The sequence below is a fragment of the Peromyscus eremicus genome, chromosome 11, assembly GCF_949786415.1.
Source record: "Peromyscus eremicus chromosome 11, PerEre_H2_v1, whole genome shotgun sequence".
In the NCBI taxonomy this organism is placed as follows: Eukaryota; Metazoa; Chordata; class Mammalia; order Rodentia; family Cricetidae; genus Peromyscus; species Peromyscus eremicus.
The window spans coordinates 26,877,011-27,092,292 of record NC_081427.1 but is presented as its reverse complement, the minus strand read 5'-3'; the positions used below and the strand labels follow the sequence as shown (position 1 = coordinate 27,092,292).

Here is a 215,282-nt window from a genome sequence, read left to right as displayed (position 1 = left end):
CCCAGTTATGTCAAGAAGTTTCCATCCAAGGATTGTCTCCATCAGATTGGCCCATGGAGCGCTTTCTCAAATTGCTAATTGATGGGAGGGCCTAACCGAGTATGGGTGGTACCATGCCTGGGCAGATGGGCCTGGGCCACATAAGAAATGTAGCTGGACACGAGCCTGGGAGCAAGCCAATAAGCAACATCCCTCCACGGTTTCTGCTTCAGTTTCCTGCCCTGGTTGAGCTCCTGCCATGACTTTTTCCCAGTGACGGACTGTGTGCTGTCAGATGAAACAAACCCTTTCCTCCCCAAGTTGCTTTTAGTTATGGTGCTTAGTACAGCAACAAAAAGCAAACCGTTAGTCCTGATGTCTTCTGTCTCGGTCAGTGCTCTATTGCTGTGAAGAGACACCATGACCTCGGCAACTCTTATAATGGGAAGCATTGCATTGAGGCTTGCTTACACTTTCAGAGGTTTAGTCCATTGTTACCATGTCGGGGAGCATGGTAGCATGCGCACAGACATGGTGCTGGAGAAGTAGCTGAGGGTTCTACATCTGGATCCTCAGGAGCAGGAAAAGAGAGACCGGGCCTGGCTTGGGCTCTTGAAACCTTAAAACCCAGTAATAGTGACACACTTCCTCCAGTAAGGTATACCTCTTAATCTTTTCAAATAGTACCACTCCCTGCTAGCCAAGCATTCAAATCTATGAGCCCATGGGGGCCATTCTTATTCAAACCACCACTCCTTAGTTCACTCTGAGCCTCCACATTTATCCTGCCCCACAATCTCATCACAGCACTAACCTTACCTTATTAGCACCCTGTGTTTGCTTGTAAGTTTCCTAGACTATGGATCCATCCAGCTGCTTCAACATACATATCTACTGAATGTGCACGTATGTACTAGATGCCTGTTATTTGAAGCACTGACAGAATGTGTCAGTCCGTGTGGTGGTATTGTGTTCCCCAAAATATTGTGCACCCTAATAAACTTATCTGGGGTCAGAGAACAGAACAGCCACAATATTAAACATAGAGATTAGGCAGTGGTAGCACACACCTTTAATCCTAGCATTCCAAAGGCAGAGATCCCTCTGGATCTCTGTGAGTTCAAAGCCACACTGGAAACAGCCAGGCATGGTGACTCACGCCTTTAATCCCAGGAAGTGATGGCAGGAAGCAGAAAGGTATTTAAGGCATGAGGACCAGGAACTAGAGCTGGTTAAGCTTTTAGGCTTTTGAGCACCAGTTCAGCTGAGATTCATTCTGGATGAGGACACAGAAGCTTCCAGTCTGAGGAAACAGGATCAGCTGAGGAATTGGCGGGGTGAGGTGGCTGTGGCTTGTTCTGGTTCTCTGATCTTCCAGCATTCACCCCAGTACCTGGCTCCAGGTTTAGTTTTTATTAATAAGACCTTTTAAGACTCATGTTACAAGTCTGTATTCTGTTTTTGTGACAAAATAACTGAGAAAATAAGCGTGAAAGATTTGGTTCAGTTCATGTTTCCTTGGCCTAGTTGTTTTGGGGTCTATGGCAAAGCAGAACCTCATGGCATGGAACATTTGGCAGGTGAAGTGTTTCCCTATGGCAAATAAGTAGAGAGAGAGGAGAAGAGGAGGAGAGGAAAAGAAGGAGAGAAAATGAGATCAAATATGAATCCTAGTATATCTTGAAGAGCATGCTCCAAAGGACCTACCTACTTCCTTCAACTACACCCTATTGCCTGAGGCTGCTACCACTTCCGAGCATTGCCATCAGCTAGATATCAAGCCTTTAATAAATGAGGCCTTGGGGAGAAACTTAAGATTGAGACCATAACTGGAAGCAAAGCTGAATATCAAATATTTGTTTTCCTGGAACTCAGAAAACGAAAAAAAAAAAAAGTATGGTTGCTATGAATAATAGTGTTTCTGAAAACTACAAAAGAAGCCACATAATTTAGGTAGTACAAAGCAACATTATATGAGTTACTGGTGAAAAGGCCTCTTGAAAAAAAGGCTAAGACCCCTTCTAGAGGGCAGGCAGTATTGGAAGACTCACTCAAGTATTCGCTCAGCTGACTGAATCATTTCACAGGCAAGTGACAGAAAGGACCGAAGGCAGGTGAGGAACCTAATGTGGAAAGGGTGATTCTATCTTGTATAGTGTAGTAGAGTAGGGCTTCTCTGACAAGATCATATCTAAACAGACCTCCAAGAAATGAGCAAATTAATGTGAATAGAATATTCTCGTATGTTGTTTTAGTTACTTTTTTTAGTTGTGACAAAAAAGTAACTAATGGAAGCGTTGGCTTTGGCTTACAGTTCCCGAGGATTAGAGTCCACAGTGACGGGCACGGAAATGGCAACAGGTGGCAGAAGCAGGAAGCTAACTGATTGCATTTTTGCCAGCACCAGGAAAACAGAAAACTGAAGTGAGCGGAGGCTGTAAACACTCAGAGTGACGGACTTGCTCCAGCAAGGCTTCGTGTCCTTACAGGCTTCACAACTTCCCCAAACAGGGCCAGCTGGGGAGCAAGTGTGCAAATACCTGAGCCTAGGAAGGAACACTTCTCATTCAAACCACTACACACACGAACAGCCAACAGCATTAGTGTAAGGGTTCTGAAGCAGAGCTCGCTTCACGAGACCAAGCAACAGCAAACAGCAATCAAAAGGAACTGGAGACGGAGACCTGATGAGGACAGTAAGAGGGCAACAAGGCCTTCTGGGCAGTGCTTCCACCTCCCTGGTGACTCCTCAATACCTACAAAGTGACAGGGCCAGTTAATGAACCTTGTGAGCAGGACGTTATCAAGAATATTTAATATATGCAGTCATGTATAAGGACTGTTATATGTTTCCTATAGTTTCTGTAACAAGCTAATTGGCTTAAAATTTGAAGAGACAAAAATTGTTACTGGGCAAGAATGCACAGAAGACAGCCTGCTTAGCTATTTCTTTTTTCCTCCTGCTTTCAAAGCCATTGAGGAAGTGTGCTTAAAGTTCCCCTTAATTCCTGGTCTTTCCTCCACTCTTAAAGGACACCTGTTGAGCTGGCATGATGTAGCTCACAGGGTAAAGGTGTTTGCTGCCAGGCCTGACAACATGAGTTCAGTTCTAAGGACCAACACGACCAAAGGAGAGAAGAGAATCCAGAGAACACAAATCGTGCACTGACTTCCACATGTTACCCTGTGGCACATATGCTCACACATGTATGTACACATACTCAAACACAAATAAATAATGCAATCAAAATACTTCTAGAAGTTCTGGTGTTAGAGTAGGCCCATCCTAATGATCATCCAGGACAATCTTAAGGTCAACTGATGAGCAATTTGAATTATCCCTTTCCCTGTATATAACAACTTATTCATATAGGTTCTGTCTTTAGTTAGGATTTCTATTGCTGTGAAGAGACACTATGACCACAGCAACTCTTATAAAGGAAAACATTTAATTGGGGGCTGACTTACAGTTTCCAAAGTTTCGTCCATTGTCATCATGGCAAGTAGCAAGGCAGCATGCAGGCAGGCATGGTGCTGAAGAGGTAGCTGACAGTTCTACATCTTGATCCACAGGCAACAGGAAGTGAACTGTTTCACTTGGCATAGCTTGAGCATAGGAGTCCGCAAAGCCCACCCCCACAGTAACACACTCCTCCAACAAGGCCACACCTCTCTAATAAAGCCACACCACCTAATAGTGCCACTCCCTATGGGGGCCATTTTCTTTCAAACCAGCACACATTCCAAAGTTTGCTTGTTGAAATAGACCTCTTAGGAAGAGAAAAAACTTACTCTGCCTAACAGAGTGTTTGACTTAAATGCACAGCTTCCAAAACTTCTGGAGGTAACACGTAGGGAGCCCTTACTACCCACCTTTTCTAGCTGTTAATTTCTTGCTGTGGCCTGCTCTTTACTCTTCTCTGCACATCTGGTACAATCTGGTACACAGTAAATTCTTCACTGCACTTTCTGCCTCTTTAAGGGCCTGGCTTATAGTAAAAGTGAAGGAGTCTCTCTTTATTCCTACTCACACCCATCTTTTGGGACATAAGTCCTTGTGAAAGTCTTTCCATAGGCTGGAACCCATATTCCTTAGCTATTTTCAAAGACCATTTGTGGTGACCATTGTAAGAGCTCATCTTGTTCTTTTTTTTTTTTCTCTCTCCAGTCTTCCATGTCCTCCCATAATGCTCAATAGTTCTCAGCCCTGAGCTGCTGGGCAGCAATCTCCTGCTTCTCCAGTCTACTGCCCTTTCCAGCTCTTTGTCTTGTACGTAGTCTGCTTTGTAACTTTGCTCAGAAAGTACCACCTCCATCATTGTTGGACAGTGTTTCTGCTGCTGTCAGCACCCAGCATTCCAGAGCTGTCACAATGCAAAAAGCTGTGCTTCAACATGTTTTGGGAGCATTCTCCCCCACAGTGTATCGTGTGTTTATCTTAGGATGAGTGCGTTTAGGTATTGAGGGCTCTGGAGCCTGTCTTAACAAAGTTTAAATAACAACAAATATTCTATGATTCATCCACTATGAAGGACAAGACTATTCTTTCTCACTAATATGATGATGTTGACAATACTTTATTCTCCATCTTGCCTGAATCGTGAGAAGGTAGTGTAAACATGGTCAATTTAAAAATTACCTGAAAAGTCCTCACTTGTGAATGCATTTATACATAGCTTAGCTGTTACACCATTTTTATAGCCATAAAATATGTACAGATGAAAGACTCACCACCAAGGAACAAGTTAACTAAATCACAGTACTATGAAATACTGTCCTGCAGTTACACACTACAGTCTTCACATTACAATGCATTCCTACATAAGACTGTCTCAGGTGACCCATTTAATAGCTGTGGTTTCTGGAGAGGTTAGCTAAGGGCTGGGGGCAAGAAGGGAAAGGTCTGTTTTCAGTTTACTTAATTCATCCTAGTTCTGGCCTGACATCTAACCATGGAGGGACGTATGTCGTCCAGTAATCTGTCCCCGTGAAGTCATCCTCTGGGTTGGCAAATTGGCTCCAGGGATGTCAATTGTTTCCTTGGGGAACATGCACTTGATTTAAAATAGAAATAACCCCTTTCCCTTTACATTTTATTTTTTTCTTTCTTGGGGTGGTGATGGTGATGGAGGAGGGGAACTGCGGGGATATTTTAATTGTGCTGAAATGTGATTTTATTTGTATGTTAATAAATAAAGTTTGCCTGAAGATCAGAGGTCATTAGCTGAGAGCCAGGAATAGAAGTCAGGTGGTGGTAGCCCATGCCCATAATCCCACATGGCAGGCAGAGTCTCTGTGTGGTCAAGGACACAGCCAAGCATGGTGACCCTTGAGTCTTTAATCCCAGTATCAACCATAGAGACCAGGAGATCTGTATAGACAGGCAGTGACAAGTCATGTGGCTGGGCTTAGAGCCAATGAGAAGGCAGAATAGGAAAGCAATAAAACGCAAGACACACAGGAGGAAGGTCTCTCTCTGAGGGAAGGATGGCAGCGAGTGTTAAGATAAGGTAGTCTTGGCTCTTCTCTAGTGCTCAGATCTCTTGGGCTTTTAACTCTGTATTTGGTTCTGTGTTTCTTATTGAATAAGACTGTTTAGAATTTCTACAGGGAACATTAAAGGTTCAAGTAAGTAAACTGAGTATCACACACAGGCTTCTCTTGAAATCAGGTTTCAATGTATAATATAAGGCACTAATAACAGATACGGAGAGATGGAACACTCCGGCTATGAGTGGGCGAAATGGTGGTGTTGAATTATGGTAAATAATGCCACTACTTAAGCAAGTGCATGCAATTATTTCCCATTGGATATTTTATGATTTAACGTAAGTCTTGGTCCTACAAGAGGGTTTTTTGTTTTCTTTTAGAGACAGAATCTCTCATTATGTAACTCAGGATAGCATTCATTTGTACCCCTGATCTTCCTGCCTCCACCCCCTGAGCCCCAGGACAGCTCCCCACCCCCCAGGATTGAATTATCCTTATTAAGAGAATAGGAAGATGGATTTACTTTTTTTAAAAAACTTTTTTTTTTTTTTAAATTAAAGAAGACAGAAGCAGAGGAAAATCCAGTATAGGTTTCTAAGCAGAAAGCTTGCAGTTCAAATGACAGGTACTTTTGAATTAAAGAAATGTGACACAAAATGCCCAACATGGCCTCAAGGGAAGAGCTCGGGCTGAACCTAAGGGCCTGTGGGCAGGATGATGTATTCTTACGTGATATGGTGGGGACAGCTCCCCTTGGCCAAGGACGGAGCAGGATGTGAAACCCGTCACACTGAAGTGCTACTAACCAACTGAAGCCACAGATCCGCTCACAAACACACCACACATCAGCAAAAGGGGTGCAAAATGAACCGAGTTTATTTTCTCCAATAGTTTCTGTAAATTACAAAGATAAAAATGCTAAACTACAGCATATATCTTTTCAATATTTAACCAGAATACTTGTAATAAATATGCATCCTGAAACAAAAAAAAGGCTACACTTTGTCAGGCATCCTACAAAATGTCTCAAGTTTTACATTCTGCAGCATTTCTGTGTGGAGGTGTGAGGGCAGGTGGTTCTGTAATTTCTTAAGTTCTGAGACAGATTCTTTCTCATTTCTTTGGAGCATTTTGAGACATGCTTAACTGTAATCGGACAACTTAAGAAAAGGAACGCCACCAACCTAAAGCCACTTTTGTTTTGCTGGCATTGGTCTTTACTTAATACAGATGAACACAGGTAGTTCAGCGAAGCGCCCGCAGAGCCCAGGCAGCCCTGCAGTCCACCGAACCTGTCAGAGTTGGGCCTCGACGTTCAGTCATGTACTAAAAGTTCTGTATTCCATTCACCTCCCTCATGATCAGGGCCATAAGAGAAGCGGCAAGCAACTCAAACATTTTTTTAACCTGAAAGTCAACAGACATATCCCCCCCCCCCCCAAGACTTTTGCTATGCACCATGTTACCACGTCGGACATTTCTTTTCAACATGGAGAAACTGATTGCCACTAACAGTCCTTCCAGGAATCATTTATGGGTGATAAGAGTTTTGGGTGTATCCAGTTATTCAACTGGCAAAAGAAGGACTTACTGTGTTCAGAAGTAGACTACAGAAAATTCTGGGGGTGCTGGTGGTAGCTCAAATTGAGTTTGGAATATATAACTACCCTCTGCTACAGCTGAAAACTTTTGAGGAAAAAGTTACATTTTAAGAAGTCTTAAGCATGGTTATCTAAAATATTGTTAATCTAATCTAATCTCACTTACTTAGGGGTTTAGCTATGAAAACATCTTTGAAAGCCAATAAAAATATACAGAAAAAAAAACACTTTTAAAAAATTGAGGTTAAGAACCATGAGGCATTTCTTTTGGCTGTAAACACATAGTTTACTGTCCTTTGTTGAAATACAAATATTTGGATTTCCTGAGCTTTGCGGATAAGAGCAGGAGGCAAGTTTGCATAGAAAATTTGCTGTGTGTTGATTTACTTCAAAACCTTTAAGGAAGTTCACCCTTAGATTAAAACTTTATATTGCAGTTAACAGTACTCAGCAAACTGTGAGACCTGTAAGGAGGGCAAGGAAACATAAGGCAGCTGGAGGGAAAGGATGGAATTTGAGGTTTTAAATCCACTGGATAAAGGATCTTAAACACTCACTTCTAACGCTATTCTAATTTGGTTAGAAATTAAATCATGTTTGGGGAATGGAGGGCAAAAATGCTGCCCCACGCTGAATGGCACAGCCCAAAGGCAGAGAGCCAGGACTATTCACTGCACGGAGGCCTCCGCAGATCACTCAGAGAAGCCACTCCGATGGTCAGGGACCAAGGAAGGTAGACTAGACTTTGGGGCACAGCTGAAGAGATGGCAGGGACCTTCACCTCCGCTGGTCTGAGGAACCTACGCAGTTCTGAGGAGGGTATCTTCTTCTGGGACTAGTCCCCAGAAACCTCTGGAAAAGAAGCTATGCTGGGTCACAGTGCACACCACGGATAAGAACAATGGCAGTGGTCGGCGACAACTCCAGGTCTAACACAAAAACAGGCCACCAGGGGCAGTGTCCCGCCAAGGACTCCGCTTTACTTCTTCTGGGACTGGTTTTTACACATGGTGAGTATCTGCTTCAGGACTCTCTGGACATCCTCATCCATTTGGCCCTAGAGAATCCACACAGAAGATATGCATGAGAACTTCATCTACATCACGGCACCTTCTCCCCTGGGGAGTGAGATGGCTGAGACTCGGCCTTCTGCTTACTCCCCTCAGTGTTCAGAAGAATGTCAGCCCTATCAACTCTCACATTTCCATGATGAGTGGAGTCAGAGAGAGTTCCCTGGTTTTCCTTTGGGGGATGACTACGTCTACCAAAATCCTCTGCAAAGGGTAACTGGGGTCTTAGTTGTGTGAGCCCAGCTAGCCAAAAAGCACAAGGGCAAGGCAGTGCTGAGGGCCATCTGAAGATATTGGCATCCCTATTAAATAAAGCCTGGGACTTCTTTTTTTTTTTTTTTTTTTTTTTTTTTTTTTTTTTTTTTGGTTTTTCGAGACAGGGTTTCTCTGTGTAGCTTTGCGCCTTTCCTGGAACTCACTTGGTAGTCCAGGCTGGCCTCGAACTCACAGAGATCCGCCTGGCTCTGCCTCCCGAGTGCTGGGATTAAAGGCGTGCGCCACCACCGCCCGGCAAGCCTGGGACTTCTTGATAGGGAAAAGCAGATACATCTTTCATAGTGATATTCCCTGTCAATAATGAATGAATCTACCACTAGTAGGTAAGGCACAGGCTGGACACAAAATCTTAAGCAAAAGGCGTTTGAGGTTTCTCAAAAAGGAGACTCCTCTAATTTTAGTTCATTCTGCTAGTCCAATGGTGGCAATCTGGGCAACACCTGCTGTCCCATTTATTATTAGTTTTATTTGAGACAGGGTTGCTTAGAACCCAGGCTTGTCTCAAACTCACTATATAGCAGAGGATGTCAGTGAACTCTTGGTCCTCCTACGTCTACCTCTAAATCTCTGGATGACAGGTGTGTGGCACTGCTTGGCCAGGCTGACAATTTCTTTGGGCTGTCACTGGTGTTATCATACCTGAACAGCATATAGAAGATGCATTCTGTAAACTGATATGACCTCCTGGTGTTGTTTCTTACATTCCTAGGAAGAGACAACATGACATTATTAATGAGCTTGGGGGCATCTTTAAAGAAGAGAATATTACGTATGAAAAGCTGTCACTCAGGTGGTGCACATCTGCTTCTGTATGTTAGCACAGGAAGCTTCTAGATTTGTTTAATTCACTGGCTCGTGTGTTTCTAAATACTTGTCACTAGTTATCTTGATATGTCAAAGCTAGAAGAATAGTTGTGGGCAAAGTACTTACTACAATCCCAATTTAAAAACCACACATACATACATACATACATACATACATACATACAGAGAGATATAGTCACTGTAAGTGAATGTTGTAAAAAAATAGATGAAAGGCAAAATGAAATTATTTCAGAGTTGAGTTATGGGTAAACTTCATATTAAGAGTTTTAAAAGAGTTTTAAGAGATTTTAAGTTATTTTTGTTTAATTTGCAACTTTATAATTATGAAATGTTTGTTCACTTAGTTGAAAATAAAATCTATTCATTTTTAAAGACGTTACTGTATACAGATAATGCTGTGTGGCCCCCAAGGAGTTCAGCTATTTAGTAATCTGTACCAAGAACACAAACAAGGAACAGTCTCTGTCTCAATGTTCTTCACCACCGCTGCTCGTACATTTACTGCTCCTTGTTGAGTTAGAACTACAGTTCCTCCCAACTCACCTTGTTCTAAGAGAATGAGTCCTTTCTCTTTTTTTTTTTTTTTTTTTTGGTTTTTCGAGACAGGGTTTCTCTGTGTAGCTTTGCGCCTTTCCTGGAACTCACTTGGTAGCCCAGGCTGGCCTCGAACTCACAGAGATCCGCCTGGCTCTGCCTCCCGAGTGCTGGGATTAAAGGCGTGTGCCACCACCGCCCGGCTGAGTCCTTTCTCTTTATTATGAAAATGAAAACCATAAAATATGGATCACCTAAAAACCTACAAATGTTTATTAATACCCTTTTCCCCCTCACCACCAGGGCCAGAATCTGAGCTAGCTTTCCTTGGGCCAACTCTGAGGAGCTGATGTTCATGCCACAAGGCTGGTTTGAGACAGTCTTCCCGTGTAGCTCAGGCTAGCCTGGGACTCACTATGCATCCCAGGCTGGCTTCAACTTCACTGTGATTCTCTTGCCTGAGCCTCCTGAGTGCCAGGATTACAAGTGTGTGCCACCACATCTGGCTCCACGTCCTTCTTCACAAGCTTCCCTTCCATCCCTATTTCTGTCAGCACTTGGTTGTCTTTAATACCCGAGTGAAGGATCCAGCTAACACCCCAGCCTCTTACATCCTCATCAGCTTCATAACGTGTCTACTCATTTGCATGCTCCTAGTCCTGTCTCTGTGATTCCCACCTCTGAATCTTAGCAGAAAGCACCCCCCTTTCACCACACTCCTCTAGATGTTGACGTTTCAGCCCCACTGGACACCTATCTGCACCAGCAGTCCGCTTTAATCCAGATCCCATTGCACCATTCCTGTGGAAAGGTTGTTGCCAGGGCTCAAAGGGCCACCTAAATGACACGTCTTTAAACGGCCAAAAGGATCTTGCAGATGCCATTAAGGACTCAAGAGATGGAGAGGGAGGATTATTACGGATAATCTGAGTAGCCTTCAAATGGAATCACACGTCTCCTAAAAGAGTAGCAAGGAAGTCAGAGGTGGAAAAGAGGAGGTAACAGGATAAAAGCAGAAGATGAGGTGATGCACCCTGAAGGTGGGCCAGGTATTATGAGCCCTAGAAGGCAGGGGGCATCTAGAAGCTGGCAGCCAAGGAGATGGAGGCTCCGTTTGTCTCATGAAGGAGCAGCCCTGCCATGCTTTGATGGTAGTCCAGTGCAACTGATTTTCAGCGTTCTGATCTCTAGAACTACTGTGTCAAAAAAACAAGTTTGGAGTTTGTTGGAATAGCCAAGGGAAACAAAAATCGAGTGGGCCTTCCTGGGTAGTAAAACAAGCAGAAAAAGCAAGAAGCAACTTGAACTATGTAGACACACAACTACCTGATCCCGACCCCCTAAGAACAAGATGCTCTCAGCCCTGCCACAGCTGAGGAGTGACCATCCCAGGAAGAGGAGAGTGACAGAGTAGCGGACGAGGGACTGTGAGCATCCTCTCGCTGTCGTGATTTTCCCCGCGCAGTGATAGACCCATCTACCCATCGCATTGTAACGACGGCGGCTAGAGCGTCTCCCAGCGTTTTCCTCACTCGCTCTCACCAACGAGTCCTGAATCCATTACTCACTGGAGCACCTTCCTGTCATGGCCAGCTACGTTGGCAGGCAACTTGCTCCCCCTCCAGCCCACCGCAGGCCGAGAACAGAAGGCCACTCACAGTCAGCTGGTTCTGCAGCTGTTTGACCTGCTGCTGGAGCACTTCCAGCTGCTGGGTCTGCCTCTTGGATGAGCTTGTGGAGTAGGAGAGCTGTGAGAGGCTGTTGAGGGCCTCCTTCAGCTTCACGACTTCCTTCGACATCTCACTTATCTGGTGAGAAAGACAAATTCAGTCAGTAGGCTAGTAATCCGTCTACAGAAGCAACATTCTGGATATTTCTAGGCCTCCCACATTAGTCATTTCTTTGAATCTCTGGTCCAATTCCTTTTTTTTTTTTATTTCTTAAAGGAAATCCGTAAAATAAAGCATAACACATTCAGACAAACCAGTGAAGACCTTGGCTTTTGTACCATTCAGATAAGGCCTATTGTGTTTTAAGTGCATGTGGCTTTTAAGAAAAGCTACGATGTCAATGTTCTTTTCTTACTTTAGAAGGGGTGCAGTAAAAATTAAACACATTATTTGATCAAACACAGATCTGTCACATTTGTCTTGTGACACAGAGAATGTCAGCTCAAAGTCAAGTACTCAGAGGCTTAACTGCTAGACTGCTTCTTAAAGGTCTTTGTGTGTCTCACCCACTGTCAGCGTGGCCATCATCTTCCACCGAGATGGACAGTCAGTCCAAGTACCACCTCTGGACATCCTGCTTTACAGTGAAAACAACTTCTCTTGTCCCCGCACCAGTCCCCAGGTGAAAAACGAACAGGGTTCCAACACCATTCAGAGCATAAGGGAGTGGGGGTGCAGAGAGAATTCAGGTACAGAACGATCCTGAACTCCCTTCTTTTCGATCCCTTCCATCCTCCGTGCCACACCCAGAATCATCTCTAAATTGCTGGCTCCCCTCACTTGTCACTCTATACGTGGAGACAGGTCACACTTGTCCTGGATCCCTAATACTAGCTGTGCTGGCTAGGTCTAGGTCAACTTGACACAAGCTAGAGTCATCAAAGAGGAGGGAGCCTCAGTTAAGAAAACACCTCCATAAGACCAGGCAAGCCGGTAGGGCATTTCAAGAAAAATCACAGCAACAGCAACCCTAAGACACTAGTAACGTGTGTTAATTATTTATTTCTAATTTGTGTGTGCGGTGTGTGTGAGTGCACCTGCACTGTTGGGGTTTTAGATTAGTCTTTTTAAAAATACCCCAAATACTTTTTGTTTACTATACAGCTCAGGGTAGCCTTCAACTTATAATCCTACAAGTGCTGGGACTTTTGGTGACTGCGACAGACAGGCACAGAGCCTCTGAGTATTCACACAAGTTGTCAGCAACCAATTCCATAAAGGTTTAGCTGAGGAAAATCTGAAGGGCCTTATTAGGACTTAGTGCCAGAAACCCAAGAGCAAGGGACATTCACGAACCTTTTCGTCTTTATCCTCCTCCAGCTTTGAAGAGGTCTCGGAGCATCTTTTCATCCCTTCAAGATCTTCCTGAGCTCGCTGCAGTTTCTGCAGAAGCTCAGTTATTTCCTGCTCTTTGGATTTCAAGAGAGTCTGGATGTTTTCCTTTTCCCTTTTCACCTGAGAGACCTCACTTCGGACCTGGGCGACCTCTGAATGGGCTTTCTCTTTCTCTTTCACTGAATCCTTTAATTTCGTCGCTAACGCGTTTACTTCATTCTCTAAGGATGCCTGGAGCTTTTCATAGGAAGACTTGGGGACCATGGCATCAGTCATAGCAGCTTTCTCTTCCAGGAGTTGCTTCTCCAGCTTTGTGACTTCTGCTTCCTTGCTCGCAAGGTGCTCCTTGAGGTGGCTTACTTTCTCTTCCATCTCCTTGGCCGTGGTCCGCAGCGTGGTTATCACCTGCAGATGTTCGGTGATGGACACCGAGTTCTCCTTGTGAGCGTCTACGAGTTGCTTGAGCTGAGTCAGCTCGTTCAGTACTCTGGAATACTGGGACTTCATTTCGGACAGTGCTTCTTCAGCTTTCGCCCTGGACACGTTTGTCACGTGCATCAGCCTCTCGTGTTCGGCTTTGTGAATATATTCAGCTGCATCCTCTAGAGATTTCCTCTTCCTATAATCCTCCAGCTCTGCCTGGGCTTCTTTGTACAGCTGTGACAGTTCGCTCACCTGTTTATTGAGTTCATCTATCATCCTGTTCATGGCCTCTTTCATATCCCCAGCGTCATCAGGGGCTTCCGGCGGCATCTGACTTTTCAGTGTGTCTTTTAGTTTCATGATTTCTTCTTGGGCCTGCTGGTATTTCTCAAACAAAAAGGCCTTCTCCTTATTCATATTCTCAATGACAGAGCAGTATGAGCTTTTCATCTCCTCACATTCTTCTGCTGCAGGTGGCTTAGTAGCCCCAGCCTTCTCCTTCTCCACAAGCTTTGTTTCTAACTCCCTCACTCTCTCTTTATTCCTTTCACTCTCTTCCAATGCATTCTGCAGGTCCTGCTTCAGTGTGTCCACGTCAACACTGGCGACCCTCGCCTCTCGGAGATGCGAACAGCCATCTGCACTCTCGTGGGAGAGGAGACCCAGTTTCATCTGCTTCTGAGCACTGAGGACTTCTTTCATGGCCTCCTCATACTTGCTCTGGGTCTCTTTGAGTTTCTGACTGAGGTCAGAGCCATTCTCTGAAATCTCTGTGCTGTTCAAGCACATCAGGTCTGTCCTCTGGGACTGGAGTTCGGCCTGTAGCTGTTTCTTCTCTGCTTCAGAACTCTCCAGTTTCTTCTGCAAGTCTAGCAAAGTGTCTTGTAGCTGCTGGATTCTGACATCGCTGTCCACAGTGGATGTCCCCACAGGACGTTCTACAGATGGAGATGATTTGGCGTCCGAGGAAGGGGCTTCACTCGACTTGTCCAGGGATGGGGCCAGGTCAGTCTGAGTGGAATGGAAAGAGTCAAGGCTTAGGTCTGCTTCGGCCTTCTCAGGTGATCTGGCCTGGGAAAGAAACAAGGAATGCAACACTAAGGAGTGGCCAGGTGTGCACACACCTGGGATATGAGGGGAAACCTGAAGTTTAGGGCTGGAAGAGCAGTGCCATCATTTTCCATGTGTTCTCCAGGATCACGAAGACCCATGGTATGGGGCACCAGAGTCAGACTTACAGGGCATCTTATTCTGTGTTCCATTAGATCATTTCTGTATTTTTAAAACACTGGAACTGTTTCATCTGTAAAACCTCCAATTCAAATTTTTCCTTTGTTTCTCATATCATTTCAATTGCCCAAGGCACTGCATAGTTATTTTTCATCAGGTTCTTAAGAAGATTAGAGATCAATTTTACTAAACCAATGGCTACTATTATATACATTAAAAATTTTAAGCATAAAATTTCAGTGCGTAAAAGTCTAAAACAAGGAGGTAGGGAGGAGCAGGAGAAAGGAGGGATGCGTAACCAAAACTCAGGAGACATGAAAAAGTCACGTGGAAACCTTTTATTTATTTTATAAGCTTATTAAAAATTATAATCTGAAAAATAAAGGAGTTTGAATACAGGTACCCTCCAGGAATGGCTAGCGATCCTGTTAGAAGCAATGAGTTATTAGAGAACAATCCCAGAGCCAGCTGTGTGGGGTATCTATCTCCCTATGAGTTCTGTGTGGGGTATCTATCTCCCTATGAGTTCTGTGTGGGGTATCTCCCTATGAGCTCTGTGTGGGGTATCTCCCTATGAGTTCTGTGTGGGGTATCTCCCTATGAGTTCTGTGTGGGGTATCTATCTCCCTATGAGTTCTGTGTGGGGTATCTCCCTATGAGCTCTGTGTGGGGTATCTCCCTATGAGCTCTGTGTGGGCTATCTCCCTATGAGCTCTGTGTGGGGTATCTCCCTATGAGCTCTGTGTGGGGTATCTCCCTATGAGCTCTGTGTGGGGTATCTCCCTATGAGTTCTGTGTGGGGTATCTCCCTATGAGTTCTGTGTGGGGTATCTCCCTATGAGTTCTTGGTGAGCGAAGCCCTAAGGCCCCCAAAGCAAAACAGGTTATTGACACGGCCCCTGCCCTTGATAGTAAGACTCAGTTGCCAAAAATACTTTGGTTACAGGATATGGAGAAACCAAGGAGGTGGAAGTTTCCTCCCTACTGGCTACCTTCACAGCCAGAAGGTGCTATGTACGCGGATGGGGGAAGAAAAGTCATCAACAATCTTACCCATTGGTGAACTCTGTGAGTACAATAATGACTTGTCAGGAAAGATGTGTTGCCAAGAGCAACATGGGTATGACGTTTCTAATTGGATTTGAGGCCCACTTTTCAGTAGGAGTACGTGATGGTGGATGAACTGCTCATCCCAAAGTGGACATCTGTAGCACCTCCTTCTAAAGCTCGGGGGACATCATGGAAGGAGCAGAGAATGAACTTGAGCCAGATGGGGAAAAATGTAGCAAAAAGATGTCTTCTGGACAGGAAATAGCCACCGCAAGTAGGAATTCAATGCAGCTCTGATTATCTGCACACGACCCGCACGAGGTTGGGCCCTTCACCATCATCATGGGTGGAGAGGGCCCATGAGGCCCCGCCCCTTCCCAAGGGACTACTGGCTGTTAAGGATTGCTGGGCCTCGGAGGGGGTACCATTTTTCCCTTCGGTGGTATAACCACTGGTAAGTTGCTCTTGGTCCAGTAAATAACCTTCTACCCAAGCTTCAGCAGAAACTATAGTTAAGATCCGTGGGTCACACACAGAAGACACCAAAGCAGGAGGGAGGTTCGGTTGGAAGGAGGGTTTCAGCAGGAGAGGGAGGGGGTGGGAGAGGAACAGCAGGGTGAAAGTGACCAACTATATTAACATGTGAAACAGTCAAACAACAAGAAAGCAAGATTTAATATATATCAAAATGGAAATATAAAATTTATAAATTAAAAACTACCATATAACATTCTGTGTATATCATATACATATAACTAGTCTATATTTAAATTTTATATTTATCCCTACACTTATTAAACTATACACAATTATACATAACTTAGCAATTTCCAGAAATAGTGAATTAGTGAACACTGTTAAATAATCTGAAACCATTAAGGGTTTTAAAGCTAAGTATATAGGAAAAGAAGAAACTTATGTGGCTATTTAAAACAAAATATACTTGACTAGCCCTGAACACACCAATACTTGACAGAATAGCCTGTATCGGTGATATATTTACCAACCTGTAATTTATCTTGTAACTCCTTATTGTGTAAGGTAAGGGAAGCGACTTTTGCTTGCAATAGGGCAAGAAGATCTTGTTGGTCAGCTTCAGAGCTTACATCCAATAAGCTGTCAGCACCTGGGGAAAAAAGAAAGGGAATGCAAAGCAATATGTTAAACATGAAAGTGTTTTTCCTCTAACCCCTGCCCAGCTGGGCAGAGGGATGGCAGCTTTGAGGTGCTAGCGTTTCTGTGCTGTGGAATCGCAAGCGCACCACTACGGACCACTAGGAACTAACTGGCAGCTTTGGACACTTTGCACTTGCTCCAAGGACCGTATCTCCAGGGTTTTTCACCCCTCTCTGTGCCTCCCATGTCCCAGCTGTGAATCCTTTCAGGTCTCTCGGTATCTGGTTTACTTCTTACACCGATAATTCAGGCTTTATCGCCTTGCTTGGAAACTCTGCAGGTGACTCCCCAACAAGTCTCTGCCCCTGCCCCCCAATAAAATGGGGCCTGTGTGGGGACACCAGAACAGCCCTCCAAGCATACAGAGGATGGGTCATTTCTTTGGATCAAGTGTTTAAATTATTCTCACTCCGAAAGCTATCCATAGGTGGGTCAGAACCTCTCTGTCTGTCCCAAATCTGCTTTTTCAGGTTTACGACTTACAAACCTTTCCTAGACTGCCACTGTTCCTCAGACTCGAGGTTTCTCCCGTGTTCTGTAGATACTCTCAACACACATTTGATCTCTCACGTTCATCGACAAAGGTCCACGCATGCATCCTTCGGGACACATGTCAAGCTTCTCCTAGGAAGGATTCACTGACCAATCTAGCATGAAATGATCTCTTCTGAATCCCACCAAATTTACCATTGTTGGTAAATCTCAATTTTTAAATGTACTGGTTTTTACACCAAAAAATTTAAAGGATTACAGAGCAGAGTGCTCACTGAGACAAGGAAGACTACTGAGTGCTCACTCAGACAAGGGAAACTACTGAGTGCTCACTGAGACAAGGAAGACTACTGAGTGCTCACTCAGACAAGGAAGACTACTGAGTGCTCACTGAGACAAGGAAGGCACTGAGTGCTCACTCAGACAAGGAAGACTACTGAGTGCTCACTCAGACAAGGGAGACTACTGAGTGCTCACTGAGACAAGGGAGACACTGAGTGCTCACTCGGACAAGGAAGACTACTGAGTGCTCACTCACACAAGGGAGACTACTGGGTGCTCACTCAAGGAAGACTACTGAGTGCTCACTGAGACAAGGGAGACACTGATGTTTCTTCACAGAAAAGCTTGTGTTTGCTAAGGCACTGTTCTGATGTCTGAGGAGTATGTGACAGTTTGAATCCCCTTGACAGGAAGTCTGGTGAGTGTCCATTTTCTTGGGAGATGAATTAACAGAATGAGAGCATAAGAACAATTCTAAGCAACCGAAATTTAAATTACTTCTATGACACATAGATCAGCAGTTTTCAACCTTCCCAATGCTGCCAATTTTTAATATACAGTTCCTTATGGTGTGGTGACCCCAACCAAAAAATCATTTTCATTACTACCTCACAGCCGTAATTTTTGTACTGTTATGAATGTAAATATCTGATATTTCTGTTGGTCATTCAACTCCCAAAGGGGCTGTGACCCACAAGTTGAGAACCACTGAAATAGATGCTTTTAAAAGTGTCCAATGTAACATTTATTCAGTTATATTAATTGATTTCTACCAGGAATTGGAAAATTTCATTTCTAAAGTCTATAAATCTACCCATACATGAAATGTACAATATTCTAAGAAACTGAATGTTGGAGCAAAGGGGACCTTTGAAATCATATACAATCATTTAAATATAATTCTAAAGATATATTCTTTGAGACACAGTAAGTCTAGATATCTGCATCTCCTTTAGAAAAAATCTTTTTCTTTTTTCTTATTGAGAGAGGGTTTTACTACACAGCACAGAACAGTCTCAGAATTGTAGTCCCAGGAGAGATTTTTTAAAGACACAACTGATTGACCCCTGTCTTGGTGAAGGCACAGAAACGGTATTGGATTGACTGGCACTCTCTTTGTCTGGGTTCACTTAGAGCAGCCCATGGTGTTAAAGTCAGCTGGTGGTAGTAGCACAGTCCCTTCTGTCCTGGTGATGTAACTTGCTGCTTGGATGCCACCAGAGTGTGGTGCTGTGAGCCGAGAGCTTAAAACTCATGGACTGCATCTCAAAACAGTGTAAATGTGTAAGATACATACACGGACCACAGTAATCTGAAGATAATTTATAACACACTAAATATTAAGATCGAAGCAGGTCTAATAGCTGCCGTACTTTTTATGGGAGGTGCTACCAATGGTCCTGGAACGTGTCTACCACAGCAAGGTGACAGGAAATTGTGAGTCCTCTTGGCACTGTCCCTACTCTGCTAACACTATTCATAATTGGAGAAAATACTAATAAAATAAAATTGATAGTGACAAATTCATTTTTTTTACATCCAAACTTAATTCTTTAACATGTAAATTAAGGCCCTTTTCAGTATAGAGAGCATAGCCTATGCATTGCTGGTGGTCCTGGGCTGGGCACGGGCCGGTTCTCACAACCTTACACAGAGTGTGTGACTGGCCTCTGCTCTCTTTGTGGAAACACGTGAGAAACTAAAGGTGGTCAAAGGAAGGAAAACCAGTTTGCCTGTCCTTACCTGTGGTGCTGTCGCTCAGTCTGTCCTTGTTTTCTTGTATAGAACTGATCTCAGCCTGTGTGTAGAAACACAAAATGACGTTTAAGGAGTTCCCCTCAATGTGCTCATTACACGTAAGAATCAAGCCACCTTTCCTCCTTGAGTTGAAGCGAGAAGAGCTTGTGCTACTCTACTAATAAAATGGGTAGAAAATCTCACAGAAAAACAGTTAAAATATACGCGAATAACATACACAATTACTTATAAAAGAATAAATTTGAAAATATCAGTAACTGCAGAGTATAATTTTGAAAATATCAGCAACTTTCAGAATGTTTTTCAGAAACTTTATCTAGTTACATTTTAAATTACAACTTATGTAGCAGTTTGTGGGGTCCCAGAGACGCTCCCTAGTAAGACCTTACTCAAGGACAGAGAATCTATCGGAGCTTGGTTTACCCAGCTGGGCTGCATAATGAGATGATTTGGCCATGGACGTGGTTACCAGGTGTTCTGAAGGGTCTACACTTGGCTGTATGTTGTGCTTTGATTTTGAAAGAGGGAGGTCTTTTGCCGCTCCCCTGGGTAGTGTATAAAAAGCACATTAGACTAAATCTTGAGGAGACTGGGTATTGACCCAGGGCCCTCCAGAAGTTATCCTGTGTCTCTTTCTTGTTGTCGCCTTCTATCTGTCTATCATTTCCTCATTCCTCTCTCCTCCACTCAAGAACCCTTCGACAGGTCAGAGCTGGACTCCGGCAGACTCCCACAGCAGTTCATTTCTGGACCATGTCCTAAGACCTGAGATAGCAAAGTTTACTTTCATAATAAAAGTTAAACAGAAGTAGTATTTATCTGGGTCATACAATGACTACAGTATATTAAATAGAATGAGTTTTTTTATTTGTAATTTGTTAAATTTTCTGCTATTAATCTTTTATTTTTTAAAGATGTGATAATAAATAAGAGCTGTCAGGAAAGACAAAGGTAACTTTGTAAGGGAATAAACATTTTCATGGTCTTGGGTTGAGAGTTAATTCCCTTAAGGTTTTGTTTGTCCCTGAAAATCTATCAATACCCTACAAAACTTCTTAGAACTTTAAACAGACTCTCATTTCAAACATTCAGTAACTTGCCAGAAATCACCCTGTTTCATCCAGATGAGCTACAGATGCGGATAGGAGAGGTCCTTTCCCAGCAAGGGACTTTGCTCCATGTTAACGGAGTGGCTTATCTTTAGAAAAGATAGGTTGTCCTGTCCTTCAGACAAAAACTATACTTATGTTCTTCAGCTTTCTAAGGTACACACTGTAAACCGCTTCCAATGGTAGCTGACAACTTCACGAGACTGTAACACATCCACAGATAGAGGTACTCTGACAATCACACATTTCTGTCAGTCATCCCCAATGTTTCCCTGTCCCATCCAGTCTCAGCCTGCTCCATTCCCAGGCAGCCAGGACTCTCCTTTTTTCATTTTCTAAAGTTGCTATAATGGGATGCCATTCAGTAAGGATATCTTTGTGGCTGGCTTTTTCTATTCATCATGATGATTTTCTATTATTGGTGCTGTTTACACGGCATGCAGCTCATTCCTTCCAGTTATCATCGAGTGATGTTCTCTCATACAGATTATCACCTTTATCCATGCAATTACTGACGACATTTACAATGTTTTCAGCTTAGGGACAGGATGAATAAAGCGGTGACATTGAAGTATATGACTTGGTGTAGACATATATTGTCTTTGCTTGGGTAAACACAGGGCTGGATCATATAGTAGGCACACAATTAACTTGTAACAAAATTGTCAAGCATACAAAGGATCTAACGTTTTACAATCCCACCTGTAGAAAATGACAGGTCTAGTTCTGCTGTAACACATGCTCAACCACCCTCAGTCTTCTGAGGCTTCAGCCATCCTAAGCAGTTGCCTTTTTTTTTTTTTTTTGGTTTTTCGAGACAGGGTTTCTCTGTGTAGCTTTGCGCCTTTCCTGGAACTCACTCGGTAGCCCAGGCTGGCCTCGAACTCACAGAGATCCGCCTGGCTCTGCCTCCCGAGTGCTGGGATTAAAGGCGTGCGCCACCACCGCCCAGCAGCAGTTGCCATTTTTAAAAGTCTTGCTTTGTCTTGCATTTTTTAGAAATTAGATTCTGTTTCACTCTTCAAAGTTACAATGGCATCACTGGCGGGAATGCACTGTTCCTGACTTTACAAAGCTCAGGCTAGGCGTGAACGTTCTATTTACTGGGTTGGCATTGAACTTTTGATCTTTGTGCCTCTGCCTCCTTAACTTGGGACTTCAGGTGTATACACCACCACATTTGGTGTTTTTTTTTTTTTGTTTTTTGTTTTTTGTTTTTTTTTTTCTATCTTAGTATAGAATACAGGATACTGTATTTCATGTACAGAATTTTGAAAAAACATTATTGTCATTTTATAAATACCCAGTATTTTGGAATAAATGAGATGAGTGCTACCAACTAGAAGTAGGTAATTTATATCACCTTCAGTTTTTAAGAGTTTTACTTTTGGCTGGAGTGATAATTCAGTGGTTAAGGGCAGCTGCTGTTCTACCAGAGGACCTGGGTTCAATTTCCAGCACCCACAGGTTGTATCACAACTGTCTGGAACTCCAGTTCCAGGGGATCCAATGTCCTCTTCAGGCCTCCGAGGGCACTGCATGTACATGGCGCAAGGATTAAATTAAAATTTTTAAACTTTAAAAACATTTTTAAATTTATATGCATTGCATGTATTTATTAGGTACACAGTGATGTCTTGATTTATATGGTGAAGAATGGCTAAGCCATGCCAGTTAACATCGCCTCCTGTATTAAGTTTTGGGGGTAAAAATACCGAAAACTTTCTCTCAATAATTATTGTTTTTGTGTCCACATACATGTGTTAATACTCTGTGTGTGTGTGTGTGTGTGTGTGTGTGTGTGTGTGTGTGTGTGTGTGTGAGAGAGAGAGAGAGAGAGAGAGAGAGAGAGAGAGAGAGAGAGAGAGAATGTGAAGCACGTGTACCATGGGGTGAGTATGGCCATCAGAGGACAGACTTGGGTGTTCATCTTGTCTCTCTCTTTGCTTGCAACAGGGTCTCTTGTTATTTTTCCTTTGCTCCAGGGGGATTCTCCTGTCTCCATCCCCCATCTCACCCCGAGAATGCTAGGATAACCGACCCATGCCACTGCACCCGGCTTAATGTGCGTTCTGGGAATCTGACCTCAGCTCTTCACTCAGCAAGTATTTCATCCACCGAGACATCTCCTTAGCCCTCAGCGATTTTAAAGAATAAAACACATTGTGAAGTCTAGTCACTGTACTATTTAACAGAGCTCTTAAATTCCCCCCCCTCCTCAACATCTTCCCAAATTCCTCAGTCTTTTCAACCCTAAGACCCATCATTCCAATCTCTGCTTCTCTGAGCTAAAGATTTTACATGAACTTTATCTTTCTCTTATTTGAAAATTATTAGTAAATGTGACTTATTTTTTTTTATCCTATTATGTTGTCCATGCCAGAAAAAAAATAATCAAGGGGCTCTACGTGGTGAAATGTCATGAAACATTGATTCAAAAACGTAATCTGTTTTGCCCAGTATTATATAAATTACAGCAAGGCCATCAGGTATCATACATACATACATACATACAGTAAGAAAATTGACCACAAAAAGGGAATACCTTGAAGGGTGCTTCGGCAAAAAATACTGATTCCTTTCCCGAAAGTGGTGTAGAAGTTATTGATCTTGGGGAAGACACATCACTCAACTAAAAAAGAAAGAGAAAACCACTAATAAGGGATGGATCTTCAAAGCCGTGTCTTCCATGGTGCTGAACATCCATGGTTCAATCCCTATGGTTAAATCTAACAGTAGGTATGCATAGTTTCATTTAATTCAGGAGCAAACTCCTCAAAGCAGTCCAGTGGCTTCAGGTATTTCTGAAAGCTGTCAGGGTACAACTAAGTAATGCTACTATATTAGCTTCATTAGCTCTTAAAATCTATGTAACTCTACTGTGGACTGAGAACACTACTAATGAATATGCTAACACATTTACAAGTGTTTACCAGATTCCACAGTCCTCCCCACTATTTTATCTTTTTTTTATATCCTTATGCTTGTCTTAGCAATAAAACCTATCCTGTTTCTATTGGATATTTCATATTTTTTGGTCTTGCTACTATGTACTCAGAAACAAAAAATTTTTAATATTAGCCATGTATAAATGTAGTAAAAAAGGCAAATAACATCTTAAGAAACTAACTAAAATCCATTACCATCTATGTCCTCACTAGCTGGCCATCCCCTCTACACTCTACTCAAGCTGTTAATATGAACTAACGACACTCCGAGGTTATCTTAAGCAAACACTGTCCTAAATTTTGAGAAATTTCCTTGAGACACAGACAAAACCTACAATATTGCAGCTAATAACTGAGTGTGTGTGTGTGTGTGTGTGTGTGTGTGTGTGTGTGTGTGTGTATGCACTTGTGCACGTGCATGTGTGTTCTTTTGGAGTTCCAACCAAGGGATTCACACATGGGTGCTCTATCATTACGCTACATACCCAGCCCCATAGTTGGACAGGACAACTACTAAGGAAGATTTAGAATGTGTGCGTAGGGGCCAGTATTACAACATCCCTTTAGACCTAGACATAGAACGATGGCTTTTGGCTTTGTTTATGGTTCGTTCGCTTTCGCTTTTTACCTGGGTAGGACTGATAGGAGGTGGTGGAGCTTTGCGTTTTTTTGGAGTTCCACTTCTTTCTGAGCTTATTTTAGAGACTTGATCATGCTGAAAGTTATCACAGTCCAAAGAATGGAGGTGGGTTAGTTATGTTAGTAAAGTCTGAGCAAGTAGCTGCAGCGGGCACACGAGAACAACCTGACAGTTACGCATTCCTAACTTCATCAAGTTCTGAAACACACTGCCCATAGGACCACCAGTAACATGCATGCGCTAAGTTTTCTTCCTGCAACCCATGCTGTCATGGCAAGAAGATTACAAAAAAAAAAAAAAAAGACAAAACTGAATTAAGGTAGTGTGTGGAAACGGGAAAGGATGAAGACATGCCTATCAATCATCATTCAGAACCCAGAATGCATTCACAATCAGCTTTCCCTCTTAATGCAGGGTGCTCCGCACCTCTATGGGCTGCTGCTTCCCTTCCCCCCACCGCCCCGTTTTGAAGGAATGAGGAGAAAGGAGAGCCTCATATGCAGAGTTTCTTGATAAGCAACAGTTAGCACATAATAAACCCAGTATTAAATATCGGCTTTCTAATGACTTCAAAACCTCAGTGTATAAATACACAGAACAGCCAGATATACACAGAGAGCCCACATGCTTTTAGGAAAAACTCCCAATAAGAAAATGTCTCTATCACTGCTCTGTATAACACCAATGACAGTTTAAAAAAAAAACAAACTGCAATTAAAATTAAAAGGCTAAATCTTATTTTTCACAAATGCCTTAACAATTTCATGAATATGTGTGTGTGTGTGTATATGTATGGGTGTGTGTATACATATGTATACACACACACATAGGATATATTTAAAATATTTTCACTTAGTTTCAAGATTTAACCACATCGAACATTTTCACACATTCATTATTGCACTTCATTAAAAAAATGCAGTAAGTATAAAGTACATATTTTTGAAGCAATATAATGAAATTGTTAAAATATCTGCCACCATATAACAATGAATCATTCACTCAAAATTATCAGTCTTTCCTTAAGAATTTTCAACCCGATTTTTACTCACTGCTCTAAGGAACTACAGCATTTATTCTCAACATTTTTATATTGCCACAAGCAAAAATTAAAAAAATATATATAGCACTTTGTCCCCAAGATAAATACCTGCTTCGGTTTGGTTGGGGTCTTTAAATCTAAAGAGAAAAAGTGAAAGAAAAAAAAAAGACTATAAGTTATAAACCATAATGACTCATATCCTTTACCAAGTTTGGGTGGATGGACACACGGACACACACACACACACATACAACATTTAACACTTTGTTTTCCTTCAAGCATGTATTTAAAAGAATAATAAAACATATCATATTGCCCAAATTCCTTTATCCTTTTGGGGAAAAGGACTGGATAAATCTAAAACAACATTGGCTGTTTTCTTTTACATACCAGCATCCTGAGAGATTTTTGATAAGAGAAGGCTTTGAATTCCTGCATTTTCTGAGAGTTTGGAATAATGTAAGGCGTTGTGTCCAAGGGAATCGATAAGGCTCAGGTCTGCACCCTTCTTAATTAAGGCCTCCACAATATGAGGGCTACCAGTCTCACAAGCCAGCATGAGAGCAGTCCTAGAGAAGAAAGACCTGAGTTTAATCATAGCCAAGGGTGAGAAGGCTTTCCCGAGATGCGCTGGTCTTGAAAACAAGGGGAAGGGAACTAAATGCAGTTAAACCTTCAACCCTCTGGGGAACTAAGTGGAAAACTGTCAAAGATGACATAAAGTAGTATTTTCAAAACTTTGGACTAAATCAAAACGTTAAACCCTAGCTATCCAAACAGCATAGACAGTCTTCCACATTTGGTATATAGTGACAGAATTTCCTGTGATTGGCATGAATACCAAGCTTATTTTAGAGGCTGGATTTTTTCACCTCTAATATTTTAAAGAACATACATTATTAAAATTATTACTTTACTGTGGATGTTGTTGTTTTAAGACAGGGTTTCTCTGTATAGCCTTGGTTGTTCTGAAATTTGCTCTGTAGACCAGGATGGCCTTGAACTCAGTGATTCTCCTGCCTCTGCCACCCGAGTGCTAAGATTAAAGGAATGTGCCATCACACCCGGCTTTAAAATTATTGTTATTACTTTTTTTTTTTTGGAGACAGGGGTTCCCTATGTAGCCCTGGCTGTCCTGGAATTCACTATGTAGTCCAGGCTGGCTGCAAACTCAGACATTGGCCTGCCTCTGCCTCCCGAGTTGCTGGGATTAAAGGCATGCGCCACCATCGCCCAGGTTAAAATTATTTTTAAATACATTCAATATATTTACTTTTGTTTTGTTCAGAATGAAAAAAAAATCACAGGAAATGGCTTATTCAGCTCAATATTTAATTAGTTTCATTGCAGATTCAACCAGCAATTCTGCCCATGGAGGGCTGAAGAATTTTTTTTTTTTTTCTTATTAGTCAAAACAGATTCTCAGTTATCAGGAAGGTAGAAAGTTAAAAAAGAAAACCACTTTATAACATTAAAAAATAATGGGTATCAATGAAGTTATGTCTTCAGCCCTAACATTCGGTACCTTCCATTTTTGTCCCTGGAATTGACATCTGCTCCATGATCCAAGAGAAACTGGCAGACCTCACTGTGGCCATTTTGGACTGCAAGAAGCAGCGGTATGCTCCCATCCTAGGAGAAATACTCAGACTGTAACTCCAGTTCCGAACACCAGGTTCGCAACACCTCGCCCTTTCCACATCTTTCTCATGACATGTCCTGCTGGGCTACACTTCCATCTGCTGGGATATTCTATGCCCCTGAGGGCCACCCTTACACTTAATCATACGTCTTGTGCAATTTCACCAACTCCAGCTTTTCTCTAGCAGTCCAGCTATTCGGGTTGCTTGCTCCATTACCTATCACCAGCTCTGCCTGGTAATGGAAGAGAGTGTACACACTACGTGTGTTCAGATCAAAGTATACAGGGGCTGGAGAAACAGCTCAGCAGTTAAGGGCGAGGGCTGCTCTTGCTGAAGCCCTGAGTACGATCCCCCACACCCACGTGTAGGAAAGAGAGACTGATTTGCTCAATATGCCCTCTAACTTCATGCATGCTGCACCCCCAATAATAATAAATATAAAAAAATTTAAATGTAATTGTTAAAAAATAAAATTATTGGGGCTGGAGAGATGGTTGAGGTTAAGAGCACAATCCAGTTTCTGGGACTTGATGCCCTCTGACCTCTGCAGGCACTCGGCACACATATGTGTGGTGCACATACATATATTCAGGCAAAACATCTTCATACATAAAGCAAATCTAAAAAAACCAAACCAAACCAAACCAAACCAAACCAAACCAATGGCAGTATTCCCCATTTTAAAATATGGGGATTTGGGACCAGTTGCATAATAAAGTACCCGGGGACTAGGACCCAAGGCTACATTTGAAGTTCATTTGTGTATTTTTTTTTTTTAATAAAAGACCTTGTAGTTTATACATTTTGGCCATGTATATGAAATACAAGTTTTAGGCTGTGGAATATGTGGAACTGGGGACTTTGGGAATAGAGATGTTTAGCCTATGTTGAGGTTCAGAAAGTGTAAATGTATTTGCTTGCTCAGGGGCAAGTACATGCAGGTCAATTTTCAGGCTATAGCATGCCATTAAACCCTGGAACCACATGTGACAGGCATATAAATGTATTCTTGTAAGAGGCCAGTGAAATTTAAAAAGACTAACAGTTCTCTTCAGAGTTGGGAAACTCGACTAGGAATCATCCAAGGTGATACCGTTAAGAAAACAGAATTTCTAACTGGATGCCTCTGACAGTTTACACTGATCGTCAACTTGAGAAGATGTAGACTCGCTTTGGTGACAAACCTATGGACATCTGTGGCAGGGACTTTCTAAATTAGGTAAGTGGTGGTAGGAAGACCCACCACCACAGCCAGAATGGCATAGAAAGAAGAAAGCAAGTTAAGAAACAACATTAGTCTCCTTTTGCTTCACAACTCTGGATGCAGTGGACTGGCTCCCTCAAGTCCCCCTGTCTCGACCTCCCTGACACAATGGTCTGCACCTTCACCATGAGAGCCAAAACGAAACCCTCCTTTCTCAGCTGCTGTGGCCTCGTACTTTGTCACAGCAGCAAGATGAGTAACATACAAAACTTCCTATTTTTATACACCGAGACACAAAGTTTTATTCATGCTTGGGTTAATGGTGGAACACAAATATATACTTAGGATTAACATATAAGACCGTTTTGCAAAAAAAAAAAAAAAAAAAAAAAAAAAAAAAAAAAAAAATTCTGGTTGTAAAGAAATAGAATTGTGTCAAATACTAAGGTAAGTCTCGCTAGAAACCTGCATCTGCACCCCATTTCCCTCAGTGTCCATCCACCTGGTACATACCGAGTCCTTAAGGTTTATGGGGCTCTTCTGTTCGCAGAGGACCTGCACAGCTTGAAGGCATCCCTGTGCCGCTGAGGTAGAAAAACACAACCAGTCACCAACAACCCAGATTACCACTTCCAGGAAGGAAGAGTTCACTTCCTGCCCAGCAGGTGACCACCACAAGAGAAAGGCTATGTAACGGGTGTGTGAGAACGCTGCTTGATTTTGGCGTTAGCCGAAGCTACAGCCACGGACTCCCAGCTCCCAGCAGGCAAGCATTTGCTTTAGCTTCTCACAGGACTTGGCTTTTCTACAACTAGAAATAAAATTAATTCTATATTTAATCACCCCCATGAATTCAGTATCAGCATCTGTCACTTGAAGCTGTGACAGACAGCGAAACCAAAGGTGGACAAATACAATTGACGTTCGTCGTGATCTCCAAATTTAAAAAAAAAAAAATCAGTCTCTTCTAGTCCTAAAATCCACAACTGCTCATCACTCTCTACTTTAAAAAGAAACTTTAAGTTGATTTAAAGAGTCTACATACATGTGTAGACGTATATATGCGTGAGTACTTAGTACTAGAGCTTCAAACCAGAGCCTTGCACATGCTAAGCACACCCTTTGTCACTGAGCTTACTCTCAGCCTGAGCTGAACATATTAACCACGGACACCGGTTGCACGGCAGGGACCTAACTGTAGGTACAATCCTTAGGAAATCTGTGTGTGACTTACAGAGTAAAATGGGACGCCCATCTGGGAACTCCGGAAATCAGCCCCAGGAGTCGTACAGTGAGGTGAGTAAACGAAACAGTTTCTTAAGAGTAAAACGGACCAATGAGAGACTGAACATTACCTGCATAATGTAAAGCTGTTTTCCCAGAGCTGTCGGTACTTTCCGCTGGGCTTTTGTACTGCAAGACAAAAACACGTGTCTTAAAGTAACTGCACAACTACCATCGAGCCCATCCTTCTGCTTCACACACCACTTCTTCAGAAGGGCACACGCGTGCGTGCGTAACTCCTACCCTCTGAGCTCCGTGGGCCTACAGTCCTTTATGAGGAAAAAGATACATACCCAAATAATCATGACACCAGCTACGGTCACCCCTTTGCTGATCTGGTCATTCCGTCTTCCCTTACAGCATCTCTCCAGGCCCACCAGCTAACACACATGTGCTAAGATCTCCCGTGGGGATCCTATATTTTCCCATGTTGTCTCTCATGCTCTGTCTAAGATCTCCCGTGGGGATCCTATATTTTCCCGTGTTGTCTCTCATGCTCTGTCTAAGATCTCCCGTGGGGATCCTATATTTTCCCGTGTTGTCTCTCATGCTCTGTCTCCCTTCCTAGAACCAGCTTTCCCCGAGTCACCTACACAGTCTCCATTTCCTTGCCTCTCATTCACTCAGGTATCTGCCCTCAGGATTCCATAACGATGGCCCAAGCCAAGGTCACCTGGAGTCTTTTAGTTTCTACACATTTGCCCTCCGACCGTCCTTTGAACAGCAGCCTACACTCCTACCTCATCTTCCTCCTTGAGGCTCTGTCTGGCTCGGGCTCTTGCAGCTTCCCCCCACTACCCTGGCCAGCCCTCCTCCTCCTCCTCCTCCAACAAAACACATAACCTCACATTCGTCATTGCTTTCTCCGAAGCTCTCTTCTTGGTAGTCCCATCTACACCTACATCCAGATGTTAGTGACTCCAAACAGATGTAGATCCCGACAACAGCAGCAAGCAAGCATTACATACGTAATGCGTGCCAGGCTCTGAATCAAGACTTGCTTTCAGTCTGCTAACAACCCAAGTTGGATGACTATCCCTGCAGTCATTTTCAGTGGAAACTGAGGCATAACTAAGTTAATAAATGGCTTGAACTATGGCAGTGGTGAAGCCAGGATCTGAGCCTGTTGGAGCCTGGATACTTATCATATACAAGTGTCACCTGGGAGTACCCAGGCTTGGGAACCCAGTGCACTTGCTTGACATCCCTGGTTTGATATCTCCTAAGCACCCGGAAGGCAAGTTTCCCACTCCTCCATCCCTATCTTGTTCCTCCCCGAGTTTTTACCATCTCTGTGAACACCAACCGCCATGGTCTGTTTATCCAATGAGATAGACACTGAATTAGCTTTGATTTCTCCTCCTCCTCGTCCTTCGCCAGTATCTCACCCTCCACATCCTGTAGCTCCCGTCTCCAAATCCTATGAGAGATATCTTCTTCTCTTTCTCATGACCGTCATCCTAGCCCCGGGCAGCATCTTATCACATGCACGGCTAGCCTAGCCTCCACTGGGTCTCCTTAACTGTTTTGTCCCCTCGTAACCCCTTCTCTATACAAAAGATCATCCTATAAAACTGTGTATGTCACTGTCTGCCCTTCACAATCCCACAGCAAACCCAGGACTCCTTAGCTTGCACATCTCAACATAGAAAGCCCTGCATTCTGTGCCCCATTCTCTCAAGTCTTTGCCTCTGACTCACTCACTGGCTTTCTTCGACCCTGACCAGCACCTGGCTGTTCTGTTTGGAATGTGTTCCACTGTTTTTTTGCCCACTGGAGATCTCAACTTAAACATCCCCTTCTCTTGAGGGCCTCGCTAGAAACCACCACATTCCTTCTTAGGACTCCGCAATTTGTAGCACATGTTCCTTTCCTTATTAACCAGACTGTGAACTCCATGAAGACAGCAGCTTCCCTGCTTGCTGGTAGATATTTACTGCTTAGCACCGAGCCTAGTACCCCAAGGATACTTGATATTAGGGAGGGCAGGAGGACTTGCACAGGGAAGGAAGAGAAGTCATTTGAATTTGTAGGACCCCACAAAATTCTATTTGTACTAACTGCCTTAAGGAGCTAAGAGTTGAAAATGGTAACGACCGGAGAGCAGAAATATCTTCAGCAAACAGACATGGCTTAGAGAGACCAACGCACAGGGTATAGAGCAAGGTCTCAGAAAACACTAAATGCAGAGGTACTGGGATGAGGAGAGCAGGAGACAAATGGGTCTCATTTGTACACGGCCTGATTCATTCACAAAGGGGCGAACAACTGGCCGGAGAAGTCTGTCATGAAAGTCCGGGAGGCCATGGAAGGCTGGATTCTTAACAGTAATCTAGAAAGAACAAGGTTCGGATGAAGTGCAGGCCAGGGGAGGTAAGAACAGGCTACCTTCAAGTGAAATGCTTCCTCTGCTGTGGTCAGAAGAATGGAGATCAAGTTACTACTTACCAGGGCTTTGGCCTAATTTTAGAACAGCACAAGGAACTGTTTAAATGCTTCAAAGATTTCAGAGAAAAACCAAAGCATTTGCATAACCAGATATAAAATTACATTAGAGGCTAGAATATCTGGTCCTAGCCCACAAGGACTCCGAGCCTGTCAGGTTAAATCTTCCTTAAAATCAGAGCCAGATGCACGGGCTAGAGTGGAATGGGAATTTAAAACATATTTTCAAAAAGTGAAGTAGGACCCAGGGTGGAGATGCAGGGCACTCTGGCCAAGTGAGTCATTTCTTCCCCCTTTATCCTAAGGACCTGGTCTTGCAGAAGGCAAGTAAGAAAAACTCCATGTTAACTAGTCAAAGCAACTCTCCCAAGTCAACATCAGAAACACAGATCTATTTTTCCTGATTTTTTGCTTCTTCAAAGACCTGTTTAGGTGAAACATTCCCGGAATGGGCAGTAGCGGGCACCATGCAGGGCAAGACAAAGAGCTGTGTGATCAGTGTAGCAAGTTGATGGATGTGACCAACAGTTTGGCCTGAGAAATTCAAAGCCCAATGAAAGCAAGACGCTGGGTCTCCAAGAGTGCTTGTGAAGGCCGGGACAACAGCTTGACAGCACAGACAGTACTGTAAACACTTATTTTATTGCTCCATGCTGTTCCTGAGAATAGCCAGCTTGCATTTTGACTGGCAACAGCTGGACATGACCGTAGTGATGCCATTGGGGGGGGGGGGAGGGGGCGGTTCATGAAATACGTATCTTTACAAATTTACGGAGGTCATCACCTTAGGGGGTCATTAAAAACTTCCTGGCTAAGTCAGCAAACCAGGGAGTTGGCTAAAAAATTATAACAAGAACAAAATCGAGCACTTAAGCAAGAACCAAGAATTAACTAAAAGCTCATCAAGTTACGGACCAAGGGATAATGGCCGAAACTGTTAATCCAGAGGAACTGTACCTCCACGAGCAATTTATAGAGCAAACACCAGGACACCACAGAGCCAGTGAGCCAAGAGTTACTACAGTTTGGAAAGTTTAATGAAACACTGACTTTCAGAAAAGAGGAACTGACTAAGGGGGCAATAATGCCGATCCCAGGGAGACAATCCAAATTTTGGTGAGGATCCACTTCTCTTCTAGTAGAGTTGCCATGGAAACATGGAAATAGTCTTATTATTGGCTGTTCTTTACAAATGGGCTGTAGGATAGTATTAACAGGGGTATGTACTGAGAAGAGGTATTTCTCCCTTTGTGAATAAGGTTACCTTTAAATTAATAATGAATAAATATAAACAAAGTGATACCTCGGGGAGTCTCCTGCTTACCTGAAGGAGTCTCCTGATGTACTCCGGGTGGCCATTCTTGGCTGCTATATGTAAAGCACTCTGTCCTAAATGCATTAAAAGGTAAAAACCGGGGAAAGTGGCCACATTAAAATAAAATTAAAAAATAAAACTTTTTTTCTTATATGTTATCATACAAATTAACTGGTTTCCTTATAGCATTTTCATGCATATTAATTTTGGCTGATTCCCCCAGGCCTGCTCTTCTCCCCATCTCTCTGTTCTTATGCCCTCACCCCTACTATTCCCCTTTCTACTTTCATGTCATGTGTTCTAGTATGATCCTTCCAGCCCCCTTCCTTAAAGCTGATTTTTCTCCCCTTTCTCAAGATCCTCTCTCTAGTTCCATGACCATAATTACCCTTAGAAGCTGGAACATGCATAGGAGAAAACATGTGGTGTTTGTCTTTTTGAACCTGAGTTACCTCAATACAGCATTTTCCAATTCTATTCATTCTCCTGCAAACTTCATAGTTTCATTTTTTATAGATGGATAAAATTCCATTGTGTACATGCAGAACAGTTTTATTATCCATCCCTCTGTTGATGGATGCTTTAGGCTGATTCAACTGCCTTGCTATTGTGCTTAGAGAAACCATAGGCAGGTATGTGCAAGTTTCTCTGTGGAAAGTCTTTGGGTATATGCTCAGGGATGGTACAGTAGGTGACGCTGTAGTTTTTTTTCCTGTTTGGAAGTCTCCACACTGATTTCTATAGTAGTTGCACAAGTTTACGCTTGGAGGACTAGCAGTCAATGAGTTCCTCTCCCCCCAGCTTTTCTTGTCCTTTATAATTCAAAGTGGATCAAAGACCTTAATTTAAAACATGAACAGCTGTCGCTGCTTGAGTGGCGCACAGGGATAAACACAAAGCTAAAAGTATAGACAAGAACTTTCTGAATAGCACACACTTCCTACATAGTTTCTAATTGCTGTGCCAAAGACAGCTAGGAGGAACAGTCTCCAACAAAGCAGGGACTGTTCCTTTAGAGATTAAGGCCCCACATTCTTTAGTGTGACCACGGAGCATCCCACCCACAGGTAACACTCAGAGGCCCCAACCACAATGTTCCCTGCAGGTTCTGTTCAGCTCTGGACAGGACTGTGTAAGTGCTGTATTTAGCTGACATGTATGCAAAATGCCCATGTCCACAACTGTCACATCAGAGTAGAATACTTCAGGCCTAGAAAGCCAGAAAAGACAGCCCACAAGCCAGCAGACAGTATTCCAGAAACCCAACTACTTACATCTTACGTTTGACCCCTCATTTCTCTCTCCTCAAAATATGCTCAACTCTGAATGAATGTTACCCTGGGTTTCCAGATTTCTACAAGACCTTGCTTAGTTTCCATGTGAAAGGAGCATTGAAGTCCCCTGCAGGAATGCAGGAGGCAGGCAACTTCAAGACATCCTAAGGTGCTACCCAACTGCCCAGTACCAAGTGAACCTTCACACCAGGGCCTCTACAGCTGCTGCATGTTTCGCCTGGATTCTCCTCCCCTCAAACAGCCACACAGTTTGTTCTCTCCCCTTCAGATTCAACTTAAAGGCTGCCCTTTAGATGGGGTCTTTCCTGGGCTAGGGATGTAGCCCAGTTAGTAGAGTGCTTGTCTAAGCGTGCATAATGCCCCAGGTTCAACGCCCAGTGCAGCACAAATGTGGCACTGTGATGGGCTGTGATCACAGCACCCAGATCAGGCGTTCAAGGACATACTTGGCTATATGGCTGGTGGCTGCCTTGGGACACATGAGACCCTGTCACAAACCAGAGGTCTTTTTCTGTCCTACCCATTACATGTTCCATTTCTTCCTTAACTCCTTTTACTCTGGGTTTCTGCTTCATTTCTCCATTCTTTATAATACCTCACATCTTGCAGTACTCTGTTCTCAGCTTTAGAGTCAGGACATATACTGCTGACCACACACACACACACACACACACACACACACACACACACACCCCTGTTGGTTAACTGGTCCCCTGCCTGTACACAGTTGTCTCACTCCCTATTGAGTTCCTAGCTCCCACAATACTGCTGGTGAACAGCTGGTTCTCAATATAGTCCAGTCATTTTGAATTAAAGAGTATGCTCATTTCAATGTCTGTAATGAGTGGCTGGCTACAACTGCCAACCAACTCAATGTACCCAAGAAAGCCTTAAATCTTGTCTTTCCCAATTTGTTTGACCAATATATCCCCAAGGTAACACGCATAAGCAACCTTTATTTTGGGACTTGCTTCAAACCCAGTTTCAACCTCAACACTATGATGTTTTATGCTGGATAATCGCTGTAGATGATCATTCTGCTAACTCTATTAATCTGTTACTCTGCCTCCCTGGCCTCCATCCATGAGAAGTCTAGTTGTGACAATCAAAACCATCACCAGGCATTGCAAAATGTCCCCTAACTGCAAAAAGGGCTTAGGGTTGAGACCTAAGACTTTAGAAGAACAATTTCTTTTATATGATGGCCCAGTTCCAAAATACCATTTTTTTTTCTTTTTTATTAGTCTTCACTCAGCGCTGACTAGAATTTACTAGAGAAATCACATGGCTAGGAAATACCTTAAAGATCAAGAGGGTCAGGAGATCATGGGAGCCACATAAAAGCATCCCAATCCTCAAAAGAATAGCTCTTTTCTATTCTGCAAAAGATAGCCTGAGATGTTAAGGGCTAATGCGTGAAAGACATTTGTTTAGTCAGTGTGGGATACTGAGGCAGAAATCCCTCAACCCTCTCTTGAAAGGATGAGGGAAAAGAGACCCTTGGAAGTAAGAAAATAAGAATTTTTCTATTATTTTTCATGTATAGGATGCCCCTCTCCTTTTCAGAATTAAATAAAGCCTAAGAATGAGAGTTTCATTATACTGTGCATTTAACAGGCTTTGGTGGTTAGTTTGGCCTCTCCAGACATCATTTATACCACTGTTGCTAAGGACAAGCACATTTTTAAATTTTAAACAAATGCCTTACAAATGAACTTCTGGAACACATCCTGATTGTAAACTATGGACTGTTTATACTGTGCATGCAATGCATTAACTGTTGTCTACCCTGGGAAAAGAAGCTATTCTACACAAACACCATTCATCTGACGGAGGCGTAGTTGTCCAAAGACAACATGGTAGGAACACTCAAACAACATACCATAACTAAATATCTGGCTTTTGTTTCATTTCCAGGGTTCTGGTCATACCCAGAAGTGAGCGATTGATGTCTAGAGAAGCAAAATTCATCTATTCCCCTGTGATGTGTGCCCTAAATAGCAGCGTAAGAGTACTTTTTCACTTGGTCTCAATATCCAAATCACAAATCATTCCCAGACACTACCGTACTGAAAGCAAGATGTCTCTCACTGCTAGCATTAAAACAAATTTCTCTCTCCAAATACAAATTCTCCTAGACAGAGTACATTATTTATGGCGGAAGACCACTGGAAGGAGAGAGACGATGCATATTCCTGGCTCCCAGACAACTATGGATCTGTCTGGCTGTCAGAGAACGACTCCCCTACAGACAAGTATCAAGGGCCACCATCACTCACCTTCATTCTGACAGATCTTTGCCCATAAATAAAAAAGATTAGTGCTAATTAAAAACCAAGAGCCCCAGATGACAGTTCGCTAAATGATCCTATATTGAAAGTGACTCTACGTACCTGCCTCTGAACTACCTACACGATCATGTCTTTGTAGCACAAGATTACTAGAGGAAATAGGAAGAACTATCTAACAGGGTCCTGTGATGTTTGATCACACTGCTCAAATGCCTGTGCCATTTTTCCAACACCTGGAAACACTTACGTAAATAATGAAGAAATAAGACAACCTACATGATATTCAACTAGATATGCCTTAAAGTCATTCCTTAAAGGTCAGTTTCAAAATGCAGAATATATTTCTACAATAAAATAATAAGTTTAATTGGTTATTATTTATAATTTTACATATATGTAAATGACTTTTTTTTTTTTTTAAAGAAATCCTTGTCTTCGGGTGAATTTTTACCACTAAGCAAAAGTGTAGCCACCTCGATCCACTCCCAGAGAGAAAGCAGACTGGAAAACACTTGTTTACAGTAGCGTTACTATTTGAGTTCTGAGACTGACCCTGTGCCCCCATCTTTAAAGCACAATACAGAATCCAAGGCCACTTCTGAGTGTTACCATCTGGAGTATTTTCACGGCCAGGTATGCTGATCCTTGACCTCTCATGACCTCCCCATGTACATGCACTGTAGCAAGTCAAATATCTTAGGTCATAATTTTCTTGTTTTCCTTTATCTGAGGTTAAAATATGAACAACACTTATTAAATGTGATGTGCACGTATTAGGATGGATCATCCTCTAAAACGTAAATATTATCTTTTCCATTTTCTTTTCTCCTTTCTGTGGGGGGTGGGGCGGTGGTCTCACTATGTAGACCAGGGTGGCCTTGAACTCACAGAGATGTGCCTGCCTCTGCTTCCCAAATGTTGATATTGAAAGTCTGCGCCAATACACCTGGCATTATCTTTCCCATTTTTAGAAGGTATCAATTTTGAGTGGGATTAGTGTGTCTAATATAATGAAATCCCACCCATAAACTTAAAAACAAAAGCAAGCAAACAAACAAAAATAAAACAAGTATCCTAGCAACCGTGGATGCTAGAGAAGGGGAAGGACTCATAAATTTCAGCCCTCAAAGGACACCCTGTGTTTTATGTTTTCATAGTTCCGATTCCCACTCACCTAAATATCCTTTCTGACTAAAGAAATTTGATACAGAAAACTGCACCAAGAGATTGGAGAAAGTTTAGGGTTGTGAGTGTGACAAGACACACAAATCACCCTTTAGTCTCTGCTTCTGCCTCTTGCAAAACCTCCGTGTTTCAACTAAGCACATTACTGTCTAGAATTTGCATGATAAAGGCAGATGTAGCCACAGTCCAAGTGGTACCCAGTGAGGTTCAAGGGGATCTGGTGCATGGTGTATGAGTTGCACCTCCCATTCCCATGCTGTTACCGGGATGCAGTCCCCCAGGGATGCAGTAATGCCCAATCTGGGTTCCTGGAGCCACAACTAGATTCAGTGAGTTATCACAAAAAGGAAGACATGAAATTGGAAGGGGGCATGCTGGGAATTATATAGGGGAAGTTGCGGGAGGGACATGGGGGCATATAGTCATATTTCATTGTATACATATATAAAATTCTCAATAAAAGAAAGAAGAAAAGCTCTTGATGGTGCTGGAATCAGGAATGGAGAGCTTGGGTCCTTGTGATGTAGAGGAAATCTGCCACATTGGTCTAGCTAGCACTATCAACTAAGAAAAATGAAATTCTGAGGCATTGGTCACTTTTGTTTTAAATTGTGACACATTGCCCCAGTGTATATGCATGTTAATAAGAGAGTCTGAAGGCTTATACTCCAGATATCCAGAATAAGCAGTAGGTTCTTTGGGTTTTTCTTTCTAGTCTTCTAGTAATATTTTCATTTCAATCTGTCTCCTAGTTTGGTGTACAGGTAATAACAACAACAGTCACAAAAAGCCAGCGAAAAAATAAAAAACCCTAAGTATCGTTTTTTGTTGTATTCCCAGAGTGTTTTGTACACAAAAAGAATTCCCAATTCTTGTATAAAGGAAGAACAAGACCTCACAAGAAACAAAGGATCCAGGATGGATACCGTGGGCGCAGTCAGAGAAGGCTGACCTCCTTACCTATACACTATGTGCTGCTTGGCAAACAGCAATTAAGGATGGGGCGGGAGACCCCAGACAACATAAGCAACGGTCTTCCCTGTGTCTGAGGGGTTTGGGTTGTTTGTTCTAATGTTTAAGTACAACCACTTGGTGTGGACACTGTTAAAGCTTTTTAGTTCTTTATCCTTGTTGTTTGAGTCAGGATCTCACTAGTAGCCCAGGCTGGCCTCACACTGGCCATCCTTCGACCTTAGCAGAATGGGCCACCACACCTGCCTCACACCTTTTCCTTCTGTTGTTTCTGTCTTTAAGATTTGAAGCCTTTCAACAGCCTAATGAGTAGAGAATAAAAAGTGATCTGACCGAAGTCCCATGAGTCACAATAAAACAGGAGCCGACTGCAATGAGCTTCCTATGATCTTAGACAAGGAACATGTGCCTGCCACTCGGACCCGTTCACCTAAGCCAGCTAAGCTATCTAAAGTATGCAGTCACCTGCTGACAGCGTTCTTCTAAGATTCACTGTGAGACATCCGTCAAAATTCTCTCAATTCTGAGCATTTCATATGGAGGGATAAGTTAAGATAGAAACGATTACTTGTCTCTAAAGGCTGTTGTAGGAAAAAAATTACAATTTGACCATCTTAAGATTCTGTGAATAAAAAGAAGCAAGAGCACCAGTGGAATGTATTCTGAGAGGAGGACCCTCCCACTGCTGAAACAGCCCTCCGGGGCCAGGCATCGGGCTCACACATGGAATCAAGAGGCAGAGGCAGGAGGGTTACTGAAAGTTTATGTGTGACAGCCTACATAGTGAATTCCAGGCCAGGCAGGATGATGATGATGATGATGATGATGATGATGATGGTGACATAATCCTGACATAGAAGTGTGGGATTTTTAGTAACAGATTTTTTTTTTTTTTTTTTTTGATTTTTCGAGACAGGGTTTTTCTGTGTAGCTTTGTGCCTTTTCCTGGAACTCACTTGGTAGTCCAGGCTGGCCTCGAACTCACAGAGATCCGCCTGGCTCTGCCTCCCGAGTGCTGGGATTAAAGGCATGCGCCACCACCGCCCGGCTAGTAACAGATTTTTATGTCACGTCTCAGCAGGTTTTCATATTTGAAGGCTATTGCATCTCAGTAACACTGGGCAACATTGAAGGTAGCAACTGAAAACATCTTGTCAAAGCTGAGTTATCACCCTCTAACTATAACAGCCGTTTGGTACTAAAGATGACCACCAAGGAAGGCACAGTGACTATTTTCTTTCCCTTATTTTCAGATATACTTTCTTGAGAGGGACAGTGAGAGTGGACACCAGGTCACAGGAGAGACACAGGCAGTTTTTTTTTTTTAATTGCTTTACTTTTTAAGAAAATATTATTTTTAAATAATTTAAATATTTACTTTAAATAATAAGAATTAAATAATATCAGCGGTTACTCTCTGGTTTCCACATGCATACACTCACACAAGTGTACCTACATGCATATAAACATGAATACACACACACACACACACACACACACACACACACACATACATATACATACTCCAAAAGGTAGAACATAGAATTTATAGTGTGATCTAAGTAGAAACGTTTTAGGGAAATTTTTTTTTTTTTTAAGGAGCATACTATTTTTTTTTTCTTTCTGGTAGGAGTAGAAGCAATGACTATTTTCTTTATATATTATTTATGCAATATTAAAAAAAAACACTATTAAAAAAATCCCATGCCCTTTTCTCCACACAGACATTCCCTTTGTTTGTTGCTGTGGCTGTCCTCAATGTTCACATCGTGGAATCACTGCAGAAGTAGGTGCCTCACCAAGACCCAAACAAAACTGCAAAGCCTCAGGAGCAGGGTGCTGGCCTCAGGTCGGGTGCTGTCAGATGACAGAAGTGACTGGAGGGAGGCTCAGAGACTTTTGGAACATCTGGACAACATCCTGGCCCAGAGTATTTAGAGTTAAAATTTCAATCAGTTCTTACTGGCCAGCTCTATGGAACCTCAACCATGGGTCCAAGTACCCCCTCCAGTGTTCCTTTATGCTGTTGAGTCTGCAGGAAGATGGCGTGGAGCTGGGATGTTCAGGGTTCTTTGTTGACCCAGTTCTCAGAAATCCAGTTAGAGGTATGTATCATAAATAGAAAACATACCCAGGTCGCTGTATGCAGCCACAAAAAAAGCTGGTCCTCTTAAGAGCTTGGTTGGGTGTTGAGTCAGTTTTTGAAGTGTTTGCCTTGCAAACATTAGGACCTGACTTCCATGCCCCAGAACCCACATTTAAAAAGCTGGGGGGGGGCCCCCGCTGGAGAGATAGCTCAGCAGTTAAGAGCACTGACTACTCTCCCAGAGAACCCCAGTTCAATTCCCAGCATCTACATGGCAGCTAACAACTGTCTGTAACTCCAAGATCTGACACCCTCACACATACATGCAGGCAAACCACCAATGCAAATAAAAATAAACATTAAAAAAAAAAAAAGCTGGGGCTGGAGAGATGGCTCAGAGGTTAAGAACACTGGCTGCTCTTGCAGAGGTCCTGAGTTCAATTCCCAGCAACCACATGGTGGCTCACAACCATCTATAATGAAATATGGTGCCCTCTTCTGGCGTGCAGATATACATGCAGGCAGAACAGTGTATACATAAATAAATAAATAAATAAATAAATAAATAAATAAATAAATAAATAAATATTTAAAAAAAAAAAAAAAGCTGAGCATGGTGATGTGTGCTTAAGATCCCAGCACTGGAGAGGCAGAGATGGGCTGATTTAGGTTGAATCGCTGGGGTTTCCTTGCCAGTCAGAATAGCCCACTCAATAGACTTCGGGCCAAGGAGAAACCCTGCCTCAAAAAACACAATAGATGACACCTGAGGAATGATATCAGAGGTTGGCCTGTGGTTTACACACAGACAGACAGACACACAGACACACACACACAGACATACACACAGACACAGACACACACACAGACACACACACACACACACCCCGCAAAAGGCAGGACACAGAATTCCATAATGTGATATAATGTGAAGTAGAAGTGTGTTTGGGAGAACAAGGTTGTTTTGTCTGTTTTTAAGGAGCATAAAATATTTCTTTCTAGTAGGAGTAAAAGCAATGGTTATTTTCTTTGCTTTTTTTTTTTTTTTGGACTTTCATATCATGAACATTTATCGAAGGAGCTTATTTCTCTCTTTAATGTAAGGAGAGATGAAGGGTGATGTTTGGCTGTGATGGAATAACTAGATTCCCACCTAATCTGTTTCCCAACAACAGAAGCAGTGGAACTGAACCACAGGACGGCGGGTCCATTCACTCTAGCCTCGTTCTTTGGCACTACCGTTTTCTTAGAGGTCAACCTCCCCTCGCTGACATTATTGGCGGTATGTCAGCCACTCATATTTGCACTATATAATGTGGAATAACTCTAAAAACACTGACAGTGTACTTTAACATAAACAAAATAGCTGGGTCCTGAGATTAAAGTGTCATTTGTTTAAAATGAATTAATATTCCCCACAAAACAGTCATTTAAAGGAAGTTTGTTCTACTAACACTGACCTTCCTCATATTTTTTTTTTTGAATTCTCTGTGAAACTGCTCAGAAAAATCACTGGTACTTCAATTTTTTTTTCCCAAAAAATAGTTATATTAGCGTGATACATTTGCTTGACTTATGCCCATTTGGTTCTTGGCTTTTCTAGAAAACAAACACACCCAACTATTCTCAAAGTGTAAAGATTCCCAACTACTAAATTACTTAAAAAAATAAGAAAAAGAAAGACCAAACATGCCAGGGATTTTGAAAACCATTCTGAAACATTAGGTTTCCAACCATTCTGTGGGTAATAATGGGCTTATGACACCTGGCTGATCCCCGAGATGGCTGCTCTGAAGAGGCCACTCAGGGGAGGGAGAGGAAGGAATTCAGTGTAGTTAATGAAAACTCTAGATGAAGACTGCAATTATATCAATTTTATATCCCAGTAAAAACTAATGTACACCTTTTAGAGGCCAGAGATTTTCAAGTGCATAGACCAATGAAGTCATCAGCTTGAACCTTTCCACATGGCCAACAGAGAACAAATCCCAGGACAAAGACCCCAGGGGCCCCTTGCTGGAGGATGGCCCTACAGACACAGGCTATCCTGCTTTTCCTTTCATTTGCCTTGCTAAAAATTTCCCAACACTGCTTCACATTAGAGTCACCCAGGAAGCCTTTAGGAAACATCCCCGTGTTAATGTGATAAAAAATAACCAGACAAAAGCAGCTTCAGGGAGAAAGGTTCATTCGGCTCATAGTTCCAGGTTACAGTCCCTCACAGAAAGGAAGTCACAGTGGCAAGAGCCTGAAGTAGCTGTCTGCGTTATCTCCACATAGCAAGGAGTGCATGTATGCTTCACCTCACTCTCTCCACTCTTACTCGGTCCAAGATCCCGTCTAGGGAATGGTACACTGGTTGGTTCTTCCTCCTTCACCAAGATTAGCCATCATGCCCAGGGCCAATCTTCCAGGCAATCAATTCTAAATTCTGCCAAGCTGACAACACTAACCATCACCATACTCTTCTCTCTCTCCGTCTCCCCCTCCCCGCTCTCTGCCTTCCTCCTTCTGCCCCCCCCCAATGTACTGTTTATTCTTCTTTCTTTCCCCTGCCTCCTTCATCTCTTCCAGGTCCCAGATGACTTTGAAGGCCCTGCAGTATGGCCAGGGTCAAGATTAAAGTCATCCCTCTGTCCAGAGCTCTAAGCTAGCTATGAAATCTGCTACCAGTAATTCACCATATTTATCAGTTTACACAAAATCATGAATTAGGAGATATTGGTTGATCTATATATACAGTCTTAGAAATTAATATAAAATGCAGTGCTGGAGAAAAAGAAGCATATAGTCTCCAACTGACTAGTCACACCAAAGATGAAAACACACAGAGACCAACAATGAAGAAATGGTAGACTCCTGGCTTGTCTGCACACTCCACAGTGAATATGTGCCACCTTTATGACACCTATCTTCATGCTGGCTTGTTGATTTAAGAGATTAGTAACCACATACCAGAGGTGTCTTGGGCAGTCACATCCACACCATGTGTAACCATGACCTTGAGACATTCCACGTGTCCTTTCGCAGCAGCGAGGTGGAAACTGCAAGGAGACAAGGAAACACACCTCCTTAGGAATCATCATCTCAGAGCTCATCTCCAACAAAGCTTTGCCATGTACACGATCTCACCCTGAGCTCCACGGCAACCCTCCAAGACCCAAGTGGGCATCGTTATCAACCTCACGGTGAAGACAAGAGACTCAGCAGGGTCTGGTCATTTGCTCATTTACATGTTTTCTCAGTGCTGGGACTTGAGTCCAGAATGTCATATTACCACTTAGCTACACACCTCCCATCAATCACTGTCATCTTTTATTAAATGATGGAGCAGGAACTCGATCTTAGGCCTTTCAACCCCAAACCAAGGCTCTTTGAAAAGTGAAATTCATCACTTCTTGTCTCTTTCCCCACCCCTCAGTAGAAAGTCATTGACTTTTTTCCTGTTGTCCATTGCTTGCAACAAAAGCATCTTTCTTAAATAATACACTCTACACTAAGACGCACGGTGGTCAAGTTCTTGAGCAAGCCAAGTCTGTTGCTGTTTTGTATGTGAATAATAAGAGTCACAGGAAACATTTGCTGAGTGTTTAGTATGTGTCCAACATCTTATCCACTTTCATATCTTTCTATCTACATATCTTTATATCCACTTTTAGCATCTCTGTTCATTCCCATAACAGCCTTTTAAGGTGAGGCTTACATTTGTAAATGGTGGCAGAATTAACAGGTGCCAACAGTAACAAAGTCCCCAACTGGGCTCTAGAACTCAGTGACACTTGAGGCTACACACTATGCTCACCACTTTTAGAATGCCATTAAAAGGACTAACGTTCAAACACCATACTACCCATTCCTGCAGGTCCCTGAAAGAGGCACTTCTGTAGGCTGAAAGAGACAATGGACAACTTCACTGTGTAGTCAGGACCAGAAGTAGAGATAGTCTCCCACGTGGAGTGATGGCATGTCTCTCTCAGGCCTGCTCTTATGGAGAGGGGCAGGCAAGCCCCCACTTCTCCTCTACCTCGGCTCTGTTTAAGAGGTGTGTCCTTGGGCTATTTCCTATGCAGAACTACCTCTGAATTAACGCTCACCTAGTGTTTGCTTGTATAGTTTGCAGAGTCATCAGAGCCTCAAGTCACAGTCCAGTGGCAAACCCAAGATCTGCTATTTGAACCCAAGTTGTGTGACTGCAACATCTCCTTAAAGCTAAGTGCTGTGAATGGACAGATCCATCAAAGGAGGATATGTCGGGTCCGACAGTAAATCATCAGCTAGAGAACAAGAGCTAATTAACTGTGTCTGGGCATAGTCCATTCAGCTTCTCTTGAGCCTAAACTCCTACCACTGCAAGGTAAAACTGATCAAGCCTACTTAGTCCCAATCACATTGTTTCAATATTGTCAATAACATGACCTCTGTATAATCTCTTTACTTTTTAAGTTATTTACATCTTAGTAAAAATGGACTAATTTGGAAATGTGGTAAGCATATAAGCAGAATCTTGGTGAAATAAAGCTTACCTCCTAAAAGGCAGCGGTGCTTCATTCTATCATCAATTTACCTTTATATGGAAGCCTTTTATTTTAACCAGCCTTGGTAGAGCTTTCTGAATGTGTCCCAGACACAGAATGGGTAGATGTAACACAATTAACTAGCCTTGAGGATATGGAGTTACCATATCTGCCTTAGTTAGAACTCTCCTTTCAGAGTCACTGATAACTATGTCCCTAGATTGCTAAGACCTGATTAATAAGCTGATTAATAATTGCCTTCTTTTCTATGGCTATGGCTTTGCTGATTGAATGTTCACTTTGCTATCCTATGACCAGAGGACAACAAAATTACAAGTGTCTAGCCAAGAGGGTGGAAGTCACTCTAAATATAACCATACTAGGAACAGTGCTTGTTACATACACAGACACACACACGTTGACGTTTTTATTTGTTGGCTTGTTTGTTTGTTTGTTTGTTTGAGGCAGAGGCCTGCTACATAGCCTATGCTGGCCTCAAACTCATGACCTTGTTGACTCAGAGTTTCAAGTGCTGGTGTTACATTTGTGTCACACGACACCTAACTTATACACGAACTTTTTGTTGTTATTTTTGTTTTTTCAAGACGGAGTTTCTCTGTGTAGCCTTGCTGTCCTGGAACTCACTCACTCTGTAGATCAGACTGGCCTCGAACTCACAGAGATCCACCTGCCTCTGTCTCCCGAGTGCTGGGACTGAATGTGTGCACCACCACCCGGCTGTACACGAACTTTTGATTAAAGTATAACACATGTAAAGACAATGACATGTTGGCTGAATTTTTGTGAATGGGAGATACCTACTTTACTTTATACAACTCAAGAAACATAGCAGGGTCAGCCACTTCCATAGCTCCTCTGAAGCTGTCCGTTGGGCCCTCCACATGTGACAAGATTGCATACTGTATTTATGGGTAGTTCAAACAACAGACACATCTGAAATCAGCGCTATTGCACTGATGCATGCAGCCAAATAAACTTGACATCAAAGTCACTGGATGACTTGAACCACAGAGATTCAAACCATTACTTGGAAGGTCATGATCATTATAAGTGTCTTAGTCAGGGTTTCCCATTGCTGTGAAGAGACACCATGACCAACTCTTATAAAGAAAACATTTAACTGGGGTGACTCGCTTACAGTTTCAGAGGTTCAGCCCATTACAATCATGGTGGGGAGCATGGCAGCGTGCAGGCAGACGTGGTGCTGGAGCCGAGAGTGCTACATCTTGCAGGCAACAGGAAGCCGATTGGCTGTCACACTGAGTGAAGTTTGAGAAAAGACCTCCAAAGCCCGCCCCCACAGCAAGGAAGTTGTTGCACCTCCTAATAGTGCCACTCCCTGTGGGGTCATTTTCTGCAATTTATAACTAACGATTTTTAAGTCTTGTTTTATTAGTGCTATTGATTTTTGGCCTGGATTAAACATAAATCCCTGCCTCATCATCAATCACTTTCTTCTGCAGCAACCTGAAAGCACAGAATTAGCCCCTGCTTTGCTTCCTCCACAACACCCCACGGGTAGAGACGACCTCTGACCCTGCCTTTGGCTTCCATCAACTGGTTAAAGCCAACCACAGTGAATGGGATGCTGGCCTTGAGGAGTCCAGTCTTATCCTTAAAATCTTCATCTTCAACTGACTCTGCATTCGGTAAGTGATGGATTTTGATGTTACTCTCTTCAATTTCTTCCAAAATCCTGTTCTTTAGCCTCTCATGCTCCTTTGGAGTGTGTGTGTCAGCTTTTGCAAGGACAGGCACAATATCCACATACTGTGTGTTATCTTCATAAATGTAACAGCCAAAGGCTTCAATCCATGTCCAAAAGGTGAGAAGAAGAGGAAGCAACAATGTGCCCTATTTACAATGATGTGCCGCCTGTTCAGTCCGCTCTCATTATGGAGGTAGCGTTCAAACCGCTCATCAATGTAGGAATAAGGAAGAAATAAAGTGTTGAGAAGATGGGCTCCGTTTCTAATTCCACAACAGAAACTCCTCAGACACTGGCTTTAAAGGAAAACTCCGGATACTAACCTAAACTGACGTCTTTGATGGCTGTGACACATTCTATTGGTAGAGCCAATAAGTAAAGAATTCACTGACTGTATTTTAATAAAGTATGGTGGATGAGTGTGATTTTGTGCTCTACCATAACCATCGGACTTTGGATTATAATTTAGAGTTAAGGTGATTGTTTTCCCTGTAGTTTCGGTACTTTCTAATTATTGTCTTTCAAAATGCTTGCACTCTGCTGCTAATAGAGCATTACAGACCAGCCCCCCCATTCATCATTTTCCTCTGTATTTTACAAAAAGGTTCAGTATTTATTGCTCTTAACAGAATACCAAAAATACAATTAATTAGAAACAGCTTCCTACAATGACAGAGACTCATATTTGCAATTTTACACTGCACCCATATAATCATACTTTTATTTAGTAAAGGCATTCTGAGTCTGTGTGGTTAAAAAAAAAATCAAGCAAGTCATCATTTCAAGAAGACTTCTGGGTGTTTCTGTATCTTACAGCTATAGAATAGCTGCTGCTTTAATCTCTAAGTAAGACCAGGCACACAGAGACATGCCTATCTGTCAGGAAAGGGATGAGTCAGTCGTCTTTGCCAGAAGTTTTTAAATTCACTTAACCAGAGAGGGAAGGAGCTCCCATTCAGCACCTTTATTCCCACTCACAGAGCATGCAACTTGGGGAACCCGTAGCAAAGCTGAACAAACCAGAATGTGATCCTTCTCCTGGGGTACAGTACGCAATGCTGAGCCCCTCTGTCCCTCCAGATCTGCCCTTGGGCTCTTACCCTGGGGTCTGTGGCACAGTGGAGAACTACAATGGACTGCATCCATTTTATCCACCTGTGAAATATTCTATCAGAAATCAGAGAATGGCTATGTAAAAGCACTGATGTAAATGCGTACTAAGTACTCCACCACCAACGCCAGCCAGCAGTTATTATAGCCTCATCGACACGAGACAGAGCAGAGTATGTGACGTGTCACTTAATGAAAGAAACTCAGTGCTCAGAATCTATATCTGGCACCACTGCTTTAACAGAGAAGGCAGAGGGGGGGCAGGGGATAAAAGCTGCTGCGTGCATTTCCAGGGACTGGAAGCGTGAGAACAAAGTAGTAGACATTCACAGGCCCCAAGATCTCCCCAGCGTCAGCCTTGTCTAAGGCTCACACTCGAGCTACTTATGTTCTGGCACCTCTCAGGAAAGTGACAATCCCCAGAGCAGCACTTGGCAGCAGCAGCGAGACATGAACATTTAGCCTCTGAACGGGAACCAGAAGCAGAGCCGACGTGAACAAGACACTCAAGTGGGGGATACTGGATATCACTGGGTGGAAAAGCAGGACTCGTAGGTGACAGAGCTTTGATTCGGAGCTGACAGGGAGCATGTTTCCTCACCTATGCAGAGAGGAAAGTGTGGGCACTTTTGGAGGTGACTGGTGGACAGGGACCAGCTCCCGTCTAGACGGCAGGCAGACACCTGCTCAGTTACTGCAGGAATAGGAATGGAGGGTGCCCCAGGTCACCACCTAATAGTTGATGTCCTTAGATTAGCCTATGTATAGAACACTGGCTAAAAGCATCTGTCTACCTGTAAATAAAGTTTGGCGGATTGGAATGAGTGGGAGCCAAAGCGGTAAATTACCTAAAACCTACACTAAACCTACTTAAACTCCCTTTTAAACATGCTTTCCTGACAATGCTGATGGGCTGAGAGAATGTGCTCCCTAAGTATGAGATACTTTTGATACTACAATACTTGTGTGCTTTTAAGTACTATCGCTACTAAGGCTAAATCCATCCACTCACATATTTACTACAATATGTAACTTCCATGTGTCAAATACTGTTCTGAGCCCTGAGAAATAGTGAATAAAATGAGTTCCTTCTTAGGAAACTCAGCTTTTAGTATGAACTCTGAAGGTTAAGCAGACTGAGGGGACATCCTGTACACACACACACACACACACACACACACACACACACACACACACACACACGGTGGGGGGAGGGTGGGAATTTAACAACATTCAGAGACAGTCTTGGTTACTAATAGGCAAGGGAGAGAAGAGGGGCCCTAGCTAATATGCAGGAGACAGAGATAACTGCTAAGAATCCCAAACATCGTAGGACAGCTCCTGTCTCAAAATATAAGTCATTCCTAGGTTCAAAAGCCCTGTGCTAAGCCTTTGAATCAACATATAATGCTGAAGCATGATTCTACTAAAGACTGAAGAAATAAAATAAGCACATTTTCACATTTTATTAACATATGATCCACATGCTATTAATTCACTGTGGTAAGATGTACAGTTTGGTTGTTTTTAGCATTATCACAAAGGTGTGGGACCAACCTCACTGTGTCAGACTTACGGTCACTACGACAAAAATTCCTGACCTGGGAACGATGTTTCAGTTCGTCATGGTGCGGATGGCACAGTGGGACAGTCAGGAAATGGAGGGAAGAGAAGGGACAGGGAGGGGCCAGAACCTTCCAAAGCACACTGCCAGTGACTTCCTTCCTCCAGCCCGGCCCCACCGTCTCCCCACAGCATGGCTAGCTCGGGATCAAAGACTAGCATGTAAGGTCTATGTTCAAGCCACAAGGAAGGAAGGGAGGTAGAGAGGGAGGGAGAGAGAGAGAGGGAGCGGGGAAGGGAGGGGAGGGGAGGGGAAGGGAAACTCTCAAGCCCTACAAGACCCCAGACTCTCCTTAGTTCAGAGCTTCCTGTACTAGATTCCCAGGGGAGTTCCCACACACCTAAAGTAAAAATCCTTCACCTAAATGGAGAACAAACAGAAAACCCCACACTATTGTGTTCTGCCATGGTGCCCACGGTGTCAACATTCTTTAAAAACATACTCTCTGAACCCTAAAACCCATTTTATAGCTACGTCCCACAAAAAAAGGAATCCCTATGGTGTCATGTTTTATTGTAACAGGGCATGTTTAGCTCGGCTCATAAGGCTCAGGCCAGCCCTCAACAGAGGGGTAACCAAAAGACACAAACAAGCAGCCGCACGATTTACATAAAGCTGCTTTCATCCTGTGATGCTTTTTGATTCTTGGAATGCTTCTGCTTTTGACACTTGGACTGATCCCAAGCTTTTAGTCCCCACCAGTCCTCCTTCTCTCTGACATTCTCCCTTTCTCACTCCCCAACCCCAACCCCTGTCCCCTGAAGAGAAAGTCAATGCATGGGTGATGTCCCGAGCAACTGGCGGCAGCCTGAGTATAGGATAGTGGTGCGGCAGAGGAGGAGAGGGCAGCCTGGTGAGAGGCTAGGGGTCTGGGCAGCACACTGTCAGACATTTTATTGCTACATGGCGGTGACTGAACTTTAAAGAAATTGTATAACACCACCAACGACAGCAGAGAATCTACTGAAACACTATACTGCAGTAATTCTATAAGAAACCACTGTTTTTCACAATTTACAGAAGAGGAAACTGAGGCACAGAGAAACTTAGTAACTTGTCCAAAGTCTGAGAATAAGCAGTAGAGCCCAGATCTAAACCTGGCATTGCGTCTCGAGGGCTGGTCTCCCACCACCATGCTGAAACATGGCCCTTCGCTCAATCACTCTGTAAAACAAGGGACATGCTATGGATTCTATCTCACTGGTTGGGCTGCTCTTTAAAAAAAAAAAAAACTTTAAGCCAAAAACTGGAAGCAAACAAAGGCATCCCCGGGGCAGCTCAGGGATGCAGGGACTCTCGGACGGATGGGGATGCAGTCCTAGCACAGAGGCAAAAAGCCAGCAACGGAGGTTTCCTTTCCTACAAAAACCACTCAACGAGTCATGCAAACTTCCCTGAAACAAATACCTCAAGACCAGGGTGGGCTATTTCCCAAGGCTCTTTATCAGAAGGAGACTTGAGCTGTTATTCAAACCCCCCGAGTTTTAGTTTGGCAAGTTCCAGTTTCCAAAGAAAGAGAAGTAAACATAATTCTTCTGGTTCCCGGTTACCAGAGGAAACGTCTATCAGAAGGAAAGACATTCTCAAGGCTACTTGCAGAAGGATGACTTTTCAGGCATGCTCATTCACAGAAAACCTTACTCAAATGGAACTTGTCTTTTACCACACGGGCTCCATGAGATTTCCACATCTTCCCTGCCTCTGGAGCCAATAGATTAAATATCCAACACTCAACAGAGATAACTGTTCCCCAACCCTACCAGCACTAGTTACATACAAGCCAGAATCCAAGTATTACCAGTTGCAGAAAGGAAAACTCTAACATCTTCATGCATGAAAAAGAACCGAGGTTCAAAGAAGCTAGGGCACACACAGAAGAGGAGGATGTGAATTCACCTCCCCGATGCTTTTTTGTTGGAGACAGGGTCTAGGCATACAACATAGGCAGGCTTGAATTCACAGCACTCCTCTTGCCTGACCCTGAGTGCTGGGGTTTCAGGTGTGAGCCATGACACCTGGCTCTTGGCCCTGATACTGAGGTTAGGTGTTCTCCCGCTCTTCCTACGGTCAGTAAGAGGCTTAGGACTAGATTGTGATGCAGACCAGCTCCTCCATAGTTGCTGAGACCCAGGCATTTCAGTTCTGCAACAGGAATCTCACAATCCCAACCACTTAAACTTGCTTCCATTTCATCTACACCGTTTAGAAGATGTCATTGTGGAGAGGGAAAAAAAAATTAAATAATCTTAGGGAAACCCAGGAAAGTGAAGAACTTTTATTATGACTGAATCCAAAGTCCTGGCCATGGAGTAGAAATCTGTGTGTGAGGCATCCTGGCTCCCTCTCCTCAGCCTCAGCTTCTGTCACTCTCACGACTCACCGGGCTCTAGCCCACTGGCTCCTCGCTTGTCTCTTGAGGCCACTGAGCACCATCCCACCTCAGAGTCTTGCCTTGCTATTCCAGGAGAGCCATTACTCCAGAAAGGTTCAGCAATCTGCTCTGTGCTGCCTCTCCCAGGCTCGATCAGAGTGATGCCTGCCCTCTGCACTTTCTTCGATGGACCAGACAATATTTTGAAACTGGCCTTTACTTTGCTGTCCATCAGTCCTAACAGACTGTCTTCACAGTATGGAAGGTCTGTCTTGCTTATTCTTCAACTTCCCTAGCACACAGAAGTGTTGTCTATTTTTTTTTTTTTAAGGTAATGTAAAACTTCAGCTTTGGTTTTGTTTTTTTACTTTTCTCAAGTCTAGGTACAACAACGAACACACTGGAAATTATTATCTGGTTGTAACACATGTTCTTGATAGAATCTGTGTCCTTGGGCGAAGAGGAATTTTGCTTCCTAGCACAGGTTCAAAGTGGTTCCCCAGGAAAGTCCTGGGGCCAGCATCAGCTAAGATCAGCCAAGAACCAGACAGAAATGCAAATGCTCACAATCTTGCTCAGCAGGCCCAGAGGTAATTCCGATGGACATTGGATTTTTGGGGTCCCTGGCATAGAAGAAAGAGCATGGACCATACATGGTTTTGGTCTCAATTCTACCTTTTCTCGGGCATTTCACATTAAAAGCTTTCGCCTGAGCCACTACAAGGAAGCAAATGGAAGAGCTAATGAAGGTTGAAAAACTAAAATGAGACCCACAGGTTTCCAGTTACACCTAAGTCACTCAAATCCATTAGTCTGAGTTTACTCATCTGGTCACACAACTCTTTTCCAGTTCTAAAACACGAACTCAAATGCAACCGAAATGTTTTATGGCACTTAACTTATTTCAACAACTAAATTTTAGGTCAGTGAGCTCAAAGGAGGGTGGGCCTACATCAGCTTGCAACTGGACAGTCCTACCACAAGAGATAAAAGGTCTGGATTCCCCTTTTAGAGTATAGACTTGCTTAATAGCATCAGTGATAAAAGCAATAAAAAACTAAATTCCACTCTGCCAGGGGGTGTTAACTCTACTGGCCCCAAGGAAAATCCCTATAGCATGAAGTGCCACTACCAACTGGCGTTCCTTAGTTTTCAAAGCAATTTCATCATGATGCGCGCGCGCGCGTGTGTGTGTGTGTGTGTGTGTGTGTGTGTGTGTGTGTGTGTGTGTGTGTGTATAAGTCAAAGAGCAACCTCAGGTGCTGGTCCTTGATGTCTGCCTTGTTAAAGGGCTGGATTGCCAGTTTGAAGGTCATGGAGCCTTTTAGGAAAGGTAAGACCTGGCTGGTAGAAGTAAGTCATTATGTGGGTTTTACACTTCCCTTGTTCCTGCTTGTGTGCTCTGATTCCCAGTCTGTGGTAAGGGGGTGTCTGCTGTTCCCACTGGCTCTCATGGAGCCAGAGTCCATCCCTCAGCACGATTCCCACCATGACAAACTGTGAGGCGACAAAATCTTCCACCCTGTCCCTATCGGGTATTCTGTCACAGAAACAAGGAGAGTAACGAATATAAATATGATTGTTGACTCTTTTTTTCTCTTCAAGACAGTGTTTGTCTGTGTAGCCCTGGCCATCCTGGAACTCACTCTGTAGACCAAGCTGGCCTCAAACTCACAGACATCTACCTGTCTCTGCCTCCGGAGTGCTGGGATTAAAGGCAATACCACTGCCTGGTGATAAGCAGCTGTAAGTACCCAAGATTGCTACCAAATACAGTCAGCACTAATACTTCTGGTTTGGGTTCTCCTGGGGAAGGGGTCAGGGGTGTGGTGACAGAAATGGAGGATTGTTTCTAAAGCTAAGAAACCCTATAGGGCTCAAGGGCGCAGCATTTGCTCAGCATGTTGAGAGGCCCTGAGGGCTGGGAAGGGGGAGGAGAGGAACCCAAGCTTTGAACATAACACATCCTCAGACTCTAGTGCCTAGAAAGTAGAACAGGTGATGTGTATTAATTCCAGAGTTTTTGGGTTTCTGAGTTAATTCTTTGATGTCTGTCCCAGGATAAGTGAGACCAGCCGAAGAGAGGTGAGGAAGACTGGAAAGAGTGTGACAAATGAACTGTGACAAATGTGTGACAAAGAGGAAAGTCGCCTGTCCAGTATCTCAACCAACAGTCCCTTCGTGGACTCTAACCCTGGCAATCCGATAATGAAACAAGATAAATGCAGCCGCGTTGGAACTCAGCGGAGGTTACAAGCAAGAGGTGACAGAACAGTCTTGAGACACTCCGTGGGACTGGTGTGTAGGGATGCTGGGTACTTTGTAAGGCAGTAACCAGGGCTAGAGAGGAGGATGTGGATGTGTGAAGGACGGGCACTCGTTACTGATCGAAATGGCCTCGACCCTTGAACTGTCTGGCTGCTGTTTAGCGTGAGAACCTCCTGCTCCAGATGCCCTCTTTCTTGTGAGTGACTGAGGGCAGGTCATTGACTGTGTGCTCAAGAGCTCCACCCCCAGCCTCCCTGCTTTGCTCTCTACCAGTGACCCGAGTTTCCCAGGATCTCTCTGACCCCTGTACTGGGGGTTGCTTCAGCCCTAGAAGGCATTGCTAGCCAACCAGGAGGAGGAGGCCAGCCAGGCAGGCAGGCAGGCAGGCAACATTACACACTGCCATCTTCAAAATTCTTCAGTTGACATACTTAGTTCACTTGCTTATGTTTTGAGACGGGGTCTTGTTACATGCACTAAACTGGCCACAAACTTGTAGTAATCCCCCTGTTGCTGTCACCCAGGTGTTGGATTACAGGTAGGACAACTACTTACTTAATCCAACTTTGCAAACAACTTAAAAACAGTATTTGTTAATGGTTTCTAGTTTCCAAATCTATTCTAGTCATATTTCATCCCTACTAATTACGTCTTTCATTTACAGCATAATTTTCAACAAGAGTGTAACTTTAACATGATTTACCAGAAGACAAAATTAACTTGTACACAGGCACTATCTACTAAAAAGTGTGTGTGTATCTGTGTCTGTGTATACATGAACTAAAAAAATTCCCCTCTCTTCCACAGGCTTCTTCACCCCACCTGTAACTTGTCGGGATACAACACCCATTGGGAAGCCTCGTTGAGATGTTACTCTCACTGTGGCGTGTCCTGATTGGTGTTTCGCTAACTGGACTGACCATCGGAATCATCTAGGGTGATTACAAACCCTTTCTATCCTGTGTGTGTTTGTATTATGTGGTGGTCTAATGAGGTGCCCTCTGTGTTCTGCATTTGACTACTTGTGTTTGTATTATGTTGTGGTTTAATGAGGTGCCCTCTGTGTTCTGCATTTGACTACTTGGTCCCCTGCTAGTGATGCTACTGGGAAGACTTAGGCGCTTGGCTTTGCTAAAGGAAGCAGATCACTGGGGCAAGCTCTGAGATTTCCCAGTGTGCTCTCTGCTTCCCATTTGTGGCTCAAGGTATGAACTCTCAGTTGCTGCTATGGCGCTATGACTGCCAGCCTGCTACCATTTCCTCACCATGGTGTGATGGTATCTTACCCTTCTGGAACCATAAGCTCCAAACAAACTCTTTTGTAAGTTGCCTTGGAAATAGTGTTTTATCAGAGCAATAGAAAAACACCTGTGAAGAAAGAGTCCATGAATCTTTACTCTTGTATCCTTCATGACTCTAACATTGGCATTTTTTGGATGGCACTGCCAACGTAGATAACTACCAACATGGATGACTACCAACATGGGGAACCCTGCCTCCCTTGACTCACATTTGGAGCAGCTTTTGTTGATGCTGCGCTTTTCTAGGGGCAGAAGTTCCTTAGAAAGTTCCTTTTCCTTCTACACATTGGAAGCTTAACTGAGTCTGGCCCTGAGAGCAGCAGCAACCTTCCCACTAGGCCAATGCAGATTTGGCCTCTCCTTAATGGTGCTAATTTTAACAGTTACAGCCTCTCTCACAGAGTAAGAGTTGAGTGTGACATCCAGCGTGGTAGGTTCCTTTTCCTTTCCAAATTGTGTATTTTTCACCTTTTTTGCCCCATTAGTTCTTCTTCATTGTAGACCTGCATATACAAGTGCTACTAATAACCACTTAACACAACCAATATGAAGCTGTCTTGAAACATCCTCTTCCAAAGAAATAAGTCCATTACTTTTTAATTCATCCTCAGGCAAGTTCTTAGGATGAGAGCAGAAAGCAGCCAGATTCCTTGCTGAAGCACCCCAATAACAGTCTGTAGCCCAGTGGCTAACACTGATCCTCACGGGAACCCCTTGATCTGAACCTCCACTGTCATGTAAGCCTCAGCACTACTGACTTCCAAGCTCCTACTAGAATGGCTTATTGAGCTCTGTTTAGTGTTCAACTGCTTTTCTAGTCTAAAATCCCAAATTTTTCCCTATTCCTCCTAAAAATACCAAACCAAAACAAAACAAAAAACCCAACAAAAACAAAAACTAACAACAGCATGGTCAGTCAGGTCTGTCACAAAGTCTACTTCCTGGTACTAATTTCTACCCTAGCTCTTCTATTGTTGGAATAAAACATCATGACTACTGTGGATATCTCTCTGTATAAATAAAACACTGATTGGCCAGTAGCCAGACAGGAAGTATAGGCGGGACTAACAGAGAGGAGAATTGAGGGAACAGGAAGGCAGAGGGAGAGACTGCCTGGAGCTGCTGGCAGGACAAGGAAGAGGTAAGGTACCAGTAAGCCATGAGCCATGTGGCAAAGTATAGATTAATAGAAATGGGTTAATTTAAGATGTAAGATCTAGACAATGATAGGCCTGAGCTAATGGCCAAGCAGTTTAAATAATATAAGCGTCTGTGTGTTTATTTTATAAGTGGGCTAAGGGACTGCCGGGATTTGGCGGAACCCGGAGAGAAAACTCCAGCCACACATGACCAAGACGACTTTAGAACAGAGAGCTAATTTGGGCCTACAGCTCCAGGGGGTCAGACTCGTACAGGTAGTTGTCAGCAGGCAGACATGGCAGCTGGAGCAGCAGCTGAAAGCTCCCATCTTGAACCACACACAGTAAAACATGTAAAATAACGTGCATCTTCTGAAATCTCAAAGCCCACCCACAGTGACACACGTTCTACTCCTCCCCAAACAGCCACCAAATGGGAACCAAGCACGTGGACTCCTGAGACTTATGGGGGACACCTCACTCACATTGTCACATACTGGTTACCCTTTGCTTCTGTCATCAAAATACCTCACAGAAAAGTTGAGAGGAAATAGCCTTAAATTTAAAAACTTTCATGTGCAGGAGTGCTTGCCTGTATGTATATATGTGTACCACATGCATACGTGGTATCTGCGGAGTCCAGAAGAGAGTGTCAGATCCCCTAGAACTGAAGACACAGACAGTTGTGAGCTGCCTTGTGAGTCAAACAAACAACCTGGTTCCTGTGCAAGAACAAGTGCCCTTAACCAGTGAGCTAGGTCTCCAGCCACAAGAGAAGAAATTATTTATCTTCACGTTTCAGGGGCTCAGTCTATGGTTGTTTAGTCCCATACACTTAGGCAGAACATTATGGTGGTGGGAAGGAGTGATAGAGGCTGTTCTTTGGGATCAGTTCTCTGGTCAGTGTAAAGAGGAATATAAGAAAAAGACCAGGGATTATGTGAAAGTACATGCCTTAGTAGCCTACTCCTGCCAACGAGGCCCCACTGCCGGCCTTTCACCATCTAATGAAAATCAAGTGGAAAACAAATGGCCCAGTGTCAAGTGAGGCCCCAAGTGGATTCATTCACCTTTAAAAATTGATGCAGGGGCTGAAGCTATGGCTCAGAGGTTAAGAGCACTCGCTGCTCTTGCAGAGTACCCAGGTTCCATTCCCAGCACCCACAGGGTGGCTGACACCATCTGCAATTCCAGTTTCAAGGGTCTGATGCCTGCTTCTGACTGCCATGGGCACAAAGCATGCATACAGTGCATATTCACACATGTAGGTAAAACAGTCATGCTGTGGAGCAATCCTTCTGTATACTGTGAAGATGTGTTGCTCTCATTGTTAATAAAAAGTTGGTTGGTCAGTAGCTAGGCAGAATTTTCAAGACAGAGAGAACACTGGGAAGAAGAAGGGCAGAGTCACAAGGAGTAGCCAGCCAGATGTGGAAGAAGCAACATGGGAAGTCCATAGATGAGGTAAACCAGCCTTAGGGCAGCACACAGATTAATAGAAATGGGTTAATTTAAGTTGTCAAAACTAGCTAAAAACAAGCCTAAGCTATTGGCAGAGCATTTATAATTAATATTAAGTCTCTGTGCGGTTATTTGGGAGCAGGCTGTAAGGAAAAAAAAAACTCCACCTACACACTCATACACATAAAAAGAAAGTATTGTGTGACTCAAAATAGAGTGTGTCTCGCTTAAGATCCATCAAGTATCAACAGGAAGCAGACAGCTGTGAGTCAGGGGATAAAGAACATCACAGCCTGGGCCCCAATTTTCAGAGGCGGTTCAAGAGAGAAACATTTAGTCCATACAATCTACAGCCCAAATGCCTATAACTATCCAAGACCAGCCTTCAGAGGGAAGTTATACGATGACAGTATAGGGAGGGGTAGGGGCTGCAATCACTCACATTATGTAAAGACTTCCATTAAATAATTTAGAAGTCCTTTGTGAGAACTAGAGAAGGCTGATAACATGGTATGACTTGATTTCTAAGATAGAATTGCTGGTACCAACCACCTAATGCATCCCTATTCTGAGCAAACAGAAAGGCAGAGGGTAGAAAAGGTCATAGGCCAGAGAAGCATCTTACCGTACTGGCTTGCAGAGATCAAAACCCACTTCTCTACTTTACACTTCAGTTCCACAGACATCTAAAAATACTTTCACGAGTTTCTGCTTTCAAGGCCAAAAAGATCAGGTTTCTGAAATGTGGACTCTCTCCTCTCTCTCCTCTCTCTCTCTCTCTCTCTCTCTCTCTCTGTGTGTGTGTGTGTGTGTGTGTGTGTGTGTGTGTGTGTGTGTGTGTACACGCTCTTTTTAAGGTCTATGCACCTATGCCCTGGCGAGTATTTGTTCAAAATACTATGGTCCCAGCCACGATTTTATTTAGTCTGGTTGTTCCTAAGACAAACACACATAACTTTAATTAAAGGCAAATTCAACACAGGGGAAAGCATCTTGAAGCAATTAGACTCTTCTACAGTGAGGTTTCAGGGTACTGACATCCTCCCACTTCCTCACCTCCCCCATGGAAAGAGAGCAGATGGGGCAGAGGAACCCAAGCCTAGCTCCATAAACGCAGCCTGCAGCTCTAACTTTCTGCCCTACTCTGTTCTGTTCTATGGCCAAGCCACCACCCTGATCTCACTCTTCCCTGACTGAGTTCAGTCATTCAACTGCTTTTACTTTTTTTTTTTTTTTTTTTGGTTTTTCGAGACAGAGTTTCTCTGTGTAGCTTTGCGCCTTTCCTGAAACTCACTTGGTAGCCCAGGCTGGCCTCGAACACACAAAGATCCGCCTGCCTCTGCCTCCCAAGTGCTGGGATTAAAGGCGTGCGCCACCACCGCCCGGCTTGCTTTTACTTTTTAAAACCCCCTCTGCAATCAGTGTCTGAGGAAGAAATTTTCTGACAGTTTCTCCTCTTGCCATGACGGGATATTCAAGAAGAAACTACAAAGTCTCAGGAATTTCCAAGCTACTCATCGGATCTTGGTCTATGGAAGTTTCTGGAGAACGACTAGACAATGGCTACTTTGACCAACACATTCTTCAGACTTCTGGGCTTGCTGGTCCTCTGGAGTACACACTGAGTGCTTTTTTACTCTAACTGCTCTGGAAGCAGGGGTGGGTGTGGGTGGTAATGCTTCCCCAGAATTGCTATTTCCCCTGGATCCCAAGTTAATTTACCCCTAGGTAATTTATCTCTGAAGCATTATCAGCAAAAAAGTGGGTTTTCTCCACAGCATTCAGAGCAAATGGTTCTTTTGTGCCTAGAACACAGGGAAAGGCTAGCCTCCTGAAGTTTAACACTGCATGAGAGTCAGGTCCTTTGGAAAGTAAGGCCTTTCTTAGTGGAAGTTAAAATTACTGCTGCTCCTGTCAGTACCGTGGAATGTAACTGGACATAGAACCTGGGCAGATCCATGGACAGTTTTACTTATGAGAAGGTAAGGACATAGAAGAGAAGAGGACACATAAGGAGAGAACATTTAGATAAGGGCATGGCTGAGAGATGACCTTGAATAAACAAGTCAAGACTTTGCACTCACAGGTACAATCCGTTACCCTAAAAGCCCTCTAGAGAAGGATCCTGCAGCCCAATTTTGCTATGGAACTGTATACAAGGAAAGGAAAGAAAAGGCAGAAAATGAGACCAAGCAAGGTCAGGGACGTCATTTTCAAGTTCATGATGTGGCCTGATCCTGTAGAGAGAAAAGTGAAGCATCTCATACATGTCCACAAATGAGCACCAATCATCTCTACAAGCTCCACTGGCATGATTGAGCCAAGAGGTGCAGTTGAAGGGCCAAGACTCCTATCTGTCTGTCACAGACTCTGAACAATTCTTAGGACGCTATGGTTCCTGTGTTATCCAACCAAATGTACCTAGAAAAAAACAGAGACAACCAAACTTTTCTAGGAACAAAGAGATCATGGGAACCTCCGCACAGCGGGGCCAACACCTATGGGTGCGAAGCCTAAGGCAACGGAGTGATGCCACATGGAGCTCCTTTGGTAGCAGAAACCTTGATTTGACATTGTTACAGGGTGACAAAGGAGTAAGGAAGATGATTTCTGGCCTCTCAGCCCTACCTCAATGTGAATATTCCAACCACTGGGTTAGACTAGAAATATAAAGCCAGGTAAGATTTAATGCCTGGTGCCTTTAAAACTGAAATTCTCGGTTACTGGTTAATCACTTCAGTCCTCAAATAAGTATCCCAAGCAGGAAAATGACGTGTTGATTGAAGTGTTGACAGCTGATGACTTATGGAAGACACCCCCCCCACACACACACACACACAGGAAAAGAGGTCAATTAGTCTTTCTAACTTTTTATGGAAGGATCGTTAAGGCAAACAAACAAACAAACAAACAAACAAACAAAAGAGCTGCCTTCCAACAGAAACATGGGGAGAACCATGGTGCAGAGGCCTCGCTTTTCTCATCTGTAAGATGGAGGCAGGAATTTCTGTGCAACGTCTGTGTACAGTACCACCATTCTAAGAGAACAGAATGAACACTGGCACATACCAGAACACGGATGGGCCCCGAGCACACACTAAGTGAAGAGGCATGAGGCAGAGGCCACACACATGACGCCATTTACACAGAACTCAAAGAGGCCAATGCACAGAGATGGAGAGCTCATTAATGATGGGCAAGGGGAAGATGGAGCGAGGCTGGGGGTGACTGCCTAAGGGGTACAGAATTTCCTTCGGGAGAATGAACCACACTGTGAAAGTGCTCCATAAAACCAAACTGTAGATGTTAAAATCATTAAAACGCTTAGTTTTATGTGATGGGCCTAGAACATGGTCACCTTAGTCATTTAATCTACAGGTAATACACAGGAAATAAGGGTCAAATTTCATACGGTCTTCACGCTTGCGTCTAAGTTGCTAATCTAAATTTTCTGTCATTTTTTCAGTAAGTGCTGTCTTGGTCAAAACTGTCATAAGCACTTATATTGCCTTCCCCGGGGGTAACTATAAAAGGCTGTCTTATGCAGACACCTGGACACAAGGAATAAGTGCAGGAAGGCTGTGGCAGACTAATACAAAAGGCACTGTCTGTCACCAGAAACCTCACGACAAAAGAACAGACTCCCGGGCCTCCCAAGGTACAAAGACTCAGAACATCTTTTTAAAGTACCTTAGGCAATGGCAGTGTAGAAGCTCCCTGGGCTAAGAATCACTAGTCTGGAATGAGAAAGAAGAGACAGTTTCTCGAGTGCCTCCTGTGAGTGAGAACTGTGCTCGCTCTGTACACACAGTACCTACCACCATGGATCATCCATACTCTCTTGGACCTCTACTCACCAACCATGAACACATCACGGTCCCTAGGAAGAGACTCCACCTCTAAGGAGCAGGAGATCAAAGACAAATATCCCATTTGCTTTACCTAAACTCCAAGGAAAATGAATGTTTTATACCAAGAGCCAGGCAATGAGTACTGGGGGCTCTGTGAGCCATATGGTCTCTGCTGTAATTATTCAGTTCTGCCTTTGTAGCTCAGGGGCAGCAATGGTGCAGGACTTAATGAACAACAGACAGAGAACCACGTCTGCCAACTCTGCTGTAAGTCTAATATTTCTAGAAGTCCTCAGAAAAGCACCCCAGTCACCAAGGGGAGAAACCTGCCAGTAACAACCCCACACCTACACTTCTTTCTTTCCTATGCTGTTGGGATCTCTGATGACAGAAGCAATGGGCACACAAGCCCTGTCTCACAGCTGCTTCTGAGGACACCCAAAGTGAGGCTCGGCTGGAGATGGTGACACACACCTTCAACCCCAGCCCTTGTGAGTCGGAGGCAGGCATGTATTTATGAGTTCAAGGCCAGCCTGGTCAACATAATGAGTTTCAGGACATCCAGGGATACAGTTAGACCTTGTCTCAACAACAAAAACAGAGTGAAACTGGAGTGTTAGAAGACAGTAAGTATAATAGAGTCCACATGAGCTCGTGTGGCTTGAAGGCCACTGATTTCAATATCATTACCAGAGTAAAGGGGGCTCTAAGTGCCTATTCTTCCTCCTCTCCCCTCCTCTTCTCACCTCCCCTCTCCTCTCCTTCCCTACCCTCCTCTCTCTCTCTCTCTCTCTCTCTCTCTCTCTCTCTCTCTCTCTCTCTCTCTGTCAACACAACGTTTTAATTATAGCAAGGAGGAATTTGATGCATACAAACATAAAGCAAAATCTTACTACAGTGCTCATACAATCACTCTCCATGGTAAAGAGTGGTTTAACAAATTACAAAGTAAGGCTTGAAAGCTATGCTGTTTCTTATCCAGGGGAGAATTGATTTCTCATCTACCAACCACTTGCAATCCTGGCGCTCTTAGCTCTCTGGTGAAATTGTCGGTTGGCTGTTTCCAGGAACCAGCACAGCCACTGGAGAAAAGTCCAATGTGTAATTTGGACTTGGATGGGAAAGGAAACAACCCCATACCTGTGTTAGCATAGGGGTAGGAAGTGGTCAGCAGTAATTTTTCCAAGGCCCCTAAAACATTGATAACAATCCCCTCAATAAGCTTAGGGATTCTGGAGCCCATGCTGACAATCCTAAATGAGCCAATGCTTTGGGGTTGGTTGGCTTGTTTGTTTCTTACAGTGTTGAGATGGAGCCCAGGGCTTTGGACATGCTTAGCAGACACACTACCCCTGAAACGCTCCCCAACCCGTAACAAACACAGGTCTCTTACGCGGTCTTGCCCTCGCTGTCATGCTTGGTGGCACTGGTCCCTTTCTTGCCCAGCAGCGAGGCCACCTTCTCAGCGTCTCCATTCTCCACAGCCTGCAGCAGCCGGTCATCATTCTTATTCCACTCATTGGTCTGTGGAGCAAGAGGCAGAGGCAGAGGGGTGAGCGACATCGGCTACATCACTGTCTCCCTAGGTCAACTCAAGCCCTGCTCCCAACAAGCAGCTTTACACATGCCTTCAGCTTCACCCTGGAACACCCAAGAAGCCTGGTTTTCCCAAAGAAAACACCAACAGTTTAATGAAATACCAGCCATCAGCAAACTCGGAGAGAGGGTCATTCCCTTCCTCGACCCTCCAGGAGATGAAGCAACGTAGACTACGGGCCAGTTTACTCATTAGCTAATCGCTAGCTAGCCTTGACAGCTGGTGCTTGAGAACACAGGCCTTTGACCTAGTGCCCAGTTCACTCAAGTGCACTGGGCTACCAAATCAAACCAGCCAGCAGTTCAAGTTTACCAAGGGTTTAAACACAAGCTATTCCTTCTGGCCTGTTTACCAGATTCTCTGAGCTGTCTGCAGGTTTGAAGTTAGCTGTCCAGGCTGCCAACTCAGTAAAGTATCACTAACGACAGACGTCCCCTCGGATCAAGTTATGATACATCAGACAGCCAGTGCCACTGAGGGACTGAGTTCTTAAAACTTGGAGAAGCTGCTAGTGAGTACCACATGGAACAGCACAGCTCTGTATGACTACTTCCCATTGCATTTTTTTAGCAAAGTTTGTCTGGGTCACTGTCATCCACATTCCTACTCCAACTGTGGACTCAACAAACGAAAAATCAGGCATTACCTTGACTACAAACCAAGCTTCCCATTGACGGGAAGCTGAAGTGCATGGTCAGGGCACCAGCTTTTATTACTAGTCTACAGAGTGTCACTTAACTGTAGCACACACAAAGAAACAGACTGCAGTTGACTTCCCCCAGAGTGCAATTTACAAACGAAAGAAAACAAACAAAATAAAGCTGCACTGAAGTACATGTAGGGCCAATGATCTCTAGCTACATTATCCCGAAAGGGAAAAGTAGGCTCCTCTGTAAAAATCCTTCCCTAACCTAAACTGACTAAATTGAATTCTGGATCGGGCCAGTCATAAGAATGTGAAATCTTAATGGATGAAAATGAAAAGCACTTAAGTCAGGCAAGGCCACATGAATGGATTTTCTGTCTACTGCTGCTAAGGCACTCCATTTTTCTTCAGAGAAAAATCTGAGGGTGAGGGCTCCCTAAATCAGTTCCAGGTGGGTCTCTGGGGAGGCTGTGGCAAGGAAGGTCTCCCTCCTGTACATTCTGGAGAGCAATGGCACTTGCCCGAGGTCTGGAGTGACTCTGATCTAGGCTGTATGACCCTCTTTAAGCAGATGAGGCCGGGAGAAGATGGCTTCTCCTATGTGGATGCTTAATGATCTGCAATCCCATTCCATCTGCAAGTGTTGCACACTGATTCATGATGGGCAGCAGAACAAGAATGGGTGCTCATACACAGCAAGGACCTTTAGAGTCTGAACAGAAGACGACTTCAGAGCAAATTGAGAAAGGCAGAGCTGGAAAAGTGACCCTCACTTTCTTCTAAACTTCATCTTCCTCAGGAACCTCTCCATACCCTGTCACTTGCCGTATTATCTCCTTAGCCAGGCACAACATGGGGGCATGTTTGAGAAGCATTCTGATGTTACCTCTCTTAGGAATCTAGAAGCAAATTCCCCTTCCCTGCCCTTATCTCTATGTCCCATATGCCTTCACCAAGAGGCACATCATTGAAATCAAGCACCAGAAGAAACCTTAAAAGGTATCGGTCAACCTACAGTCAAAAGACAGGATCAGCTGGATAAGGAGATGAAGTTTAACGTTATCTCCTGACATTCCAAAGTAATCCATTTGTACTCCAGAATCAAGAAAGGTTTCCAGAGACCAACATGGATTGACAATGTCTCTTTCTAGGGTCTCTGCAAAAATCCTCTCCTCTAACAAGCCTTAAGACAGGCCCCACACTGGTCAGTTTAAGAGTTTCCTACCCAGTTTGGGGTTAAGCTAAATATTAAAAGCAAAACAGAAAAGATAGCACCAGGTGCTCAGGTTTAATAAGATTGAATGCCTTATGAAACATCTGGCTTGTGTAAACACGTGCACACTGGTCTGTGACAGCAAGTATTGCTCATTAGAGAATCATAATAAAAACAATGGAAGCCACTGCTTAGAGCGGCCCATCATCCATCCACCACCTACACACAGGACAACTTCCAAAGCTGACCAGGCCCTGTAGGCTCCCAGGGCCCTCCTGGTGACCTCTCTCTACTACTCTGCTCTGCTGTATCCCCAGGGGCCACCTAACTCAGCTCCACTGAAGCCTACCGTCTAGACGAGATGAAAAATGGCGTCCTGGCTTGTGTTGGAGGGTTCTGGTTTGTTCGTTTTTATCCTGAATCTTCAGTTCCCTGAAGACAGTGAGCTGCAGCTTTTCTTTCTTACATCCCTGGTGCCTGGAGACTGCTCAGTATGTGCTCCCTCTTGACTAATCTAAATCTCTCTTGACTTAGCAAATATTTGCACTGTCAGAAGAAAATTCATTCTCTCTTAAACAATTAAATCATGTTTCAGTCTTTTAAAAATACATTTACAGGCTGAATGAATCCAACTTCCTTAGCTTTTCCACAAAAAAAGGCCAGTTTTCCAAGATTTTTAATCATGTATACTTTCCCCAAATTTCTTCATGACTAAGATGCCAAACCTCATAAATTCAACCGGGGTGAGCCAGTGTCTCCCTCACGAGAACCACCCAGATGGCGGTTGAGCCTGCAGACTCTCAGTCCCGTTCTAAAGATTCTGACCCAGTGATTTAAGATGATTCCCAGGAGTCTATGAGGTCCAGCAACTATTCTCCCTGATTCCATTCAGGGACATCTAGAATCTATGCCAAGACTGGCTAGAGAATTTATGTGAAGCACTTCTGTCCTTCACAAGGCCTTAATAAGAAGAGGATGGGAAAAGGAGAAAAAAAAAATTCTCTGTTCCAGCACTACTTGTCTCCCACAAAAGCTCAGCCAACATTGGGCTTTCGCTCAGGGATGCATGTTCAATGTGTCCATAAGCTCTGTTGCAGAATTTAACAGCACCCTTCATCAGAGACAAAATTTACAAATGACACAAGTAGATTATAAAGCCAAACAAGGGGAGTCAGCAAGGGAACCAAAGTGAACACATTGAGGTACAACAGCACGGACAGTCACTAGAAACAAATGTTCCGAGAAGAAAGGCCAACATGCAAAGCCCCACTGAGGATGGCTGTATGCATAGAAAGAAAAATTCAGAAGAAATGGAACCCCACCATGTAGAAATGGATATAAAGAAAACAAGGACATGGGTGCGGTAAAAGCCAGGATGTTGGTTAGGAGTTGGGGTGCAGTGTCTGGTGAGAAAGGATGCATGGGACTACACAGAGGCCCTGGTCTGTTTTGCAACCTGATTAGTGGTTTCATAGACACTCCCTGCAAAACTATTCATTAAACCATACATCCATGTATGTTTTCTGTAGGTAATTAATAAATCACATGTTTCTCCTCCTCCTTCCCTCCCCCGTATACATAACAAAAACATGGTGTGGGTCAGTTTCTGGCTAAATTGACATTGGGTCAAGGGTATATGGATGGTCACATTCCTACCTGTTTATTTCTACTATGAAGTCAAGCCTGCTGCCAAAGCCTGGCTCTTACTCTAGAAGATTCATAAATCCACATGTTGATGAAGCTATAGGCGGCTGGCAGATTCATGTACACACATATAAAACATGTATATAGTTTCAAAGGGTCTCAATGAGCTGCCCAGGCTGGCCTTGAACTTGTTCTGCAGCCACAGCAGCCTTAACCTTGTGTTGCTCCTCCCCCAGTGTGTGGACTGGCTGGGACAATATGTCTATACCATCAAACTGAGCTTACTATTCTTGAACTAGACGATCTGCCCCATTCTCGTCTAGCTAATACTCCATGAATCTTTTAACACCTACAATAAACATCTACTTCTACAGCTACGATCTGACAGTCAGTTATGGATATCGAGGCCGGCAACACTTTAATGCAAACTTTCTACTATGTTCCTTAGAAATCACATTTTAAAGAACCCTAGAGAAGGCTTCCTGGACATGAAATTATTTTATTGAATGCGGCTTCACTTTTCCAGGAGACTGTTTAAACAGACATTATTTCAACAGAGCAGGAGGCCACATTTGCAAGTTCAGGAAGCCATTTGTTACACTCCAGAGACATGTGTAATGTGTCAGCTATGAAGGGCTGCATGTGGGAAAGGCAGACCTTACCCTCAGTGCAGGCTCCCGACATTCCTGCTAATATATCACAAGTGAGATTTTCAGTGGCTAGCCGGTAAGTCTCCTAGCTATCACATCATTTCCAAATGACACCTACTTGCTCACAAACTCTTCCCTTGAAGCTTGGCCTCTCAAAGCCCTGACTGTCTCCATCCAGGGGAGCAAATGGCATGTCATGGTGATGAATGCTGGGGCTTTGGCAACTAGCAACATCTGCCCTTGGCCAGACATGGCATCATCTTCTGTTATTTTGGTTTAATCATGGAAAACTGAAGAACCAGTGGAAATCCAGTGGTCACAGACATCTGGCCAATGGGCAAGCTTGCGTTTTGAAATAGATCAGTCCAAGCAAAGTAGTCCAGTGGCACAGAAGTGAGCCAGGAAGAAAAAAAGATAGCTTCTTGGAGTCATTAAGGAAGACGCTAAAGCCCAAACCACGGCAAACTGAAATAGCTCTTGTATGGGGTCTTCTGGAGCAGCCATCAGGGGAAATCTATTCAAGAGATGATGTTTTTGGAAATGTTTTATTTTTCCCTCTAGTGTACGGAGAAGAGCAGATTGTTTTGCCAATACAATCAGCAAGGCAAATGTAGAAGGCAAAAATGTATTTGTACTGGGAATGTTTCAGATTCATGCTGTCCAGAAAAAAAAAAAAGAAAGAAAAAGAAAAAGAAAAAGAAAAGCATGTACAACAAAACTTTAAAAGAGGAAAATAAACAGGCAAGCTTCATGGCCCTAACTAGTTTTCTCCATTACTGTAACAGCCAGTGTTTAGTAATGTCTACCTACTAGACGTAAAGTAATAAAGAGGCTATAGATGTTTGTTACACAGGAAAAGAGACAAGTACTATCATTTGTTCATTCATTCAACAAGTATTTATTTAGCCCCTTTTACATGAGCAGCATAGCCTTTACTGGGTTTTCTATAAAATTTCAACGATAAATTATGACATGACCAGGAGTATGCCAACAATAAGAGCTAGTGTCACCTAAAGTGAGTGGAACAGAGGGCCACCCCACAGGAAGGAGGGAGAACTCTCAGCTGGGCAAGCACGTTTCTGTACCCGATCATGAACCAGACTGTGCAGCGAGTGGTATTTAGGTAAATGGAGAGGAGTCATAGGTGAAGGATGCAGATGCATTCAGTAGGTGGTGTAGACATGGGCAAAGGATGCAGATGTCAGTAGACGGTAAAGACAGGAGTTGATCCAGGGAAAGCCTTCCAAGAGTGCTCTCTTTAGCATTCATAGAAAGCCTAAATTACCAGCACCTTATGACATAAGCATATGATAATTGTCCTACTTCAGGAAGCCCATCAGTTTCACAAAGACCTTTCCACACACGTCCAGTGACTCTGGAGCAGCAGCAGAGATGCCTGTTTAAGAATGAGTTCTGCCATCCCTACATTTCATCTTAGATTATGCACACACCTAGGTCCCACTGTGTCTGCTACTCACCCTGAGATCTGTCGCCCTCCCTTTACTGAGCCATGCCATGGTTCCCGAGGCCTTTCCATATTAATGCTGAACACTGTGGTATGGACATAAGATAATTATAAACACCTCCTTCCAAGATCAGACAGGCCATTCTGCCAACAGAACGCAACATACTACTCTTACTCAAGGTGGTAGATATCATTGGGTCTGGGTCTTGGACTGTATAAAAAGGGAGAAAAGGAGTGAAGAGTACAAATATGCATGGATTTACTCACTGTGGATATGATTGCTTCAAGTTCCCAACTCCTTGAACACCCTGAGATACTGCACTGTATTCTTGAACTGTGAGCCAAAGAAACACTCTCCCTTAAGCTATTTTGTCAACGTCATTCATCACAGCAGCAGATGTCACTGAATGGCTTCTTTTCCTTCCTTCTGGATCGCGAGCCACTATGGATGAACCCTGCTCTTTTGTCTTGGGCAGCCATTACACTTACATTCTCAACCATCCCACCACATTCCATCCTCCAGCTATGCTGCCGGCCAATGTTAAAATACAACGTCTAAATACACCAGGGACTGCAGCACAGTGAGCGTGCGCTTGCCTGGCACCTGGGTTTGATCCCAAGCGCTGCAAATAAATAAATAAAACCACGCAACATGTGATCACAGACGCATTGGGACTGGAATCAGTCCAGAAATAAGAAAGCCAAACTTACCCTCCATAGAGAAAATTTGCTCCATCTAACTGCATTCGGATTGAGATGGAGAGATGAAGCTAAGGTACTAACTATGTTTAGTCCTGGGAATAAAAAGATGGGAACAAATAATCTGGTCCCTCAAGGAGCCTCCAGGCTTTGAGGGCAGAGACACACTCAATAAACGTCAAACTTCTAGACAGATGCTATGAAAGATGTCCTTTAACATCCAGAGAGGGTGTTAGTACCACCTTAAAAAAATTAAAATATGCTCCCTTAGGAACTTCACTACATTAGGATTTAATATCAACAATTCTATGAGGTGAGGAATGTCTGCAGCTCATGTTACACACGAGGAAACCAGGGCACAGAAAGATTCAGGGACTCATATAAGGTCACTCGATTCATGGTCCCGGTCAGGTTGATCTTCTCAAGAGGAGAAAGCCATAGCTCAATCGAAAGGGAAATGAAGGAAGGAACTTTCACAGCGAAAAAGATCCGCCGCGAATGCTGAGCCTGAGGCAAGCGAAGGGAAAAGTCGGGCGCGGGATGAAAAGGGAAGCGGAAGCCGTGGGCACATCTGACAAGAGCTCCGGGAGGAGGTGGACGCAGGCGCAGGTTGACTGTTCAGAGGGCTGTGTTCTGCCTCCGAGATGGAGGGACAAGAGAAGGGGCAGAGAGGCAGAGGTAGGGGGGTGGGGTGTCACACTGTGTGTTTTATGGCTTTATGGGTTCCTGGGGAAGGAGAAGCCAAAGCAAGCAGAGTCAGTGGTGAGAAAAACAAAACAAAACAAATGAAAACAAAAAAACCCACAAGCTAAAAAAAAAAAACAAAAAAAACAAAAAAACCCAAACAAAATAAACAACAACAACACAGTGACGTTCCTAATCCCTCACAGGGAAATGAGAATGAAGACCCTGTGAAACAAGTTGGGAGGGTTACAGGTAGCCATGAAAGTCTGGCTGGGAGCAGAAATTATAATTATATGAAAGAACTGTTTGGTAATACCAGGTGATGGTCCCTTGGAAGACTGAATAGGACAGAAGCCATGGGTCACTAATCCTGACCAGAGGCTGAAATAAGGGATTCGAGCACAGACTCTGGGGTCGAGGGGATGGGCTGTGCCAGTGAGAGGTAACCTGAAGTCACTGTGATATGGAGACGGTGTGGAGACAGGTCTAGGACTTAGTTCTGAAGGGTAGCTGCTGGACGAGTTATTTACAAAAAAATAGGAAAGTTCAGAAAGGAAATGAGAATCCTGGGTAACATCGGGGAATAACTCAGATATCCAGCCCCAAACTGAAAAGGTGACAGGAGAGTGACTCACCACAGCTGGCTGAGTGACTGCCAACCGAGAAATGGATGACGGCGATATAGGGCAACCGAGTGGCTTCTTTGTATTTTGTTCACTTCCTACATGAGTCGCTCCTTCCAGCTTATTTATTTCATTTAAACCTCCATGACCTCCTATCGTGGGTGGAGCAGTGTCTCGAGAAGAATCAGTGTCCTCCTAGAGCAGCGGTTCTCAACCTTCCTAATGCTTCGGCCCTTTAATACAGTTCCTCATGTTGTGGTGACCCCCAACCATAAAATTATTTCCATTGCTACTTCATAACTGTAATTTTGCTACTGTTATGAATAATAATGTAAATATCTGTGTTTTCCGACGGCTTTGGCTACCCCTGTGAAATGGTCATTGGACTCCCAAAGGGGTTGCGGCCCACTGCTCTACCACCTCAGACTATGTCTTTATGATGAGGCTGTACTGGTGTCGGGTGGGTCCTGTGTCCAATGAACGGTGTCCTTATAAGAGAAGAGACTGTAGGCATGGGAAACGGGACTGTGGAATGGTGGCAGCTGAGGCTGAAGCTGTGCCATCAGGAGGTGAGGCACACCAAGAGTGACGGAACCACCAGGAGGTAGAAGAGGCGGAGAGGAAGTCTCCCCGTGAGCCCCTGCAGGAAGCATGGCTCTGGCAGCACTGTGATTTGGGGCTTCTGAACTTCGGTGTGTGACAGAATGCATTTCTGCGGTCTTAAACTCACCCAGTTGTGGCAATCTGCTATAGCAGCCTCAGAAAACAACTAAAGAGGTAGGCAAGGACCGTGTTCCTCAGAACACAAATCCTGCTCTAAGTTCCAATGTCAGAATGTGGAGACCTTAAAAGCCAAACCCTAGACTCCAGGAGCTCTTGATTCTGAGGAATATTTTTTGGGACAGGAGGTGGTGTCTTAGTCAGGGTTACTATAGCTGTGAAGAGACACCACGACCATGGCAACTCTTATAAAAGGAAAGCATTTAATTGGTGCTGGCTTATAGGTTCAGAGGTTTAGTCCATTATTGTCATGGCAGGAAGCATGGCTGCCCACAGGCAGACATGGTGCTGGAGAAGGAGCTGAGAGTTCTACATCTGATTCGCCAGGCGGTAGGAAGAAAGAGAGCAAGCCACTGGGTCTGGCTTGAGCTTTTGAAAGCCCAAAGCCTATTCCAGATGTTACACTTCCTCCAACAAGGCCACATCTTCTAGTTCCTGTCAATTAGTTCCACTCTCTAAGGACCAAGCATTCAAATATGGGAGCCTATAGGGGCCATTTCTATTTAAACCACCATAGGTGGTGAACAAGTTGACTGAACCAGAACACCAGGAGGCAGCAGCCATGCAGGGCAGAAGAGACCTAGGTCTGGTAGCATTAAGGCTGGAAAGGGAACTATAATGTTCTCTCTTTTCTCCCCTCCCACCTTCCCCAGCAGAGACCAGGGTCTTGAACACAGAGTTATACTCTCCCCACAGACCCTCTAACTCTCTTTTAAACACAGGAATCATACATACTTAAGGTAAACTCAGTATTACCCATGAAGGTGATAGTTACACAAAAGCAATTAAAGCAGGATTATTTGCTTTACAAACATGTTCACAGTAAGACCTTTGTGAGTAGCAAGCTCTTAAAAATTTTACAAACACACATATAAGATATGATTTATTTTTAAAAGTCCTTGTTAAGAGAATGGCCTATGGTCTGAGGATTTTTTTTAAATGTGTATTTAAACACAATGAACAGCTACAGCTTCTAAGTCTTGTTCTTTGTAAGTAGCACCATACAGACTTCACATGAAGCACCCCCACAATGGGTTTATCCACAAAACCTGCCCACATGTCTTTTAGGGTCTACATACTCAAAGTCAGGGGCTATGGTGGTTTCTAGCCTGACTATATGCAGCACCATGCCCATTATAGATCCTAAAAGTGTCACAAGAGATAAAATGATGGCAAAAGAAACGTACTAATCATGAAAACAGCTCTTAAAGAAACACGTTCAATGTGAACTCTTAGCGTTCTGTTTTCTGCTGTGCCTAGCCCAGCCTTTCCCAGAATCGTTTCAAGATTGGAAACAGAGCTACTCAATGGGTTCTGAGTCTGCCACAATTGTTCATTTGAGGACTTGTTTGTGGACTAAAAAAAAAAAAAAAAGAAGAAGCAGTTAAGAGAAAGTTTCACTCTTGATGTCTTAACCCTAGAGTATACATAAGTCATAAACAATACTGGGTTGAGTAGGGTCTCCCAAACATCTCTACTTCACACTGCTATCTGAATTAAAAACAGGGTCTTTGCACATCAACCAGTTAAGGACCTACAGATAAAAGTATCCTGACTTCAGGAAGGATCCTAAATCTAACAACTACTATTTCTTCCAATAAGAGAAGACAACACACGAGACGCAGGGAAGGAAGCATTAATGATGGAGACAGAGATCAGACTGCAGTGTCCAAAAGCCAACAATACAGGATGACCAGCTTCCACCAGAAGCTAGGACAGGGATGGGAAAGAACTTCCTTCGGGACCTGCAGCGACGTGAGCCGAATGCTGCTTTGCCTTTGGAGTTTCTGGCCTCCTGAACTGTGACGAGGACACACTTCTGATCTCTAAGCCTCACAGTTTGTTGCAATCCGTCAGGTCCACGCTGGAGCACCAACACAGTGACAGAGAGAGAGAGAAGGCTGCTCATTTCCCACCCGATGGCCCTTGGTGCTCCATCCTGGCTGCCTGCAGGTGCATCCTAACTTCTGCAGCAACCACACACTTCTCTGGTCTGTTCCACGCTTGTTCTCAATCTCCGAGTTTTAAGCACTGTGCTTAGCTGGGTTCAAGTCCTGGCCCCAAAGTCATTTAATTTTGTGCATTTCAGTTTCCCAAACTGTAAAACACAGTTGCTGATAACACACTTTACATATTGATGGATGGACCCCTCAATGCCACTTGGTAGACCTATTTGGACACTTTGCAATGAATCATTCTGTTAAAATAGAAGCAACAATGTTTGGATTCGAGATGACATTCCAAAGCTTTAGGTCACCATTCTAATTTTCTATACATTTTGCAACAGGGGCTAGAAGCCTCATTCCATTAAGTTATTTAAGTAGTCAAAATACCACAAATATAAGCCTAGTGGTTCATGTTCTCAGATGTTATTTGCTTATTATTTCTGTAGTGCTAGGGACTAAACCTAGGCTTTCTGCACGTGAGGCAAGCGCTCCACTGTTCAGCTGTGGCCCAGCCCCAGAGGTTAATTTTAAGTAGTCTGGATATTTTAATAGATTTGAGGCAAAAGACACCATTGATTTATTTATAACAGAACACTTATAGTTTTCAAGAAAGGGCATATTTGTTGTAGCCTTTCTATACTCCAATAATAGCAAACTCAGAATAAACTCCCAATATCCACCCACAAGGGAAAAAATCTAGTTCCAAGAAATTACTTCTGCCTGATGTTAAAGGCAGAGGTCAGTGCTTTTTAAGAGCATAGAAAAGGGGTGAGAGGCTCACTATCAGCCTGATGTGTCCCAGGCGTCAGAAGAGCCTCTGTATTGGTGGCCCCTCAGTCACCATCATCACCCCAGGCCCAAGAGGACACAGGGCCTCCCAGGCAGACCCAGGAAAACCCAACTTTGAAAACCTCACAGACGTTCCTACATATGAAGCTGTGTATTCATCACCCTTCCAGAGCCCAAAGCGGAGCCTTGCCTTCGAGTTTTAAGACTCAGCTAGACTCTGAGTGATACATGGACACGAACAAAAAATCACCCAAAGGGAGAAAAGTCTAACCAGGGACATCCAGAGCTTTACTATATGTCTTAGGCCGTGGATTTCAACCCTACTTTAATATGTCAGGTATCTGTCCCTTGATCACTCCTTTAAAACCAGCGAGTTTACCGACCATTAAAAACAATGAAATCATTTAAAATAATAATGCTTTTGAAACTCTGAGACTCTATGTCCCAGGGCACACGACGTATTCTCTATTATAGAAACAACTTCTACAGAAATCCATTAAGTGTTCGGCTAGTTGCGTCCACTGACTGTGAGCTCAAGGACAGGCATTGTGGCTTTTCCATCTCATCTCAGGTACACAGCCAGAGACGAAGAGAGGCTTATTCGGTGGATGAGTAAAAAACTAAGCAGTCCACTGAGCTCCAAATACAACAATGTCCCTACACATATTAAAAGAAATCCATCTTCAAGCTTGCCCCAAGACGGTCTCTCCTCTTGCTCACTGCAACTATTTGAGTGTTATTATCTTGACACGTTCATCCGGACAGCTCCCTCATACTAGGCAGCGACTGGCTCCCTTCTGTCAAACTGAGATCAAACTCTGGACACCAGTAGGGAAAACCACAGAGTTCCAGTGTCACTTCCAACTTCTGAAAAGTTATATAATGTTGTCACGCTAAAAGGTAGGGACCCTGAAGTCAGCCTCTTTGGGGTCACACACTACTGGCTCTGTCTTGTGACTTGGGCACGTTATACTATCCTCCTGAGCTTCAGTCTAAGAGTAAAAGATAGTAAGATTAATGTCTATTTGGGGTGCTGTGAAAATTAAATGGATCTGGTATTTCTAAAATAGAATTGGCCAAGAGTAAAGCATTCAGGAAGTGCTAGCTAATTCAGTTATTACTCACAGTCCCATGGGAAATTCCATTGTTATTTTAAATAATGGTCCTTTTTCTCTAGGCTTAGTGGATATTCACGTCCACAATATACACCCACGACTAGATTCTGATCTGCTGACGAGCAGAGAAGAGATACTGCTGAGGGTGTGCAAGTCCAGAGGCTTCTGTGACTCTGCCTGCCCAGAGAATCACTGCCTTCTAAGCTACTGAAGTGGTATGAACTTGGGGGGAATTCATGAAAGTTTTAACAGTTTTAAATACCACTTTCCCAGTAAAATGAACTGCACAATATAAATTAAGGGACTCTTTGCATCTTCACAGAAAACGATGAAAGGATATGCCCAACCTAGAAACGGTGGGATATATCTTGCAGTTTTAGGTCAAGTGGAACAAATTTGGAGGGGAAAAAAAAACACTAGATCATGAAAGTTAGTAAATTGCATTTTTGTCTGCCAGGAAAACCCCTGGAAAAAAGCCCAACAAAACCCCACTCCTAGTGCCTAAGTCAGAGGCATAAGAGGTGGTAAGCATGATTCATGCCTTCCTGACTTCTACTTGGTCACCAGGAGGTACACTACCTGTCACCAGCACAACAATAAACATGGAAAGACATGAGTGCCCAGTGTGTACAGAAGGCAGTCACATAGGAAGGGGTCACCACTCCAAGCTCCAGGCCACCAGTCCCATCGAATCACTATCATTGTGACAGCCTCCTGCTGCCACTGTCCCCAAACCACATATTCCTCGGGCACATGGACTTCTAAACTGGCCACACAGAAGGATGGGGATCAGTCTCCTTTCTGCTGTTTTTTCCCTCCGCGAGCTGAGATATTTGAAGAGAAGCTTTACGGCATCCCACAGACTCCGCTTCATTCAAGTGTCCACATGAACAAGCCCTTTCCTCCAAAAATGTGCACTGTAAGAAATAGCAGTTCCTACTGGAAAAGCTCCAAGCCATCTAAAAGAAGACACGTTCTTTGAGTGATCGGAACACATTTGTTCCTACAAAATAAAATGACACTCTTCTGGAAAACAAAGTGGTGTTCAACCAGGAAAGAAAAATGTGTCCCTGACACTGATCTAAAGAATAATCTGGGGTCAGAGACTAGTGTATGGAGAGGCCAGGTGTAAGACGTGCTGGAAGCAGTGAGGAGCAGACTGAGTGATGCAGAAGATCTGGACTCCGAGGCTGAAAAGGAAAAGAAACAAATGGAAACAAAAGGAAACTAATGGAAGACCGGGGAAATAAATGATGGAGAAATGGAAGCACAGCTAAGAAATAAAAGATAGAACACAACACAACAAAAAAAACTATCCTGAGCTTTTAAAAAAGCATTATCTATAAAAAAAGACCGGTACTCTGAGTTACAAAACTTAATGAAATTTTATAGATTTAAAGGAAAAAGAAAAACTCAAATGCTGTCCGGGGGAGAACAGGTTATTGGCAAAGGCTTCTCCAATTCAGGCTGGCTCAAATTTTTCCCAGAACACTACATACCAAAAAACAGCGGGTTGTTGTAGGCAGCGGTTAAGGACCCAAGCATCACCCCGCCGTCCCCTTCTTGGCAGAGGTTAGAGGACCCAAGCATCATCCCGCCATCCCCTCCTGGCAATCCTTTGGACAGGAAGACAACAGAAGACACCTACACACAGAGCCTGCTTCTACGCAAATGCAACTGTACAGATTTTTAAAAATTGAGCCCCACTGATCAGGAAGCAAATAAAAATAAGGACACATAAATGTGGAAGTTGAGATGAACGCCAGGAAACAAAATTAGCTACTATGGTTACAAAAGGAAAAAAAAAGTCACAAAATTATAATGTAGATGTGGAGCTTAAAAGCAAAAATGTGATATTAATTGCCATGGGTCTACACTAAACAGACCAGAAGCTACAGGTTTACGATGCCATGTTTTCCTGCATCCACTGTTCTTGCCTCAAAGCATGCCGCGGATAGATGGTAATCTACATGGAATGGATGGCAGGTATTAATTCAGGAAAGTTCATGAGTTCCAACAGGATTTTTTTTTTTTTTTTTTAGTTTTTCAAGACAGGGTTTCTCTGTGTAGTTCTGGTGCCTGTCCTGGATCTCGCTCTGCAGACCAGGCTGGCCTCGAACTCATAGAGATCCGCCTGGCTCTGCCTCCCGAGTGCTGGGATTAAAGGCGTGTGCCACCGCCGCCCAGCCCAACAGGATTTTTAAAGATTTTATGTCTTAATTACATGTATATGCATGTGTATACCATACTTGGATCCTCACAAAAGGAGCAAACCCTCTTAATCATGAGCCCTACAATTTTTAAGACTAAACTGTTCTCAAGATTTTCATACTAATTTTATGCTCACACTATCTTCCTTAACTTCTCAAAAGTCCTTCTAGCCCAGGTCAAGTATTACCATCTGTCCCCTTACATCCTGTACGACAGCTATTTTTACACCGACCATCATACTTCTGGGCTGTTGTATTTAGCATGCTGAATATCCAGTATGCTCTCTATCCAGCTCTGGGACTGTACACAGTTTTAGACAGCCAAGTACAGCAAACATTTAAAACTATTACTCTTAGTTTTTGTGTAGCAATACAGAATTTCCTAACTTTTCTCACCGTTACCAAAATTTGTAAAAAAAAAAAAAAGGGGGGGGGGTGTCTTTGAGATTTCCATGAATGTTCAAACTTCACTCAATGTAAGCAAAAAGCTTTCCAAGGTAATGTCGATAGCTACGGAATTTTAAGCCACTGTGGAGTTAAAACTATTTGCATTTTTTCCTTTATTTCTCTGGGGGGAAAAGTTTAAAACTGCTTACCCCAGAGATCTGCTGTGAGGGCTGAATGAGTTAATGTGTTAAAACATTTGGTAACGTTCCTCGCACACATTAGGTGCTGAATAAGCATCTGTGATTATCCTGAACCTGGCGATGTCACAGGAAATTAGACCCATAACTGTTTCTTACTCAATGTTAGAGGCTGATACTGGCTGAGTCTTATAGACAAGAAAATATAGACCTCTCAAGCCACCATCTCCATACATGCTCAAATTCCACCCTGATTTATTACACCCTCACCACTTAAATAAACCCTGCAGAATTACTTTCCCTGAAAAACTTTCTTAATAAATTACAAAATAGTTAGAAGATGAATAGCATTTGGAGGCTCTGTTTACAAATTAAGTGGGTTCTCATTTTCTGGTCTTCAAAATGACTATGAGGATTACAAGATAATTTTTAAAATTACTTGGAAGATTCATCGTGTAATAAAGGCAGTTTTCCAAATTAGCACATACATTTACAAATGCCAAATAGTATTTAGGACATTCAGTTGTTGAAATATAAGCCAGATTGTGGAATGAGGTAATAGTTATTAGGCCAACTAAGACAGAAGAAAAAAAATTGACTAAAAGCTTTCTGTGAAGAGAGTGCAAAACTCAAGAGATTTGGAGAAATGTCAGAAACTAAGCATAGAGAACACCTAAAAGAATAGATACCTGATACAAGCCTGTATTCTAGCCTTTTATTACATTTAAAGGTGTGAGTTCTGACTTTGTATTTTAATTATGTGGAAGGGGGTGCTATGCACACATGTGTGCAAGCATCTGTGGGAGCCAGAGGTGTGATGATATTTGTAATCTAAGAAATAAAGCTTGCCAGAAGATCAGAGGACACAGTCAGCCACAGAGTTAAACACAGAGGTCAGGCAGTGGTGGCACACACCTTTAATCCTAGCACTCAGAAAGCAGAGATCTGTCTGGATCTCTGTGAGTTCAAGGCCACACTGGGCTACATGAGATTGATCCAATCTAGGAGAGAAACTGTGGGAGCCGGTTTTTGGGTTCCTCGTGGCTTTACCCAGCAGGTCCGCATAGAGGATGATTAGGGCCACGGGCCTGAGTGCAGGTGTCTGAAATGGTCTGCACTTGGCTGTGCTGGGGGAGGAGGTCTTTTGCTCCACCCCTTGGCGTCTCTATAAATACCCTGGGGCAGAGACAGTCGAGGCCCGTTGGAAAAGGTTCCAGGCCCTCTTAAGGCTATCCTTTATTTTCTATCTGTTTATCTCCACAATGTTCTCCGCAATAACTCCTTCTATCTAATATTTCCTGCTGCTCACACTCAAGAAAACTCTGGGGAGCTGTGGGGTTGGTGGGTAAATGCCCCACAAGAAACAGAGCCGGGCAGTGGTGGCACACATCTTTAACCCCAGTATTTGGGAAGCACACATGTCATTAATCCCAGCACTAGGAAGGTTGAGGTAGGAAGTGAAATGGCTGGGCGGAGAAAGGCATATAACGCATGAGACAGGGACAAAAGACCCTTTCGACTGAGGACTCAGAGTCATTCAATCAGAGGATTCACGGAGTTGGCGAGGTAAGAAGTGGCTGTGGCTTGTTCCCTTGTCTCTCTGATCTTTCAGCATTCACCCTAACATCTGGCTCCAGGTTTTTATTAAAAGACCATTTAGGATTTGTGCAACAAAAGAGGCACCTAACCCTTAGAGCTGGAGTTACAGGCAGCTGTGTGCTGCCTGATGTGGGTGCTGGGAAACTGAACTTGAGTCCTGTGTAAGAGCAGCAAGCACCCTTAACCGCTGAGCCATTTCTCCAGCCTCCAGCGATATATGTAAACTAGACTAATTGTAGAAATTACACAGAATAAAAAAACAAAGTCACAGCATCACTTTTAGTTCTATCACTCAAAGAGAAGAATTCTTCATTGTGTTCTTAATTGTATGGCCCACTAGGACAAGCGAAAACTAGCAGAGACTGGTTTTGTACACTGTCCATCTTTTGTATTTATATACGAGCTAGGGATACACTCCTTTCTGTAGTTGGAAGTTTTCCTGTATCTCACCCGGCCAGCAGTCAGGACAAGTCTTTCCCACTTGCGTCTCCCAAGTAAACACAGAGAGGCTTATATTAATTATGAACTGTATGACCTAATGGCTCAGGCTTGGTACTGACTTGCTCTTACACAGGAGTGGGAGAGATTTGTTCGACCGCCTGCCGGTCAGGACACAGGACAACTTCCAACTACACCTTTCCTTTATATCAACAGGTTAAGTAGAGCAGCACGATGTAAATTTGACTTTAAAAGGTGCTTTAGAGGACTTGTATTAATCAAATGTCTCCTGGCGGTACAGCTCTGCAGCCAGACACTGCAAGCGGAGGATAAGTGGCTGTCCAAGTTAGCATTCTGTTGCCGTGCCAAACACCGTGACCAAGAGCAACTCTGGGAAGGAAGGAACTTCCATCAGCTTACAGGCTGCAGTCCATCATCAAGGGAGGCCAGGGCAGGAGCTCAAGGCAGGGACCTAGAGGCAGAGAGCACAGAGGAACACTGCTTGAGCTCCACAGCCAGCTCTGTCTGCTTTCATATACAACCCAGGACTACCCTGTCCAGGGCTGACACCACCCGCAGTGAGCTGGGCCATCCCACATCAATCGGCAATCAGGGAAACACCCCCATAAACATTCCCATCAGACAATCTGAGGAAAGCAACTCCTCTACTGAGATTTTTCTCTTCCCAGATAGGATGAGGTTTGTGTCAAGATGTTAGGCAGCACAGAGGTAATGAGCTCCCAGGTGCTGCCAGGCTTTCATTGTTTAAGCAGCTCTGACGTGAACACTGTTGTACATGCATGCCTGTGTCCTGCAATGCTTACAGTGACTTCAACAATAACAAGTGCTACCAGATTCTACCTTCCAACCTGCTACTTAACACCTCAGTTCCCAAGTTTGAAGATTTTTTTTTTTTTTAATCCTTGGGATCACTAATATCACACAACGTAAGTGCTTTCTTTTCTATTAAGATTCCCTTGGCATTTAAGCACCAGTAATAAATCTTAGTTTGAATTCCCTATGATATCAGCATTAAAATACCAATGTCACTGCTGAGAACAGAATTACTATATGGCTCAAGAACATCCTCCAAAAACACCGAGGCCACATACCTCCTCCAGAGGTTACCAGAAGGTTAACTGTTAGTCAGCTATCCATCATTTGGCGAAATCCCTGAAAACATCATCTTAAAGCCGGACAGATATATCTTGACTCATCGTTTCAGGCTTTGACCCATGGTCCCCTGGCTCCACTGTTTCTGGACAGTGGCAAGACGTAACAGCACGGTAGAAAGCAAGTACAAGGTTACCTCATCTTCCTCATCTCATGAGGGCCCCTGAACAGAGTCTACCCTTTCCGAGAAGGAACCTACTTCCTCCCCCTGGATCCTACTTCATAAAGTTTCCACCCCCTTCAAACAACACCATCAAATACGAATTCACCAATGGGCTAATTCAGTCACAGCTTACAGGCCTTGTGGTCCAATCACCTTCCAAAAGCCCTGCTGCACTGGAGACCACACCTTCAACACAAGCCTTTTCCAGAGCCAACTACTGCAGTGACAGAGCTGGCCCTGGCCCGAGGCAGCCTCTGCATTAATGAACACTGGGGGAGCAGGGCACCTTAGAATTCCCCAGAGGAAGAAAGAAAAGCTCATTCCTCCAGGCTCCCCAACTTCCAAGCCCTTTGCCTCCAACTAGGAGGCAATCAACAAACAAAATCACAGAGATTAGGGTGCCAGCAAGAAGGGAAGCCTAATACTTCTTTTATCAGCTGCCCTGTGTATATATTGACTACTCAGTGGCTGCGACCCACCATGTCTCTGAGCTACTGCTAAGAGCTGTAAAGAAAGCTCAGTATGAGGAAGTGGCACTGGAGGAGCCACCAGTTAACCCAGTTTGGAATGACAAGGACAAGCAGCCTTGGGTGGGAAGAATCTGAGAGCATTATGTAGCCAGACTAGAGCCGGTCTGCTGACACCAGAATGGCTGTCTGTGGTCAGATGGCCCCTATCATGCAGAGCAGCGGGGGTTAGTAAAGGCTTTTCCTGGAGGGCAGACCCTAAATCAGGGAGTTGAGACTAGCACACACTCTCTAAACCAGCATTTGGTCAGAGAGACAACCAGTACGGACCAACAAGCAAGAGGACTACATCTATACCTAGCTAATTAGAGATGTTCACAACGCCTGCCCCTCTACTATACTCCCAAATTCCTTTCTACCCCCAAATTCCAGAGGTTTTGTCCTTTGATCCCAAGCAGAAGAGAAGGTGAACAAGGACATAATACTTCTTCTCTCTGTTCAGTGTTTTAATGCTGGGTGCAGCTATACTGGAGAAAAGAGGATTTAAATGAAGCTGGAGAATGAGTTTCCAGATTGGTCTCTGCAAATTTTGAATGCTGCCTGCAGTAAAAAGCAAAGAAAAGGAGAGACGTACAACATAGGGATCCTACTGAAGTACACCCCAATGGGCTGGAGAGAACTCAGGAAATCAGCTCCCTTGCAAATACTGTTAAATGTCTGTGCTCAATAAACAGGGCACTAGGTCCTCGCTGGGCCATTCATTCATCCAGCAGACTTTTTTTAAGTGCCTGTGGGAGAACAGCTCAGCACAGCCCAGGGCCCTGGGAAGTTCAATTCCAGGGATGGGAGGGATTCTGGACAACTTCCCCCAGTATGCTGGCTCCTTCAGACTTCTCAGTCTGATATTCCTTCTCTAATTAATTTGTAAAAAGCATGGGAATGAAATATAGTAAAACCATCTGGGCCTTTTTCTTTCTTTTTTAGCAACATACACTTCAGGAAATAAAGCTGAACAGCCCATGTTTCAGACACATAAGCACAAGCCATATGGATGCTTCGAAACTAGAGACAATAAATACCTCAAGAGCTCAGAGCAGAGCTAGGGCAAAGAGCTGTGAGAGAGGGGAAGGCGGGAAGAGCTTGCCTTGTCAATATTATTTCCATATAAAATGGGAGGCAATTTGGTACAAACAAACAAACAAAAAACACATCTACACTCATCATTCCTTTAAAATATCAACAGGCTAAGTATTCCACACAATTATTAGCAACAACTAAAGCTTTTTGCTTTCTTTTCTTTTCAGTTTTTGAGATAGGTTCTCAGGCAGGTTTCCTGGCCTCCAACTTGGTGCAGCTGAAAAGGGCCTTGAACCTGCAATGCTCTGCCTTCTGCCTCCACAGTGTTGAGACGACAGGCATGGACAACCAAGCCTGGCTCCCACATTTAGATGTAGGAAAGACTCATGGGCCAAAGAGATAGAAAGGCACTTGCTTCTAAGCCCGAAGACCTAAGTTCAAATCCCATGATTCACACGGTAGAAGAGAATGGATTCTCACAAGCTGTTCTCAGCTCTACACAGGTGTGCTGTGGCCAACTCACACACACAATACACACATACATACATACTTTATTTTCTTTTTAAGACTCAGAAGCACTTGTCCTGGTAGGTTTCCAATGGTGACTGAACCGTTTCACACTAGTCTCAAAACTATACACTACTAAGTTCTAGTGAGCTGTTTTCTGACCTTGGTAACCTTCTCTAGGGCACTGGACTGTGAGTTACAACTGAGCACCATGACAGAGGACACAGAGAGCCCAGCAAGAAGACAAGTATCTTCCTTGGCAGTAGGCAGGGCCACCCCTGATGTCCAGCCTCCTGAGTAGTTCCTGGAGGGCTGGCTAACCCCTGATCCACTCCTCAGCTTTCCTAATTCACTTCCAGGGTGGAGTCCATTCCTAGGGCCTGTGATTCTCTCTCTGTCAAGGCTCTGGGAGACTGAGAGCAGACAACAGGAAGACAGCCTCCTTCCCCAGACTCCAGAGACGATGGCTGTGCAGTGGGGTCCCCTTCCATACCACAAACTTCCCGGGTCATGTCTGGCTCCAGGAAGGTCAGGCCATTCTCTACTGAATCATCAACCGTCCGGCTTTTAATCAGTGTCAAGTTCACTCAGACAGTACAACTGCAGCCTTCCAATGGTCCTCTCTTGAGAGGACCACAATTACAAAGAAAGTTTGATGATCAGAGTATTAGAAAATTAACTTCCAGTTCCTGTTATCATTGTTTTCACAAACTAGTGAGGGATCACCTGCTGATTTGTGGCTGTTGGTTGGTTGGTTGGTTGGTTGGTTGGTTGGTTGGTGTAACAGTATCAGGTACAGAAAAATAGGCAGTATGTGAGAACCACAAATAGCCTGTATAGGCTAGAAAAGGCAAATCTTCCTGACCCCACAGTATATCTTCTATTGCTTACTCAAAAAGTAAGTAAGCATGTGTATAAATAAATAAATTATATTATATCATAGTTTATCTAAGGCACATAATTATAAAAAAGTACCATTCCTATAAAATTTAAAATAAGTGCCTAATATATTGCTGTGTTTTTGATTTGGGTGAAGATAACATAGTCTAAATATATATATATGTGGGCATTTTTTCTCAGTGCATAACACTGCACCAGCCTGCGTTATATCTGGTCAGCAACTCCCTATATAGCCCGAGCTGGCCTGGAACTTGCATTCTTCCTGTCTCTGCCATCAAAGCACGTAGAATTGCAAGTATACATGATGCATGGCAATAGAACACATTTTTATCTGTAATGTTTTCAAAACTAAATATGACCACATGACAAAATATGTTAACATGCACATCCGTAATTTAATACTGTACTGAAAGTTAATGCTTTGTTTTATTTCCCATCAGTTTTTCTTCTCTACCATAACCACTTTGTCCTATTTTCTTCCACTCTAATACATTAAAAACGCTTTTTATGAGGCCATAAACTGGTATTTTATAGGACACATAACATTCCATAAAGTGAATTTAAGACCTTAATTAACTTGACATTCTTTTTTGCTCAATATTTGCATTATTATCAGCAAAGAAATATAAAGAACCTGGCCAGAAACCTGTCAATATGTTATTTTCACTTTGCCCTACTGCAGTACAGGGTTGGGATTGAACTCAGAGCCTTGTGCATGCTACATAAGTGCTCTACTATGTTATACCTGGGCCCCTACAGTTTTAAACAAAAACATCTTAGGTAAAATTCTGGCCATATTGACCCTCAGTAAAATATGAGGGTACTGGATAGCTTCACTGAAAAAAAAAATGTTTGTTATTATTTAACACTGGATAAGCAATTACTGTGTTCTTATGGAAATATTTATGAATTGCCAAGAACACAGAGACTAACTTGCCATTTGTGGTGGCTATTCTTGGTTATCAACTTGACTCTCTAAAATTAACTAAAACCCAAGCACCTGGGTATACATGTGAGGAAATTTTATTAAATTATTTGGGAGGGAAGGTGGGTAGGAAGACCCACCTTTAATCTGAGCCACATCTTCTGGTGGCAGCCTACATACATAAAGGACATGGAAGAAGGAAGCTCTCTCTTTAACTTCTTGCCCTCATTATCACCTTCCTTCACTGGCATGAGAGCCTACTTCCTCAGGATTCTTGTGTATACTGAAGACCAGTTGAGACATCCAGTGTCAAAGACGGAACAACTTCTCAATTCTCGGATCTTCAGTCGGTAGACAACCATTGTTGGACTATCTGGACCACAGCTTGCAAGCCATTCTAATAATCCTCTTTCTATATATATGAATAGATTCATTCTATAAGTTCTGTTCCTCTAGAGAACCCTGTCTAATAAATCCTATCACTTCAGTGGCTACCAACTGAGCACTGTCTCCCCTCAGCTACACCCTGATCATAAACCCTTCCCCATTAGCATCCATGCATATTTGGTACATTTCACTTTTTAAATGTGAGTTCAATCATGTATCTTCAAAAATAAAACAAACAAGCAAAAAAAATAACAAAAAACAAACTACACTAATGCCTTAAAAATCAAGTATCTACTGGTACCCAAATTTCCCAATTATCTTAATCAAGTTTTCTTGCTTTGGTGAAATCAGGCCACAAGAAAGGTCCACACATGGCCAATGGCTTCACCTCCCACCCTCTTAATTTGTAGGTCTCCCCTTTGACATCTTCCCCACACCCTTTTCTTTTATATGTTGAAGAAATGAGGTCAATTGCCCTCTGTGGTGTTCTGAATGAAAATGGCCCCCATAGGGAGTGGCACTATTGAGAGGTGTGGCCTTGTTGAAGGAACTGTGTCTCTGTGTCACTGTGTCACTGAGGTTTCAGAACCTCAAGCCAGGCCCAGTGCCTCTTCCTGCTGCCTACAGGTCCGGATGTAGAACTCTGAGCTCCTTCTCCAGCACAATATCTGCCTGTGTGCCACCATGCTTCCCACCATGCTGACAATGGACTAAATCTCTGAACTGTAAGCCAGCCCCAATTAAATGCTTTCATTTATAAGAGTTGCTATGGTCATGCCATCTATTCACAGCAACAGAACTATAAGATATCCTCAAAGATTTTCACACTTCATTCTTAAGGACTTTATCTCATAACGGTGTTTAACATATTTCCCTATCTCTTGAATTTCCTCTGATTTGGTTGTAGAGTTGAAAGACCTGATCAAATTCAATGCCCTTTTTTTGGGGAGGGGGGCAAAAATATGTACTTCATAAGTGATACCATGTTCTTCCATTGGGAGGCACGCAATATCTGACTAGCTCATTTTTCATGAATTCAGCAGGGTCTTGAAGGGATTGTTGGGTTTTGGGACTTGACTTTTCACTGTAAGAAATTCCAAAGGCCAATGAGGTGGCTCAATGGATAAAGGCATTTGCCACCAAACCTGACAACCCGAGTTCAATTCCAGGACCCACCCACATGGTAGAGAGAGACAATCTATTCCCATAAATTGTCTTCTGATTTACCGGCATGCTCATGCCTGCACATTGGCACATATAATATATTAATGTAATAAAAAAATTTTTAATTTCAAACATTACAAAAGAGTTCAAGAGAAAGAAAAGAATGATAGTAAACCTCCACGAGTCCATCAACTGACTTCAATATCAACATATCAACTCCCACTACCCTTTCTCTTAGGCTACTAATGCCCTAATTTTTCCAGCCTACAGATTATGTTCAAGCAAATCTGAGACAACATATAACTTCATATAACTTCTCTCAATATTTCAGTGTATAACCTAAAAGACACAGGTCATTTCTGATTGCTTTATTTCATCTTTTGAGAAAGGAGATTATTATGTAGTCTAGGCTGACCGCAAACTCTAGTCAAGGATTATTTCAGCCTCTTAAGTATAGGGGTCATTGGTATGAACCACCAGGCCTAACTCACTCACTCCTCCCTTCCTCCCTCTCCTCTGTGTGTGTGTGTGTGTGTGTGTGTGTGTGTGTGTGTGTGTATGTGTGTGTGTGCATGCCTGTCTGTCTGTCTCTGTCACTGTCCTGTCTCTCTTACTCTCTCAATACAAACATTTTATTGGTATTGGTTCTGTTCCTCCAGAGAACTACAACACACACCATCACTACCATTTTAACAGCTGATCCATAAAAGTAAAATGAAGTGTGGGCTAATTTTCTAGGAAAGTGGAATTTCAGAAGCCAATTAAAGTGAAGCTTTAAATGTTATTAATAATGATGTGTCTACACACATTATTTGACTAGATTCTCTGCACCAACCAGTCTTGTTTTAATATAGGAATGGGTGAAAGTTATAGGAGTTCAGTAATAGAATTGTTTTTGGTTTTAAGTATATTATAAAATATTTGGGGGGCTAGAGGGATGGGTCAGTCCATAAATTACCTGCCTGTCATGCAAAAATGAGGACTTGAGTTTAATCCTCAGAACCCATGTAAAAAAGCTGGATGTGACGGCATACATTTACACTCGCAGCATTGGAGAGGTAAAGGCAGTGGATCCTGGGGACTCTCTGGCCAGTCCCGTTAGCCTACTTATCAGGCCCAGGTCCCAGTAAGAAACTAGTCTCACAAACCAAGGTGCATGGGCATCATCCTGAGAAACACCACACTTCACCAAGGCCCATCTATGGCCTCCATGTACACACATGAACTCATGCACGCATGCACACACACACTTTCTACATTTTTTCAGCTGCTGCATTTGGTTATTGGTAAAAATCTTCTGCCAAGATACTGACTATGGTCTGTTATCTCATGTCTTCTACTTATTTTGATTCCCAGGTAGTGGGTTTATAATAACAAATAAAGGTGGTTTATTTGGCTACAAATATTATCTCAGTCTGGGGTCAGCCTATGGATGGGGTAGACAATGGACTCTCGTGACTTCTATATTAGTCAGGGATCCCTAGAGGAACAGAACTGATACACATACATATACATTCTATCAGTTCTGTTCATATATATATATATATATATATATATACACATATACATATATTCTATCAGTATATATCAACATATTCTATCAGTATATACATATGTATATATACATATATATATACACACGGGATTTATTAGAGTATATTTATTATGTATTATTATTTTTATGTATATGTATATATCATGCACTGTATATATATATATATATATATATATATATATATATATATATATATATAAAATATGGGCTTTATTAGAATGGTTTATAGACTGCAGTCTAGTTAATCCAACAATGGTTGTCTAACAATGGAAAGTCTAAGGACCCAGTAGTTGTTCAGTCCGTGAGGCTGGATGTCTCAGATGGTCTTCAGTATACACCAGGAAGAATCCCAAAGCAGGCTCTAATGCCAGGGGAGGAACGGACTTGCCGGCGAGCAGACTAAGAGAGAAAGCTTCCTTCTTCCGTGTCCTTTATACAGGCTGCCCAGATTAAAGGTGAGTCTTCTCACCTCGAAAGATCCAGAAGAAAAGTGTGTCTTCCCATTTTAAATTATTTAACTAAGAATAAACAAACCCTTACAGGGTGTAGCTAATTCCAGGTGTCGTCAGGTTGACAACAGCAGTCAGGCACACACCACAGCGTCCTGCTATCCAATAATAAGTTCAGGCTTTCGAAGACAAACGCATCTGGCTCCTGCTGTAGCTAAGCTCAGAAAGATTCCCTTCCTTCTGGGTTATAATGAATATTCACACCCAGTTTTGTTCTAGTTCCTCAAAGTAATCCACAATGATACACCCAGATCTTACCTATGCACACAGCTATTGGAATTCTATAAACCACACAATTTATTTTTAACTACCAGTAGGTTACATCCACCGACAGAAAGGAGTGTTTCGTTATAGCGGCACATATCTAAATAATTTCAGTTATTTTGCAGACTATCTACAAAGACATTTCCATATGTTCCTAAAGAAAAAAAAATCCAATCTCTTCCAGAGAAAAGGGGAATCGCCATCCTCTCCCTGATAGCGCTTTCTAAGCATTGAGGGCATTAACTAGTTATATGAAAGCGTGAAAAGCAGGGACTCATTTAAATCACAATGAGGTGGGTGCTTTTTTTCCTTAATGGCATCTTCTTTAACTGTAACCATCACAATTCAAACAGACCCAAGCCCTTTGAACGGAACACATTGATGGAGCACAAGTTTGGTAACCTAGGAGACTCTCTTCTCCCATCTACCAGAGCCTGTCACCTCAGAAAAGCAACTTCAACTTAACAGATGGCCGGTTTTCTAAGCCTCCTTCAAATGGCTGGAAGGAGTAACAGAAAAAAAGTGGCACTCCACTATTACCTAAATGGAGTCCTAGGGCTGCTTTTAAAGCAGGAATTCCCACGGTAGCAAAGTAGAATTTCGATGCCAACTCCCAGACAGTAGGGGGAAAAGCACAGACTAAGCAATCGATGTAACCAGCCTTAAAGAGCGTCCGGTTTCTGAGTCATGTGGAAATCACAGTTACCACTTGACATCACACTTCATGCTTGCACAGGAATTTAGGGGCAGTGAGCACACTGCATTTCAATACGCGATCAACTCATCCATGTATCAAAACAAGACAGGCACAAAGAATCAAGTCAGATTCTGCATGTGAATACATTGTTATTAATAACAACATTTAAAGCTTAGCTTTTATGAGTCAGCTTCAGAAATTCTGATTTCTCTAGAACATGTGCCCATACTATGACTTTTGTACCATTGTGTCCACATTACATATAGCCATGGATAAGACCTGCAGTCCAATTGTTTGCTCAAATGCTAGTCGACACATTGCTGTGAAAGAAAATTGTTGAAAGACTTGTAAACATGATTAACATTTAAAACGGGAAACTCTGAGAAAAGATGACTACCTTCCATAATACAGATAGGCTTTATTCAAAGAGCTGAAGACCACACAATTCTGCTTCCAGAATGCTGTCAATTTTGAGCTGAAAAGTCAGCCAAGTCTACAGCTGAACCATAAAAGCTAAATTAAATTCACAGCTATCTACTTGTTAGCATATGACAACATGTCTTTACAAATCTTCACTAAATTGGATAGTGTTGGTTGTTAGCGCCTCCGTAACAAAATGCCGCACCCTGGGCGGCCTCGTCAGCAGAAATGGATCGTCTCAGAGCGTCTGGAAATCCAAGCAGAGCGTCAGCAAGTTTCTCCTGAGACCTCACTCTGCAGCTTGCAGACAGTGGCCTACTATGTCTTCACACACTTTTGCCTCTGTGCATGCAAATCCCTGCGGTTTCTTCTAATGGCCAAATTTCTCCCTCTTGTAAGCATACTAGTCTAATTGGATAAGGGTCCTCTTAAAGACCTCCTGTTAACTTAATTTCCTCTGTAGAAGCCCTGTCTCCAAATATAACCGCATTCTGAGATACTGAGAATTGGGTTTTGAGCTCAATGCATTAATTTTGGTGAGACCCAAGTCAGCTCCTGGCAGAGAATCTATTTAGAAATATCTGATTGAACATATAGCCCACGTGGCCTGCGTGGAACTCCCTACGGAGGCAACCTAAGGAGTAGCTTGCCTTCAGCCAAGTGTCCCATCAAGAACATGCAGGTCCGACAAGCTGGCTCAGTCTGCAGCATAAGGGACCTGAGTTTGGATCACCAGCGCCCACGTAAAAGCTAGGATCCATGGTGTAAGTCTCTAACCCTTGAGCTTAAGCGTGGGGAAACAGTGAATTCCTGGAGTTCACTGGCCAAGCAGTTTAGCTGAACTGATTAATTCAGTGACAGCCTCTCTCAAAATGTAAGGTGCAGAGCGATGAAGCAAGACATCTGACACTGACCCCTGACTCAAGTGCACCTGTGTGCACATACACATGTACCCATCTACATATACATATAACACACACACACACACACACACACACACACACACACACACACACATAAACAGGAAAAAAGAGCAAATATACTACATGCTGGTTATAGAAAAAAAAGAAAAAATTAAATATCCCAAGTCTAATCCACAAAAGCAGACACTGTTAAATTTCTGATACTGACTTGTCACACAGACAATATTTTAAATATTGCTCAGTATAACCAAGACTTACTTAACTATGGTTCACCATTCTCTAATAAAGTCATATGCCAAATTCCTCGAGTCCTGGGCGAGGCATGATATAAAAGCTCTGTAAATACATACTTACGACATAGTTTCAAACACAATTTGCTCAAAATTTAGAAATGGTGAGCAGCATCAGTGAGTATCAATGGAGAGCTGGAGACCGTACAGAACACACTGAAAGAGGTGAGCAGTTATCTAAGGGGCTGGAGAGATGGCTTGGATGTTAAGAGCATGTCTCCATGTCAGGTAGCTCATAACTGCCTGTAACTCCGCCTCCAGGGACTCCAACACCCTCTTCTGGACCCCACTGGCACCTGTACTTACACTATACATGTAATTCAAAATTAAATGAATCTTTCAAAAGAGGGGTCATATAAGAGGAAGACAAGAAAACAGAAAAGAAGGCCGGGTGTGGCAGTGTATACCGTTAATCCCAGCACTCCACAGGCAAAGAGATGGATCTCTGTGAGTTCAAGGCCAGCCTGGTTTACACACAGAATTCCAGGCAAGCCAGAGATACATGCTGAGACCCTGTCTTAAAAGCAAGCAAGCAAGCAAACAAACAAACAAAAAATCAAAACAGAAATCAGAAGGGATGGGGTGGTAGTGGAAAAACAAAAAACAAAAACAACAACCACCAAAAAGACAGGTCCAGGGACAGTGTGAGGAGGCAGGTTTGTGGCTCACAGCCTGAAGCTTCCCATGTGACTTTAACAAAAACGCCAGAAGCATGTATTCAGAGACACACATGCATTCCCCAAGACTTTTCACCTTCGTCGTCCCTCAAACTCCTCACACAGCCTAGGGAGCTGCCCTGGAAATGCTAGGACTTTTATTTGACAGAAAAACCTGACACAGACCCATCAAAATGGCTTCCAGAGAACATTTCACAGACTGACTCTACCCAATCAATGATACACAATCATGGCTTGGGTTTTTTTTTTGTCTTTAAAAACAAGCAAACAAACATTACCCACCCTTCCTTTACATTTCTGGTTTTAGCTATGGGATGCGCACGTATTATAAAAACTCTATCTGGATTTTTTTCCTCAAAACTTCTTTTTGGCTTCACACACCTAACAGTTTATAAACTATTTAGCTAAAAGGATTTGTCCGTTTCAAACAAGCTAAGAGAAGAGTAATAAATGGTTATTTTCTGGGGAAAATGTCCACGATAACATTGTAAGAAGAAGCTTGATTCCTTTTGAGAAGCCAATTGGTACCCCTCTGAGGTCACTGTCAGTCCCCTGCCTCAGCCTCACAGGGAAGATAATCCAGTAAATATTACAACTTTTCTAAGTTCATTCAAATGCATTTTTCCTGATCTCAGGGTACAACGTGATGGAGCTTTTAGTGGTGGGACAAATCAGGGAAGAGAGAATATGGCTCTTATCGTGAAGTAAAAATCAAGGCAAAGCATTAGAAGGGAAATGGAGACAGTCAGGCCCTGAAGGCCCTGGTGTCCTGCACTGCTACCATTACCAACACACACAGCCTAGAGGGCGTGGCAATCAACATATGGTTAGCCATTACACTGAACAGTCCAGTTTCGGATGAAAAGGCAAGCCCCAGCTCCAAACTGGACAGTGACCCCTGTCCTGGGACAGAATTTCCAGTGCTTTCATGTTAAAGCCTTGCCCTCTGGGCTGGCAAGCCACTGCGGTAGCCTGAGGACACCTCGGAGGGTATAGTGGCAAAACCTGTCCTAATAAACTTACCGACTGCTCCCATACTGCGCCAATTAATACTGCACAAGCGTGCGAGGAAGACTCCTGTCCCCAGACACTCTTCCAGAACTAGCACCCTACATCCAGAGGCAGAGTACATGTCTATTTCCTGGGATGGACTCTGTGACATTCTCAACTGATGGCCTGTGGCAGGAGTGATGATTGCCAAGGCCAAGCTATGAGAAAAGATAGAGGCTTCTACCTGGCTGTCTCTTGGGATACTTGGTTCTAGAACCTGCTACCACCATGAGAAAACTCAAGCCATGTCAAGGTCACAAGGGTTCTATTCAGAAGCCTCCACTAAGAGCACAGGTGACAGCTAGCATCTGCCCCCAGAGTAATTAAGCACCGATGCCATTCCAACCAAAGCCTTCAATTCAACTGTCCCCAGAGAAGGTCTGCATCATTGATCAGACACAAACTGTCCCCATCCACCTTGTCCAAAGAATTTGTGAATGTTATACACCACTAAATGTAGTAGTAACCATTCATCAACCAGCCCCGGTCTTTGAAATCTGTGACAGCTCAAATGAACACCAAGAGGCAGGAAAGGTTCTCAGTGGGGGAGAGGGAATGCTGGGATCAAATGCAAGGCCTTGCACTTATCAGGCAAGGACACCACCACTGAGCTATACCACCAGCTCTAGTTAATTTTGATTTTGTCATTTGGGGCCTTGAATCTGTCTTGAAAGTAGGAAGAGTAAGCAGGAGAGAGAAACACAAATATTTAAGTGTCGTCTTCATGTGTCGGGCACTACATGGAGCACAGTAAAACAAGTCCATGAGGCTTTTTAGAACAGGGGTTTCCTGACTAAAACTGTTGGGAACCATCTACTGCATCTGTCTTGTGTGTAATTAACATTCAGGTGTAGTGGATCTGGACAACTGTTGCCACAGAAAAACACAGGTGTTGCAAATGAACGACATTCCATCCACTAAAGTGATATAAACATGGTTACCACGTGTTTCCTCTTGAACTATGGCCTCTGAGACTGGGTCCCCTAAGCCACATCCATTAACTTGTTTATTTGTGCTTCCCATTGAGTGCTGGCCAACAGAGAGATCTACCATCCAGCAATTCCAACTCCCACACCGGTAGTTGGGACAGGCAGGCAGAGGGGAGTGAGCTCAGCTTTGTTCTCTCCCAGTCTTGTGCCTCTGTCTTTTGAGGATGTCCTGTTGAGCCAACATTCTGCTTCTCTCTCTCAAGAAGTTGAAGGTTAGGGCTGGAGAAGATGGCGGTGACAGGTCTGGGAAGAACTTCATTACCATCAGGAATGTGGAGTGAGTTCACTGCCCTGAAAAAGGGCAGCCAGCTCCTTTCAGGTCTGTCTTAATGAGGCAGGAGTGTCTGCACCTAGTGCTGTCTACAAAAGTGTCCTTCCCACAACAAACCCGCAGTGTGGCAGCTCACATTCACAGGGGATACTGAGCAAAATACATAGGGAGACCGCCAGCCTGTCAGGTAGGGTGGTTCTAGTTACATTTCCTCTTCCTAGGACTGTTCCTTCAGCTACAGCCATCAGAACTCACTATAAGCCTTGCTTTAGGACTTCAGGGCCTAATTTGTGAACACCCCTACTCCTACCCCTACCCCTTCAGGCTCCTTAAGTACTTAAATCACTGATTTCAGTGAGGATGGTTTCCGAAGTGGGAGAGACAGAGGACGTGACATAGACTACAATGTTGAATGAGATCAATTTGTGTCGCATAACTGAGAAATTCCAAGTTACAAAGGTGCATTTTATTGAACCTACACTACAGTTTTTCTTAAAGCCTGTCTAACCGTGTCCCAAGCACCAGAATGTCTACCTGTGAGCTGTTCATCTCTGGTTGAACGGAGACAGGAAGAGAAGAAATGTGCTTCATAAATCTTGATTCTTATTATCATTAACTTCAGGCATGTGAACAATTCCAAGACATTCCCTGTGGTGACTCTTTAAAACAAACACAGTCTGAAAACCAACTATGGTCATGCACTGTTTAATTCACAAATGAAGAAAAATGTCTGTCTTTTATTAAGTACACAAACTGGAATCCACCTTCTCCTACTTCTCCCTCCAGTACTGAATGTATAAAAAGAAATTCACAGGTGCTGGGGATGTAACTCAGTTGGTAAAGTGCTTGCCTGTCATGTAGAGAGCCCTTGGTTTAGTCTCCAGTATTGCATAAACCAGGCATGGTGGTACACATCTTTAATTATGCCACTGATGACATGGAGGCAGGTAGGTGAGAAATTCAAAGTTATCCAGTCATCCTCAGCTACACAGAGAAATTCAAGACCAACCCTGGATACATAAATGAGATCTATTATGGAATATTTGTACACTGTGTAAAGATGTATTGCTGTGACTGGTATAATAAAGAGCTGAATGGCCAATAGGCAGGAGGTATAGGCAGGACTTCCGGGGACAGAGAGGATTCTGGGAAGAAGGCAGATATGCCAGGAGATGCAGAGCAAGCAGGATGTGCAGGAGGAGAGAAAACAGCATGAGCCATGTGGCATAATGTAGATTCATATAAGTGGTTAATTTAAGTTATAAGAACTAGTAGAAACAAGCCTAAGCTATAAACCAAGCTTTCATAATTAATAAGAAGTCTCCGTGTCATTATTTGGGAACTGGCAGGACAAAAATACTCACTACAGAGATCCCAACTTAAAAAAAAAAAAGGAATAGGGGCAGTGTGGGTAGATGGCTCAGAGGTTAAAAGCACTAGTCACATTTCTAACTAGCGGGAGTTCAGCCCCCAGAATCCAAGTAAAGGCCAGATAAGCATGGTGGCCTGCCTGAAATTCCAGGCTTAAAAGGCATAGACGGGAAATCCACAAAGCAAGCCAACTATCAAACATAGCCATGATACTGCATCATCAAGCTTTGGGTTTGACTGAGAGACTCTGCTTCAAAGAATAAAGTAGACAAATGAGAGGTGAACAGACATGAATAGTAAGTCCCCCCAACATACACACATGTGCAAACACACATACACATGCTTGCCACACATGCACATGCAGGAAAAGGAAAAAAGAAGAATGCAAACTTTAGAACTATATGCTGTCCTCAGAAATACGGACCATACAGAAGAAAATTTTCATTCATTATAGAAATGATCTGGCTGCTTACAGGAGGAAAGTGCGAGGCTGAAGCCTGCAGGATTCCCCACTTCTCTCCCCCAGTACATAGTCCATTGCCCAGCCAGAGTAGAAGATGGAAGAGGAGATAATCTCAACTAGGGATCTGGTCTAACCGCGTGATTTCTGTTTGCTTTCAAAGATGGTTCTAAGAAGCAGGAGAACGTGGAAGTGTATCTGTGGGAAGGAGTATCATAAGCTGTTAATGGAAGATGTAATATACTTTAGCCAAAGCTGTTGAACATCTTGACTTCCCTGTGTGCTTTCTAGATGGAGACAGAAAGGCAGACTACAGAGTATAGGACAATGGCCCCCATGGAACTGCTCCAAACTGGGGAGTCTCAAATTCACCGGGGCAACCATATCCAAGCGTCTGTGTATCTCAAAACATGAGCATCTCAGTCAGCCTGTTCCTCACTGTGCCACTCTGGTAATGCAGATTATCTGCCTTGTCTCTGGACACAAACAGCTCCAGATGTGTGCTATCAGGCATTCCCAGGGTCAGAGCTCTTTAGCCTTCACATTCCTACGGAACAAGAAATGTGGTTGTTTTTCTTGTGCTGTACTGTAACTGCCCAAGTACTGCATACAAACAGAAATTCCTGCCAGGAAATTCTTTTTTTTGCATTTTTACTTCTATTTTTTTTAAGTCACATTTCCTTTCAAGTGTCTGGTCCTGCAAAAATTCTGGGAAGATGAACACTAACATCTTATAAATTTACAGCCGAGGTAGCTGTGATTCATACATTCATTCATTCATTCAGTGAGGATCTGTAGTGGGTGGTTATCTCTGTGCCATACCCGGAAGCACCACCCCAGCGAGGCAGCAGGTAGCTGCTAAGTACCCGCCCCCTTGAGTGTGGTCCAACAGGGACCCTTAAGACCGGGATGCACATACATGTTCTTCTTTTTGCTACCTCGTGGTCTTGGATGCTGGTGCTTCAGATCAAGGCAGAGCTCTTGCCTCACCCCTCCAGGATTCCGTGACCAACTCCTTTATTCTTGTTGTGAGTTAAACCCCGAATAAATTCCTTTGACCATCAAATAGACTCCATGGAATTATCCCATTAAGGATCTGCTGAGCGGTTCTCGTGTGCCAGGCTGGAGACCCCCAGAGCACGGTTCCTCACAGGAATACAGGACCTAAACAAACAAGTATGCCACCAAGCAGCCTACCAAGAAGGGGATGTACTTACAAGTCAACAGGAGAGGATAGGAAAGCAGAAGGGTGATTTTATAGAAGGCTTTGGAAGACCTCCAGTGACATCTGAATAGAGAAGAGTAGGTGAAAGGCCCAGAGGTCAACAGCTGGGTGGACTGGAATGGTGCAAAGAAGCTTAAGCAGAGTGACCATGAGTAAAGAGGGCAGGGGGAGTCCTGCCTGTCAGGGGCTGCACACCTCAGCAGGACTTGGCTTTACTAAGGGGGCTGGGCAAGCTACTAAAGTGTGGTGAGCACAGGACTGAGGAAACAGATCCCCTAGGCTGGTGACTAGGGATGGGAGCTAGAGGGTAAGGGTGGAAGCAAGAGTTAGTTAGACAGGGGAGTTGCTTGGACTGCAGGGTTAGCCATGGGCATAATGCAAGACTGTCCATGTGTGAACATATTTCGAAGATAACACTACTATGGTTTGCTGGTTTGATATAAGGAATAAGTAACAGTAAGCAAATAAGTTTGGATTTAAATCCTAGCTCTGCCGCCTACAAGCTGTGGAGTCCTGAGACAATAAATGTTCTAAATTCTCTAAGTCTCTGTTTTTTTCCTTTGTTCAATGGAGGTAAAACTATCCACCCTGCAAAGTAAAATACTATATTCAGGCATCCTTTACAATACCTACGTGCTATTTTTTTCATGAAAATAAAAATGTTAATACTCTTCTTTTCTGTGGCTAACCTGACCGCCCCACCCCCAACAAACAAAGTTCTCAACAGGGCACTATCTAAATGACCTGCATTTGTTCCACAGGTCTCACTCACCCATAGCCCAAGCTGACTGTCAGTCCACATTTACCTGTCAGCTGTTGTTTTCAAGGTTGAGTTATACTGAGGTTCTAATCTCAACAGAATCAGCAAAGCAACACCCACATTCTTTATCAGAGAGATGGGCCCTCACAGCAAATAAAAGACAACCCTGGAGCTAGGAATTTCAGACAATGCAATGGGCAGTATCTGAACACAGTAGAGGTCATACTAAGCTCTCCTGGTTTTGTAGTCTACAACATACAGTTAACCACTATTATACAGGATCGGATTTTACAACTTGCTTACTTTCCTGCCCAGTAACTACATCTAGGCCAACATTTCTTATTTATGCTGACTTATGATCAAGATCTCGACATCATTATGACCTTGACTCTAGCAAAGACTAAAACCTCTTGGCTATGCAAATCAAACGAAGATCAGTTTTCTGCCCCTTGAATGACATGCCCACTATGAGGTACAAACACTCAACTATGGCTCCCTTCACTTTCCAATCCCAGATAACACCATATGCGTACGGTTTCTCCTCTTAAAACTTGATATGACTTTGCCGATACCATTTGTGTTAACTATGCATGTTAAAGGCTTTTCTAAGCCAAGCATGGTGGTATGTGCGTAAAGGCTGTGCCCTGCTGAAGAAAGAGAAGCACAACCTCATTGCTGGGGGGTGGGAGGTGGGACAAAACAGAACTAGAAGGGCCAACCAGTAAGATTAACTTGAAGGGTCCAAGTGCTTGCCACCAAGACTGACAGCTGGAATGTGAGCCCCAGAACCTACCTAGTGAATGAAGAGCACTGACTCAGACAAGTTGTACTCTGAATCTCAACAAGCATGTCACGGCACCCATGACCCAATACCCCACAAAACAAGTAAACACAGTGTAATAAAAATATTTTAAAAGAAAAGAGGATGCATACACAATAGAGACCAGGACAGTAGGGCTATCTCGGGTATTATATCTAGAGGGCTGCTTTTTTTTTTTTTTTTTAAAGATGTCCTCAAGAAAGAGAAGAGCCTAAGGGTTTCCTTTTTTAATACAAGTACTTTAAAAATTGTTCTTAAAAAGTACTACATTCGGGCTAGAGAGATGGCTCAAAGGTTAAGAGCACTGGCTGTTCTTCCAGAGCTCCTGAGTTCAGTTCCCGGCAACCACATGGTGGCTCACAACCATCTATAATGAGATCTGGTACCCTCTTCTGGCGGGCAGGGGTACATGCAGACAGAACACTGTGTACACAATAAATAAATAAATCTTAAAAAAAAAAAAAGTACTACCTGCAATGTGCATATGTACAATGAATTGGCTACATGTTCCCTCCAAATTCCTGTAACTCTAGACCTCAACGTGGTATGCCTTAGGAGCTGGGAACTTGCAGGATAACTGGGTCATGAGGAAAGAACCTTCATGAATGACGGTAGTGCCCTTTTATAATAGGGACCCCAGGGTGTTCATTTCCCACTTTGTGAGGGAGCAACAAGAAGCCAGCAGTAATGAACAAAGAGGCGCGTCCTACTTAACCCCTCTCCTGTTGCTTCCATCACAACACCACAGACGGGAAATGATGACGAAAGGAGGTATACCTGGGCTCTGGGTTCCAGTCCAAAGCTAAGGGACCGTATCTGCTGGTAGCCATCTTGCTGCAGCAACCCAAGGCAGCAGAAGGCATGGCATGGACAGACTCGAACACTGCAAGAGACAGCTAGCAAAACTGGCTCTTACTAGATACATCTAGAAAGGGTCCGCTAACCTGTTATCTTCCAGTGAGGGGAACTGACTGATTCACTTGTGACGGCAGAGCCCTCTTAAAGGTCCCACGTGGCCCCACACTCCAAAACGGGGATTTCAAAAGTCTCAAAATGAGTTTCAACGGAGAGGAATAAAGCACAGCAAAGGCCCTGTCCATGCATGACCTCCCCGTCACAAATTTCGAGGCTCCAGAATAATGAGATATACAGCAATGGAGAAAGAAGTATGCTAACCATTATTTCCCAATACCATGCATTCAAGCAAACCTCTTAGCACCGGGATAACGGTAAAGTGCTAGTCACAGCCCGTAGAGGCTACTAACAACAAAACCTGCGCATCATCAGCTCACTTCCCTCTCGGGGTGCACAAAAAGCAGACCGAGACGTGTCAGAAGACAGTTTACTGCAGCACTTCTGAGCTTAATCCCTGTTATCTAACCCCCGAATGCAAGAGCCTCTACATGCTACACTTCAGTCTCTTAAGCCATAAACTATGGCCACGCCCCTCTCTGCTAGCCCGCACGTAACAAATCAATTTGTCTTTTATCACCATGAGTCTAACAGTCATCTCTTATTTCTCTCCCATCAGGGCATCAAAAGAGCTCATGATCCCACTTCCAGCAGGCCTCTTGAAGCTATCCTCCTTTCTGTAAGTGTTTGACTTTTCCCTTGGGCTGTTCATTCTCTCTCACCTAAATTGCTAACCACACTCCATACTGCCAAATCTGACACACCCCAAGCCATCCACTCTATCACTTTCAATTGCCTAAGTCAAGTGCCCAGGCTCGTGGCTTACTCAAAAGTCGTTAATAACTCTCCAGGCTACCCCACTGAATATGGGTATACTAGAGAGGCACACCCATAGTTTCTCTCCTCAGAAACTAAGGCTGGGATGTATTCCCTTTTATAAAGCAATACACGGTGGAACCAGGGGAGAATTTTGAGAACTGATAAGGGCGCTGCCTCATGAAGGAACTAAACAGTCCATGTAACTGCTAGATGACTGGGTTATCTCTCGGGTGTGTGACTGCTGAAGAGCCAGTTTGGACAGAGCTCGCTTGCTATATGTATTTCACCTCCTTACCTTTGGGGAGCAAGAGTTAATTCCATCAGGAAGGGCCCAGAGCTCATCTTTTGATAGTCTGCTCTTCTTACAAGATCTTTTAAGCATTCCTTTGTTCCTCTTCCACTTTTTCTTGGGTACAGCAATCTTCTTCCTTCACCTTCCTCTCAGTGTCTGTTCTGACCCCAGCTTCACCACCCCCCCTCCATTCCAAGCTACTACCATCACCAATCCCAGAGCACAGGACCCAGAAGGCAGGGACTAGCCCTGTGCACCTTCAGTGGGAGTGCCAGAAAATGCTCTTTCCGTTCATCTTAAAATTCACCTCACAGAGATAGCACCTTCCTCTGAACCTTTAAGACACACATTTCTATCATGCCTCAGAGATACTCAGAAGAATACTTAGAGTACTCAGAAATAGAGTACTCAGGGATAGAGTACTCAGACATACTCAGAGATACTCAGAGGTAGAGTACTCAGGGATTGAGAACTCAGGGATGGAACACCCAGAGATACTCAGAGGTAGAGTACTCAGATATTTAGAGATAGAGTAATCAGAGACAGAGTACTCAGATTCTCTCTAGAACTTTATTCTTCTTGTTGTAAAAAGTTCTTCTGTGAAAAGTTCAGGTTCCAAGAAGGCAAACAGCGGGTCCTACATGTTACATATGGTTCCATTACCTGGAATCTACCTACTTAGTGAAATATATGTTTATATATGTTTATGTGATCTTTCTCCAAACCAAATTCTTCCAAGGTCATTCTCAAGATCAATATAAAAGGGTTTTTTACATTTAAAAACATCAAGCAGGCTTCAGGAAGTCTATCGTCCACCCATTTGGTGCTTCCCTCAGTGAATCCTATACCCTGGACCCAGGAGGCTGCTCAACATTTACCCTGGATCAACAAGAGGTATTGCATAATGATCAATCAGGCAACTGACTTCATTAGCCAGTTCTAACACATGAACAAATATCAAGAAAGTAAGATAGTTAGTCCTTTCCTTTACAGAAAGCTTTAAGTGATCGAGTATTATATAAACATTTGTCAACAGCCAAGGCCACGAATGTCCTGCATCCCCTTGGGTTCCTTAGCACCACGCCCAGCATCAGTGAGAACTCCACGGATGCTGCCTGAGTTGCTGGACCCTGGACCCTTATTTATCTAGTAAGTGGATGTGTTTCTCCTTGAAGATAAAAATGAAGAATTGAAAAATGCAATCACCTTGTCCCACTTAGAGGTTCATCTTTACTGATTTACCCTGAAAGTTTCCCTAACCACTTCTAAACATATAGAAGATCATGTTAGCTACTTGTGATCATCATCCTAAGTTAGATCCAAGGGGACCTCAGGACAGTCCCACCATAATGAATAAACTCTGGGACTGATGCAGGCTCTGATTTCACCTGTCACCTGTCACAAGTGAAGACTGAACAAATGTGGAGGGAAGAAGGAGGGGAAACAGACAGCTAATCTTTGGCACAAACGTTCCAGAGAGAAAATGATGTCTAGTTAACATCTTGTCTTATGTTTCTTTATCGGACAGACATAACATAGGTAATTCTAGAGTGTAATGAGTAAAGGAATGAAATATACTTATCAAAGGGAGATTCTTGTGCATGTGCTGATGATATGGGCTGAATTATGCCTTCCATAAATCATATGCTGGAGTTTTCATTCCTCCACTCTATACTGTGGTGTATGACCTCATCTGGGAGTAGGGTCTTTACGGAGGTAATCAGGTTAAAATGACGTAATCAGGATACATCAATTCAATGTGACTAATACCCTGATAAAAGGAGGAATCTGAACACAGAGACAGATCCAGAGGAAAAATGACTATGTGAAGATGGGAGACTGGAGTGAAACATCTCCAAGTCCAAGAATGCCAGGGCCAGTGGGCAAACTACAGCAGCTAGAAGAAGCAAGGAAGGACCCAAGCAGTGTAGGCCAGGACTCTCCCCAACAGCCTTAAAACACCAGCCCGCCTCCTCTCAAGTAAGACTGACTCAACTTTTAAGTTATTAACATACAGAATGATGGTTTTGTCCTGTTTCCCTCCATGTGTAACATTAAACTTTGCTTGTGTTGACACCTCCTCTTCCATCCCATATTTGATCAGCTGCAGGAGAGGAAGGTCTGGGTAGCAAAGAAAACTTTCGTTTTTAAAGCTTCCTAGGTGAGAATGTAAGAACGACCTGAGATTATGTAGCTAACTTTTCCTCAAACATCAATAGAATAGGAAAGAAAGAAAAGAGAGAGGGAGAGAGGGAGGGAGGGAAAAAAGAACCCCCATTTCAGAAATATGAGGAAAACTCATCCTATGTGAAATTCAGCAATAGGCTAAAAGATTACTCTAGAAATGGAATTTCAGGATGAATTGGTATTCTATTTTTTTGTTTGGCTGATAATTTACAACTAAATAATCCCAGACAGTTCTCAGGTGCCCAACTGTATCTGAGCACATGGGTCTTTGGGGACCAGCAAGACAGCCCAGAAATTAAAAGCACTAGCCACACAAGCCTGGCATCCTGAGTTTAAAATCTAGAAGCTAGGAATGGGAGAAAAACGGACTCCACAAAGTCATCATCTCATCTGTATGTGCACATGTGTGTATGCACATACATGCATGCACACATGAGCACATACATTATATATATATATATATATATATATATATATATATAAATGCTTTTCTGAGATGAAATTTTAAATTTTTAAAAATCTTTTCTATTCATCTCCAGTAGTCTGAAAAAAATAAATTTAATAATAATAGTACGTGACACTCCAGCTGTTATAACTCAGCAAATATCCAAGTATTTACATTCAAAGAGATCCATAGCCTCTGAGATCTGATCTACATAAATTTAAGAGAAAAAAATGTTTTCTCCTCTTTTCCCTTGTTTTACTTTAGAGAAAATGGTCGGCTAATAATGGACAACTATTTAATGGCTGAGATGTTTATACTGTCAGAAGTCTGCAGGTTTCTTTTTAGATTTACTTTTATTACTTTTAATTACGTGTAGGTATGTGTGTCTGCATGTGCGGGTGTGCACATAAGTGCAGATACCTGAGGAGGTCAGAGGCAAAGGGCCACCTAGAACTGGTGTTACAAACAGTTATGAACAGCCTGATGTAGGTGCTGGGAATGGAATGACTCCGGAAGAGCAGTAAGTGCCCTTAACTACTGGTCCATCTCGCCATCCCCTGCAGATTTCTTAAAAACATTAAATCTCTTCATACTTAGTAATTCCATCACTTCAAATGTAGCTCCAAAGAGTATATTAAATCTTCAATTATAGATAGATAAAATTCAGAAGGTATTTAGCTTTTATATTACCTAATTGCTTGATAGGGCAATTTTTCTTTACTTTAGAAACAATGCAAGCTTATAACACATATAAAGACATAAGGAAAGAGTCCCCATCCTACCCTATTCTCTGTCTTTCCTATCAATCTTTCTTTTGACATTTTTTAAAGTTTATTTTTTCTTAGAGAGTGGCAAGGCATTAGTATACCTGTCAGCAGATGCAAGACCCTGGGTTCTGAGTTTAATCTCCAGCACTGAAAATAAAATTAAAAATTAAAAAAAAACAGGAAATGAGAAAGGAAAGAAGGAAGGAGGGAGGGAGGGAAGGAAGGAAGGAAGGAAGGGAGGGAGGGAGGGAGGAAGGGAGGGAGGGAGGGAGGAAGGAAGGGAGGGAGGGAGGGAGGGAGGGGAGGGGGAGGGATGGAAGAAAAAAGGGAGGGAAGAAGGAATGAAGGAATGAAGGAAGGGAGGAAGGGAGGGAGGGAGGGAGGGAGGGAGGGAGGGAGAGAGGGAGGGAGGGAGGAAGAGAGTGTTCTAGAGAAGGTCAGAGCTTCAGGGTTTCCTGTCTGTTTTGTGCTTAAGGCAACGTGGGAAAGAAGACATGCATATTTCAAAGGCGAGTTATAATAATCATTCTTACCACAGGGCCAGAGGCTTTCTTTCCCTGTTCTTAACTAGTAACAATTCCTAGAGCAGTCATGGACTAAAAGACGACACATTCTGACTAGGTGCTGGAGTGACTTGAACATGCTTCATTTAAGATGTGTGTTTTCTTTTTCCAGATGCCTCTGGGACTCTGCACAGCTCTAGTAAAGATAAATACACTACTTCCGTACCTTCTTCACGAAGCAATTACCAGTGAGTGCAAAGGTGGATGAGAGCTCAGGGAGCTGAAAAGAGAACTGAACAGGAAATACATGGTCCTAAAAGCTTAATCAGACTTCTGAGAGCACTTATTTTACTCATGTGGAAAGCCAGGGAGGCAACCCGACTAGCAGGAGTGGGGAATAAGTAACTGCCAGGGCTTGGGTCAATAAATACAGCCGATGTTCTGTCAATGGTATGTGCCAAGTTCTGATGCAATCCAGAAGTCAACATTCCATGTTGAGCCAGCCTCTCTGCCCTCATGGCTTATATATTTATCATATCTTAACAGTCTATAATTGAATATTTGATGTGAGAGACAGATGTTTTGATGGACTTGACTGAGTTGCTAGTGACTCTTGTTAAGGTAAAAAAAATCTCTTGCTGCGTGAAAAAAAGACATTTCTCGGAAAATGCAATCCATAATACCAAACTCAAGGTTGACTTATCAGACGGGTCAAGTACATGACTTCTGAATCCACTGATCATTACTCAGGAAGCTGGCACTTCAGGCAGACAGAAACTGCTACAGTAACTGGAGGCCACAACAAAGAGTAAACGAGACCAGTCAGGTTATTTTTTAAAATACTGTTAAATACCATAACCTATCACATCATAGACCAGCACCAATGGAATGGAGTCCCAAAATGAAAATTTTCTTTCAGAAATCTAGAACTCCATGGTGGAAGCATCTTTAGGATGTCAATGTAGGGCTGGGTTTGGTGGCTTGTACACTTAGGCAAGAGAGTCAGGTGGATCCCAAGTTCCAGGTCAACTTGAGTTATGTGGGTGAGACCATGTCCCAAGAAGAAAAAAAAAAAAAATTGAGGGCTGGAGATGTAATTGAATGATAAAGCAGTTACCTAATGTTTCAAGGCCCTGGTCCCATCCCCAGCACAGGGAACAGGGGCTTCCAATCCCTAGTGTTCAAAAAGAAAAGAAGTCAGAATATCTAACAAACATCAAACCTACTGTTCGGCCTGGAACATTTATATTTTGAATAAAGGCCTTTCAAGTAGGAGAGGGAAGCACGTAAATGAAAATATTTAACTGCTATTCTACTCATGTTTACCTTGTAAGAAATCTTCATTGTGCTCAGTTAACTTTCAATAATGGAGACACATTCACATTCCATAGGTCAGAGAAAGCCAAGGCTGTTTAAGTGGATGGTTTAACACTTCAAGGAAAACTGGATTACGGGAAAGTCAAGTCTCTTTTTAAAAAGCATATTAGGAGGCATTACAAAAATAAGGAAGTGGTTATAAATCTGATTCCAAGAACGGCAACTCCCTTGTATGGACAGAGGAAAACACCAGGGCAGGATAATTACATTCCCATGCTGAGAGCATAAAACAGCAACACGTACACACACCACAAGCATACACAAGCCACAAAGGCCAAAATTGCATTGAAAAATGTGTTTGGGTGAGGTATTCCGTTAAAATCAGTAGTGTCAAACCATAGCAAATAAATGGTAGACAGCATCCTCAAATACATGGTTGTTTGCACACACCAGAAGAAGGTGAGGAAGTGCTCATGCGTGAAAGGCAGGAAAGAGGCCGTGGATCCCTCAATGGCCAATGCAAGTGGGCCATGAAGTGTGGAGATTCACATCTCTAGTGTAGACATCCATGAGCAGCTTCATTTCATTCTCAGCGTTGACGTCTGCTATTTTGACCTGCTTATTGCTCTTCAGGCTCTAACATACCACTGCCCAAGAGAAATGCACTGTAAGTCACAGTTTATACTTCCTGACAGCCCACTTCAACAAAGAAAGTAGTGAAATTAAACTTGAGTAACATGTTATCTGACCTAATGTAGCCAAAGTATCACTTCAGCAAAAAAAAAAAAAAAAAAATCAAAGAGTAGTTTTCATAACTACTAGATTATGAAACTACATTTTTCATACTAAAATTTCACTCTACTTTCAGTATAGCTCAATTTCTATGTTACACGCTCATTTGGAAATACCTGACATGTATTCACATTCCATGAGCCTTACACTGAAAATAGATGCACATACCCACGCTGCGTAATACCCAAGCTAATATTGAGTATCTTTTTAAAATTTAAACCCATAAAACAAAACTGAAAAGAAAATAGTTGAGGTCCTCAGAAGTAGCCCTAGCCACATTTTTTTTTTTTTACATGCTTGACAGGAGAGGACACTGTCAGACCAGTACACCACTGTCGACCCAACACGAGGCTAATTCTTCATGCTCTCCTCATGGAATATGAACGTCCACATTGTAACTGAAACTGCCCCATGGTAAGGATAGCAAGCCCTTCCTTCTCCAAGCATGTTTTGGAACTAAGCTTATAGAATATGGAGATAAAGGAACTACTGTTTAAAGAAAAACAAAAGTGGGGGCCGGAGAGATGGCTCAGCACTAAGAGCACGTACTACTCTTGCAAAGGACTCGGGTTCAGTTCTCAGCACGCACACTGGGTGGCTCACAACAGCTTGCTCGAGCTGCAGGGGATCTGAGGCCTCCAGTCACAGGCACTGCACTCATGCGCACAAACCCACAGATGAAACACGCATACACATAATTTAAAATTCTTTAAGTGTAAAAACAATGTATTTAGGACTGAGGATATAAGTCCGTAATAGAGCAATTCCTTAGCATGAACAGAGCCCTAAGTTCAGTCTTAGGGTCTACCCCCAAACAAACCAAACCAAAATTTCTAGAACTTTGAATTTAAAAGTATTTGGAAATGGGAAAAAGAAATAATAATATCTTTTGCATTTCTGTCTTTGATAATCCTTAGTTTCCCTAAGAGGTGGGTCCTGCGAGCATTCTATATGCATCCCTATGTTCAAGTGCACTTACCTGTTTGGGAGGAGGCGAGCGGAGGTCAACCTTAATCGCTCTCCACCTTTTTAACTTTCTAATTAGCATATGAAGTATTATTATAGGATTGCAGTTCTCCTTTCCTGGTGTCCCCATGCCCAGCCTCCATCTCCACTTGTAACCTTCCCCTAATCTCTTCCTTTTTCATATCCCACATGGCCTTTGTCCACCCTTGTCCTTCCCCATCATCTGCTTTTACCCTTCGCTGGCCTCCTTTTTAGTTCTTAAAGCTTTACTCACATTTATGCACAAGTGTGGGCAGATACACACACACACACACACACACACACACACACACACACACACACTGTAGGGTGGGATCCACATACCATACAGAACATGTTGACCTTGTCTTTCTGAATTTGGTTTACTTCATTTAACATTACACTTTCCAGATCCTCCTACTTTCCTACAAAATCCCCAGTTTACTTTACCAGAATACAATTCCAATGTGTACATGTATAACATTTTCATTATTCACTAGTCTGTTAATGGACATCTAGGCTGGTTCCATTTCCCTAACATTGTGACTAGAGCAATAATGCACAGATGTGCAAGTATCTCCCTGGTACAACAGGGAGTCCTCTGAGGTACTCCCAGGAGTGGTAGAGCTGGGTTACATGATTTGAAGTCACTTGAGAAGCCTCCAAACGGATGTCTACACTGCACTAGTTTGCACCTCTACCAATAGCAAATAAGAATTCCTCTTTCCCCACATCCCCGCCAGCATTTGTTGTCAGATGTCTTGGCAACTGCCATTTTGACTGGGTGAAGTGATATCTCAAAGTAGTTTTAATTCATATCGCCCTAGGGATGGTCCACCTCTCTTCTTAAGACAAGAACTCTCACTGCACCTGGAGCTCAACAATTCAGCTGGACTGGCTGGTAAGTTCTCCAGCTCGGCTCCTCTCTTCCCCTTCCAGTGTCACAGTTACAGATGTAAGCTACCACATCCAGCTTTTATGTGGGTGATGGGAATCCAGACTCAGGTTCAAATGCTTGCACAGAAAGCAGGTTACCCACTGAGCCAACTACCCGGCCTACCACAGGCACTTTCTTTCTCAAGCCCCGTTTTCCTATAAAGAACCAGAGGATCTGAGATAGTGAGGGTACAGAGCTTGAGCTTAAGTGACCAACTGAACCAACTGTTGGGTTATACTTCTGAGTCTGTCCACAAAACAATGGCCAACTATTCAAACAGGAAGTTATTATTTATTTCCTGGTTGAGTTTAGGAAAAAGAGTTCCAAGAAAGATCACCAGTGGGTGTGTTCATCACCACACTTGACCATATATCCCTTTTCTCCCCAAGACTCATAATCACTCCAGTCTGGGTGACTGATCAGTCTCAGCAGATGTAGGATCTCTGGTGGGTGGGCCTTAGTAAGCAGTCATTTGAAAAGCTTTCTTGGTAGGTACAGAAATATAAAGATTAGCAACTACTGAGCCAGGTAAAAATCCCAAACTTCAGCTGCTTCTAAACCACCTAGGGGTCGGCACAGAAAGACAGAGCACTAAATAGGATTCCTCCCAAATTTACCAAGAATTTGCATTGCCAACAAGCTCCCTAGGTGTGCTGATGGTCCAAGCATCACCCTTGGAAACAGACGCACTTGACTAAGACAAGAAAATACCCACCATGACATTAGTGCAACTTACTAGAGCTTGCCTCTGGGCCCTCAGAAAGTAACTGCTTCAGTGTGGAGAAATGAAAGCTGACTCTCCTGGGCTGATTTCCCATGAAACTACCAAATCTTAAGCCTCAGGCCTTATAGCCAAGGCCTATAACGTTTTTTGGGGAAAAGGCCTCAAACATACATTTGTTAAAGTAACCCAAGTCTTCACAAATCTTAGATCTGCCCTTGAAGGCCTCTCAAGTATATGTATGTTTCCTAGGAAGAAAAAGGTATTATTTTTCCAACCATCACAAACACATTTAGAACTGCTTTTATTCTCAATAACACACAGAATAGCTTTGTAGATTTCTGCAACATTTTAAACAACTAATGGGCAGAGCCAAAACACACTTGGCCTATTTTTTACTTCAAATACTCTAGTACCTTCTATTTTTTTTATGTATTTAAAAGTATCACCATGGTGACTCTCCAGGAGAAATAGTTGTGACCATCCTTATTTCCACAGATTTCTCCACCAACAAAAAGTAGCATGTACCGCACGTATTTAATTCATGCACGTTGTCATTACATAATATGCAACCTTGTCATTGAGATTCTCTCCACTTAATACGTACTTTCCTGACGGCTGCATTTTGCAAGCTTACTTTGAATGACTAGAACAGTATTCTCAGGGTTGTAACAATCTGCCTACTCCTCCCATATCTGGGTCACTCTTAATCCTTCAGCACAATAAATATACAAGAACAAATTCTCCCTTTTTTCCAGGATTTGGTTAATGGGGCTTTCATTAAAGGGTCAAGAATCAGGAGCGTGGCCAAGCCAACAGGGCTATTTGGAAACACAATTTGTGGAAGACGGAAGCCTCAAGGAGGCAGAGCTTTCAGGAAATACACATGGCCCGGTAACTGGAGCCTGTATCTGTCTTGGGGCTTTCTTGACTACCTGGAGACTTTCTTCCCCCACTAGGAGCAAATGGTCCAGAATCTTCTGACAAACTATGGCTAACTCACAAGCAGAAGAGTGAATAATACTATTACAACATTCTTTAAATGGGGTTGAAGGGGCTGGATGGACGGTTGGCTCAGTGGTTAAGAGCACTTGTTGCTCTGGTAGAAAACCCAGGTTTGATTCCCAGTACCCACATGGTAGCTCACAACCCTGTGAAACTCTAGTACCAGGGAGCCAAAGCCCTCTTCTAACCTTCTCAGGTTACCAGGCATGCACATGGCGCACAGACGTACATGCATACAAAACATTTGTACACATAAAATAATAATTTTTTCTTCAATTTTTAAATGAGGTTGAAGACAATTAGACAACTGTCCGATCTAAATCTGAACCTGAGCACTGTCAAATGTGTTTCTAGCAATGAAGCAGGGTTCTGAATTAATGACAGGTAGGTTCTTATATGACCAATAAGACAAAAATGCCAGACAATACGCCAGGTTTCCAAATTTAGGTGATTCTTAGCCTCCAGAAAACTGGCTACTTAATTAGTATACATGAGGTCTAAGTTGATAAACAATGTATCGTGATTCTCCAATCACTTGAACGAATAATAATACAATAAGAGGTAAAATCGTCAGTCCTTCGTATTCTTGAGTTCTACATCCACAAACTCAACTGAACACATTTAGAAAAAGTATCTATACCAAAAAATATACAGATGGGTTTATGTGTAAACTCTTGTTTTATTTTCTAAATAATTCAGAACAACTGCTTGCATAGCATTTGCACTGTATTGGGTATTTTAAGAAACCCAGGGACAAAGTAACATATGAAAGAGGATTCAACAGGTTACATGAGAATACTATGTGGGTTTTCTTTTTAACAAGACACTTGAGCACCCACAGAACATGGTGTCCATGACCTGTCAGTAATTCACTCTGTAATTTGGTCATTAATTCATCCACTACAGTGACTGCTGCTAAGAGTTTGGCTGTGATAACCCCACAAACCCAAGACTGCTGCCTACCACTTCCCCGCTTCGACCCACCTGTCTGCCATCCTGAACAGCCTGATTAGCTTTCTAAATATACTTAAAGCAGGAATCCACAGTAACAGACCTCCTGTGACTCCCATGAGGGTGGGTCTTACTAAATACCACATCCAGGACTCCAAATACAATCCACCTCCTAGCATACAGCTATTCCGCCAAGATCCCCAAACTAGGAACCACCATCCAAGAGAAACTATGCCCTCACCTTCGGAGGGGGAAATCATACCCCTTGTTATTTTACAGACAGCTACTCCACACTCCTAAGGTCTCAGGTCCGACTGTACTACTCTTTTGCTCCACCTTTCCCCAAACAGGTCTAACCACTTTGATTTCCATATTCTCCGCCCACTCTTATCTTTGGCAACAAAACTTTATAGACTGATAATCCTGGACTGGCCGGGCAGGCCTCACTGAAGCATGTTTTGGTCAAAGTTTACCCTGGATTATCAACTTTCAGTTGCCACTGGCAATAGGAATGAGGAATTTGAAATTCAATTCCAGGCCTTGCCTCAGTTGGCTGGAATCTCAGTACTCGGTACCTCCTGACAACATCCATGGGCATGCACAGCCACAGCTCTGCTTACTCTGGGCACCCTGGAGCCAAGACCCCAGGGACAAGTCCTAACGGCCACTTGACTTTGGTGATTGGGATAAATGTTAGGAGTTGAATTCACTTGTTGAAGTCCTCTCCCTGAGGAATAGGGTCAGCACAGAAGGAATTCAGTATCAACAAGGTGAGCGTTAATCAGCATAGTGTACTTCCTATGAAAGAAGAAATTTGGGCGCAGACATGTGCACAACGTGCACATTTGGGAATGAAGGTTAAGTAACAGAGCAGGGACCAACTGCCAGAAACCGGAGGCAAGCAGAGATTCTCCCCCGCAGCCCTCAGAAAGAATGTCAGCTCAGTCCCCTACACAGAGACAATGGGATACGGTAAATCTCCCCCAGGTTTAAGGCACTCTGAAGAGTTGGTGGTACCAGCTCCATCAAAGCAACACCAATTCTCTGCGTCTCTTCGGCTGGACAACGGACAAGAACAGCTCTTCTGGAATACAGAGGAATCAACAAATTGTAAGCGAAACTGCTTGATTTCCACTTGGCAGGAAGGCGCACCGTACTGTGAAATTATTCCTTATTAAGGTAGAAGAGCGTCACCTCCAGCTGCTGTTTCCCAATGTGTGCCCCGCCAAAGCGCCCAGTGACAGGCAGGGCCAAAAGAATCCCACTGCAGATTTCTCAGGTGATGAGGGGCACTTAGCCTGGGCTGGCAGGGTGTGGTCACATGAAGAGACCTTCCTTTGCACTATCAACCGGAATCTGGCTCCCTCCCTGCTCTTCACTCCACACCCACTCAAATCCCATCCTTTCCAGCAGCAGCCACCACCCTAGCCTTGGCCCTAGGCCTGGCCCCTTTCTCTGGTTACAGCTTCTCAAAACCCCCAATCATTCTACTGCCAGAATAGAATCATGTCAAAACCTCATTCTTCAACTCACCCCACCCAGGGCTTTCAACGCTGCTCAGAGCCGCCCATCTCTCTCGGCAACTTCCTTTCCTACTAGCTGCCCATACAAGCCTCGCTCTTTAGTTAGATCTCTTCACTCTATTTCTACTTTTGACATCCGGACCTCATCATTACTGGATTCCTCTATTAATCATAACCTGCCCAATCGAGTTGGTACAGCCACGGGTTCAGCTCTCTCTTCCACGACGCTTTCCCTAAACTCCTATATTGCTGGGTGTGCACACTCTAGAGTTCATTTTGAATGGCAAAAGGTCAGTCATCTGACCTCAGCTAGACAGTAAATACCTTCAGGTCATTCATCCCTTACTGATGAATCGTGTTAGGCACCAGGATTTATGATTTACCTTTAATTTACTATGTGCCAGGTTTCATCTTAATCTTCATGTTGCTTGAGAAAGTTAAAGATCAGAGCAATTATGGAAGTTACTGATATCACAGATACCAAAGGGTGAAAGCGACATGGATAGAAAACAAGGGAGCAAGATGAATAACCAGACCCCAAAGAGTAAGGATTAAGAGCTGTAGAAAAGATGTCAGGGGCTGGAGATATGTCTCAATAGCAAAGATCTTACCTAGCTTGCAGGAGGTAGACCTAGGTTTAATATACACACACAGTCTCTCAGTCTCTCAGTCTCTCAGTCTCTCAGTCTCTCTCTCTCTCTCTCTCTCTCTCTCTCACACACACACACACACACACACACACACACACGCACACGCACACGCACACGCACACGCACTAAGATTGAGCCTTTCAGCTGCTCAACAATTTTTGTGACTTAAATTAGTTAAGTATGTCTGTGAAGACTGTGGATGACTCAATGCCAATGTTATAATAAGAACGAGAATTTAAAACGATGCCAAAGCTAACCAAATCAATTAATCTAACGTAAAACCAAATTTAACAAACTTAACTACTACAGTAAAATTTAAGTGGGATAAATATAATGTCTTGATTTTGAGTTCAACTATCTGATTGCATAAATATATGAAAAGAAACAGCAAGAATCACCTGGGGGGAAAGAATTACTAATAAATCCAGTATGAATGAAGAGGGCAATGTGACTACCAAGACGGCTAATTAAATCTCAGAGTATGCCAAAGGCAGAAGAAGTCTAGGAAGCGAAGATTATCCTTATTGTTATTTTGGAACAAACCTAGAGCTCTGCTCAGAATGCTGGGCCACAACTTGAGGCTTAAGCTGTAACCTAGGTTCAGACCTAGGTTCAGATGGAACTCGTTGACCTAATTAAGAACACTCAGATTTCAAAATTTCATAAATTACACATTGTGGTGGTCTGAATAAGAATGGCCCCCATAGGCTCATATATTGGAATGCTTAGGGAGTGGCATTAGGAGGTGTGGCCTTGTTGGAAGAAGGGCGTCACTGGGGTGTGGCTTTGAAGTTTCAGAAGCTCAAGCCAGGCCCAGGGTCACTCTCTCTTTCTGGATATAGAATTGCTACCTCTCCAGCACCATGTCTATCTGTGAGCCACCATGCTTCCCGCCATAATAATAATGGACTAAACCTCTGAACCTGTAAGGCAGCCCCAATTAAAAGTTTTCCTCTTTAAGAGTTGCTGTGGTCATGGTGTCTCTTCACAGCAATAAAACATTGACTAAGACACACATTGACAGAATGCATGGACTCATGATAATGTAAAGTTTATAATATGTAATTGGAAGACGACATAACTCCCCATCTTTTCAATGGAGGTGTGAGATCAGATTATGGTTATTTCTAATCTATGTAAGAAACCTCAAAATTATAGCTGTAAATAACACTTAAGCAAACCCTTATCTTTTCAGATCAATTAAAGGACTACATTACTAGCTTTGAAGGAAAAACTTGACTGATTACCCAATGTCTCTAGCTGATAGCATCCATTAGGCGTCTCTATTCTTAGCTTGGGAAAGGCATTTACCTTCATGCGAAACAGCTGACTACAATAGGTTTTCACCAACACAACACTATTAGCAAGTAACAACCAAAAGCTATTTGGTTTGCAACTGAGTTGCAAAAGTACTCAACACTTCAAGAAGTCACTAAATAATTGAGAACATTCTGGAACACCTTCAATATTCAAGTTCCGATGAGAGTGTGGGAACTGCCTATGGAGATGTTAATTGTCTCTAATATCCATTCTCCTTGGCCCCTTGAGGTTCAGCTAGTCTTGTGGATGACCGAGAATATAATCATCACCTGCCTCCCCTTTGAGTTTTACAAGAAGACAATGAATTGTACCACCTAGGGTACCTTTTTTTTTTTTAACAAAAAGGAAAATGTTATACTTGGCTTTCTTGAAAACTTAAATGTTGACTGTGCAAGAGAGTCAGCAAGCCCAGAACAGTACCATCCAACATAATTACAACGGAAGTCTTACAATAGAAGACTTACATCATTTAAAAAAGTTTCTGGGGCCAGGGAGACGGCTTGGTGGAAAAAGTACTAGCTGTGCAAAGCTGGAAGGGAAGACCCAAGTTCCATCCCAGAAACTAACATAAAAAGCCAAGGGCAGTGGTGTGTAGCTGTAATCCCAGCACTCCTATGGCAAAACTGAAGGCGGAGACAGGAGAATGGCCTAAATGCTAGCCAGCTAGCCTAGAGTGCACAGCCCAGTGGTACAAACAATCAGAGAGCCAGCAACAAGGTGGCAGGCAGAACTGGCTGTCACTCCTCCATATACATACCACGGCACGGGTGTAACTGTGTGCACTCTCGCCTCTCAATCTCTCCCTTAAGTACTCGTGCGCACACGCACACGCACACACACACACAAAATAAAATAAACTTGTGAAAGCCACATTAAAATATCTAGACAGAAGCAGGTAAAATGAACTTCACTGGTTTATAAAACCCCACCGTCTAGACCATCAGCACTCTGCTGAGCAATTATTTTAAAATGACACAAGATGTCTTAAAAAATATTTAACATATGAGAGTGGGGCACGGTTCAGTGTCTTTGAAATCTGCTACCATGCTTTATGCTTTTGGTTCATCTCAACTTAAATCAGCATCATTTCAAATGCGCAGGAGCCACACGTGGCCGCGGCTACTGCCAGGTGCAGGGCACAGCCCTAGAGGGAACAGCAGGGCAGCACAGCTTGGGGCCCAGTGCAAGCTATGCATGCAACTGTGCTAGACACCTTTTGGATGCTTGGAACCTTCACTTCAGGGGAAAACAGAGCCACTGCATTTTGGCATTTTAACACATTATCCCATCATTAGTTGACACATCCAGTGGGTTCCAGAATCTTGCTCCTCCCTGGTTATAAAAGTATGACTTCAAAGAATGGATAGCTTCATGAGTTGGCCTTTAACTCATGTCAAAAAAAAACCTCCAAAAACAAAGGCTGAGTATAAATGCTGTGTCCCCCCCGTCAAAAAAAATGAGCATTGGGAAACACATTTCAAAGTAAACGTACCCAAGGAGCGTGATGCAGCTACTCGGCCTTTTTCTTGCTTTCGGTCTGTACACCTCCCAGCAGAGCAGCCCACTGGGAACCCCGGGGAAGAGCTGGAGACACGGGCTCAATGGCTCCAAAGAAAATGAAAAAGCAAAAGAACACTTTCAGGCAGCGTTTCCCAAAACAGGGAAGGCATTCTCAGCAATGGTGGGAACTGACATATCCTATGAGTCAGACCCAAGGCCCTTCCTCCTGTCAACGGTGGTAGGAACACAAGCAGAAACAAAGCCCTGACCAACGTTCTTAACGACATCATTGGACATTTGGCTAATGCTACCCCATGGCCATATAAATGAATCTATCCAGCTTTATACAGCAAACATCTTTGTGCAGAGAATCAGAACCTCCACTGTACGATTCAGAAGTAATTCCTGTTCCATCACCAAAGAGAAATCGCACAAGGAATCTGTCAAGCAAGAAAACATGGAGATCAACAATAGCCCTCACTGAAAACGATCGTGTAATTAATGCCTAACAGAGAGATAAGAGACAATGGTGCAGATGACTCATTTGCTCTGAAGATGATCAGATTTTCCCAAGTTTTAGGGGGTCAGGGTCTGCATTTCACTTTGGTCTCCAGCTGGAAAGTATCAGGTTGAAGGAAGAACCAGTTTGGGGTAATGGTTGAAGCTGGGATTCACTTAGCCAGCCATGGAGCATCACACAGAGATGTATCTCTGGCTCCAGTGAAAGCAGAAGCAATGTCTGGCCTCCCTTTCAAAGCTGATCTGAGATGTATGTGGCTCTAGGCAAGCAAACCACCCAGGATTTTCCCAGCTCTTTCCCTACCACAGAGGAAGGAAGGACATTGACGGTGGTGAGCTTGACTGCTATGGACAAGCTTGGATTCTATAAAACCATTGTACAAAATCACTATACATTTTTTTTTCTTTTGAGGAAGGGGTATTGCTGGGATTTGAACCCAGGGCATGCATATGTTAGAAAAGTGTGTTACCCTAGCCCACGGTACAGGCTTATTTCAGCTTAGGGCAACAGGTAAGATTTTATTTCGTATACTTTGAAGATTTGAAATTTACAAATGCTGATGCCCTGTGTAAGTAGTACAAACTACCCTGTAAGTAAAAACCCCAATATGAGACTCACATCTTAAAAGTGACTTTCAGCCTTCCTTAGTTCCTCTGGAAAATGCTATCATTGGATGGCCTTTACCTGAGAGTCTGAACAGAAAATGACAAGCAGCATGCAAAGGGACTTGGCACAGTCCCTGGTACCTGGGGGTGAGCATGCAATGCATGAGAATGCTCCTCACTGTTATCGTTGGTACATGAACAATTAGTAAGTGTTCACGCTATGGCTGGGGAGATGGCCTGGTGGGAAAAGTGCTTGCTGTGTAACTACGAGGAACTGAGTCTGGGTCTGTAGCACTGTACAGAAGCCAGGCACAGCGGTGCATGTGTATAACCCCAGCACCGGAGAATGTGGGGAGCACAAGAGGATCTTGGGAGATTGCTGGTCAATCAGCCTCATCAAACTGGCAAGCTCTGGGTTCAGGGAGGAACCCTGTCTCAAACAAACACATGAGTAAATAACTAAAGTATGAACATGCAATGTCATTGACCTCTGGCCTCCACGTGTGTACTAACAGTCACCTGTACACACGTGCACAGACAGACATACAATACACACACGGGGGGCAGGAGGAGAGAAAGAAAGAGAACTGATAAAAATTAAAAAATGCGGGGGGCTGGAGTGATGGCTAGGTGGTTAAGAGCACTTCCTGATGTTCTGGAGGAACCAAGTTCAATTCCCAGCACCTACATTGGGTGGTTTATAACTACCTGTATCTTCAGCCCTAGGGGATTTAGCTCCCTCTTCTGGCCTCTGACACCACATACATGTCACACACACACACACACACACACACACACACACACACACACAAAAAAAAAAAAAAAAAGATCTTTAAAAAGAGAGAGAAATGTTTACTCTGATTTCTATGCATTGGGTTAGAATACTCACTTCAATATTGTCATGCTCCGACCTCCTTCTGAGACACTGGAAATCATCCCCAAGATGAATGGTAAGGTCTCTAACTGTGTGTACTTAGTGGAAAGAGGTGGGAACTGCCTGGCAGTACTGTCTAACACCTTTAATCCCAGCACTCGGGAGACAGAGCCAGGTGGATCTCTAAGTTTGAGGCCAGCCAGGTCTACAGAGCAAGTTCCAGGACAGCCAGGGCTATATGAAAAATCCTGTCTCAGGAAAAAAACAGAGAACCTTAAAAACTATTCTAGAATAGAAATGTATTATAGGTTGAATTGTGTCATGTCCAGAATATTTATGTAGAAGTCCTAAAGCCTCCACACCAGAATGTTATCTTACTCAGATTAAGAAGTAGAGTTTCTACATTTAAAAAAAAAAAAAAGCCTATATTAATCTAGTTTAAAATGAGGTCAACAGAACGGGCTCTACTCCAATGTAACTGGTGTCCTTATCACAACCAGGAATGTGGACACATACACGCACACAGCGAGAATGTCAAAGACGAGGTCTAGAATTGGGACAATACGCCCACATGCCAAAGGTTCCTGGTAAACACCGAGAGTCCAGGAGAGGCACACAATAGGCTCTCCCACACAGCCTTCTCCACACCAGCCCTACCACAGTTCCAGCCTCCAGACCCAAGAGACAATAAATTCCTGCTGTTCAGGCCACCCAGCTTGTAGCACCTTGTTATGGCACCTGGCCAATTAACACAAGGTGAGATCAAGCAGCAAGAAGATTCTCTGCTTCACAAGGTCTGACAGGACCTGGAAAGTATGCAGCCCGACAACAACCTACTGACATTCTCTCCGAGTCTTTAGGGGAGTCTCCTGTCTCCACCCAACGGGGCCGGTCATCTCTCATACATTTTTAAGTCATGTCTCTGCAAAAAGAGGGTAGCTTGAGACTGGCCAAGGCTAGGATGTCTACAGAGAGACCACGATTTTAAATAGTCCTCGTGTGTGTGTGTGTGTGTGTGTGTGTGTGTGTGTGTGTGTGTGTGTTTCATGCGAGCGCGCGAGCGCACACAGTGACTCAGGCATTCTTACTATAAATGACTAAAAACTCTGAAAAAAAAAATACCCTGGCAGCAATGTTGGTTTTCGACCTTCATGAGAACTATAATCTCAACAGGCAACAAGTTCAGATCCTGACTGAGCAGGATGTGTCTGGTTCCTCAAGATTCAGGGGGTGTGGGTATTTCCTTGGCTTAGGACTGCAGCTGACAGGAGTTGCTACATCCAGGTATGCCATCAATTTAGTCTTTTCTGAATGCAGTCACTTTAAAGCGGCTGCTCTGATTTTCTCCACGCTATATCTGCCATTTCCTTCTTATAATGGAACACATAACTGGGAATAAATCTTTCATCAAAGCAAACACACACCCACAAAATAAACTCTGGCTCCCTCAATCACACTGGAATGGCACTTCTCAAGGTTTGTGACAAAGATCTTTCAGTCCCATTTCCCATCCATCCCTCCAACTTCTACCCATTTCACTCTGGCACTAAAAATTGTCGTTTGCGAGGAAATTCCCAAAGCCAGAGTGTTTTACTTGCAAAGGGAAACCCCAGCCTTTCTGGCCTCATTGCTCATGATGACAGCTGATTTTTCCACATAGAACTACATGCTAGTTGCTGCAAATATTTAAAGAGGTAAAGGGGCCACATGAAACTAGACGATAAAAGATGTAGACGTATATAGTCAGGAAGGATATAAATAATGACGGTTTGGACTCAGCTTATCTCATAAGCATGAACGTCAGCCTCTGCATCTGGAAAACTGAATGCATACTTCAGGGTGTTCTTGCTAAAATTCTCATAGCCACACCCCAAACCGAGGCACTCTCCTGAGTTCATCAAGTCTTACTAAATACACTGCCAAGGACAAATTTTGAGATTCAACGTACTGAGTGAGTCTTTGCTCCCCCACTCCTCCAACTTCATCCTTCCCACACATACCAATCCCCCTGGTTGAAGCTCCACCTTCACAAAGCTCCCCAAATCCTCCCACTGTCAGAACTGAGAGCATCTATCACCAGGCTTCCCAGTCTGTGAGTCCCCACATCTGGCTGTGGTTTGGGGGCAGAGTTAGGCTCACCTTAAAGGTCCATTCAGTATCCATGTTCTATTTGTGTTTTGTCTTGAGTATTTGAGGCACATGTTTACCTCTCCCCCTACTACTTAGGTTTATCAGCTTCTTGGGGTGCGGTGGGGGGAGTGGGGAGACAGATTCACTGCACAGCCAAGGCTAGCCTTGAACTCCCAATCTTCCTGCCTTCACTTCCCATGTGTTGGTCAGGTCTGCATCACCACATCCTTACTTTCATTCAACCTCCCCCCACTCACACTTTGCATTCCTTCTGTGTCTTCTTCTTCTCTGGTGTCTATCTCAACCATAAGGATGCCCCAAATCAAGTTATTAATGTAAACTAAAAAATGGCATAGTGGTAGTTTGAATGTAACTGGTCCCCATAATCTCACAGAGAGTGGCACTATTAGGAGGTGTGGCTTTGTTGGAGTTGAGTATGGCCTTGTGGGAGGGAGTGTGTCACTGTGGGGGCGGGCTTTGAGGATTCCTGTGCTCAGGATACCACCCCATGTCTCAGTCGCTCAGTGGACTTTCTGTGGCCTGCAAGATGTAGGACTCTCAGCTGCTCCTCCAGCACCACTTCTGCCTGCACGCTGCCATGCTCCCCGCCATGAGGACGATGGACTGAACTTCTGAAACTGTAAGCAAGCCACATCAATGAAATGTTTTCTTTATAAGAGTTGCCGCAGTCATGGTGTCTCCTCACCGCAATAGGTTTCCTCACAGAAACCCTCACTAAGACAAGCATCCCCTACAGAAAGCAGCTCTTTAACTCCTGTAGATCCCTAAATATACTTGAGATCTAACCACAGCCCACAGCATCGCACCGAATCCCCCATGACATACATATAAGCCTGCCTCAGTCAGGAAGTCAAGCTGCGGAGTCTTCCAGAAAGCACACCCCTGCTGAATCTCCACCTCCACGATGGTCCTGGCATCGTAGCAGAGTGGCCCGAAGGCCACCCACGGGGAACTCCTTGCTGCCACTCTCGTCCTGTGGCTTACTCCTGAGTCTTCTTCTCAATGGCCACAAAGTGACCTGGCCGCAGCCCTCCCAGCCTGGCTGAAATGTGATCACATCAGCGGGTCACCTGTCTTCCCTTTATGCAGTCATGAACCTGATCTGCCATCCTCGGCTGCCTACCCTTAGAAACACAAAGAACCCTTTCTTCCCTTTCTTCCTTGCACAAAGACACACAGAAACGTGGGCTGTCCGATGGCCCGGGACACTCGAGAGACACCACGCGCTTCAGTAAAGATTACAGTTTGGCTCATTTAAGGGAACACCATCATTGGTAAACCCGTTTTTCTTGGGAATATGTAACCGGTAACGCATACAGACATCTCAAAATGAAAGGCACGCCCTTAAAAAGCAAGCCTCCCAGGTCTACTCACTCCTCGCTCTGGTTCCTTCCTCCGAGGCTCTCTAGCCTGTAAATTATAAGATCTTTCATTTTATCATCTGTAAGTTCCTTAGTAAGATGAAGAAGTAATGACCAACTATTTGTCTTCTAAGCATCAATCCCTGAGATGTGTGCCTGACCCCCACCGGCACATTTAACTTTGGATGAAGACCTATGATCAGAAGAAGTAAGACAGCTGTCCAAGGCCATGAACCTCAATCCAAGTCCAAAGCTGCTCCCTGGAATCACTACTATTTCATAAACCCAAATCTCCACCACAAGCTCCTACAATCAGGAAACCTGGACTTCCAACACCGGGCTGCAAAAACTAGTTCCACAACTTAGAGCTACAGGAATCCAGAGAAAGTGTTGCATCTCTCTCGGCTTCAGTTCCTTAATCTGAAAAACTGCTTAATTATAAAAACCCACCACATGAGGTTAGTGGCAAGAATTCCCATCAAGTGCCTAGTGCAGTATGGAGTATCTGGGATAAAAAATCTGTTAGCATCAGGACCGCCATATGGCTGGTTAACAGACTGGGGTTTGTTTGGAAAGGGCTTTCTTTTTCTGTCTTTATTCCCTCCATGTGCCTATCTAGTGTTGGCGCTTGAGGAAACAATTTGGGATAAGTCTGGAAGCCCTGCAGATTGGGCTGGCTCTAGTCATGAAATTTCTTTTGCTCTGTTCCTGCTGGGCTGTTCCTCGGACATTCCTTCTTAGCACTCACTGCCAAAATCGAGACCTTTTTGCGGCCAAATCTCCCGAGACTTTTACTAGTGTTATTATTGTGATCTTTTTTTTTTTTTTTAATTCATGGAAATATTTCCATTTTTATTTAAAACTGAGATTCCAGCAACACCCTCTCTATGGCCACCAGTTTAAAATTGTTCAACCAGTGCTATAGGAGCCTCCTGCCCCAGTTCAGAGATCACACCCCCTACACGATGAGATCCTGCCTGCTACAATAATCTCAATGTGGACTGATGGAAGCAGTCCAAATTCTCCTGGAACAACTTCTCCCCCCTTGGCAGTCCTGGAAACTGAACACAGGGCCTTATGAATGCTGGGCAAATGCTCTACCACTGAGCCACATTTCCACCCCAAATTCCCTAATTTGGTAATTTATAGACTGGTGTCTCTGGAACTTGGCAAGACTGTGTGTCACTCGCCTTTCCTCTTTAACAAAGGTGGCATGCAGGCTTAGAACCACTGGCCAGTGGGTGAGCAGGGTAGAGTTTTCTTGGGGGAGGGGCACCTGAGGAAGTGTCATCATTGGACCTCTCTGGGGCAAATGGTGGAGCTACCTGATCTTGCCCAAGCCACTTCACATTCTCTGAGTGGTAGTTAATTTACCGTAAGAGTGAAGTGACCTTTTCCCTAAGATTTCTTGATCTTGTTGTTGTTAATGAGACAGGACTTTGTAGTCCTCCGCAAAGCATCTTGTCTGGCCTCTTATCAGAGCAGTAAGTACACAGCAACATGTCACAATGTAGTCTGAGAGATAAGGAGGTATGTATGCATGCAGCACACTAGCCATAAAGACGCGGTCCCATTTACTGCAAACATGGAATGGTGCCAAACTGCCCAAACGAAATTCATGGCAAAGCACAAAAACCCAGGCTCACCTTTCATTATGGAGTCTTAAACAGTAACTAATAGAGCAAGTGTATTTTGAAAGTGACTTATATGGGCTTCCAGCTAATGCTCTTCCATAAATTTCTCTCAAGCAACAGTTTTGCTTTAAGCCTTAGGAATCAGCTTGTTACAGGTTAGGGGGTAAGAATTTGTGAAAATATCACTATGCAACCCCTTGCCATTTTCTCTGATGGGAGAATTCTGACACTATACCCAGTTCTCCCAATCCTGAGTCTTCTATGATGGACATCAAGTGAGAGAGAACCCTAGGAATTTGGGGGGGGGCATGAAGCAACAGTGAACAATAAATACTGAGTTCAAGTTTCTTAAAGACCAAGAGGAACAATGTTGATGATGTAATTCCTGAATCACCCCTTTTCTGGCCAAGTGTGGCAAGTGAACATTTACAACGCAGGAGGGCAGGAGGGCTGCCATGAGTTCAAGACCAACCATTTATACAAAGTAAGATTCTTTCTCAAAAAAAAAAAAAAAAAGAAAACCTAAAATTAATTAATAATAAATGTAAATTAAAATTATTAAAATGACATTCTAAGTCAGAATCTTGGCAGCTTTTACTGATTCTTTAATTTGACTGTTCCTTTCTCTACATGACACAGACCTGAAGAATTTATCACGGGCTGTTCTGAAAGCTGTACACACAAATAGCAAACCTAAAGCGCGCTCATTCACAGACGTCACGTTGAGCTGGCGCCTGGTGCTTCAGGAATCTGTAGTTCATTAACCCAGAGCCTTATCAGGGCAGGAGCAGGGCTGTTTCTGAAGGCCTGTGGAGCATGGTGGAGCAGCCAGAGTGTGAGTCATCATGTACTTACATCACTCTTTCTAAACTTCGCTTTCAGGCTCTTCATGTTTAGTCCATTCAGCCTTCCAAAGTCCTAGGAGATTTGTCAACACCTAAGCAGAGGGAAAAAAAATAATGAATGAATGTAGATTGCCAAATAAACACTCCAGATTTTCTCCCCTGGTTGGATTACAACACTGGGCATGAGGAGGAGGCAAGGTTGGGCTGATCACTGTCAGTGAGCAGCTGGGAAGCAGTGAAGAACATAAGCTCTCCCACTCACGATACGCACCCTCGCTCCGATGGCCCTTCTGACAGGTATAAATTAGAAGAAAAAAAAACCTTTTATCTTCCTCATTTATTTTACCTGACATAGAAGAATTACATATACTCACCACAGAAAATGTGATATTTAGAAATATGTATACGTTGTAGAACAGCAAATGAGCCAATTAATCGGCACATTACTTCACACATTTCCCACTGCATTATAATGAGAATCGTTTAGCCCTAGCGATTTCAAGTACACACACCAGAATTTACAGGAGTCACCAGGCTATACAACAGAGCTCTGGAGTCCATTCCTCTTTTGATCAGCATTTACTCAATCCCCTGTCTTCTCACCATCAACCCCTGGCAATGACCACTCCAGTCAGTGATTTAGACTTTTGGATTCCATACATAAGTTACGAAGCAATTAAAAGCAGAATGTGTGAGGCACGCCTTAACTATCTGTGCTGCTGTGGTTGGGGTGTGGCTTGCCCGGGGGACTGCAGGGTTGGAAGCTTGGTGATATGGGAGGTGATGGAATCATTAAGAGCTGAGGCCTGGTGGGAGGTCTTTAGGTCTTTGGGAGAGCGTTCTCTGAAGAGAGTACTGGTCTCTTGGGGTGAAGAGTAAAATGACTCTTAAGTCTCTGCCTTTCTAGCAATATGAGCCTTGGCTTTTACAGGACCTCCCAACACTGCTACAAGGTCTTCTCTGATGAAAACATGCCTTTGAACCTCCACAACTGTAACCTAATAATCCTTCTTTCTTGATAGTGCTACCCAGGCATGGGTATTTTATTATAGTAATAAAAACCAAACTAATACATGACTACTTGAAGTAATCTCTTTATAGATCCTCCATTTTGCAACTATACAATTTACCTCCTTTTGAAGGCAGGAATAATAAATGACAGTAGAAAAAACGGTTCCTACTACACATGCTGTTCATTCCTTACTTACTTTTCCAGGGTTTGCCTCTCTCCTCTGCTTCTCTTAAACACACAGTGTAAGCTGGGCGTTGGTGGCGCACGCCTTTAATCCCAGCACTCGGGAGGCAGAGCCAGGCGGATCTCTGTGAGTTTTAAGCCAGCCTGGGCTACCAAGTGAGTTCCAGGAAAAGGCGCAAAGCTACACAGAGAAACCCTGTCTCGAAAAACAAAAAACAAAAAACAAACAAACAAAAAAAAAACACCACAGTGTAGTTGGTAGAAAATGCCAGGAACAACAAAATCTCCCTCATAAATACCCAATTCCTCAGGGGACCCACTCCAAACAATGTTAAGACTCTCCCAGTCCTTTTTCCTTTTTGAGATCCAGCAACTCTTAGTTGGTGCTGGAAGTCTTCAGCAATTACCACTCTTAGAAGACGACATCTCTGTCCCCTAGAAACTGGATGTAAGGTTTTCGGAGTAAAACAAAAAATGGTGTACACACACACACACACACTGAGAGATGTTGAGATGCTTGTCTGCCATCATGAAGCATGCTTTCTTCACTGCCCTATATAATTTCACAATCAAAACCCAAAATCCAAAGCCTGTGTTAAAATAGAGTGCAGAATTTATCATTTTCATTAACCTAGTCTTAAAAAAAAAGCAAAGTGCACTTAGGTCAGAAAGACAAAATAATCCATGTGAAAGTTCTCACCACAGTTAAGTACTCAATACATGGCAAAACTCTACTTCACTGAAGTAGTCATGGGTAAGCTTCTAACTAGCAGCACTGTAGCTAAGAGTTACGGAATAGTGGGAAAATGTTTAACACTCCTGGCTATTATTTTTAAAGTCTTTCAAACCCACCTTGTGTTATGCCACAGTCTTATCTGAAATAAACATGATGTATGAGGTAGACACAGGAAGTGAATGACTCTACTCATCCCTCTCCCTATGGTCTTATGGCTGCCTCCACAAGTCACCCTACATGCTACCCTCTGATGTGTTCGCTTCCATCATTGTTGATGCCATCAAGCAGAGCCTTTGGATGAAGGGCATGAAAACAAGGTCATCATAAAGCATTTAGACGGCATTTATTTGGGGGTCTCATGCCATTGAGTGAGGCCTTTCAATGTCCTTTCAATCTTCCCAGCCTCCGCAGAAGGGACGGAATGTATGTTGCCTTGGAAAGTGCATCGATCGTAATTACACACTGTTAATTGCTGAGGACTTAACCACAGAGTACCTAGAAGAGGCATACAGTGAACAAGGAACACACTTGTCAAAGTGGACCTCACTGATAAACCAAAACTGAGCTGTTTTTGTCCATGTGAAAACCACTTTTTTTGATGAAATGAGTGCAAAATAGAAATAATTATAATCAAGTACTACCAAACTGTCACAGGCCTAGGGCTTCTGGACCAACTATTTCTAAACAATGGAAACCATCCTTCAAATTCAATTCCTCCCACTGTCTCAAAATAACCAAGGAAGGAGATGAAATCAATGCAATGGAAAGGGAGAAAAGAGAAGCCACAGCTGTGAAAAACCACAAATTGTGTGGCCCACCAAGGCAGAACCACCCAGCATTCCTTCATTAACAGAACAAAAGGTCTCAGGCAACAGTGGGTAAGATTTTTTCATTTGAGGTCATAGGGGTTATAAGGATGTTGGGTTTGTGTATGTGTGTTTACCTTTGGCTTTCCTCTTTTTTTCCCTTAAAGCCAGGCAGTGAGAAGTATGTGGACTGTTATTTGGAGAAAATTAAATAAATAAAGTAACAAATTCCAGAAGTTCTCAAGGGAAGGTATGAACTACTAAGTGAACATTTTCCTGGAGCCCAGGATTTGACTGGGTGGTCCGTGGGTATGACTCCACGATGAGAGACCAGTGCTAAGGGGCAAGTGCTGGAAACAGATTAGTAACCCTAGAAACAAGGCCTCTGACTGGGCGTAATTGGAGGCATTAATCTTGGTATTTGTAAAAGGAGCTAACACCAAAAGCTATGGCTAGCGGGAGGTCACCTGGCCCACAGCTGATGCCAAGGTTACTCTGCCCCAGCATCTTCGTTTCTAGATGATGTGAGAGTAAATCACAGACTTGCCTTCCTTCTGTCAACTGGAATTTTACAGCCCCAATTCCAATGCACAGGATGAACCACAGTTTGTCTTGTGTGAAGTGACAACCAACTGCAGCCAGGAGACACTAATGACAGTCCTTGGAAAAGCCACTTAAGATGGCTATTTCAGACTAGCTACGCATATCTTTGCTGTGGGATGGTCTGTATGTTAAATTGCTCTGATTGGTCAATAAATAAAACACTGACTGGCCAGTGGCCAGGCAGGAAGTATAGGTGGGACTAACAGAGAGGAGAATTGAGAGAACAGGAAGGCAGGGGGAGACACTGCCAGCCGCCGCCATGACAAGCAGCATGTGAAGATGCCAGTAAGCCACGAGCCATGTGGCAAGGCATAGATTTATAGAAACTGATTAATTTAAGCTGTAAGAACTAGATAGCTAGAAGCCTGAGTCATTAGGCCAAACAGTTTAAATAATATAAGCGTCTGTGTGTTTAAAGTGGGCTGTCGGACTGCCGGGGCTTGGTGGAACCCAGACAGAAAACTCTCCAGATACATGTCTTTTTTTAAAATTTTGTTTTGCTTTTGTTTTTGTTTTTTGAGACAGGGTTTCTCTGTGTAACCATGTTGGCTGTCCTAGAACTCGCTTTGTAGACCAGGTGCTGGCCTCGAACTCCCAGAGATCTGCCTGCCTGTCTCCTGAGTGCTGGGATTAAAGGCGTGAGCCACCACTGCCCGGCTTAGTGTTGCACATCTTACTGGATGTGTCTTACAGGAGTCCAAGGGCTGCACAGCAGCCTAGTCACAGAAAGATGACACACTGAACATGTGCAGAAAGATGACAGGCCTACAGAAAAACAACCTGAACTCATTTTCTCACTGCGAGCCGATAAGAACACGTGCCCACTGTGCTGCAATTGCCACCTGCTCAATTCAAACTGTGGCACTGAAACCTATCACTATCGTAGTTACTAATCTCTCAGCAGCAAAGATGGCTTCTTACCAAGTGCTAGACAAACACATGGTTCTCTCAATGTGGCAGAACAAAAGCATTCTCCAAAAGGCCTCTCTAGGTCAACTACAACTATTCCAGGAAGACGGCCCTCACAACCATCTCTCCAACCCCATAGCAGCTGCTTTAACTTGGCCTCCTAGCTGGGGTTTCCCTAAGAGTTTCACCTCTGCTTCTGAAACAAAGAAAATAAATTGGGGATCAGGACCCAGTGAATATTTCCCCCATCCTGTTCAATTTTTCTACAGCAGACTGGTCTAGTCTACAACACTGAACTTTGAAGACATCTGAGCATGGAGGTAATGGAAAGGAGGCTCACAACGGATGCAAGGTACAAGTAGAGAATGATGTGGGAAAAGACTCTTACAATTACCTTTAAATACTGTACACTTGCTAGAAATCCTTGAGGGCAACAACAAAGAGCAGAGAAGCATTTATAAATGGGAAAGGATTCCACCTGGCCTTAAGCACAGGCTCTAGGCTGGGCAATGGGGGGACACAGAGTGCCTCCAAGCGTGGGTCAGACATCTGAGCAACCTCCCTAAGCAGTCTCTAGTGTCGCTCATGATGCTGAGTGGACCCATCAGAATCATTGCAGAGTTCTCTCTAAGATCCTCCCCATGACCAACCACTTCAGATCCTGGCACAAGAAGAGAGTAAAGGAGCCCTGTTTCCAGCAAATTTGAAAATCTCCATGTCAGGCTGCTCGCTAACTTTGGAACAGAGGATTCTTTTCAGAGTAGAATTTTCATTTTGCTGACATACACCCGGCTCTGACCACCACCATCATTGAATGTGAACGATCATATCGGGCAAAGGTACAAATGAGGTAGGTGCCTGCATGGGCTCACCTTTAACCTCAGCAGAGTTCTCTTTGATCATCAGCACTACAACAGTTAGCTTCACTGGGATTTGCGTGAAGGCAACATAATGATTAGGTTCCACCACATAATGAACAAATACTGAGAATTTAAAGGCTCCAACTCCCTTGGCCTCTGAAGTCTTTACAGGCTGCCTCCCTGACCCCTGCCAACCCTCAGCATCTTCCATTGGCACATGCCAGCCCCAGCCATGGGGCAGACTCTGAATGATGCATTGTTAGGCTCCGCAGAGACCGAGAATCATCAAACAGAAACAAGTCCTTAGAATAGAGAGATTTTGTCAGCCTGACTGTGCAGACAGCTGTGGGCAAGCCCAGTAATTCCCTGCAAGGCAGTTTGCCAGTCCCATTATTTCCACACGATTCTACCACTGGCCTTATTTAGCATAGGCATTTCCCCTGCTCAATTCAAAATAAGTCAGTGAATCATTTTCTCCATCGCTTATCTCCAGTCGTCACACGAAGGGCTTTCATCAATGAGGAACAAACAATACAGAAAATTCTATCTTCGTTGTCATATCATTTGAATGGTCAGATGCAACAAGCAGGTTTGTTTATTATCTTTTCTTTTTAAAAAAGCAATGTAATTCTCAGTCAGAGCTTAATCTCTTATAACTATATCCTTAATCAAAATACCTTGATATTGCCTATAAAGCATTATTATTAATACAAAAATGTTAGACTCGACTGTCACATATCCAATCCTAGACAAGGCCAAGGTTTCACTTTCAGCCTCAGTCGCGCTCTCCTCAGCATCCACACTACAGTTGACCAAATACCTTATGAACGAATGAATGTGTGTTGAATTAGAAGCACAAAAATGCAAGTCAATTCATTCTGGTGAGGCCGGTCCAAAATGCAAGTTTCCAAAGGAATTAGGGATTTAGCAGAAAACTGGTGGCAGTGACCTTGAACCCCTTCTTCATATTCAGAGAAAAGGGTCAGAAAACAGAAACTGGAAGGATCTTTCGTTGGAAAACAAAAACAAAAACAAAAAAACTAGGCATCGAGACTCCTACCATGTCTACTTGGCCTCATGAGGGAGGCTCGAATGGCATCTGGAAAAATTAGACAGATGTTGGAGTCACACCTGGAGCATCTAAAAGGGGTGGAAGAAGCTGGCCTACACTTTGAGAATGAAGATGTTGCCTCCATATTGCAATCAATTCGAGTGCTGGACTCTGTGTGTCAATGTGTTTCTTATGTGTTACATGCAGATAACTAGCTACAGATAGTAGAGTGTTGTCTCAGATCTCTGTCAAAGGGTAGATTAGAGGAACAAACAAGGGACAGGGAAAGGCTGACAGCCTAGCAGAGAAGCAAGAACCAGAGACCAGCAAGGCCACCTTCCTCTGGAGAACCCACAGGATTCAAGTGTTAGGGGAAGAGACGAGTCTCCAATGGTCCCTTCTGCTGCTCTGCAGGCACTGGCCATGACAAAGCAGCAGAGGTCCATACGTGGCTTAACAGAAATGTAGTCCTCACAGCCCTACAAGCCCAGTGGGAAGGTGTAGGCGCTATGGAATAATGATCTTGTACACTGTAAAGATTTGTCACTTGAATTGGTTTAATAAAAGGCTGATTGGCCAGTAACCAGGCAGGAAGTATAGGCAGGGTGATTATACTAGGAGAATTCTGGGAAGAGGAAGGGCGGAGTCAGGAGTCGCCAGCCAGCCAGATGCAGAGGAAGCAAGATGAGAATGCTGTACTGAGAAAAGGTACCAAGCCACATGGCTAAACATAGATAAGAATTATGGGTTAATTTAAGTGTAAGAGCTGGTTAGTAATAAGCCTGAGCTACTGGCTGAGCATTTTTAAGCCTCAGAGTCAATTATTTAAGAAGCAGCTGCTGGGTATTTGGGAACAGGCAGTCAGGAGAGAAACTTTGGCCTAAATGTAGGCAGGTTGGTTCCATTCTGAGGCCTCTCCCTTGGGCTTGTGGATGCCCATTTTCTTTGTTTTCATTTGGCCTTCCTCTGTGTGTCTGTGGCCTAAACTGTCTCTTCAGAGGACACCACTGCTCTTGGATGAGGCCTGACCATATAACTTTGTTTAGCTTCAATTACCTCTGTTAACTGCATCTCTAAATACAGTCATACTCTGAAGTACTTGAGATTTGGACATCAGCATATGAATTTGGGGCACACAGTCCAACCTTTAATACCTCTTGAAAAATCTCAAGAACAAGATTCAGCCCTTACTTGTCAGGCTCAGAGAATACAGTATTGTATGGCTGTCGTACTGAACTTGAGACTTCTTTATCCCATTCCTCCACAGCTCCAGTTGTATCAAAACAGGACTCTGTGTTTTGTTTTGTTTTGTTTTTTAAGACAAGGATTCTCTGTGTAGGCCTAGCTATCCAGGAACTCACTCTGTAGACCAGGCTGCCCTCAAACTCACACAGATCACCTGCCTCTGCCTCCCGAGTGCTGGAGGCAGAGTACTTGCACCACCACCACCCATCAGCAAGGCAAGACTCTTAACAGAGATCCTAAACCATGGCAGGAAGATGGGGGAAGTGGGGGAGGTATGGAGAGAAAAGGGAAAATTACTTACTTTAAATCTCATCTTATCTTTTTTCAAATTTTCTGAGAATGGATGTTCTGGGCTAGGAGTGTGATTCAGCGGTAGAATGTCAAAAAAAAAAAAAAAGGAATTGGACATTCTACGTTCTGAATTCAAAGTATTTAGCCACTGAAACTGAGCCTGGAACTTTTTAAAATCTGTAATAGTGAGAACAGTGAGAACAATAATATACTAACCACTTTTCAGGCAATTGGGCACAACACAAAGTTTATGATGAGATCTCATAAATCTAATTAGTTCACCAAATCAGATAGATACATGTGAATATATAAATGAGCAAATGTTCCTGTGTGTTAACTATGGGCTGGGTGTTTTCATATATGTTATCTCACTTATGAATAAAGTACAGGTTTTAAAAATATTATCCAAATGATTAATAAGTTAAGAAATGTCTAAGTTCATGACTATGCCAGTAACTCTGATTTGGCCACTCACATTGAACACCTATACCAGAATATCACACAGCATTCAATAAAGTATATCAGTTAAAATTTTTTAATCCCTTAAATAATTTTCAAAGGGAATTTCATGTTGGCAATGGGATCTTTCTAAGATACTCTAATAGTTCACATTTTTTTTTCACAGAAAATAAATGAGCACATTCTTTTAGGATCATAAATGTCATTGCAATAGTACATCAAAACAACCTTGCACTAAAACTCTCGGGAGAACATTAATCTTCTATTCACAACTTGCATCTCTCCAGGAGATGACATTTTTTTTTCTTTTGAGAACCAAATATATCTCTCTTCTTTGGAAATAAATCCTGACATCTACTAACGCTAATCTCAGTCCATGAGTCAGCCAGAGCTACAGGCACTGATGTGAAACCGCCCGTGGCTCTGGCAGCTTCGCTATCTGCTCTGTCAAACCAGCTACTCATGCTCCAGCTGAGCCTACCGAGAAGTCCCAAGGTTACCTCCTGCCCTAAATCCATCTGCTTTCAAAGACGCAGGCTTAACAAGACAAGCTATCCCTGCGATGCGAAAGATCTTTCTAGACTAAGAAACGTGATGTGACGATCCCTTAGAGGAAGGCCAGTTTCAAGGTCTCTCAAGTGTTCTCAATGGAACTGTTTTGATGCTCTCACTTCAATATCACCCTCTAAGCACATCACCATGGTCCCCTCTGAAGGGAATTAACTGCCTGCATAGATCTAGAACCAACCCTCAATGTCCGGGTATCTGAAGGCACAGGCACCCGTGGGTGCAAAGGCTCCTTGGCTCCTTCCTTTGGGGTCCATTCCTTACATTTTATTCATCTTGCATATCAAGTTAAATAGAAATTAGGTCTGCTGCTGGGTTCGATAGGACATACCTGGAGTCCTAGCACCAGAGAGGCTGAAATAGGAGAATCGGGAGTTCAAGATCAACTGGGCCTCCCTAGCGAGACTGACTCAAAAATAAATTAAATTGATAATATTTTCCTGTGCGATCTTAACAATTAATAGTGACAGCAAGAAAACAAATGCAAAACATACGGTAAGTATGTAGAGCAGTCTGGTGGGTGCCTTAAAAGTTAAACATAACCCTACCATTTGAGCCAGTATCATGTATCTCCTATGCATCCTAGAGAAAAGAAAACATAGACTCGTCCATGAGTATTTACAGACATATTAGTGACTGCACAGAAGTAAAACTCAAGTAAACAAAGCCTGACGTTTCTCTATAGGGAAACACTGGCAGCAGTAAGCTGGAGTGTACTGTGCGTGCATGCATGGTACAGTGTGGGGCTGTGCTGACAACATGGTGCTGAGTCCAGCTGCCTCCCAGGGTGCCGTCTGGTGGTGTGACCACACCGTGGTGAGCACAGCTGATTGCCAGGGTCCAGTATGGGTGAGGCCCAGAAGCGTTATGCGAAGGCAGACACGACCACGTGGCACACGATTCTGCGTCTACGACACGTCTGACAAAGGCAACGTAATAGACCAGACCAAAGTGGACTAGTGGTTGCCTGGGGCTGGCTGGTGACAGGGAGTGACTGCAAAGAGCAGGGGGGCTTGCACAGCGTTGTCAATTGATTAATGCTCAAGTCGGTGATGTATCATGACAGACTATCAATAACTCCTCAGCAAAGCTGCTTCTAAAAATATCATGGCCGGGCGGTGGTAGCGCACGCCTTTAATCCCAGCACTCGGGAGGCAGAGCCAGGCGGATCTCTGTGAGTTCGAGGCCAGCCTGGGCTACCAAGTGAGTTCCAGGAAAGGCGCAAAGCTACACAGAGAAACCCTGTCTCGAAAAACCGAAAAAAAAAAAAAATAAAATAAAATAAAAATATCATATGCAGACAGTAAAAAAAAGGAGTTCCGCCGGGCAGTGGTGGCGCACGCCTTTAATCCCAGCACTCGGGAGGCAGAGCCAGGCGGATCTCTGTGAGTTCAAGGCCAGCCTGGGCTACCAAGTGAGTTCCAGGAAAGGCGCAAAGCTACACAGAGAAACCCTGTCTCGAAAAACCAAAAAAAAAAAAAAAAAAAAAAAAAAAAAGGAGTTCCATATGCAAAGGGTTGTGAAAACGCTCTTCACCGTGAGTGAGGAGACGGCTCTACTCATGGTTATATTTCGTCCCTTGGTTTTAATCTTAAAAAAGATGTTGTTGCCAAAAGTTGGCTAACCGAATTATTTCATCTGTTCTCTGACTCAGTTCCACAACAGGGACAACCTGGGCCATCCACGAGTGACAACGTTAGCAATGTCACCTACGGCGATCACCGCGGCTCCAGTTGGGCTGTGAAATCTCTTTACCCAGTCATGGGGTATCTTAAGTACTTGTCAGAATAAGGGACGCATACATGTTATAAATGAGTTCTCTGAGTGACAAAAACTGGGAGCAGGAGAAAGGGAATGGATGAAGAATCCCCAAATGATTTCTGCTACCCCAACTATCACAGCTGGACATTTGAAGACTGAGTTCAAACAACTCTTATCCCAGCCTAGCCGAGCACAAGGGCTCTCTAGCTGGCAGGTCCATGTGCTCCACCATAAAGGCAAATAGCTTTTAATATGAAAGATAATTCCATGATGGAACTATGATTTAAAATGTCCTCCCAATTGATTACACAGTCACAAACCTACATACCTTGCACATGATGCTACAAGGGTTTAGATAGCTGCTCAAGGCCTTGCTATTAACGTGGATAGACAGAAATGAGAAAGAAGACGTCTATGATGTCATACTCCTATTTTACATACCGGATTACCAAGGACAGGCAAACAGCTCATGCAGAAATGGGGAATCACAGAGCTATTGCTTACAAAACAAAATAAGCCTTGTTTTTTTAAGAGTCCATGTGGCCTGATGCACTTGCACAAAAACAGGAAGACAGACTTGCACACTCAGAACTCATCTGTCCAGTATACACATTATACCATGTAGCTTCTGTATAGCTCGAAGCTGACGTGAAAATCCAAGACCAGTGGGGAAGCTTAGTCAGACATGGACCCAGCAAAAACACTGTTGTCTTTTGTGTCCCATGCATGGAACTTGGACCTCACGCATTCTAAGTAAAAGCTCTACACCCCTGGTGGCTCTAGATGACTGGCAGTGTCTAGGTGGCAGGTGATGCTCGCTACCACATCTGGATGGAGGAATCTTACTTAGCCAGTGTGGCCCGATACTATGGCCACGAGCCACAGATTGCTACTGAACATTTGAGACGTAACTGCTGTAAACCAAGATATACTAGAAATGGGAAACACACAGGTTTTGTGGAAAAAAAGAACTGTTCACCTGCTGTTATCACTAATAAATGCTGTATTAATTATATATTAGAAATGATAGCATTTGAATGTATTACTCATTTTATAATGTTATAAAGAATCTAAAATTGTCCATGTAACCTCTATTTGGGACATGAGTCTCTGTTGGTGACAATTTACACTTTTTCCCACGGACTACATATAAAAGCATTTCACTTTATTATTACTAAGGCAGGATAAAAATTAAACAAAAAATGTACATACCACCAGCTTTAACATTATCTCCATATCTTAATTTTATTAATTTACTCAATATTGCAAGTTAGTAATAAAATGACTTACGTTGTAGTTTAAAAGGCTTCCTCAGACACAGAGAGAAGGAATAAATGACTGACAATTTTATTCTACTTAGCACTCAGACATCCAATCTATGCATGTTAAACCATTACCCCCAATACTGTACTATTCAAAAACTACATCTCTATTTTTCTCTATTACGAGTTGGACAGGTGGGGTTTTTTTCCAAAGCACTCAATATGGAATGTACCTCTGCATTCACTTCATTCTGAGTGCCGCCATGTTTAATTTAAACAGGATTTTACTACTACATGTACATGGTGGTTGAAGCAAGACAAGTTCTCTGAGGAACTTCTTAAGGCAACTTAAAAATCAGTCCTCTTTACATTGTTCGAATTATATAAAGATGTAATAGAAGTACACAAGTTAAAGAAAACAGGAACATATCTGAATTATCCTGTGTCACATCAGCATATGGGACAATCTTTATTGCTATAGATTGTTAATGGCAAGAATAATTATCTTTGTCAATATAGTCACAGTTCTTTAGGAGGTTGGCAGAGAGCCACAATATGCCATAACAGTCACAATAAGTGTCGTTTACCTAAATCAGGGCTTGAACTTTTTATATTTGCAACCCTTTTATGTGAGAAAAACTTTTGTGATCCTAGTAACAAAATAGGTATATAAAAAAAGTATACACTGACAAATCATAAGGAAATTTTTTAAAACTCATATATTCATATAATTTTACTGTTAATGAAAAACAAATCTGCACACTAATGAGATGGGTGTGCTTATTCATTTTTACATGAAGAACTAAATCTTGGCTGAACATTTGACACTGTGGGACTCAGAGCATCTCCAATGGTTTTTAGAGTTGATTGATATTTCAATTTTATAATTGCTAGATGCTGAAAACATCACTTTGCATAAATACACGGCACAAAACGACGGATTATGTTTACAGTCACTTCATAAACGTTGGAAACTGTCCTAATCCCAAGCCAAAAATCATTTAGTAATTTTCTTTAAGTGGAACTCAAATCAGCAACTAATTTGTTTTTAAGACCAAACATTCTAATACAAGATAATACAAATATACACTGATTTGACAGATGCTGAAGAGTGATTTGTTTTTCATAATTAAGCCAGTATGTTTCTGTGAGAGCAGGAAAGTGTGCATGTACAGTCTGACACTGCAGTTCATAACATGTAATATCCGTGAGTCTGAGCCACACCGTTTCAGGTGGTGATCAATGGCGTTGGTTGGTGGGACAGCATGCACAGTGCAAAACCAAGGCCACCGTGAACTGGTGCAGTGCATGATGGGTGAGTGTTGCGCAAGACACCTCAGAGTCATTTTGTGTTTGCTTTTTAACTAATTTTAGGTCACTGTGCATTCAGAAACCCTTCTTTGTTGGTACATTTTCCACAAATCTTGCACTTGGTTGCTGGGGGATGCCAAGCCACAGTTCAGGTAGCTGGGATTGAAATGACAGCTTTGAAATATTTTTTTTTTCTTTTTTAAATTGTATTACAAATGAGGACTACCTCATTTAATACAATCACTTCTGAATTAAGAGGCATTATCATTTTCAGCTACCAGATTAGAAAACTGTAGGATAGAAACGTTTATCCGGCCCAAGTGGCAACATTTATCAACAACAATAACACAGTTCAATTTTTGAGCCCAACATGACTCTGGGTTTCATATTAGACAACACTTAAAAATAAAGCTTAGCCAGATACACCTTCTTAGTACTTAAAAAAGAAAAAAAGTTGAGTTGCCTCGAAAGGTGGAAGAATCCTAGAATGGCAGCTGGCAGGAGACAGCTCCATCTTAGGAGCCCGTATGGACCACTGTGTAAAGGATGCTCAGTCTGGCGGCTCCCTCCCTCCCACATCCTCATCCTCTCATCGCGCAGCATAAGCTTAACCAATAATTTTATTGAGACTGCAAATCAAATCCTTCTCCACTTAGCTTTGCTGAGGATGCCAACTGACCCTCAGAGAAAATATAAAGACAGAGAAGTGGAAGCGCCCTTTTTATAACTCAGCTGAGAAGCACAGACTAGGGTGGAAGGTCCCATGTTTTTGGCAACAGTTCAGAAAACTGAAATGTCTGATCCTTAAGATACTCCTATGGTCAGGACACATTCCTGTGCCTGAAGAAATTACACTGTCTTGTACAATTCTCTCCAACATATGTATAATTTCAATGCTGTAAAGATACTGTAATTCTTCAAGATAGTGAGAAGCATCTTTTTAGGATAATTCTAGAAAAGCTGCCCAACAAGACAAGGGCATGGCAGGGGAAAGCTGGTGACTCCTGCCACATACAGAAGTGCCCACAGCCTGCAGGTGTCCGTCCACCTTGGCCCAAAGCAGATAGTGACATGATTACATGGGCTGCATCTTCTGTTTCTTCTGCCACCGTGGATATAAACACTCACTCTGACTGTCAGGGGACTCAGACACCCTTGGTTCTAGGGGGTATGCACTTAAAGTAATCAGGGGAGGCGAGGGCAGAGGAAGAAGGCAAGCTACCATCACTGCCATCAGCAGACTAGCCCAAGCACAAGCTTTAGCTAGGTGTCATTTGGAGGGGATCCTCGAACTGTGCCTGCTGCTGGCTTTGAGAAACAAGAAAAGGAGTGAAAGAAAAGGTCGAATTTCCCACAAACACTGAATAAAGTTGCATGGCATCTAAAGAATGAGAATCGATCAAGATCGCTTATAAGTACACGACTTTAAAAACAAACAAACAAACAAAAAAAACCACTACAAAACTCTAAGAATATCCTATACTATAGAAAGGTTGATCTTGGATATTAGCTACTGCTCCTATCCTATACTAAACAGTATTTTTTTCTAATTTAACAACAGCAAAAAGTTCATGAGGAGATAAAAGGTAAATTTCAAGAGAAAAATGCTACTAGCCCCCCCAAAGAAAATCTAAGGATCTGGCTGCATCTCTAAACAAAGGTCTACAAGGATTCTGAGAGCATATGAAACAACTTCCTCCCAAGATACTTGTGGGAGCCTGAAGATTTTCTGTTGAGAAAAAGGAGAGACTATATTCAACCCCAGGTCCAGTGTTACAACCTTCTGACAAGGCTCAAGAAGGTTGCGGAGCTGTTCCGGGGACTCTGGCCTGTCTGGAGGAGCTCCATCTTAGTTTCTTTGTGAATGTCTGGCTGGTGGCTGGGAGGGGGCCACCGTGCCTTGGCTGCCTCTCTCAGCAACACAGCAGCACGCACTCAGTTCTGAGAAGTCTTCAATCATCAGTGGGTGGACATTCATTCATGGGAGGGACGTTCAGATCACTTGAACATTCCTGTCCAATTAAGACTCCGAACAGAACCTGCTAACTCCTGGAAAATGTGTGAGAGATTTATGTGCTTCCCTCAGTCAGCAGGCTGCTAAGGGTTTGAGTTCCACATCGTTTCTGTCCTTCACATTCAATAACATTTGCCTCCCCTGAGACTCCCAATTTTCATGTGTTCTTAAAAATGGCTTGCCCAGGTTTAAACAAGTCTGCGTTTGCCACAATAATAATTAGCTGTGTGCAGGACTCCCAAGTCCTAATCTGTATCCAGGAGACAGACAGACAGACACACACACACACACACACACACACACACACACACACACACAAATGCATGTTTAGGAGCCCAGTGTTGTGAGCAGTCAGAACTAAGATCATGTCTAGTTCTGCCACATACTGCCCCAGTAGTTATTTTCATTTCCCTGGGTCTCAGAGCATCCTCTGCAGAATGAGTTCTTGCAGCTACTCAGTCCAACCACCAAAAATCCACCACAGACTGTGAACATGCTGAACCCTGAAATTCTGAGTCCATGAGGGGCAGGGCTTGTCATTCTGGGACCTTCAAACACTGAACTCTCCCATTGATCTTTGCCCCTTGTGAGAAATCCGACCACACCCCAAGATCAGACTAAGACCGGCCTTGACCTTATCCACTTTGAGCCAAGCAGCAAGGTGCCTGCCAGACAAGGCGCTCAGGTCAACGCACTTGTGCTGCTGAGAGAGCATGGTTACATGCGGGCTAACCTCTGACTGGTGCACGTTTTTAAGGTGGTGGTTTGAGACGTCACCATGGGCATATTTCCTCTACAGAGTGTGGTTCACAATGGCAGTGCTTTCCTCTTGTGTGTGGAAGTTTCACAGGAGGAGGTGAAGAGCAAGAGCAGCCCCCTAACGGAAAGCCAACCTACCAATGAGGGAATGTGGCCCTACATCCCACGCGGGTTTGCTGAGACAGCCCCTGCTGGCGAGGAGGACAGGGCTAGCTCAACTAGAGAGAGAGGGAGGGGGCAAGTTGGGATGTTCCTGCAATGGGCTCAATGTGATGAGATAAGGTTCAGGTTGCCCCCCAGTGCCTCCTCAGAGAGAAAACAGGGACCTGCTGCCTATTAGTGAACAAAGGACAACACAGGCCCAATTCCAGACCAAGGAATGTTACCCTTGGATAAGGAACTAATGCTCAATTTTTAGAATTCTTCAGTCCTTAAGGAAACAGTCATACCACAGAACAACTGTTTTTCTTCTTTGTAATAACTTTTGAAAACTTTTTTTTTTTTTTTTTTTTTTTTTTTGGTGGGAGAAGGAGGTACATACCAGGCTATGCATGTACAGGTCAGAGGATGACTTACACCAGATGGTCAGGCTTGGTAGCAAGGGCCTCTACCCAGGAGCCCTCTAACCAGCCCCCCAGAGCCACAATTCAGTTGTTCTAAATGGCATCACACTACATCCAATGGAACTAGTTCTTAAAAAGCGGCCAACAGTGTGTGGACTGGCTATGTAGCAATCAGTGACTAGTTTTCCAAGTGCAGCTGTAGAACCCACAATTAGTTCTTCTTGGCATACATGGCGGGTTATCATCCCTTCCTGAGGGGTGGAGGTACATGATAGAAAACAGACTCCCTTGAGAAGCGGCATAAACGCAACAAGGTACATTCCATGGATTTGGGTTCTCAAAGATCTGAGTATTCCAAAGAAGGTCCAGAAATTGCCTTAGAGCGCCAAGGTCCACAAGCCTCTTAAAACTGATTAAAAAAAAAAAAAAAAAAAAAAAAAGAAGAAACATTTTTGAGCATACAGCGTCACTGGAAATAAGCCAATTTCCTCCATGGAAAACTGGTCCAAAGCCTGCATCTGATGTGCAGAAGTGCCCGTCGACAGCGCCAGAGTATTCCAGGATTACCGCAACAAGGTCTTTGGTTTGAAAGACAGATTCCTTTTGGAGGAAAAGAGCTTCTTGCTGTCCAAGTGTAAAGGGAGCCTTTCTTGGTGCTTTCCACTGGCCCAGAGAGCTCTGCCAGAGCTTCCTTTCCTGGCGAAGGTTCTGGAACGTCAGCCAGCACCAGCAACAGGAAAGATGTTTAAAAAAAAAAAAAGCAGGGAGGATAGAGCTTAAAAATAAAAGTTCTTGATTAAGCAAACTGAACTCAACTAGAAATCATAAAGAAAATATAGGGCTGGGTATGGTTACATAATCTCTGCACCCTGATGGCTGAACAAGAGAACTGTAAACTCAGAGCTGGGGGAGGGGTGATTTTGTTCTCATTCATAACAAAAGAGCAATACTGAAATGTGAGTATTCTTTAATTGGGTTTTTGACAGTGGAGAAAACTGATGTACTACATACACTGCTTTATTGTAAACTTTGTTATTCACAATACAAATTTAAGAAAAGAGTAATTGGGCTAGAAAGATGGCCCAGTGGTTAAGTGAACTTGTTCTCTCCCAGAAGACCTGAACTGGGTTCCCAGCACCCACTGGGATGGGGATTGGGGGGTCCAAACTGCCTGTAACTTCAGTTCCAGGAGGATCCAGCGCCCTCTTCTGGTCTCTAGAGGCACTGCATGCATGTGATGTACAGACATACATGCAGGCCAAACACCTCCACACATGAAATAATAGATTTAGATGGCTTGTTTAATACCAGGGTGAACTAATTATGATAAACATGTCCAGGGTGAACAACGGGCATGGAGTTATATGACAAGACAAGGCACTTTTCAGCGCAGTCCAGTTACTACAGAAAGATTAGAGCAGATTTCAGGTACAGGCAGATAAGATGACAGGAACCACCAAAACACAGCTGGCAGTGACGTGGAGACACAAAGGACAAGCTTCTCCAAGGGCCGGGGGGGGGGGGGGGGGGGTGTCCTGCGCATCATCTCAACTCCCAACATGCATCTGCTGTGGTCTGCACTGTTCGGTGATTCTCTTTTAAACTCATCTCCGACCTAGATGGCTTTATGTCTCATGGTTACGGTTATGGGTTTAACGACATGCTCGCACATGTTGTTCAGTAAATACTAACCATGCACCTTGTGGTAGAGATCGCTTGGACTCCCTGAATATAAAGCTGAAGAGGCGCACTTCACTTCAATAAAGGTTTTGTTTTTAAACGCACTATGCAGTCAGTAGAGCCCCTTTTTAAAATGTTGGCTGAATTGAATGATAATCCATCAGCAAGTCACTTTTTCTTTTTTTCCTTCCCTACAGAAGGCAGGAGCTAGAAAATGGGAAATGCGGTGAGCAATCCTTTTCTAACTCTAGTGGTATTGCCTGCAACTATCAACCAAGAGGAGAAATCTCTTCATTTAGCATCTCACTAATGATCTCCTGCTTTTGGTTAACCAAGTCCATCTCAAACTAAACCATACTGATCAGTTCACTGTCACTTTACTTCAGAGGACAAAATGGTTGTAATTCAACATTCTAGTCGTATCTTAAGGATGCTTGTCAGTATCGATTACCTATACACGTAACTGGAAAAATTAGAGTCCTTTCCCTACCCGCTTTTAAAACACACAAAGGCCTTCGACACATGTAGCTTTGTTCTGTCAACTCCTATACTCATCACCCATAGTAGAGAAAATTCAGCTGGCTCCCAGCAAAATAAAGCCTGCACTGTGCAGCGAATGTTGTCTGTACCATGAATTAAGGGCCTTCTTCTGATGTGACTCTTCCAACCCTGGGTACTTTCAGGTCCCTGCTGCACACTGACTGCTCTCAGACCTTCAGAGGAACGTCGTTTTCCCGCCACCATAAAAAAGACCCCATCCATCGCACAATCTTCCCAATGAAGGCATTTGAGAGTGATTCGGACACCCCTCGGTAGCACGTCGGGGAGATGCTTTTCTGTTCTTAGACGTTCATTGTCTGGTGTTGCTGGGGACTGTGAAGACATATTTGGAGAGATGCTGTGTGTGTGTGTGTGTGTGTGTGTGTGTGTGTGTGTGTGTGTGTGTGTGTTTAGGGGGGAAGGTCAGCCCCTTTCACATCAGTATCACTGGGAAGACCAGGTTGTCAAGAAAAATGAGAGATGAGTATGTGGCCAGGCATCATGTTCCTTGTTCTTCCTTTGAATTTAGATTAAGGCGAAACATTGGGGTGAAAAATACCTCAAGACACAAGGACTCTGTCGGCTAAGTGATACAGTGAAACAGAGTGGATGTTTTGTAAGATTGATTTTTTTTGTTTGTTTCTTTTATACCATTAGAACCTGTAAGTGACATTGGGGTACTACAGAGAACATCTAACACCCCCAAGATGTCTAACATGGGCAGAAGAAAGCGAAGGCAAAAAATACCAAGTAGGAAAGTTAAACAAAATATTGATATTTATATCAATAAAGCATAATATTGATAGGTGGGCTTGGTGCCACGTGTCTGTAACTCTGTACCGTGTGCACAGGCAGGCATGAGTTAAAAACCTATCTAGTCCACATAACAAGTTCCCGGCCAACCAGGACTGCACAGGACTTACACCCCGATTCAACAAACAGCACCTTATATTCATTTATACTTATCCAATATGAGTAACTACTATGTATCAACACTGTTCATGATACTCATGGGACAGTAATTAAAAATGATACAAAACTCTTGTCCTCCTAGATCTGTACTCTAGTACAGGAAGACAGTGCTAACATGAACTAACATATAAGGCAAGGTAGAAATGGACAGGGGTCACACAGGGACACAATACAGGGAAGAGGTTGCAGGATATACCGAGCGGGAGTGTCTGAGAAAGCACTTCAGGGGAAAAGGCCACAGCCCAAGTAGGGGAGATGAGCTCCAGGAAGAAGGGACATCAAAGGCAAGAACTCGGGGGCCAGAATGCACCTCAAAATCTGAAGGAATAACATGGAGGCCAATGTGTTGCGTGCCTAACTCTTCTTTGAGGAGTTGGGACAAGTCATGCCGTTAACACAGCCACACTTTCACAGAGCCGAGACCTGCCTCTGCTCATGCGTACTTAAACCCACAGGCCTGAAAAGGAAGAAATGAGGAAAAGGAAACGGAGTGAGTAATCCCAGATCAGAGGACCAACAAGCCTTTAGCACAGCTAGACCAAACTCAGCAATATGAACTATTCTTATTAATAATAGTTAATATTAAGAAATAAGAATAATAAGAAATAAAATAAAAAAGAATAAGAAATAAAGAAAAAAGAATAAGAAAACCCAAACAAAACAATCCAGCCAACTAACTAGTCCTAAATGTTTAGTTTAAAAGTAATCACTTTCACTTTTTTATCTAACAGATGGCTGAGAAAGAACTTAAATATTCTCTGAGAAATGAATGAAATAATGCAAGCAGCCTTCCAAGAGCTCACTATCCCAGCAACTGGCTGCACAGAGAATCTGTGAGCACGGGAGTCTGTCTCAGGATGTGGACTGCTACAACACAGCATGCCACAATAACCAATTATATAAATAAATGAATGAATACATGCATGCATGCATGCATGCAGTGGACTCTCCCTCAGCTAAAAGGGTGCCCTTAACCATTAAGCCCTAGAAACCAATTTTCACTTGATAGGGGGATGAATTTACTATATTATTCACCTATGAGATTTGCCTATAATAGCCACTGTGAGTAAAGACCTACATGGATCTCAAACAAACAAAACAATTATTAAAGAAGCAAGCTGTAGGTATACAGAATTATGCCATTAATGTAAAACTGTACACATAAATGCTCATGAGTTTTTATAGGCACACAGGAGGATGGAGCATGCTTGGAAACTATGTATGTACTATGCTTACCTCATCCCTGCTTACCTGCGGCTAGAAGCAGAGAAGAAGGGACAGAAAAAGTATGTGTTGTCCTTTGTTATCATGGAAAGATTGATGCCTTACTATGCTCCATTTTTGTTTATCTTTGAAATATTTCATTTTTATTTCTATTTTGGAAGACAAGCAGGTAAGGAAAGGAAGAGAGGAAAAGTCAGGACTGCATCCTGTTCAAACCAAGACCCAGCTGTCTCAACTGCAAACCTCAGTTTCTGTACCTGTAAAGTTGTGTGGCAGCGGGGGTGGGCGTTAACACGGTGGTAGAGCCCCGCTTGGCACACTACAGGCCCGGCGTTTGACCGGCTCCGAGTTCGATAGCCAGTAACATTAAAAAAGGACCAAAGGGTCTGGCTTTCTCAGCAGGTAAAGGCCCTTCCTGCCAAGCCTGAAGACCCGAGTTCAATTCCCCAAACCCACACAGTAGGAGAGAACTGACTTGACTAGTTGTTCTCAGACCTCCACAAGCATGTTGTGGTGCCCGAGCACAAACATACATACCTATGTACGTGCATCCAATCTCCCTCCCCCCTTACACACACACACACACACACACACACACACATACACACACACACCAAACAAGAAACAAGGGAGACACCAGTTGTATCTTCCGCGGACATACTTTAGGAAGTGGCAGTCTAGAGACAGCAAATGTGTGGGGCCACCATATTTCTTTCTCACCGAATCCCCCGTGGCTGGGGCATCCATTCTTATTCAGTTTCCCGATGACAGTACAAAGATCTTTCAACTGTACTATGTACACCTGCACTGCCCTTTAAAGTCATAAAAAGCAAATCTGAGGATGTAAATACTACAACAGAGTCGTTAGTAAAGCATCTCCGTGAGTGGAGATAAAACCGACAACCCAACACCAGATGTCTCTCCCAGTCCATATTAAACAAGAATTGGATTCCTTCTGATAGAAAATTGGCTGCCGTAGAAGCATAAAGGAGAAAAGGCCTCGCTGGTAAGTTATTGCTAACAAAAGATAAAATTAAATCCATCAGTTAACAAAAAAAAAAAAAAAAAAAAGAAAAAGAAAGAAAAAGCTGGCTGTCACACGTGTAAACAAGCACTTGTGGGACAAAACAATCAAAGTCCAACCTCCCCGGGATTCACAGGGTTTTTTTCCCCCCCAACTATGTTCAAACCCATAAGAGATGAAAGTTCGCGCTAAAAGAGCTAATGAAAGCCCCACTAACGGACAAACTAGTTCCTCCTCCCCAGGCCGGCCTTTATAGCCTTGAGATCTCGTGCCCCAGTCAGACAATGCGCAAAGCCTCCGGGTCCCTGGCAGCTCCGCGCTATTCTTCCTACCACAGATCCCAGTCAATCACCTGTGAGCCCAGTGTGAAGGGAAGCGGCAAGGTACCAAGTGAAGGGCCTTGCATCTGCACAGTTTGTCACTGGGAGTAAAGTTGCGCTGAGCTGGGCTCCTTGGAAAAGAAAGCCTGGCTTGATATAAAGTTCAGGCCTTGGAGAGGTCACCCTGCCTCTTCAAGTCACAGTGGGTTCCATCTGGTTTAATTCCCCCATCTGTTGCCTTTCCAGACTCAAACCACCCATCCCCACCCCATCCCAAAAATGAGACGCGAAATCCAAAATGAAAAACCGCCGCAAGCTACAGAACCTACATTGCAGACACAAACCGGCCCAAGCCAGCAGTGAAGAGAGACTTGAAGGAAGGATGCCCGCCCTCCCAAGACGGGTCGCGACGGATGGCGACCTATGCCCAGCTGCCCGGAGTGTGCCCCAACTCCAGCATCCTCCTCCCCGCCGTCCTAGGAGCTGTGGTGGGGGAAAATGACAAGGAGGGTGGGGGGCAGGGGGCCAGGGCCAGGGAGTGGTCTCGCCTTCGTCCTCCCGCCAGTTCACCGGCTCCCTTGAGTCCGTAAAGGAACAATAGCGGACTGTGGGTCTCCGGAGCCACCCGGCGTCTCCCGCTCGCACCTCCTTCCCCGGCTTTTCCAAGTTCAGCGGAGAGGCGGGTCGAGCCCAGGAGCAAGGATTCGGGAGCCGGACGCTGGGCAGGGCACGCAGGTGGGACAGGCTGCCCCGGGGGTGCACCCACACCGTCCTCCGGGGTCCGGTCATTCATTCCCACCGGCGTTCCCTCCGCGGACACCCCGCGCCTCTGCCCCGCACCGCACTACACCACCGGAGGAGGCGAGCCCCCTCTCCTAACTTGGTGGGTCCTCTGTTTCTGCTAGATCCCCACCATCGCTCCGGTTCCCCCACCCCACCCCACCCCAAACTGTCTTCCGCGGCCAAGGTTGTGTGTCCAAGACCGTAACTCCCGCCCCGCGCTCTCGCCCTCCGCAGCCCCAGACACAAAGGCGGGGACCAAGCCCACACCCCGCACCCCGGCCTCCCCGCTCGGCGGCGCCGCCGCCACTCACCCCATCCAAGCGGCAGCCTCAGCTCCCCGGCCCCGCTGGCCGTCCCACCCGCCGCTTCCCCAGGAAAGCGCGGCCGCCGGGCTCGCTTCCTGCTCGGCTTCCTGCGCTGGGTCCCTCCTCCTCCTCCTCCTCCTTCTCCTCCTCCTCCTCCTCCTCCTCCTCCTCCCGACGCGGGGGTCAGTGGGCGCTCAGCTCCCGGGCTCCGCCGGCAGGGCGGGGGCAGAGGCAGCACCACCACGTGGCCACCGGGCGCCGGCCCCCACCGACCTGGATCCCGTGGGCTCCGGGAGGGAGGTGCTAGCCACTCCCACCCCGCGCGGCCCCAAATTCCCGGAGTCAGGTGACCTGGCCCGGGCGCTGCTCCCCGGACCTGCGGGAGGTGCTCTCTGGACCGCCCACGCCCCGTCCCCGCGGCGAGTCCAGGACGTCCAGGTTCGGTTTGGTTTTCTGCGGCTCGTGGGATCCTTCAGCGTGGATCTGTCTCACGTCTTGAAGTTAGTGGGAACCCACGGTATGCGTGTCCCACCGCTGGGGGTAAGGATGAGGCCCCGAAAAGTACTCATTTCTATTTCCAAAGTTATCTGTAGTCTTTGGGAAAAGCAAGGTCAGGGGCAGAAGTCAGAGTCACTACTGACCCCGAGACCCTCTGAACCACAGTCGAATTGGTTCCGTTTCCAGAGTTATCGAACAGAAAGTAAACTGGACTGTACTCACATTTTCTGGACTGAACCAGTCGGTTGGAGCGACTGTTTTCCTAACACTCCTTACTACTCCTCAGGTGGTAAGACGAAACTTAGCTGTGCTTTTGCTCAGGAGTTGGGAGACGTATCTCCAGCCTGGACTGACAGGCTAGATAGGAACAGGAGCGCCCTCAGCGGAGTGTCTGAGTTGGAAGTCCATAGGTCCTCTGAAGCTTCCCTCCCCCAGCCCACCAAGACTGGACCTCTGAACCTAAATGACTCCTCCATTCATTCTGAGGATTTCAAACCTCTCCGCTCACTCCCTTAATTTAAGCAGGCTTTTCTATGCATTTTAGCCCCACTAACCAGCTAGATCGTAGAAAGTTTGACTCACCAAAGCCCCCATGGACTCTTGTGCCTTTGGGCACAGAGAAAAGTCTTTGAAACTAAGTGGCGGTGGTGGTTTTTTGCTACGATCTACCGTAAGTCCACTGAAGTTGGGAGGAAAAACAGCCAATTCCAACAGAAGTGAGATTCACTCCAGCAGCAATCAGTGTACAGTATCTTGGTTGTGTGCTAACATCAGATCCTGTGTGTTTTTTTTTCCCTACCCCTATGCAACTCCTTGCCCCAAGAGAACACCCTGCCTCAGTTTTCACAAGCCAACCAGAAAACAAAAGCTTCATCTTTAGCTCAGTAGTCTTTGCTTCCTCACACTACGCATCAAACAGATTGGGGAAAGGGGGAGTGCGGCACAGTTTAAATCAAGATGCACACTCTACATGTGATGTAGAACTAAACCACACTAAAAGAAACGTAACTGATAAGCGCTGTGTTTAATGCCAACACTTTCTGCAACCCAGGCTTTCATCCTGATCGGTTTCCTCAGTTGCCACACAATGTGTGAGTGCCCTAGAGGACTGAACCTACAGCCCTGAGCCTATTTTTCACCTCTGTGCTGTGTTGAACCAGAGGCAGCGAGGATGGTGGCACAGTGGATAAAAAGCCACTTTGGAAATGTCAGCATGTGCCTATTTGTTTAGGAACTGATGACAAGTCGTAGTTAAACTGTTAAACACGTGTCTGACCAGCCCTTCGTTCACCCAGGCCCTCACCTCTGCTGAGCTTTCCCAGCTACCTGTAGAAAGCCTTTGTCAAGCGGCCAGGCTCCCATAGGTGTCTTCTCTCGTTCGTTTATAACCCAGCCCTCATCAGCGGGTCTGAGAGGTGTGCGGCATTGTGTGGGAGGAAGGCTGTGCCGAAACCGTTTGCCGATTCACTCTTCTCCAAGCCAAAATTGACGACCGATGTACTCTAGCTGGAGTCCTCGCCTTCACCCCACAGCTGAAATTCTCCCTCCTGCGTGGAAATTAATAGTTAAGGTTGCGGTTAAGTAACAGGTCACCGTTTTGTGCTTGTTTGACCCAGAAGTCTTAAAAATGCCAACTGAGCTCGGGATATTTGAATATATCTGAGACTGTAAATGGGCAGCCAGAATGAAGTGAGTGAGCATCTGCCATCTAAAGTCTGTTAAAATTCAGTGGGATAAACAGGGTGCATTCCTTTATCCCCACCAAGGTGACTGTGGCACAATATATATTGCAATGGATACTGAGAGCAAGGAGACCGGATGCTCAGATCCGTTTCTTTGTTTGTTTGTTTGTTTTGATTTTTTTCCAGGCAGAGTTTCTCTGTATAGCCCTGGCTATCCTGGAACTCACTCTGTAGACCAGGCTGGCCTCGAACTCACAGTGATCAGCCTGCCTTTGCCTCCCGAGTGCTGGGATTAAAGACATGAACCACCACCACTGGCTTCAGACGCATTCATTTTGCTTACTTTTGAACCTGAAGTGTTTTAACCTCTTCTGGTCTTACTCTCCTAACCAATAAAAGAACGTACATCTGCTGTGGAATATCATTCTGTATGCTGTGAATGTGTGTTCCTCTGATTGGTTGATAAATAAAATGCTGATTGGCTAGTAGCCAGGCAGGAAGTGTAGGTGGGATCAGCAGACAAGGAGAATTCTGGGAAAAGAAAGACAGAGTCAGGAGTCGCCAGCCAGACACAGAGGAAGCAAGATGACAAGGCAGAACTGAGAAAAGGTACCAAGCCACGTGTCTAAACATAGATAAGAATTATGGGATAATTTAATTGTAAGAGCTAGTAAGTAATAAGCCTGAGCTAGTGGCTGAGCAGTTATAATTAATATAAGCCTCTGTGTGTTTACTTGGAGGATGCGAGTGGGAGAGATTTGTCCTGACCATGGGCCAGGTGGGACACAGGAAAAGTTCCAGCTACATACATCAAATTACATGGCCTCAGAACCTTTTCAGTTCAAAACTCTATGCCTGTTCTTAATTAGCAGAGTCTTTATAAGCAAAACCAACTTGTTGATTTTAGGATAAAGCATTCTCTAATCATTCTCTTGCCACACCAACATCATTGTAAACACCAAAGGGTGTAGCCAGCTAGCACTTAGTAGGACTTCATGCATGAAATCCAGTGATTGGGAAGACTCAGTTTTTGTTTTTAAAGTTAAATAATATTACATCTCTTCTCCCTTGTTCAATCTCTCATCAGTATTGGTTCTCCTCAGATTAGGGACATTTGGAGATAATTAAGATAAAAACTACCTATTCCTGCCTAAGGAAATATCATGCCATAACCCAATACCATCCACTTTTTTTGGTGTGTGGTGAATGCTGCAGTTTGGATCTGAGGTGTGCATGTGTGTGCTTGACCTCCCAGGACTGTGTTATCGGGAGATGATGAAACTTTAGGAGGTATAAACTTCTGAGAGGTGTTTCAGTCACAACGTATATACCTGTGAAGGGGTTTGTGTATCCAAGTATTTCCATCTTTATTTTTGCTTCCTGGCCATGAAGCAAACAGCTTGGCTGTGCTGTGAGCGCTGGCCATCATGTGATGCTTTGCCACAACCCAAGAGCACCATGCCCGTGGATCGCAGACTGCAGCCTCTGTACCTGTGAACTAAAATAAGGCTTCCAGCCAAGAGTGGTTGCACGTGCCAGTAATCTCAGCTCTTGGCAGGAGAATCAGGAGTACAAAGTCATCTTTATCTCCATGATGAATTCATGATGAATTCAAGGCCAGACGGGGCTACATGAGACCTCATCTCAAATGCCCAAATTAATTAATGAAAGCTTATCTTTTTATAGTTTTGATTATCTCTCGTATTTTGTTACAGTGATGGGACGCTGACTCACAGTCAACATCTGACCCCCACTCTGTCTAGCAAAAAGGAGCCAGATTGAGAGAAATGTGGGGCTCTGGAGCCAGTCCAGAGAAGAAGGAGAAAACATAATAATAGAATCAGAAGGCTGGGAGGAAATCTATACACACACACACACACACACACACACACACACACACACACACGCTCAAATATTCATAGAAAAAAAACGTTCTTTTTTATATTCCCCAGTATGAACTCACTAACACAGGAAAACATTAATAAAGTAACTTTAGATTGCAAAATTTAGCAAGACCGTGGTGGTGGTCAAGCAGCTTCAAACACTAATTGGTTTGTGGGTTTTGGACTTACCAGAAAGCTGGCAGATGCCTTTCTAAAGGTAGGTCATTCTGCTTTGTGTCTCAGCAAAGTTGCACACCTGCTCAGGAGATGAGGCTACAGGAAGCCCTGCATCTGCATCCGTGCCCTGCTTACAGAAGGCAGCAGGTGAACTGAGCATCTGGGCCTTGGCACTACAGAGCTGAGAAGACTTTAAGGCTCTCGTGACTAAGGAGTGCTGATCCTCAGCGCTATCCTGTTAGTTTGATGGTGACAGTTGCTACAGATTTCCTTGGTACCCAATCTATTACGTACGATAAAATGCAAAATGTACCCAGTTGCACGTGCTAGTAAGAAGAAAAAAAAAATGGAAGTCTCACTAACCCTGTTTTTATATTGATTATGAATAGAAATGTTAGTATTTTCTGTCAACATTATTATGCCTATTTCTTGATCAAAAACAATGTGGTTACTAGAGCTGGGTATTTAGATAAAGTAGTAGACTGCTTGCCTTAGAGCAGGCACAATGTCCTGGGTTCAGTCTCTAGCACCACACACCAAAACGGATGGTTAATAGAAAATTAAAAGGTTATTATTCAACTTACATTCTATTTTTATTTGGTGACATTGCTTTAAGGGCTGGTGTTATGAGCAAACACACTTTAGTACTCACTACATGTCAAGCTTTTTTCTAAGTGATCAGCTACAGCGACCATGTCCTTAAGTGTCCAGTCTTGCTCACTTTTTAATGTCAAGGGGGAGTTGTAAATTCTGAGAGGGTCTGAAAAGAGGACAAAAGGCAAAAACTGGCAACTTCTTAAGCTTATGTAAGTGTTAGGTCAATTCATCTTTATGTTAGTTGGATGGGTCAGAAAGACCTGGGGCACAGAAAGAGTAAGTAATTTGCCTAAGTCATCAGGTTATGATCAGGTAGTGGGGTTGTGATTCAGCTTAGGACAGTCAGGCTCCAGAGCCTTCGTCTTTAACTGTTGTGTGGTCCTATCTGCAGGAGACCCAACATGGATTTCCTAAGCACTGTTTCTTATAGACCAAATTAGGCATTAATAGATGCAGAAATTTCAAATACATGCAGACGTTTCCAGGAATCACAGAACTAGAAAGAGTAGAGGTAAGAATCTAAGCACGGGTGTCCAAATTTAGAATGGTCCTTTTAGCCATTATTCTATTGGCTATCAGGCCTCCTCTGCTAACACATGACAATCGATCTCCTCACTTTTTTCAGCTCTACAGAGGACTGATTGTGGGAGGATAGAGCCCCAGCTGGCATCATCCTGGGGCAAGCAACCAAAGGCATGAAAAGTTTGACCTTGACGGCCTTTCCTTTCTCAGAACATTTTAAGCTAATCCCTATGTGTACCCCTTTGCCAAATTGGCTCTTTTACTGTGCTCAGCAGAAATGCCAGAAAACATTTCCCCATTCAGGCTACGGAAGATGTTCTGAAGGGTTCACAATCATCAAGCAGCAGCACTTACCAAGCTCCATAGTCAGAAGGGGTACTTGGCATATGAGTCCATATGCACACCAGGCATGGATCTTCTTGCTTCCTCTGCTGAAGGTAACAATCTCAGGAGCCCTTTAAAGTCACCTTTGGGAGAAATGAAAAAGACAAAAATTAACCACTGAATGTCTAACGAGTTAAGTTTCCTGGGGAGAGGTGAAAAAACACTTACCTGCCCCAGAGAAGACACCCAAAGTAACAGTACCATTCAAGTCCAGCTTGATAAACTAATGAGTTTGTTGGGCACAGGTGACCCCAAAACACCTGCATCACCCCCAAAATCACATCTCAGTGTAAGTGGCAACCTCCTGGGAGTTTCATAGATAGAATGCCCTTCAATTAACATTCTGTCTATCCACTAACACCTTCTGAGACCCATTTGCAGTTGGGGTGTAACTACATGCCACTGGAGGTAGAAAGCACAAGAGGGAGGATCTATCCAGAGGTGGTGGCCCACACCTTTAATCCCAGCACTGGGGAGGTAGAGGCGGGCAGATCTCTAAGTTTGAGGCCAGCCAGGTCTACAGATCAAGTTCCAGGACAGCCGGGGCTACACAGAGAAACCCTGTCTCAAAACACCAAAAAACAGAGAGGGAGTAAGGGAGAGAGAGAGAGAGAGAGGGAGGGAGGGAGTAGCTGGGGTCCGAGAAGAGGGACTAATGACTTCCCATCCCTCCTTCTGCACATCAATAGGTCTGATCTTGTAGAGGTTTTTGTGTTGCTCTCATTAAGATGGTAGCAGGAGGTTTGAGAGATGACTCAGTGGATAAGAGCGCTTGCAATGCAAGCAGGAAGACCTAAGAATGAGTGAATCCCCAGGACCGACATAAAAACCTGGGCTTCCAGTGCAGTGAGAGAGCCTGTCTTAAAGCAGTGAGGTAGAGAGTGATGGATAGACAAGGACACCCAATATCTTGCCCTGACCTCTACCTCTACATTCACACATGTACACCACACACACACACACACACACACACACACACACACACACACACACAAGTTGATACTTAGTTATGCCTGAAGGACAACAGTGTTTCAGGCCCATATTCTTGGATGCTGGTTAAAATGACCTGATGTGAGGCCAAGCTCCAGGAGTCCAGTCAAAGAGAGAGAAGAGAGATTCTGTGAGCAAGGGACATCAAGATCATGATGGGGAAATCTACAGAGACAACCAAACGGAGCTAGTGGGAACTCATGAACTTTAGACCAACAGCTGTTGAGCCTCCATGGGACTGGACTAGACCCTCTGCATAAGGGAGACAGTTGTATAGCTTGATCTGCTTAAGGGGCCCCCTGACAGTAGGATCAGGATCCATCCCTGGTGCATGAGCTGGCTTTTTGGAGCCCATTACCTATGGTGGGACACCTTGCACAGCCTTGATGCAGAGGGAGGGGCTTGGACCTGCCTGCATGTATGTATGTATGTATGTATGTATGTATGTATGTATGTATGTATTGGACCTGAATGTACCAGGCTCTGTGAACTCCCCATGGGAGACCTTGCCTTGTTGGAGGAGGGAATGAGGAGTGGGTTGAGAGGGGAAGGCAGGAGGGACGTGAGGAGGGAGGAGAGGGGGATCTGTGATTAGTGTGTAAAATGAATAAAAAATTTCCTTAATAAAAAAAAAAAATGACCTGGTGTGGGTTGTGACATCAGTATCTTACACTCTCTTAGATCGTCATCAGATAGGGTCCTGTGCAGGGCTGGCCATCCTCGGTGGGCTAGGCTGAGCTGTCTCTGCTCTAAGCCTTGAAGACAGTGAGCCAGGTAACAAAGGTAGAGAGGTTCCTGCATCGGACCTTGCAAAAGTTCCAAGTTCTGCCGGGCGGTGGTGGCGCAGGCCTTTAATCCCAGCACTCGGGAGGCAGAGCCAGGCGGATCTCTGTGAGTTCGAGGCCAGCCTGGACTACCAAGTGAGTCCCAGGAAAGGCGCAAAGCTACACAGAGAAACCCTGTCTCGAAAAACCAAAAAAAAAAAAAAAAAAAAAAAAGTTCCAAGTTCTTGCTCCAGAAAGAGAGATTCTAAGCCCAGCTGCTATTTCTGTTGCACACTTGTTTTCTGTTATGGTGCTTACCCTGTGCTTTGAGGATCACACACTCTCGGTTTGAGATACATCAAGTTCTGCTTAGAAGCTATTTCAGTTTGTACTCTTTTCTTATCCTGTGAGAACATCTGAATACTGTTTTTACTGGTAAGTTTTTGTTTTTGTTTTAATCTGCTAATGTTGTGTTTTTCAGACACTCTGTAGCCATTTGGCTTCCGCTCTTGCACTTTTCTCATGTTTCCATGCTCTCTAAAATCCTGGGGAACCTCATGAAATGGGTGCTGCTTCTTGTTTTCAAAACTCATCTTCCTGCAGTGGGTGAACGAATCCAGCAGGTTGTTACTGCTTAGGGGACTTGAGTGCACCGCTGTGAAAATATTCAACAAAATTCCACCAACTCTTTGTTTGCTTTGCCTTAGTGCAAATTCCTCCCGCTATCCAAACATGCACCTGGAGGTGTTTCACATTCAGGTTGGTGATTCTCTAAAGGTCGTCCTTGCCTCTCATAAAAGACTCCTGTAATTTCTCATTCTAGACTTCTGGTTTGATTTGCAGAATATGAAGATGACTTGGAATATGTTCTGGTTGTCCATGTCATTTTAGAAGAGAAGGGAGGGGTGGAATTGGAGGAGCCAGAGAAGACTATGGCAAATGTTTCTTCAACAGAGCTAAGGTGGGCAAAGGAGGGCTGACAGAAACCAGCAAAGCAGGAAGTGGGAAGGAAGACCTTCCCAGATTCCTAGAACCCCAAGAACACAAAAGCCGGGAAGATGACTTGTCTTTATAATAGTAGAACAGGAGTGGGGACAGGGGAGGTTCTGGGGTGAAAGATATCCTGGTGGCTATTGGTTACCCAGCGGGGATTATATCCCTTGAATTGTGTAACAAGGAAGAGAATTTTGGAGGCCCTGTGAAAAGAAGCATAAAACAAAGGAAGTTGGCACTGAGTAAGACTGGGAACCTCTCACCCAGAGACCCAGGGCTCAGGGACAGAAAGGGAGGTGGAACTCTGAGTGGGTCTCATATTTGCTTTGTGGGCTTCTGGGAAGTATTTTTAAACATTTTTATTTAAACTGTGTGTCTTAAGAGTGCTCTCCACTTACTGCCAACTTAATGTGCTCATATTAGCAAATATAAATTATGGGAACCTTCCTCCCCTTCCTGGTTCTCACTCCCTAACCCAGAGTCTGTGTCTCCTCCCCCACGTCCCCCTCCCCCCCCCCCCCCCCGACTCTGGGCATTCTCTCTTAAATGCTTATTCTACAGGGATGGAAATTGATTAAAAACTAGAAGGGTGCTTGGGAGATATTTTATAATAGCATGTGAGAGGTGAGTTCTGTGCAAGGCCAGGGAGAGCAGGAAGGCCATATGCAGAATGACTTCTCCGAAGGTGACCTGAACAGGATTCTCTCCCTTCTCAGAGCTATGATCAGAAACATGGTAGAACTGAGCTTTATTTTCTCTTTGCTTTTAACATGAAATAAAGATAGAAAATAAACAATGTTTTTTTTTTTTTAAGCACACAAAGCTGATGTGCTCAGGTAGTAAATTTAAAACTTACTAAGTGGTATCTACACTTAAAAACCACGTTAAATTGCTTAACCTTTCTTGGCTTCCCGTTGTTCGTTTTGGACAGTAAACAGTTAATTCAAAGGAAGCAAGTGGTCTCTGCCTGGTGCAGAGTAAAAGCGAAGTAATACACTGTTATCAGTAATACAGAGAAGCATCCGAGAGTCATAAAAGCTAGGGGAGAGAGTGAGATGTAGAGAGTCTCTACCATCATTAATAGGCTGGAGCTTTTAGGATACTATTTGCTAGACTTTATAAAGAAACTTTACCCACTAAATGTAAGTTATAACATTAAACTCATAAGGAAATAGGAGATACTGTTTGGTCCTTAAGGAACCCCCAGCCCACTTGGAGAGATAGCATGAAGATAATTGTACTGTGCGAGAGTCAAATATCTCACCCTAATGTATGTCTTTGGAATTCCTCCAGTTGGTTATTATCCAGATAATCTACAGACCTCTCCAAACACAGTAATTATTCCAAGAGGCTACCTTTTCATATAAGAGATTTACATCTATAAAAGAAGTCTGCGTTGGTGCATAAATAACCAGTGGGTACTGGTTCCCTATTGGGACCCTCCTTTCCGCCCTACCATCATTTCACAGAAAGAAGAGATCTGGGCTCTGACACCTGGCCCAGTCAGAGGTGGCCCCTGCCCCTCCCCCAGTGGCCTTTTCCTGGGACGCTTCAACACTTCATCTGCACTACAAGCTCTTCTCAGTCAGCTCCTCCTACATCCTTCCCCCAGGTGCCCAAGCCCTTAACCATTTGTTCGGCTCTATAAAAGCTCCAAGGGTCTGTCTAGAGACCCTTTGCGTCTTGCCTTTCTCGTGTCTTCTGTTTCTACATGCTAATGAGACACGTTCTTTGTTCTCCTGTTAATGTGCCTATGCTCGGTTTATCTGTAGACGGTTAAGCTCTCTGAGGTAGATGACTAAATGTTGAAACTTCTCTATGGCTAAAAAGAGTCAACAAAAGAAGGCACTTCGTGACTTCATGTAGCTCTCTAGTTCTTCAGTGGCATTCTATGGCTTTACAAAGCCATATGGCCTGGCCAGTCATGCCGCTCATGCCCCTGAAGGGTGCACATACTATCCTCCTGGAGTCATATAGCACTGCAGAATGTGACTAACCTCTTCCACGACAGCTTTTATTCTTCTGTGTAGCCAGCAGTGAGAACTACCTACCATACTATACAGCTTCCAAGCTAGTTACTGTCAAGTCCAAAGGGAACTCCAGTTCCCCGAACTCCAGAAGGCAGTCCAAATACACAGAAATAAGCTCAACCTAAGACTACAGGAGAATTTTTGGTGGTTAGATAAAAGCCAGCATTCCTCAGGAATTTATGAAGCCAGTTCCTGTCTGCCAAAAGGAGTCATCCCTTATCTCTGGCAAAATGGATATATAGCTCTCCAATTAAATAATATTTTTAGTACCTGTCTTAGCATTCTCTGTGAAGAGACACCACAACCATAGCAACTCTTAAAAAAGAAAACATTTAGTTGGGGCTGCTTACAGTTTCAGAAGTTTAGTCCATTACCATGGTAGGGAGTGTGGCTGCATGCAGACATGGTGCTGGAGTAGCTGAGAGTTCTACATCCAGATCTGCAGGCAGTAGGAAGAGAGAGAGCCACTGGGCCTGGCTTGGGCTTTTGAAACTTCAAAGTCCACCCCCAGTGACATACTTCCTCCAACAAGGCCACACCCACTCCAACAAAGCCACACCTCCTAATCCTTATAAGTAGCACCATTCCCTGATGACTAAGCATTCAAATATATGAGCCTGTGGGGGCCATTCTTACTCAACTACCACAGCACCTAGCAGTGTAGCCAGGTCCATGCTAGACTTCAGGCTCCTTCATTCCCTACTCATAAGTACTTGTTATGTATTTCAAAGCCCCCATGCCAGTCTCCTGGCCCTTCCTTGCCCACAGCTACTCACCCTTCTTATAACCCAGCTATTCTCACTAATCTCTGTTCTTGCTGTTCTCTCTATGCTCTCTCTATTCTCCCCTCTCTCACAGATAGCCCTGGTCATGCCTAGTCTGCTGTCCATGTCCAGTCTGTTTCTCTTTCTCTCTGCTCCAGACTCTTCCAGATGACTCTGACTTCTCTCTCATATCTACAACACACCTTAACCATATCATGGAGCAGTCATGTCAGCAGTTTTTTTTTTTTCCTGCACCTCCCCTGCATATAGCTGGTGGGGAAAACCCCTCCAATACAATAATAGGTGATAGGAACTCATCAATGCCCTAATCACTTGCTTATAATTCAATACCAATGGCTTTAAAAAGGGGCTCATTTCTTTCATATTTTGAAATGTAGCTTTGGATCAGTGGCTCAAGGATGTCAGAGCTGAGGGTTTTGTGATTCTTTTGAGGGTCCCCCTCATCATCACAAGATGTCCAGCCTATCTGCATCATTGAGTGTTTGAAGCAGGCAGAAGGGGAATAGACAATCAGCAAAGCATGCCCTCTTTAGAAGGGTTTTCAAATGCTTTTACTAGAATATATTATGTGGGAGGCCTACCCATTTCCCTGTGGTAGGCCGGCTCCCACTTTTTCCCCAGAATACTCTTAAGGAGGGAGGTGGGAGAAATATTTAGATAGAAAGATGGAGGGGAGAGAAACAGATAGAAACACAGGATAGCCTTGGGAGGGTCTGGATCAATCTCCACTGGCCCCTCTTGTGTCTTCTAAAGGGCCTTTTATAGGAATGCCAAGGGGTGGAACAAAAGACTTCCCCTTAGCACAGCCAAGTGCAGACCCTTCCAATCACCTGGTAACCATACATGGTCAAGCCATCTTCTAATGCAGCCCTGATGGGTAAAACAAGCTCAGATCTCACTAGGAAACCTTTGTGGGCCTCCACAATATTAATTATATATGGGACGTTGGTATGACCTTTTCATACATATACATAATGTATTTCGATTATAGTCACTCTTGTCACCCTCACACTCTTTAAGAGTTTTTTTTTAAGTTCCACCCAATTAATGCCAGTACTTCAAACTTGGTCAAAAGCCCAAACGCCCAGGGCTGGGGAGCTCATAGGCTCTAGGAGGAAAACCTACTGTTGTTGTTTTGCTATATGTCAAACTTTCTCCTAAATATGCATGTCTTTACTCAGTTAGTGCTGCTTTCTACCCTGTTGGAGAAGCTGCCTTTGCAGTGGGCAGCAGTCAATACAGAGACTCATGACTGGTCAAAGGTCTGATAAAACATGGCTGTTGAGTACTCAGCTGTGGATGAGATATCTCTGTCAACCTCACACTGCAGAAGAGAGAGCAGAAAGAATGTAAGCGCTGGAAGATGGGGAAGAGTGTTGTGAAATGAAGTCTTCGGACATGCCATGGACATCATAACGATAAACTCCCAGCAAATGCATACGACCTGTGTGAGATCAAGTTACTCAATAATTCCATCATGCCTGGGGGAGAGAACCAAAAGGTTCCACCCCTTGATGAGGAGCTATTGACAATTGATGGCGGCTGGAGTAGGAGTCTTTTTTCTTTGTGGGATGTGTCCATTGTTAGGTTTCCTATGCTTGTAGAGATAGCACTAATTGGACTGACTCAGTGGGTTATTGAAGGGAAAAATGGGGCAGAGGGTATAGAGAGATGGCTTTTCAGTTAAGAGCACTGACTGCTGTTTCAAAGGACTCGGGTTTGGTTTCCAGCACCTTCGTGGGAACTTATAACCTTCTCTGTCTCCATTTCTGGGGAACCCAATGCCCCTTTTTGTTTTCCAAGGGTACTACATTCATGTGGTGCACATGTACACATGCAGACAAAACATCCATACACATAAATCTTTTAAAAGAAGGGCATTCAAGTGGGAGGGGCATAGGTTGGGTGGTATCATGGGAAGTGAGAAGTGGGGTTGAATGAAATCAAGAGGTCAATATAATCAAGATTCCTTGTATGTGTCTATGAAACTGTCAAAAATAATTATTTTGAGGTTAACTTTTAAAAAGAAATGGGGGGATGCTTCACCACTTATCTTTTGTTGGATGAACAACACCATATGAACACACCACTAGAAGGAAAGAAAGGAAAGAAAGTTTTTACTTTGGAATATCACACACCATAGAAAGTTGAATTTCTATAAAGAGGAAAACAAGAAGGCTGGTTACTGACTTTATCTGTTACTGTAAAAGGAGGGATTCCAGGGACCATCATCCCCAAATATGACATCCTGGAATGTGGATTATCTTAAATTAAAGGAACGTGGAGAGCAGTGGATGTTGCAAGAGGATTTATCTGAAGTCTCTAACTTTCTTAAAGTCTGTGTCCCCACCCCAAGGAAGAAAACAATGACCATTGTTTCCTTCCCTAAATTCCTATGAGTTAAACTCCTATCACAGAAGGAAGCTTAGGCCTGTTGGCACTTTGGGACAGACGTATGTCACACCAGTACCCTTTAAACTGCCTCTACAGAGAATCACTAACAATCCATTATCTGCTCAGACAGTCCAGTGTACTTTGTCCCAGGCCATTTTACCCTCAACCATCCCACTGAGTTCTCCTAAAAATCATTTACTATTCCTCTGACATATCTCACTCTTCCTCCCTCTCCTCATATAAAGTATATAAAATTCTAGAAAAAAAATACATGTTTCACAGATGATCACACTCATGTAATTTCCCCCTGGGCTGAGATTTTCCCTTTTTTACAAGTTTATACATTTGTCTTTCCCTTTATTAATTTTTTTTTTGTCGTCAAATCTTAAGTGAGATTCGTTAGGTCAAAATGAGGCACCCAGAGTGACATCAGGTCCTGAAATGTAGGCAGCCTGTGGTCATCTACTGATCACTGGAGCTTCATTCGCTGCAGAGGAGAAAACCCAGGATATCAAACATCCACATCCTCAGACAAATATTGGTTAGAAAAAAAAAATCATCCTCTGCCCAAATGAAGTCAAGAAAGAAATATGATTTTCCTAGGTACTGGTCAAAGGAATGAAACACACACAAACAGGGGTTTTCTAACAGTCTGAAATCCTAAACCTGACCTTGGCGGGATCTAGTGCAGATACTTCTGTGGTCTGGGAAGCCTTGGGTAGAAAAAATATTTTATAAAAAATGAATTATATTCAAACTACACCAAAACCTCTAGCATGTGAGAAGATACTCCTTCAGCCAGACTGTTTGGGGTTCTGATCTTTAAGAGGAATCTCACAGAAACAATCAACACAAAATTGGAAGTGCATGAGAAAACAAACTACCCTAAATTGGGATCAGCAGAAACAGTGGAGGACAGACTTAGAATTTCGGCACAGTGTCATCACTTAATTACAGAATATAAAGGGAATATCGTTAAAATATTTGTGAACTATCAGAAAAACTGGAAAACATAAGAAATGAACAGAAGACCACCAAAAATAAAGTGTTTTTAAAAGAATTAAACTTAATTTCTATGGATATTGAATATAGTAATTGAAATTTAAAACAGAATGGATGGATGATTGAACAGCTGATTTATCATAGGTAATGAGAGAATTAATATGTCTGAACATATCCTTCAAACTCCTTATGCTGGAAGCTTGAGCTTGAGCTTGAGGCCAGCCTGGACTACACGGTAAAACCTAGTTTTAAAACAAACAACCAAATTCATCTTTTCTTTCTGTAGAGCTGATGTCACATGGTCAAGCAGACCTAAGTACTCTTTCCAACTGCTTGGAAGCCCATGTGCTATAGTGCACCAGAAATGGCCAGTCACTGGCTGCCTGAACATAGCTAAGTTCAGTCTTGGGGTGGAGTGAAACCATGAAGTAATGCCTCCCCCACCTTTCTTTCCAAAGAATTCCTCCCTTGTGTAGGATTCCTTCTTGTCCAGGATTCCGCACAAGCAGAAGCTGGATTTTTCCCTGGCTGTACTATGACTCTGTTCTTTACAATGCTCACAACCCAAAAGCTGACTTTTGGCTCCGGGATCTGCGCTCCTCCCCAGAAGTGTCTTGGGTAAGATGTTGAAAGACCAGGCCAGACAGTGCCACAGTCCAGATAGGGAAACGGGAAGAGACAAATATTTCCTACGCTGTGCACCAGAGGCATGCTGCAGTTGTGTGAAGGAATGCAGAACATCTCAGCTACAGACACACACAGGAAGAGGCTGGGTGAGGCCTTGAGAATGCTAGGCAAATGCAAAGCACTGTAGGCAGTTCTATCACACTCAATACTATTTGTGTTATTTGCTAGACTATTTGGTATTAATAGGTTTGAAAGTTAAACTTAGTAACGTGCCTGGTAGACTATTACAGCCAATCTCAAATCCCACTGCTTTCCTTCTTTAAAACCAAACAAACAGAGCCTAAGGGTGCTTGGAACCCATGGATTCTCAAAATATCTCAGGTCGTAGGATTCAGGAAAGAGTCCCTTCATGCTTTTTCTGTCTTTAAGAAATACCATACGGGGAGTTGGGTGGGGCAGGTGAGATGGCTCAGTGGTTAAGAGCACTGACTGCTCTTCCAGAGGACCCAGGTTCAATTCCCAGTGCCCACATGGCAGCTAACAATTGTCTGTCACTCCAACATCTGACACCTTCACACAGACATACATGCAGGCAAAGCACCAATGCACATAAAATAAAAATGGATAAATTATAAAAATAAGAGAAATACCATACCATACCATACCATACCATACCATACCATATATATGAGTATTTTGTCTGTCTGTACATCTCTGCACCACATGTGTACAGTGCCTATGAAAAATTTTTGGATCCTCTGAGTTACAGCTGGTTGTGAGCTGCCATGTGGGTACTAGAATTTGTACCCACTTAACCTCTGAGCTTTCTCTCTAGTTCCCGTTATCCTTCTTTACTATGCTCAGATGCATGTTACTATCCACCTTAGCCTTTGGGACAGGGTCTCCCCTGAGCCTGGAGCTTGTGAATTTAGCTGTCTTGGCTGGCCAGAAACCCCCAAGAATCCACCTGCCTCCACGGGGCTAGGATTACCATGTTGCACCTGGCTTTTTACATTAGTTTGGGGAATCCAAACTCAGACCCTTACACTTGCCTGGCAAGCACTTTACTGACTGTACTGGCTGGTTTCATCTCAACTTGGCACAAGCTAGAGTCATCAGAGAGGAAGGGGCCTCAACTGAGAAAACAAGATCCAGCTGTCAGGATTTTCCTTATTCATGATCAATGTGGGAAGGCCCAGCCCACTGTGGGTGGTGCCATCCCTGGGCTGGTGGTCCTGAGTTCTCTAGGAAAGCAGGCTGAGCCAGCCATGAGGGGCAAGCCAGTAAGCAGTACTCCTTCATGGCCTCTGCATCAGCTCCTGCCTCCATGTTCCTGCCCTGTTTGAATTCCTTCAGTCATGAACAGCAATGTGGAAGTGTAAGCCGAATAAACCCTTTCCTCCCCAACTTGCTTTCTGGTCATGATGTTTTGTCACAGCAATAGAAACCCCGACTAAGACACTTCCTGAGTCATCTCCCCAGCACACTTCTAGCTTCTTTGAAACAGATTCTCTTCCCTGTGAATCCGGGCCATCCTGGAAATCATGATTCTCCTGCCTCAGCCTATGTGTCACCACAGCCAGTTATCTGGTAGTGTCCCCTGCTAACCAATGCATTTGAAGTTTCCACCAACATTCAAGTGCTTGCTTCTGTGGGAGGATTACCCTGCTGACAGGATGTGTGACAATGAGCCTTTCTGTAGGAGGGGAAATGAGAACAGAGTTATAAGTGGCACCCACAAGTGGACCTTGAGAATCCTACGTGTACCTCACTGAAGTCTCCATGCTCTGCCCCTATTTAGGGGAGGCATAAAACCAGCCTCATTAACTTTGAGCTTCTGAGTTACAGTCCTATGGAGAGCTCCTGAGAGCCCTCGTAGGCAGAGGAATAAAAGCAAGATGTGTGTGTGTCTGCAGAACAGCCTCCCTATCTCAACCAATGCAGTAAAAGGATGGCTATAAGATATTAAGCTTCACACAGATTTTAAGTAAAAAGGTTTTGGTTTATAATTATATTTTGAAAGATACCATGTTTTTATTTAGGAGGTTAACTTTTCTTCCTTCCTTCCTTCCTTCCTTTCTTTCTTTCTTTCTTTCTTTCTTTCTTTCTTTCTTTCTTTCTTTCTTTCTTTCTTTCATTCTTTCTAAATGAGGAAAAGGCATTAAATTCTGCTCGCAACAACTCACACAATCTGGCATCTAACTGTTTTAGATCTGTTTCATTGTGGCAGTCTAGGGTGGCCCTAACAGATTTTTTTTGTAAAGGATTCAGAGTATAACCATGTGCAAACTGTGACCCATATAGACTTTTTTTTTTCAGTTACTGAATTACTGGGCTCTGTCTCTGGATGCCAGAAGTGGTCCTAGAGCAGGTAAACTAATGAATATGACTGTGTTTAAATAACACTTGAGTCATCAAAACAGACTTCTGGCCCATAATTTGCCTACCACTCTTCTAGGGCACAGAGATCAACACCTGATGCTACTAGTTCTCCATATCTTTTCCAACCACTCTTGAGGAACAGTATCAGTTTGTCCAATATAGGCATCCGATCATTTTCTCTTGCATGCTTTTATTCACTCAACAATGATTCTCTATTAACCTCCCACATTTTAGTTAGTGTGTCAGACAATAGAGAAGGAGGAAAACACAGAACTGACTAAGTGTCTTGATGCTGTAACAAAATACCTTAGACTGGATAATTTAAAAAGAACAGAATTGCATTTCTCATGGTTCTGGAGTCTGGGAAGGCCAAAATCAAGGCACAAAAGGTTTGCTGTCTGGTGAGAGCTGCTTTCTGCTTCCAATTCACTGCATTCACAGGGCCAAAGAGATGGAGCCCAGAAAGGTACTGTCTTATTCCTTGAGTACTAATCCCACCCATGATGGCCAGTTCTCAAGACCCAAATCCCCCTAAAAACCCCTGCTTGTTACATGTTTTCACTAAGGGTTAAGTTTCAACATGAATTTTAGAGAGACACGAACATTTAAAGCACAACACTAAGTTATTTACTCTCACTGTTAAGAGTGAAGTATATGGAGACCAGTAATAAATAAATGAATAAATAAACAAAAGCATTTCTGATACAGTAAGTGTTCTGGGAAAAAAAAAAAAAGATCCCACATTAAAACAGGTGTCATGGAAGGGATCTCTGCAGAGCTGATCGTTAAACTGAGATTCTCAGGGTCACCTAGATTAACAAGATGGAGGTAATTGTAGACACTCCTTTTTTTCTCGCAAACCCCCATTAGTACTGAATGTGTTCTCCCACAACTGGAAGAAACACACTTAAAATGCAGCAACATGGTGGCAGCCACATTATAGTCTGAATGAAATTCAGTTGGTGTACAGTTAGCCAATTCATTCATCAGTGTGAATGGCTACTTACCACAGTCTCTGTTCCTGGGAAAGTGGAGAATCCAGGGCTGTGAGGAGACTCCTACAATCATGAGTTAGGGGAGAGCCCAGTTCTTGTGTTCTCAGCTCCCAGCCAGAAATGCAGGAGAGCCTGCCCACTGTATCAAATGGGTAAGGAGGACTTGAGAGAGGATATTTCTCCACATACAGGTTAAAGCACGCCCCCCCCCCCCCCCGGAAAGGAGCATGGCAAGAGAGCTTTACCATTTGCTGTCTGTTTAGTGTTCTCCTACCCTTATGCAAGGTTATTTGCCATAGTTTAGTTAGAAATACTGTTTGCATTTTCTTCCCCCCAAGTTTAGTCCCCAGGTATCTGTTCATATTTCACTGCCCTGGTTTTTTAGCCCACACAGCGAGGCATTTAATAAATGCTCAATAAATGCACACCACTTGATTGCTGTCCTTGAAATAGAGCGCATTACTGAGCTGGTCTGCTGCCTTCCTCCCACATGGGCTTTAAGGCTGCCTCCCTAAAACTTATGGTTAACCAAGGGAAAGAATCTAATACAATTCTTTAAAGGTTTGCTTTGCATGTCTGTTTAAAGTCTGTTTAAAGGCATGGGGGGGGGGGTTGGATTGAAGAGCGTTGCTTGGAAATGTGGAGAGAATCTATTCCACGGGGTCTGCCTTCCCACAAGTTTTATCATTTTAAATATAGGGAGAAACAGCTGCAATTGCTATTTTGATTTTGATCAACCATTAGGGAGGCAGCCAGGTTTGGGACAGAGAATTCCTTTCTTCTTTCAAGTCCTTGCTAACTGGGACGAGGAAGCCTACCATTTAGATAGAGGGCAAAAGGCTTTTTGAAACACAGCCCTTCCTGAGCCATGATGCCTTTGATGTTTTAGGCAGTGATTTCCAGAAGACATGGATGCTTTGTATCTGCTGCAAATGTCGAAGAAGCCGTTTACTTATTATTTATTTTATTAGGGCATGTGTCAGTTACTTTTCTCAAAGCTTTGACAAAATCCCTGACAAAATCCACCTGAGAAAGTTCATTTAATTTTTTATATCTGGGCTAGGGAGATGGACAAGTCAGTGCTAAAGCTCCTGCTGCAGGAGAATGAGGACCTCAGTTTGTATCCTCAGCATGCATGGGAAAGCTAGGCATGGCACCACATGCCACTGCAGGGGAGGCAGAGATAGCTAGAGCTTCGGGGCTTGTGGGCCCGCCAGTCTAGCCAAATAAGTGAGCTCCAGGTACAGTGGGAGACTGTCTCAAAGAATAAGATGGAGAGATATTGAGGAAGACACCTAACAATGACCTCTGCTCTCCACGTAACAGGCACATGTCTACTGTAAGCTGTATTAACACATACACAATAAATAAATAACAAAAAAGGAGAAAAAGGCAAAGTCTTTACGGTGTGAGAGACGGCAGTGAATAAACAGAGGACAGACAGGAAGTAGGATTGGACGGTGAAATCCCAAGGCCCGCCCCCAGCGACCCACTTCCTCCATCTAGTCTCCCCTTCCTTAAAGGTTCCATTACTTTCTAAAACAAAGCCGCCATCTGGGGACCAAGTGTTCAAAACACACAAGTGCTACAAGAGACATTTCACACCCAAACCACAACAGCACCCGTTAATTGTACAGAGGGATGACTTCCGTTACGACAATTCATTTGTGCCTATAAAACATTTCTGATCATGTTCACCCCCTCCATTTCCATTCCCTCTCCCTTCTCTCCAGTAGTCCCCTCCTCCTGTTCTGTGTTTTTCCTCTCCTTCCTCTCTCTACTCCTCTCCCTTCCTCCTCCTCCTCCTCCTCCTCCTCCTCCTCCTCCTCCTCCTCCTCCTCCTCCTCCCTTTTTTCTCCTCTCTTCCTCATTTATAATCTGCACATGGGGGAGATGCTTGCTAAGGGCTCCTCTGGTTCTGGCCCAGTTCTCTCAACAAGATTGTCTCCAATCCCATCTACCTCGGCACGAATGGCAAGGCTTGTTCTGACCACTCATTCCCAACTGTTGCAAATTCAGACTACAGAGCCTCTATTTCTGCTGAAATTCTCTCCACGTCCGTATGGGTGACAGGGTTATCTTGAACTTTGGAAAAGCAGTCTCTAGGAAATCATATTCGGCAGTCAGAGATAAGCCGCCATGAAGCAATAACAAGGACGAAGTGTGGAGCCAAGCTCTGTGATTTGAAATCCCAGAGCTGCCACTTGCTGGCTGTGAGACCCTGAGCAAGCCAAATGGTAGATCTGAGCCCTAGTTGTCCATCTCTGTCCTGGACCCAGAGGAGCATCTCATTGGGAGTTCTGTGAGCTCTAAATGTAAGCAAGGAAGTTGGCCAGGGCGGTTGGCCGGGGCAGTTGGCCAGGGCAGTTGGCTGGGTGCCTGATCTATGAAGAACTTTTTGTATCAGCAAGAGCTCCAATTTATAACCAGTCATTAATGATACCACCTTTGATGAACCACTTCTATGAAGAGTGTTTTATTTTACTGATTTCCCTTTCTAAAACATGAGAGCATTACCAAACATGAAACACTGTGGTTGAAGGGCAATTTAGGAATTAAAAAACAAAACAAAAAAAAGTTTAAACCTCATGATTCTAACCTCCCTGTTTTATCTTTGGGTTTTGAAAACCACTGTTAAATCATTTGGTATTTTGGTTGTAGCATAATATGTAACATTAAAAAAACCAGAGTGTTTACCAGTGGAGGGATCTGGTTACATATTTACATGTGATGCACAGAAAGAAAACCTTTCTTCTTTTTAAGGGGTTTGGTTTTACTTGTAGTTTACAAGTCAATTTCCTTTTCCTATTCAGATCCAAACAGTTCACATCCCTGCACAACCTTCTGGTTATTGGTGTCACTCTGGAAGTAGCATTTCCAGACAAAGAGCTTCATACGAAGTCCCCTTGGCGGGATGAGGGGAGGGTGCTTCGGGTCCTTAAAACCTGTAATTTTAGCATGCTCATCAGATAATAAGGATAATAACAGAGTTGTAGAATTTCAGGACTAGGAGAACATCAGATCCACCTAATGTAACCCCTCATTTTACAGATGAGTAAGTCTCTCATCCTGGAGGAACTACAGCTTGGTCCTAAAAAGTTTTCACGCTGATAGTATCATTTGCCTCCCTAACTACCCTCTGAGGTGAGAGAGAGTGGGTGTTAGTTACCTCTTCTTTGGGATTATATGGGATACTCCCAAGCCCTAGAAGGAGTCAGTTGGTATTCATCCATAAATCCATGCTTCAGGTTACCTTGGGTACACCTTACTGAAGGTCATCTGGACCACAGGTCTGCCAGCTTTCATGTTTCTGGTTTTTAATCCTGTGGGTGCAAAATAAAAGCTACAGCTGGGCAATGGTGGCGCACGCCTTTAATCCCAGCACTCGGGAGGCAGAGCCAGGCAGATCTCTGTGAGTTCAAGGCCAGCCTGGTCTACAGAGTGAGATTCAGGACAGGCACCAAAACTACACAGAGAAACCATGTCCAAAAAAACCCAAAACAAAATAAATAAATAAATAAATAAATAAATAAATAAATAAACGCCACAGTCCAATCAGATGAATAAGGTCCCACATCTCACCTTACTCCTTTCCTCGGCCTCATATCTCCTCACCGTGTCCACTTTTGCCTTTAGAAAAACCAGTGGCTCTGTACCTGCAAGTTCCCATTGCTTGAAATACCCTCCCAATCTTATGTGTTTAACCTCAGCCATTTCCTTTGAAGAATAAATTCCAGATACTCATCGTTCCTCTTCTGCCCCATCCTTCCCTTCTCAAGACCCGACTCTAGCCAGGAGTCCTAGCAGAAGCTTGTTTCAGCCTTGCCTCTGATTCTCCACAACAAGGGCAACGATGAGAGGTGTGGGTCTAAGTAGAGCTAAGAGAGCATGTGGCTCCAGAGAAACCGGGAGAAGGCGGCACAGGAAGGCAGCTTTGATCATCGTGACTGTACATTACCTGGCTCCAAACCGTAGCAAATCTCCGTGACAGAGCCCAGTATAATCCAGGAACCCCCGTAGCAGTAGTATGCTCTTAAATTGGTTCTGAAAAAGCAAATAAAATCCTCATTTGTGGAATTTGCCACTTTCTAAGTGTAAAAATGCTCCCATGATGGGTGTACTTCGAGTGACTGTGATGTCACTAAATGCAGGCCATGTGTTGACGTTCTTCTTTGTGAGTAGGTTTCCAGGCACTGGTTCTAGAACACCGCTGTCTTTGGTTGAAGCTAAAGTGAGTGGGGTTCTGTTCCTTGTTAATAGGTTTTCTGTATCACAATAATAGGTTTCTCCTCCAAGGAAGTAAGCGGGATCAAGCCGAATTGAAAAAGTAAAAGAACAGGTTTATTGGAGCAAAGCAACTCCTGGGTGAGTTCTCCAGCCCCAGAGATCAAGGCAGGAGAAGTCACATGCCCGAACTAAAGCAGGGAGCTTATATAGGCTGTAGACAAGGAGTGATGACATGTCTGCCACAAGCTGGTTTTGTGCCCAAGAACGGTCAAAAGCTGAGCATTTTAGGTGCAGACTTGACTGCTGGCAACTTCAGGGGAGGCGCTGCTGCAGCCACCAAGAATGCGGAACTGGGGGTTTTTGGCACCTTTTCTTTCTTGGAGATTCTCAGAGAGTGGGGTCTGGGGAGAAAGGAATGGGGCTTTCCAGACCAAGCGGGAGTGAGCTGGACGTTCCAGCCGAACACTCGTCACCAAATACATCCATTAAGTTAAGGCACCATTGACGACCACCAGCAAAGAGAGAAAGCCACTGTGCCTATTAACACCATGATATATAGACTTGTAATGACAATATCATATCTACCAGGAAGTTGTAAGCGCCAACCTTGGCTAATCCCATACTTCCTGAATCTATTCCTCTGTTACTGTAAACTTCTCCCCCCTTGCTCTGTAATATTTCATGTGTGGTAGGCAATGATTATGATCATGATTATTGTGGGTGGGCATCTTAGTAACTACATGTAACACAGATTCACTGAGTTGTGGGTATCTTGAGTCCGATAAAAACACATTTTATGAAAAACATGGGGAATTCAGGCCATTCCTCTAATGGTAGATAGATAGCTGTTTCCTTAATGTCCAATGCAAATATTTTTACTCCATTCCTAAGCTTTCCTCTGTAGATAATAGCTTTTTGCTGTTGACACCAAAGCATAGGGAATTTTGTTTAAAACATTGCAAATGTCAATTAAATGCTGGACATGTAATGTTTGTCTTTCAATTAACTCTAATGAGCTGATGACAGGATACACAAGAGTGTTCCAGAACTGTTAATGACATCCTTTTTAGGGAAGCCACCTGACCCTAGACCCATCCAAAATCTCCCTGGTTTATACGCTGAATCCAACTTTTAGAGCTGTTACAGAGTGAAAACGAAAGCCCATCTCAGACTCGGTGACCCGCAGGAGTCCTTGCTACAGAAAAGAACTTGGCCGGATACCTATCACCTCATGGAAACCTCTCCTGACCTTCCTCCCCCTTTTCCTCTGAGCTGGGCTACATGCTCTTCCCTGTGTTCCTGTCCCATCCTGAGCGTGGGTGGCGTCCTGGTGTTTTGTGGAGGACTGTATATGTGAGAATGAGTATCTTTTGAGAGTCTCTAGAATGATACCATTTCGCTCCCTGAGTTCACTTGAGACTCTGCTTTGGAAATTTAGGAGCTAGTTAAATTGTCAGAAGAGCCTGAGTCACCATGGGCTTCCACTCTCCCCTCTTGGGCTCTTTTTCTTCCCCTTTTCACAGGATTGCTTTGGGCAACAAGCCAGCATCCTGAAGCTGTAGGTGGTCCATGAGCCCTGTGAGGCCAAGAGAGGAAGTCAAATTTCTGGTACCTGACACCAGCCACTGTGGTATCCAGAATGCTCATGCTTTCCTTAAATGAGAAAAATAGTCTCTTCCAGATTGTAGTTCTTACTGCTCTTCCTGGAGGTATCTTATTTCCCTCTGTTTATTTTCAGAACTTCAAATAAATAACAGTTACCTCTGACATTTTCTTTTCTCACAACATCCAAACCTCTGCTCAGGGCTCTCTACCTTCTATGGTCTGAAATAGCAAAGTTCAAGAAGGAAATACCAGTTATTGCTATCAATTAAATAAACAGACAGCATCAATTCAAGCAATTGCAGTCAAGATTTCCTGGGTTTGGAGTCTTGCATGCTGGGATATTGGGAGCTATATCAAAGGTTAGAAAGTGGGGTCTGGTCCAGTCGCTTGTGTCTGTGCTCTGTGGTTCAGGTGGAGGTGGGTAGAGGGACCTCTCCCCTGCCTAGAAAAGCAAAAGCAAGCCTCGGTGACTCTCTCTGGTCCAGGGAGGCTTTGTGGCTAAGAAACCTCAAAAATGAAACGATTACAACCAAACACAGGGCAAACAAAGACTCTCTGGCCTTGTTGAACTGTTTTATGTGAATCCGGACTACAAAAGGCAGGCAAGTTCCATATTTTGTAAGAGATCGGTGACAAGCTGGAATGTTTCATTTCTGGTCTCAGTGAGACGTTCAATTTGAAGAGTTATATGTGTGAAAAGCTGGCGAGCTCAGGCCCACCACCCTGGGAAGCTTTGAGGCTGCTGAATGTTCTTGGAGCTTTTGTGCTGATACAGTTTCATGACCTGGGAAAACTATTTCAGTAATTTCCTTAACTCTAATAGTTCCCATCCATAACTTCAAAAGGGATGATTGCAAGAATAAGGAGGTTGCTCCTGCCTCTTTCTGAGCAACGCTTCTAGAAGTTTCAATAACTACATTCAGGAAAGGGCTAGTCCTCAGTCATCCTCACTATTTAATGTGAAACTTCTTCTGTGTGACCACTTGTAAATGCTGGGGCATTTAAAGATACAACGTTTATCTGTAAAAGGATATTGCTTTTCATAAGTTACTTTGTTGATGTAAGAGAGTAGCGATATGTGGGCTTGAAAGTGTAGATCCACAGGCCCCCAAAAGACTGGGTGTAGTGATATACTCCTACAATCCCAGCACTCCAGAAATGGAGGTAGAAGGATCAGAAATTCAAGGTCGCCTACAACTACATATCAAGTTTTGAGACCAGCCTGGGATACATGAGACTCTAGTTAGAATGACAGCTTCAATATAGAGTGGATTTCCAGGGCTTTGTGGCTGCACCTAAAGAATTCAACTCTCCTCTTTCATTTTTTGCTTTGTCTATTTTAGGAAACTTCTAACCAGTCTCTATTCCCCCTCTTCTCTGAGATCATCACCAAACACAGCAGTCTTTGCACACCAAAAGTTAATTTTCAGACATTTCAATGGCTTACAGTTATGCTCAGAAATCAAACACGAATCCCTGGAAGATCTAGTCACTAACTACCCCTGCAATGTTATCGACCATCATCTCTTCCTTTCCCTCTGGGCCCCAGTTAGCAGCATGTCCTCCATCTTTTCCAAACATGCCAAGCATGACCCCTCCTCCCCATCAAAGCCTTGGGAACTTGCTGTTTTATCTGCTTAGATATCTGGCTCCTTCAATTTCATCCTTAGGTCCCAGCTCCAGTGTTGCCTGCCTTCTTGACTAGTCCTTTCCAGACTACCCCATGGTATGTGACAAATGTCTGCTGATCACTCTCCTACATTCTCTGGTCCCTGTCAATTGCTATTATTCTATTCATTTGTTGATTTATTTTCCTTGTGTTTCTCTTCTGTGTCCTCTAATAGAGTATAAGCGTGAGAGAATGGGGACTCGTGTTTTAGTCAGTCGTGTTTCAAAAGGGGGCAGAATAGGGGCTGAATGAACATTTGTTGAACCATCAAATCTCTTCTATTATTTGCTGTTTTATCTTTCACAGTTTGTTCCCTCACCTTCAGTATCCAATTCTGAGTTCCTGTCTTTTGAGAAGTGCCCTCCCCTGCCCCATTTCAGGCTTCATTATATAAAATCTTCCTTTGCAAATGTGTTCCAGTTTGCTTGGGAGGAATGTGCTTTCGGTCGGGTCTGATACAGTATGAGGATTTCCAAGTGCTAAGTGGTAAATGGAAAACAGTGGAAAATCACATTGCCCTGGATGGTTGCCTTTCTCTAAGCCCAGCGTCTTCAGCCAAGTCACGAGCAGCAGGCACTATTTCGGATCTCTCTTTTTCTTCACTTCTCTTGTCCTCCTCCTCCTTCTCCTCTTCTTCTCATTCTTCTTTTTCTTCAGATAACTGACTCCAAGTTTAATATCCCTCTTCTGCCTTCTCTTTTAGTTCTTTGAAACAGGTTGTTAGGTAAACTTAGAATTTTAAAATATGTTCTTCTGATATTTCTAAAAAGACACACAAAGTTCTAGAAATATGATTTGCTGTGAGGGAAACTTAAATTGCTTTTGCTCATCTGGTGTAGCTTCTTGTTTCTCTGCTTCTGGCAGGAGTATGTTTTTAATGGAGGGCTGAATGAACCAATTAATTTTTCTAAATGTCTTGTGAAATTTCCTCAGCTAGAAACAACACACATCTACGTGTATTTTTGGCTCAAAATTCTTTCATACGATGCTATGTCAGCCACCAAATGTTAAGACTCCTTCCCTTCTGCATCAACACTATATACCTAGTGTTTAAACGTTACAAAACACATTTGAATTGTTGACCTCAGGCACAATTTGAGGCTGTGGAGTTTTCAGACAAGAAGGAATCTTCCGTTTTCAGAGAAGGAAGTCAGTTTAGAGAGGCTGGGTCCTAACCTGTGTCCTACTGGACCACATTTGGGTCTTAGAAATGAAGACATTACTATATCATGGTCACACACACTTCCCTACTGAGGTCTAACCACGCATTACAACACAGTCATTAAAAGGCTTAATTGTGGGCATGCAATAGATTCTATAAGCTTGTAGTGCACCGTTTTTGTTTAGAATAATGGTTTCTGAGTTTTTCTCAATAAAAAAATCCTATTGTTCCCTTGTGGATTCCCTTAATCTAAGGGTTCATGAGCACTCAGTCCAATAACTTACATTTCACCGTGTACTTCATCAGCTCTGGCCAAAGAGGAGGCTCTTTGTGCTTCAGTTGACCTGGGTAGCCTCATGATGGGCAGATAGAGCTGTTTACCTTCCAGATTGCAAAATGTTGATAATAGCACTGAGCTCCCTCTTTTAGTATTTCCTGTGAGGATCTATAATGACCCAGGAATATATTCTACATAGACGTTGACTGAAGTTGGAAAAGACAGTCATGAAAATTGGATAAAGTTTAAACAAAGCCATACTTCAAGGCCATGTCCAGAACTTTGTGTCACAATGTCGTTTGAAACACACAACATTACTTGAAGTGAGTGAGTTGCAACTCCAGGCAGGAAATAGTTCTCCTAGTTTACTACCACGATCTTTCTAGAACTATTGGGCTTGCCTAAATTCTAAGATAAAAAAAGACTTTCCTTTGGCTGAATATTTTCCTTTTTTTTTTTTTTTTTTTTTAAAGAAACATTTTGTACTAATGTACTTTGTGAACTTACATACAGGAAAGAAAACTATTTCCTTCAAAACAACCACAGTGTATATCCATTGACTGATCACTTCCTTGTGTTGCACATCCCAGTGACTATTACTTAGGGTCATAGCTAACTAATACTCTCATGAAAAGGCTGGGGGGGCGGGGGTTGGGGTGGGACACCCACAAAACCTTACAGGGTCCTTGATGTCACTTTCCTGTTATCTCTGCTGACAATACAGAGCAATTGAGAGAGGCTTGTCCCGGACCACCCAGCATCAGTATAACAGTGGACTCCCAATCTGCCACAGGACAGGTTTCCCACCACACTGGTTTAGTCTTTGCCTCACTGTAGAGATCCTTTCCCACCTTTTCTGAGATTGTTTAATTGGCGGGAAGGGAAAGTGCTAATTACATGATCACTTGGGAGCTCTGATTGCCACCAAGCTCCAGGTAACAGGTTTCTATTTGTTGTGTTAAGAAAGTGCCCAGTGAAATCCATTCCTGTGATAAAGAGCTCCTAAACAATGGGAAGCTTGACTCCTTTATTTCAAAGGTGTCTGAAACCCACAGTGGGCTACTCCGAGGAGAAGGGGCAGCTGGTTTAATAGCTGTGGGGTTTCTCCTCCCCCTTGTCTAGGTTATCCCCCACACACCTTTCTCACTCTCCCTTCCTTCCTCTCCTGTCTTCCTCTCCGACATAGAGACACCATGGAATAACGTGGTCGTCTTTACAACGCAGTAATACAGAATTTGCTCATGGGATGGTAGTGAGAGTTTTGTCAGCCTTCCATCTTGGCTCTATTTAACCCGCCTCTTGTGAAAACTGAAAGGAAAAACCATGATGGAAAGAGCACAGGACTGGCCCTTCCCAGCGGAGTCCGGAGGCCATCCATTAGAAGCAGGACTGTGCTAGCTGCTGCCTGAGAAATCAAACTTTGGTTAACTTTACTCTTTGACCATGGCTTCGAGAACAGGTATTTCCAGCGTACCTGGAGACCCGCATTGCCCGTCAGGGATGTGTGGCTGTCTGCCTTTTGGTGTATATACCTAGTCGACAGCATGACCCTGGCCTCTAACCAAAGTGTCTCCAAGAAGGAGTCACTGCCTGGGTAAATCCCCAGGACCCTTAAACAAAGTCCTTTAACTTTCTCAATTTCTGATTATGGATCTCTCTCTCTCTCTCTCTCTCTCTCTCTCTCTCTCTCTCTCTCTCTCTCTCTCAACTTTCTCAATTTCTGATTATGGATCTCTCTCTCTCTCTCTCTCTCTCTCTCTCTCTCTCTCTCTCTCTCCTCTCTCTCTCTCTTCTCTCTCTCTCTCTCTCTCTCTCTCTCTCTCTCTCTCTCTCTCTCTCTCTCTCTCTCTCAGTCCAGAGCAAGTGGATTTGCTCACACTTTACAGTTAAAGGGACTTAGGGGAAAGGTGCTTACACGGATACATGAGGGCAGCCTGTATAGTCACAAAGGGTACAAGGCTCGGGAAGGCTTGATGGACTGATACACTGTCTTTGCTGTGTTGAAATTCTCAGTAAGTTTAAAGAAGAAATTTTTGCCTGGAGCAAACATTCTAGAGGTAGGCCTGCTGGGTATCTTAGGACATTAGACTTAGGGATTGGGAATTAACCTCAGAGCTCTGATCTGGCCTAACGGAGCTGCCAGATTTGGGTCTCCTCCAAATGGCTAGGAATAGATGGGCTGACACAAGCTTACAAATTCAAGAGACTATGAAGCTGGGACCCCAGAGACTTGAAGGCTGATGGTATGTGGGCCATGGAGGTCCCAGTGTACAGAAAGGACAATGGCACTGTCCATTCGATGGCAAAGTGAGACAGAGTCCTCTTACCCTACCCCAAATTCCAGGGCGCTATGGAATGTCGCAGGAATGTAATCCTAATCTTTCATCTGAGATTCTTTCCCCATAAAGCCACTTAACCTACTTACTTAGCAGTGTACCAGCAGCAGCAGACGAGAAACAGGTTCTACACGCAGCAAACACAAGCTTTGGATTTTTTTTGGTTTTCTCTCCCTGCTCCCATTATAAAAAAAAAGTCTTAGTCTACAGTTTTTAGCCTTTTTAATGATTATGCATTTATATTTAATTAAAAACTCATGCTGGGCAGTGGTGGCACATGTCTTTAATCCCAGCACTCAGGAGGCAGAGGCAGGAGGATCTCTGTGAGTTCAAGGCCAGCCTGGTCTACAGAACAAGTTCTAGGATAGCCAGGATTATATAATGAAACCCTGTCTTGAAAACCAAACCAACCAACCAAACAAACCCTCCATATTTCATTACTGAAGAACAGAAAATTTAAAAATGTCATCCATCCATAGCCCAAGTCACCAGAGAAGATCATAATCAACATCATACTTTGCATGCTCATGTTGCATGTTCACATGCACACACGCACTCTCCCCATAAAGGAAATAAAATGAGATAATATTCCCTCTTCTTATTTTAATTCATTCATCTGTTTTCTGACAGGCTAGCCTCACAGAGTCCTTCCTTGGCCTTCTGAGTGCAGGGAACATAGGCATGCCCTACCCTGCCTGGCTTCATTCTATTATATCATCTTGAGATGACCCTATCCACTGTGTGTTATATTACCACATCACACAAAATATACCACACAATTGTAATCAAATTTATAGTAGATGATCTAACCTCTGTGCTTTGATATTTAGGTTGATTCTCATCTCTAGCCCCCCGAAAAACAATGTTATAATAAACAGGCACAGGAATATACGTTTGCTTTCTTCTGTCCATGATAACGGCTTTTGAAATATTTTCTAGATGTGAGATTTTTTTCATTAAAAAAATTTTAGCCAGGGTCATATGTACCACAGCAGGTCTTGAACTTGAATTTCCCATCCTCTCGCCTCCACTCTCAAGCAGCTTGTACAAGCGTTGCGGGCTTATACCACCATTCTTGGTTTGTGTGGTGTTAGGGGTTGAACCCAGGGCTTCATGCATCGTAGCCAAACACTCACTGATGGAACTATGTCTGCAGCCCCAGAAGTAAGCTTTCTGAGCTAAGGATCTGAACAAATTGAGAGATACTGGTCCAGTCACCTCCCAGAACTCTTGTTTTAAGCTCCATTCCCATCAGCAGGTTTCGGGGGTTGGGGAGCATCTTTAGAGTCCTATCCAGACTAAGCTTGTGGATGGGTGAGAGGTTGGAATCAATGCATACCTAAAGGTAGCTCTTACCCAACTTCCATGGAATTTCCAGAAGTGCAAAGGGTCACTAGGATGAGGGTGTAAATGGTGTTTCTTTCTCATGATTTAGAGTCTAGGCAACCACTGTGAGACTGAAAATTACCCTAAAGAGATCACCACCAAGAAGTTGTCTAAACATTCTATTTGCCTATAATTGCATCTTATGGTTACATGTAAGAGCAAGTTCACATGGTGCTGAATCAGGGTTTATAAGAATTACACTAAAACCACATCCTGTAATTTGAAAAAGCAAAACAAGACCTCTTTCGTCTCCTTACTCAATGAGTTATATTTATCAGCTTGTATGTGCTCTCTACCCACTCTGCTTACAAGTCCCTTGAGACTTCCCATTCTTGTCACATAGACAAGCAGAGGCTGAATACTATGGCTAACATAAAAAAAATGAGCTCTTAACCTTCAACTCCATTAATATACAAAAATCTCAGCTCAAATCTCTTCATCTTCTATCTCCCAAGCCTCAGAACCTTCAAGTCCATCTGACTATCAATTCTTCTCTTTGGGGAAATCCATTTGTAATCCTCCACAAGGCAGGCAGGCCTCTGTGCTTCTGGCCAAAATCAATAGAGAGAAAGAGGCACATCCACCCGAAATGCAGCTGGAATTAGAGGCCCTATCAACCTCAGGAGTTTTTACATTTGTGTTTGCAGTTGGCAAAGAGCTGTATTGGACGATGGAAGTATTCCGTACAGAGCAACATCAAAGTCTTAATGAATTGTTGTAGATCACAGGCAGGCTTCCTTGTAAGTGGATGCGTGACCTACAGCAACCTTTGCAGATAGATTTCCCCTGTGGGTGGTAGGTGATGTTCCAGGAACACATTCGAATGTCAAGAAGAGCTGTTCTCCAGTGAGCAGGCAGTCATGTTTGGTTGGGTCGGTGGTTTGTTTATTTTCCTACACAAAAATGCAATGGATTATATAACGTCTTCAGTGGGCAGTCTTAGAATTCCCATGGTACAATGGCTCATTCTTTTAAAAATGCATTAAAGATTGATGAGCCATCTATCATGCGTAATAGTACATGCTATACTCATGTGCCCGTCCTTTCTTTTCTGTTCTCTCCCATGGGCCCCTGTTTTCTTTTTCAGTGCCCTGACTATAAACTTTGCTGCCTGAACTTGCTTGCATTTTTTTGGTTGTTGGGGTTTTTTTTTTGTTGTTGTTGTTGTTGTTTTTTGTAACAACTCAAACACATTTCCTTCCACATTTGTGATTTTTGTTTAGCCTTTCCTCTGTTTTTTCCCCCATCCAAGTCATATTTACTTTCATTTTCTTCCCAATAGTCTGATTCCCCTCCATGCCTGTCACATTCAATTGAGGTTTGGTGCATGATCAAGGTTTAAAAAAAAAAAAAAAAAAAAGCCTTTTCTTCTCCTGATTAAAGAGGGGCCGGGCGGTGGTGGCGCACGCCTTTAATCCCAGCACTCGGGAGGCAGAGCCAGGCGGATCTCTGTGAGTTCAAGGCCAGCCTGGGCTACCAAGTGAGTTCCAGGAAAAGGCGCAAAGCTACACAGAGAAACCCTGTCTCGAAAAACCAAAAAAAAAAAAAAAAAAAAAAAAAAAAGAGGGAACTGCTTTCTGTCTGGTCTAATGGCTTATCCCAGAACACTGCCTATCTTGACAGGATTCCCAGCCTTTTCTTTCGAAAGGCTGCTTAACCAACAGCTTTCTGTTCTGTCTGGAGCACATGCAGGACCTGCAGGCTTGGGCTTTGGTGCTCTGAGTTCTCAGTGTTTCTTTTGTGAATGTGATGGGGAAACTTTATCGCTGGCCTGGCCTTCCCCCTCACTGCTGCTGTTGCTTACAGATGTTTCGAACTGAAATCCGTGTTCCTTCTTCAAGGGGGAAATTGATAGCTCTCGGCTTGCTAATCAAGGCCTCAAAGATGTTAAAGGTTATTAAGCTCAGACTCCAAAAGCCTCTCTCACTAGCAGGGTATAAAGAATTGGAAAAAGGCGTCTAGTGCAGTGAGCGGTTGATTATAAGATGTGGCTTGCACAGGACGAGTTTATTCTGCTCAGATGTCGTCAGCACTGTTCTGTTTCATTCTGTTGTCTTGTGCATGTGCAAGGGAGGGAGGGAGGGAGGAAGGGAGGGAGGGAGGGAGGGTGTGCTGTTGGAGACTTTGCTCAAATCCATTCTTGAGTGAGTGTGGGAGGGGATAATATAAGTTCTAAATTGTGGAGTATCTCGTGCTCTCCAATGAGTCATTTCCTCATTTTTCATTAATTGGCTTAGATCCAACTCTAGGAGAAACACTATTTTAATGCATTTCTTTGCAACTGAGAAATTTCACATAAAATTTAATAAATGCAACCTGCCAATTTGAAGAAGAGAAAAAAAAATATCTTGCCACACGCTGTTAAACTAGGCTAAGGGTATATTTCCAATTTCAAAATCATCCTTGCTTTCTAAAGCATTCGTATATAAGTTAAGTATAGTTGGAGATGTATGCTGCTTAGCTATAAAGAATAATATTCTTGTATTTTTCCATCTCCTGTGGCTTCCTTAAATAATCCTTTCTTGGTGGTTGTCATTTTTGTGGCAGGATAGCTTGAAGCTCAATCACAGGCAAATGTTATGTGATAACGTGGTTCTCCTCTCCTCTTAACAGTAAAAGTTGAAAAGGCAGTAAAATAAGTGTGTAGCTGACTCAGTAATTGCCCAGTTCAGTCCTTGTTGAAATTATCCTGTAATCTAGAAATTAGAAGTTGAATAGCCCATGAAATCATCCCAACTGAGCTATTTTAGGCTTAGCTAAGCATCTTGGGGCAGGGAGAGGGTATGTTTTTCCAAATGGTTTTGTAATTATCAGGCATAAAATTGGTATGATTGATAATTTATCAAATTTCTATTTTACCAAGATGTAAACACCTGCAGAACACGTCACTAGGAAAGCCCACCATGTCCTGAGATGATGTAGCAACTTAGTGTGGAGGCTAAGTCATAAATCAGGAAGGTTAAGGACATTATTTTCTGTGTGTGATCTTGTCACCATCTTGTGGAGTAGCAAGGGTTTCTCATGAGAGTGACCCAGCCTAGACATGGCATTTGAGCTTCAGGAAAGAGGTCCACACATGTGGGGGAGCACAGTTGTCTCCCCCCACTCCCCACTCTCTTGAAAGACTCAAATGAGGCAGGGAAGAGCTCCAGGCTAGGTGGATTGAGCCAAGTAGGCAGTGCAGTGGATTAAGTAAGCATAAAGTCTGGAAATGAAGTTTGATTGTGGCCTTTCCTTCCCTGCAGCATAATCCTCAGATCTCAATCTCTCAGTGTCACAAAGATGGCGGGCCATCAACATTCAGGGTTTGTTTCATCCCTGATTCATTGACCATTCTGTTACCGCTATCTATAATACCTTATTCCCTTATCCATGTGGAATAGTGGGTCTAGCTTTCAAAACTCAGTTTTGTTTTTGTTATCTTCAGAACATTGTCACTGAACAGAGATGAAGTCCTTAACTGTCCCACTACCTGCTACATGCTTCTGTTCTTCTTTTTATTCAAGGCACTGCTGGGTACAAGTTTACTTGCTTTCTCTGTGTGCTTCCGCTGATGAACCACAAGATCCCTGAGGATGAAGCTTGTCTTCATTTATATTTTTTTTTATTTTGCCTCCCACAGAGCCAAGCATATTTTATAAGCTCATTGTAATTGTACAGAGTGAGTTAATGAATGAGTGAGTGAGTGAGTGAATGAATGAAGAGGTACAATTTTAGCACACTGAATCAGAAACAATACCTCCAGAGGTGCTGCAGAGGCCATATTGTAAGACAGAGTAGATTAAATGTTATCTAAGACAGTGCCATAAATCAAATCGTTTTCTCGGCTTTTAAGGGATCATAGACGCAGCATGAAGAAAAAACTTTAGACGTCATCTAGCCCAAATCCCACTTCAAGTGAGAAGGTCTTTCTAGGGCCTTATTGACAAATGAGGGTCTGGTTTGCATCTGAATCCCCAAGAGCCAGAGGGAGAGAATCAACTCAATAGGGAGTCTCTTCTATCACCCCCAATACTGTCATAAATATACTTGACCTTTATCAAGTGTCTGGGATTCAGTACATACTCTACTGTGTGCTTATTTTCAGTTTTCACCCTCCTGTTGTATGACCTTTCATTCCAGACAGGGCACCAAGGACAGACCAAAGAAAGTATTCCACCCATGCTTAGCTTTGTGAGCCAATGGCGTTATTTCTAGGACTATGGATAAGGGGCTACTTACAGATGCATGATTGACTCAAAGGCAGCTGGATCACTGGAAAGCTCACTCTAGCATGTGTGAGGACTCACGAGAGCTGTATCCCTGGAGCTCCCTACCTAACTTTTAGGCAGCTCAGACTGCCAGTCTCCTCTCTCAGCACTTGGTACCCTTGTACCACATTGGGGAGGGCCTTTGGAATCTTGTAAGTTTCATGAGCTTCCTGAAGCTTGTAGTTTCACTTACTTCAGAGTCTTCTAAACCTTCTTCTTTCCTCCAGGAGGGAATGTTTACACTCAGAGGAAATAGCTATGTGGTAGTTTGAATGTAATTGGCCCCCATGATCTCATAGGGAGTGACACTATTAGGAGGTATGGCCTTGTTGGAGGAAGTGTGTCACTATGGGGCAGGCTTTGAGCTTTCCTATGCTCAGGATACTGCCCAGTGTCTCAATTGACTTCCTGTTGCCTTCTGATCAAGATGTAGGACTCTCAGCTCCAGTACCATGCCTGCCTGCATGCTGCCATGCTCCCTACCATGATAATGGACTGAACCTCTGAAACTGTTAGCAAGCCACCCTGAATGAAATGCTTTCTTTACAAGAGTTGCCATGGTTATGATGTCTCTTCACAGAAATAAAAACCCTAACTAAGACAAGCTACCTAATTCTTACAAAGTTCTGGGAGATTGGGAGTTCCTATTACTATTTTGAAAGGAGGAAACTGAGGCACAAAATGAATGATTTGACAAATGCTAGAGCCAGTTCTCCAACCCAGGTATGTCTTGTTTACGCTCCACTCTAGCCACCAAAGCTCCGCTCCATCACTTGAGCCCCTACTTTCCTTACTGTGAAGTCAGGGGTGTGATAGATTATAGGACTTCCAAGGTCTTCCTGCTCTGGGAGAATCAAAGTTCAATAGTGCAGGCTGGAATTTAGGGTAAGTTTGTCTCCCTTGCCCTCTGAGGTGCTCTCTGGAGAAGCATGAGCCTGGCATTTAAGTCTGTGAGGGAGAGAATTGGCTCAGCATCAGAGGCCTGAAGTAACAGATGCCAAAAAAAAAAAAAATCATATTTGATTCAACAGTAATTTTCTAGCAAATTTAGCATAGTGTCTTGCAGATTTTAGGAGTCTCATAACTTTTACGAACAAATAACAGGTTTAGAACTTGGGAAACTTATAACCAAGAGAAATTTAAAGTCATTCCTGCATGTGGTTTGGAGTTAAGCTGAACTTTTTTATTAGCTCATATTTGTTGTACAAAGCAAGGGGATATATATTTAGCCTTTGAATTAGAGTGCTGCCTGGTAATTACTTGGTTATGCCTCTCTACACTCACATGTCGAAATTCTAATCCACAGTATCTTAAAAAGATGATTATATTAGAGATAATGCCTATAAAGAGGTCATTAAGATAAAGATAAAGTCATATGACTCATCACTTGAGTCTCATGAGTGAGTTCTAATCTATTTTGACTTTTCTAATGAGAAGAAAAGGTTAGTGCATTTGTACTAACACACACACACACACACACACACACACACACACACACACACCAAGTTGCAGGTGCACACAGCAGAAATCACATCTTCAAGAAACTAAGCTTGGGGATGGAGAGATAACTCAGAGGTTAAGAGCACTGGCTGCTCTGCTGCTCTTCCAGAGGTCCTGAGTTCAATTCCCAGCACCTACTTGATGGCTCACAACCATCTATAACGGGATTTGATGCCCACTTTTGTCATGCATGCGTACATGTGGGCAGAGCATTCATACAGAAGAAGAAGGAGGAGGGGAAGAAGAGGAAGAGGAGGAGGGAGAAGAAGAAGAGGAGGAGGAGGAATGGAATGAGAAGAAGAAGAAGAGGGGCTGGGAGAATAAATTTCTGTTGTTTAAGCTACCCAGTCCGTGATATTTAGCTATGGCAGCTCTAGCAAAGTGATTCACTGTCTTATCATTGACCTTTGTCAATCATTGATGTTCAAGGCTGCATAAGTCACTTCATTGTGGTTTTCTGTGCCTTTTGTTTTTCTTTGGTATCCCAGGCTGAATGAACTCTGATCCTCCTGCATCAGCTGCTTGAGTACTGGGATTACCATACCCGGCATAATTCTAACAGTTGTTTACAATACACAAAGGTATTGAGGTAATATTATTCCATTCTAAGTGAAAGCAAGCCCAAAGACACCTGATCTTGAAGGCCAGCATGCCACAGAGGACCATGGAGTGTCATAAACATAGTGAAAAGCAGGTCATCTTAGAAACAAGAGGAAGCAGGAAATGTTGGAAGAATGAGAGAATTTTCATTTTGCTCTTAGACCAGGGTAGGACTTTAGTTTCTGCTCTTCTAACCCTCACATAATTGGACCTGAGGATGGAGCCTTCTAAGGATACAGTTTGTGGTCAAGGGACAGAGTGAAACTAACAGTTTAATGCATGGATTTAGACAACAACCATGACCTCAGCTAACCAATCAAGTTTATTAACAACAGATGAGCAAATAAATTTTGCCTAGCTTCAAGGAACGAGAATTTATAATGCCCTATGTAGTACGTAGAGGAGGAAAGCATAAGACCTACCTAGTTGTATGGGTGTCCTGCTATTAATTTAGGTTATCCAAGCTCTAACTTCAAATCAGGGAGTTGGGCAGCCACTGGGCAAAGAGGGATAAACTAGCAAGATATAAGAGCACATAATATCAAACAGCTCAGGCTTGGTTCTGAACTACGAACTAAGAAATGTTTCTGATTAAGAGTTATTTTTCTTGACCCAATTTTTTTATTTTTTATTTTTTATTTTTTTGAGAAATCAGTGGTAAGGTCAACCACGGCCACATCATTTCTAGTTTTCAAAGCTTATATTCAAACAGCTGCTTTATGGTCTTCTTGCCTCCAAGATCTTCCATTCTGGCCTATTTTGCATCTTATTGACACTAAGATTACAAACTTTCATTCTCTCCTCCCCAACCCCAAAACATTTGTTTGGCTTTGAAACTACAACAGTTTAGTGCTTGACAAACCTCTAATTCTGTATTGTTCCTCTGAAAAGAGGGTTGTCTGGTGGGGGCAGGGAGGAGCCCAGAAGCCAGTTTACTCCATGCCAGACTACTCTGTCAATGTACTAGACAGATTATTTTTTTGTGGGAATTGGAATTAAAAGTGCAAACTAAGGTTTTTGAGGAAGCCATATATATCTATGTCTTAGAGCCTAAAGACTGAGGCTGGTTGACTAGAGAACCGAGATTCTGGAAGAGGGGATATTAACACTAAGAATCAGTTATCTAGCAGTATCTTTAGTCTCCTTTAATAGACATTTACAATCAGCCTCTGCATCTGACCTAACATCCATTGGACTTGTAGATAAAAGCTGGAATGGGTGACTAAACTTCACGAGTTTCTAACTTCTGTCAACCCTCAAGCTGAGGATGTATGACTCCAACGTGAGACATTTCCTCTGAGTATTGCAGCCCATGCATGTGATGTCCTTGCCGATGTAAACTAGTGTGCTGCTTTAGGTCCATGACTATGGAAGTTCATGAAAGTGGATCATAGCATTGGTGGTGACTTGAATCCAGATTCCTGGGATATAGGCACTCATGCTTGGCTTAGAATATGCTATTTCCTTTAAGGTGGAGTTGTTGTTTTATGCTGATAGAGGCCAAAGCACAGGTAGCTTCTGCTTTTGGTTTGAACTGAAGAAAGGGGTGTATGAATTGAGGGGTGGGTTGTTTTGTGTAATTACATATGCGATAAAATCTGTTGTACAGAGAGGCAAGGATGAGATGGGGGCAGAGAAGCTGCGACGAGAAAGCACATGGCTGTTCGGGTGCTGTGGATATTGCTCTGTATAAATAAACACTGATTGGCCGGTAGCCAGACAGGAAGTAGAGGCGGGACTAACTGAGAGGAGAATTGAGGGAACAGGAAGGCGGAGGAGGAGATGGGCTGGAGCTGCCACCAGGACAAGCAAGATGTAAGGTACCAGTAAGCCACAAGCCACGTGGCAAAATATAGATTAATAGAAATGGGCTAAATATAAGAGTAAGAGCTAGACAATGATAGGCCTGAGCTAATGGCCAAGCAGTTTAAATAATGTAAGAGTTTGTGTGTTTATTTTATAAGTGGGCTCTGGGACTGGTGAGACTTGGTGGGAGCTGGAGAGAAATTCTCCAGCTACATTCAGAAATGGAGGGATCAAGACCAGGGAAGCTTTTCATTCCTTGGTCCAGGTCTTGAGATGACAATCCTTCCCTGCAGGGCCTCAGATCTCTGCGTTTTTAAGTGATCTCACTCCCTTTGGCTTATAGGAGTGTAATGGTTTTGAAACTTTGTCCAAAATTGTCTAGACCAAGGCAATGTAAAAGGACATACATGCCCTTGGTATAGAAGACTATAAGGCAGTCTCCAAAGAGGGTATCATAGATTATTCATCCTCTTCCCTCTGTTGGCTTAGGGGGACATCACTACTCTAGCCTGCTTTCTGTTCTCCTTACCCTTTACACCTTTCCGACTCTTCCCTTATTAACATTTCTTTTACCTAAAATCCTCTTCCTTCTTGACTTAATAGGATGCCACATGTTTTTAAAGATCTATTTGAGTTTGTTCTAGGTCAGTGGTTCTCAACCTTCCTAATGACCCTTAGTATAGTTCCTCATGTTGTGGTGACCCCCCCACACCCATAAAATTATTTTCATTGCTACTTCATAACTGTAATTTTGCTACTGTTATGAATCATAATATAAATATCTGTGTTTTCTGATAGTCTTAGGCAACCATTGTGAAGGGGGTCATTCAATCCTAAGGGGTCACGACCCACAATTTGAGAACCACTGTTCTAGGTAAAAGCATCTACAGACTTTTCAACACAACTTCACTTCTTTAAACTTCCGTTGTTCTGTTTCTTTCGCAATTCTCTAAAATGTAACAATTGCTATGGTTGTTGTGTAGGGGGGGGGCGGGAAATAAGCTCCTTCCAGAATATCTAGAAGCTAAAAGCTCTCACACCCTACAGTTCAGATATAATTAGAAAAACCAAGATATATATCACAGGATATCAACAAAGGATGGTGGTTCCACAATATATAGAAATATTAGCATGATTGAAACATAAAATATATAAGAAAATACAAAATGTGAATATTCATATGATATTACTGTTCAGTGGAATCTACAACATCTACATTGAATGTGATGACAATACTAAATAGAGAGGCGATCAGAATGAGAAAGCCGGGAAAACAGAAAAGAGTTTGAAGATGGATACCATTGGAAAGGGAGTTGGTGAGAGAGAGAAGATGGGAAGGGGATGGCGTGCTGGCCAGTCCTTCCTTTTTCCAGCCTTCCAAAGAAACCGAGTATTAGCTTGGACTCTTACAGGATCTCTGCTCTTTGGAAGGAAAAGGAGAAACTGTAAATATGAAGTACATTAAAAAAAAAAAAAAACCCACTGAGATGACAAGGGCAAGTACCTCCCACAGCAACAGAGACTTGGTGTCCATGGCCTCTGACACAGGGTGGAACACTCTAGTCTTTATGTGGAGCACTTTAGTCTTTGAGAAGTATGACCCTATAGTAACAAATTAATATTTTTTAATAACAGACAAATGAATCACAATAGACATGTCCACTCATCAACACCCACTCAATAAATTTGTACAGCACTCCCTATTATCATGATTCATTAGCATATGAGGTAGCCACACCCACCTAGCATTGTAGATTATAGAAACCCAAGATCAAAGTCAGAATTCTAACACCAAACATCACTTGGCCATTTTCCTTGGTTGATGAGTCTGCCTTTGACTCGCCGTTGACCTTTGGTTCATGAGAGCACCCCACCCTGTCTGTCTCTGGGATTTCCCAAGGCTATGCCCTATGACCTGTGCTAGCTTGGGTCATTTTTTTCCCTCCTACTACCTATACCCCAAAGTTATTCTAAGCAATGTCATGACTTTGCTTAGGGATATCCTCTGCCTACCCTGTAGTCAGAACACTCTAAAGGATTTCAAGTGCAGAACATAGCACATTCTGTGTCTATTTCCTTTCCTCAAACCTTTTCAGTTTTAGGAAAACATCAAAATCAACATGAATGGGAAGCTACATGTGGTGGTGCCTACCTTTAATCCCAGCACTTAGAAGGCAGAAGCAGGCAGATCTCTGTGAGTTCAAGGCCAGCCTGGTCTATATAGAGTAGGGTCTCAAAAACAAACAAAAGCAAGGTGAAAAGGCAGCGCCTACCAGTTTCAGCTCGGCTTCCTGGAACTTACAAAGATCACCCCATTTCCCTTGCTTTGGGTTCCCGCCTAAATTCCTAATGAGTCTAACTCTGAGTCAAGTATTGACCAAAAGCAGATGGCAAAGCCACCTTGGGGTCCTATAATCGACAAACACTAGCCTCTCTACTTTTACAACTATTTGTACAAATTGCTACCTCCTTCTCTGCCTCTGTATCTGCCCTATTTTTCTTTCTTCACTGAGGCTTAGAAATATCTTAGTTTTTATAATGGTGAGCTTATTGGCTTCTCTTGGGTGTGTGTCTGTTAATGTGGGTGAGAGAAGCCCCCTGATTTAATGATTCACACAAAGAAACTAGGCTCCTAAATTCGTTATCAAAGAAACTAGGCTCGTAAGTTCTCCCTCAGTTGCTCACATTTAATTTCAGAGAAACATGGGAGATTCTCAGGAGGATATGTACCTTTCCTCTCTCACTGAGAAACAAGGAGACATGGCTTGATGCTGTTCCTTCCTGCTGCCTGGGAGACATCTTACTACTAGGCTAAAATCAGGCCGTGAGGGAAGCAGTTCTGCCTTCCTTCATCCTTGGCTGACTCTTTTTTCTCCTTAAATGGCCAAATCTATGTAATCTGTGCTGTTTTCACTCTTTCCACACATTATGCTCAAAGCACCCCACGGGTATAAGACTCTACTCCAAAGGGGTGGGTGCTTTGCATTTTCCAGAGTACAGACCTGGGGAGCTGGAAAACTAAAGCATTGCTCTTCAAACCAGATGAAAATTGGCGTGCTGTTCCTTGACTTTGAAATCCAAATTGGAGGATTTTCGTTGCTTGTTCACCCAGTTGAATTTGTGTGATTCACCGTCCAAATCCAAGTCACAGTTCTGTGATGAAATATGAAACTCATTTTTTCCCCAAGACTCAGATACCACAGATTTGACTGAACAGGTTCACAGCAAGGTCAGCTCCAATCCTGTCACATGCTGATCAGCTCATCTGGGAGCTGCAAAGCGGGACATCTGGGTTCAAAGAGTTATTGGCCCAGCTCCTCACACATAGGAGCGGTCACCCGATAACTGTTAGCTGAATAATAGAGTTGTAACGCTGCATGCTGTCTTTTAGCAGTCTCGTTTTCTTCACATAATGATGATGAATCTCAACGATATAATAAGAAATGGTCTGTTTACAGAGTAGCATCAGTAATTTGGGAAATAAACTGAAGATTTGCTGCTGGACAGGCTATATCATTTGTGGAGCTCAGTACAGACTGGACTGTCAGACTTCTGTGTTCAAAACTCTGAAAATTTTGAGATGGTTGACTAAAGAACATTAAACCCAGGGGTAGTGGTGGTTGTTAAGCATCATTAGACTCCATGCAGCAGGCTGTGGCTCTTGTCAATGTAAAAACCACAGTTTTCACTTGAAAGTGAGTAAGAGATAGTTTATTCTGCAGCCATTTTGAGTGACTGTGGCCCAGGAACACGGATTTAGGTTACCCTAAATTCCACATTCCAATGTGGAAACAGCTTTATTAAATTTCTGTAGTTTTACAGTACAAAGTAAATCATAAATCAAGGCAGTTTAAAATACATTGGTGGGCACAGCACATCAGAGATGGGGTTACAGCAAGATGGGGAAAGATTTCCTACAGACCACAGATGCTGTCTGATGACATTTGTAGCCTTCAGATTGGTGAAAACTAGTAGTCTGCTAAATTAATAGATTCTAAAAGGTTTTTATCTATTAGTCACAGGATGCTGGCTCTGACACAGAGGTGGGCAGGGAATGGTTGCTCCAGAGGGCTAGAATTAGCCCGAGATAAGGTAACTTGCCTTTGGTACTGCAACATTCCAACATCTCCATAGAACTGCAGTCCTGATCAATCAGACATAACTTCTTTTCGGGAGTTTCCATTTACGTTCTCCATTTGAGAAACATGTGTGAGAGGCTATCATTTGGTATGCATTGACCCCGTCCTTGTAGTATGCAACATGCTCTGTAATTCTCACAGTGGCCACAGGAATGTCGAGCATCTGTTTGTTTTCCAAACCGTACTGACCCCTGTCCCTTGCCTGTCTACTTGCTTCATCTCGCTTGTTCGGTGCTCAGCATGCTTATGGACAGCAGAGGACACCAAAAGGAAGGACTATCAGAGGTGGAGAGCACATGTTCACAGGGCAAAGAGAGGAAAAGCAAAGGAGCCTACTGCTCTCTGAGAAAGCCAAGTTCAGAATAGTAGAGGACAAAGCTGTTGCTCCAGCAAAGCGTTCTGGCATGCCCAGTGATGAGACTCTAGAACACAGCCTAGCCAAGTACCAGAGCCAGAGCCACCCACCAGTCCTAGAGAAATGGCTGGTGTGTGGATGACCCTTCAAATGGCATTGTCTGGAAGGTACAGCTAGGAACAGGTGAGATCAAGAGACTGGGGATGGCAACATTGTGCAAGATCTTATCCATCACTACTCCATATTTTTTCAATGGAGATGAACAATGAAAGGTGGAGATGAACTTGGAGCCCATGTACATTTTCAGGTACTGAGGAAATAGGGCAGGAAAGCTGCTCTCCGTATACAGAAGACAAAGTCAAATACCTCAAGTTGTCTGGGATCTTACAGAAAAGACTTCAGACAGTGCCAATTTCTCTAAGCTCAAAGCAAATCATTTTCCATAGAGAGAAAGCCTGTCAATTCTGAACAATATTTTCACATATGTTAACATGCTGTCTTTTATTACTCTTCCCTACTGACTTACTTAATGTAGGTAATAATTAACAGGAGATGAAAGCTGATAAAGTCCCTGGGAGTGTTCTATTTGCTTCCCATGTATTCATCTGTTCAGTTTCCACTGTGCATGTATGCAACTTTGGGAACTCTTCAGTGGGTGGTGGAAAGCATGGGCACCAAGGATTGGCAGCCAGGGCTCCAAGGATCGAGAGTCACAATTTTAGTGAGATAACTTTGAGAGGCTTGGAAAGGATCAGGAGAGTCTCCAAGGAACACAGTGTATCTGGAACTAGTTGGAACTGAAAACTCTTAGCACCACAGGTCTGAAAGGGCCAGAGGAGAGAATGGGGTCATTAGAAGCAAGTGCCATTCTTAGCCATGACACAGAGGCTACTTAGACTGTAGCCACAAGCAATGAAGGCCTTATAACACTCTTGGAGTACAGGAGGGGGTAAGGCCTAGCCACTTCTATCCTATTCCTTCTGCCTTTGGATCTCCTGCCAGGGTTTCCTGGTCCAAGGATCTAAGGCTCTGAGGTCTGAGTCAACTTCCAACACATGGCAGGTGACAAGAAAAGTAGGAAAACAAAAAACTTTGAATAATCACTATCTCTATTTTACAGGTGCTGAAATGGCAGCCTGGAGAGGCCAGATAACGTGTCCCAAACCATACAACTAATGTTGCAAAGCCAGGATTCAAACTTGGAACATCGCATTGCAGAATAGAAGACAACACTGTGTCCTAAAACATGTCCTCTAGTGGATTAGTAGCATGGCATTTGACAGTGAACTCTCTGCTACCCAATGGCCATTGTTTGGAGCACTGTAATTAGACACAGCCAGCCTGAAGAAGCAAAACTGAATTTTACAAACAAAACTTATTAGAAATGTGTGTTGTTGGATTACCTTCACGATGAAGGATAATTGGGACCAGGATTGCAGAACATTGCCTGGGGGAGTTCGTTTTTAAGAAAGGAAATAGGGGGAGGGGTAGCGTTCGCTGAATTAATTCCACAGCAACGAACTCTTCTGAGACAAGGTCAGGAGATGTGGAAGCTTACTTTCTTAAACAGTGTCCACATTCTTCTCAAGTTTGTATCGCTTTCGGCTTGTTTAAGTCCTGTGTAGCAGCTCTACCCTGAGCCCCATCTGGGAGGTCAGTGTTGTGCTAGATACTGGCGACACAGCTGTGGCAGCTCTACTCTCGGGGACTAGGACCCGTGTATCAGGAGGCAGACGAAAACAAATAATGAGTAAGTCCACAAGAGTGCTACAATATATGAGAAAGAAGTGCTGAAGAGTGAGGGGACAGAACGCCACAGGAGAGGGCCAGAGACACTATTTTATATAGAATTATCACGAAAGCAGTCTCTGACAGAGAGACATTTTGAGCCCATAACTGAAGGAGATACCTGTTCTGTAGATAGCACAAAAATGAACTTTAACCCAGTTCATGGATGAGAATTTTAGACCTGGAAGAGACCCACAGAGGTGCTGCATTCTATAATGAAGGGAGGCCCAGGAAGTGGTCTTTTATTCAGAACCATATCATGAATATGTTATATGTTATCAATACAGCTTGACTGAAAATGTTAAATAAGCACTCTCCTGTAATTCAACAAATACTGGGTCACTATTATGTGCCACCAGCCTAGGCTCATGCTTTCTGCATTGTGTCCTATGGTTTCATGATTCACAGTATATTTCAAGCTAACGAGTTTTTACTATGACTTTATATTTTGGTTAGCCTGAGGTATGGTTTCCCTTTCTGTGGTATGTTAATATGGTAAATGATGAACGAAATCTTAGTGGTTGTGGTTACAGCTGTTTGTGACATTACCAACCACTCTACCACTCTATCCCTATCTCTCTTCTTCTTCTTCTTTTTTTTTTTTTTTTTTTTTTTTTTTTTTTGGTTTTTCGAGACAGGGTTTCTCTGTGTAGCTTTACGCCTTTCCTGGAACTCACTTGGTAGCCCAGGCTGGCCTCAAACTCACAGAGATCCACCTGGCTCTGCCTCCTGAGTGCTGGGATTAAAGGTGTGCGCCACCACCGCCCGGCATCCTATCTCTTCTTTTAATTGATGACTTTCTTCTTCTTCTTCTTCTTCTTCTTCTTCTTCTTCTTCTTCTTCTTCTTCTTCTTCTTCTTCTCCTCCTCCTCCTCCTCCTCCTCCTCCTCCTCCTCCTCCTCCTCCTCCTTCGTCTTTTCTTCTTCTTCTCTTCCCTTCTCCTCCTTCTTCTTGTTAGAAATTCTTCTGCTGGTCCATGTTTACTGGTTAAATTATACTCCGTTTGCTCTTTTATACAACAGAAAAATTCTTTTTCAAGTGTTGGAGATTGGGCAAAAGAAGAAGACCTTGAGCATGAAGGGAACCAGAATATTCAAATTCAAATCAGAGGGCAAAGTTGGAGTCTCCAGAGAGAACTGGCAGCAGAAGGTGACACAAGAGATGTCCAGGCATCATACCAGGCACAGGGTGTATACATAAGAACAGAGTCAGCTACCAGGGTGAGGAGACGGCCATTTGAACAGAGACACAGATACATGACTGAAGGCCAAGAGACAAGAGGTTTGCAAGGCTAGGTAGGGTGAGGGACCAGAATGGCAGCAAGGAGTGGGGTCTGTGATGCTTCACTTCGATTGCAAGCCTGACGGGGCTAAATGCTCGTCAGCTAGAAAGCACTGTTTCCGGATGTCTCTGCAAGAGTGTTTCCAAAAGAAGATAGTGCTACAACCATCAGGCTTAGTAAAGGAGATTGCTCTTGTCAGTGTGGGTGGGAATTGTCTTTGAATACAGAGGCCCAAACAGAACACAGAAATAAAGGAAGGGCCAGTCTGTCCTCCCTTCTTGAGCTAGATCATCCATGTTTGTCTTCGCGGGACATCAGAGCCCCTGGTTTTGATCCTTGGGGCTCCAACATTTACACCCCACTCCCTGGTTCTCCCTAGTCTTTCTTCCAGTTTTGTGCTGAACTGTATCACTGGCCTTCCAGTTGTAAATCCTGCAGAGGGAATTTTAATACTACTTCGTGTAAGTTTATATTAGAAGTAATTGTTACTCAGACACTAAGGTCCATGCCTATTAATATTAGCTGCCCAGGAGACTGAAGTAGAAGGATCACTTGAGCCTAGGAGTTTATAACCAGTCTAAGCAATGGAAAAGTATCACTTCAAAATTCAATCTAATTTAATTGAAAAACAAAAATATTGTCAATCCTGTAAGAGTTGGAATGGAAGCCTTGGCATGTTGTCTTTAGAGAAGCATAGCCATAGAGTTGTCTGTGGCAATATAAGAACTAGAGTTCTCTAAAGAAAGAAATATATATGTGATGTGATGTGTGTGTGTGTGTGTGTGTGTGTGTGTGAGAGAGAGAGAGAGAGAGAGAGAGAGAGAGAGAGAGAGAGAGAGAGAGAGAGAGAGAAAGAGAGAGAAATTTGTGATGAGAACCAGCTCACACAGTATGAGGCTAACAAGTCCCACAATATGTTGTTCCGACTCATAATAACATTACACGGGATAGAATGTTTCCAACATGTGTTTTTTAGTTTGGTGGGGGCACATTTAGATTATACATGCCTTTTATAAATCTTTACTTTCTTTTGAAAAATCTGACTAGACAGGTTGAGGAAGTGATACGACAGTTGCATGGGTGGACTGGAGTGTGAAAAGAGTGGACCATAGTAGACAGTCCTTCCCATATCCTCTTGGCTCCCTCCGGTCTCATGCAGGCACCAGTCCTCTATTTCCTCATTAAGAGTCACCGAAGAACATTTGTATACAAGGAGACAACACTCAAATTCTAGAGAGTTCACAGGCGAGGGAGCAGCCCCCAGCCTAAGGAAGATGAAAGCTGGTAGATAAGCAGTAGCTTCCTCATCCCTTGGGTGGCAAGCTTTGGGTGCATGTATTCCATAGTTTTCCCACGGACACTTCTCAGGGCATACCATGTTGACTGGCTATCACTACCATAGCATGTCCCCATTTCCATTCTGGTGCTTCCTACCACAACCTCTCAAATTAGCTGCTTTTACCCAAAGACTTTTCTCAGGATCAGCTCCTGGGAAAACCCAAGCTCAGAGAGTGACCAAACCAGAATAAATCCAGGTTATCTGGCTGCACAGCCCAGACCTTAAGGACTGCATATGAATTAAAGAATTCTCTCATAAGAACCAAGAATTCTGGTGGACCAAAGGGGAAAGGATCCAAATGCCAAACTGAATGGTGAAACATGCCTATAATCCCAGCACTCAAGAGGTCGAGGCAGGAGGATTGGAAGTTTGAGACAAGCTTGGGCTGCATATCAGGACTGTTTCTGTTTCAAACAAGAAAACGAAAACAAACAAACAAACAAACAAAAAATCATTTCAAGCTGATAAAGTCTTATGGTCAAGTGTTGGTTTTGTTCTTTTAGGGTTGGTTTTGTTTACAGCAAGTTCTGAATTGGGTATTAATCTCTATGGGAGTCAGTGGGTACTTATCTGGCTGTGACTTTTCCAGTAACTTTATCTTTTCGGATTGGAGGAGGAACAATGTGATGTGTGAAGAGCCTCCTAGCCATCAAAAAGATACGGCAGGCATGTGAAGGACAATTGTGAGTACTCATTCGCTTTTTCTACCGATCAAGAAATGTTACCCCAGACATGGAGCAAAAGGCCCATTCCTCCACATCCTAAGTTCATGAGAAACTTTGTGGTTTATCCTCATCCTTACAAGGAGAAAAAAGAGACCACAAGAAACAGGAAATAACCACATGCCATGTCTTGGTGTAATCGGCCTAATGTGTCTGGCATGCTTCCTTCTCCCCCTTGTTCCCGAGCATTTATGGTCCGATTGAGAGTCTGAACTGAGGTGAGCACATGTGACTCCAAATGGACACCATGTGAAAGGTTTTGCACTTTCTTCTTTTTAAAAACAATTTTTAAAAAGTAATGTTTTACATGTCTGGGCATTGCATGTGTGCCTGGTGCCCATGGGGGCCAGAAGAAGGAGCTTGTGGAACTGGAGTTAAAGAATGGTTGTGAGCTCCCATGTGGGTTCTTGGAATTAGATCTGGGTCCTCTCCTCCAGAAGAGCAGTCAGTGCTCTTAACTGCTGAGCCATCTCTCTAGCTCCTACACTTTATTTTTTAAATTATTTGTGTGTGTGTGTGTGTGTGTGTGTGTGTGTGTGTGTGTGTGTGTGTGTAGATCAGAGGACAACATTCAGGAGTTAGTTCTCTCCTTCCACTGTGGGAGCTGACTAGAACTTAGGTCAGGTTTGCACAGCAAGAACCCCTCCTTCTGAGACATCTCACTGGCCTGGGTTTACACTTTTTTTTCACAGAAGGAAGAGATTGGCAGAGTTACTAAATCCAAACTTAGCCTGGGCCAGCAGTAATGAGCATTGGCCACAACGACCTGGGGAGGTCACCAGGCAGGTGTGAAAGCATATTGTGACATTCCCAAAGGTCTCTGGATTCCATCTTGGTTATCGCCATAATCTGCATTGGTGGAAAGAAGCAAATCTCAGCACCCCCCAGGATGCTTGCAAGTCTGGTTTGAGACCCAACTCCACTCCATTTTCTTGGTGGACTCTTCTGGGGTCCACTGCCGTTGTCTGTAAAATCACAGCCATCAGGATCCCAGCACAATGCAGCTGTATCCTTAGAGAGGTTCTAATAAAGAAACTGTCACCACTGTGGGCAGGACAGGGCAAACCAGTGAGCAACAGCACACACCAGAGCTGGTGACATAAAGCAGCCGGTGTTGCTCTTAGGCTCATGGGACATTTCTAGAATGGAGGATAAGGATGGGTTTGTCTGTGAGGGGGCAGGTGTGCCAGTGATAGCCATCTATGTCTTCTGCAGGGGGTGGAGTGGGGTGGAGGTGGGGGAACACTACTACTGCTGTTTCTCAGCACTGACGCTGTTCTGCCTGTTCTAGGAAGCTGGTGTTTCCTGCTAGTAGTTCTCCCTCGCCAGTGGCTTAATCCAACTGGAATCCAGTGTAAGGAAGGCGGGCTATAGCCACCCCAAACAGCCAGCTTCCCACGGTGCAAAGTAGACCACAGAAGGGCAGAGAGTGGATTGGGAGGAGTAGGTAGAGACTAGGCCGCCGAATAATGGTAGCTGCTGCCCCGCAGAGCTGTTACTCTGTGTACCTTTCAGAACACAGCAAACGCATGACCAGCACTGCACGTCTGTTAGTAATATGTCACCTAGAGTTCCCTGAGCCTCTTCATATCCTGGTTGCCACAGGATTGGCAGGTCCATTCCTTATGCTTTCACTTGGAGAATCACCCTGAGAAGGACAAAGGCCTGATTCCCATCCCTGGGCCATTATTTGTGAGTGACAATGACCCCCACAATAGGGTATTTGTTGGACCCAGAGTCGAACCATTATATGCTGCTTCCATCTAGACAGGCTTTCCTCCCCTTATAAAGTAAATCTCCTCCAGATAGCTCGACACCATACCACCCCAGCTGGGCAGATGGTAAGTCTGTTCTTCCTCTCTCTCTGCTTTGTAGGAATGTAGGCTCAGAGGCTCCATTGGTGAGTACAAGTCGTTACAGAATCGAATCTTGCCTCTTTCTTTTTTCCAGAGTTCATTAATAAGAAAAATTGTTATAATCCATTGGTTCTAGTCATTGGTAAAACAGTATGTAAGAGGCTTTACTTTTTTTTTCCTTTTGACATTTAACCTTTATAGCCACTGCGTCAAGCATTAGCCCCCTCTATTTTGCAGGCAAGACAATTGAGACTCCAAGGTTTTACTGCACTGTGAGTAGGTAGCAGGAGGCTCACTATGTGCCTACATTGCTTGGAGACTTTCATAAAGTAACTTATTTAATCATCACAACTCTATAAGGGGCTGCTCTGGCCCCAAAGGCCTTTGTACCTCACAGCCATGTCAACAAATACTACTTGAGTCATATATTCTGTCCTAAACTTTTTCTCTAGTCACAAAACACATGGAAGCCAAAAATAAGCGTCCAGTCTTTAGAAGGCTTATCTTACAGAGGAAGACATGAATCACACAAATGGACCCATCTGAAACTATTCAGAACTGTACTGAGTCAGCTGCTAAATTGAGCGGCACAGTTCACCAGGTTGGGGGAACTTAGAAAAGAGGAAGACTGAGAAGTCGCGAGAAAAGGCTGAATGAGAGGCTGGTTTTCAGCCAAGAATGAGGTTGGACAAGAGAGGAATGTCAGTGGGGACACTGGGATATATGGATAGAGAAGGAAGACAGAAGCGAGTCCCGCCAGGGTAAGAGGAGCATGAGCTTACTGCAGAAGGGTGTCCTAGCAGCTAGAGCAAAGAGGACTGAGCAAGAATAAGGACGCTATAAAAGCCGCAAGAGGACAAGAGTCAGTGTGGCAGGCAAAACGCTCATCTTAGTTATGGGGACATGGGATCCCATGGGAGCATGAGGTAAGTTCTGCCTTAGAAGGAACGGGAGACACCGAGAGGACGGCTATCAAGACGCTAATGCTGAGGAGCAAGCACTAAGTTACAGAAGAAAATGACAGGGGTGACTCCACTAGTCACTAGCATGGTCATGCTCAGTTAAGGAAGAGGGGTGACCGATGAAAGAGCTGTCTATGACTGGTTTCCTGAATTATACAGAAACATCTCCAAAATGGAATGACTATGACTCTTCTGGTTAGAGAAACACAGTTTTTTTTTTGGTTTGTTTGTTTTTGTTTTCCTGAGGAGTAGGATGCCTACCTTTACCAAAAGCTTCCAGAACTCTTTCTGTTCTATCAGACAAACATTAGTTATCACTCAGTTAGCTGTGTGAGACTTCAGGGTTGATGGGCAGAAAAGTCAGGGGGAGTAAAGGGAGACTCTTTACGTCCCCAAATGTGTGTGAGGAATGCCTCAAAATTGGTAGACTGAAGAAAAAGTCTAAACAAGGGCAATTTATCATCGTGTTAAATCTTGAGGAATTTAAAATACGTGGGTATTAATCAACCAGTCAACCACTATTTACTCATTGAGCAGAAGTCCTGCTCTGCTTTGCCCCTGAGAAGTGTTTATACCCGTGGCTTCTCTAGGCAATGAAATGGCATGTTTTCATTAAAATATGCACTTTAATTTCTTCTAAAATGTCTAAGGAATCATTTCCAATTAACTTCCGAGTACCAGTTATCCCTGAGTGTTACATGTTTCCTGTTAAGACCTAGTAACTCAGACATCTAGACCACTTGAAAATTTAGGTGCTTCCCTGCAAAGCAAAGAAGCACACCAATGATCAAATAAATAAAATCCCTCTCCAATCAGCAGGTCAGCTCTCATTTCCTTTGGGAGAGGCCACAGTCACGCTGTAAATATATTTAATCTGTCGATGTCTGCCCTCCTCTCTGGCCTTCTCCTGGTTATTGAGCACAGATTGAGAGTTGGATTTATTTGTTCTTTTAAATCTTTTGAATTATCTTTACTGCCTACAAATTAAGAGAAACTCATTCTGCCTTGAAAACAAACAGCATATCTCAGTCGAAAGCATGCCTCATGCTGTGTGATATTTGCTCCAAACAATTTCTCTTATGTGTGTAAAGACAGAGAGAGAGAGAGAGAGAGAGAGAGAGAGAGAGAGAAGAGACAGACAGACAGACAGACACAGAGAGACAGCAGGGGGAGATGAGGACATGAAACATTTTCTCAGAACATAGTGGGAGTATGGACTGAGTCCTTGAAGCGATAATAAGTATTAACTTGAAAACATCTGCTCCAATCAAGTCTCCGTCAAACTTTTGAAGAGGCTTTACCAGACACAGAATGGCATTTCCTGATCAGCTGTCGGGAATACTGTGTGTCTACAGACATGAATCACATCCCCTGTTTGTACATTCCACTTAACAACAGCAACACGAGCCTTTTCCTGCTGGTCCTTACCAGCTTTGCAGGGTAGGGAAAGGAAGCAGCCTCTCTCCTGGGAGGCACCCAGCCTGAACATTCTGCTCCCCAGGGCTAAGAGGCAGTGCCCTACCAAGATGGGAGAAGATTAGGTGACAATTCTACAAGCTGTAAGAAAAACCCAACAAACAAGGGTCAGGGCAGGGTCCTGTTTGTTGTCTTTACAGGATAATAGAAATACCCATCTTCAGGAAATCAAAAGGCCTTGGACACCTAGATGTCTACAGCAGAAAGGAAGGACCTATTGGTACCAATAAACTCAACAGGGTAATACCTCATTGCCTAACATCAATATCTCTTTAGCTCTAGAAAAGTTGTGGTCCTGATTCAATTATAAATCCAGCTGGCTTTGGAGTTGGAATGTGGCTCTCACCTTCTCTAAGCCCAAGCACATTGCTAAAAGAAAAGTTAGGAGATTCTGTCTCATATCAGAAGAGCCAACTGAGCCGGGCGGTGGTGGCGCACGCCTTTAATCCCAGCACTCGGGAGGCAGAGCCAGGCGGATCTCTGTGAGTTCGAGGCCAGCCTGGGCTACCAAGTGAGTCTCAGGAAAGGCGCAAAGCTACACAGAGAAACCGTCTTGAAAACCAAAAAAAAAAAACAAAAAACAAAAAAAACAAAACAAAAAAAAAAAAAAAACAAAAAAAACAGAAGAGCCAACTGGTGTGGGACAGAAGAAAACCCATAATCTAGGGACCACTGTTGTCCTTCTATTTCTTTCCATGCTTATCCTTGATTTCTGGGAATCCTTCCTCGCATCATCCTAAATCCAAACTTTCCATTTTGATATTAATAATGTTCAAGTTTTCCATAGTGAAAAACAAGTCTTCCCAATAGCAATCTCTGAAGTTTCCAGGAACAACTCCACCCGGTCTAGAATGATGCCATTGTACCTAAGAACATTACTCAATGATCATCTTTGGACTGTAAACTCTTCAGGATAGTTCTAAGATGAGATGGTCCATCATATTCCACTTCTAGCTAGTACCTCAGATGACTTTACCCACTACTATGAGACTAGTTACAAACTTTACAGCTAGTCCTATTGAAGACTTAACCATTTAGCTTTCTTACAGGATCCCACAGAGATACCATCAACCCCTAAACATCAGGAAGCAATTTTAAGAAAATGATGCCCCCCTCTCCCAAAAGTTTTCAATTTCTTAGGGTTTATGGATAAGTTGTTATAGGGTTGTGGGTGGAACAATAAAATTTAGACTCAGGATTCTTGTTTGGAAAAGAGAAAAAAGGGGAATAGATAGGTAAAGGATATTAAAGTAGATTATTGTATCTACTAGTAAACTAATTTATAAAACTATCAGCCTTAGATCATTTGCACTGATATGGATTCCTGTATATTGATACAAATGTAAGCTATTGTTATATTCTATTTAAGATAATTTGAATGTTGATACAAATTCAAAATTATAATCGTCATATTGTACACATGTCCCTACTCCTACTTGAAAGATTTTGTATATTGATACAAGTGTAAAATTTTATTTGCCTTACTCTATGTATGTTCTATCTCTGCTTAGGACATTTTGTATATTAGTACATATTAAGGATATTATTATCATATTGCACTATACATTTCTACCTTGATTTAAGATAGTTTGTGTATTGTTTCAATTTTGAGGTTATTCTCCTTATACTGTCCATTTGTTTACAACTGTTTACCTTGTTAATGTGAAGCCTTAGTCCTTAGGTTATTTAGGTAGATAAGATTTAAAGATTAATAGTCACCTATGCTTGTCATATCTATAATTATGTTAGTTAGATTTTTCAGATTTACAGAAACGTATGTCAGATGGATAGGTAATCTTCAAACACTTCATAGACCTAGAGAATAATGCATTTAAATGTGTTATTAACTTAGCATGCTGTTGACATGAGACACAATTGCTCCTGGCAGCTCTGATCTACTCCCCAGAGAATGTTGGGCTTCTAAGACACTCCGTTTGGAAGTTTGTCTTCTTCTTGGCACAAAATGGCCTGCTGAGCAAAGAACTGCCCTTGCCTCGACTGCTGACAGTATGAACACTGTCCTTTCTGGATGAGCAGGACGTAAAGCTATTGAACCTTGCCAAGACAGGGTAAGATGGTCTCTCAGAATTCCTGCTTCTGAAAATGGTCTGTCATGTATTCTAGGCTTGTAGCCAAAATGGATGCCCCAACAGTGCTGAGAAATTTTAGGTGACTGTCCAGGCTGCCAGCTGTCTCTGTCTATTCTCTTATTTTTTTTTGAAATTGCTTGCTTGCATTTCCTGTTTTCTCAGGTATTATGTTCCTTCTCAGCTCTTTGATGGGGTTGAAGACTAGATAGTTACAGTTATAAGCCTCTCATATCATAGCTAAGGACATTTCAGATACTAAATTAGATTTTTCAGAGTAGGACAGCTATTGGAGTAACCTCTGTACTATACCATTTACCTATGTTCTGGACACCTCTGGATTTCAGTATGTGTCTCTTGATTGATACTGTTCTTGCAGGTTGTATTTCTATTTTGTTTAGGTTATTACCTCTCCCCTTTCCTGGACAATACTTGATAATCATTCCTATTGTATATAGTTTTATATTAGGTTAGAACTTTCTTATTTAGACAAAAGGGGGAGATGTAGTGGATATCTGCTCTATGATCCTGAAGCACAGCCCTAGAGATGTAGTAGGTAACTGCTCTACCTGCCTATGACCTTGAAGTACATGCCCATGGGGCGTAGCCTCTTGGCTACCTTAAAACCTGAGATGCATGTAAGACGCCCTCTTGGCTTCCTCATGGGACTTGGATGCAGGACTGACTGTGCTGTGGGATGTCTTTCTGTATGCTGTGAATATGTGCTGCTCTGATTGGTTGATAAATAAAGCCATCTTGCCTATGGCAAGTCAGGTTATAGCTAGGTGGGAAATTGAAAAGAGAGAGAGGAAGCAGAAAGGCAGAGGGGAGAAAGATGCCAGCACCGCCAGGTGAAGCAAGATGTGAAAATACCAGTAAGCCATGGCCATGTGGCAACTTACAGATTAATAGAAATGGGTCAAGTTATAAGAGCTAGATAGCGAGAAGCCTGTCATAGGCCATGCAATTGGTAATTAATATTAAGCCTCTGAATGATTATTTTATACGTGGCTATGGGACCTTGGGGCTGGGCAAGACTGGAGAAACCTCTGGCTACATGACTGAGATGGCCAGAACCATGTGAGACTGTGTCCCAGCATTTCAGAACGTGAGACAATTCTATTCTGTACAGTGGGTTTTTCTCACTGAATAAATTCCTTTGCCCTTTAATCAGACTCCATGATTTTCTCACATTAGTAGAATATTACTTTAACTGTGTAAAGGTGTGTGTTACATTTGTTTCTGCTGCCTTTGTTAATGATGTAAGAATGTGTTCATTTGTTTGTGCTGCATTAATTTAATTACATAAAGATGTGTTGCATTTGTTTTACCTTGCCTGCCTTAAGTACCTGATTGGTCTAATAAAAAGCTGAACAGCCAATAGCTAGGCAGGAGAGGGATAGGCGGGGCTGGCAGGCAGAGAGAATAAATAGGGGGAGGAATCTAGAGAGAAGAGAGAAGAGATTGAGGGAGAAAGAGAGGGACACACCCAGAGACAGAAGCCAAGCAGTCACCAGCCAGACAGACAGGGGAAACAGTTAAAGTAGGACTTACAGAAAGAATGAAAGGTTAAAAAGCCCTGAGGTGAAACGTGGATAAAGAGAAACAAATTAAAATAAGAACTAAGAAAAGGCTGAGCATTCATAACTAATAAGATGATCTGTATGCACCACAGTCTTAATTCTGTGTCACGATTTGGGAGCTGATTGGTGGTCCAAAAGAAAAAGCCTGTTACAAGGGGCCAAGCCCTCTAGGGTTTTCTATGTATCAATTCTTATATAATCTCTTGGAGATCACTATTATTTCTTTCTATGCTATTTGTTGGAGATAGGCATTACTCGCTAGCTTCGTTTTACAGGAAGGAAAAACTGAGGCTTAATTAATGTATCAGTCAACACCCAACTAGGACAAGATAACTATTCTAAGTATTTAAACCCTAAGAAATGTGAGCAAAGGATTTGGTTATACTGATGATGGGGGGCCATGAGAACCCAGACATCTATGGTGGGGGCAATTGACAATCTGGCACAGCAGAAACCCTGGGAGGGGCTGGCTACTGAAGCCCAGGAGCCATGTTATCCAGTAGAAGGTGGAGCCACAGGAGGTATGCACAGGGTATGCGTAGTGGGCGGAAGCCACTTAGAGCCCGAGGGCCTGGGGAATGTACTGTCCTAAAATGAAAGACAAGCAGAGGACATTGTATTAGTGTAGTCCCCTGTGGATCAGGCAACACACTCAAGGTAAGAAAGTTTGAGCAGGATTCAGGTACTGAGCTTAATTATCAAAGTAGGTGAGAAGAACAGAGCGGCTGTAAGGGACTGGGCAGTCATGAGATTATAGCATGGTTGGCATGGTAACCAGAGGGGTAGGGAAGGAAAGATTAATAGACCTCAGAGGGAGAGGGATTTTTGTAGAACATGCTACCTGAAGAGGAATAATGAGCTTTTTTTGGTCAAGGAATACACCTAAAACCTCACAATGGTGTAGAGGGCTTGGAGAATATTGGTTTATTTATTGCAATGATAGGAATTAGATAAAAACATGTATCTTGATTATTCTGCCCCCCCCCTTTATTTTTGGGTCATTGTAATATAGACTCTCATGTAGTACAGGCTAGCCTTGACCTCACTATGTAGCTGAGGTTGGCTTTGAACCCCTGATCTTGCCTCCGTTCCTTAAGTGCTGAGGTTACAGGTATCTGCCTTCACACCAGGCTCTCCTTTCCTTTTTCTTTCATCAGCTGGAGTTCTGCACTGGCCAAACACAAAAGAGACCCTGTTCAGGATGACATTCATCCTTTCTGTTTTTGTGAGAAGACCAAAGCCTGGAGAATTTCAGTCACTTTTCCAAGGCTGTACACCTATTTATACAATTGAAAAATCAATATGTCTGATCCCGAATCCACATTTATTAACCACTATCCTGGACTCTTTGTCTGTGGGATAACTTCTTATATTACTGCTTCAAGTCAAGTATTTAGACTCTGCCCACATCCTGGTTACAAAGTCAAATTCGCACAGAGGCTCAGAGCCATCTACATCTGATGATTTACTTCCTGCTCTCTGGATCCTGCCCCTTCAATATCACCTTGGTTCTCCCTGTCTCGTTAATTGACTGTGTACACATTACTAAGTACCACTCCCATTTGTAACATTTCCCATGAAGACAGGGTAGCTTTCTGTGAGAATTAAGACTGTGGTGCATACAGATCATGAGCTTCTCTGGTACCCAAGCAAATTGTGCAACAGAAATGTGTTATCCTGCCAGGGGCCAGGTGTAAGCTGGCCGAAACCAACAAGTAGAAACATCGGGCTTTAGAAGACATTCCAGTGGTGAAAAGCTCCATATTTCAGCTGTGTATTGTTGTGTTACTCATAATTACGGACCATTAGAAGCAGTACAAGGATCCAAGAACACATCACTCTCACATGACTACCTCGTACCACATACTGATGAAAGCTTGAAGCTTTCCCTTACCTACTTCTGCTTCGAGTGTACTTTTGGACAAAGCTGTTAGGGGATTCATTGGGATGTAAGGGGAAAAAAAAAGAGTAAAAACCTCTTGCCCATATTTTTGGCTCCAGGTAGGTGGGAGAATTCTCTGCCCAGCCAGAAGCAAAGTTCGGTCCAGGGGAAGGAGGAAGTGGTTTGGGCAGCTCTGGCCAAGCCTGAAGGAGATCTTTTTCTGGGGTATTTTTATATGCATCTTGTCCCTACCAGATTAGCAAGACCTTGAAGCCCAGGAAAAGGCTGTGACCCAGGAAACAGTGGCCTAGGAGGATTAGCAGAGAAATGGTTAGTAGATACAACAGTACAACCTCTTATGGCTCATCTCTGTCCAGCTCATCTCTCCACAGGTAGGAGTCTGAGGTCAAAGGCACAAGTCAAGTGTCTGTGTAGCAGCCAGTCTACAGAGTCCTGGATTTCACTGTGATCTGCAGACCCTTGGGGGATTTCTGGGACCCGTTTGGAGGTTTTTCAAGGTCAAATTGTTTTAGTATTACGATACTATTTTCATTTCTTACTCTATGTGAAAAGTAACTATGGACAAATCTGGCACATTGACGTAACTAAGGCAGTGGTTTTTATGCTTTGATCTAGTTTGGTGTTTAAACATGTTCATATGGCTTTTTAAAACTAGCTCATCTGATTATCAGTCCATGAAAGGAGATGGTAAGTGTCCGAGGCAGGGTTACTATCCCTGTGATGAAACACCGTGACGAAGCAACTTGGGGGTGAAAGGGTTTCTGTAGCTTACACATGCTGAATCACAGTCCTCTGAGGGAAGCCGAGGCAGGAGCTGATGCAGAGGCCATGGAGGAGGATGCTCATTGGCTTGCTGATCATGGCTTGAGCAGCCTGCTTTGTTATAGCATCCAGGACCATAAGGTCAGGGGGGACACCACCCACAGTCACAATGGGCTAGTCCCCCTCACATCACTAATTATGCCCTCTAGGCTTGCCTGCAAGCCAGATCTTATGGAGCCAATTTCTCAACTGAGAGCCCCTCCCCTCAGATGACGATAGCTTATGTCAAGATCACATCGAAGCAGCCAGCATAGCAAGTATGCATAAAGCATTTGTGTTTCAAACCGGGTGTATTGTCTATCACAAGGAACAAAATCATGCTCATTGGAGTAACAAGCTGAACCTAACACATTTGTCACAGAACCCATTTTGGTTTGACAGGTGACTTGACAGTCTGTGGGTTATTCAGATTGAAGTACTTGGCAGGGATCTTACAAAACCAGAGCAAAATCAGTCTGGCACTTCAAGTGTAGATAGAATAGACTGCTGAAGATCCACTGAGTGAACATGTAAAAGCCAATGAAGTACAGAATGAATGTGTGTTGGTGACATGGATACAACCATGACAAGAACCAATGCCTCAGGCCCATAGGAAACTGGCAAAGCTTCTTGGGTCAGGTATGGAATGAAGGAGGCTTCCTCTGACCCAACTACCGTGTTTGTGAGTGATTGACCTGTTCGCCCAAAAACTCCAACTGCATCTTCTTCCTCCCTGGTGTTCACAGCTGGAGACTGCTCAACCGCAGAGACCTCCCTCTGAGCCCGCCTGACTCCTCACTACTGTGTTGTGGTGGTCGGTAGATGCCAGTTCAGTAACCACCTCACCCCAGCTTTTCAGTGACCACCTGTCTGTCCTTTCTTTATTCTCTCATCTTGTCAGGTCTTTTTACAATGCTGGGGATGAAATCCCAGCCTCATACTTGCTACGTAAGTGCTCTATTGTCGAACTAGAGACCAGCCTGAGTGCCAAGCTTTTTAGCATAAAAATAATTTCTTGGAAAAATCTAAGTTTCCATTATGAACCTATGAGTTTTCCAATACCTAAAAGACTTTGCTGATTAACTTGGCCAGGCTATAAACAAACATATTTTTGATATTGAACAAAAAAAAATTGTAATCATCAACAGCACTTATAATTCAGTGATAGACCAATGCACAACATGTCAAAGGCATTCACAAGACAAGGATCTATTCCAAGTTCGAGGTAGTTAGTAGCATTTAGTATAACAATAAAGAAATTCATTGATGTCCTTTAAGAACTATAATTAATCACAGGGATATTTTGATGCAGGGGAGTGACCTGAGGGCCCTGAGCACCCCAAGCACATGCCCTTCTGCAGAGCTGAGTTCTCATCAACTCCTCTTTAGCAGAGTCCCTCTTGTGGGATGTTTCAGACAGTAATAAAGAGAGGGGTTGCCAATTATCTGAAAAAACGTACACAGAAACACTCCTTCCTTCTTCAGTTACAGCTACCACCCCCACCCCGACCCTCCCTGCATTCAGGGAGGATCCTCAGAGCATAGCGAAATATGCAGACACTTAAGTCTTCCATGGAAAATGCCATGCAATTTGCATTTATTCTCTCATGTACTTTAAATCACCTGTGGATTATTTACAATCCGTGACATGGTGTAAGCATCATATAAATGTTTGTTATCACATGCTGTTTAAGGAATAAAGACAGGGATTGGAGGAATGTCCTTGCGTGTTGAATAGCAGTGCATTTTTTAACAGTATTTTTACCCTTTGGTTGGGTGAATTTGCAGATGTGGAAGCGGGGGCTATGGAAGGCTGACTGCTATTATCGTGTACGACTAGATTTCCTTCAAATACTTCAACCAAAGCACCATATTACAGCAAATTAAATGCAGAAGCAGAGATGAGATTCCAGATGTCTTTTGTTAGGCTAAACTTTAAAGAACTCGCAAAAAAAAATGCAAAATAATTTCAGTACTGTCATTTAATGTTCTTTCATTGTGAAAATATGTTCCTTCTTCATAAAACTATGTTATGATAACATATTACAGAGCCTCTTTCATTTCATTTATTTATTTATTTATACTTTTGTTTTATGTGTATGCGTGCTTTGCTTGCATGTGTGTCTGTGTACCACATGCGTGCCTGAGAACGTGTCAGGTCCCCTGGAGTTACAGACAGTTATGAGCTGTTATGTTAGTGCTGGGAATCAAAGCCAGGTCCTCTGGAAGAGCAGTCAGTGCTCTGAACAGCTGAGCCATCTCTCCAGCCCTGGAGCCCTTTCATTTTAATGAATACATAAATATTTTTAAATTTTCAGTTTTAATGTATGTCAATAAATACTAATGCATATAACTCACCCAAACAAAAACTCTTAGATCCTCCAAAGATTCGAAGCATATGAAGAAGTCAAGACCGGCTGCTCAAGGACTGCTGATAACTTTTGATGTTTCAGAGTCCTCTCTTTTACCCACTTAGTCTTCTAAAATGATAGTGAGGAAGTTTTAAAAAACACTCTTTTTAAAACAAAAAGTTATTTAAATACAGAATGCAAGCCCATGCATGGAAAATGCCAATAAACTCTGAGAGTATTATGTGTACTCACGCACAAGAGCTGGAAGGAGACTGTGATGATAATTGAAAAGTCAGGGCTTTTTTGATGTTTTTATATCAATGTTTCAACGGTTTAAGCAGTCAAATGAAAAACAGTCAAATATACAGCAATGGTATCGTTTTTTGTCAAATGGTTTAGAGAGTGTGATTTCCCTAGGTCCTCCCCTTTACTTCATAAAGTCCAGTTGTCTGCTAACAGATCCTAGCCTAAACTGGGATCACAGATACTCTTGAGTTCTTTTAGCTGGGGTCACAAATACTCTTGATTTTTTTTGCAATAATGAAATTCCAGCTGCGTCTGTCTCTAATGAGTCTATGTGGACTGCCTTTGCCTCCTAAGTCTGTTGACGGAGGTATAGAATTTGTGCAGTGGAAGCTTGGGGCCAAGGGGTGAGTTTCTGAATGTCAGCTGCTAGACTGGAAGGAGCTAGCACCTGACTTTCTTTACATCACCCAAACCAGCTGTTCTGTGTGGCCAGGAGGACTGAACTGGACCATGTCCATAGATGTAGGTGAGCAGATGTTACATGAAGCTGGTTATGAATGAAATTCCAAAGAATGCAAACCTGTGCACACACAGATAGGGCGAGCAGGTAACAGTTCTGGGCACTGGACTAAGGCTCTCTGCCCAGTGGCAATCATCCTCTGGCATGGGGGACATGGTCCTGAGATAGTAACCGGAAGGAACCTGGGACCCATAGCTGCCAGCCTCCGATCTGGATCCGCGTACCAAATGCAAAAGTGGCCTATGGCGTACTATCTAAAAATTCAACAATTCATTCTTTTATTCATTAATAGGGCCTAAGAATGTAGGAGTGAACAAAACAGATGAGAATCTTATCCCCACCCTCTAGAGAGGTATCTTGGTTCTTTGTTTTGTTACAGCAACACTGGATGATGCCTTTTAGAGAAATGTAGCCCACATTTGCCTTGAAGTAATGACTTGCCTGCTTCGACCTCACAGATGCAAGTATTACAGGCATGTTCCATCGTGCCTAGCTAGGCAGAGGACTTACAAGGAGGTTTATTTGGCTCATGATTCTGGTGACTAGAAGGCAGTGGAATTCTGGCCAGAGCTTCCTGGCTATGTCACAATATAGGAAGCAGAAGAGGACAAGCTACTTGCCTGGCTCCCATCAGCCCACTCTCCAGAGGGCTAATCTAGCCACAGGAAACCTGACTCAACCCTTGAGACATTAATCCATTTATGAGGGTGTACCTAATTATCTGTGCCCTAATTATCTCTCACTAGAACTCACTTCTTACTCATCCCCCACCTCAACATGGTCACACTAGAGACCAAACCTCCACCCCATGAACCTTTGGGGAGTGTTGAAACTAACTGAGGCATAGCCTCTGGAGGCAGAAAATAATTAAGTAATGCACACGGAGCTATAATCCAGGATGGTAATAAAGTGGCAATAGGGTGTGGGGATGAGTTTGTGGATGCGGGGGTGAGGGGGTCTCACATAAAAGGTGACATTTCAACAAGGAGCTGTTTTGCTGCTATTGTATCTAAACTGTTTACATGTACATGCAAGGGAAAGCGGAGCGGAAAGCGCCCCCATTCTGTGTACAGTGGAGACTACCGTGAACCAGGAGACTGCTGGCCCGCTATTACACTGTTTTCTGTACCTGTATGAATTTATAACAGTTTTCAGTGGCGTGGCATGGGTCTGCATAAACATCTGATTTCTTATGCACAACCCAGCCTGAGCAGCTTCCACATTTCTACCATAGAGATCTCTACCAGAGAAAGAGAGATTATATATATTTATAATTATATATATATATATACATATATATATATATATATTACACACACATACACACACACACACATTTAGCTTCTCTCCCTTTTCTAATAAAATTACCAACACTCAGGCATGGTAACTTCACCATAATAATATTATCTGATCCATAATACCTCCCCAAAATCCCATCTTTAAACATTAAATATGATTAAAGCTAAAAAATATAAGTGAAGTTTCCAAGTTCCTTTTTCTCTTCTTTTTAATAAAAACGTTGTATTTACTTAGAAGCATTCAGTATGTCAACAAAACAGCTGCAATTTTTTTTGCAGTTATAGAATGGTATTCAGTTAACAGAACAGCAATTATCTTCATATAAGCTGCATCAGAGACAATTAAAGGTGAAAAAAACCCTAAAAAACAAAACCAAACTGCCGTCCCCATATATAACTAATTTGTGCTGTGCACCAACAAGAACCTGCTTTAAATTTCCATGCCAGTTTACAACCCCAGACTGGACTAGGCAAGGTTAGTGGCTATCAAAAACACCACCAGGACAGGGCTATCTGAAGACACACTCGGTAGTGTGTTAACTATACAAAAATAGACACTGTACAGTTTAAAAACAGATCTTACACAGCCTTACATTTGATTTTTTTTCTTTAAAAGGATTGAGTCATGTACAGGGTGGGTTAAATGCTTTATAGACAAAAACAAAAAACAAAACAAAAACCCAAAACTCACTGCGTTAGAACCAACTTCTTCTTCTTCTTCTTCTTCTTCTTCTTCTTCTTCTTCTTCTTCTTCTTCTTCTTCTTCTTCTTCTTCTTCTTCTTCTTTTCTTCTTCTTCTTCTTCTTCTTCTTCTTCTTCTTCTTCTTCTTCTTCTTCTTCTTCTTCTTCTTCTTCTTTCTTCTTTCTTCTTCTTCATCTTTGTCTTCCTCTTCATCCTCCTCCTGCTCATCTTCCTCCTTTTTCATGCTCTTTTCAACCTTTTTCGCCGCATCGGGTTTTCCTTTAGCTCTGTAGGCGGCGATATCCTTCTCGTACTTCTCCTTCAGCTTGGCGGCCTTCTCATACGGCTGCTTCTCATGTGCAGCGGTGATGTTCCACATCTCCCCCAGCTTCTTCGCCACATCCCTGATGGACAAGCTGGGGTGTTCTCCTTTGATTTTGGGGCGATACTCAGAACAGAACAAGAAGGCCGAAGGAAGCCTCTTGGGTGCCTTGGGGTCCTTGAACTTCCTTTTGGTCTCCCCTTTGGGGGAATGTAAGTTTTCATTTCTCTTTCATAACGAGCCTCGTCAGCCTTTGCCATGTCTTCAGATTCCACCCCCCCCCCTTTTTTTTTTTAGCAGACATGGTCTTCCACCTTCCTGAGCACTTCTTCGAGAACTCTGAGAAGTTGACAGAAGCATCCGGGTACTTCTTCCTGTGTTCCTCCCGGCAAGTTTGCACAAACAATGCATATGAGGGCATTTTGCCTCTCGGCTTCTTAGGATCTTCTTTGTCCATGTTTACTTTTCCTCCATGAGGCACAGAGTACCCCAGTGTCCATCTGGCTCTCGCTTGCCCCGGCACTGCCTCTACAGAGCTCAATGTACTGCAATTAAAGTTTTTTTTTTCAAATTAATACTTTTTTAGAATTTCATACATGAATACTGTTTACATAATTTCTACTTCTCGTTTTCTCCCCTCCAACTAACTCTTCCTGTGTCCTCTCCACTTGCTGTCATATACTAACTTCTTTAATTATTAATGTTATGTATATAAGTGTGTGTGTGTGTGTGTGTGTGTGTGTGTGTGTGTGTGTGTGTTTAGGGTTGATCATTTAGGATTAGGTAACTCATCAGGGAGACAAACTCATGGTAGATTATTTAACATCTTAATACGTCGCATTAAAAATTAAATTCCCACACATGAGCCCTCGGGAGACACTCAAACTATATCTGAAACCTAGAGGTACAGCATAATGGGGGAGCCTGGGGTCCCATCTCAGTTCTGCCACTGATGTCAGCCTTCTTTGTCTCAGCTTCCTCAGCAAGGTAAGGGGGAGCATGTAAGTTGCAGGGCTACTCACAGGGAGAATGAGATGACGTTTGACAATAAAGTCCTTAGACTCCTGTTTTTCGCTCTAGAGGTGATGGGACCTGCGAGAACGGTGATGATAAATGAGGCAAACTGAAGTCTCATGCAATAGCCAGTTTTATTCAGAGCATCGGACAATTTATACTCCAAGGTTGTACATGAGTAAAGTGTCCAGTCACAAGGGCATGCCACCCATGGTGGGCAAGGCACAGACAGCAAACCCATGTGTTTCCATAGAGGTATATAAATAAATAACAATAGCCAGTTGTACCGAATAATCTGAAGCAAACTCACTCCTATCCACTATACCTGGGAGGGTCGTGAGGGCTTAATCCAAGAACAATTCTGTGTGGGTATG

The 215,282-nt window shown here is 43.4% G+C and overlaps 1 protein-coding gene, 1 long non-coding RNA gene and 1 pseudogene across 3 annotated transcripts; 1 reads left to right on the top strand and 2 right to left on the bottom strand.

The window, feature by feature from the left end:
* Positions 1-6,327: 6,327 nt before the first annotated feature.
* On the bottom strand, positions 6,328-154,559 carry Rai14 (retinoic acid induced 14). Its single transcript, XM_059276774.1, has 18 exons — positions 154,373-154,559; positions 125,430-125,511; positions 63,472-63,602; positions 43,666-43,754; positions 32,891-32,955; positions 29,193-29,250; positions 28,351-28,421; positions 26,516-26,622; positions 25,381-25,559; positions 25,099-25,127; positions 23,937-24,023; positions 22,906-22,992; positions 19,237-19,291; positions 16,551-16,669; positions 12,802-14,334; positions 11,434-11,583; positions 9,056-9,121; positions 6,328-8,127 (listed from the first exon to the last, which is right to left on the bottom strand). The coding sequence occupies exons 2-18, from the start codon at positions 125,463-125,465 to the stop codon at positions 8,050-8,052; spliced, it is 2,940 nt and encodes a 979-aa protein (XP_059132757.1). The 5' UTR covers positions 125,466-125,511; positions 154,373-154,559; the 3' UTR covers positions 6,328-8,049.
* Positions 154,560-171,546: 16,987 nt separating this feature from the next.
* On the top strand, positions 171,547-198,897 carry LOC131921480 (uncharacterized). Of its 2 annotated transcripts, none has more exons than XR_009382016.1 (5): positions 171,547-171,595; positions 193,797-194,426; positions 195,487-196,207; positions 197,675-197,768; positions 198,500-198,897. It is a non-coding gene; the product is annotated as an uncharacterized LOC131921480 (long non-coding RNA). The 2 variants fall into 2 exon arrangements; XR_009382015.1 differs by lacking the exon at positions 171,547-171,595 and adding an exon at positions 171,606-171,729.
* Positions 198,898-206,863: 7,966 nt separating this feature from the next.
* Positions 206,864-214,351, bottom strand: LOC131922013 (high mobility group protein B1-like; annotated as a pseudogene).
* Between the last annotated feature and the right edge of the window lie 931 nt (positions 214,352-215,282).

Excerpts from the sequence above, each read along its gene's own strand:
- Rai14 (XM_059276774.1), bottom strand. The coding sequence starts at position 125,465 with ATGAAGAGCCTGAAAGCGAAGTTTAGAAAGAGTGAT. Across the intron at positions 25,128-25,380 it reads AAAAATCTCTCAGGATGCTG|ATTTAAAGACCCCAACCAAA; the intron begins GTATGTAAAAGA and ends TTTTCTCTTTAG. Across the intron at positions 16,670-19,236 it reads ACTGAGCGACAGCACCACAG|GTGCTGACAGCTTATTGGAT; the intron begins GTAAGGACAGGC and ends TTTTTTCCCCAG.